This window comes from Arvicola amphibius, chromosome 9, assembly GCF_903992535.2.
Source record: "Arvicola amphibius chromosome 9, mArvAmp1.2, whole genome shotgun sequence".
In the NCBI taxonomy this organism is placed as follows: domain Eukaryota; kingdom Metazoa; phylum Chordata; class Mammalia; order Rodentia; family Cricetidae; genus Arvicola; species Arvicola amphibius.
In genome coordinates, this window is record NC_052055.2 from 122674818 (window position 1) to 122956547 (window position 281730).

Genomic DNA, 281730 nt, shown 5'->3' on the forward strand with positions numbered 1-281730 from the left:
CTCCTTACTGTTTGCCATGGGGTCACTTCCGTCACCATATGCTAACAGCTGAGTCTTCTACTCCCTAGTGGAGTTTCCTAAAAGAGAAAAACATCCCTCGATAGACAGAGGTAGTCAAAGATGGCCACTCTGGGTAGTCTGGCTCCCCCTCTGTGGGTTGGGTAACTGTGGAACAGAAGAGCTTTGGGGTGAGTCCAAACACTTTTTAAAATTTCCAAGCCCTGGGCTTGGTGGTCAGCCCAGTAAATTCCTTTCAATTTTTTTTTTTTTTTTTTTGTTCTGTCCTTAAGGTCCGATCCTATGTGTTCTTTGTTCTCACGCCTCTCCCCACCCTATTGCAGGTCTGTACCCAGCACTTCCTGACCTCTCCCTCAGCACCCACCCTAGTGTAGCTGCCTGTGCTGGCTTGCAGGATGGATCACAGCGTGGAGGCAGGGGGTGGAGGACAAAGGAGAAGAGGTGACCCATCAGCCAGGTGGAGACTCAGATCTTCCTAAAAAGCACACCTGTCTGAGACACCTATGGGGCGGCGAGCCCATGTCTACTGTCCTCTGCAATGGATCTCAGGAGATGGGGGGGGGCACCCCTGCCCCCCACCAGCAGTCTGATTGCAGTCACACAGCCACAGAATGGCAGAAACACACACGGAGAGAGAGGCAGAGAGAGAAGCTGCATTTGGGGACAGTTGCCTGTAATTGTTACCAAACTTTTGAAACAAAAACAACAACAAAGAAATAAAAGCACTTGATAATTAAGTACATAATTGTACACAGCACTTGTTAATTAAGCTTTTACTCCTAAAACCTGACAGAATCTGCTTACAAGGTGATAGCTGAGGGGAGGTGACAGATGGTGGGCCATCTGTGATGCGAACACTCTGCAGTGAAAACTTCCTGCCCCACAGAAGGAAGGAGATGCTGCATGGGGGTTTCTGGAGTGCAGCGATTTATCTTCATTCTCTGCAGAAAACGAGTTGATGGGACACAGAGAAGACAAAAATATTGGGACAGACTGTCTACCCCGTCTTGACAGCTGCACTCTGTTCCATGCCCGTGTCCTGCACGTCTCTGCTCCACTTCTTTCATGCTCCAGTTCGTATGCAAGGAGAAAAAGCAGAACAGAAACTGGAGAACCGAAGGGACAGTGGTCATGTCCTCATCCCCAGTCAGACCCGTGCTGAACTCCCCCATTAGCACACGGCCTCCTAGCCCGTGTCCTCACTGTAAAATGGAGATACATTACCTTCCTTGGCCACTGGCCGGCTGATCTGATAAGATGGCAGAAAAAGCTTATTGAGCAGATAGGCAGCTTTGCACCTGTGTGGAGTGATTAAGAAGCACAGAACTCTGTGATTTCAAGAGTCGGCATGCACTGAGCTCCAGCCCTATTGCCAGCTGCGCAGCAGGCCAAGCCTAGAGTCATGGGCTCCAGGGCTCCTAGGGAGGAATGGTGGGGCAAGAGGTTCTCCTCACCTGCTATCTGCTTCCTCCTCCTGGGCAGAAGGAGGGGCCATTTTGCTGAACAATGCCACACACACACACACAGAGCTGCCCTGCTGGCCCTGCCCACCTAGAACAGGCTTCTTTTGGTCTCCTCTCTGTGGCCTCTCAGTTGAGTCGCATAGTACAAAGCATGGTGGTCTGTGCATAGGGAAGCCCTCCTTCTGTCCTCCACAGGCCCCCGGGCGCAGGCCCAGGTCTTGGGACTTCAGGGAAAGGACCAAAATGGCTGTCCACAAACATGGCTCCTCTGTTGCTGTAAGCCCTGTCTTTGAGTCTTAGATGAGCGGAAAAACACTGTGTGCACCGTGACATTTGTCCCAGAGTCCGCTGAGTAGAGAAGGGACAGACAGAGTGTCAACAGCCATAGAGACACCCTTGGAGCTAGCCTTGCACCTGCCCATCCAACATCCAGAGAGCACCCCACTTCTGCTGGGGTGTTTGTTACCCATCACTTCCCATACACATATCCTTAGGACACCCTGATCAGAGGAAGGGCCACCTAGAGGCCAGCTCCTCTGCAAGGACTGTGGAGCCCCCATCCTTTCTCAAAATACTTGTTTCTCTGCAGAAAGCAGCAGTTGAGCCATGAGGAGGGCACAGCGTGATCCCTCCCCTCAGAAGACAGGCCAGTCTTGGCAGCCAGTCCTACTGAGTGTACGCAGACAGTATCTGAGCATCTTCTAGAGCCTTCTCCACTGAGCACCTGGGATTTCTTCCACAACAGTGGAGGAAGGAGCAGAAGGTTCTTGAGTCCTGTGTCCCAGGCAGGACATATCACACAGGCATACATTCATGCCATAGCCTCAGTCAAGTTACCCCAAGGGTACCCATTCCCCATCACCTCCCTCAGAAATAGATTGTCAACAAAGGACAGGGGGCTGATAGCCTCAACAAAATGAATTGGATCCTGCAGCTGGAGGAGGTGAGAGAGGTGAACGAGCTGTGTCGTGACTTTACAGAAGAGGAGAATCAGCCTATGGGCAGGTCAAAGGGAACCCGGAGTCTCTGGTCTTGGAGCCACACCCCACCCTAACTCAGAGTCAGAATCCTAACTCAGGATAGCTGGCTCTATGAATTCCATTCAGGTGGAAAAGGCAGCTCCAGCAGGGAGGTTGCTTCCCTGAACAGGCTGCTGGGAGGGGGGAGCTGTCTCCAGGATCTCACACATGGCTGTTATATCTCTAAGAATCAGGTGAATTGCAAAGACTGCTATCTCCTTTTGGACATGCTTTTCTTGGGAGAAAAGGAGTGGTGGAATTAGGACTTAGTTGGGGGTTGGAGGCCAGAGAAGAGCCCGAGGGAAGCTCAGACCCCAGGTGGGTGGGTGCTTATGCCCTAACCCCAGAGAGGAACTGAGCAGAGACCCTCTCAGTGCCTGGGCGTGTGGCTCTAGGTAGGATTTGCCAGCACAGCTCTGTCTCAGGGTCACCCCTTGGTGGTGCTGGGGCTGAATCAGCACAGATCTTGGGCCAGAGAAGGCAGGGTCTGTAGACAGGCCCCTGATGACGGGCTTGGCTCCATTTCAGTGTCTCTGGTACCGTCGAGTGGGATGGAGGGAAAGAAAAGCCTGCTATAGGCTATGGGTGAGGGCAGTGGCTGAAGAGGCAAAGAAGTGCCATGAAGTAGTGAACAGCTAGTGTTTCTGAAAAGCGTCCTCAAGCAAGGGAGCCTCAGCAGCCAAGACTGACCCAATGTGGGGCGGGCGGGGGCTCCCAGCTCTAGGCTGAGAACACCCTTCTCCCATCATCCAGTCTCAGCTTTCCTCTACAGAAGAGGGAATGGCCCAGTGAGAGCCTGAGATGCAGGATCAGCTTACAGTACCCTCTCATCTCGGGGAAGGCCTGAGATGCAGGATCAGCTTACAGTACCCTCTCATCTTGGGGAAGTACAATCCAACATGGCCACCCTATGGCCTGCCTGAAACTTGGCAGCTCTGCGAGTAGCAGAGACCAGAGATGGCAGGTGCTCACACCACGCCTACTCCAACAAGTGGGCGTGGTGGCTCCCTCACACATGGCTCTGATCTAGGCACCTCCCTGCACTCCGCTTGTGCTGGCAGGACAGAAGGCTGTCTGTGTCTTTGGAGAACTTGTAACTCTGGGCCCCAGGCCAGTCCCTCATTCCCTATCCCCCCAGCTCCATTTCGGGCACTGCCCTACAGCCTCTCCGAGGTAGGCCTAGGCCAGTGAGGAGAAGTTCTGGTCCTGGCAGCATCCCCTGTCCAGGGAACCAAAGACCTGTCCTTGAGACCAGGCAGTCCTCTCAACTGTCCCTACTCTCATCCCATCTTGGCCTCTTTCTCTAGCCAGCTTAGAAGAAACCCATCCTTGCGGCCTGCCTGACTCCACCCCCAGTCCACTGACTCCTATCCCTCCGTGCTCTATTTCTTTGTGTGGCCTCCTTGATTTCCTCCTCTTCCTTTGGACCCTGCAATCCAGCCATACTTCTCTTCCTGTTGGAGGCTTCTGTGACTGCAGAAGCTTGGGTGGAGAGTTCTGGGGGCTTCAGAGTCCTCTCTTTACTAGTGCGGGGGGGCCAGGAGTAAAGGACATGGGGTTGGTTGGTGCAGCTGTTGAGAGGAAACTTCTCAGGGAGAGCTGGGGGCTGCAGACATTGTCTAGAGTAGCATACGTATTTGCCTGGACATGGCAGACATGACCTGTAGGGTACAGAGCTCATCTCTGGAGACCAGGCTGAGGGACAATGGGAATCGATAGCTCTTGGTACAGTGACCACATGACAGACCAACAATGGCAGTGTTTGCCTTCTTGTTAGAAGGAATGAAATTGGAAGAAAGAGCATCTTACATCTCGTGTAAGGGGACAACACTTGGATGCCTTTGCTAGATCTCTTCGAATAAAGCGCACAGGGTTTGGTAGGCCTGCCATCTTTTGCTCTTTCATTGTTTTGTATCCAGTCCTGACTCTTGGAACATCTTTAGAGACCCTTCCCAGAGAGGGACCTGGGAAGTTATCTCACCATCCGCTTCCCTTCCTCTCTCCTCCCCCAACAAGTCTCACGAAGAAGGAATAACCTAGTCACAGACTTTCCACATACATGATTCATTGGCTCCCAATCCTTACTGAGATTGTCAGATCCACCATCTTGGACTAGGGGGTTATTAGGCTCTTTAATCATTCATTCATCCATCCATCCATCCATACATTCATCATCTACCCCATCATGGGAACTGTTAGTTTCCCAGGACACAGCAGAGCACAGGGAGAAGCCTGCCCTGGGGTCTTCTGGAGAACCCCAACTGAAGCTTCACTTGTAAAAGCAAAGATGTTTCCCTAAAGTCTTCATGGGAGTGGTTTTTGAGACCTTCTTGTGAATGAGCTGAAGCTTGCTGTGAGCTCAGGGTCTCAGGTTGGGTCAGCAGAAGCTGAGATAAAAGCCCAGTGGCTCCAAGGCCCTGGCCCTGGCCCTGTGTCGTAAACTGCAATCTTCTCAAGAGGCCAGTTTTTAAACCTAGAGTCCGGGGACGGACTTACACTGAGATGGACTCACACTGAGGAATAGAACTGCCACAGGGACCCATGGTGCTTCCTGTTGGTCCTATTATCTCCCTGTTTGGACAGAAATTAGATAGCAGGGTTTGAGCGCCTGGACTTTCCTGAAGGTTACCCCCACCTTCTGGCAGCCAGATACAGAGACTGTGGCCACGGGGCCTTTTGGTTCTTCCCTCAATCCTCAGCCATCGGGAAGATCTCACACTGGGTACTGACTCTTTCTGTATTGAGCAGAGATACCAAAGCTCAGATACTCAATTTCCCATATGTCTTTGCAGGTTTCCTGGCCAGAGGAGTAAGATCTGAGAGCTCTTGTGTTTGGGGGTTTACCAGGGCATCCCTGAAGGGCAGTTGCCTCTGCTACTGGGGATTATTTCACCAGTTTTGTTTCTGCTCAAATCTATGGCAATTGTTCTCTGCAAGTTGCACTCACCAGGGCTTGGTGTCCCGCTCCTGACACCTGCTTTTGGTCCCAGTCAGTATTTTGAAAGTGAGTGGCACACAGCAGACGGGCCACCCAGAGTCACTCAGTTGCCAGGCTAGTGCTGAAGTAGTTGTAGTTGGGAACAGTGAGCATGGGGTGTGTGGGTGGAAGAAGCCAGTTGTGTGTTGGGGTGTGAAATATCCAGAAGTGGCATGTGGGCGACCACAAAAAAAGGCCGGGAGCATAGGGACAGTCTTCTGGAGAAGAGACAGTATAAAAAGCCTGACCTGTTGGACAGTAAAGCTAGGTGTTATTTGGGGATCACAGACATAGCCCTGATGCTAATGTGCCACATCCTTAGCCCCAGGCTCTGAGCTCATAGCTCAGAGAAATAAAACAAACCAAAAAAAAAATGAACACTTGGCAACAATTAATTGCTAAGATGTGAAGAAAAATTGTTTTGAATATTAAAATTATAGATATAATGCTATTAGAAAGATGATTCAGGGTTTATGAAAACATTATTTATATTGATTTATTCCCAGAGCCATCAAGACTCCTTGAAAATAATTACAGTTGACATTTCCATTGCTGAAACTAAATGCTGATCTCACATAATGAAAATGACACACGCAGGATGGGCTGTGCTCTAGAGAGCATCTAGACAAAGAGCCAGAGTGAATAGGTCCCAGGGTCCATGCCCGTTAATAATGACCCAGGGCCAAACGGCAGCCTCTAGCAATTCACCAAGAGGCCTCTCTCCGCTAGAGGCCCTTAGACTTGAGCATCTGTGGGTTCCCAGGTCTGACAGGGCCAGCAAGGACTGGCACCCACCCAGGGGCGGGAGCTGGAAAGGAGTTCAGGCCGTCAGTGAACAGGAAAGGAGAGGAGCCTTTAGACACAGACAGAAGGTCAGCTTGGCTGCTGCGTAGAGACCCAGGAACTGGACTGCAGGAAGTGGGAGCGAGGAGGCCTCCCTGGTGCTTTGGGAGAACTCTCTTCTTGAGACAACCTAGCCCCACCTGTTTGCTGCCAAATGTTCAAGAATAGTTGTTTCCTCCCAGTGGGCAGGTCACAGGCAGCCTGCTATTATCTTCAGCCTGGCTTGTCCTAAGTATCTAGAACAAGTGGCTTCTCATGGTCACCCTGACATTATCCTGGGCCCAAGGGGTAGCCCCAATGGGCTTCTTTCCACATAGCAAGATGAAGACCGGTGGTGGGTAGTGAAATCAATTTCATGGGCTGCAACCAGCACAACAGAAATAGATGTCTATGAAGCAGAACACATCCAAACATATGGCATGTATATGAGGCTGTGTGGGTTGGACACCCTGGGACACCTCTAGCCTTTGTCTGGGTCCTTGCATTCTCATGCCTCTGGGTATAGGGACTGAGGGAGTGTGTGGCCTGCAACTTCTTAGTTACATTTCTTGTTTCTGTAACAAAACCTGACAAGAAGCAGCATGAGAAGGGTTCATTTTAGCTTATAGTCCCAAAGGATTCATTTTAGCTTATAATCCTTCCTGGCAGGGAGGGCACGGCAGCAGCGTGAGGCAGCTGGTTACGCAGGACTCACAGTCAGGAAACAGAGAGAGATGGATGCCAGTGTTCAGCTCTCTTCCTCCTTTTTATACAGCCTGGGACCGCAGGTGGAGCCAGCACACTCAGGGTGTGCCTTCCTTCCTCCCTCAGTTAAACCTTTCTGGAAACACTCTCAAAAGCACCCCCAGAGGTGTGTCTGCATGGTGGCCCAACTGCAGTAGCAGACAATGAAGATTCCCCATCACAACTGTTACTCCCGTTGAGTTGTTGTGGTTCCCCGCATGTTCCCAAATGCTGGGGCAAGGAGACCAGGCAGGAAAAGTGCATACCAGGCCAGATGTCACCAAGACGACATCCTTAGACCCAACAGCCTTGGATTTGTGCTATGTAGCCAGTGTTTTCCTTTGCCTTGCACAACCCTGCAGGAGAAGTTAGCTAGTAGATCAATTTATGCACGTACCCCATTTTATGCGTCTGAAGTTGGACCAGGGTTTCTCTCCTGGGGAGCCTCTGTAGGCAGGAAGACCTGGCATTTCACGCATGACAGGTGCCTGAGCTATGTGCCCTTTGCAGCATAGAAGGGGGCTTGCTTGAATAAAGGCGCCCTTCTTCGGGGATGAGGCTTGGGGTGACATGATCGATGGCGGTCAAGAGGAGCTAGCTCACCAAAGGCAGAGACATGCCCCCTCAGAACTTCTGTCCCACCTCAAGCTTTCTTACCCCCTAGCACTCGGAACATGCTCTTCCCCATCATCAAGGGTCCTGTCAAATACACTTGGGATCAAGGCCTTGGGCAGCTGTCGGTGCTTCGTCTCCAGTCAGAGCAGGCAGCCATTGCAGAAGAGAGGGAGGGGCCTTTTTCCTCGAGATTCTGGGCCCTCCCGACTCAGAGGAGGACGAGCCAGGGGAGGAGTCCCAGAGCGCCTGTGACCAGTACTAATTCTTCATCTTTCCCTTGACTGTTTTCCTCTTTTTCCCAAGATCCCCTGATGCCTTTTGGAAGTTCCTGGGGGATTTAGGCAGATACTTACCCTACTGGGATAGAACATGGGACCTTGTTGGCGCACTCACCACAACGTGCAGTGTCTGACTCTGGAGTAGGCATGTGACCCGTTATCTGTGGAGTTAGGGTGTGTCCTTGGGCAAGTACCTCTTCTCTTAATTAGGATTGTATTGGGCTATTTTAGGAGCATCTTACTGGAGCTAATGCTCTGAAGAAGAGGTCTCTCCTCTTCCTGGCCATCATTAACTGCCTATAAATTCTCAAGGAGCGGCAGGGCCGCAGGAGAAAGCCGTGAAAGCACACGGTCCCCAGAGCTTTCAAGGCCAGCCTTTGCAGCTACAGTGTGACCTGCAAGGCATCCGATGCACCAGGAAGCATGAAAAGAAAGCCTTTTGCAGGGTCCTCGATGACTCTGGGGACAGCTTGCCACCGTGGGGTCCCTGGTTGGTCCCTGGTTCTGAAGCCTTATCCTTATTGCCCCAGGGCCAGGAGTCAAAGAATGGCTTATTTTGAGACATAAATCATTGTGTCTCCCATTTTTTTCCCAAGGAAGGGAGTGGGAACAAGACAGTTATCTATGGAGGGTTAGCATCTGACAGTTGTCTATGCAAGGTTGGCATCTCTCCTGCTCTGACCCCACCCAGTAGAGCTCTGTCTTGCTCTGTGCCATGGGGCAGGAGAAAAGTCCACGGGGCTAGACTGCAAGGCTTCACAGACAGTTTAGGGCAGGAGTGCCAGATACCTGGAGATGTGCAATCCTCCTGAGGGAGGCTCAGGGATGCAGGGGTGAGGCCAGTGATGCTGCAGGTCAGAAGAACTGCAGGTCCAGTCTTGCTCACCATGACCTCGAACTCCCAAGTCTTTTCCCCACAGGAAAGAACTTGCTTGCTGGCTTGAATCTCTTAGAAAACATTCAAAGTTTGTAAGTTTTTTCAGAGGTGCCCTGGGTGTGGCTTAAGGTCACTAATGAAAACGTATCTATGCAAGACCTGAAACTGGAGCCAAGTCACGTGTGGGAGGGAGCGTGTGGAGAGGGTCTGCTCTTCATCACAAGCAGTGTGGGTGGGAGCCAGCAACAGCAACTTAGCTGTGATACAGCGGGTGGTTTCCTGCCATGGCAGACACAGAGTGCTTCTGGAACCAAGAGCCAGGGAAGCTTCTAGACTCATAGCAGATCTCTTGGTACTTGATCTACAGCAAGGCATCAGGAATCAAATAAGAGTGTTTTTACCAGCTCTCTTGACAGTTCTATAAGCTGCCTCCCACAAACTGCATGGGGCCTGGCGGAGTTCTGAGCTGTCCAGGGGCCCGACTGTAGGGGCTGCCTGTTGATGCCCTGACCTCACACAGATAGTTTCCATGGTGCAATGCCCTCTGGAAGTCCTGGGTTTCTAGGTTTGACTTGGGTTCCCAGGAAGTTTCTGCAGCCTGACCAAGCAAGGGAAGGCATCTCTGCCCAGGGCTGCACAGCAGGAGGACCTCCCTTTCCCCTCCCCCACCATGAGGCAAGAACCATACTGCTCAAGTGCTGTTGTAGAAGTCCATGGCACCTCTTTGGGCAAGAAAGGGACTCACAGGGCCACAGGCAGTTGACACCGCACTGGAAGATTAAAAAACAAAACAGACTGGTTGAGCTTCCGGCATCTTCTGTTCCAGAAGTGGCAAGACTAAAAGCTGCCCTGGAACAATTGACCGTTGCAGAACTTGGCTCCAAACCAAAGTGTCTTGTGATCTGATAGGCAGGAGACCAATCAACCTGGACTCTGCCAGTTGTAGGAAATGTAGTGGGCTGCCCAGCCCACCCAGAACAGAAAGGGAAATACAGTGGGGGAGGGGCAGGATGGGAGTCCCACAATGAGAAGCAGGACCATGGGTCCCTCAGTCCTTCTGCACACCCCTCTGTGGACTGGCTGGCGGGGTGGCCGTGTGTAAGACGGTCATGTGACAAGCACTGTAAGAAACGGGAGCCTAGAAGGGCAGAGAGGTGATCAACGGGACAAGCACAGTTCTTGACAGTGACAACCCTGAAGGGACCCCCATGTGGATGGCACTCGGAGTGGAGAAGCGTGGGGGCTACAGAACAAGAAACTTTGCGTTAGTCCAAGGAGAGAGCGGTCGGGCGAGTCGTGCTATGGGGGACAGTAAATCAATTGTCTTTGGTCAGGGACCACTGGAGGGAGGTCTTCCAATGGGGTATTTTTGTCTAGAGTGGCTTTGAGTTTATTTCATGTTCTAGCGGCTTTATTCCCGCCCCCATCCAGCACCAAGGCGACTGAACCTAGGCACCCAAGTCCCATTCACACCAGCTCCCAGGAGTCTACGTGGAGAAGGGGTGTGTGAAGAGCCCTCAGTCCCTGTGAACCTTGGAGACTGTTCGGCTATACAAAAGGGGGACTCCTTGGAACAGGGCCGCCATAGCCCTGCCTCGTTCCCCCAGTCACAGGCCACCTAAAGGGTCAGGGGCCTCACCCCAAAGGTTGTTCGTCCTGTGGTTTCCCACCTTGGTGGAATTTGGGTCAAAGGCCTCTGCCTGACCACAGAGGCTTCTGACAAAGCTTTTGGGTGGGTGGGTGGGTGGGGTTTAGAGGAGGAAGGGCTCACCAACTTCTTAGGTATGGGTTACCAAGAAAGAGAACAATAAACTTGGTACCAGGCTTGATATTCAAATCATAGATTAGAAGGGAGGGAAACAAAATCCCTGGTGGTTGGGGTCTCTCTTTCCAGCCTCCGCGGGGCCCAGCCCTCTCAGACACTCTTTCATCCCTAGGCTGCAGTGTGTCTTCAACCTTCCCCGCCTCTTTCTGTCCCGTACTGCCAACATGCTGGCTGGCACTTCATGGGTGTTGGCTAAATGTTTGCGGATTAAGCCGAGCCATCTGCATGTTTAATCTGCCTGGCTCCTGTCACCAGGGCTTGGCATTTACTGGCTGGCAAGGGCCTGACTTCTTTTTTTTTTTTTCTTTTTTCCTTCTAAACTTATTGACATTAAGAGCGAAGTGCATTTAAATGAGTTTGCATAATCCCAGCCTTGGGTGGAAAAGAATTGGTTGCAGAGTCTCAAGAGTTTCATCAAAGCATTTAACCTTCAGCCCAGCTCCATCTAGACTCCACACTCTCCTCTTCCATGGAAGTTGCTGGCAAAACAGAGATCTTCTCTTTCTTCTACCTGAGAGTGTTGAGAGGGGCTCTGTGAGTGTGGGTGAGTCCATGAGGGCCCCAAAGAAAGGGGTATCAAGTATTTATTAGGGGACACTCACAAGTAACAAGATAGAGAGCCACCACTGCCCTTTGCCCTGAGTGTGCTGGACACTGCGGTCAGATCTCTGACTGCCACACAAGAGAGCACGCGTCTTCTTCTCTCTGCTTATTAGACCACGTAGCTCCTCAGACCACGCCCTAAGGGTGGCACCCCAAATGTTAATTGGCTGAATGAATTCCCACAACAGGACTCCTTGTCTGACTCAGAGTATCTAAATAAGCCCTTAGCTTTCCATATGTGCAGATTTGCGCCTTTACAGCGCGTCGGGAAGAATCCAGGCGCTAGCTCCTCATGTCCTCAGTCTTACACCATACCTATTTCGTGACTCAGCTGCCCCTGCTCCAACCCCTGGTGATATGGTAGCATTGAGTTAATCTGTCCACGATGGAAGCCCAAATTGTGATGTGCGAGGTCATCTCAGTGTATGGGGCAACAAGCCTTAATCAATGAAGGCACAACCAGGGGAGCCACAGCTGGATTCCAGTCCAATACTACTAGGAGTGTGTCCAAAATTCTCACATAGAGCCCTTGGTGAGATCACCATTGGGCAGCACACTGGAAGCCTCTGTAGAGATGAGGGCCTAAGTCACTTAGGGGAGTCAGGTGCCTGCTACATGCTGAAGAGGTCATTGCCCTGGCTGTTGGGCAGCATAGCGCAAGACTCCAAGAGCCGCCTTCACAAGGTTTCTCTGCCTGGGTGCTGTTGAAACGCTGTCTGATGTCCCAGGGCAGATCTCCCGCTGACTCCTGGCGATGTCCCTGTCTAGTGATGTAAGTAGTACGCGGAGAGTGTGAGGCTGAGGGGAAAGTCACAAGTAAGGGACTAATCGATGGAGCAGCCACACCCCCTTTTGGCACTGGTAGTGATAGAGTCAGATGACTTAAAATGGCTGAGCCAGAAGTAAGTGCCTGGCCCTACCAGAGAGTGGCTATGGGCTACAGCCTGAGCTGCAAGATCTCGGATTTCTAACGTGAGTGACAGGTTGTCTACCTGGCCTTTGTTCCAGAAATACTGTGGAGGGCGTGAGGAGAGGGAGGAGAAGTAATGACATAATTCCAATTGCAGGCACTGTGTGTTGGGTGCAGGGGAGTGACTGAGGCTGTCTTCCCCACAGTTCAGCCCTAGGCAAGCGCTGAGCCACGCTGTGTCTCACTTCCTTCACCCATAGTGAGAACTGACACACAGCAAGACTGACTCCATTAAGGAAAGGGAAGCCCTTGCGCGGGCCTGGCTCCAGAGCCTTGCAGCAGTGCTTTGTGGGGCAGCGCGGCCTTGTTAAGGCCTTAAGCTTCACACCTGTCACTGGCATTTCTCATTGGCTCAAAGGGAAGTCACATGCCTGATGTCACAGCAAGGAAGTGGCAGAAGTGGGATTTGAACCAGGGAGGTTCTTGCACTTAAATGTAGGATGCCTTCTGCCTAGACTCCTGAAGGTAAGGGGGTTGAGGAGCCCCATAGACTGGACAGGCAGTGAAAAAGGGGGTTGGATTTCTAGCGGGTGAGAGACAAGGCTCTGGACCTCCCCAGGGGAACCCAGGACAGCTTCCTGAAACTGACAGAACTGGACTGAACTCTATTGAAGTTCACCCGAAGAACTGTAACTTTAAGACGTAATAAACACACCCAACTGAAGCTGTCAGCTCAATGTCTAAAAACTGTAGCTCCTGGCGACTGACCATCACCCCATCAAGAGACAGAACACTTCCATTGCCCCCCCAAATTTCCCTCCTGAACAGTTTCCAGCCAGTACCCCACACACAACCCCTCTCTAGATAGCCACCATAGACAGAGTTTTAAAAGATTGGGTGGGGGGGTGAGTAGGAACTTAGAAGGAAAAGGACATGTAGGCACCGAGAAGGGGGTGCACTTCCCATCAGTGTGAATGAGCAGAGGGGCAGCTAATGTCAGAGATAAGACATCAGAGATTGCAGAAGAGAAGAGCTTGTGCCCTCGGGGAAGCGGGCACTTTGTGTCAAAGGATTAGGAACCCAGACTAAAAAGAAGCCCATTGTGAGGGTGACTGGGGGCTGCCATAGAGGCTTGTGGGTGAAGAGCAGGGAAAGCCAGGCTATGAGACTACAGGGAGCAGAGCTGATTATGGCCGGCTCCAGCACCCCCACTGGGACCCTTTGGACTACCGCCCACACATGTGAGCCACACTGTTTTTCAAGCAAAACCAGAAGCCTAAATTCATGAGAATAATATCTTGATTTTAAAAGTTGAGAAATGTATTTCACTCTCTCCAGAATACCATGCAAGCTAGTGCAAGGTGGTCCTGACACGGCCCTGGGTTGAGAGGCACCGACGGAGGTCCTCAGCATGCCCTCTCTCCAGTGAGGGGCAGAGGGGCCAGTAAGCACCACAGCCCTTCAGGAGGTGTGGGCCAGCCCCATAGGAGCCAGCAGGAGCAAGGGGTTGGGGCGTGGCCTGATCCCACTCCATCTGGAAGGTAGAGGTGGCAGGGCTTAACTGACAGGCAGCCTGTGGGTGTGAGACAAGAGAAACCCCAAGGACTCAAGCAGGGCTGTATAATGAGATGGGGGAATTTTGGATTGCTTGTGTGAGGAGAGGTGGAGAGGGACAGGGGTGGAGACAGGGCAGCAGTATAGGCTGGATGAAAGTAGGCTCCAGCAGAGAGCTCCACAGAGTACCCTGCTATTTAATCCTTGCAATAATGGGGGAGGGTCTGCTCTTCCCCCTGGAAGCACCCTCTGTCCAGCTTCCTGCTCCCCACTCACAGCACTAAAACCCCTGGTAGCCAGGACCCAAGAGGTGGAGGCAGAGAGTGAAGCTACTAGAACGCTTGGCTTTTGCCACCTTAGGTTCTCAAAGCCTCAGCATGGGAGGATGGGTGAAGAGGTTTCCCTAAGGTTGTTGACTGGCTGCCAGGGCACATAAGACCCCTGAGCTCCAAAATAGCGAAGGACACAAGGACACTAGGCTGCACAGACAGGAGGTACCTAGAGAGTCCTAGAGGTGGTAGGGGAGCCAGATGATTCTAGCTGTAAAGGGGAAAGAGAAAGCCTGCACAGAATGGACCATGAGTACTCGGGAGCCAACTGTGGGCACCTCTTCCCAGTTTCAGATGCAAGCTGGCACAGATTGAACATGGAGGGACTGTTTTACACACCAGGACAGAGAACACTCATATCGCAGGGCTGGCTTCTCCCTGGAGAGCCTCTTATTAAACCCCTCCCCTAAAGCATATGTGCTATTTATTGGCTGACACCCTGGGATATCGAGGGAAGGGCTGGCTGGGACCCCTCAGGGACAACAGAAGGTCACACCTCCAAGCTGTCACCTGTGTCCTGAGGGAGTCCTTTCATCTTTAGGGACCTCACTCAGATAACACTGGATCCTTGGGCTCAGAAAAGCAATTCAGGATGAGCCGGTAATGGAGTTTATTAAGAAGAGAAAGGCTCTCAGCGAAGAATCCTGCTTGTGAGTCCAGGTGTGAGCTTCTCACGCGCACGCTTAAGTGTCTTAGCATCAGAGATACATGACATTTTAGTAGCTCTGCAGTTACATCTCAAAAATTTGTAGGAAACCTTCCACCCTCAGTAATGAGATTATTAGAAAGGTTCAAGGGGGAACTGAGATGGGTGGCTGGAGGCTGGGAAGTCCATTAGAGGAGCTAGTGGCACCATGATCAGACAATGGCATAGGGAAGGCTCTGAGGAGAGAGCTCGGGCCAGAGAGAGACAGCACAGCCAGAATCCAGGGGGCAGAGTTGGAGGTTGGGGCCCTTATGGTTCTGAGGAAGACTCTCCAATTCTCCAGCAGGCAGCAGGGAAGGTGTGTGGTCACCGTAACCCCTTTGATGCTTCTGAGCCTGCAAACTCGTTTCCCTCCCTCCCCCCGGTGAGAGACCCAGACACTTGCAAGTCTGTTAGCTAGAGAGCCACAGACAGTGCCCTGCCAGCATCTGTCTGTCTGTAGGGCCAGGAAGAGAGGAGCAGTAACCTGTTCCAAGTTCTGAGAGTAGCTGCCCAGGTGCCTTGGGTGGAATTCCAATGAGAGGGCCGCTAAGGTTACATAAGGGAGTTGGGACACATCCTCAATTTAGTAGAAAGTTTCTGGTGAGAGCCTGTGTAAGCTGTAGGCTTCCAGCATGGAGGCAGAAATGGCTGTGTGAACACCAGGCTTTGAGCAGAGTTAGTAGCGGCTTTGACTTGAATGTCTATTGGCTGGGGAGAAGGCCCAGAGGAAGTGCTCATCCTGCAGCAGTTCCCATACAAACAAAAGCTCTTGGAAAGTTCTCTGGGACTCGTTGGCCAGTCTAACAGAATTGGTGACCCCAGATTTGCCATGAGACCCATTTTGAAAGGGACCAAGCATTGTAGCACATGTCTTTAATCCCAGCGCTTGAGCAGATGAGGCAGGAGGATGTCTGTGAGTTCAAGATCAGCCTAATCTTCATAGCAAGTTCCAGGACAGCCAGGTCTACATAGAGAGACCTTGTCTCAACAAAACAAAAGAAGAAAATCTAAAAGCCTGAGGAGAACCCACACACACCTGAATACACAGTGCACACAGGAACAAACACACGGATTTGCTAGGCATGATGGTGAACACCTTTAATACCAGCACCCATCAGATGGGAATCTGGAAGAGAGGGCGTCATCACTGGGGTATCAAAACCACATATGCAAAAACACATACCATCTTCATCTAAGCTGAGCACCAAAAGTGGCAGGGCATCCATCCTGTGAGGCACTTGTTTGACCAACCGTGATGCCAGAAGAGATTACATTTTAATGATTTGCTTTACTGATCAAAACTTAAACAGAATGGAACAGAGGTTTAATTTGGATACAGAAATTTCAGTGGAGTGAGGACACACTGTTCTGTTTGTCGGGCATAGTCATGGCATGGAATGATGGCACGGGATTCCCCCTGGGCTGCTGTCACTGTACCAAGGGCCATCGGGTCTAGCCTGATCATCTTAATGGCTGAATTTGGGAGCACGACCCCACAGACTGAAGAAGGAACATCTAATAGCTGCTGAGACTGTGGCAAACAGCAGAGAAGAATCTTGAGGAGGAACCCAGTGCTGGACAAACAGAAGATGGCGCGAGGCTGCCATTGATGTGGAGACACCAGCAGCATCAGAACCAGAGCAGTGAGTGAGGTGGCGGCTGCGAGGAGGAGAAGAGGAACTTCTCTTTCAAGACCATCTTTGCCAGGTGGTACACAACTTTAATCCCAGGTGGCTTCTCTGAATTTGAGATCAGCCTGGGCTACATAGTGAGACCCTGTCTCAAAATAAATAAAGAAAAATAAAAAGTCCTTTCTCTTTGAAGAGGACACATAAGTCTTTTATGGCTTGACTTTTGCATGTCCTTAAGATGCTCTTGAGGCTGGGGAGATGGAGGGAGAAGCTCTGTTCTAGAAATACATTGCTTTAGTGGGGGTGAAACCAGCCTTTGCATAACCTGAAGGAAATCAGTTACATGATCTGGCACATCAGATAGGGGTCTCACAGGCAAGTGACAGCAGCTCTGAGCGGCAGAAAGCCTTGGGACCACATAGGGCAATTATGTCCCCCCTGTATACCACCACCCCATGACCAACAGGAACCCTTCCTCTTTCCCTCCCTCCTCCTCCCTCCCTTTCCTTTTCTTCCTCTCCCTTTCCCTTCATTCCCTTCCTCTCCCTCCCTTCCAGCCCTTCTCTTCCCTTCCCTTCCTTTTCTTTCCCTTGCCCCCCTCTCCACTTCCCTTCTAGAAGCTCTTCCTTTTTCCTTTTCCTCCCTCCCTCCCTCCCTCCCTCCCTCCTTCTCTTTCTTTCCCTCTAAAGTAGAGTACAAACAAAAGAAAGTGTAATCTTGATGACCGGTCTCAGCTTCAGGCTCTGCATGAGCAGCCCAGCCCTCTCACAAGGCAAGACACAGCTGACCGTCTGTGGGTCACCCGTGGAGGAACTGCCCAGAGTAGGAGGCTGCCTCAAAGGCCCAGTGCTCTACTAGGGCAGGGCCTGTCTGGGACCCAGAAGCCAGCTAGTAACTTAACGTATGTGGGGACCTCTGACTCCATGCCAAGGGCATGAGTCAGGAAAGATTAGAGGAGGGTCCTGAGGGTGTGTGCCATGGTTTCCTGGTGTTGGCGACAGCTGAGAAAGGCTGCAAAAAATAGCAACCCAAGGGCGTGTTTGGTTAGGGTTAGGGGATCTGGTTTTGATCAACAAGTGTCACACAATCCCTGTGGCTTGCGCTCACCCCCCAAGGCCGTTAGATCTTCCTGGGGGGTGAGTTTTACCACAGCCTCAGATGTGCTCTTGATTTTGGATCCAAGAGCTTTGGTGTGGCCTGGGGCCTCTTCCCTTCACCACTTTCTTTCCCAGGCAACCTTGACTTATTGGAAGTTTGTCCTATGGGAAGGATGCTTGCTGGGGACAGGCGGACACCTAGGCCCGTCCTTTGGGCCTTAACACATCCCTGAGGCTCTTCTACCCACTCTCAGATGGCTTCCAGGGCTCTCCCTGCCTGCTTCCTTGAGAGGCCTCATCCCTCAGGCTGAGTTGTCCTTCCAGTCCCCTGACTGGATTCCATTCGGTCTTGAGCCAGCTGGACTGCACAGGGCAGCACTTCAGCCCCCTGAGCCTGTCCTTGGCTTCACACGATACAGTCACAGTCCTGGTCCTGCTGCCCTTGGAGCCTGACATGCAGGTGAGATGTCAGCTAGGGCACGGATGTGCTGGGGAGGCCTCCACACGGGCCCTGGAGCCTTGGCTGGTTCCACAGTCTTCTTCGCTTGAGACACGGTCTCATGTAGCCCAGGTTGGCCTGGAACACACTAAGTAGCTGAGGATGACCCTGAATTTCTGAACTTCCTGCTTTTACTTCCAGTACCATGGTGGGTTTCTATGTTGGGGCGGAAACACCAGGTTTTATTCATTCTAGTCAAGGATCCTACCAACTGAGGCACATCCTCGGACATATTTGACAGCCGAGACAACCGCCTGGCTCTGCTGCGTGCCTGGCCCTGTGTTTTGTGTGCTATCAAAGACAGAGGCCAGCCAGTGTCACACACACATCCCCAGTACCCCCAGTCTTCCCACCTGTGGACTTCTGGGTTCTTCCTTGGCATATAGAACAGTTGAAATCCTTCAGAGCACACAGCTGACAGGGGCTAGCCTGGCCCCCATTCAGTGCCCCATACAGGGGACCAAAGTAGACAGAGCCCCAGGTGCCACCTCTAGACACAGAACATGGCCAATCGCCCCAGGCCCTGAAGCGGCAGCACCGTCTCCCTGCTCCTCCTGCCTGGCCCTCATCTGTACCTCCTGTGCTCCCCAGACCTTAGAGAATATTTAACCACCTGTTAAATGATTTATCCCATCGAGGCTCCAATGCTCAGGGCATCTCACGGGCCTCCTCGAGAATTAACTAGAGCCATAAATCAAAGCGACACGTGAGAGATTTCGACTGCCTCAGTCAGCAGGCAGCAGCACGCATGCGCGCCCAATGGGGAGAGGGGTGCACTGGCCTAGCTCAGAGCTACCCAGACTAGCTCAGAAGAGGGAAGGGGAGGTGAGCCAAGGACACTGGACGTTCAGAGCGCTGTCAGGTCAGGGACCCGGCGTGCCTGTGAGCTTTGGGCTTCCGACTAAGACGGGCGGCGTCCTAGCTTTTCTACAGCTGACAAAGCGCTAGCCCGCCTGTGGCTTCATCTGACTGGAGGTCAGCTGAGGGACGGGGCGCATCAGTGGGAAAAAGTAGTCCTGGGCCCGGGACACCAGGAAACAGGATGGGGATGGCCTTGATCAGTGGTGGGCCAGGACTGGTGGTGTGTGGTTGAGCCCAGGGACCAGACCACGGCTTGAGTTGGGCGCTGTGGACACAGGTGAGGCTACGCTCAGCTTCTGGGTGGCAGGGGAAGGGCTCCGTGAGGAGAAAATGAGGCAGACAGGATTCGTGGCAAGCCAGGAACTAGACCCCAAGTGCCCGTACCTGGTCAGTCAGGCCTAAGGAGACAGCCCCACCCGCGGCTCTGGTTCCTGGCTCTCTGCACAGGTCTTCCTTAGGCACAGTGATCACTTCCCTCAGAGCCTCCCTCCACCTGCCCAGGCTCCTGGCCATGTTCTACTGGCCGTTGGATACAGAGGACTCATCACAGGAAAAACACACAGAGAACAGCATGAGCCAGATACATGCCAGGGACCTGGCTACCTGCACTTGGCTCATCCCCGCCAGGTGACCTGTCACTGCTTGTGGCTGTCACTGAAGGTGACAACGGCCATACAGCAAGAGCCCCGGCAGCCACCTGATGCCGAAGGAGAAATGTACTTTTCTAAGGGTGGGAATTCCAAGAAACTTAATGTGAATCTTTTAATCTCCCACAACCCATTAAAATGATTGTTCCTGGGGCTGGAGAGATGGCTCAGTAGTTAAGAGCACTGGCTGCTCTTCCAGAGGACCCAGGTTCAATTCCCAACACCCATATGGCAGCTCACAACTGTCTGTAACTCCAGTCCCAGGGGACCTGACACCTTCACACCAATACACATATAAAATAAATTTAAATTTTTTTTCTCCAACCAAGGCCCTGTTGCATTCCTGGAACTTCACAGCACAGAGTGGCAGACCTCTCCCCTTCATTTCCTTCCTACACTTTCCAAAACAGGCAATGGAGAGTATTCTGGGAAGTGGAGCCCAGCCTGTGAGGGACAAGCAGCACCCTTGCTTTAGCAATAGAAGAGGCATCTTGGCCGTGTGCTCCTTACTTGCCCGGTTTGGGTCATGGTGTAGCCCCTTTGCAAAAAGAAACCACCTCGATGGGTTACCATTAGTCCCAACGATGTGAGGAGAAAGACTACCCACCCAAATCATCAGGACCAAATTAATTAAAATGAGCAATTAATTAAAGCAAGCTTTTTACAAAGCTCATGTACGTGGGCTGCTTCCCCCTAAAGCAGGGTGTGAGAGGCCAGCATTGGATATGAGAAAGACAAAACATATAGTCCGGGAGTAGGGACTTCCAAATGGGAGATTCGGTAGGCAAAGTAGGCAGGGGCACAGGAACAGCACGTAAGATAACAAGTTAGTCCCTCCCAAAACAGACATGGTTGCAAGATGGGCATAGCAGCAGGTAGTCGTAGGTGGTCATAACCCTTTGAAACAAAGCTAGGGGTGCAAGATGTTTATAAACAACTTTTCGAAACAAAGAATGACTGCCATTCCTGGAACACACAGTGCAGAACCATTTGTAGTTAAGGGTCACAGACAGAGCATAGCCCAGTCCTTGAGAAACAGGTTTAATCACAGACGGGAATGAACCTAGTTTGTCCTTACTGTAAAATGGCCTCTAAATTTGGCAGTGGTGGTGCAAGCCTTTAATCCCAGCAGCACTTGGGAAGCAGGAGGATCTCTGTGAGTTCGAGGCTAGCCTGGTCTACAGAGGGAGTGGCAGGACAGCCAGAGCTACACAGAGGAACTCTGTCTCAAAACAAAACAAACAAAAAGATGGCCTTTAAACCTAAGAAGGAGGTAAGCTGGGTCTTCATAACTTCTCTTGGTTCTGGCCTTTCTTTGTGTAGCACTGAAACTATTCTTCCCCATGGCTGGAGTCCTGGGACAACGGCAGCAGGCATTATTCAGAGGAGCTTGTGAAGTAGAGTGATGACTCCTGCTGACAGGACAGGAGACTAAGCCAATGGCCCGGGGTCTGCAGCGACCTCCCCACTGCCATGGCTCCAAGTCTGACCTTCAACATGGTGGCCCCAGCAGCCCAAGACCACAGAGTCCACCCCAGACTGGAGCTTCGCTTCTAATCCTGGTGACACGGGGATCTTAAGGTTCCTGGTCTCTAGCTCCATGTCCCCATGCCTCACCTGCCCCAGCTCTCACCCCCTGCCCTTTGGCAAAGCTCTATGTGGGTCAGGCCCTGAGTTGTCCTGACCTCTCCCTGGGGCAGGCTCAGGCAAGCTGGGAGATGTGTCCAAGGTGGCAGAGATGAGTCTGAACTTGGGATCCCAAGACTCTGGCATTTCCTCCTGGGAAGGAGCAGCACAAGGTGGAAGAAGCCATGGCCATGGATGGACTGGAGGCCTCTGGGACACTCCTCTGCCCCCTGTGGTCTTCTGGGAGACCGAGTGCTAGAAGAGGTGGAGAGTGACGTTGGTCTCCATTTTACAGATAAGAAGACTGAGGCCAGGGCCCCTCTTTTCTGCACTGGTTTCCCCACATTCTCAAGGAGCTGGGCTGCAGAGTGCAGAGGGGGAAGGAGGAAGGGCGCAGTGGGAAAAATCCAGACTTCCAGTTGGCATCGGTGAAGAAGAGCTGGAGCCATTTTGCAGGCTGAGAAGCCAATACCAACACATGGCACCTGTGAGGAGCCAGCAGCCCAGAGTCCCATTCCCAGCTGTGGAGGGGAAGATGGACAGGGGACGGGGTGAACCACTCCATGTGTCCATTCCCACCTGTAATCCCACACAGCTACCTCAGTCTGTGCGGGCTAGCTGCGGGAGCCCCTCCTCAGTCCTCACTGTCTCCCCATCTCCTCCATAACCAGAAGATACCTGAAGATCCTCTAGTCCTTTCCTGAGTTCATTATGAATACCCTGAGATACGAGTATCTGGGGCTGGCCTGGAAAGCAAGCTGGAAGAACTTAGGCCTGCCCACTCCAGACTGTGGGGCTCCTGGCTGTGTCTGAAGAGGCCCCAGAGTATGAAATGCTGAAGGACAAGACGAGTGGCCTGGGCCCAGCGCCTGGCAGGGGCCCAAGCAATATCCCCTGGATAGGGAAGAGTAGAGGCAGGCAGGGGTCAGGGCCACCAGGGACCCTAGGACAAGCAGAGGGGACCCCACCAGGAACAGACAAATGGCCAGATGGCAAAGGAAGGGCACCTGCTGCAGCCTCCGCTGGGAAAATTAATTAAGCCTTCAATTAGTACAGTCGTGCCCCTGTTGGATGCTAAGGACACCCAGGGCCCGGCTGCCCTGCCCAAGCCAGGGGTTAATAACTTACTCTGAGATGAACTTGGCAGAGAAGCAACCAGAGCCACCTGCTGCTCTCCCTGTGCCTGGGCTCCCAGCCTCCCCACCCACTGGAAGTGGGAGGGCCTGGTCACCCTCTTACCACTCCCAGAAAGAAAAGAACCAGAAGCCCAGGAGGCCAAAGCTATAGGCCTGAGGGGTTACAGACTGGTGGATCGCGGTGCTGGGAATGGAACTTACCACCTCATGCTCCCTCCCTGAGCTTGGAGTCAGCTGCAAGTACCCTGTGAAGAGGAAACAAACTTGCAAGGGAGGGACCATCACCACAGCTGTCCCAGGCCAAGGCTGTCAGCCACAGTAGAGCCTCTGAGAGGATGGATGAACAGCTCAGCTCAGAGGTCCGGCTCTCAGACCCACCATCACTGCTCTATGGGAGAGAGGACAAGCGACTGCCCCCAAAGCACATAAGTCTTCAGTCAGGACTGTGAGCAGCGCCAGAGCGAGAATCCTGCAGAGAATGTTGCTCCCAGGCTAGGCCGTGGTTTATCACCAGCCTAGCCTGCTCAAGGCTGTCTCCATGCTGAGTAAGGCCAACTGAGGCCTGGAGTTGCTTAGGAGGGCGGATGGAGGCTTCCTGGCATCCTGCCCGGGGGCTGATGGCCCCTGAGGGCTATTTCCTTGCTCCAGTCTGCACCCAGGTCTTTTCTAATGAAGGAGCACCTGTGCCTCCGTCTCTCTCCTCTCCCTCTTCAGGACCCCCGTCATCCCTCCAGCACCAAGAAGGCCAGGCCCTAGGCAAAGGCCAAACTGTGAAAACAGGGGAGAAGCCCAGGAGGCCTGTTGAAGGCAGACAGGTCTTACCCTGGACCCAGCAAGTCTGCACTTATGGCTTCTGCTTACCCTACCCCTTTAATGATACTGGGTTCATAAATGTAGAAAGTGCAGAGGTCATGAATGTGTTGTTTAATTAATTTTTGCAAATTACACATCTGTTCACACCAGGTCCAGAATAGAATTTACTTACTTCTGTTAATTTTTTGTGCTGGCTTTTTTGAAATAGGGTCTCACTCCATATATCCCTGGCTGGCCTGCAACTCTCTATGTAGCCCACATTGACCTCGACCTCTCTCCATCCTCCTGCCTCAGTCAATGAGTACTGGGATGCTCCAGCAGGCATGCACCACCATGCCTGGCTCTAGACGAAGAAGGCCTTTACAAACCCTCCTGGCCCTTGTCATGCCAGCCCCACCCAGGGGGCACCATCTGATGTCCACACTGAGTGCTTTGGGAAGGCACGGGGGTGGAATTACAAGGACTCCTGGCACTCACCTTTACAGGTTCATTCATGGGCATGTGGGTCAGGGCCAAGAATCATCCTGGAATTCTCATGCTCTGTCTGGCTGATAGGCAAGGGGCTGGCCATGTGGGGGGAGCAAGAGGATGGCCAGGGAAGTCCCAGTGGGAGTCTTTGTGGACATTTTGTACTGTGTGTGTGTGTGTGTGCTGTGTGTATATGTGTGTGCATGTGCGTGCGTGCGTGTGCGTGCGTGTGTGTGTCTGTATTTAACCAATGTGTGAGGACACGTGAGTGGGTGCATGCGCACTTGGTATGTGACATTGTGGAACAGGCCAAGGTGGATCCCGTGCATCTTCTTCAGGTGCCGCCGCCTTGTGTACTTTATCCACTCATTGTCATCACTGTGTGTGCACAATGTGTGGAGGTCAGAGGACAACTTCAGCCGCTGATTATTTGTGTCTTAGTTGGGATTACGATTACTGTGATGGAATTCCATAACCAAAGGCAACTTGGAGAGGAAAGCGTTTATCTGGCTTTCACATCCCGAATCACCGTCCACTGAGGGAGGCCAACGCAGGAACTCAAGCAGGGCAGGAACCTGAGGGCAGGAGCTGATGCACAAGCCAGGGAGGGTGCATAGACTTGCTCACCACGGCTTGCTCAGCCTGCTTCCTCCCACCAGCTCAGGGATGGCACCACCCACAGTGGGCTGGGTTGTCTCCCATCAATCACTAATTGAGTAAATGCCCTACAGGTTTGTCTGCAGCCTGATCTTCTGCAGGCATTTTTTTTCTTGACTGCTCCCTCCTCTCAGATGACCCCATTTGAGTCCAGTTGACATAAAACCAGCCAACAGACTCCCCTACCACCTTGTAATGGGGTGGGGACTCTCATCTCGGCCTCTGCACTACACTCTCCCAGGTAAGTCTTGTCTCCACCCTGTACCTCTGAGGGAGAGTTAGGACTGCAGAGGAAGCCACCATATCCAGCTTTGGTTTTGGTTTGGGTCTTTATATATAATTTCTTTTGTGTGTGTCACAGCACTGTGTGGAGTTCAGAGGACATCTTGGGGGTCAGTTCTTCCACTGTGGCCCCAGAGATTGAACTCAGGCCATAAGGCTTGGTAGCAGGAGCCTTTGCCAGCTGAGTCACGTCGCTGGCTCACAGCCTCCTCTGAGATCTTTTTAAAATGTATGTGAATGGCTTGTCTGCATGTGTGTTGTGCACTGCATGCACGCAGTACCTGTGGAAGCCAGAAGAGGGCACTGGATCCCCAGAACTGGAGTCACAACTTTCATGAGCTGCCCTGCCCCGTGGGTGATGGGAATGCAGGTCACTTGGTGGCATCTTGCCTAGTGTGCACAGGCCCAGGGCTCCATTTCGGCACTTCATAAACTGGGCAAGGTGGAAGAAAGATCTGCAGTTATCAGCTTCAAGGCCAGCCCGAGCAACAAGAGACACTGTCAAAAGGGGTGGAGGGTTATTTGATTCCCTGCCCTAGTGTGGGGACCCTGGCCAAACACAGAGCAGAAGACTCCCTAGTAAAAGGTTTTTTGGAGCCTTGGATGGAGTAGACTCAGGCAAACCAGCACACACCATTTCTAGGACATCAGTCCGTGGGGCCCTTATGTTTGTAGAAATGCTGTGAGGGCCCACACTGGCCCTTCCCATCCCAGAAGAGGGTGCCCTGAGTAAACTGCTAAAAGAGATGCCCAAGCCTGGGGGCATGGGATACCTCATCAGACATGGCACACAAATTTCTTTCCTGAGGGTTGGGCTAACGGAGGCAGCGCCTCTGGGTTGGTGCAGCTGTGGTTGAGTCAACAGCCATGGAGGAGAACTCAGTTCTTGGGATTCCAGCCCCCCAGGGCTCCATCACCACAGAAAGCCTGGCCTCTGGACAGCTGGTCCCACTGAGGAAGATGAGGGCCCAGAAGAGACAAAAGACAAAGGCATCTGAGAAGAGAAGGTGAGGGGAAGGAAGTTGTAACAAAGCCAAGGGCAGGGGCCCGGCAGGACTGGCAACCCCTGGAATGGTGCAGGGACTGGGGCCGAATGTGTGCACAGGACTCTAACATGCCAGAAAGGGCAGTGCTGACCCAGAGCCAAGTGGGCACAGAGGAGATGGGGAGGCAAAGCTTCAGTTCCAGGTCTGGACCAAGGGCGGACCACCCCACCACGGTTCTCCACAGGCTGGCTCTGGTCAGGACAGTGTGGGATGCACAAGCACACAGGCAGGTAGAGGAGCCGGGGAAAGAGATACTGTTCCCAACAAGAAGGTTCCAGGAGGCCGGGGAAAGAGAGAGGACGAATATTCCATCTGGTCAAAAGGTGGGGGGCAAGACCTTGGAGTATAACAAGGGGAGGGAGTCCCAGGGGATTATCAGGGTCCACAGCTCCAACCACGATAACTCTGTCTTAAAGCAGCCAGCCCTGGAGGCAAACCAGGGCTGGCTGGACTGGCTGGGCACCCCCTGCCCCCACATTGCCTGCCAGGCCCCTATTGCCAGCTTAGCAGCCCTCTGATGCACACAGTCCTCCCCTTACACAGCAGTGGTGCCTGGAAGGTGGGGGTGACATCCACGCAGGCAGAGGAGCCCTCCTGGAGACTCACAGCAGACTGGGAGACTGTGCTAGGATCTTGGAGTTGACATCTCCCACAGATAGCACCCATCTGTCTAGTAATGGAGCAGTTCTGAGTGGGTGATAGCACACACTGCAAGAGTTCAAGGCCAGTCTCAGTTACACCAAGTTCCAGGCTAGGCTAAACAGAGAAACTGGAAGAGGTGGCCGAAATGACCAAGAGGACTTTAGTCTTTAGAATTTCACCACCTTCATCGGGAACAGTGAGGGATATCCTGCCTGACTGTGGGGGTGATGGCATCTCAGCCTCCCAGGCCCAGAATCAGAGAAGCTTGACCCACCCCCACCCTGACTTCCTGGGAAGAGGGAAGTGTGGTGCCTTGGTCCATTCTGCAAAGAGGTAAACTGAGGCTGCTGGGGACTAGCTCATTGGTAGAGTTCTGGCTAGTAAGTACAGGGTCTAGCCTGTGCTTGGGTTAAACACAAAAGACTCACAGGCCAGTGACTACCCAGCCCTCCACCCTAACTCTCTAGCCTTGCCGCAGCCATTTCCCAAGGCCTTCCTTGATGGGACCAAGAAAGAGAGCACTTCCTGGGGCACTCCAAGAGACAACAGCTTCTTTCAACCGGGTCAAAGCCAGCGGCATGGCAGTCATGGGGAGAGTGATGCTTGCAGCGTGGCCATCTTTCACGGGCCCTGGCAGTTGCTGTGGATCAGAGCCGCTCTCCCCTCCATTGCCATTAGCAGGCCGGGGACTGGGGGTCACAAGAGCAGGCTGGGCTGACCCCGGAATCCAAGTGTGGGCGGCCAGGGGAAGGGGCCCCAGCTCCAGCTCTCTGCCAGGGAAGGCTTCTAGAAAGGAAAACACCCAGCATTGGCACCCAGGCTTGAACCCAGAGACCGGTCGCCATGTGCCCACAGGTGAATGTATGGATGAGGTAACCAGGGAGGGCATTCCCAGTTGTGAGCCTGTGAAGGAGACAAGAGAGGCTGTGGGTCTCACTCAAGGCCTCCTTTGCTCCTCCCGCTGTGGTGTCCTCTCTGTGTACGATTGCTCCGGGTGTCTTCTGTGGCCCGTGTGCTTTACGGTTTGGCTCACTATTGTAATGAAGGAAATGTCTGATTTGCATTCTTGGAGTGAACAGATGAGTGAGTGAATGACCAGCTTCTCCTAACTCTGAGTCCGGGAGTCAGGCTCAGGTCTCACGGCAGAGCTGGAGGCGGTGGGTGAGCCCAGAGGAGCTGCAATGGTGCTGGTGGCAGGAGCCCCTGCTGGCTTCGGAAGGGACAGAGGGGCCTGAGTAGTGTCACCTAGATCCTGGGCTGGCTGGAGCTGGCAGGAGGCAGGCCTGGGACAGCAGTTAGAATGGAGTTCCCATACCTGGCCCCACCCGCCCCACAGGCCTGCTTCCCAGCCTGGGCTCTTCCTACAGCCGGGGCCCCTTTCTCCTGGGCCCCTCCATTCCCTTAGTCTGATTGTCCACAGTGATTGGTGGCCCTGACAAGGTGAATTGTGGGTAAAGCAGCTGTCCAAATTGGGAACAAATTGGAACAGCGGCTCTGGCGGGCTGCCATCCATCACAGGGGAACGGCCACATCAGCACTGCTGCAGGCAGCCCTCGCTCGCCTGCCCCAGAGGTGGAGTGAACAGCCTCCTTCTGCCTACACTGGAGCAGCCTGGGGTGGCTGCTGGGAGGCAGGAGAGGCCCAGCTCCCGGCCTTGGCATCTATTGGTCTGTCTTCCAATCTGACCTCGCTGTCCATCCAGCCACCCACTGAAACCCTCATGGCACCAGCAGGAATCAGACAAGGAACTGGTCGCCAGAACACCTCAAGTTCTTCATAATAATTATCATCGTTTTCTTAGATAGCCTTGCTCAATAGCTCAGGCTTGCCTCAAACTCTGGATCCTGAGTACTGGCATTATATATGTAAGCCATCATGCCTGATGTCTTTTTTTTTTCATCTTTAGAATGAATTTTAAGTTCATAGTCAACAGCTAATAACATAGAGTTTGTGCCTACTTCTGTAATTATAGCCCTGAAGAGGCAGAAGCAAGAGGATTGTTTAACATTCAAGGCCAGCCTGAGCTACAGAAGCAGATAAAATAAGCAAATGAACCAATAGCCTGGGGAAACGACTCGGGGTAAAGGGCCTCTGAGGTACAAGCATTAGAACCTGAGATGGATCCCCAACACTCATAAGAGTGCTTGTCAGCCCAGTACTGAAGAAAGGCAGAGGAGCCAGGCATGGGGAGCACGCCTTTAATCCCAGCTCTCAGGAGGCAGAGGCAGGCGGACCTCTGAGTTCCAGACCAGCCTGGTCTACAGAGTGAGTTCCAGGACAGCCAGGACTACAGAGAAACCCTGTCTGGAAAACCAAAGAAGACAGAAGGACCCTTGGTGCCTATTGACCACGGTCTGGCCAATCCATGCTGTCTGTGCACACACAGTGAAAAGCCAGGTTGTGCATCCACCATACTAAATACTGGATGGTGGGTGTTGGAACTGTTGACAAAGCAGAGGTCTCTGGTGACATGGAAGAATCCATTACCAAATAAATACGGTGGGCGGCACAAATCCCAGCCTCTGAGAGTGACACCTCAGTGAAAGCTTTGTACACCACTGAAGCCAGAGAGTCACAGCAAGCACAGAGCGTGGCCTTGGTCCCAGTGCCTCACTCTTTCCTCCCTGAAGGCAGCAGTCCTGGGACTGCGGAGCACCAAAGCTGAGGTGGACGGAGTTAGAGTGTGTGCCAAGGTTTGGACATGTGCTGCCACCCAGTAACCCCCAAATGGAGCACCAGAGAGGGAAGCAGGCTAGGAAGACATGGGCAGGGGCTGGGTAGACAACTCGGTAAAGTGTGATGCCAGCAGAAAGGCCCGATTTTGACCCCTAAACCCATGTGAAAAGCTAGTCGCACGGCTGACCAGACGGCTCAGTGGTTAAGGGTAGCAGATCACAGAGGTGATCCAGGCTCAATTCCAAGCAGGCATCAGGTGGCTCACAGCCACATCTATCTCCAGTTCCATGGATCTCAATGTCCTCTTTTGACCTTCAAAGGCACTGAATGCACACTGCATAAAAAAAGCATAAAAACACACACACATGCACACACAGAAGGGGAAGAGTGAGCACAAGCCCAAAGTGACCTGCCTCCTGCACCAGAGGAGGGCGCCAGATCTCAGTACAGATGGTTGTGAACCACAGCCCTACGATTTGGAGTTTATTAAAGACATCCATGGGCTGGAGAGATGGCTCTGAGGTTAAGAGCACTGGCTGCTCTTCTAGAGGTCCCGAGTTCAATTCCCAGCAACCACATGGTGGCTCACAACCATCTGTACTGAGATCTGGCGCCCTCCTCTGGCGCGCAGGCATACATCAAGGCAGAATGTTGTATACATAATAAATAAATTTAAAAAAATAAATAAAATAAATAAACTCCAAATTCGTTTCTGTGGTAAAGCCAAGAATCTGCTTTGGGCTGTCAAAGTGGCTCAGCAGGTAGAGGAGTTTGTTGTCCTGAGGACCTGAGTTCAAGCCTTGACTCCTGCAGGCTCCTCTGACTTCCACATACACAATAAATAAATGTTAGTTCCTAAAAGATTAAGAAAACTCCTCAGGCTGAGGAGTGGTAGTGTGAGCCCCTGCCCCTACTGCAGTTGGCATTCTCAGGGTGTCTGTCTGTCTGGGGGTCTGGGCCTTCCCTGCAGCCCTCTATGATCTCCTGAAGAAGTCTCCCTAGAGCCAGTCCACCGGGAAGAAAAAAAAAACCACCTCCCTCTCAAAGATAGATTCACTGCCTAAACCCAGACCCTGTAACTACAACCTCAACTGCCAAGGAAAGATTTATAGGACAAAAAGTAGGGCTCAGGTAAGATCTTAAAAGGGTGAGTTTGTCCTGTGTCAGGCTGGCTCCAGCACTGTCACATGCCCTATGCAGCGTTCTGACTGTGCAGAGGAGCTGATGTGGGCTGGCCAGCAAGGGACACCACTACCAGCCAGGAAATGCTACTGGTTGGTGGAAACTGAGGAGACAAGGGAGGACGCCCCCCTAGTGTGTGCAGGAGAGCTCCACCATGGAGGGATGGCTCAGTGTTTAAGAGCGTTTGCTGCTCTCGCAGAGGATGGGGCTTGGGTCCCAGCACCTGCACTGGGTGGCTCATAGCTATCCATATTCCAGTTCCAGGGATCCAACACCCTCTGTGGGTACCCACACGTAAGTGACAGACACTCAGAATACACATACAGAAAAATTAAAGGAAGTCAGCTGAGCACTAACTTTAATCCCAGCACTCAGGAGGCAGAGGCAAGGCAGTCTGTTCTACAGTCTGGTCTACAGGACAGCCAGAACTACTGCAGGAGGAGGAGGAGGAGGAGGAGGAGGAGGAGGAGGAGGAGGAGGAGGAGGAGGAGGAGGAGGAGGAGGGAGAAGTAGTCAGCCATACAGGCTGGACAGCGGTGACACCTTTAATCCCAGAATTTGGGAGACAGAGTCAGATGGAGCTACCCTGGGCTATACAAGATTAATGCAGAAACAGAGCCAAGTGGTAGCGGCTCCTGGCACTGGGGAGTCACACGCCTTTAATCCCAGCACTAAAGGGGAATATAAGACGGGAGGAGACAGAGGGGCAGGGCTCGGTCTGCAGTCTCCTGGCCTTGGTAGAGGTAAGAGCTCTCTCATGGTTGGCTGTTTTGCTTTTTCTGATCTTCAGCTTGAACCCCAATATCTGTGTCTGGGTTTTTGTTATTTGTGCTACCATTTTCTTAAAAAAAATAAGAAAGAAGAGGAAAAAAACAGAAAAATTGGATCTCTGACCCCACAATCCAGTTTCCTGTCTCAAGAAAATAACCTGTATTTATAGACAGTGAGGAGATAGAGGAGCAGCATGCGTGTGACAACAGAGTGTGCGCCATAAATCACATCACGTCCACACTAGCGACTCTGTCATCCTCGCAAGCCGTGTTCCCATGCTCATTATAAAATAGCAAGTGAAAGCCAGCCATTAGATAAATATGCATTCATACGATATGCGTATCTTTATGGGCTTACACAAACAGGATGTCTCCAAACACTATGCACACGGGTGGTGTTCTGCCTCCGTCCCCTGGGTTGGTCGCCCCTCCCTCTCCAGTGGTAGTCGCTCAGTCTTATATCTGCCCCCCCCCCATGTGCTTTTAAATATCTACTACCTATGTTTACATCCATAAGCAATGCCTAATGCTACGGGTACATTTTTACATCTTAATAAACAGGAGGTGGCTTGGTGGGACCCACTCTTTCTCAGCCAGCACCGGGTGTGAGCATTTAATCTATCTTGATAACTTGCATTGTGAGTCCATTAATTTTAACTGCTGTCAAGAATTCCATTTCCAAGTGGCCCCATTTTATTTCCTCTCACTCTGACTTGTAAAGGCTGAGTTTATTGACAATGATGTTGGCTCTGACAAGCCAGATCCTTCAGTTTTCCTTGTCTACACAGGCAAGGCTGTCTCTGGGGATCTGCATCCCAGCACACAGCAGCCAGGGTCCCCTCCTTCCAGGATGCCACTTTGTGCTCCTTATTCAGGGAACCAAGGTAGTGTGGGCCTCTCATTGGCTTCCCCAGAGGGGCTGAATCTCAGGCATTCCAAGCTGCTGCGAGGACCAGGTGTCTCCAAATAAGGTTCGACATGCTTGTCCCTGTCTGTGACCATTCAGTGCCCTGCACTGTCAGAAGAAGCGGCCACCAGATAGGTCCTCCACCTCACCGTCTGATCAGACTCTTTGACTAAAATGAAGGCACTGGCCTGTAACTCCAAGCTATGGCTCTGTGTTCTTTACGACAGAAGGCAGCCTAAGACATTAAATGGGGTGTAAGCAGAGCCGGAGGAGAGCACCTCTGGACTGTAATGCTGAGGGCATAAAGCCAGCACTGCAGATCGTAGGGTGTGCAAGTACCACCAGGAGATTTTGGGGAGCTACAGGAACTTGGAAGGGAGGCAGGGCAGGCTGATCACTGAGGGACGCAAGGCTACTGGACACCCTGCCCCAGACCCGTCAGATGCAGAGCTGGGAGAGGCTCCTCTCTGATTTTGGAATGGCAGCATTCACTGGCCTGTGGGAGCCAGAGGTTCCTTTGGGAGGCTTCCTATGAGGGGCCATCCCTGAAGATGTGACTTACAGAAAAGCCTTGGCCAAATCAATTAATGATAAAAAAAAAAAAAACCCTTGAGCAAATATGGCCACTTTTAATATATTTTTTAAATGTTCTGATTTGAGTAGCAAAAGAAATTAAATTAAGGACTGAGACTCCAGGTCAGAACCTAGCTGCTCTCGTTGGTTTTTAATCTCCCATTAAGCGATAGATCTTCTGATAGCTTTAGTCAGCTTGTTCAATGTAATGACCCAGGACATACAGCCTGCTGACCCCTCATTTCTTTCCCGTAGCCAAGTCAACCCGCCCTCTCGTACCGAGGATGGGCAGATGGAGACAGGCCACAGTAATAGAAAGTGAGGCGTGAACACACAGACCCATGTAAGCTCTGGCCATTGTTTAACCTCTCAAATTAGAGAGTTACCCGAGGCTTGGGAAGGCAAGGCTTTTCTAGGCCACAGAGGCCAGTGTGGAACCTGGCCATGAGGAGCCCCAGTGTAGTCCCAAGATCTTTACCTCCTCTCTGGGCATCATCGGGGCCACAGAGCTCAGTCTTGGGTGAAACCACGGAGGCTCATTCTCCATCTTCGAGATTTCTCTGATGGAAGGGGCAGTCCCCGTGCCTGGGTTGTCCCCCGCACCTGCCTGTGTGACGATAGGCAGATCCTGATTTTAAAAGGCTCCCAGGGTAGCAGCTACAAATGGCTCTCCTCAAAAGTTCTGTTCTGTGCTACAAAAGGAGTTAATTTCATGTTTTGTGGGGACAAGACTGGGTAACCGGGAAAACAATGCTTTCTCCAGCCTCTGTTTCCCTATCAGACAGCCAAGGGATAAAACAGCTTCTCCTGAGTCTGGCATCATTCTGGCACCTCAGGGGAGTGGGGAGGCCACTACTCTGCTTGCTTGTTCTTGGAGTCTTGAGTTAGTGGGACAGGGCCTGAGGCCTGAAGCCTTGTGTTTGTTTGCAAGGAGCTGACAGGCTAGGCAGGGCTCGCAGCTTGGTTACTCAGCTGTTGCTGTCTGGGCACAAGTCCCTGACTCCATCCCTGCCACCTCCAGCTTCTGTGACACCACTGCTGATTAATTGTGCTCTGGCTTGTCCTGGGGAGATGGGAGCCCTCAGTCTGTGGGCCCTGAGCAAACCCTACTTCCTTTCTTCTGCAGAGAACAAACCTGAGAGCCACCAAGGCCTGGCTTCCGAGGAGGGAGCTGATTCCTCAGGCCGCCACCCTACTCCAGCCGTTAAACCTGCGCGACCCAGCTCTGCCTAGCTACTGATGCTCCTTCCTAGTCCAACTGCCAACATCTCCGCCTTTGAAGTAGCTGAAATAACAGCTCCTTCTTAAACCCTGCTACCTTAGATCTGATGGGGGTGTGCTTTGGACCCAAGGCTGCTCTCAGCACACTCGCCCCAGGTTCACTTGTGAGACTCCAGTGTCCAAGCCTCCTGCAAACAGACAAAGGGAAGAAACTGTGTTCTGGAACTAAACTGAGATTTATTTTTGGAGACTCAGAGCCAAGGTTTACCTTTAGTGGCTAGCAGACACAGGCAGCATCCACAACCTGCCTTCTGAAGCCCAAACCAAAGTGATTGGAAGCTGGGCTGCTCGCAGCAGGGAAGCCAGCAGCTCAGCCTTCATGGGGGAGAAGCACTCGAGGCTTCAGAGCCAGGGGGTGCATTTTAAAGTGTGGTTGGGGGCTTGGGATGCAGCTAAATTGGTAGAGTGCTTGCCTAGAACTGCAAAGCCCGGGGTTCCACCACCAGCACTGCACGAGCCGGGCATGGTGTGCACGTCTGCAATCCAGCACTCAGACAAAAGGCAGCAGAGGATCAGAGTCCAGGATCAGCCTTTCCCAGGACACATAAATAGAGCCGGGCATGGCAGCGTGTGCCTTCAATACCAACAGAGGCAGACAGATCTCAGAGTTGGAAGCCAGTCAGGGCTACAGAGTGAGACCCTGTCTCAAAATAAATAAATGAGCTGTCCATGGGGTGACCAAATGCAAGAAGCCTCAGAATTCAGGATAAACTCTGTACTGGGTAGAGGTGGGGCTCTGGGATCCAAGTAGAGAAGCCTGGGACCAGACCTCTCCACCAAAGAGAACTGAAGCCATGTTCCCTGGTGAGACTTCCCTACCCCAGCCCCACTCTAAGCCCCACTCCTACCCCCCCTTCATGTCCTCACAGCTTCTAAGGGTACTTGAGAAGCATAGACAGCCAAGCATGAAGAATCTGCATAGAAGAAATGGAAAGGCACAAGGAGCCATGACAGGAACATCTGGAGGAGACAGCATGTGCCGGGGAGCCTGGGAGCTGCAGGGCAGTGCAGCCTGTGCCCCACCCAGCCTGCCACAGTGCTCTCTTTGTTCTGTGACCCCAGCCCAAGGCTACCTCAGGAGACTGTGGGAATTATAGTGCACAGGATAGCAAGCCAAACATGGCTGCTGGGTTAGATCCCAATGGGTCCTGCCTAGCCCCCATGCCTGCCTCCATTCTGTTCGCCATAAGCTCAGCACCCGCTTCTGGCCAGATGCTGAGTGCAGGCAGGGCTTGGAATTCACAGTAAAACAAGCACAAGAAGCCCCTCCTCTCGGGGTCCTACCTTCCAGCCTGGAAAGTACAGATCTATATATCTATCTGTATATTTGTGTGTGTGTATGTGCGCATGTGTATGCACACGCATGTGTGTGTGCACACACATGCACATGTAAAGGTCAGAGGACAATCGTGGGTATCTGCCATTCGTTTCTCAGAAGTCACATTTTATAATGTTTATTTTTGTTTATGTGTCTGTGTGCGTATTCATGTGTGTGGAGATGCAGATGCCAGAGGAAGCCAGGAGGGCAAAGGATCTCCTAGAGCTGGTGTTACAGACGTTTGTGAGCCACCTGATGAGGGTGCTGGGAACTGAACTTGAATGCTCTGTGAGGGCAGCAAGCCCTTTAACCACGGAACAGCTTTAACCACGGAGCAGCTTTAACCACGGAGCAGCTTTAACCACAGATCAGCTTTAACCCTAAGCACCTTCAGTCCTCCATCCACTTTTGAAAAGCATTGTTTTTATTTCATGCACACGAGTGTTTTGCCTGCGAATGTGTATGTGCACCACATGAGCTCAGGAACCTGCAGAGGCCAGAAGAGGGTGACAGATCCCCTGGAATTAGAGTTATAGATGGTTGGGTTGTGAGTCACCTTGTGGGTACTGGGAAGCAAACCCAGGTCCTCTAGAAAATCAACAAGTGCTCTAAACAGCTGGAGATCTCTCCACACACACCCCTTTAAGATCGCGTCCCCGCTGCTGAGATGACTGACAGCAAACGGAGAGATCTGCCTGTCTCTGCCTCCCTGGTTTTTCAGGTCAGAACTGGGATTATCACACACAGCCTGGACTCTGTCTGTGGATTCTTCCTGCTGTTGCAGCAAGCATTTTACTAGCTGGGCTATTGCCCCAGCCTGGAAATCTCTATTAACAGAGCAATTACATAGTACGAGAATAATTGTCACATTCCAGCTTGGCTAAGATCAAGGACAGAATGGCGGTAAAGTGAAATGCAGCAGAGAAAACTACAGCGGACCGGGAAGTGGGGAGGAGAGCAGCCGGAAGTCCTCCAGGGAGATTTGACCGGACTTGAGGAAGTGAGAAGCTTGCTGAGGGCTCAGCTGGCAGTAGGTGGTGCAAAGGCCCCTGGGCAGGAGTGAACTTGGTTGATCGGGGCTCACCAGAAGAGAAGCTGAAAGACGGTGAGGGAAAGAGGGCCAGGAGGCATCCGACCACAGGAAGGATCTGGTGAAGGTCACACAGCTGACCTTGGCCTCTAGCCTGAGCGAAGGGGAAGTTCCCAAGGACTGAGCAGAGACAGGAACTGATCGGAGTCTTCACTGGAGCAAGTAAGTGGTCAGGCGCCGGAGGGGATGCCTGCTAGGAGCTGCTGGAATCTTCCAGGGAGCATTGGCAGTCGGGTGGGGAAGGTGGGGATGGGAGTGTGGGTATATTTAGAAGATGGAGCTGACAAGCTTTGCTGACAGTCTGGCTTTGCGAAGCTCTGTTGCTACATAACAAACCACCTCCAGTCCTCTGTGGCTTAAAATGACCACAGTCATCAGTTCCGCTCAGGAATCTACAAACCCAGGCAGGCTCCACTCAACCCCACATCACTCCGGGGTCCCCCTGGAGGTGGTTGCCCCTCCAGGACTGGTTGCCTGCATGTTAGCAGGCATGTGCTGATGGTGCTTAGCCTGCCTGGGACCTGCCATCCTGGCCCCTCTTCTCTGGGTCTCTGGAGGTGTTCCAGGCTTTTCATGCCAGAGTAGACGGCTTCCAACAAGTATTCCAGGAGGCCAGGGCAGCAGCAAGTCTTCCTCTGTCTGGGAACATGGCTTCCATTGGCTCCTATTGATCAAGAGTATCGCCAAAGTGAGCTGGGCGGGAGCAGAGACGACACCCCACCATCACTCGCCAGGAAGGTTTGTGGCCTTGGGTGTGAGGGAAGAGGCTGATGGCCAACCATAGGACTCTCACCCCGTGATGTCACCTGCAGGCATCACCTCCACAGACAGCTGTGCCGTCTCATCTCCCAGCTCCCTCATTGGGAAGGGAAGGGGCCCACCCACTCTCCCCGTCACTACAAGTGTGGAGTTAGAGAGCTGTCCGTTCTGTTCCTGAGTGCTTCCCTCAGCGCGGCCAAGGCCCCTGCCCCCCCCGGGGGGGGGCTAATCTCACTTAGAGAGGCCCTGAACACCCACGCTTACGGGCACCACAGAGAGAGGCCCAGGCCTTCCCCAGACCCTGTCGCTCTCCTGGCACTGCAGGCCTGGCACCAAGCCAGAGCTACTCCGGATGGCCTCCCTTTGGAAAGGGGTCGCTAGCCCAGCCCACTAATGCCTGGGTGTGTTTCTGGATTTCTTTGAGCCTATATTTATTAAGGCATAATCAAACACCAGCAAGCCCAGAGGCATGAGCCCGGCCCTGCCACTGCGGCCCACTGCTGTGCCAGGCAGCTCAGGGCGGGGACTCTGACATGCCTGACAGAAAAGAGGGCAGGGGTGGGGCTGCAGCTGGCAGCTGTGAGCAGCAGCTCGCACCCCTTTGGACTACTGCCCTGCACACATACCCAGGTATGGCAGGAGTTACCTAACCCCCACCCACTCTAACCCCCCTTAAAGATCCAGGTTGGGGTCAGGATTCACCTTCCTGCAGTTCCCCATTAAGGTAGGGGTGGGTGCAGAGCAAGGGTCCAGCTCTGGTTGGACCTGGGGCTTCCTGGGTAAATACGAATGGGGACAGTAACAGAAACCCGAATGGAGATCTGCTGTGCAGGGTCATAAGCCACAGCCGTGTCACATGAGTGTCGTGTCACTATTAGGAGCTGGCCTCTAGGGCCAGAGGCTTTGGTGCATGGGTCTGTGGCCTGGAGAAGTTCCTTTACTTCTATGGGTCTCTGTTTGCGCATCTATAAACTATGGAGAGGGTAGGAAAGAAGGGGGTGGGGTAGCACTTGCTCTACTAGAGCAGGGAAGCTCTGAATAGAGAGGTTTGAGCAATGGCTCGACGGTAGAGCGCTGGCCCAGAGTCCACTAGTGGGGGGCCAGAGATGTGGCTCAGCAATAGAGGGCCTACCTAGCACGCAAGACCCTGAGTTCCATCCCCAGCCCCATGAACAGGGGGTAAAGGGATAGAGCCAAAGAAGGAGTCAATCAAGGAACTAGAAGATGAAAAATTTAGCAGGAATCCCACCTGGGAGGTGAGGGCTGTGGCTGGAGACCGGGAAGGGACCGGGTCCAGACTGGTGGATCCCAGGCTCTGCAGCGTCTCTCCTTCCGTCCTCAGCTCCGGGTCACTAGGGAGAAGTGATATTCCGGGTACTGTCCTTTTGGGACACATCTTGCCTTTTCATTTATGAAAATAAATAGAAAAATGACTGGGGGAGGCGCTATGAACATGGGGGGTTTTGCTGGTTTTGCTTCTACTTTTGTTTCTTAAATAATTGCAGCAAAAATGTCACCACTGGGAGTGTAAAGACTATCAGAATGGGTGAGTGACGGTCTGGCTTCATCAGCCTCCTCTCCCAGCAAGCCTGCTCTTTTCCCACGCATTTCCCTCCAGGGCCCTCTGACCATCCTGCCTATGATCCTAATGAGCCCCAGGCTGGAGCAGAGGCGCCCACAGTGGCTATCTGCCTGCAAGATCCTGACCCATGGACTCTCACCATCTAGCCCAGTTTTGCTGTGCATCCTCAAATAAGGAAACCAGGGAAGAAGATAATTCTCATCCTGTTCATTGACCCACTAAGCCTGGTCATTGGCCCATGCCTCCCTGACCACTCAGAGGCTTGTAGAGACTAGAGCTGCGCAAAACTGGTGGGGTGAGAGCTGGAGACCTCTAGAGAGAAGGCCTGTCTGGACATTTTGGGGGGTCGGGGTACTGTCTGAATAAAAACCTCTCTTTTTTTGATTATTGCCACAATTCTCTCTTGGCCACATAAGCCCAGAAGTGGGAGGGGATAGGGAACTTGGAGGAGCCATGTCCATGTGCTGCAAAGGGTCAGTGTTGGCACCAGGACCTTTAACCTGTGTCTCTGTGTAGCTTTAGACAGGGTGCAGTGAGTTGGGACTCAGCATGGGGACACAGTTCACTGGGACAGCGAGCGCTTGCCTAGCTCCAAAGCCCTAGGTTCCGCACAGGAACCGTCTCTGAGCCTTCAGTGTCTGCTGAGTTCAGGATAGACACGGGGCATGGGGTGAAGGGGGTGGGTCTTGCCTTTTCCCAGGCCTGGCGCTCTGGCCCTCTCTCCCATGCAGCTGTAGGTAGCCTCAGCCTTCAAGACTCCACACGGAGGCGCCTTTCCTAGGAAGCACCTGTCTGAGCCAGAGGTTCTGTTGCTGTGATACAGACCATGACCAGAAGCCACTCGTGGAGAAAGGGGCTTCAGTCCGTCAGTGAGTGAAATCAGGGCGGAAATGCAGAGGCAGGAACTGGAGCAGAAGCCATGGAGGAGGCTGCCTGATAGCCTGCTCCTCCTGATTGGCCCAGCTTGTTTTCTTATACACCTCAAGACCACCTGCCCAGGGTGGCCCTACCCCTCCCACACAATTATTAATCAGGAAACGCCCACAGGCAATGCTGATCTGAAGGAGGCATTTTCTCTTTGAGGGTCTCCTCCTAGATATGTCTAGGTCTGTGTCACGTTTACAAAAGCCAACCAGACATTCCCCAAATCCCTGACCTCCACCCTGCTCACATGCCCCTCGATGGCACCTCATCCCTGGGCTTGGTCTGGTCTCTTTGTCTAAAAGCAAAGAAGAGTGCTTCTCGTGAAGGACCCTGAGAAAGGCCCCCTCCTGCTTCTCAGCAGGGGCCTGCAGGGCCCAGCCTCTGAGAGCTGTTCAGTCCCCAGCATGGCTCTCGTCACCACAGATTTTGGTTCTATTTTTGTGCGTGCGCGCACGAGTGCACGTGTTGCCCATTTCCCCCAGCAGAATGTAAACTCCAGCAGGGTGGCTGTTTATGCCAGTTTTCTTGGCTGCTGTACTCCCGGCGTCTGGAAAAGCGCCCAGCGCAGAGAAGGTGCCTAATAGACATTTGTTACAATTCTCTCCTGGGAGTGCATTTCTGAGGTAGAATTTTTCCCTGCCTTAATTCACAAGCAGAAAGCACCTGATGGGAAGTGGTTTGCTCTGCATGGGAGACACAGGACAAGGCGGGGCCGCAGCTCGGTGGTAGTATTTGCCTGGCATGCATGGGGCTTGGTTCATTCTCCCAGAACCTCAAAAAACCAAAACGACCAAAGCAATAACATCTGGGTTCTCACCCCTTCTGCCTGTACATTGACACTGTCTACCGGCTAGCTTGGAACTTGCTGGGTAGACCAGGCTGGCCTTGAACTCACAGAGCTCTGCCTGCTTCTGACTTTTGAATGCTAGGATTAAAAGTGTGCACCATCCAGCCTGCCTGAGACGCTGGCCTCAAGCTCCTTACACAGCCAAGGATAATGAATTTCTGATCCTCCTCCCTCCACCTCTCCAGCCCTACCATGTCTACTCTGTGTTCTGGGGAACCCAGGACTTCCAGCATGCTAAGCAAGCATCCTACCAACAAAGCCCAGCCCAGCCTTGCACAGCAAGTCCATGTCCCAGCTGAAAGCCCAGTTCTCTACCTCAGGCAGAGACAGAGTGGCAACAAAGAGACCAGGAACGACCTGGTGTAGACATAACGTAGGGCCCATGAGAGCACTCCCAGTCCAGGGCTGGCCAAGCTGGGGGTTTTTGTGAAAGCCCTGGCCAAGCCCTAGAGTTAGGACAGAGAGAGCTAGGGAATTCAAGTACCCTCACCCACAGGCTTGTTTGCACCCTTCTGGGACCCAAGGTACTAGAATCAGCCTGTGGGGTACGTCTAGGAGTCTACTCTCCTAAAAAGTGCAGAAGCTGCTGTGGGGAACTAGAGCCCTCTTAGAAAGAGTCTGGTACCAAAGTGAAGCATCTCCCGGGCTGGGGAGCCAGTGGGTGGGATTTCCACTCCATTCATCCACTTAGGTCTTGTTATGGACTTTAAACAGCGGGGGATATTTTCATAGTAATTTTTAACATTTGAAAAGAAAGCCAGCACTTCATGCATGATGTGAATGGCAATTATCTATTCAACCTAACAAGCATGTATTATGTGCCTACTGTGTGCAGGGCAAAATTTTAAATGAATCAGATAGTTTTCATTGTCCAGACACTTAAGAGCCACAGTTGGGAAGCACGACAGATAAAACTGCCTTAATAGATGGGTGGCGGTTCTGGCTCTGCAGTGTTTACAGGTACAATGGAAACACAGGTGGCAATTAATTCCACCTGAGGAATCAGGAAAGGCAGCCAGAGGGAAGATGGCATTTCCGCTCAGCCTTGAAGGACCCCAGCCAAGGGAGCAGTGGGAACAGAGCCTGCAGGAAAGCTGCAGTCGCATTTTGAGGAGTTGGACCAAAAGCCTGGGGTCCTGTGGCCTTGAGGACGGCAGGAAGGATGGAGGGCCCTGGAGGCAAGCCAAGAAAGGCAGGTGGTGAAATCTCTAAGCAACTGTGGCTTTGCATAGAGCCCTCAAGATCTTGAAGTGGAAATAAGAGCCCCATGAGCCCATCAGAAAGCTGGCTGGGACCCAGGCCAGTAGCATAAGGCTGTCATCACAGCATCCAGAAGGCAAATGGAGGAGGACCTTGAACTAAGACAGTCGGGACTATAGAGCATGACCCTGTTTCAAAACCTAGCAGACCGATGTGGTGGTCCATCCTGTAACTCCAGGACTTGGGAGCTGGGGCAGGAGGATCAGGGGTTCAAAGCCATCTACTGTACAGTGAGTTTGAGGGCAATTTGGACGACATGAGACCCTGTCACATGAGAATGAGGGCTGCTTGGTGGCTGTGTAAGTGAATGGGACCAGGAGGAGGAAGGTCCAGCTGTCCCTAGGGGTCGTGGGGTCCTGAGTTGGGGGCAGTAAGGGAAAGGAGCCTGGAGGAGGGCCAGGAAGAAGGAGGGACCTAAATCCTCCTTCCCTCTTGGTCTGCAGGGCTATGTCTCTGACCCTGCCTTCTTTCCCTGGCTGCAACTGATTGATCCACATCCAGACCAGAGATCCAGGGAAGTGGGCTGCTGGATGCTGGACTGGAGTTCTGTGGAGGCCTGTTCTGGAGGACCACTACAGCCTCCCCGACCTCTCGGTCCAGTCCAGGCTGGATGCTCTCTGGTGAGGACAGGTGATCTGGGGTAATCTGTTAGAAATAAGTTAGGGGCTGCAAAGAAAGGCCGGTCCTCCCACCCAAATGTCCGGCCAAGGCAAACTTTACTTTGGATCAAGAGGGTGCGATCATGAACACAGAGAGACAGGATGTGAATTATTGCCCGTCAGCCAGTCTGAGAAGAACTGGCCACGAAGTGGAGGAGGGAAGGAAAGGGCTCACTGCTCGGGGCCATCAGGTTCCCGGAATACACAGGGGCCTATGTGTAAACAAAGTTTGCAGCATGGGGGTTTACACATTGTCATAAAATCTTACAAGGTGGGGGAGATAAAAAAAAAAGATCTAAATTCCTTGTCCCAAACTCAGATTTTACAGTATTTGATAGAAAAGACTCATCATTGATAGTTCTCATACAACCCAAAGGGCTTCCTGGAAGAGAGAACTGGCAGGTCCTAAAGGCCTTGGCGCCCTCAGGGAAGGAGTCCCCTGCAGCAGCCCCGCCCTCAGGGAAGGGGCTCAGAGAATGAGGTCTGGAAAGCCTTGCACCAGGCTGCAAAATTAGTATATAAAAAAATTAATTTGCAAAGAGAAAAACCAGCCCACACCCCACTCCCTGCAGCTGCTGCCTTCAAGGCCAACAGAACACAAAGTGTGCTCCCAAGAGTCAGTTCGCACAAATATATGCAAAAGTGAAAGAAAGCCTATGCATAATGCACATGACCCATGAAAGGTCCACTCATTTGTGTGAAGAGCTGTTGGGTTGAAAACCTTCCTCCTGCCTTCAGCCCACCTCTTCCCTTGGAAGGATACCCACCCTGCACCCCCTCCCAAACACAGGGTTTCTCTGTGGCCCGGGCTGTTCTGGAACTCACACAGTAGACCAGGCTGGCCTCGAACTCAAAGATCCACCTGTCCCTGCCTTGCTAGCACTGAGGTTAAAGGTGATGGTGCCCAGCTAAAGATGTACGTGTTTTATGTATATGGATACTTTGTACATGCTTATGTGTGTACATCTGCACACCAAAAGAGGGCATGGGATCCCATGAGACTACAGCAATAGCCAGCTGTGAACCACCATGTAGATCCTGGGAACTGAACTCAGGAGCTCTGGAAGAGCAGCCAGTGCCATCCCTCCAAATAACCCCAACCACACATGCCCACTGAACCCTGAAGGGTCCAAGAATAAAAATATAAAAATGTAGATTCCAGAAATAGGAATGTAGAAATAAAGAAATGTAAAGTTACAAGCCTAGGAGAATGAGAACAGAGGTCAGCAGCTTTCTCAATAGCTTAAGGGTTAACTATTAACAGTGGGTTATTTCACTTTACAACCCACAGCTCTATTCACAAGGCCAAAGCATCCCTCTGCAAACTGAGAGCTAGCCTAGGATAGGAGCTGAGTCAACTTCTAGGAAATAGATTTATGGCCTCTGGGTTATGCATTATCCCTGCTATGTGAAACTGGCAGCATCAAAGGGGAGAGCACAGGGCTTCAGTAAACACCACCTGGAAGTACCGAGGAAGACAGTAGATTAAGTAGAAACACTACTTTAACTAAAAAACTCTGTTAATGGAGATTGTAAAGTAAGACAATCGTATGTGAGTTTTACCTTGAGATTATAAAAATCCTTTTGTTCAGACCTAAAGCTTAGTGCCCCTACTATAAAAAGGTGGGTTCAGCCAGGCAGTGGTGGCGCACGCCTTTAATCCCAGCACTTGGGAGGCAGAGTCAGGCAGATCTCTGAGTTCGAGATCAGCCTGGTCTACAAGAGCTAGTTCCAGGACAGGCTCTAAAACTACAGCAAAACCCTGTCTCAAAACAACAACAACAACAACAAAAAAGGTGGGTTCAGAAACAGGCCTTTGCCACAGCCTTACAAAATCCATCTCTGGCTGTGGTCTCAGCTAGCTGATAAGCTGATAAGCTTTTTGTGCCCCATGGAGACTTTTTATTTTATTATTTTATTTTTTCCTGGATTCTGGTTTCTGGTTTATTAGATTTTGGTGGTCTGTCCCCATTTTGTGTCCCCCCTTGGGCCCAACAAATCCCGCTATCGCCATATCATCCGGCCCAGCGTCCTGAGAGGAAGAGTCTGGCTTCCCAGCAAACAAAGAAATTCGCCCAGGGAGTCTAGCAGCTCACCTCTGAACACACAGTCAGTTATGACTTCGTGGGAGCCCTAATTCAAACCTGTTTCCCCAAGGGCGGTGGCCAGGGCTGGGCAGCTCCTCATAGTGAGATACCCCAGCCTTCTTGGGATCACAGTAGTAACCAGAAGTCTCCTGGGCCTCTGGACTCTGTGGGCCCCAAGAACAGGAAAGTTCTGTAGATCTGGTGCAAATGCTTTCTACAGGGGTGAGTGTGGGAGGCCTGGCCCAGGCATGGGTAGTGAGGGGCTTTCAGCCTTAGACCACAGCTACCAGTTTCTTCCCAGCTGCTACCTACCTTCCCTGAGCTTCCCTTGACTTACCTCCTGTAGAGACCATGGGAGAGTGACTGCAATGCCCAGACCTGCAGACCAACCCACTGTGATGGCAGGTGTAAGTGCCTCGCAGAAGTGGGCTGGTGCCTTAGATTAAAAGGGTCCCATTGTGGTGACAGCTCCAGGCTCCAGGAGCCACAGCCAGCTCCTTGGCTTGCCACTCTCCTGTCCGCACCCTGGATTCTCTATCTCTGGTGCACCCCATCCTCCCTCCTAACACCCTTCTCCTCCTCTCCATAGTCTCTGCTTCTCCCCCACCCCACCCCCACATGGATGCTGTTCTCCCTTGAATTGCCCTTCTTCCTAGCCTGTCTCTCTAACACATTTGGGGGAGTTCTCCAGAGAGGGAGAGAAATACCCCTACCTCTCCTCTTGACTTCCAGAACTGTTTTGGACCTCAGTGACTCCAGGAGAAGACAAAGAAGATCATCTGAGGTGCCTATGCCCCCCCCCCCCGAAGGGTAAATGGGGACCAACAGTGCTGAGCTCAGGCCTGACACCAGAAGCACCGCCCTGCAGGGAGGGACCCAGGAGAACAGCCCTCTTCTCCCCACTGCTCCAGCAGCCTGAAGAGCGCTCATCACCTGCTAATGGGACCCGGCAGGTGGAACCAGATCACAGAATGAAATGAAGATGTCAGAGCACAGAGCAGGGGACAGTAACCAGACCTGGCAGCTGCTCAGACAGCGGACCAACCCCTCACTGCCTGACTCCCATGGGGCCTCTGCTCAGGGCTCTCCACTTCCCTCCTCCTGCAGCCCCCAGATGGATCCAGAATTGTCATAAATGCCCCAACAACACACCAGGCTGGACCCACTGGTCCATCTTGACAGTCCAGGCTTAAGGTTTGCAAAACATTTTTAATAGAGAATTTCAAAAACAGAAATGAGGCTGGAGAGATAACTTTTTGTTTAAAAGCTGGCCCTGTTCTTGTAGAGGACCTGAGCTCAGTTCCCGGCACCCAAGATGGCCTCTTACAACCGACTGTAACTTCAGCTCTGGGGAGAGCTGACACAAGCTCATGCTCACAAGTGTACACACAATTAAAACTGGGGGTGGGGACAGGCACAGCAGTACACGCCTTCAATTCCAACACTAGGGAGGCAGAGGCAGGGGGATCTCTGTGAGCTCCAGGAAGGACAGCCAAAGCTACATAGTAAGACCTTCTTTCCAACCTGCCCCCCAAAAATGTAAAAAATAAATATTTAAAAAATACAGAATGTCTCGAAAAACCAAAAAAAAAAAATACAGAAAAAATCAGCCAGGCAATGGTAGCATGCACCTTTAATCCCAGCATGATGTGGGATTCCCTTCTGTATGCTGTGAATGTGTTGTTTGTTACCATTGGTTAATAAAGAAACTGCTTTGGGCCTATGACAGGGCAGAATAGAGCAAGGTGGGAATTCCAAGCAGAGATAGAGGAGAAAGTAGGTGGAGTCAAGGAGATGCTGTGTAGCTGCTGAAGGAAAAAGATGCCCAGAATCCTTACTGGTAAACCACAGCCTCGTGGTGATACACAGATTAATAGAAATAATAATAATAATATAATAATAAATAATAATAGAAATGGGTTAATTTAAGGTGTAAGAGTTATCTAATAAGAAGCCTAAGCTAATAGGCCAAGTAGTGTTGTAATTAATAGTTTCTGTGTGATTATTCGAGTCTGGGCAGCCAGGAATGAACAAGCAGCTTCCATCTACACCAGCACTCAGGAGGCAGAGGTAGGCAGATCTCTGAGTTCTAGGCCAGCCTGGCTACACAGAGAAACCCTATCTTGAAAAATCAAAAACAACAACAAAAAAAAAAAAAACAGGAAAATTCAGAGCACAATCTAATGAACCTCAGAGTAGCCACTGCCCAACACCTACAGCCTCTGTCTGTTATTCTAGAGCAAATCCCAGCAATATGCTATTTCTTCTGCCCATGTTTCACTACGTTTCTGTGCTAGTTACCATGCTTGTGAGGAAATGCCTGACAAGGCGACCCAGGAAAGGGCCACTGTGGCTCACAGTGGGGGATTGACAGGCAGGGGTGTGGAAAGGAAGGCGTGGCAGCAGGATGTTAGGTGATTGGTCTGTTGGTCACATCACAGCCATGGTCAGTAAGGGATGAAGCAAAAGACAAAGGCTAGTTCTCAGTTCACTTTCTCATATTTTTATTCAGCCTGTGGGATTGTGCTGCCCACCTTCAGAGTGGGGTTTCTCTCCTCAACTAATGCTTTCTGGAAACACGGTTATAGACAACCCCAGGAGATCTAAATCAAGTCAAGTCGACTGTGGAGATTAAGCATCCACAATGTCTCTAAAAGATAAGAGCTCTTTTTTAAAAAAATGTATTTATGTATTGTGTTATATGTGCATGTTCATACACCCAGAGGTCGGAGGCCCACTTGTGGGAGTTGGTTCTCTCCTCCCATCACATGGGTTTTAGAGATCAGATTCAAGCTTGACAGAAAGCACCTTTACTCACTAAGCCTTCTCGGCGCCTGGGCTCTTCATTTCTGCCCAGAGTCAAAAGACCACTCTCTTCTGTCAGAAAAGAAACGATCTTGGCAAGATGACTCATAGGCAAAGGCGCTCACGCCAAACCTTATGACCAAAGTAAGGTCAATGCTTGAAGCCCACGTGATAGAATGAAAGAACCAACTCCTGCAAGCTGGCCTGACTGTGTGCCCAAACACACACACACACACACCCGCATGCACACACGCACACGCGTGCACGCACACACACACACCCAGTTTTTTTTTTTTTTTTTTTTAAAAAGAAACACCCAGTACTTGGGAGGCAGAGGAAAGTGAATCTCTGTGAGTTCAAGGCCAGTCTATTCTATAGAATGAGTTCCAGGACAACCAGGGCTACACAAAGAAACCCTGCCTCAAACAAATAAATAAATAAGTAAATAAATAAATAAACAAACAAACAAACAAATGGTAAACCAAACAAATGAATCACTTTCTTCCCTAAGTCGCCTGGCTGTGGTCTCTTATCACAGCCGCAGAAAGTGACTGAGATAGACCATATTCATGAAAAGGGGCTGTAATAGCCAGAAATGGAAAAGTGATCTTCAAGGGAAGGCAGCTCTTTGTCCTTGAGGGGAGGAAGCAATTTGGCAGACCTTTGTGTGCAGAAGCACAGCTGAACCTTGTCTGGCTAGAATGGGCAGATTGGGTTGGGGCATCAGCTTTTGTAGGTGCCGTGGCCTCTCTGACTTCTCTTCTACCCATCAGGAGGAGGAGGAGGCAGGAGTGGGAGCTCTCAGGAAAGTGAGTGTCCTTAGCATGAAGTCCTACCGAGGGGTCCTATCTGAGGTGGTTGGGGAGTGTCATTGAGGCCCAGGGACTCCAGCAGCATCAGGCACCTTAGCTACGTTTGTGTTCCTTTTTTTTTAAATTTTTTTTTATAATTTATTTAACTTTATTTTATGTGCATTGGTGTGAAGGTGTCATATCCCCTGGAACTGGATTTTCAGACAGTTGTGAGCTGCCATGTGGGTGCTGGGAATTGAACCTGGGTCCTCAGGAAGAGCAGTCAGTGCTCTTAACCATTGAGCCATCTCTTCAGCCCCTCCTTTTTTTTAAAAAAATTATTTTTTGAGACAAGGTTTATCTGTGTAACAGTTCTGACTGTCCTGGAACTTGCTTCATAGACCAGGCTGGCCTCAAACTCACAGAGATCTAGATCTACCTGCCTCTGCCTCCTGAGTGCTGGGATTAAAGGCGTGCACCACCACAGCCCAGCTCTTTATGTTTCTGTACACAGGGAAAGCCTGAAGGAAAGCTGGCTTAACCCCCAGAGCCTGATCTCAGCCAGAAACTGGGAATGAAGGAAACTAAGACATTGTGACAGATTGAAGGGAGGGGGCTGGAGGAAAAAGCAATTGGCCTGAAAATGCACCCCTTGGGTGGTAGAGGGGGCAGCTGTGGCAGAGCCCAGGCCAGCTGTCAACCTGGGCTTCGTGCTGGCGCAGCTGCTGCTGGGATCTGGGGAAGTGTTGAGAAATCCTTGGGGAGCCCCAGAACCACTTTGTCAGAGAACCCTGAAAAACAATGGCCTTCTCCCAAATGGTGGGTGGTGAGGGAAGTGGTCCCTGGGCTGGGGACACTAGAGGCACTTGGACTGCCACAGAGGAGGAACCTGAGATTGGATGGAGGCCCAAACCCCCTAACTGTCCCTGCTCTTTGGCTACAGCTCATCATGGGAACCAGGTATTCCTGGCTGGTTAGGTGACCAGTGAGCCAATCCCCTTGCTTGATACCTTCCAGTGTGCTCACCTGTGTGTTCTTGCGCACATGCGTGCACACACACACACACACACACACACACACACACACGCACGCATACTCGCCTCCAGTCAGCTCTGATTGACTGTTTACTTCCCCGCCTGTCCAAGCAGTCACTGGGATCCCCTTTTCCATATTAAGCAGTTGCTGTCATTGCTACTTCAAGGCTGCTCACATCTCTCTTCTCTGCATGCGTCCTATAGGCAGGTTCCTGACAAGTCCATTTCCCTACAGAAAAGGAGGAGGGTGCTGGAGATGAGGTGGTGGTAGTCTGTCTTAAAACAGGAGCCCAGCAATTCTGAGTTCCAAGACCCCCAGCCAGGGTTGAACAGAGGCCACCACCTATAGGGTGCTGGAGAAACCTTGTTCCTCAGGGCATGCCACACACATAGACCTGTGCATGAATGAGCTTTTCAACGCAGGCATTTGTGCAGGGAGGCTCCCCAGCAGCGCTAGGGGCCTGGGGCCCAGGGATGCAGCTCAGTTGGCAGCATGCTGACCTAGCTAGGTTGGAACCCTGGCCCCAGACAAACTGGAGATGGTAGCACACACCTGTAATCCCAGCACAGAGGCGGGGGAGGCAGGGGGGTTAGAAGCCTAAAATCAAAAGTCATCCTTAGCATTTGAGGGCAGAGTCACAGGAGACCCTCCTTCTGTGAGCACTGACCCTGTCCCTCTGCTTCCCAGCTTCTCTTCTGTGCCCATAGGCTGCCCAAGAATTTGGCCTCCTATTGGTCCTGCCCATGGAGGCTGCTGGCTGAGGACTGGCAGGAGTTTGCGGTCTGCTGGCAGCTCTTTATCCTGATAGTACTGGCTTCCATAGCTCTCCCTCCACAGTCTGGCTCAGTCTGAAAGGTCCCCGGGGCAGCACCTTCCCTACAGTCCAGCCTCTCATCCCTACCCTCTGTTCCACCATCCAAGGTGAAGCAGCCACCACCACCTCCACCCCACTCCACCCCACTCTAGGCCCCCTGTAAATTCTGATCATCTCCTGTCCCCTGTTTCAGCCTTTCCGGGGCCTCAGTGGAGCACCTGGAAGAATTCGGGTTCCAGCTGGGTGTGAGAGCTGGCTTCTGTCAACTTTCTGGACTTGGGAGAGAGAAGGAGGAGGAGCAGGAGTTCAAGAACAGCCTTAGCTATACAGTGAGTTCAAGGCCAGCCTGGACTACCTGAGGTTCTGTCTCAAAAACAAACAATAGTCTGGGTGTGGTGGCACACACCTTTAGTCCCAGCACTTAGAAGGATATATGTGGGGATCTCTGTGAGTTCAATGCCAGCGTGGGTCTACATAGCAAGTTTCAGGCCAGCTCTCTCAAAACATAAAATACCCCCATCAAAGAAACAAAGCCTCAGGTTCCCCGCCAGGCCTGTCTGGCCTGCAGCATCTCACTGTGCCCTCTGCTGCCTCGGCTTTCTCCAGCTCCACCAACACCGCCATCACCACAGTCTACAGACTGGACATCCAGCCCTGCACGGCTCAGCCCCACCATACCTGTGTCTAACTCTGTGTCTTGAAATCTTGGTTTCCACCCTCAGCTCTCAGCAGCCCTGGTCTCCCAGCTGAGGGCCTGGTCCCCTCGACCCACCTTCCTCTTACAGCACCAGAATGACCTCAAGGACAGCTCAGGTTATGTCTCCTACACAGCACCACAGTGACAGTCCACTCAGGGTCTCCCTGCCCAGGAACATCAGGAGATGCTCGTGCTTAAAAGATAATGGCTGTGAGTGTGCTGCTGGACAGCCAGGTCCTGGAGTCTGACGGCAGGAGAGTTTAGATTTGGACAACACAGATCAGAAGCTGCTCTTGACAGGACCTGCCTGCACAGAACACACCAGGGAGCCCACCACTGCCCTGAGGGAGCCTGAGTATCTCTGTCACTCAGCAATTGACACTCAAACTTTAGGGAGCCTGGTCCTGTTGTCAAATGGGGATGGAGCCTCCTGATAGAAATGGGCCCCACTGTCAAGGCTGCTGGGGTCTGTGCACAGTTCATGGAGAAGTCCCCGGTGCCACTGCCCCCTCCTGGTTGGGGATTTGCAGGGGGACATCTCTCAGAGGCTTTGCTTGTCCTCTGGGAACAAGAATACTGTCCTTCCCTGTTCTGGTTCCCACAGCCCCCCATTCTGTCCCCATTCCCTACTTTCCCTCCACTCCCCCACTCCCCTCCCCACTTTCCCCCTTCCCCCACTCCCCCATTCCCTCTCACTCCTCCTCCCCTCCCCCTCCACTCCCACACTCCCCTCCCCACTTTCCCCCACTCCCCTCCTCCACCCTGCCATTCCCTCCTACTCCCTCTCCCCTCCCTCCCACCCCTTCCTCCCTTCCTCCACTCCCTCACTCCCCTCCCCACTTTCCCCCATTCCCTCTCCACTCCCCTTCCACTCCCACATCTCTTTCACTGCGCTGAGGTTCAGCTTGAGCTGCAGAGACAGGTGCTTGTCTTGGGCTCTTTTCTTTTATAAAGAAAAACAATGAAAAAAACCAAACCCAGGAAGTCAGGGATGGAGGGCGGGGAAAGCTGAGCCTGAGTTCTCTGAAGAAATGTTACACCAGCAAATTGAACTCTCATCACCCAGATGAAAGCAGGAAGACCACAAAGCTAGCCACCCCCTGCCTAACCCTGGCCTTCTGACTCCCAATTCCCTCCCTGGAGTTCCTCTTTGCCTTAGCTCAGATTCCTGAGTACCAGATCACAAGTCTACCCCATCTTCCTGTAGGAGGATGCTTCCTAAAGTCCCAGTGGTCGCCTAGAATCTCAAGAAGTGCCACTTAGGGGCTGACTCTCTTGTCCCCTCCCCCAGACAGAGTTTAGCCCTCAAGGAGGTTGGATTGCATTCCCACCCTCCTCACTGACCTTTGACCTTGGATCAGCTGGACGGTGTTCTAAGCATTGTAGGTATTGCAGGATGGGAAGTAGATAAGAGGTAGCTGGGGTTTTCCTAGAAAGGTACAGACCCTGAGGTAGACCTGAGGGGGCAGGACGCAGGGCACAGCTGTACTCCTAGCATTAGAGACGGGAGGCCAGAGGGCCAGGAACTCAAGGTCAGCCTGATTCACTGTGGCCCAGAGTTCAGTTCCCATCACACCTGTGGCAGTTCACACCTGCCTATTAAGTTCAGCCTCAGAGATCGATCCAATTCCTTCTTCTTCTTCCAGGGTGTCAGGCATGCACATATTGCACAGATTTACATGCAGGTTAAACATCCAAACATATAAAAATAAAATTAGTGGGTAGCAGGTTTTTCTTAATCCCATGGGTTGTGTGAGCCTGAGAGCTGGGTGCAGTTTGGAAAGCAGATCCCCCTCCCCCCGTACCCCTGTCCCACCTATGGCTACCTACCTAGGTTTCTGCCCTTTTCATATATTTAAAAATTATTTTTAATTGTGTTAGGGATGTGTGTGTGTGTGTGTGTGTGTGTGTGTGTCTCCTTGCCTGGGGAGACCAGGAACATTAGATCCCTTGGGACTGGAGTAACATTTGTGAGCTGCCATGTGTGTGGTGGGAATTGAACCAGGGTCCTCTAGAAGAGCAGCCAGTGCTCTTAACTGCCAAGTCATCTCTCCAGCCCCTTACTCTACCTGACTAACCTGCCGTGCCCTGCCCAGACTACCTCACCCCATCATGTGCTGTCCTCACTGTGCACAGCATCCATCAGTGAGGTTCCAAGGCAGTGCCATGGAGACCTGGCCCCTCTCGGCTGCAGACTCTTGGAGAAAACACAGCGCAGGGGAGCAGGCTGCCGCCATGAGCTTTGACAAATTGGCCCAGTGTGGATCTGGCATGCTAGCAGCTGAGGGGAGGAGGGCTAGGATCATCTTCTTAGGGGTGCTAAGGAACAGGTCCACCCACAGCAGGAATGCTCAAGCAGAGCCAGCCCACACTCTTCTTCCTCCATCTTCCCGGTTCTCTCCTTTTCTTGAGTACCCTTGAATGAGGGGCAATTATTCCAGAGACTCAGTGGGGGATATTTTCCTGCCTTGAGGGAAAAGGGAAATGTGTCCAAGACTATTTGCTTAAATTATTCAGCCCCCGGAGCTCCAAGGTGCCTAAGAGTACTAGAGTTTGCTGGAACTCAGCCCGTCAGCACCACGGACAGTGCACCAGGCCCGGCTAGCGCGCCAGAGGCAGGAAGCTGGGAGGAGGGCATCCCTCCCCCCCCCTATTTCTCTCTCTCTCTCTCTCTCTCTCTCTCTCTCTCTCTCTCTCTCTCTCTCTCTCTCTCTCTCTCTCTATCTCTCTCCCTCTCTCTCTCTCTCTCTCTGTGTGTGTGTCTCTTTTCCCTCCCTTTCACTGCAGCTTGAAGGGACAGTGGATGAGGAATGTCACCGCCCAGCCCAGTTGTCTGGTAATCAGCCATTCTCAATGCCCTGTGTGGGAAGGCGATTAAAGCAAGAATTAAAAAGCCATCTCATCATTTAGAATCCAATAACACGGCTGGCCCGAAATGTGTCCTCAGTCCCTGGGAGGATGGGGGTAGGAGCGTGAGGAGGTGCAGAGGGCAGAAGCAGTGACAGGGAGGGAAGCCAGGGTGACTGGGGAAGGAGACTGAGATGCCCATGCCTTCCGGCCATACGAATGGTATTTGTTGCCCAGCCTATGACCCTGTGACCCTACCTTAGCAAGGCTCTCCTCTCACATTGACCAGAGCAAGGGGGCTGGGCAGTGTCCCCTTATCAGAGTGTGTGTGCAGACACCTCAGAGCCGAGCACAGAGCCGACCATGGGGGTAGGTGGTCAGGTGGCCTGAATTACTCAGAGCTGGCTTTGTAGACAGCAGTTTATCCGCCCCTCAACTAAACGTGGACACACTGCCAGCCTCATCAGCCTTCCCACAACCCAGCAAGACTGTCTCCCAACATGAGAAAAAAAAGAAAAAGAGAAAGAAAAAGAAAACTCTCATGATCCCTGCACAAAGCCAGTCTGGCCATTTCTGTCTTTGGTTGGAATTCTAGAGAACTCACCAACACTCCTTAAGGTCTAAGCTTGAATCTGCTTTTCACTCCCAAGAGAGCCAGAAAATTCTAATCTGCTCAGATGACGTTAACCCTTCCACATCATCGCAGCCTCCTGCAGTAAGCTCCCTGTCACCAGCTGACTGCCTTGATGCGGCTCAGCAGTGAGCGAGAAGTCTCTTCCCTTTCATTTCCACCTGCCTTAGTAAGATCCTAAAGCAGAGGATTCGGGTTTGATGGGAGCTGTTCTTGCGCCCTGCGCCTCCAGTCCCTCGGGGGGGCTTACATGTGTCTATTTAATACAAATCTCCCTTTTCCTCTCCTTTTCACAACGACAGCTGTGAGTATGTGGAGGGAGCCTTTCTTTGGGTGGAATTCAGTCCTGACAGCCCAACTTTCATGAGCTGTGGCCCTGTGTGAATAGTGCTTAAATGGACGAGCTCTGTGATGAAATGCCTGAGAGCTGAGAGCCAGACTGCAGTATTTCTGGCTGCAGTCCCACCATAATTTATTTGCTCTTTCAAGGAAAACCTTACTTTAGGAAGTGCAGAAGGAGAAAAAAATGGACACATCCTGGGGAAGAAGAGTCTGCAGCAAGGAGCTTGCTATCTGCAGGATGTACACAGCCCTCCCTAGGTCAGGTCCTCAGGGTGTGCACAGCCCTCCCCAGGTCAGGTCCTCAGGGTGTGCACAGCCCTCCCCAGGTCAGGACCACAGGATGTGCACAGCCCTCCCCAGGTCAGGTCCTCAGGGTGTGCACAACCCTCCCTAGGTCAGGTCCTCAGGGTGTGCACAGCCCTCCCTAGGTCAGGACCACAGGATGCTGGTCAGGTCTGGAGAAGAGGACTGTGGTTATCTAGAAACCCCCAAAACCTTCCTGTCTGCCCACGCTCCAGGGTGGACATGGGATCACGCCTCTGGTTGCATTGACTGATGTTTAGGACCTGTTTGGTGCAGGCTTCAGCTAAATGTGCTGTTCAGCAGCTACAGCTGCTGGTTATGTTGTTAGGAAGGCTCAGGCCAACATCTGAAAAAGATCTGGGCCCTAAGCTCTGCAGGGGTCTGGGGCTGCGAGTGCCACCCACCCACATACACACCTCAGCATCAGCTCTGACCAGTAAACTCATGTGTGCGCTGATTTACCCTCCTCCACCAGTCCCCTCCACCTCCTGAGACTCCATGCAGCCACTCAGCCCTGATCCACAAAGAAGCGGGATTGTTTTCCCCAGCACAAGGTCTCTTCCTTGTGACAGCCCTTCACATCTGTCAATCACAGGGGCTGCACGGGACCAGCTGTTTCCATCCATAGCTACTGGTAGGACCCCAAATCCAGATGCCATTAGTCCAGCAGATGTGGGGAAGGGAAAGACAAAGGCTCACTGACGTGACGAAAAGAGCAGTTTGGACAGCCTGGCGCTTTTACCGAGTCTGCCCTGGATCAGGCTGACAATTTCAGGCGACTCTGGCTCCCACATAGAAAACCTCTACTAAGACTTCTCTCCTCCTTAAACATGAAAGCACAAACTTCCCTGCACCGCGGACTTCCTTAATCATTTATGAAAACGTGTCAACTGTCGCTCTCTCCTTGTTCTAGTGCCTGGTGCCCTGGATTAGGGAGGCGGGAGCTGCTTGGCCAGGAGATGGAGAGAAAGGAGAGGCCTTTCCTTGTGGCTAAGGCACCACTTCCAGGCCATCATCTCTTCCAACACATCCACCATCTCTAGAAAACATAAGCACATACTTTTAAAATTCAGCCTCAAAAGAGATCTGGTACCCTAACCTCGACTCACGTTAGTGCAGAAAGAACACGCTCCACCCTGCAGCCACTCAGCCTTGAGGCCTGCTCTTGGTACCCAGGCCCTGTCCCAGGAAACAAAGCCAAGTCACCTCCTAAAGTTTTATAGCAGTAGCTTTTGAGATAAATGTCCATAAATAGAAACGGAACCCAGAACCAAGCTAGGAATTGGGACATTTCTGGAAGTATCTTAACCACTCAGAGAAATATTGACCAGGAAGTCAGCAGGGGTGCTGAGTCCCAGGTGGCCGGCACCCATAGTCAATAGTCAGAAATGCATTTGATCAGATTGCTCGGGGCCCGGGCTTCCTGTGCGTGTTCTGTGGACTCCGCAGGAAATTGGAGATGCAGAGATGTTAATGCCAGCAGCAGATATAACACGTAAACAAGACACTCAGCAAATTGGAAATTAATGCAGGATGGATCTTCGTTTGGCTGTTCCCCTCCCTGTCGCCTGATGTCAGCATCGTGGGGTCTGGGTGGTGGCAGATTGTATAGCATAAATGATGTGTGGGTCCTGAAAGCAACAGCAAAAGAGCCAGAGTCACAGAAGGAAAAGAACAAAAGCACCTCACAGGTCACCCTTGGGGCTGAAAAGACATTCTCTGTGCTCTGCTTGGCATAGATTTGAACACCTTTGCTCCCAGGTCCAGGTGTCTACTTCCATTTCTGCAAGGGATGCTGAGGACTTTGAGTGTGAGGGTCAGCAACACCTCTGGGTTCTTTGCCTCTCCTTAGCCTTTGCCTAAGACGAGCCTGGCACGTTTAATTCTTACCAGTTTTCTGGGCACGCCACCTTCAGGGCTCTCACTTTTCATTTTTCTGCCTTCAGCTCAGGCACCCCCAGAAATCCTGGGTTATTTCTGCTCATCTGAGCACCACCTCCCTCCAGCCATGGTCTTCTTCCTCTATGAGGGAAGCGTCTCGAAAATGAGGCGGTGTTTGAAATGTTCTCCTCCCATCAGCTCTCGGGCATCTCCTGCCCTTTCCGTCTTCTCCCACATCCTGTATCCTGGGGGCCTTGGTAAGGGAAGTCCAGCCTGTCATCGGGACCATTTCCAGACCATAGCTCTGACCCCTAGACACCTCCTTGTGCTCATTCTGTGTCCTCCCTGATGCTATGCTCTCCAGTTTAGTATCGTCTGCAAATTTAATTAACATGTCTTTGCCACCTCATTCCAGGCCCTTAATGAAGATGTTCTGTAAGTATTGCGGCAAACAATATTTTCAAGGTCACTAGGTTAAGAGCGTTAAGTGGTGAATACTTCTGCCCATTATGGGGAGAAGAGGCCATCAAGTACCCACATGTGGTTTGAGCCATTTCCTCCGAGCTCTGTGGCTTCCTTTCCCAGGCCCAAGCTGGGTTTTCAGTCTCTCACCCCAGCCCCGTGCATCCGTGACAGTTCCCATTTGGAAAATGATGAGCATAGATTTTGCTTTCCTATTTTTGTCCAGTTTCTAGCAGGAAAAGCAACCACTAATTGAGCGTTTGTGGGGAGAGATGAGGCACACAGCAAAGACAAAGTAGTCATCATTGGGCTTGTTAACCGACCTTCTCTCCATTTCTAACGCAGAAACCATGACTAGAAAATACCAAATGAGCTAGCCTCAGCTCTGCATGCCTATCAACCCACCATCCAGAGGCAGGAGGATTGCTGAAAGCTTGAGACCAGCCTGGTCTACATAGACGACCAAGAAAGGGCAGGCATAGCACCTGCACTATGGGATGGGATGGTAAACCAGCCGGGAACTATGCTGGAGATTTAAAACATACACACAGTGACAGAGACACAGGGACACGGGTCATCCTTGATACAAGAATGCCAGCTTTATTGTGCTCCAGGGAAGCTTACATAGGAATCATTAACTGATAGCCACACCCCAGCTCTTGGGATTTCCAGCTGTAAAGCCCACCAGAAACCACTCCCCTGCCATCAGGAACTCATGAGGGTCTCGTGCTCAGAGCAGCTGCAGGCACAGGAAAGCAAGTTGTTTTGCTCAATTCACTTCAGCAGGCAAAGGGTCTGAGGCAGGCAAAGAAAGTCCAGGGGCCAGTGCTATGGGACGCTTGTATTTTAAATAAATGCTGATTGGCCAGTAGCCAGGCAGGAAGTAGAGGTGGGGCAATTCTGGGAAGAGGGAAGTTTCTGTCTGGAGTCATCACCCAGATACAGAGAAGCCAGACTCAGAGCAAGCAAGATGTGACTGCCTCGCTGAAAAAGGTACCAAGCCACGTGGCTAACACAGACAAGAATTATGGACTAATATAAGTTATAAAAGTTAATAAGAAGCTTTAGCTACTAGGTGTCAGTTTATAATTAATGTAGACCTCGGTGTGTTTCTTTGGGACTGAATGACTGCGGGAACCGGGCAGGACAGAAACCTCAGTCAACAGGCTAGGGGTCTGCAGCCCCCAACAGTCAGGAGGGAAGGCCACTTATTCCAGCCACTTCTGCGGCTCCACACACTGCTTGCAGGCCTCTCCCTCCCTCACCACAAACCACAGCTGCCTGCTATAGTGCTGCAGACACCGCAGATTCGGTGAGAACAGGGGCACTGGAGGTGCCAGCTACATCCAGTTTCTCAGCCTTCCGCATTCTCCATCCCCCGCTGAAGAGAGTCCCATCCCAGTTTTCTCTCAGACAGAGGTTCCTCCAGACCAGACTCCTAGTGAAGGCCTCGGGTACAGCCGTACGTCTCTGGGGTCCCATAGAAAGGCCTGAATCCACCCTCAGCTCACCTAGTTCATGCCCTCAGCTTGGTTGGCCAGCTGGAACTGTGTGGCGTGCTGGGACGGCTTACCGGGACAGCGTGCCAGGACAGGTCTCCTGGACAGCTGGAAGAGAGAGCAGCACTCAGCTAGCATGTGCCCCACTGGAGACAGCCATGTTTACTCTCCAATGCAGAAGGGGGAAGAGCACCGGCTAAACGTGCACTCTTAAAGCAGTTGCCCCAGACCCAAGTCCTGGCATTGCCAGCTCCATGGCTGGGTGGGCTGGACCTGGCTGCTTCATCTCCGTCTTCCCACATATAAAATGGGATGATATTCTTCACACTCACACACAGTTGGCCCTGATCAGTGGAGTGTCAAAGAGCAATCTGTGAGGCCTGGTAAGCTGTCCTCCCTTGCAGCAGAGGCTGCCAAGGACCAAGAGGCAGACATCCTCTGTAAAGGCACTGAACCATTCAGGTTCCTTGGGTGTGGCTGTTACTGGCAATTGGCAACTTGACAGGATCTAGAATCCTCTGGGATGTGCTTATCTGGGTTAATTGTGGAAACCTCATCTTGGTTGTGGATGGGAGCCTGTGTTGTGGAATATTACTTAACTGTGTAAAGGTATGTTACTTTTGTTTATACTGCGTTTGTTTTATGATGTAAGGATGTTTGTTAATTATGTAAAGATGTATTGCATCTCTTTCACCTTGCCTGCCCAAGGCACCTGGTTGGTCTAATGAAAAGCTGAATGGCCAATAGCTAGGCAGGATAGGGATAGATGGGGCTTCCAGGAAGACAGAATAAATAGGAGAAATCTAGGCTTGAGAGAAGAAGGAGAGGAGAGGAGAGAAAGAGGGGATGCCCGAGGGCAGCTAGTCAGCAGATTCAAGAAGCAGTGAAAGTACGACATATAGAAAGAAGGTAAAAAGCCTGGAGGCAAAAAGCAGATAAAGAGAAACAGGGTAATTTAAGCTAAAAGAGCTAGCCAGAAACAAGCTTAAGCTGAGGTTGAGCAGTCAACACTAATAAGTCTCTGCATCATAACTTGGGAGCTGGTTGGTGGCCCAAAAGAAAAAGCCTGGTTGCAGTGCTGAACTGATTACAGTGTAGGAGGGTGCTGCCGACTGGCGAGCATTCACCCCACTTCACCCCACTCCGCTCCATGACTGTGGTCATGGGACCAGGTGTTTCAAGCTCCCGCTGCTTTGACTCGCTGCCATTGTGAACTTTGAACTGTGAGCTGAATAATTCTTTTCTCCCCAGAGTTGCCTTCATCAGAATGTTTCATCAAAAGAAACAAGAAAAGAGAGCCTGCCTGTGGTGGCACATGCCTTTAATCCCAGTACCCAAGAAGCAGAGGCAGGTGGACCTTGGTAAGTTCAAGGCCAGCCTGGTCTACAGAGTGAGTTTCAGGACAGCCAGGGCTATGTAGAGAGACCCTGTCTCAGACACACCCTCATCCGCAAAAGAAGAAGGAAGGAAGGAACAGAAACTCAAACAGCAGCCCATGGACTGGAGGGACAGTTCAGCAGATAAGAGAAGAGCACCTGTTGCTCTTGCAGAGGACCCACCCAAGTTTAGATTCTGGAACCCACATGATGGCTCACAACCATCTGTAACTCCAGTTCCAGGGAGTCTATAGGTGGAGTTTTTCTGTCCCAGCTGCCTATTCCTGAATATCCTCAGAGGCTTAACATAAATTGTAAATGCTCAGCTAATAGCTCAGGCTTATTCCTAACCAGCTCTTACATTTTAAGTTAATCCATATTCCTTATTTACTGCCACGTGGCTTGGTACCTTTACCCAAGATGCATTCTCATCTGGCTTCTCTACCTTTGCCTGTCACTCTCTTCTTCCTCCCAGCATATTCCTTTAATGGATACAGTGTTCTGTCTGCATGTATGCCTGCAGGTCAGAAGAGGGCACTAGATCTCATTATAGATGGTTGTGAGCACTCTGGAGGCAGAGGCAGGTGGATCTCAGTGAGTTTGAGCGAGTTCCAGAACAGGCTCCAAAGCTACAGAGAAACCCTGTCTCAGGAAAAAAAATAGGACTACATTGAAACTCTTGTAAAGTACAAGTGACATCTTCCATAAAGATGGGTTCTATAGATTAACTGAGCAAGCAGGCTCCAGGTGAGCAAGTTCATGAAAAGGGTCGGGGAAAGCCCGCATGGCCAACCTTATAGATAGTGCAGAGGTCACCAGGCTACTAACCACACCCACCCCAGCCTTCTGGCTGAAAACGCAGCACACAGCTCTCTTTGAAGGGAAACCTTGAGTGTTTAACATTCCTGCTTTCCCTCACACCCCCTACAGAGTACAAAGTCTAAATCCCCTGCTCAGGGCCTGAGAGCCCAGCACTTCCGTCCCAGCTTCTCCCTGTACTTGTGTGCCCTACGTTCCCACAAAGGCCCACCCACCCTCCAGCCTAGCCACTCCCAGACTTAACCCTTGAATGAAGAGGTCTTGTAATGAGATTATTAGTTGTACCTCAGTTTCCCATTTTTTAAGTGGTGGAAAGGAGAGCTCAGCCCTTGTGGGGTGGCTGACTTTACACCTGTCTTAGTTAGGGTTTCTACTGCTGTGAAGAAACACAATGACCATGGCAGCTATTGAAAAGTTTCTGCACCCCGATAATCCACTCCACCGACACAATAATCCGAATCAGACCAAATCAAACCAAATTAGAAAAAGTCAAGGTTTAATGGATACCAGTGTTCCCGGATGGTTTTTCAGCCCACCAGAGAGGAGACGCGGAAGGAAGACCGAAAAAACACGTGTTTGTCCTCTAGGGGGGCAGTTTAAATACCCTTTGGGAGTAGTCTTGAGTATCTCTAGGGAAGGGTCTTTTGACAGGCTTTCTCAGGGGCAGGCAGAGTCTGGACTGAGGCAACTCTCAGGGGAGGGGCTTGGGATGGAACTTCCACCCGAACATTTCAGACTCTTTGGGTATGTGGATGCCAGGGGCTGGGGTGATACTTCCACCCAAACTACTATTACAAAGTAAAACACTTAATTGGGGTGACTCCCTTACAGTTTTGGAATTCAGTGCATTATCACCATGGTGGGGAGGGTGGTGGCATGGAGGCAGACATGGAGCTGGAGAAGCCGAGAGCTCTACATCTTACAGGCAACAGGAAGTCAACTGTGACACCCAGCCAAAGCTTATGCAAAAGACCTCAAAACCCGCATCCACAGTGACACACTTTCTCCAACAAGGCCGCCCCTCCCAATAGTGCTGCTCCCTTTAGGTGCCATTTTCTTTCCAACCACAGCACCTAGAATGTTCTAGGAATGGCACCAGCCAACAGCCACAGTGTGTGTGTGACTCAGTCACCGCTGTCACACATTTCTTAGACAGGTATGCTGCAAAAGGTTGCACCATTTAGATGATAAACCTCTAGCCTAGCCTCTTGTGCCTTGGCCTCTTGGCAGCATTGGGAACTATGCAGTCCCGGCTCTGGACTCTGATTGAGATGCTGCCGCATGCACCTGTCCCAGTCAGGGTTTCTATTGCTGTGATGAAACACCATGACCAAAAAGAAAGTTGGGAAGGAAAGGGCTAATTCGGCTTCCACTTACAGATCATAGTTCATCACTGAAGGAGGTCAGGACAGGAACTGAATCAGGGAAGGAACCTGGAGGCAGGAGCTGATGCAGAGGCCATGGAGGGAGCTGCTTCCTGGCTTGCTCCTCATGGATTGCTCAGCCTTCTTTCTTATAGAACTCAAGACCAGCCCAGGGATGGCACCATCCACAATTGACTGGGCCCTCCCCCATTGATCACTAAGTGAGAAAATGCCTTACAGCTGGATCTCATGGAGGCATTTCTCCAACTAAGGCTCCTTCTTTAGCCTGTGTCAGCTTGACACAAAACCAGCCAGCACAGCATCTGAACGCTTTCTCTCTTGAGGACCTTCTGGGGAGACTGAAGAGACGTTCCTTCTGATGCAGCATCTGACAGGCAGAAGATGAAGTTGCTGGAGCGTTGGCCTGGGGACACTCAGCAGCACCCTGCAAGGACAGAAAGAAAGGGCTGTCATGGAAACTGGCTGAGGTGTTTGTTTTCTGCTTTGTTTCTGTCTGGTGTGTATATCTCTGTGTGTGAACATGCTTCTGTGGGTATGTAACAGGTGCACATGCATGTATGTGGGCATGTGGGTAGAGGCCAGAGGTTGACCCTAGGTGGTGTCCTCAGGAGTTGTCCTTGTTTGAAACAGGGTATCTCACTGGCCTAGGGCATGCAGATTAGACTCGAGTAGCTGCTAATGAGCCCCAGGGATCCCCGGCCTCTGCCTCCCTGACGCTGGGATCACGAGTAGTGGTTTCTGTGTAGGTTCTGGGTATCATCAAGCAGGGCGAATGACTGCTTCAGGCCTTTCCTTTTCTTTCCTTCTTTGTCTTTGCTTTGTTTTCTCAGGACTAGGTCTCACTGTGTAGCCCTGACTGTCCTGGAGCTCACTCTGTAGATCAGGCTGGCCTCAAATTCATAGAGATCCTCCTGCCTCTACTTCCTGAGTGCTAGGATTAAAGTTATGTGCTACAACATTCAGGCTTCTTGTTATTATTTTTTTAGTAGTGATCTTAGGTAGTCAAAGCTGACCTCAGTTTAGATGCATAGCTGAAGGTGTCTTCAAGCTCCTGACCCTCCTGCCTCTCGCGCTGAAGTACCGAAATTACAGACCGAGCTACCATCTGAGCTAGTGACTTCTGAGTTTCCTACGGCCAGAAGGGTGAGGTGGGCTTCACTCACAGAGAGGCATCTGGAAACCTCTGGAAGCCCGGTATCATGGCCCTACCTATGGTTTCCACAAGGCTGAGGAAATCCAGGCTCCCTATCTGGAGCCGCCATTACCCGTGACCAAAGGTTAGAAGGCTCTGCAGAGAAGAAAATGTATCTAAGGGCGCAGCAGGCTAGGGGTGGCAGGTAGACCACACTCAGGTGTAAGTAACCATGGAGGTTGGTAGGCCAGGACAGTGGGCACCCCGGCAGTCCCAAGCTCTCTGGGTAAGTGACCTCTCCAGCCTTTGTGCCATCTGCAATATCTAACCCGCCTTCAGACCTGGTTACCGGAGCTACCTCTCAGGACGCTAGAATGGGCCACACATGGTGTGGGAGCAGCCAAGAGAAGCAGGGGGAGGTAGAGGGATGCTGCTCTGGTGGGGGTCGGTCAGGAACCCAGCAGAACTCAGCAGGGACATAACCCTGCTTACCACAGTGGCTTTGCTCTGGACTTAAGGATAATCTGGTCCCAAGGGAGAGCTCACAGAAAGCCTCAACCAGCCAGGCTCTGTGACTGGAGGGGAGAGACCTGCCCTTGAGCACTGAGCCAGAGCCCCCAGTGCCAGAAGAGAACAGGCAGCCCTGATCACAACACTAACCCCCCCCTGCTCCCTGCCCCCCTAACTCCCCCCCCCGCTCACCCCCCCACCCTCCCCCAGCTAGAGTGTACACAAATGCAGGTGACAAGCGGGGTGCCAGCTGGATTGAGACAAGGAACAGCAATTGGATTTTGCCTTTTTTTTTATTTAAAGTTTTTATCGATTTCCATGGAGTGAATTAAATGGGAAGAGCAGACTGAGAAGGCGTCTGAGCACCTCTGTGGAGGGGCTGGCGGACGTGAGACTCAGCAGAGAGGGAATGTGGCCCGGGCTCTGCCCACGAAGCTTCCCTGTGCCTGGTTGGGAGTTAACGATGCTGAAATGGACACATAGGCTGCCCGCACTCTCTGGTGCTCACAGTCTGAATAGAGTGGAGAGAAAGTGGGGCTGAGGAAGAAGAGAGGGTGAGGGCAGGGGGATGGTGAGGAGGAGGGTAGGCAAGGACAGGGAAGATTCTCCTGAAGAAGGGAGAGTCAGATGTGGAGCCCACGCCAAGCACTGGGTCTGAATGAACCCTTTTGACTCCTCCAGGGCCACAGAGGCTGCCCTGACTCCCCTCCTCACCTCTGCGCCTAGCAGTGCCTGAGGCAGGAAGGTGCCACCCTGACTATCTCTGGTGACCTCACCTGAACCCCTTCCTTCCTCCACAGACAGAGACGCTGTGGGCTGGGATATGGGAAAGCACTGGCCTCGGAAGACCAGGGCTCCAGTCCTGCTGCCCTTGAGTGAGCCACCAGAAGCTAGTGCCCAGCCTGGCCATGCTGCTAGTCCAGGGCAACCCTGGCCCTCTTAAGTCACTTCCACAGTCTCCATGCCCACCTCCCCTGGCATGACCTGAGTCCTGAGAGCCACACCTACCCACATATAACCTGCCTTCTTGCCTGCCATCCCCTTCCCTCCATGAGAGTGCTAACACTCTGCCTGGGTTATCAGCAGGGGGCAGCGTGGCCAACAGGCAGAGAGGACAACAGTGGAAGAAGCCTGTCCTGAGCTGGTGCTCGCCCAGTGGAGGAGGACCCTACTGTCAGCCCGTAGGTGATGAAGTTTTCAATCTGCCTTCTTCCTGACCGGAGCTGATGGCCCCAAGCTAGCCTTTCCATCATCCTAAAGAAGGGGGAGGGATCCATGGCTTCTATTGGTAATTTATGAGTTCTTTTTCTGAGTGAGGAGGTTCCTCCTGCCCCATTAGGTGACCATCTGACCTCACCTGACAACAAACCTCTAAGTGGAGTGTGCAGGCTGGGCAGATTTTCTCCAGGGTCCACCACCCTGGGATAGGGAGCTCCGGGTTCACCAGGGAATTGGATGCTGGGGTCCCACCAGGAGAAACCAAGCATTTGCTCAGAACCACACAGCTAGAAGCTGGGTTTGCACCAGAGTGGGGCTCCCACCTTCCACACAGCAACCATCCACCGTGCCTTTAAACCTGTCCATGTTCCCCCACAAGATGCCAGGATGGCATCCAGCAAGGCTGTGGTCATCTTGCTAGTGGTGTCCTCCCAGGCTGAAGCCTTCATTCCCATCTTTACCTGCAGTGAACTCCAGAGAAGTCAAGACGGACACACACACCATCCCCGAGGAACACTGGTTTCTCTGAAGCCCCTGGCTGCAGTTCCTGGAACAAGAGCACCTGGCAGCCGTCCCTGTCCCCTTCACCAGTATCACTCCCAGGAGGGACAACTCATCCCCTCATCCCTGCAGAGGGAGAAGTATTTCCCAGGCTTCTCTGTGGTACCAAGGACTACCCTGTGCTTATGCCTGCAGAGGACAGGTGGCCTGCACAAGTGGATGGAAAATGGACTAACATTTTGAGATAAAAAAAAAAAAAAAAGCAGTATGGAGTGGGGCATGCAGCTCACCCCAGCACCCAGGCAGCAGAGGCAGGAGGATCAGGAGTTCAAGGTCAGTCTGCCAGGAATGTGGAGCCTGAACCCTTGGAAGATAAAAGGACAGGTGTTCTGGGAGCCATGCCAGGGTGAGCACACCTTCCTTCCATGCAGAGTCCAGGACAAAGCAGCCAGACAAGTGGATAAGGAACCCTGGGGAACCCTGGAGCCATTTCTTACACTTCAGGGGACTCTAGAGGCTGACCGTCCCACAGAGGACAAAATGGGATTCTCCTGGCCCCACCAGGTCTGGGTCTGAGAAGTTGTCTGGGGACCTGGCAGCTTGCTCTGCTCCAGCATGTCCCTGAGTGTACCTCAGTAAAGGACAGGCCACGCTGAATCCAGATGTCCCTCTGGAACAAGCTGTGTGTGCGCCTTTCCCTGACACTGGCTAAAGATTGTTGTTGTGTCTTCAGGGCAGGCCACAGGACAATTTCCAGGGTCATCAAAGGTGCCCAGAAAGAGGTTTATCTGAGTGGAGGACCAGCACGCTGCAAACGGGGTGGGGTAGATTGAAACTGTATGACTCACAGGAGCACCAGCTCCCTAATGCTCCCCCAAACGAGCTGTATTAATGTGCACAGTGGTTTTCCTTGTAATTGCTGGAAGCCAAGATTTTTATGAAGAAACTGACTATTCCTTTGCCCATAACTCATCCCCCTGCCTTTTATAAATCACTTCCCAGGGACTGGGAGTTCCTGGCCACCCCATGGCGCCCTCTCAGGCTAGACTGGCTGCTAAGAAAGACACATTTGCACGCTTGAATATGCATGAAGGGCAGTTGTTACTCTCAGCGTTTTAAGTTAATTAACGGTAACGGTCTAGGTGATATTTTTTTCCGTTTTAAGCACCAAGGACTGATATCTTGGAAGTGGCTTGTTGGTGGGCAAACCCAAGCCTGTCCTCAGGCACTGGGCATCTGAGGGGCATCATGCAGGAGGCATGAAAGATACAGGGTCTCTTGGTCTTGGCAGTTTGGGTCAGGTAGTCAGAAATAGGTGAGGGTGATGAGGTGGCTGGAGGAAGGAACTTCCGTCAGTGTGGTTTGCTGCTGTAGGAAAGAGAACGGAGCAAGGTGCAGAGGTCGGTGGGCTCCAGCAAGGAGGCAGGGCTTGTGGACCTCCAGGAACCCACTCCAGAAGAAGAAACGGAAGTCATCAAGGTGAGCAGACAGTGAGGATCACGAAAGGACACAGCATGGGGTGTGATCCCGACCTGTCAAGGACAGCCAGAGTAGGTGTTCTAGGCACAGCAGTGACTAGGCATCTAGGCACGAGCTCCGTCGTAGAACAAAAAGATGGACACAGCAATGAGACAACGCCATGCAGGCATCTGAGACTGGCGCAGAGAATAACCGGAGTACTCAGGCATAGCGTGTGCGGGGGAGGCAGAGAAGGCGGCTCAGAGGAGGCATCTGCTTTGAACCCAAACGCAGAGCAGGAGTCCCGTGTTGTCGGCATTCGGCATTCTTCCTCCCCCTCGCCCCCCACCCCCCCCCCCCTGCCCCAGGGCTTCAGCTGAGAAGGCTCCTCAGGAGGGAGATAATTGTCTCTCCATCTGTCCTGCGTAGGAACAGAGAAGGGTCCCAGACCCAGGCCTGGTTTCTTGGCACATGAACTGCTGGTTAAAGACAGACTCCTTTGTTCAGGTGATGGATGGATGAGCCCTCGTGCGCACCAGGCACTGGGCAGAGAGTGAAGGAAATAGAGAATATCCCCTGCCCTTGAGGGAGAGCAGAGGAAGACTAACTAGAGGAACCAGCTCAAACAGGAAAACAATCAAGTCCTGTAGTGTGGCGAACACGACAGGTAGTCTGCAGGAAAACCAAGCCCTGAGAGCAATGAGGTGGGTTTACCAAACAGCAGGGGCGGGGATGAGGGCGGGGCCGGGGGCGGGATGGTGGGGGGTGGGAGCGGGATGAGGGCGGGGGGGTGGGGTGGGATGGTGGGGGTGGAAAAGGGATGAGGGCAGGGACGGGGGCTGGGATGGTGGGGGTGAGAGAGGGATGTGGGGGTTGGGGATGGGTTTTATTAAATACAAAGCCCAAAGAGGAGGTCGAGGAGGATGTCTTGGGGGGAGAGACATTCAGGCAAAGGTACCATGGGGAGTGCAAAGTTCCTAGGACAGAGAAGAGCCTGGTGCCTTCAGAAATAATGAGAAAGTCCAGAGCTGAGGGAGGTGGGGGACTGGCGTCCGGACAGATGGGATGCATGGTTTGGACTTGGGGTTCACTCTGCTGAGGCAGGAGCTTTTGGGGGCTTTTGATCAACAGAGGAACATGGTCTGATTTACATTTTAAAGGGGTCTGTCCAACTGCTATATTTGAAAAGGGGCCTAATACCAAAGGCAGAAATAGGGAGGCTAGGGAACTACAAAGATAGAGAAGAAAATGGAAATTGGAGATGGAGACTCATAGGACTTTCTGGAAGGTGATACAGGGTATGAAGAAAGAGAATCATAGAGGTGGATGGAGGAGCAGAGCAGAGAGGCTGGCATCTCAGGGTCATAGACTGAGCAGCTAGCAGGGCTCCAGCTGAGGCAGTAAGGTCAGAGGAAGAGGTTTCAGGCTGGGCCCCTGTCTTAGGGTTTCTATGTCCATGACCAAGGAACTTGAGGAGGAAAGGGTTTATGTGGCTCACACTTCCACAGCACTGTGCATCACTGAAGTAAGTCAGGATAGGAACTAAACCGGCGGGAACCTGGAGGCAGGAGCCAATGCAGAGATCATGGAGGGGTGCTGCTTACTGGCTTACTCTCCATGGCTTGCTCAGTCTGTTTTCTTGTAGAACCTAGGACTACCAGCCCAGGGATGGCACCACCCACCATGGGCTGGGCTCTCCCCCATCAATCACTAATTAAGAAAATGCCCTACAGACTTCCCTACAGCCTGATCTTACAGAGGCATTTTCTCAATTACCAGATGACTCCAGCTTGTGTCAAGTTGACATAAAACTAGCCAGGATGGCCTCTGAACTGCAAAGAGGCGTTGGCATCCAGCAAGAGATACCGTCCAATCAGACAGGAGGCATTGGCATCCAGCTAGAGATGCCATCCAATCAGACAGGCACTGGCATCAGCCAGAGATGCCACCCAATCAGACAGAGCAGTGAGTTAAGAGAGAATGAGGGGCAGAGATAATGTAAGAGTCATCAAAAGACATGGTGGGGTTTGGAATCAGGACTAGGAGAGCCCCAGGGACCTTAGTTGTACAATCCCACAAAAAGGAGCCTAAGACATTTAGGAAGAGGGGAGACTTTCAGTAGAAGGATGCCTGGCTTCTGTCTCTCATTGGTCACTCAGGAAGCTTGCAGGTGTCATCAGACTCCACATGGAACCCTCCCCCTGGACTCTTGAAGAGGGCCTGAAAGTGAGTTCTACCTATTGGGGACTGTGGACTTCTGGACCCTGAATTTTCTATGACCCTTTGCCTGCCAGAGTAAACAGCTTGTTTTCCTGTGTTTGCAGCTGCTCTGAGCACCAGAGACCCTGATGGCAGGGGAGTGGTTTCTGGTGGCTTGCAGCTGAGTTAGGGCGTGGCCATTGGAACTATATAAACTGCCCTGGAACACAATAAAGTTGGCAATTTTGTTTCAAGGATGACCCATGTCTCTGTTGTGTGTTTCAATCTCCATCCCGACTTGCAAACTGTACTGTAGCGCATAGTGCCTAGAGCAGGCATTGCGCTACATCTACCCTTAGTGCCAAGGTACCCAGGGGACAGGAGGACAAAGACACATCCTTCCAAAGGATTTTTGGGGACACTTCACACTCTCCAGGGGCCCATGCATGGTTGGAGGTCCTGCAGGGGTGAAGTTAGCCTCCTCCATTTACCCTGGAGCCTCTGAGGCCTCCCACCTGCAATGTTCCCCTAAGGAGCAGCTTCACTTGGGACAAGCCTGGTACTCAGTGAGGTTCCAGGGTTAGCTCTGATCACGAGGTGATTCTCTTCCCCATGAGAACTCAGGTGGTTTCCACCCACTGCCCATGGTCCCCTTCAGCCACAACCTCTCTAGTGGGTGGAAAAGGACCAGAACTTCCATCTGGCTCTAGAGTCCCAAGGCGTGGGGTGGAGCAGAGTGCTGTGCTATCATAGGGCCCTCCTGCCACCTGTAGGGCACCTGGGGGTTAGCACCCCTCTGCCTCACCCGTTGCTTAACTCGGCTTATTTCACAGCTGACTGCTTCAGTACAGATTGGGGTGAGAATGACCTCCGGGCAGCTGCAAAAGGACCAGGACGCCCTGAACGAGCTGCTGAGGGAGGCCCTGCCACTGGACCCCTCAGTGAGCATGGAGAGGGTGATGTCTCTGTGGCTCAGGCCAGGTGAGCCCCCTTCCCCCCACCTCGCCCACCCCCACATTAAAATTCTAGGAGGCACCATGGCCGCAAGCACCGAGCAGGGTTTGTTCCCACTTTGCACTTGAGAGTGAGCTGTCTCCTCCCAGGCTGCTCTGCTGTACACAGTGGTCACCTGGTCACCATGCCCCAAGCTCCCTCCCAGGTGCCCTTTGACCCACCAGAGCTGCCCTGTCCAAGAAGAGACCCCAAAAAGGAAAGTGCCAACACTAACAGTTTCCCCTGCTTCAGATTCTTCTCTCCCCTCTCCCCCCTCAGCCTTCTGGCCTTGCCTAGTTCAAGGTCTGCTCCAGTTAGTTGTGCAAAGCTGGACCACGTCTGACAAACAGCCACTAATATTTCTGCTCCCCGGAAGGAGAGGAGAGATGGGAGAAGGTGTTGGAGATGGAAGCTTCCAGGTTAAATGACTTGCCCCAGGCTACAGAGAGAGTTCAGGGGCTGCAGGGGCTCCCACCTGCTGCCTTCCCACTGACCTGGGGGTGCAGGGAGAAGGCTGTTTTATATGTAGGCCTGCGCTGTTCGCAGGCAGCCCAGTGATGGCTCTGCCGAGAGCAGGGGGAACCACCTGGATGTCCCGCCCACTCCAATGAATGCCCACAGCCTGCATCCACACTGGAATGGGAAACAAAGCCCCTCTTCGGAGCACTCCCTCCCTCTCCAGCAAATAAAGCTCCACTCCCTTGAGATGCCTCTTTCATTTAATGGCCTAATTTCCAGAGGGCACACTGGGGCTGTGAGGAAAAGCGGGGTGGGAGGAGTAACCCTCAGAGACAACTGTCAGCACATTAGCAAAATGTGCACCTCTGGCAACAGCCAAGTTCAAATGTTAACAAAGACGGAAAGAGGTGTTGCCACCGCTCCCCACACCACCCAGTGCTGGAGGGAAACTGAGGCCCAGAGGGGTGGCAGTTCTGCCCATACATCACTCAGTATCAACACGGGGACCAGGGCCATGGTCCGGGTCCCCTGAATCCTGGTCTAGTTTCTGTTTGGGATGTTACGGCCTCCGCACTCACTCGGCTGAGTACCTTTTAACCTTGAAGGAGCTCTGGAAAGCAAGGTGGTAATACCTGACAGGGAGCTGGGACTGAGACCCAGCAAAGAGCAAGTGGCTGCTATTACTGTCACCTTGTGACAGCAGCTTCCCGTGTCCACAGCAAGAACCACAGACCGACCCACTTATTTCTGCCTCCTAAACAAAACTGGATGGGAGATTTCATTCTAGCTTAATTTTATATTAAAAATGCTCATTTATTTATAAACTGGGGCCACACAGGAGTCACAGCTCCCACCAGCACAGGTTACTGGCCCAGCTGTGACACTGTGCCCCATCTCCGCTGCTACCTGCTTTCCTGCTGGCAGAGAGGGCGTGACTTTGGAGAGTGGTTACCAGACCAAGAACCACCCTCCACTCCCCCACTCTTGTCTGGGAGTTCCCCGAGGACTTCTGGGGGAACAGACCCTGTTCTGCTAAAAGACCCCCCACATTCCCGAGACACACACCACGTGCCTCAGAGCGGCTCTGAGTACCTGGGAGCTGAGGCCAAGGTTTTACCTGCAGAGCTCGCCACTGCTACTGCCCCCGACTCTACCACACCCACCCTGGCTTCCACGGCCAGTCCACCCTGTTATCTGCCACATACTTGCAAAAGCAGAAAAATGAGAGGCTCCAGAATTCCTCTAGGCAAGAGATAGCACTTGAATGTTTTCCTCGCCCTCTGCCCTATGGTGAGACCCCCTTCTCTGGTCACCAGAAGAGACTTTCCATTTCCAGGGTATCAGATGGGGTATTGGACTAGTACCTTCTAGGATTTCCCCTTAAGTTCCCGGGGTTTGGAGAGCAGAGCCCAGAAGAGACCACAATTCCCTGGGTAATTTTGCCACATGCAGCCTTTTTAGAAGTCTTTCTTTTATTAGTATTTTTGAAGCTGGAAATTGGTTAGTGGAGCACGGCCCCTGGGGGATGTGGTGCTGCTGTCTCTGCAGAAGCACGGGGTGCATTCCGTACACAGCAGCCAGCGGCCAGAGCATGCTCCCGCCCTGCAGCCCATGGGTGTGCCTGCTGATGAGCCACACTGGGGACCTAGGAGGTCAACTGGCACCTGTATGCACCATGTCCCACCCGCCCCCGCCAGGGTGAGGCCTGTCAGCCCCTGTCTCCAGGCTCCTCCTCCTGCCTCTCTCCTTTTGTTCAATCTGATCAAATAAGTGGGGGTTTTGTTTGCTTGGTTTTTGTGAACAAGCTCCTCTGGCTTCCTGGATTGTGGATTCCATTGCCTGCAGGATGCTCAGGAACCCTGGCAGTAATGAAAATCGGAGGGAGGGTGGGGAGGATCCACCAGCTGAACTGAGACAAAATGAAACGGTCACGTTTTCAGAAAACAAGAAAAGTGAGACACAGTCTCACTACAAAAATCAAAACAAAATGGACTGGAGAGATGGCTCATCATTTAAAACTCTGTATTGTTCTAGAAGGACCCCGGCTTGGTTCCCAACACCCGCAACAGGCAGCTCACAACCACCTGTGACTGCAGCTCCAGGAGGATCTGACGTCCTATTCTGACCTCTGTGGGCACTGCACTCACTGGTTCAGACCCACACACAGGCACACACAGGCACACCCACACACAAACACACACACAAGCACGCACACACATAGAGGCACACACACACAACACACACAGGCACACCTGCACAAACACATGCACACACGCTCACACACAAGCACACACACACAGCTTAAAAAAAATTTCAGGCTGGGAGGTGGTGGCATACACCTTTAATTCCAGTACTTGAGAGGCAGAGACAGGCGAATCTCTGAGTTCAAGGCCAGCCTGGTCTACAGAGTGAATTCCAGGATAGCCAAAGCCGCACTGAAAATCCTGTCTCAAAAAACTTTAAAAAAGAAAAAAATCTCTAGCACAAGAGCTGAGGAGTTGGTGCCACCATCTCAGTTCAGTTCCCAGCACCCACATAAAATCTGGGCACAGTGGCGTCCCCCTGTCGTGCCTGTGCTGGGAAGGTGGAGACAGGAGGATCCCTGGGGCTCAATGGGGAGCCAGACTAGTCAGATAGGTGAGCTGCAGGATCAGTGGGGAGCGCAACTAAGGAAGATTTGTGATGTCACCTCTGCATGTGTATATGCATGCACACACACATGCACACACACACGCAAATGCACATACACACACATGTGCACCCCCAGAAACTGACCCTCCCCCCTTCAGCTTTTCCTATCCTCCTAGAGATTTACAAAGCACAGTGTGCAGGAACCTGCAATGATTTCAGGTGACTGAGAGATTAGCCCCTGGTAGGCAGGAATGACACAGGACCCAGATAATAGCCGGGTGACTGGAACCTAGCCTCTCAGATGGAGATGATGAGGTGCTTTCTTGGCAAGCACACTGGCGTGATTTCATAATTACTGAGGTACACGGATTAACCATGAAACCGAAGAGTTAAAAGCAGAGAGTAATTGCCTGATATCCGTACTCTGTAATTTAGTATAATCTAATCATGGACAAAGCCCCAAAGAAAACTCTCTGAAAGCATGCATTTTCCTTCATACACAATTTGTTACTGACATTGGTAATACACTCCATGCCTCCAAAGAAAGGCAAGCCCACGACACCAGTGTGTGAATGTGGTCCAGCAAAGCAGTGGCAGAGCTGCCAACTGAACCTGTTCTGGCCTTTCCCTGCGACTCTATTTGCCTCTTTCTCACTACAGACTGGGAAAGAGACCACAAGGGCAGCCCCTCTTGCATAAAGCACTTATATGAGGAAACAAGAAGCCGGGTCCTCCAGAAGCCATGCCAGTCAAGATCTGAGCACCCGTTTTTCAACTGTACTTTCCCAGCATGCCCCATGCCCCCACACCTCCTGTAGGAAGCCAGATCAACCGATGGCACCAACAAGGTGGGCAAAGAATGCACCCTGCGCACTACAGAGGCTGGGATGGGATGTGCTGTTTTCTAGGGGCTACAGCAGGAGGAAAAACGGAACCATGACAGATTTACAGCCCTTGTTATGATGGGTTCTGTTGAGACAGGAAGAGCCTAGCAAGAGGGGAGCAGTGTGGTGGCCTTCTGGGGACCCAGAGGGTTCCAACAACCCATTGCCTCTGCCGCTGTGTGGATGTGGTTACTAAACATACACGGGCTCAACATTTTGTCTTTCCTCTCGGCCTTCAATAAATCAAGAAGACTGGTAACGGCTGGAGCCATGCACCTGACACACACACAGAGCGAGAGAGAGAGAGAGAGAGAGAGAGAGAGAGAGGGGGGGGGGGGGCAGACCCAGTGGGAAAAGATGAAGAGATGAAGACAGAGAACACCTGGGGCAGGGGCAGAGGGCACGCTGACAGGATTGGAGAACCATGGAGAAAGACCATGGTGGTCTAAATTCCCAGAGAGGGTGAATAGGGCTGGAAGCTGAGGAAACGGGAATTCCATCTTTCTGATGGGTGGACAGGGAGTTAGGGGCAGATCCTGTATAAAGTGGCTTCTGCTGGGGTCTGTTGATATACTATGCTGAGGGCCATGAGACCTGGAAGGCCAGGCCAGAAACCACCCATGGAGGTAGAGGGTGAACCAGGGTAGCTGAAGTCTAACACTGAGCTCTAGGCTAGAGGGAGGTCAACAAGTAGGGTTTGCTATGGGCCATTTGGTCTTGGGTACGTGCAGGAGTGTCTAGCAGTGTCCCTGTAACCGGGACAGTCCTGTCCATGTTTTGAGCACCCTCAGGTCCACTGTGATGAAACAGAGCAGAAGTCTGTGAAACACCGAACATCCACTGTGTTTAAGCATTGGTTCCAAAGCCTCTTAGAATGAATGTGCTCGGCCAGTCCTGACGCCGAGAGGCGTGTTCTTTATGGATTGAACTGCACAGCTGCAAGGAGCTGCACAAATGTTACCAACTCATTTGTCATGCAAACAGTGCTTCAGAAAGAAATAAAATACTATTATGTGGTATATGTGTTAGGCAATCACTATATCAAACCCATGGCAGGCCGTGCAAACACAGGCAGAGCGAAGGAAAACAACACTTGGTGAGAGAAATCACACCACATGGGAGCAGCTAAGTCGGGGAGAAAGGGAGGTAACGGCAGAAGCCCGCCCGAGCGAAAGCTGTAATTTTCCCAGCCATGTGGCCAGCTCTGAATACTCCTGGGGTAGAGCAAGTGGCAGAACGATGGAACCCTGACAGAGGAGCATGACCCAGGGTTCCAGGGAGGGGAGGGAGGGCTGCGGGGGCAGCAATGAGCGCTGGGTAAAGCTGCAGGGAGAGCCTAAGGAGGAGGCTGGGAAGAGAACTGAATGAGCGTTGGAGCCACAGTAATTTCTAGGAGAAAGGAGGTGATGAAGGACGCGGGAGAGGAAGAGGGTGGTGGGAATAAGGCCATAAACTGTTTGTTTCCAGGTCCCAGGCTTCCCCTGCTTCTCCTCCGGATTCCCACTAAGACCTTCCACAGAACCAAACCACTGCCCTGCCCCCGAGGCTCCCAGCAGCTGCACAGACTTGGGTGAGAGAGGAGGGTGTTCCGGGCCTGTCCTGAGGACCAAATCACCTCTTCTAATCCTTGTAGCAGCCTCTGGGGATTCTGGGAAACAGGCTAGGAATATTAATTGGAAATTAGCACACACTGGGTGGTTGCAGATTGGAAATCAAATTGCAATGTTCTGCAGCTCATCCCCTAAATCATAAACTATAGGGCACAGGGGTCTCCAGACCCCATCTTTCATCAGAATTCCACTGGGTGCCACAAAAGTCTCTTTTGACCAAACTCATCTGCCCACTGGAGCCCAGGACACAGGAATCCTGTCTCCATGACCGATTTGGAGTCACCTTGTAACAGGTCTGCTGTAGAATATTACTTTAACTTGGCAAAGATGTGTTACACTTGTTTGTGTTGCATTTGTTTAACTATGTAAAGATGTGTTGCCATTTTACTTTGCCTGCTTAAGGAACCTGATTGGTCTAATAAAAAGCCAAATGGTCAATAGCTACACAGTAGAAGGATAGGTGGGGCTGGTGGGTAGAAAGAATAAATAGGAGGAGGAATGTAGGCTCAAGAGGAGAGCGAGGAGATAGAATGAGGGAGAAAAAAAGGGAGATTCTCAGGGCCAACCAGCCAGACAGCCAGCCATGGAGTAGGACACACAGAAGGAAAGAAAGGTAAAAAGCCCTGAGGCAAAATGTAGATGAAGAGAAACAGGTTAAAGTAAGTTGTAAGAGCTAGTGGGACAAGCATAAGACTGAACATTCCTAACTAACAAGTCTCTGTTTTGGTTTGGTGTTCCGACAGTCCAATAAAGCCTCATACACAGGTGTAGTGTCTGCACTATGGGATGGTTCATGAGCTGGGCAAGGGGCTGGAGATTGAAAACACACAGAGAGACAGAGACACAGACACAAGTCATCCGTGAATTCCCCAAGAATGCCAACTTTATTGTGCTCCAGGGAAGCTTATATAGTGCCTTCCCTAACCAACAATCATGCCCTAGCTCCTGGGATCCTTCAGCTTCAAGTCCACCAGAAACCATTCCCTTGTCTCGTGCTCAGAGCAGCTGCAAGCACAGGAAAACAAGCTGTTTTCCTCAGAGCAGCTGCAAGCATAACAAGTTGTTTACTCTGGCAGGCAAGAGGGGGGGGTCAAAGGAAATTCAGGGTTTGGGGGTCCACAGTCCCCAGCACACAGGTCTTTCTTTAGACCCCCAGCTCCCAAATAATGACATGGAGACTTTTAATTAAGTATGAAAGCTTGGCCATAGCTTAGGCTTATTCCCAACTAGCTCTTAAAACTTACATTTATGGCTGGGCAGTGGTCGTGCACACCTTTAATCCCAGCACTTGGGAAGCAGAGGCAGGTCAATCTCTGTGAGTTTGAGGCCAGCCTGGTCTACAAGAGCTAGTTCCAGGACAGGCTCCAAAGCAACACAGAGAAACCCTGTCTCGAAAAAAAAAAAAAAAAAAAAAAAAAAAAAAAAACCCTTACATTTATATTAACCTAGGTTGTAGTGAGTCTTTCTTGTTGGACTGCCAGCCCCCAGAATGACACGGAGACATGGCCGTTAGCTGAGGCTTGCTCTCAACTAGTTCTTTTAACTTAAATTAGCCTGTTTCTATTAGTCTGCGTTCTGTCACAGGCATTTTACCTCTCTTCCATTCTGTATATCAACTTGCTCTGCATCTCACTGGAGTCTTCCCCAGCACCTCAGATTTCTGACTAGCTATTGGCTCTTTAGTTCTTTTGTTAAGCCTTTCACAAGTGTGATCAAACAGCCCACAATACTACAGTTCTGCCACTGCGGCTTGCTACCTTCCCTCAGTGCTGTAAGTCCACCTTCCTGTCTGTCTGTCTGTCTTCCCAAAGTTCCTGGAAGTCCTGCCTATCCTCTCCTGCCTAGCTATTGGCCATTCAGCTCTTTATTAAACCAATAGGAAGGTGCCTCAGGCAGGTGGGGTAAAACAGAGACATCTTCACACAGTGTGATCAAGTATCCTGCAACATTACCTCTGTGGCCGGTGAGGACCAATCTGTCCCAGAGCTGCACTTTAAAACACCATATGTTTTATATATTTATTTATATATTTGTTTTTATTTTATACATGAGTGTTTTGCCCACATGTCTGTGCACCAGATTCATGCAGTATCTGTGGAGGCCAGAACCAGATCCACTGGAACTGGAGTTACCAATGGTTGTGAGACACCATTTACGTACTGGGACCCAAACCCAGTTCCTCTGCAAGAGTAGCAAGTGCCCTTAACTGCAGAGCCATCTCTCAAACCCCCAAGGTTTTGATGTTCATTGCTGACCAAGTGCGTGTCAAGCGTGTGTCTGAAGGAGGCCTGAAGGAGTCAAGATAAGGGCTCAGAGAGCATGCCTGGCATATGCTCCACCACCCAAACCACGTCCAGTCACACACAGCCCCCACTCCCACCCCGACCAAGACTGACAAGGGATCATGATCTACTGGCGTTGGCTTTGTTACACCATTGAGAAGCTCATCCATAACATAAATCAGCATTTTATTGAATATATACCACACGCTAACACTATATTAGGATCAAATATTAACACCGCTAGGTCTAACAGACAAAGGAAAACTAGAGGGCGAGGATGAGTTGAAAACACACCCCCCCCACCATCACAAAAAAACCGACCAAACCAACTCTTGGACCTCAACACTGCAGCTTGAGGCCAAATTAGACCTTCTCATCATGGCGGACCTAGCCGCCAGGCTCCGCCCTTCCCAATATGGCGCCCGAACCCGACCTTCCCATCATGGCGCGCGGCCCCGCCCGCTCTGCCGCGGCTGCCGGCGGGAGCAGTTCCGGGTGCGGTGCGCGCCGGGGGCGGGCGAGGGGGCGGTGTCCTGGCCATGGCCGGCCTGTCGGACCTGGAGTTGCGGCGGGAGCTGCAGGCCCTGGGCTTCCAGCCAGGCCCCATCACCGACACCACTCGGAACGTCTACCGCAACAAGCTGCGCCGCCTGCGGGGCGAGGCCCGGCTGCGCGACGACGAGCGGCTGCGGGAGGAGGCCCGGCTGCGCGACGACGAGCGGCTGCGGGAGGAGGCCCGGCTGCGCGACGACGAGCGGCTGCGGGAGGAGGCCCGGCCTCGGGGCCCCGAGCGGCCGCGGGAGGAGGCCCGGCTCCGCGAGGAAGCGCCGCTGCGCGCGCGGCCCGCCGCGTCCTTTCTGCGGGCGGAGCCCGGGCTCTCCCCGCCGGCCTCGAGCGCGGCCCCCGACACCTCAGGGCCTTACGGCGACTTCGGGGCCTCCGCCTCTCCCTGGGCCGGAAGCCGCGGCCTCGCCTACCCCGCCCGTCCCGGGCCGCTGCGGCGCCGCGCCTCGGTCCGGGGCAGCTCCGAGGAGGACGAGGATGCCCGGACGCCCGACAGGGCCGCCCTGGGCCCGGCCCGCCACTGGTGGGCCCCGTCCTCGGCCTCTGCGCGGCCGCCCTCCGCGCTTCTCCGCGCCGACGCGCGCCCCGGCCTGAAGGCCACGCGAACGGGCTCCGCGGGCGCCGTGCGGGCCCGACCCGAGGCGGGCCGGCGGCTGGAGCGCTGTCTGTCTCGGCTGCTGCTCTGGGCCAGCCTGGGGCTGCTGCTCGTCTTTCTGGGCATCCTCTGGGTGAAGATGGGCAAGCCCTCGGCGCCACAGGAGGCGGAGGACAACAGTACGTCCCGGGCCGGCGCAGGGGAGGGCTCAAAGGCACCGACTGCCTCTCACTTTCCTTCTTCCAGCGTCTGCAGCACTTTGGGCTCCACTTTATCATCTTCTCTGCTTCCTCTCCCCGCTAGTGTCTCCCTTTCAGCCACTGCTAGGGGCAGGTAGAGTTCTTCCACAGCCTCTGGAGGAGAGAGAGCTACATGCCTACTCTTGACAGAGAGACCCACTCCTTGCCCCTCTGTTTCCTTCTCTTTTCACCTCCTGCTCATTCACACTTGACAGCCCCTTTGAAGGCTCCAGAGAATCGCCCTGTGCCTGGGAGTGCCTGGTTGTGCCAAAAAAACAAAAAACAAAACAAACAAACAAAAAAAAAACAGGCCTTCATCTGTCCAAAGGATTCTGGCCCTGCCTGTGGCACAGGTGTGGGAGAGTCTTTGCGCTTAAACTGATCCTACCAATGGTGTGCTTAAGGCTGTGCTGGGAGAGGGCCTCTGAGCCAGGCAGCTTACCAGACATCTCTGCCCACACTCAGTTATATGACTTCACATCCCTGGAGGGGTGCAGGAGACAGCCGAGAATTAGGGTTTCCAAAGGGATGCTGCCTGTTACCCTTGATTCTAACAGAAGAAGAAAAGTTTTCGTGATAGTTCCCTCCTCTGCTCTAAGGGATTGTATTTCAGGTCTCACGTTAGACAAGCATGCTACCACTGAGCTACACTCGCTAGCCGACTTCGGAAAATGATTTTGAAGCAGGGGCTCCCTAGGTTACCTAGGCTAGTCTTGAACTCACTTTGTGGTTCAGGATGGCTTCAAACCTATGATCTTGCCTTAGCTTCCCCTAGCTGAGAAACCAGGCCCAGATCATTTTGTAACAAATTTAGGTATAAAAGGACACTTGAGTTCTCCGGTTGCTAATATTCTTTGCAAAGCGTGAAGGTGGTTAATACTCTTGCCAGCCTTGAGTCAAGGTCACATCTTCCCGTGCCTAGCACGAATGGCTGACTCAGTGTGTCACCTGACTGCTCCACCATTGGAGTGGCTTATCGACTTGGAATAGTGTCTGGGTCTCCTAGAGATTAGCCGACCTGATGCCAGCGCACTGTGCTGGGCTGTGGCTATTCCGGACCTCACCTAGTGCTGTGCTGCTCCTCGCTGCTTAGGATGATTCAAGACAAGCTTTGGGAATTCATAGCCAGGATTTCCTAGAGTTCCCTCCTAAGATAGTATTAATTCTTACTTGGCATACTGTCATTTACAGCTCATAAAACTTGTCTGTATGTTGTCTTGAGCCTAACTCCCTGAGTTAAGTGGGGAAGGCCATTGTGTTTTTATTTTATGTGCATGGGTGTTTGGCTTACTGTGCATCTACACCACATGCATGCAGTGCCCACGGAGGCCAGAAGAGGGCATTGGATTCTCGGACCTGGCTTTAGAGATGGTTGTGAGCAGCCATGTGGGTGCTGGGAATAGAACCCACGTCCTCTGCAAGAGCAGACAACATCCTCTCTGTAGGCCAAACTGACCTCAAACTTGTGGCAGCCCCCTCCTTAGCCTCCTGAGTGCTGGGATTACAGCTGTGTGCACTCCCTTTTAGGAAGGCCCGGGGGACCCCATTTCACAGATAAAGAAACAGGTGCCAAGGGGTTAAATCACCCAAGAACCTGGTGCTCATTTGCAGGCCAAATGAGGTACCAGCTCTCCGTGTCCTGGTCCAGCACGGGGAACCCCTTGGGTCTTCCTGTCTGTCTGTACACGCGTCAGTGTGGGATGGCGTCTTCCCGGCTCCACTTCATGTCGGCTGAGTTTCGCTTCCCTTGGATTTTGAGAAGTCTCTGTTGTGTTCTGAGTCCCACTGCTAATCTCTGCCTTTCTTTTCTTGATCTCAGTGAAACTGTTGCCGGTGGACTGTGAGAGGAAAACAGACGAGGTGGGTTTCTCTGCCGGCTTACTCTCCTGAAGACTCGAGCCTCTGCCGGGAGGCAAACTCCCAGGTCAGGGAGAGCTTCCCAGATTGTTCCAGAATCACATCGTGTCCTGTGAGGTCTGTGTCAAAGAGAATATGGAGGACTGAGCTCCTCAGATCCAGCCCTGGGTGTCTTACAGATGCTCGCCTATCAGTGGGAGTATCCGAGGCAGTTCAGGGCGCTGGGGTTGGTGCACCTCTCCAGCCCGCTGGTGTGGAATGCAGGGCTGCCGGTGGCTAACACGAGATCTCAGGGTTGCCCTTCCTCCACTGTGCATTTGTCTTCCTGGCAGTGTTCTGATTGCAGATTTGACACATCAGGAGGCCAGTTGAGGGGAATTAGCCCTCTTAGCCCATGTTTCGATTTGTTTTATGAAGCCCTCACATTCCCCACAAATAATGTTTAGGGAATGAGAGTGGCCCCGGCCTATGAATCATGTGACAGCATTCACACACAGCCAGGAAGCCGGTTCTGTGATGGTCTGAGGAAGAGAGGAGGCAGTAAATTTTCAGGTCATAAATCCACCAGGAGGAGGCGCATGCTGCTAGAGGGCATGACTTAGTGCTCTAATTATTAAGTGTGGGTGCCAGGCCTCTACAGCCAGGGGCTAGCAAAGCTAGGGCACCTGCATTGGCTCTTCTGTTAATGAAGGGCAGCCTGCTGCAGATACCCTGGTTTTATTTCCTTGGCTTCTGACGTGTCCTGTTTGCGGGTGGTTTACAACGTTCCTTTATTTCTGTCATCCACCAAGCGTTTTTGCGTCCCAGTTGTTCTGCAAAACCAGGCTCGTAATAAGTTTAATCTTCTCTCCATCATAAAGCTGGCCTGGTGATTACACAGTGCGCTCCAGAAGCAGGCAGCCAGAGAGAGGACAAACACAAGAACGAGAAAACTAGAGCTTTCCTGCAGACCCTCTGTCCTCTTAGTTCGAACAGCCTCTTCATCCTAGTCCTTCATGGTCTACAGAGGTGGAAGACCTCAAGTGAAGGGCACATTTGTTACAGTCCTTCTGCGAGCCAAGATATGCGTGCCCCTCTTCTGCGAGCCCAGACAGATGCCCTGCAGGTCCCTGCTGGACTGTGCCAAACTGCTCCCTTCCGCTGACTGGCGCTCTGGGCTTTGGGCTCTAGACATTGAGGATTTGTAACCAATCCCGCATCTGCGATAGGACAGCCATAGCCACACAAGATTCATTTTCTGCTTGCTTAGGGCACCCTTGGCCTTCATGGCAGGTGGGCCCAGGAGCAGGCAGGCAGGGACATACTTTTTGGCCCCAGTGAGGTTCTTGCTGAGTTTCTTTTGGGTGGCCTGGTTCACCCAAAATCCAGGCAAGTATTTAAGTATCAGATCTGAGTGCTCTTAGTCTTGTCGGACACGTTGTCCTTCTGCCTCTGCTGTGGAGAACGTAGGGACAGGCTGAGTGGGTGTGTTGTCTTAATCGGGCTGTCTTCTGTCTGGTACATCTGCTGTTTCCTCTGGGTCGCGTCAGCCCGTGCAAGTGGTTTGTACGTGAGCTCACATGGAGTCCCCACTGCAGTCTGTAAGTGGTTTGTACGTGAGCTCACATGGAGTCCCCACTGCAGTCTGTAAGTGGTTTGTACGTGAGCTCACATGGAGTCCCCACTGCAGTCTGTAAGTGGTTTGTACGTGAACTCACATGGAGTCCCCACTGCAGTCTGTAAGTGGTTTGTACGTGAGCTCACATGGAGTCCCCACTGCAGTCTGTAAGTGGTTTGTATGTGAGCTCACATGGAGTCCCCACTGCAGTCTGTAAGTGGTTTATACGTGCGCTCACATGGAGTGTGCGCTCACATGGAGTTCCCACTCAGGCAAGGCCCCATGCTTCCCACGGTCACTGACATTCCGCACTGTCCCCTCTAGTCTCTGCAAGCTGTGGTGCCATTCCTTGCTCTTCCTTCTCAAGAAGTTGAGCTAGAGCCATGGGTAGCCATCCCTTTGTTACTGTCTTTATGCCGCAGAGCCGATTCTCCCTGCCAGCCCTCTGCAGGTGTATTTCTCCCATGTAGAACTAGGAGGTGAGGCTGGGTGTGCGCAGTTGGTGGAGTGACGCCTAGCACGCTTGAGGCCCTGAGCCCCATCTCCAGCACTGCATACAACAGGCTTGGCACAAGACAGTGGAGACAGGAGGAGCACAAAGATCAGCTTAGTTACATCACCAGTTCACGGCCAGCCTGCTCTACTTCACACTGTGTCTCAGAAAACAAAAAAGAAAGCCCTAAAGCTGAGAGGTGTTCCTTGTCCAGATGGACATGGCAGTGTGACTGCAGACCCTTGACTGCCCTGCCTTTCAGTTCTGCCAGGCCAAGCAGAAGGCGGCCTTGCTGGAGCTGTTGCACGAGCTGTACAACTTCCTGGCCATCCAAGCAGGTGAGTGCCCCCAGCCCAGCAGTGCTCCCAGCCCTGCAGTGCCCCCCGGCCATCTGTCTGGCCAAGACAGCCCACCACTGCCAAGCCTCAGTTTCCTACCCACCACTCGAACTCATTGTTCCCAGCATTGTGGGCACAGTATAGACCTGATCTCCCTTCTCCTTCAAGGCTTTAGGTCCACCAGCACATGGGCCTCTCAGCAGGGATAAGAGTTTGCCCCCACTTGCTAAGGGGCCCTGTGTTGGTTGGAAGGGAGCAGGCCTTGGAAGACCCCTGGACCTAAGGCACTGGTCCCGGTCTTCTTGTTTATAGAAAGGCCCAGGTGGTCTGTGGCAGCCTGCGGTAGGGCTGCTCCACTCTACACTAGTTCTGAGCTCCCGTCTTGCATCCCACCTCCCTTATGCCATCCAGGGCCTTGGCCCTTGCTGCCTTCAAGGCAAGGGCTGAAGTTCACTGATGCCGAGGGGAAATAGGAAGTACACCTTTCCTTATCCTGCTAGAGATGAGCCATGGCCTGGGTGTTGTCCTGGCCCTGGTAGGATATGAAGTGGATGCTTGTGGTCTTATAGGACAGTGGGCCACGCTGCAGGGAGCAGTGACATAGCCAGAGCTGTCAGGAAAATACTCTGCCAGCACAGGTCAACCCGGGGGTGTGCGTGCAGGGAGGGACAGGCACGGACACCAAAATGATAGGCAGTAATGGGCAGCAGAATAGGAAGTAATGTTAGGAAGTCGGGTGTCAGGCCACAGGAGCCCGGTCCAGCAGGCTAGGGCATTGACATGCTGTGAGAACCAGCTTCCGAGCAGACAGAGGCCCAGTGGCCGGATGATGCTGTGTCATTACAGCAGAAATCATCTTCAAGCCTCATTGGCCAAGCTCAGAGATGGAAAGAGGACAGAAGAAACCAATCAGGGCTTGAGGTGCCCAGCCAGGACAAGGTAGTCCAGGTGTGGCAAGAGTATCAGAGCAGCTGCCTCGGCCTCAGAAAATGCAAGGCCAAGAACAGTGTTGAAGTAGGAAGTCTTGGCTGTGTTAGAGACAAGTCAAAAACTGCTCTTTTCTCCCAGTGCACTACGCACACCCCTCGGCCAGGCTGAGACTCCAGGTGAGACTGCAGGAGTGCAGACACCTGGCTGTGTTTCATCCTGTGCCGTCCCTGCAGCGCCTGGCAGGAAGCCCTGTGGAGGAGGCCATAGCCGCAGCAGCAGCAGGCTTAGTTAGGTCTGCTGGGGCATCTCAAGAGGTGTCTTTAGCCTAGGCCTTGAAGGCTGGCAGGACAAGGTGGGGCCAGGGGCCAGCCTCTTGGGTGCTTAGAGGAGCTGCCCTTGGCATGTCAGCTGACGCCCCACAGACTCTCATCTTCCCCGGGTCCCTTCTGGACATCACTCCCCAGGATCTCTCTAACAATGGGCTTGGCTTCCAGGTTCCAGCGTGTGTCCGGATCAGAGTGTCTGGTGGCCGGCCTCCTGCCTGTCTTTTTTCCCAGGCTGTGTATATTTATAGTGCCATTCCGCCGCTCTCTGTCTGATCCTTCTAGGGATCAGCCGCAAACAGACTTTGGCATTGGGCAGCTTTTCAGTCATTTAATGCAAATCGCTGCCCTGCTTTGCAGGTCAGGCTTTAATGATCTGGAATCGATCCAAGCTAAGTGGCTTTTGATCTTGCTGCAGAGTGAAGATGCCCCACAGAAGCTGGGTGCCGCTGGGCCACATGCTCCTGATTAGAGCTGATGGCTTGATTCTCGCTGTATTTTTAGGCCCTTTCAGAGGGTTTTGTTTTTCACCTCTTCTCTGTTTGAATGTGTTTTTCCCCTCCTAGGTAATTTTGAGTGCGGCAATCCAGAGAAGCTAAAAAGCAAATGCATTCCTGTTCTGGAGGCTCAGGAATACATAGCTGTGAGTAGGCTGACTGCTGCTCCCTGCAAGGCTGCAGCTTCCTATTGATTTGTCAAGCCCTGTACTGCTGCTCCCTGCAAGGCTGCAGCTTCCTATTGATTTGTCGAGCCCTGCACTGCTGCTCCCAGCAAGGCTGCAGCTTCCTATTGATTTGTCGAGCCCTGCACTGCTGCTCCCAGCAAGGCTGCAGCTTCCTATTGATTTGTCGAGCCCTGCACCGCTGCTCCCTGCAAGGCTGCAGCTTCCTACTTTTTCCTTCCCTTGTTGTTTTGTACTTGCTTTGCGGCTTTGGTTTTCTTTCTTTTAGATTTAGTGGATCTTTGGGCCACCATGGAGGGGACTGTGCCCCAGGGCTAGTCTTGCTGAGTGTGGGCAGGTGGTCTGGTCCAACCTGAGGCCCCTTCACCAGCTGAATGGCCATGGCAGGCAGCCCCTTCTTCATAGGACCTCAAAGGGTTTTCAGGCCTGCCCCTTGGGAGGCACACCTGCCCTCTGTCTCCTGTCCTCTGTGACTCCTTTTGGCTGCTCAGCTTCCATTTGCCTTACTTTGTGCCTCTGTGTGGTAGAATTATATAGCTTCAGGGTTAGTAGTGTCTGAAGGGTGGTGCAGTTTAATTTCACCTCATGTATGAGGAAACCGAGGTCTGTAGAGGGCCAGGGAGTTTGGGAGTCTGCATAGCTGGGACCAGCCTCCAACCCTGGTGCTATTTTGTGTCGTTTCCCCCCCTACACACACGCACACTCCTCTGGTGCCGGCTGTGCCTGCTCCCTGGCTGCTGCTTCAGCTTTGCTTAATGCCTTCCTTGCCACCTCAGACTTGCGTTGTTTGCCCGCTGTGCTCCGCGTCATCCTCTTGGCCTTCTTCACCCCAGCTTGCCGTCCCTGTCTGCTTTCTGTGCATGAGCATGTGGGGGGCACAGGAGACAGCTTTGCAGTCCAGCCTCAGAATCATGTCCTGGCAGCCGTGTCTGAGGAAGAACTAACCCCCATCTTCCACCCCACAGAATGTGACCAGCAGCCCCTCTGCAAAGTTTGAGGCCGCGCTGACCTGGATACTGAGCAGCAACAAGGACGTGGGCATCTGGTGAGTGTAGGCTGAGCTGCCACTGTCCTCCCCGTGTGTGGACTTCTTCACGTACCCAAGGCCTGGAGCGAGACAACAGAGGGCAGGCACGGTGCTGCAGACTAGGGAGCAGCACCGCTCAGTCCAGATGTTGGGGTCCAAGCCTGCTAATTCACCTGCCAGTCCTTCCTCCAATAGCTGCCGCGGAAGGAGATTGTCTGTACCAGTTCTCACTCAGTGTGGAGATGCCTGGGAAGTGCTGACTTTTCTTGTGAGCAGGCAGTTTCCCTGAGTTACCATTGCTAGCGAGCACTATTAGCAAAGATAGCGGTGGGGAAGGAGCCCCCAGCCTGTGCCAAGCAGCCCTGGAGATGCCTGCCCTGCGAGGGCGCGGGGCCACACAGTCCTCCATAGCTCTTTGTCAGAATCTCTGTTCCGGTTCCAGCTCCCGATATTAACACACACTCTAGGGTTTTGTTCTCTTTTTCTCTAATCCACCCAAATTACTAATTCCATCACACTGCATCCACACAGCCCCTTGGCAGCTCGGCCTAAAGCTCGGTAACTGGATGCGTGGCACGATTAAGATCCAATGGCTTAAAAGCAGCTGCCCTGAGCGGCTGAGCGATTTTCCTGTGTTGAGAAAGGCAGAGGAGAATACGGATTTTCCCCTCCACAGCGCGCACTGGCGCTGCCAGCCCAGAAGAATGATGACACTTGCCTTTTCCTGCTGGGGAAGCAGCTGGAGGGTGGCTGAGCAAGCTCAGACAGCCATGTTGAAAATGGGGCGTCACGTAGCAGCCATTCCAGAGAGAGCATGGGGTGGGCATCGGTGTCCCTACAGATCCTCACATGCCCCACCAACGCTTGGCTCAAAGCAGGGTGGCAGTTTCTGGTAGATCCCAGTTGCCATGGGCTTCACGGGTGCCCCCATCTTTACACTTAAACAGCTTTTGTGCCTGCTCCTCACAGGGAAAGTGCAGCTGCCCAGGTTCCATCTTTCAGTTCCACGCTCCTGCAAAGCCAGGGATTCAGTAAAACATTTCCGTTTCTCTGTGCTGGGAGGTGGGGTCCAATTTACAGCTTAATCTTCTGCACGCTGAGAAAGGCTGCCAAAAACCCGGCAGAGGGGGACGCCTCGTCAGCGGCAGGAGTTCAAGCTTGCTGCCATCTTTAAAGCTGCTGCTTCCTAAGTCACCAGTGTGGGGCTTGCTGGAAGGAGCACAGCCAGGCCCCACAGGCTGCTCTGAGCAAGGGAGGCCCCAGCCCTCCATGGTGGCCTTGCCTGCAGGCTAAGGTGAGGTCAGGCCAGCATGTTTACTGCCCAGGGCTTGTTTCAGGTTGAAAGGGGAAGACCCGTCTGAGCTGGTGACCACAGTGGACAAAGTAGTCTGCCTGGAGTCTGCCCGGCCCCGAATGGGTGTTGGCTGCCGCCTGAGCCGTGCCCTGCTCACTGCCGTCACCCACGTGCTCATCTTCTTCTGGTGTAAGTCCTCGCTGCCTGCCAGGCTCTCCTGTCCCTTCCCATCGTGCCTCTCGCCAGCAGCCCAGCTCAGTGGCTGCCTGGGCGTGAGGAACGAGTCAGGCACCGAAGGGTCATTTCGCCTCACGCTCCCGGGAGCTAGCTAATAAAGCAGGAGCTGAATAGAACGGCCTCGGCTCTGGCTGTCTGTACTCTCACAGACTCACGGCTAGATCTGTAGCATAGCTAGAAATGGCCTTGCATAGGGAAGGAGCCAACAGCCCTGAGAGGAGTCAGCCTCTGCCGCTTCTAGTGGCCCAGTCAGGTTTCCATGCCGGAGGTGGCCTGGGACCTTGGCCTGATTTTACTGCAGAACATGGCAAACATCTGCAGAGGTGAAAGTAGACAGATACAGACTGCAGGAGGAAAGGAGAGCCTGGCTTGTATACTTCCACCGGTATCTGGGATCTCTAAAAGGAACAGCTGGGGCACGGAGATCATAGACTGCCTCGTGTAGTGCCGCCCCTGGGCCAGGTGTTGGCTTATCACCAGCTGCAGCCTCTCAGAACACAGGCCTGGCATGCATGTTTGTATGTTTGTATGTAGCTGCAGCCTCTCAGAACACAGGCCTGGCATGCATGCTTGTATGTAGCTGCAGCCTCTCAGAACACAGGCCTGGCATGTATGTTTGTACACAGCACAGGCTCCAGCCCGTGAGGGAGATGATGTGAGTTCAGGATGGGCTGAGATCTGGGTATCTGGAGCCCTCAGGTGACAGCTGCTGGAGAAAGATCATCACTTTGTAGCCTGTCCTTGCTCAGGAGGTGATGGTGTTCCGTTGTGTTCCAGGCCTGGCCTTCCTGTGGGGCCTCCTAATCCTCCTAAAGTACCGATGGCGGAAGCTAGAGGAGGAAGAGCAGGCCATGTACGAGATGGTGAAGAAGATTATAGGTGCGTGTCCCCTGGCGGAAGGGTGCCCGCGCCTGCCGGGCTGCTGCTGACCACTTCCCTCTCTCCTGTAGATGTGGTCCAGGACCACTATGTGGACTGGGAGCAGGACATGGAGCGCTACCCGTATGTGGGCATTCTCCACGTGCGAGACACCCTCATCCCCCCACAGAGTCGGTGAGTCCTGCTGCTTGGGGAGGCCCACTGAGACCCATGGCAGGGATCCATGTGCCTAGCCTGGGAATTACTGCCTGCCGCTGTGCCTGCTTGACTGGGAGTGGCAGAGGAGCTAGACAGGAGGCCGAGGGGCACCAGCCACTCCTCTGCAGACTGTGCCAGTTGGGCTGTAGCCAACATGCTGAGGCTGAGTCCTAGTCCCCCTCGGTTGTTCCAGCTGCAGGGGTCTCCTGTTCCTGTGAGTCCCTCCTGGATGCTGTCTGCATACCTCGTGTTTGCAAGGTGGTGGCCACCAGCATCCACAGCAGTGTCTGCCTTGTCCCAGCTGACAGGAGTAGTGGACTTCAGGCACTGTCTTCCAAGCAAGAGCAAACCTCCCATCAGCCTTTGGGCACACCCCTTTTGTGGTTCCTTTGGGCCAGCATCAGTTTGTCTCTGAGTTGGTCACTGGCCAGGGGACAGAGAGGGAGCTTTCTGGGCTCTGACCATGACCATGAAATTGTACGCCTGGTGGAGTGGATGGGGCACCCAGCAGGGTCATTCCCCGCCCCCCCCCCCCCAGTGTCAGCATGGACTGCAGCCCGTCAGACTAGACTAGGTTGTTCTCTAGCTAACTGTCACCTGCCACACGTCCCCTGAGCTCGTGTGGCCTCCACACACACTCACTCTCCTGGTGAGCAAGGCACAGTCCCCACGTGGCCCTGGGTGCCCACCACTGCCAGCTCCTTCAGGCCCTTGTGCTAAAGCTTGTGGAGTTGCTAGTGCAGCTCTCTGCTCTCCAGCTGGTTGGTGCCTGGCACGTCCATTGCTGGATAAGTACAGCAGAGAGCCTGGAAACACCTTCTGTGGGACAGTTAGTGCTACCAGCCTGATGCCTGCTGAGCTCTACCCTCCCGTTGCAGGCGGCGCATGAAGCGCGTGTGGGACCGTGCTGTGGAATTCCTGGCTTCCAATGAATCGCGAATCCAGACAGAGTCCCACCGTGTGGCGGGGGAGGACATGCTGGTGTGGAGATGGACTAAACCTTCCTCCTTCTCTGACTCAGAGCGATAGGACAGGGCCTGCTCCAGCCATCCTGGCCTGGCCACCCAGCTGGGGCAAGGGCACAGACAGACCTTCGGTGCTCATTCACACCTGCCTTGATTGCCCTCCTGGTCTCAGTTCTGGGACATGTGGGCTTCCTTGGGGAGCAGGGAGAGCAGGGTGAGGCTCCTCTATGCCAGTCTTCCTGACAGAAAGGGGAGAAGGGCTGGCTCTCCCTGGATGGAAAGACAGGGGCAGTGGTTGGAATCCTGGAGGTTCCCAGAAAGCCAGACAGCAACCCCGCGCTTGGGAGGTGGGTCGGGTGGTGGGCTGGGGCAGCAGGGGAGCGGGGGCACTTGGTCCGCGTGCCTTTGCAGTGTTTCCAGGGAGCTTGAGGGTGAGGGAGGAGTCCTGTCCTGCTGCTGCATGGGCCTCTTTGTCCGAAAGGGGAAGATGCTAGCCGGTGAACCAGCTGTAGGGACAGAATAGAGGTGGCCAGGATCTGGAAAGGGTGGAGGGTCCAGCCCCAGCTGCCTGGGCATCAGTGTTTCTCCATATGAGAAGTCAGCCCTGAACCAGGACGGAGCCGCAGCCTCCTGCGGGCTCACCACCTTATTTTACTGTGACGACGCCTCTCCTGGCTGTTGAGCTGAACAGGGCACAGGTGGGGTGCAGCATTGTGGCTGCACACTGCCCCCTTCAGGCTACATGGAACAGCGTGAGCCATTAGCCTGCTGTGCAGTAGAGGGCCTGCTCCGAAACACCCAATGGGGAGCCTCATTAGCTAAGAGGTAGACTCCAGCAACTCATCCAGCCAGCCTCACCCACAGCCCAGGAGGGCGGCGGGTGGGTGTGAGGCATGTCTGCCTCCAAAGGCACAAACGCCCGCTCTCAGACCTGTCACCGTTCTGTTTCTTAATAAAGCACCATCTCCATTTAGCAATATCTCATTTGCTTGTGTCTGGGTGATCAGCAGGACTGGGGTCTGAGCAGGGGCCTGTGGCAAGGCCTGTTTTCCTGTTCAGGCTCCAGCTAGAAGAAGCTTTTGTATTGGGGTGGAACTATTGGAAGAATAAAATATTTATTGAAAATGGATGTGGTTTTGTTCGTAATGCTTCCCCTTTCTCCCCAAAGCAATGCCGAGTAATGAAAAGGCTGGGCCAGGCCGTGCTGCCTTGGCAGTGGGCTTCAGATACGCCGCATGAAGCGGCACGAGCCCCGTCCAAGGTTCCCGGGAGTGCTGAAAAGCCCTGGAGGGGAAAGCCAACAGAGCTGCCATGCCGCAGAAGTAGATATACCTCTTACATCCAGGCCCAGGTGTTAGTGGGCTGGTGGGCACAGAGTTGGCAGGGGTACTTCTAGGAGACTATGGCTACACTACAGGTGTTCATCTCCCCCAGGTCCCCAAGGCTAGTGGTTCAGATACAAGGTAGCCTAGCTGTGGTTTGTGGTTACAGCCAGTCTGCCTGGCCGTCTTCTGTCTCTGTCATCTTTTGTCCGAGCTAACCCATTGCTGTATGGCTCGGAAGCTGCTGGAAGAGCAGAATTCACAGCAACATAAAAGGAAACAAAAGGCCACAGAGCCGGCACTCACAGCAGCCTGCCTCTCAGAGCACAGCGGTCTCCCAGGACAGAGGTGGGGGCTGGGGGCGTCCCAGCAACAATGCTGTGACCTAGCAGGGTTTTTTTTATTTTGTTTTGCTTGAGAGGGTTTCTGGTAGCCCAGGTTGACCTTGAACTTCTCATCTTCCTCCTCTACCTCCCAAGTGCTGGGATTACAGGTGCATACCACCACGCTGGGTTACCATATGCTGGAATTACAGGTGTACACCACCACACTGGGTTACCATAGTGCTGGGATTACAGGTGCACCCCAGCACACTAGTTTACTGTAGTGCTGGGATTGACGGAAGAGATTTGTGGGTGTCAGACCAGCATTCTATCAGCTTCACTGCAGGCCTAGCCCTGGGGGTTTCAATAGCTCTGTCCACAGTGTCCCAGGCTGCTGACCTCGCTGTCCTTAGAGATGAACAGCCCTCCTGGGGATGTGCACATCACTGAAGGAGCCTCAGAAGGATGAGGGACACTACCCCACAAACCGCAGCAGGGCCATCCACTCAGGAGCTCTGAGCTGCTTTCCAGAGGCTGCTTTCTACTCATGAGGAAGGTAAACAGCCATTTGTCAATGATTCATCCTAAGACTTGGGTAGCAGCTGTTCCCCTTAGTTAATACACCATTGACTTTGAGCTCAAAAATTCCCACGCTGAGGTCTACATGGAGGCTCAAATCCATTATCCTGTCAGCCTCTCCTAAACAGAAGGGACAGGAGAGGAGATATGTCACCCAATTGTCCCAAAAAGTTCTCCTTGGGACACCAGGCAGTTTCTTCAACCATGTCCCCAGGAGCGGGTCCCTAGGACGCAGAAGGGACAGCAGAGGCAGAAGACTGAATGGGCGTGGTTTCGCTCTGTACCACGTTTCCCCAGAGGCTGACGTCATCTGTACTCAGATGGGGAAGGCATGGGGCCAGCATCCACAGGACAGCCATGTCCTGTTGTGACTAGCCAGCCTCTCTGCAAAGGGAGGTGATATGTCTCTCCCAGACGCACTGCCTGGACCCCAACAGCCAACTCCTGCCTCAGGGTCTTTGCACCCACTGATCACCTGCTCTCTGTCCCCCAAACGGAGGGATTCCTCCCCTCCTTCAGGCTTGCTCCCTCTCACCTTCCCTATCTGAGGTTGCATTTGTACCCCTATGCCTCTCATCTTCCAGGATTTTCCTCTACCCTAATATCTGACTTGCTACATATTTTTTAAATTATTTTTCATTTTGTGTGTTGTGTGGGCATGTGCTTGTGACTATGGGTACAGGTGGTCACAACCTGGGTGCTGGGAGCCAAGCTTGGGTCCTCTGAAGGAGTCTGTGCTCTTACCCACTGAGCCATCTCTCCAGCCCCTGGGGCTTATTACAAGGTTTACCTAGTGTATCTGCCAGCACTGCACCACTTTTCGCTTCTCATGGCCATGCGCATCTTTGATCCTTTCCCTGAAGTGTGCCCAAGTCCTTAGCACCTGGTGCAAGAGACACTCCATAAATATTCAATAAACAAACAGACATCTCCATCCCAGAAGAGCTGGGCACTAAGCCTCTAAGGTCTAAATCCTTCCAGCTTCTGTTCAGACTGACTTGATTTTGTTTTGATTTTTCCTTTTAACCTGAGGGATTCAGTCCCTTCCTTTTACCTAACGAGATCCTAGCACTGCACACTGCTTAGCAGAGGGATCATCCCCCCCCCCCCCGCCCGCTGGCTCATTGGAGGTGTCTCCTGAGGATGGCATGACCATCTCCTGGCTGCAAGGCCAGGAGCAGACGTGTGCACGGCTTTTCAAGGGGAATGTGGGTAGGGCATTGAACTGAGAGTGTGTGTAGGAACCAAAGCATGGGCAGCCACTCCATAAATCAGGAGAGCGATGCCCACTGAGTGCCCCAGGCCAGGTTGCCCCAGGCTGGGCAGATGAGCAAGACCAGTCTCCAGTAAGGAAAGAGGAACTGAGGAGCGGAATGACAGACACACCGAGGAGCAAGGCCAGAAGATGCATTGCTGGTGACAGCTTGCAAGCTGCTTCTGTCTCAGAAGGAGACAGGGGAAAGTACAGTAATTTTCTTCGATGAAAACAGGCAACAGAATTCCCTTTGCCTCGTTCCCCTGGCAATTAAGCCCTTCTCTGCAAATGAAATGATTTGGTTTTCGTGGGGACTAATTTAAGCACACTGGAAGGGCCGCTGGACTTTCTGATTGCAAATACTAGCATGTGCAAACAGAACTGGCATTGGAGCCAGCCCGTCGAGGGAGTCCCCCGCCTGGGAGCCAGTAGCCTTGGCAGTGGTCCCGATCCTCGGAGCCCCTCTGTGGGGCTGACCCTCAACCCTTTGCCAACCCCATTTCCTCATCCCAAATGGAGGAGGCCAGGCCAGCTCACAAGGCAACCTTGGAAGCCTATGACACTCAGCAGTGGTGACCATTGCAGACCTCAGCCTTGGTCACTCCTACATTTCTGAGATGGACTCCCTTCTCTGCCTTGAACCTGGGCCCTGAGCTCCTCATGACTACTTTGATCAGTGTAATATGTCCGGAAGGACACTGATTGGCCCCCACTGAAGGCCTGAAGAGGCCTTATCTCTTTAGTATGTTCCCTCATGAGCCTGAGCCCTACAGAAAGAACATTTACCTTCTAGAAGAGAGCTGAGGGCAGAGCTACCAATCCCCATTCCAGCCGTCCCAGTCGACACGCAGGTGAGCCAACCTGGAAGGCTGGGCCCAGGAATGGAGCCACCTGGAGATGACTGGGTTCGTCTTTAAGCCTCAGTAGCCTACCACCATTGTTACTACTTTTCAATTTGAAGTAATTGAAGACTGCCAAGGGGCGGGGTCGGGAATGGGGGTGGGGGTGGATGTAGCTCAGTTGGTAAATGTCAGGCCTAAACTAGCACAAATCCCACAGTTCCGTCTCATCACCTCATGAACAAGGCATGATGCTGTATGCCGGTAGTTACTACCTTTAGGAGGGCAAGAGAGGAGGATCAGAGTTCGAGGTCATCCTTGACTGGTGAGTTTGAGGTCGACCTGGGCTGTATGAGACCTTGTAAGGTGATGCCGAAACACCTTCCCAGCAGGAGATGAGAGCAGCAAGCTCATTCTCTAAAGTCCCAGGGATAAACCAAGGCACAGTTAGTTCCACCAGAGTTCACGATGGGAGCCGTGATAGTGTGTCACGTTGACAAGGGGCAGACTTGCGATGGCTGTTTTTGGTTGTCAATCTGACTACATCTGGAATGAACTAAAACCCCCAAATGGACACACCCGTGAGAGATTTTTGCTTAATTTGAAGGTGGACGATTCATTTCTTGGGGGGGGGGTTGGAGACAGGGTTTCTTTGTGTAGCTCTGACTGTCCTAGAACTCCCCCCTGTAGACCAGGCTGGCTTTGAACACACAGAGATCCACCTGCCTCTGCCTCCCGAGTGCTGCTGGGATTAAAGGCACCACCACTACCACCTGGCAGAAGTTCCTCTTCTACTCTGGATCTTTGAGGTGGGAAGACACACCTCTAATCTAGGCCATGCCTTCTGCTGGAAATTTATGTAAGGATGTGAACTAAGAATGCTTTAAGGAACTGAACCCTTTCCCTGGTTGCTCTCGCCTTGGTAGCAAGTCCGTTCCTGCACTGGCATTAGAGCCTACTTATTCTGGATTCTGGCATCTACTGAAGACCAGCTAAGACACTCAGCCTCATGGAATGAGCAATGGATCCTAGTCTTCCACTCATAGGCAGCTATCGTTGGATTATCTGACCACAGCCTGTAATTAATCATTCTAATAAACTCCATTTCTAGAGAGAGATTTATCCTATAAGTTCTGTTACTCCAGAGAACCTGACTAATACAAGAACCGGTAGTTTATTTGGCTGCCCTATAGACACAACACAAGTGAGGGGTCACATACCCTATAGAGCACAGGTGAGGGGGTCCCTCCTCCCCAACAGGCTGCACCTGGAAGCCTTCATTCCCCAAAGCTGTATGGGTAAAGCCCCGCCCCCTTCCTCCTAGGCTTGTGTACTCTAGCTCCCCCTAGAGGCCATGTGCAGTTAATAGGCCCTGCTGTATACAGCAGAGGGTAGGGAATGGGCTTGACACTCAGGTTAGGGTCTCTGCTCCTCCACTGTTAGGGGGGGTGTAAATGTCAATTAGCCTGGCTGGAATAATCCTTTTTGGAAGGGGGCCAGCTGAACTCCCCTACACGACAGTTGTTTGGCTTCAAGGACGGTCATAGCACAGGAAGCTACAGAGGTAGTGCATAGTTCCTCCCTTGCAATACCACCACCCACCTCCCTTAGTGATGTTTTTCTCCAGTGACCATATCAGAGTGCCAGGTGGGAGAGCTGGCCTGGAAATGGGACAGGCCTTGGTCAGGGGTCACTAACTTTGTGCACACCAGCAGGTTGGGGATCCCTCATAGCCACCAAGTTTCCAGGGGAATGGTGGGCACATGAGACACAGGTGACATGTGGAACTCACCTCAGACAAAGCTGCGTGCAGGCTCCTGTGTTTGCGCACAGAAGCCAGTGTGCTGAGGCAGGCTCTGATCCAGAGACAGGGAGGTGTCTCTCCAGGGACCACAGCTCCAAGGACAGATCAGAGGGAAGCAGGCTCAGGCAGTTCTCTGCCATCAGGGTCTCGTGCTCAGAGCAGCTGCAGGCTGCTCAGAACACAGGAAAACACGTTGTTTACAGGAAATTCAGGGTCTGGTGGTCCACAGCCCCAACACTGGGGGTCCACTTCTAGGGCAGCCCTGGGTAAGGACTGGCCCTCAGGTGTCCCCTGAGTGAGGGACATGGTACATGTGTCTGGTGTCCTATCAGAATCACAAGTTTGGGGATTCCTAAAGAGACAGGTGGGGTGCAGTGACCAGCAGAAAGAGTAGCAAGGACACGTGCAGAACAGGGTGGGACTGGAAGCATCCCACGTGGAACCTGAGGGGTTGTGGGAACTTAGGTGGCAGGAACGGACAGGAAGGGTTGGCATACAGAGTGAACCTGGGGCCTTTTGCCAAAATCCTGGCATGAGAGAAAATTAGGATCCCCCCACTCCCTGTGAAATTAGGCACCGCCATACGATACTATGACATATGAGTAGAAGTGACAGACGTTAATACTCCATCCATGACCTGTGCTGTTCTGCTTTAGCTCTGTGAGATGCTGAGGCTGCGGCTATGGTTGGCCTGGCTCTCAGAGTGGTGCTGACATGCAGTGCCCCACAAGGTAGCAATATCCCAGCCGGTGTATATCCAGGCTTGTTTGTTACGGCGGCTCCAGCTAGCTCATGCTGATTGCATAGGTAACTTGCTAGTCTTCTTGAGGGAAGGACCAAAAGCTCCAATCCAGAAACATACCTGAGTCCTCTACATGACAACATGCAGTGTCTGGAGGCTGCAGAATGGACTAGAAGAATCAAGAAGGTCTGTCTCTCCAGGACAGACTGGAGAGACAACTCCGTGGTTAACAACATGTGCTGCTCCTGCAGAGGACCCGAGCTCAGTTCCCAGCACCTACATCAGGTGACTCACAACCATCTTTTGGCCTTCATCAGTACCTACACTCATGTGCACATTCAGACATAGCACACACACAAAAACAAAATTAAAAATAAAATGCTTATAAAACAGAGGAAAAGGAGAATGATGAGTGTCTCAGAGCTTGCAGAGAACCCCAGTTCTGTCCCTAGTGCTCCTTTGGAACCTTGACTCCAAAGGATCTGACACCATCTTCTGGCCTCTTCGGGAACCTGCAAACTCTTCTGTTGCTTTTTCCTTCTCTTCCCTTCCCTTCCCTTCCCTTTCCTTGTCCTTCCTTCCTTCCTTCCTTCTTTCCTTCCTTCTTTCTTTCCTTCCTTCCTTCCTTCCTTCCTTCCTTCCTTCCCCTCCCCTTTCCTTCCTTTCTCTCCCTCCCTCCCTCTCTCCCTCCCTCCTTTCCTTCTCTTCTGCCCAGCCTTGTGCAGAGGCCATGGTGGTGTCTGCTGAGCTTTGTAGTGAAGGCTGCAGCTGGAAATTTCCAGGCCGGTCACTTCTGCCACAATTATCACCAAACCAGGCCAACGTCCTCTGCAGAGAGGTGGCACGTCCGCAGACAGGAAGGCTGCCTTACCTGTGCAGCTCTTCCCGCGCCTCGTTTACGTACTTAGCAGGGAATGCATCAGTCCCAGCAAGGCTGAGATACCCAGGTGGCTGGTATCTGCGCCTTGTTTACGTAATTAGCAGGGAATGCACACAGTCCCAGCAAGGCTGAGATACCCAGGTGGCTGGTATCTTGGCCCCAAGTTTAGCCAGCCGGGTACAGCCGGTCACAGATGTAGAGACAGCCAGCTCTGACATCAAACATTCCAGGTGCCCTGGCCCATCTGCAACAGTCTAAGGGCCTGGCCACCCTGGGTCCAGGCGCCCTGGATCGGAGATCTTGATGGTGACTGGGAGAGATGAACCCAGCTGGCAGGAGGGAAGTGTGAGCACGGGACGGCGCATGCATCGGCGGCGTGCAGGACTGTGCTTCAGGAAGGAGGAGGGCTTCCTTGGAGACAGCGAGCTTCCTTACTTTATCATGTTTGCAGATGCCAGAGAGCAGGGGTGGGGGTGGCAAATTCGCCAGACGATAGAGCTGGGATCTAAAGAGGAGTCGACAGGCTGGAGCGATGGGGCAGATCTAACAAGATGAAACTTAACAGGGACAAACGTGTTTATTTCGTCTTATTTATTTGCACCCAGCCTCTGTATGTGGAGGTGGGGAGGAGGGACCTGGCGGTTCCCAGGAGGAGGCAGGTGAAGGACTGCAGCTCGCTCTTCTCATCCCTGCTGGGACCCCGAGGAACGGGGGTCGCCTAGGCATGGAGGGCCGTGGCTCACTAGGAAAAAGTCATTCCCCTGCGGTGGTGCCACGCCATGACTCAGAGTGGAGGCTTGGGTCCCGGCCAAAGCTGGTATACAGGACTGCTGAGGGCTCACCTGGATTGCAGACATGGCTCTGTGCTCTGTCTCTGCCTGCCTGTCTTCCTCCGGCTTCCAGTAGGGCCTGCAGCAATGAGGCAAAAATGTATGTCCTTAGTGATTCGGGTCCTGGCGGTGGGAGACCCAGCCTGCAGGGACGGGCGGGCAATGCAAGGTTATGGCATGAAGTCCCCAGCACAGGCGGCAGGGTCATGGAATCTGATCTGTGCCCCAGGCCCTGTGACTCTCTGACTTTCCCAACTGTATAACCTTAGATGACCCGGTTCCATTTTCATGTTTCCCGCCTGTAGATCAGGAACATTGCCAGCGACAGCCTCACAGTGGAGGAAAGGATGGAGTGAACTGGGTACGGGGGCGCCTGCTACAGCTGCCGGCACTCGGTACACTCAGCAGACTGAGCAGAGAGGGACGCGAGCCGGAAGTGAGTTTCAGGCCATCCTGCGCTGCAGGGTGACATGACACCCTGACTGATTACAACGAGCAGTCTTGCTAGGTCACCTCGGTTGGTCCTTATCTCCTTTGTTCAAATGACTTGGCTGGGTCTGCATGGCAGGTGCCATCATGCTGCCGTCCCTGACCAGGGCAGGCTGTATTGTAAGGCGGTGAGCCCTGTGCCCTAGAAGGTTTGCAAGCACCAAGCTGCCCTATGGGAGGCCAGCGGACAGAGGGCAGGATGGCGGCCAGCAGGGGTCAGTGTCTCAGCAGGAGGGAGGGGTGCTGCTGCATGCTCTCCGCTGGCTCTGGGGAAAGCGGTTGGTAACCTGGTCTGGCTGCCTTGCTTCAGAGCAGACAGAGTTCAGAACGGGCAGCTTCAGACCTGGACCCAGGCCAAGAGTTTGACATTCTGCAGGAGTCGGCATTGGTCTTACGGTGCTCACTGGGCTCTGAAGTGTCCAGCGAGGAGCTTAGGGGGCATCTCTAGCCAGGTGGGCAGTGCACAGGTGGTGGCTTCTGGGAAAGAAAATTCCTGGATCCCATTCTAGTGGCTGAGATGGGGCCCGCTGACCCGTTATCTTGGCTCAAGGGATGAGGCATGGCCCTCCTGTCTTAGGGTCCACTGCGCTCCGCAGCAGCAGCGTCACGCCCCAGATGGACAGCCAGTGGGCTGAGATTGGCACATTTTGAGAGCGAAGAGCCCAGGGGGAGAGCTGGCTGAAGTAAAGACTGTCTATCCTTGAAGAGGAGGGGAAACTGGGAACACCAGGCCTGGCTGTGGATGGAGGAATCTGTTCCCCTCACTGGCCCTGGGGCCTCCCCATTGAGAAGCTTGGAACTGAGCCCAGACACGGCCACACTGATTCCTAAATGACATCTGAAACAGTTCTTCCCTAGTACGTGGTGTGGTCACTCCTGGCTCCTGTCACCCACCCTTGTCCCCTTGGGAGTGTGCCAAGCCAAGCAGAAGAGAAAGAGGTGGGCTGAAGGGGCAGAGAAGCAGGGGTGGGTACCTGTCCACCAGAGGTAGGCCTCCTTGGAGTAGGAGTCAATCTCCCTGACTTTTACCTCTACCCCAAGAATGCTCTGGTAACACATGGGGAGAGTGACTCAGAGGTGTCCGTCCGTCCGTCCGTCCATTCATGCGTGTGTGCATACATGTGTGTAGACCATCCTGGCGAAGAAAGATGTGTCAAGGCCCAGGAGAGAGTCGTTATCCACAGTTGGGATTCATTTTGAGGCACTGAGGTTCTGGCCAAGGCCAGCTCTAAAATCCCCCATGAAAGAGGAAGTTTAGAGGCCTCCACTGCCACCCTGGAGGCCAGGGTGAGGTCCAGCAGCCAGCCTCAAAGGCCACCAGCCAAGATGCCGTTTACCCATGTTCACACCCAGACACGTACCTGTGTGTAAGCGTGTGCACATGTGTGAGACACTGTACGTAAGAACCTCACTTCTGGGTAGCCTATGACATGGGATCTGGCAGACAGAAGATTCTGGGCCCAGAGGACCCACAGGGAAGGCTGCTGTCTCCTCTAGCCCCTCCCAGCACCTCTTCAGGGTGTTGCCAGGAGCTGCATCCCATACACTGGCTTCTGACTTTGGTGGCAGCTTCCAGTGCTCCCGGACAGTCTGTGGGAAGCTGCTGAAGGGTTGCTGGGCGGCTGAGGAGAGCAATTAACCCATCAGCCTCATTAGCAGATTGGTTTCTCTCTCTAACAGGCCTCAGAGCTCTTCATTCTCAGCTTGCCCACCTGCTCCCAGGCACGTCTCCTTGTCTCCTCAGGGTACGGCCTGCGTGGGGTACGTGCATGGGGCCAGTGTGCCGGGGCGTCTTTTCCTCTTTTTTTTTTTTTTTAAAAAAAAAAAATCGACGGGCGGTGGTGGCGCACACCTTTAATCCCAGCACTCAGGAGGCAGAGGCAGGCGGATCTCTGTGAGTTCGAGGCCAGCCTGGTCTACAAGAGCTAGTTCCAGGACAGGCTCCAAAGCCACAGAGAAACCCTGTCTCGAAAAACCAAAAAAAAAAAAAAAAATCCTTGGAGAATTTTACACATAAACATAACATGTTTTGGTCAATCTCCCCAACTCCCTCGGCTCCAACTCTTTCTGCACCCCTTCCCACTCACTCCATGTGCTGGATAAACCCCGAGTCCACTTTGTGCTACCGGTATGTGCGCGGGCGGAGGGCCGGCCCCTGGAGTATGGGCAACCTTTCAGGAGCCACCTCTGAAGAAAATCAGCTCTCTCTCCCCCGGCGGCAGGCACTTGACAGAGGCTCTTCAGCTAGGCGTGGGACCGGGTGAGCGCCTCCCCTGTCCATACTAGAATTTTGGCTCACTTGATACAGTATAGATCCTGTGCAAGTGGTCACACCCACTGTGAGGTCGTGCCTGTAACAGCCTTGTCACACTCAGAGAGCAGTGTCTCACGGGAGCCCTGTACTGCCTCTGCCTCCCAGGGTCCTTCTGTGCGGAGCCCCCATGATGATCCTTGAGCCTTGAGGGCAGGGGATACAACACAGATGTCCCACTTAGGGCTGAGACCCTCCAGTCTCATGTCCTCTGCACCATCACCAGCTTCCAGTCTCTGTGTCGGCCGACATCTACTGCAGAAAGCTCTGTGATGGAGGTTGTCACCCTGTCCTGTGGCGATAAGGGGGAGTATGTCCATCTAGCACAGTAATAGCAGGGAGTTCTCTCCTAGGGCCTCTCCCTTCAGTCACAGGTTCCTGGCCCAGTTAACAGTGCCATCCGTGAGTTCTCTCTTGTGGACTGGACATCCATCCAACCAGGAGGTGGTTGGTCGCTCCCAAATGCTCATGCCACTATTGCGACAACGGGCATGCTTTGCTAGACAGGTCACTGTTACAGTAAGTTTAAAGTCAGGGGTGGCGGCACATGCCTGCAATCCCAGTTCTTGGGCGGTGGCATGCAGGCAAGAAGATCAGGAGTTCGAGGTCATCCTTAGTCACAGAGAACGTTCTAGGCAGCCTGGGCTGCATGAGGCCTGTCTCTAAATAGTTAGGCCAGCCGATGGATAATAGGTGAGATGGATAAATAGTATCTCAGTTACTTTTCTGTTGCTGTGATAAGACACCGTGACCAAGGCGACCTGTAGAAGGGTTTCTTTGGGCCTTACCGGTTCAGAAAGTGAGTCCATCATCGTGTGCCAAAGCCATAGCGACAGGAACAGCTGAGAGCTTACATCTCGATCCAAAAGGAGCAGGCAGAGAGAGCTACCTGGGAATGGTGTGGGTGCTTGAAACCTCAGAGCCTACCTCCAGTGACTCATCCAGCAAGGCCCATACCTCCTAATTCTTCCCAAACAGCTCCACCAACTGGGGACCAAGTGCTCAAACAGTTGAGCCTGTGGGGACCATTCTCATTCAAATCACCACAAACAGTAAGTGTAACTTTTAAATTTATTATTTATCATGTATGTGCATGCATGTGTGTGTGTATGTGTGTGTGCCCGTGTGCTTGTCGTGGTATGGATGTAAAGGCCAGAGGACAACTTTGTGGACTTAGCTCTCTCTTTGCCCCTTTCCTTGGCTTTAGAGGTTGAAGTCGGGACATCAGGCTGGGGTGATGAGTGCAGTTCCTCACACGCCATCTTACCAGCCAGGAAGTGTAGCTTTTACAAATGTAATCTACGGGCAAATAAACTGCAAAAACCAAATAAACATTCTTCTGTGGATTACGAAGAGATTCTGTCCCATGCCTGTCACCTCACTGACTGTTTCTGGTTTGTGTGTCTAGTTTGTGTAACACACGCTACAGTTGCAGGAGTCCTGCTTCCTTATAGCAGGGGGTTGTGTTTGTGTCCTACCAGTAGTTAGCTAGTCCCGTGCCCTCCCCACACCTGTCCCGTGCCCTCCCACACCTGTCCCGTGCCCTCCCACACCTGTCCTGTGCCTTCCCACACCTGTCCCGTGCCCTCCCACACCTGTCCTGTGCCTTCCCATACTTGTCCCGTGCCCTCCCTACACCTGTCCTGTGCCCTTCCACACCTGTCCCCATGCCCTCCCCACACCTGGCCTCCCCACACCTGTCCTGTGCCCTTTCCACTCCTGTCCTGTACCCTCCCACACCTGTCCCTATGCCCCCCCACTCCTGTCTCCGTGTGTGTCTTACCATTTTGTCAAAGCAGGAAAAACATTAGTGGGGTTCCACTGGGAATCAGGACAAACTTTTGTTTTGGTATTTTTTTCCCATGTAAACCTGTTGTCCCCTGACTTTAACTTATCTGCCTTTGGATTGTTGTTGCTTTTTCCTTGATGTTTCTGCTGCCATCAGTCTACCCTCAGACTCTCTGGCTAGACTTTACGCCTCCTCTCTTTGGTTGCAGACTTCAAGGGATCTGGCTGCCATCGTGGCTCTGGGGTCATCCTGCGGAGCGGGTGCTTTCCTTGGCAGGGTCTCCAAGCCTGCAAGGCGCTGAGGTCCTGGGAGAGCAGCAAGTGCTCTTAGCCCCTGAGACATTTCTCCAGCCCCGCAGATGTCCGCTTCAATGACACCTTCCCCAGAAGGCTGTCCCTCATTCTCTCCCCTTCTGAAGTGCCAGAGCCTCACTCCCCCTGCCCACTGCATTTATTCTTAGGGCCTCTGGGCCAACACCTTTGCCCCAAAGACAAGGTGTTTCGATTTGCTATCTTGTCACCTCAGCTACAGGGACTCCCCTGAGGTTCCATGGTACTAGGGAACTAGGGTCCACACCCAGCCCCCTTCCCATCAGCTCCAGGCTGCCCCTCCCAACTTTGCACTGGGGATCTGGTGGCCTTTTTGGTGCAGGAGGTCCTTGGCATATTCTAGTCCTATCCCTCCTCAGAAGGATTGGAAGGAGGGCCAGAGCAGTGAGAACCAGCATTTGGGAGAGCAAGACAGCCCAGGCCCACGGTCAGCCTCCTTCTACCTCACGTAGGACCCAGGCTTGTATCTAGGCAGTAGCTAGGTGTCTAGAATGGAGTCAGACAAGAGGGCTCCCGAGGGCTCAGGAGGCTCCTCTGGGGCCTCATCTCACTCAGTCTCAGCTGAACAGCTGCTGAAGCTCCTCAAGGGCTTCCAGAATCCCAGAGTCTACCAGGAGCAAGCAGTCAGGAGTCTGTGCCTCAGTTTCCCCACTTGTGAAATCTGGGATAGACTAGTACTCCTCTGCAGGGATAGAAGAGGACCAGAGGGAGGCGCTTCAGTGCCTCAGACAAGCACTTGGCACAGAAACGGAGTTTAACATGTCTGTTGATGGTGCACAAATATCACAGGATTAACATGTCTGTTGATAGTGCCATTGCAAATACCATGATTTGTGCCCCATTCTGGCTAATAGCACCCACCCAACCCCTGCCCTCCTGGGAGCCCCAGACCCCTTCACTGTCTACAGAGCCTCCCCAGAGCAAAGATACGGGCTTGAGAGTGGAGCTCCCAAAGAACAGACTCCCTGACCACTAGCATGCCCAGGCATAGGCACAGCTGCCTGGGGATGGGGCAGGAATGGGCGGGGACGGGGCGGGGGCGGGCCAAGGATGGATGGCCGCTGCAGCCCCACTTGCTCAGCTCAGCAGAAACGAGGGCTGGCATAATGGGCTGGCGGCCCCCAGCTGCAACCAACTTCATTTTCTGCCACAATTAAATGATCGCAGACATGTGCTCATGTTCACTTATTCAATTACCTGAGCGGTCCTGAAGGACTCTCAAAGAAATAGCCATAAATAACGGGCCAGCTGCCCCCAGGCTGTCATCCAGCCAGCCAGCTGCTTCTCCCCCCCCCCAGGCCCCAGATGACCCCCCTCCCAGCAGTGTGCCATTCCCCAGGAAGCCCTCCCTGCTCTGGCCACAGTCTGAGGGTGGGTAGTAGGGGTGAACGCTACCCCGCTGGGAACCTCTGGGGGTCACCCTGGGCTTTCTCATCTGTCTAATGAGCCATCTTCAGGAGCTGAGCTGTTAAGTGTCCCTGTCACAATAGAATGTGGTCCTGGCCTTGCATTTGACATAGGGGCTCCCTAGGAAGGAGGAAGAGGGGACCCTACACAGTCAGCATCCACCATATAATCTCGCAGAAATGCCATGATCTGTGTCTTTATGGGTGCCACTTGTTTCCTCTGCCTGACTCTACATACACACACTCACACACGTACTCGCACACACTCATGTACACATGTACACACGTACACGCACACATTCATGCACAACGCACACACTCATTCACACATGTACACACGTGTACACACATGCGCACACGTACATGCACACATTTGTGCATACATTCATACATACACACATGCACACACATGTTGGGGAATATTGTTTTCAGGTGTGTGACTTTTGTTTATGCTGCATTTGTTTAACTCTGTGAAGCTGTGTTACTGTGCCTGTCTGAAACACCTGATGTTTCTACTAAAGAGATGAACGGCCAATAGCGAGGCAGGAGCAAGGATAGGTGGGGCTGGCAGACAAGAGAACAAGGAGAGGAGGACATCAGGGGCCAGTCACTCAGCTACACAGCAAGCCACGGAGAAGGAAATAAAGGTATACAGAAACAAAGAAAGATAAAAACCCAGAAGCAAAAGGTAGTTGAGATAACATAAGATAAGCTGCCAAGAAACAAGCCAAGCTAAGGCCAGGCGTTCATAACTAAGAATAAGCCTCTGTGTGTGATTTATTTGGGAGCAGGGAGGCAGGCCCCTCAAAAAGCCAAAAGAGCAAAAAACATTGCACAACACACACTCATACACACACGCGCATACACACACTTATGCACACATGTACATGCATACACGCACACACGTGCACACATGTACGCTCACGTGTGCACATACATACATGCATGCACGCACACACACACTCATGCACACACATGCACTACGTATATATGCCACATATATACCGTGCATGCTACAGTGCACGGGTGGAGGTCAGACTTCAGGATTCTCTTCCTGTCCACCATGTGGGAGTCAAACTGAGGTCATCAGGCTTGGTGGCAAGTACCTTTACCTTCTGGGCCATCTTGCCAGCCCTAACCACATCTTGGAGAAGGGTTATATGTATCACAGGCTGGCTTTCAACTGCTGTGTGGTCAGGTCAGGAGTTTCACTCTGCCAGTTTAAGAGCTGTTTTCTGCACGTTAGGCAGAAGGACTCTTTCTGCTAGCTGAGCTACATCTCCAGCCCCGCTTCACTCTCTTCTTGTCTGGAGACTCCTACAAGAACTTCACGGCATCACCACTTCTGTGCTGCGTGTCCCGGGAAGTCTGTACTGGGGATCCTTACGGTAAGTAGATCGGTCTCTCTCACAAGCCCTCATGTGTCTTGGATTTGAGAGAGAACCCCAGCTTCAGTTAACATGTTCTGTGACCAAACTTGTCACTCATGAACTGAAGACAGGGTTAGAATGTGTGACCACCACATTGTCACCACCCCCAACATCCATATTGCCTGGATCACCACTTCCAGTCACAGCAGAGACAGGTAAAGTGTGGGGGTCCTCGTGTCAGTGGCTGCCCAGAACGCCCTTTACAGTATCCCTAAGAAAGTCACCCCGCTTTGCAGATCAGGGAACTGAGGGTTCGTGAGGTTGAGGTGCCTGTCCACAGGGGGTCTCATGGTCAGTGAGGGTCGGAGGCAGGAACTTGCACCCCAGCCTCTGCATCCACAGTCTAACCAGGCAGTGAAAGGAACTGGCAGTGGCTGGGACTCGGGACAAGTTCTGTTCTTCCTCTGGCCACCAAGAAGCCCAGCGGAATCCTTTCATCTCTCTGCAGAATCCTTTGTCTCTCTTCCCCTGTGAAATGAAAGGACCAAGCAGGTGGCCTCCGAGGCCCTGCAGCTCTGATATTCTGGGACTTTCTCTCTGCAGAGCTCTGTGCAGGCAGTGAGCCAACGAAGCTGTTAAAAAATCAAGGCAGGAAGATGCCCTGGGGCAGCAACCCCCCTCTCCTATATAGCCCAGAGAATGGCAGCCTCCTCGGATGGGGTGCAGTCCTCGACTCTGAAAGAGGAAAAAGCCAGATGTGGGGTTGAGTCCCTGCACTCAGGAGGCCCAGCCTGAGGCTGAGGGAGCCAAGGTCCTCCGAGTTGCACAAGCCTGGGCTCCCTGGGTGTGACAGGAGCTGGGCTGATCCGTTAGTTGGTGACGTGCTTGAGCATGACACCCAAGTTCACAAGTTCAATACCAGAGTGCAGGTAAAAAAAAAAAAGAGAGAGAGAGAGAGCCAGGTGTGGTGGTACACGTGTGTATTCCCAGGGCTGGAGATGCGGATAGGCAGGTCCCAGGGGCCACTGCTCAGCCAGCCTAGCCTACTTAGCAATTCCAGGCTAATAACAGAAACAGTGTTGGTGGCACCTGAGGAAGGACCCCGAGGTCCTCTACACTCACCCACATGCATGCGTGTATGTGTGTGTGTGTGTGTGTCTGTGTGTGTACACACAGCACAAACTTAAACACACGGAGAGAAGAAGAAAGAAAGAGAAAGAAAAAAGATTTCAGCGATCAGCTGAAGGAGGAGGCAAAGCACTGGGGCTAGCCTCTGCCTCTGTGCTGTGAACCAAGCAGCTGCCATCTTCGGGAGTTCAGCTGTGTCCTTGCAAAAAAGTCATCCCAGCTGGGCTTGCTGACTGTTCACAGCTTTCACAGAGGGTGGGAGGTCACCTGACCATCCCTGACCATCCCGTGGCGCCTACCACCAGTCGCGTGCAACATTGCACGTGGCTGCGGGGAAGGGTTCCGGTGCATAGGCCAGGGAGCCTAGAGGAGGGACTGTATCCATGAGGCAACCCTCCTGCCTGCTGGGTAAAACCTTTCTGGATGCAGCCGTTTGTGGGGGAGCACCTACACCCCTGTAAGTAACCCTTCATCTGTGGTCTGGAAGGAAGCCCAGAGAACTCATTGGCCCACTAGAATACACCAGCAGATTCCTGCCTCAGTTTGTCCCTGGGACTGACAGCTTAGAAGAAGGGGTGAACATTGTTTAAGCTCCACAACCCCTGGAAGGAATTTTAGCGGCAGATGGTCTTGGCTTTTGGCCACCATAGAGACCTCACAAACACTCCTCGTGGATTGCTTAAGAGCCAAGGGACATTATAGCAATGTTGCCAGCTGTAATTTAATCAGGTCCTCAGGGACGCTTGCTGGCTCTTCCGTGGGTTAAAGAGCTACAGGGACCGCTCTCTTGGGAGCTGCCTCGGCTTGGAAATCACAGACCTACGTCTTCAGTGTTGCCTCAGCCGGAGGCCCGTTACCCCACATGTGTGCTCAGTGTTCCTGGCAACCCCACTGCAGCCATGTGCCCAGAGCGTCTCCCAGGCCAGTGGTGGCTGCGTGAAGCTAGGACAGTAAACTCCTGGCTTCCATACTAATGGTCCCCTGACGTTGGGGTGTGGAGCAGTGGCGGCTGACTGGCTGAGTTTTATAGTCTTTGTTTGTGTCATGTTGGCCTTAAATTCATGGCAATCCCCCAGCTTCAGCCTTCTGAGTCCTGGGATTACAGGGGTGAGACGCCATGCCCAGTTGAGGGTATTTTTTATGTGACTCTGGGCTCATGACGGTAAGATAGAGCTTGGGAGGTGGGACTTCGAGCCTGGCTCCATCACCAACCCATTGGACCAGAAGGTCTCTGCCTGATTCATCAGCTGAAAAGACTGAGGCCTCACCTCGGGGCTGTGGAGTGGGAGAGTCAGGTGAAGCCCAGAGCAGCCGCCTCTCTCCCCAGCTGGAACTCACCAGTGCTCCCAGGGATGCAGGTGTGAATGCAGATGTCTTTAACCCCTCCCTCTCCCAGAACCGGGCCTCCCCCCCCCCCCCTCTCTCTCTCTCTCACACACACACACACACACACACACACTCACACACACACACACACACACACACACCACCTCTGGCCTGCCATGCTATAACCCATAGGGGGATCCAAGTGCTTCCCAGGCAGATCCTCAATCTGAGAGTCCAATGCCCCTGATCTGTAGCTTGTGGACTCCTGGGTTTGTTGGAGCAGGTCGGGGTGAGGGAGCAGCTGCGACCATCTTGATCCCAGGAGGTCTTGGTGAAGCAACTGTTGAGAGCCCAGCAGGAGCCCAGCAGGTGGAGCTCAATACCCAGACTGGATGTTTTCAGCTGGGGCCGGGCACCTGGTTGGCCAGGTCTTCAGGCACTGGTGGGGAGCACTGCAGACCGCTGGCCTCCAGGTCTCCTCTCTGTGAAAGCTCAAGTGGACTTCATGCTAGCTTTGTTAAGATCCTGGTGGCAGCCGGGCAGCGGGCGGTGGCGCACGCCATTAACCCCAGCACTCGGGAGACAGGGACAGGTGAATCTTAGTGAGTTCGAGGCCAACCTGGTCGACAAAGTGAGTTCCAGTACAGCCAGGATTGTTATACAGAGAAACCTTGTCTCAACCCCACCCCCCCTGTGTCCTGGGCTGGCCTAAATTCCGTAGCCTTCTCCTGCCTCCACCTCCCAAGTGCTGGGATTCCAGGTGTGCAGCCCACACATGGCCAGAGGAGGGGCAGGTCAGCAACCACCATGTTTACGAGGCGAGACAGGGTGATGGCATGTCCTGAATACAGATGATGTTGTTCTGAGAGCTGGAACACTGGGTCATGGGAGCAGAGAAGGGGCAGCCAGTACAGAGGGACACCACGGGACCATGATGACCTAGCCTGGGGCCTCAATTACCAGAAGCCAAGGAGAGAAAAGTACTCTCCCATTCTGCATGCCAGACATGAAGAAGCCAGAACCCAGAATGAATCCACATATTCATTCATTCATCATTAATTCATTCATTCATTCCCTCAGTCACTCAGAAAACACCTTCGGGAAAGCTGAGCAGCGCCCACCCCCGCCCCCCGCCCCCCACCTCCCGCCAGGGGAAGGGACAAGCAGGGAGCCACCAAGCACAGGCTGTCAGGAGGTTGAAGGCCTCCTAGGGAGACTCTCAGCTGGAATCTACAGAATAAGGAGGAGCCATCTAGGCAGAGAGGTGAGGTAAGGGCGCTGGGGTCATAGGGAGCAGTGGGGGATAGGACCAGACCAGGGCTTTGGCAAGCAAGGAGATGCCACTGAGACAGGCAGGGCTGGGCACTGCAGAAGGACTGAGACCTTATTCTAAGAACAGGGAGAGGCTGCGTGTGGCTTGGAGGTGTAGGAGCCCAACAGAGTGAGGTCACTCCGAGGAGCAGGAGGCAGGTGGGCCCCACGAGGAAACAGCAACTGGAGAAGTGTTTGTGGTTCACTGATGGGCAGAAGGCTAGGGAAGGTGACAGCAAGGGACGTCCAGCCTGCCCCAGAGGGGCCAGCCCATCCCTGTGCCTCGGAGGAATGGTTCTGCCAACAGTCCCTGCCAACAGGGGAGGGTATGTGAGCCCAGCACCACGAAAGGTGGCATCAACACAGTAGTCCCCAGGAGACAGTGTTGTGCAAGTCAGGGCTGACGTCAGTGCTGGAACAGAAGAGCTGGAGATGACTTGGGGAGGGGACTATGGGTGGACGGAGGTCCTGGAGAGAGGCTGAACAGCAGGCATCTCAGAAGTGAAGCTGGGCTTTGGAAAAATGGCACAGAGAGAGCCTGGCCCGGCCAAGGACAGAAATAAAGTGTCCTACTTGATTATGTAATAGAAGCTCCCACACCCGGCTCTGGTGTTTGGTAAAACTGTGTCTTTCTGTTGCATGGTGGGTCCTGACAATGTTAATTAGTTGAGAAAGAAAGCAGGTGGGGCCTGGCTCTTCAGAACAACAGGAAGCCTTCTCAAGACCTGGGTTTGAGTCTAGACTGAGTCACTCACTAGCCACCAGCTTGGGTGGGAAGCTTCGTGTGTTCTAGACCCTCATGGGACTGGCTGCTCAGTCCTGGGTGGCTCTCCAGGGTTCTAGACCCTCATGGGACTGGCTGCTCGGTTCTGGGTGGCCCCAGGGTTCCCAGAACAGGCAGGAGAGAGCAGCCAAGGGGACAGAGGAGACTGAAGAAACCAGGATGGTAACCAGAGCTGTGCAATGGGTAGGGCCGAGCTGAGCAGCATCACCTCCCTGGAAAATGCCACCTCAGGCTGGCATACATGGAACCAATTGCCCAACTGGTGTTTTTGTTCATTTGTTTGTTTTTAAGTCTGAGGGATAAAGGTCAGGCCAAGATCAGCAAATAAGCCCTTTCACTTTTCAGATCGACCCCTCATTGGTCCATCCCACTTTCAGCCAGGGGTCATCCTGTGATGGGGCCCTTTCTGGTCTGCCGCGGGGAGGCCTGTGTAGAGATGGGGAAAGGTCGGAAGGAAGGGGTCCCCTCAGCCTGCCCAGGCTTCCCTGCACACTTGGACCCTTACGGCCATAGTCAGATGATTATCTCCGGCAAGCCGGGCCTTAGGAGGGCGCCGCGTGAGCAACCTGAAGGACAGAAGCAGAGCTGATCCAGGGCCACCGAGCCCCGAAGTCTGCCCTTTAGTCCGCACTGTCTCTCCCTGGGCAAAGAATCAGTAGATGTCACCAAGCCTCCTCAGCCCACTTCTATCCCTCCACCCCTCTTGGGCCACTCTGAGGCCACTGGGAGGAGGACAGCTGTGGTCACTCTCCCACTCTGAGCCTTCAGAGCAGAGCCAACCTTCACTGCAAGCCTGCTCCTGACTTCCGGGGTAATGTGTTCTAGCTCCTTGGTTCCTCTGCTTGGGCCTGAGGTCTGCTCCTGTCCAGCTGCCATCATTCTGGTCACCTTGGCTTCCCCCTGCTGCCCACCCTGCCCTGGCTAGGCCCTCACTCCTCCCTCAGCCACAGCCATCCTCTCCCCTCCTCTTCCCGTTGCCCCTTTTCTCCTCCAGTCAGATGGTCATTTCCTAGGTCTGTTCTTGGTCCCCCTTGGGTTGGGTGAGCGGCCCTCTCTCCCCATTCAAGTGTCCCTTTCTGGAATTGCTGTCCCTTTGTGTCCCCAGCCTCTGTTCTGCCAGGCTTGTCTGCCAGGGCCTGAGCAGCCCAGCAGAGAGCCTGGTACCATGGGGCGTCCAATAGTGTTGACAGGCAATTGCGTAGTGATTGGCTGAGGGATGGATGGCTTCACTCTGGGACTGAGCTCGCTGAGCAGCCACAGCTAGAGGCCACCTACTGCAAGGTGGCTGGGAGCAGGGGAGCCAGGCAGAAGAGAGGATGTGGTCTAGCCTAGCCTTGTCCATCATTCTGAACAGGTATAGAAAATGAAGCAAAGAAAGTTGGAGGCGGGCTCAGTAGGGCTGAGAGCACACAGTAGGGCTGAGAGCACACAGTAGGGCTGCAAGCGAACTGTGTATGGGACCCTGGGTTCTACCTCAGCATTGAACAAGTAAAGGGCAAGTGAGATGGCTCCGTGGGGAAGGGTACCTGCTGCCTTGCCTGACACCAGAGTTCCATACCTAAAACCCAAGTTGTACTCTAATCGCCAGAGGCGTGTCATGTCATGTATGTGTTCTCACACATGCATGCATATGTGTATATATATATGTATATATATATGCATTTATATTTAAATGCTTTTAATAAGTAATCAGGGGCCCAGTAGTGATTACTGCCTTGTGCTTAGAGCCAGTCACTCTTCAAGGTAGCTGAGCTAAATTCTCTCCCTACTTCCTCTTCCCAACCTCCCTCCCCCCACCTCCCTTCTCTTCTTTCCCCCTCTTCCTAGTCTGCCTCCCTGACACCAACCTTTTTCCCTCCCTCCCAGACCCCTGGCCCTGCTCCAGAGCTGCAGACACCCAGCTGACAGCTGGGCATACCAGCCCCAGGGGATCAGGTGGCCTCCCCTACCCAGGCCACTGGCAGCCTAGTTCTCTTGGGCAGAAAACTCCACCCGAACTCCAGTGCAGAGTACTGAGCTGGGCCAGGCCTTTGTCCCATGCTTGTAGACAGAGGAGGGCACTGGGAAGCAAGTGTCCCTACTGAGTACCCCTGCCACCCCCGGAAGGAGGCTCCGGTGAGTGCTGCCTTGAAGGGTGGGAAGTACCAGCTTGCTGAGCCCTTGATGGTGGACAGAAGGTGTCAAGGCCACAGGCCTGTTCCTGTTATAGGGTAGCCTCCCTACAAGCTGGCTGGGATCACCAGGGGATATAGGCCTGTTGGAAGAGCTGGTGGCTTGGAATGTGGTTGCGTGTGTGCATGCGTGTGTGTGTGTGTGCATGTGTGCGTGTGCGCTGGTGTGGGTAGAGGCTGGGACAAACAACAATTGGACAGGAGACGATCTTCTCATCTCCCTAGCATGATCCTCTCTCCCTATTTTGGGGTGCACTGCTATGCTCCCCCTGGCCCACAAATGGGCAAGCCAGGTCTGCAGTGGTGGCCATGCGTTACAGGTGAGCGGCTGGAGCCAGTCACTTTCCTCCACACTGGGTCAAACCTTCCTCGAGGCACACGTCCAGGAGAGCCCCTCTCTCGAGACAGGGATCAGCATGTCCTGTCCCATCTACCCCACCTTTTTTCCTGGGTGGGGCCGTGGGGTTGGGTAACATCAGTGCCTGTGAGCCATGTCTTGGGCCCTGGGGGCAGGGACACCAGCACAAGGGAAGGTAGTGGTGGTGGCACCACTGAGAGATGTTCGTGGGAGACAGAGCCACATCACTACCAAGGCTGGAGATGTCTGCTACTGTAGACAAGGATGGAATCTTGGGGACCCCCATCTCCATAGTTCCTGCAGGCTCTTTAGGGACCCCAAGACCTGAACCTGAGCCAGCTCTATGATCTCAGGATCATACATGGAGTTATGGACCCTTCCTAGGTCCCACCCCTTTGAAATAGGGTCTCCTGTCACCTAGGCTGGCCTTGAACTTAGCATGTAAACAAGTCTAGCCCTGAATTCCAGATGCTCCTCCGCTTCCCAAGCTCGGGGACCACAGGTGTGTGCACGCGCTGCCATGCCTAGCTTAGCTATGTTTTTTTAAGCTGCCAGTTTTGTAATTTTTTCCTCTCGAAAGATCCTACGGGAAAACAGAGGAATTTGCCAGCCACTCTCGTGCAGCCTGCGCCTGGCTCTGCACGCTTGCTCGGAGTCTTGCCACACTTACCTCACAAACAGCAATTAACACTAAAGGAATCTGAAGTCACTTATGGGCAGCACAGGCCTCTTCCCTACCTAGCACATCTCACTAAGGCCCTGATGGAGCCCCAGTATAATGGTCCCGCCAACATAAGGCACACTGCACTTGGATCAGGCTATTTACCTGACTAAAGCTTTGTTAGACCAAGCGCTGATCACACCTGTAAATTCCTCTTCATCTGCAGAGGCTCTGCACCCTCTAATTCACACACACACACACACACACACACACACACACACACACACCCCTGAAGGTACTGTTGGCCATGGGACAAAAAGGACATGGCTGGTGCAGACCATTCTTGGTACAGATGGGGGGGGGGTCTGGGGCTTCTGAGGTGGGAGTCCCTCCTATGGGGGTTCCTTGCACCCAGACCCCACTGTACTCTATCAGGAACCTGAGAAAAACCCTTCTCTGCTCCTGGTATCCTCCGTCCTCTTCTTGGCTGCATTCTGGGGCCAGCAGTAGCCCCTCCTGCTCTGAGCAGGGCACTTAAATAAATCCTTCCCAGGCAGAAAAACCCTTATGGCTGCTGTCTTGTTCGCTGGCTGCCGCTGGGAACAGCAATAAACTTTATGAACATTGGTTGTTAAGGAAGGAAACCTGCAGGCTGGTGGGGGAGGACGTGAGGATTGGGACAGCATTAGGCCTTGTGTCCGCCTGTATCGTGCATAGCCATTTCTCAGCCTCTGTTGGCCCCTGGCCCTGGAGAAGTAGCAGTGGAAGCCATAAGAGGAGACAGAACCCAGTCTAGATGATGTCAGAGCTTTTTAAAGACATTCCCAGTGGGGCAGGGGAACTTCAGCTGTAGCCGATGAACTTGGGGACAGGTCCAGACAAACTCAGGATGTCCCAAGATTATGCCTGCTGGTTGTTGGATGTAGAGAGGATGCTGGCTTTAGTTTTCAGACAGCATTAATCCCTCTCTGGGCATTCCTGGCATCGGCATAGATGCTGCTGCCCTCTGCTGGGGACTTGCGAGGTGTGCTCGCAGGTCTCCCTAAGAGTCCCTCCAGAGATGACAGAGCAGGACGCTGGTAGGAAGGAACACAACCACACCACATATGCAGCACACGCATGCAAACGCACGCACGCACGCACGCACACGCATGCTCTGCTTGACTCTTGTGCTCTGACCTTTACAGCTGTTGCTGGAGACTGGGAAATGTGGCCCAACTGATAGTGTGCTTGTCTGGTATTCACAAAGCCCAGGGTCCAGTCCCCAGCATGGCATAAATCGGGCATGGTAGCACACCCCTGCAATCCCATCACTCTGAAACTCCACTGCCCATTACCACCTAACGGGTTTTAAATGGGTTTCGGGTCTTCTCATCTCTAATGGATTGAGAAGATGCTGCCTCCGGCATCAAAAGGGCATTGAACGATACTTGTCTCAAAAGCATGAACATGAAGTGCAAGCAGGAAGATCATGAATTCAAAGCCAGCCTGGACCAGAGACCCCGCCTCAAAGACGGCAGAACAGAATCTGTTGCTGTCTCCACCACACAATGCCATGCTAGCTGCAGGCAAACCCATATCTCCAGCACACAGACCTCTTGCCCCAGCCCAGAACTGATCCTGTTATGTGGAGAAAGGCACCAGGTCTGGGGAAGGGGCTGGGGGTGGAGACATGCCCATAGGTTCCAGCTAACAGTGTTCAGGGCCCTGGGTCCAGCTTAATGCTGGGGCAGCAAAGCCTGCTGGGAGGGGACCGGTGAGGGAGAGAGTGCCCCAGCCTTGCCTGCCTCCTGCCGTCAGCCTTCCCCATGTTTCTTCTTTCTCAGAAGCCAGCTCAGAACATTGCAGGAGCTGCTGAGAACGTTTGTCAGCGGCTGAAGGGCTTCCGAACCAATAATCACAGTATTAAAATTGTATTCGGTTCTCAAGCTAAAGGAATGTGGGGAGATTTTAAACGTTAAGAGAAAAAGAGGGGGAAATCCCCTCTCAGAGAATGAAACTGGTGTGGAAATAAGTTTCCGGGGCTGAAGGATGGGGCACGTGGCCCCGAGAGCCCGGAAATCCTGCCTTCCTGGGAAACAGTTGCTCTTTGCAGACATGTTTCAGTCACGGCCTGGAAGCTGACGTGCGCAGCTCTCCAGAACGCTCTCTGAATTGATCCCACCCAGTCAGGGAGCCAGGAAGGGGATGATGCACAGGCCTAGGGCCCCTGAGTTTTTTTAGAATGGACTTGCAAACGCCATTAATTTCCCTTCTGGAAACATAAGCCTTGGCCTTCCTGGCCTGGATGGGCCCAGATAATGCACGGCCCTCAGCCACGTGGGGAACTCTGAAACTCTCCTGCCCATTACCACCTAAGCGGTTTTAAATGGGTTTCGGGTCCTCTCATCTCTAATAGATTAAAAAGATGTTCCCTCAGGCATCACAAGGGCATTGAATGGTACTTGTCCCGAAACGCCTGCTCGGGGAGGCCTGTGAAATGTATGTTAGAGCTTTGGAGACAGAGAGCAGACCATAAACCACTTGGCTTTTGAATTGTGTGGCCTGCTGGGCCCAACTGCATTCTCTTTCTTAATAATGTCCTTCACAGAAGGCCCTTCCCTCACACCTGAGATTTTTTTTTTTTTAGGATGTGGTCTCTATGCAGGCCTCAGTACCTCCATAATCTGAGTGGGACTGTCCCCTTCCCAGGTTGAACTAAGGCCCAGCAAGCTTGTGTGTATGTGTGTGCAAGCACACATGCACACGTGTGTATGTGATATGTGCACTTGTGGATATATGTGTGTGTGTGTGTGCGCGCGCATGTGCACACATGGAGGCCAGGGGGTGATATCAGGTATCTCAATCACCTCTGCACCTCATTTTTCATTTTTTAAAATTGTGAATATGAAGGTTTTGCCTGCTACATGTATGTGCTTGGCACCAGCAGAGTTTAGTTAGGTCATCGGATCCCAGAGGTAGAGCTATAGATGGCTGTGGCCACCATATAGGTGCTGGGAACCTGGGTCCTCTACGAGAGCAACAAGTGCTCTTAACCACTGGGCCATCCCTAGAGTTCCCATTTCTTCATTTTGAGACAGGCTCTGTCTATAGCACTGGCTGTCCTGGAACTCACTCTGTAAACCAGGCTGGCCTTGAACGCACAGAGATCCACCTCCTGAGTGCTGGGACTAAAGGCCACCATGCCTGGCAGCCACCTTATTTTTTTTTAGATATTTATTTGTTTATTATGTATACAATATTCTGTCTGCCATGTATGCCTGCAGGCCAGAAGAGGGCACCAGACCTCATTACAGATGGTTGTAAGCCACCATGTGGTTGCTGGGAATTGAACTCAGGACCTTTGGAAGAGCAGGCAATGCTCTTAACCGCTGAGCCATCTCTCCAGCCCGCCACCTTATTTTTTGAGACGGCTCTCACACTAAGCCTGCATCTCTCCAGTTTGACTAGTCTGGCTGGCCAGAACACCCCAGGGACCCTCCTGCCTCTGCTTCCCTGGGGCTGGGATTACAGGCCATTGCCCCCCAGCAGACAAGGCTGAGCTCCTCCTCTTCAGCCCCTTCCATAAGCCCGGCCTAGCATCCCTCCCCTCCAGTCGCCCTCTCCTGCCCTCTCTTGCCCTCCACTCCCCTCCCCTGCTCTCTCCTGCCCTCCCCTGCCTCCCCTCGCCCCTCCAGTCACCCACTCCTGCCCTCTCTTCCCCTCTCCTGCCCTCTCCTGCTCTGCCCTCCCCTCCCCTGCCCTGTCTCTCCCTCCTTTCACATGCACTCCCTCAGCAGGTCCTCGTCAAGCTCCTCAAGGCTAAGCCGAACCTCTCCCCTGCTCCTGGTCACTTCTTGGACACTCCAACTTATGCCTCTCTCAGCCCAATGCAGAAGCCCCCTTAGCCCTTCCATAAGGACTCCCGTTAACTATACAAATAAATAGGATTCATTGTGCTATTCAAAGGGTGCATGTGGCGGCCCTAATCCACGCCACCCTTCCTGGTCCCCACATCATGCATGCACTTTCAGGTCAACCTTCTTGATTTAGGTTTCCATGTGAGAGAACAGTGTCTATTTGTGGTGCCGGAACTCGAACCCAGGTCCTCATGGATGTGATGTTCTCTGTCATTCCCGAGCTATACTCCCCACCTCCAGCCGAAAGCATTCATTTCTCATCATAATTTTTCCCCTACTAGTAACCACGTAGCACTCATTAGACTACTAGGATCTGTTGACTGAGAAAACAAATGAAGGCAAAAACCTCTAGGAATCCGATAAACGCCTTTAAATGAATTTGTTCACTGGTAATTATAGTGCTTATGCATGCTTGGGAAATGCCAGGCTCCCCGAGACCTACACATGCTGGGGTGGCCTGGTGGGGAGGGCCTTGGGGAGTCCTGGGGTCCTCACTGCTGATGGAGCCCTGTTGTTGCCACCCTCAGAACAGGGAGTGTCCCCAACACAGCAGAGGCAGGCTGGCTGGCGTCCAGCCTCATAGGGCTGCAGGGTAGGGCTTGTCCTGATGTGGCCAGCTGTGGCCTTACTCACTAGAGGCCCAAGTTAGCCCGGAGGCTGCTGGAGTGGAGCCCAGTGCTGCTTCCTTCAGGACATGACCCGGCCAGAGGGAGCAGGGGCAGGGCCACCTGTCCACCTCTGGGGCAAGGGGCAGCTTGTAGCTGCGCCTCTTCTCGCTGCGGGTGTCTCCACAACTACTATCTGCTCTTGTATCCTTGCCTTTCTGACCTCCCCAAGGGCTCAGGAGAAGGAGATGGCAAGGAATGGGGACAGTGGGGCTTCAGAAAGAGGTGTGGACTAGAGAAACCCTCCCTTTCCAGACAGCTAAGGGTCTCCTGAAGGTGTGTCGGAAGGGGGTGTCCCCTCAGGCTTTCCTAGTGTCCCCACTTGCCTTCCTAGCATCCTAGCTAACTCCGTTGTCTGGGGAGTCACTTGTGCTGATGCCCACATGGAGACTCTACAGAGTCTTGCAGGCTCCATCCTCTGAACCTCGTGACAAGGCAGTGGGCAGAAAAACAAACTCCTATTACCAGCTCATCCTCAGCCTCAGTGAGTGTGTATGCATGCGTGCGTGCGTGCGCGTGTGCGTGTGTGTGTGTGTGTGTGTGTGTGTGTGTGTGTGTGCTGGCGGTGTCATGACAGATCACAGGAAGAAGAGGCCTGAGGGCCTAGATCTAAGGCCCAGGCAGAACTAGTCATCAGGGACTTCAGGAGAGGGGTGGGAGAATGAGGCCACCTCTGCCACAGACCCACAAGGGCTGCAGGCCACATACAAAGGGAGCAAAAGGAAAAACTTCAGACTCCTTGGGAATACAAGGTCCCGCCTCTGAGGGGCAGAGCCCACTCTGCAGCTAACCCCGGCTCTTTTGCCATTCTCCCCAGCTGCCTCAGAACTGCAGACTGCCTGACCCAGGAACAGAGCAACCTTGAGAAGTCACTTGACCTAATATCTAAGGCCTGCAACAGCAAGTCCCTCACTTTACCTGGCCATCAGGTGCAGTGTTCACAAAGACAGGCTGGCTTTGAGGAGACTATCACTGCCCTCAACCCAGACGCAGGGCCAAGGCTCTGCCCCAGAGTGCAGGGACCTTTCTACTCCCAGAGAAGGTGTAGCCAGGCCTGAGCTTCCCAACTCTGGGAGGACAGGAAGGAGCGGCAGGCAGAGGCAGGGAAGTCTCTACTGACAGAGACACCCCCCTACAGAGGGGAGTGGATCAACCACCCCACCAGGACAGGCACATTTGCCCACGGAGGTGCAGGAACCGTCTAGGTTTGAAGGACAGTCAAGCTTGTCTCAGAACCACCTATGTCTTACAGGTGACTTTGGCCAAGTCCCAGCCTCTTTGGGCCTCAGTTTCCTGACTTTTAAAGCAGAAAAGGGCATCTGATGGTAACAGTTGGGCCTCACAGCCAGCTGGGAGCAGGTGAGCACAGGCTGGGCTACCAGGCCTTGGTTCAAATCCCTGCTTCTCTCACATCAACTGGTACACACGGGAAAGCCCCTTGACCTCTCTGTGCCTCAGTTTCCTCAGCTGGAAAGTGGGCTGGTAGCACCAATTACCTCGTAGGGTAGTTGTGAGGTTTAAACAATCCAATTAAAATACCCCAAATGTTATGTGACACACAGCAAGGGCTATGTGTGTGGCAGTGTGAGGAGGGACACGGAACCAGGCAGCGTGTGTTGGCAGAGGCTTGAACTGGCATCTGAGAGCCACGCCCGGCCCCAGGGAGACGAGTGTGAGACAGGTGCTCAGCCTCCTTCCGGGAGAGGCCATAAATGAGCTCTACAGCTGCACCTCTGCTCAGTTACTCCGGGTGCCACTGCCTGGGGACAGGTGAGTCACCACAGGCTGACGTGAAAGTTAGGGAACTGTATTACCTTAGCCCGTGTGGTTTGTGGACCTTCCCTCATCTGCCCACATATATCCCCAGGTTCTCTAGGGTCCTGAAAGGCTCCCCCGACACACACCAGAAGTCTCAATCTGGAGTTCCTGGACCAGTCTCTTGCTTTAGACCTTTGCCCTTACCTCCCCGAATGCCTCACCTGCCACCTCAACATCCTAAGCAAATGTACAGGTGCCAGGAAGAGCCTACGTCCCTTCCCCCTCCAACAGGAATACACTGTGTCCTGGAGGACATGGGCACGTAAGGGGAGCCTGTGCAGGGACAGGGATAGGACCGACTTGGACTTTCCATCCTGTGGCATGCTGGCAGTCTGGGCACTTGGTGAGCCTCTCTAAGCTTAGGTCCTGAACAAAGTGCTAGGCAGTGCCATGTGCGGAGCCAGCCAGCCATGCCCAGGGCCTGGAGTGAAGGTCAATTAGAGGGTTAATGATGCCCAGTACTGCCCAGTCGCATGGTAGTCAGGAGTCCAGCAGAGGGAGAAAGGTATTAATAACTTGTGGTGAGGGCCCTGCTGTGGGAATGTCCTCTCAGAGGGGACAAACACTCCACAGAAGAGCCACCCCTCACCGTCTCCTTGGCATTCTTCTGAGACAAAGTCAGAATGACTTTAGAAACTGGTTTTCCAGAGTTCCAGGTGAGGCAAGTCCAACTTAGGGAGCACAAAGGAGATGGTGGTGCTGGGCTCAGGGACCTGCCTGTGTCCTTGTCTTAATCCTATCCCGCCACACAGAGAAACTGAGGCCCAGAGGGCTTGGTAACCTGCTCAAGGTCACACAGCAGTCAGCTGTGTGTGCCAATCATAAAGAGAACACAAATTGCTAGAGCGTAGCGCCACTCTAGAGAAATAAAGCAATTCTGTCAGGCACCCAGCAGCTCTGCTTCTCCCCGCCCGCGCAGAGACGGATGCTTCAAGTCAGGACTAGACCCTGAGCCTGGACACTCGTATTTGTGTGGGTTGTCTGATAGTCTTAGTATTTAAATTCAAAGGGCACAAGGTGGTTAAAGTCTCCCTCTCAGTCTCGGTCTGTGGAATCAGACCACAGATTTTCGTGACAGATTATTTCAGGAGCAATACACGCCTATGCGCCATCTTATTTTAGGGCTCGTGGGTGACACACCCACCACACCCCCTTCTCCTTATAATTTCTGTTTTCCTTTTTTTTTTTTTTTTTTTTTTTGCCAGAGAAGTGACCTGTCAGGAATCACCTGTACTGGGACAGCGGTAAAGGCCGCGAGACAGAAAGCCGGGGACCACGGACAGCCCACCTGGTGGGGGCAGCAGCTTCTGTCTCTTGCCTCCCGTGGGCGGACTTGGCGGTGCCGGTGCCATGGTGGTGCTGCACAGCACTGACACGGGGAGCAATGGGGTATGTGTGCCGTTGGAGCCCTTCCTGCACCAGGTTGGCGGCCACCTGAGCATGCTGCAGTACGATGCACACACAGTCTGCAAGCCCCTTAACTCCCAAGAGCAGAAGTTCTACGAGTCCCTGCCCCTGGCCATGAGGTGTTTCACTCCACAGTACAAAGGTGAGTGGTGGGGGTCCAAGCTCGGCGGCACTGCTGTCAGTGGGCACAGGGTGTAAGAGCTGTTTGAGGACAGTCCTCTTTCCGGCAGCCAGGGTCCCTGTGCTAGCGTGTGTCTGAATTCCTCAACCCTCCAGATCGTGAGTGTTAATGACTTTGGAGATAGGTCAAGTCCCTCCACATCCAAGCGCTGGGAATGGTATCAAGGGACGCCCAGCCCTGGTGGGTCCTGGTGGGATATTCTACTCTGCTCTTTGGGAGCGTGACGTGTGCGGCTGTGGTTAAACGCAAGACCAAGTAAGGCCTTCTTGGCCTCCCTCTGGACACCCAGGCTAGGCAGGACATGAATAATCTGGTTCATGACTTGGTTAGAGTCCAGCATGCCCACTCCATACAGGCAGGGCAAAGGCCAGGCTGCATTCCAGTGTGTGCAGCTGGGGAAACTACAGCATGGCAGTGTGTGTCCTGGAGCCAAGCACAAGAAGGTTGTGGGAAGGGCTGTGCCTGTTGGCTTCCTTGTCTGATACACCTGCCCAGATCTCCCATTCGGGGGTTGGTAAATGAGGTCCTGCAAAGTTGACGGCCACATGACCCCAAGCAAACACACCAGGAGAAAACCCTCTAAAGAGTCTTAGTTTTTCACGACTGAGAGCGGCTGCCCCGTTGCCAAAGTACCTGCAAGGATGACAATTACGACAAATAAGGCCATCAGAAACCCTCTGTGAGGACCAGTGACATTCCTCAATCTTCCAAAAAGTGCTTGCCTAATACGCATGCAGACCTGGTCTCCATCCCCAGCAGTGCACCAACTGGAGCGTGGTGGCACACAGCTGTGGCAGTCTTTCTCAGGAGGTGGAGGCAGGAGAACCAGAAGTTCAGGGTTACCTTTGGCTATGCAACAAGTTCAAGGCTCAGAACAGAAAGAAACCAGCTGCATTCCGATGCTCAGAACAACTGGGAAGGCCAGATGCATCTGCACTGGTCATTCCAAGCATGGGCTTCATCAGGCTCCTGGGTTCCTTTCCAGACCTGCCAAGCAGGACCCAGTCAGGAGTCGGGACTAGGCATCATAGCTATCATGGACCTGAATGGGAAAGTCCGCTAGGCACGACCCGACCACGGGCCTGGATGTGACCTCTGAACCTTGTTTCACCCTGGGTCTGTGTGAGGGAGACAGAAGAGGACATTGGGCTGCCTCTGGGGCCCCCAGTCTTGCCTGCCCTCGCCTTTCCCACAGTTTCCCAAGGTCACTGCTTATTTTGTCAGAGAATCCACTGGAATTAATGTCTGTCCCTCTGTAACTGAACTCAACATAGCAAAGGGTCGCAGGTCCTGGTGTGAGGTGGACTCCCGCCGGGAGCATTTCGCGCTTGCTCGACACAGCTCTGGAGCTGAGAAAGACTGTGGGGGTTGCCACAGGCAAAGGGGAGTCGGTTCAGGTCTTCAGGGGCCCCTACCTCACCTGGTGGGAATGACAGGGTGCTCTCAGGTACAAGACACCCATTCCAGACCTCCGCTTCCTGGGGACACCTCCTGAGGGCTCTTCTATTTAGGGTACTAACTCTAGTTACAAGACGCTCCCTGGTTAGAAAAAGGTTACAACCCCAGATAATCATTGTAAGTTAAAAAAGACCATAAATGGAAATGCATTTAATAGACAGAATCTACCTCACACCCTAACATGGCTTGTGGTGCGCCCCGGAACCAACTGGGAGTGACAGTCTCTGCCCGGTGTCCTGAGGGGCCTGTGTCATGTAGCACTAGTCCAGGAAAAGATCAAAACTGTACAATCAAAGGCTGTTTTCTCCCGGATACATTTCACTCATGCCCCTGCGAAGCTGGAAACTTGGAGGTCAGACTACCCTGCACTAAGGGCTGCTGGCGCCTCGAGCCAAAGGTTGTAGCTAAATGACTATCCACGCTGCAAGATCTAGGTCAGCCTTGCCTTTGGGGTGCTTCTAAACACAGTGGGTGTGAGCCAGAGCAGAGGACCTCCTGACTCCCTGGGATAATGGATGACTAAGAGAGGGCTGGGGTGGTACCCCAATGCCAGACTTTGATGAAGAAATACTGACTCACTCTCTGGCAATGTGAGGAACCCAGGAGGGTACTCAGTTCACTCTTGGGTACCTGCGGTAGAGCTGGGACCAGGAATGGAGGTGGCTGGTTTTAACCAGTAAGAGCAGTGGAGGCAGTCAGTCCATCATGCGTACCCTGGGCCATTGTAAGAGGTTTCCACACCCTGGCTTACGCAAACCTCACAACTCTCAGAAGCAGACATGGATGGATGGGGAGAGGCGGCTCGCCCGTAGCCGTGAGAGGCTGGGCCGGGATTTGAAGCCCTGATGTCTAGATCTCGAGGGCGGGTTCTTGGCTCCATCACCCTCCACTCAGCTACCTGGAGTGTCCGCAGGAGGGAGGAGACAGTCCATCTCAGAACATCCTATCAGTAGAACAGATAACCTTCCGCTCCCACCTAGGAATAGCTTCCTCAGAGAAGAGGGGCCATTTCTGAAGCGGCTGCAACACTCCATGGAGCCCATCCTATGCCTTCCCCACCATGGCACCAGGGAGAATTTTGGCTAGGGTACCATTCTAGAAAGAAGTGTCATGTGTCAGTGGCTCGCTGTAGACTTTAGCTAAGTTTGCAGCATTGCCATCTTGGGGCTGTGTCCCTCACCACTCAGTCGGCTTTGTAGGCCTTGGGTGACTGAGGACAGGCACTTAGGCTCAGTCGGCGGAGGGCTTGGCCAGATTCATATTACAGATGGTGGCGGTGAATGTTCTCATAAGCTTAAAAATAAACACATGATATGCTATCTGCCAAGGCTCAGGAAGCTGCTTGGTCAAACCAAAATCGCTGAGATGCTCTGGGCATGCCAATCATGGCAGTAAGCACCATGTCCTCCCAGCTGGCGGACCCTCAGGCTGAGGTGCATGGGGAGAGCTCGGCTCTGGTAGGGCCTCAGAAGCAGATCTCAGGCCTCCAGAGTCTAAGCCCTGACTGTAGAGCACACAACCCAAGCCCCAGAGATGCTGGGTTCCCTTGGATCAGGGGCAGGCAACCCAGCACAGTTCACAAGGGAGATCTCAGGGGGTCAGCTCCAAGGAGTGCTGTGCTTGGTAAGAGAGGAGAGCAGGAGGAGGGCACAGGGCTAGGAGACAGCAAACCATGAGTTCATCGGCAGCTAAGACTGAGCGGCGGCAGGAATGCAGGAACGCTGTGCCCGTTGTGAGGCCCTGACAATATGAGAAATGGAAATGACTTTTGCATTTTATTAGTTGGGGGTTCTTTGCACCTCCACTCTCTGGCATTTATGCAGGCACTCAGGACCGATGAGATCAGACAGGAATGAAGCCTGGAGCAGTCAGGGGAAGGTCACATTTCTCGTCTCTCCAGGGAGGCCTCTTGGGCACAAGCCTCAGAGAGCTGTGTTTTCTGGTAGGCATGTCACCATAGGCCCTCAAGTAGAAAAGGCCAGGGGCCGCCAGATGGGAGCATGAACTTTAAGAGACCCCAGAGGACATTGCCTTTGGCTAGTGGGGCTCCCTGGACCCACTACGCAGCTAGAAGGGCACAAGCTCCCTCCAGGACAGGCACAGGGCCACTAGCTCTTTTAGTTAGTCAGAGAGGCTTCATGTTGAGATCTGGAAGGTTCCCCTCCCCGGAACAAACACAGCAACCTCCTGCCCAAGGACCCAGGACTGGAAATGCAAAGCTCATGCCCTCTGTGATGATGGGGCTCCCCTAAAGGCTCCACAGAAAAGACTGGCCAAAGCCGTGTTTCTGGGAAACACAGCCTGACTATCTGTCACTCCGTGGAGTCCTGGGCAACGTGCTCTAACGCGTCCTTTTTCAGCGCCCACCTGGTGCGTGACTCCGTCCCTCGCTGGCTGTGTGACCTTGGCTCAGACTCCCTGAGTCCTGCTGCACCACCTTATGAATGTGTTGTCATTTAGAAGTCACAAGTGAGAAGCGAGATGAGGCAGTGTCCCCAGCTGGCCACTCTCAGGCACAGGACGGATGAGTATGACAGGCACGATCCAGGATGAACACCGTCGTCAGATCAACGCAAACGCCGACAGCACTGTTACTGCGGCTGAGATGTCTAAAGATCCAGGGGCCTGGCAGGGGTGGAGGAGAAGCGGTATTTCTCAGGAGTCTAACAGAACTGAATGTCCCTCCCACTAGGCTGCAGAATTAGGCCACTAGGAATCTGAGATGATGGGAATGGCCCAGGGAGCCCACTGGGCTAGTGTAGAGGACTCTGGAGAGTCACATGCTGAGCTGCAGAGTGACCCTTGGAACAAAGGTCCACAACAACCCCCAAGGTCTGGGCATGGATGCAGGCAGGAAGATCAGCAGCACCCCCCACACACTCAGCAAAATAGCCACTCCTACTAGGGAGGTGACCAAGGGGGCTGGGGAGAAAATAAATGTTGAACACAAAGAAACACACAACCCCACCTCCTCTCCATCTCGGTCAGTAGGAAACAAACCGTGGTTGAGAGAGTTTTTACAAGGGACTAGTTGCAGAAATTCAAGCAAGCTTGAGGGTGCCCTGAAAATGTAGCCCCTTCAGGCATGCAGGGCAGGAAGGAGGAAGAGACGATCCTATTGGAACAAAGCATTGCTTGCTCCACCCACAGATACATGGAGCAAGGGCACATATGGCTGGACAAGTACCTTCCTTCCCTTACCCTCCCACCCCTGCCAGGGCACCACTGGCCGGAGTAACTGGGAAGGAGAGTGCAGGAAACCATCAGGGCACTGCCCAGGATCAGCTCCTCAGCACCAAGGGGGTGAAGAAGCTGGGAAGTGGGTAAGAAAGGAAACAGCGGAGGACAGGATCACCTGGTGCCCTGTTATCAAAGAACAGGAGGCTAAGTCTGTGGTGTGGTATTCGGGCAAGGCTGGATGCTAAGTCTGTGGTGTGGTACCCGGGCACGGCCAGGTACTGCCGGATGCTAAGCCCCAGGACATGGACTCTACTGTCTGTGACTGTGCAGTGTAATGCCAGCACAGACTGCTATCTGTCCCACTAGTGTCTGAGGACAATACAGAGTATGTGGTAGATAAGCTTCGGGGAGGTTCTCGCCAGCACAGCCAGTGATTTTCCTGCCGTGATTGCCGGCTGCAGTGGCAAGAGATGGAAACCTCATGTTAGGGAGACCTCAAAGACTCTAGAGTTTTCTCTAAGAACCACACGTACCCCAATTCTCCATATGCTGATGTATACAGCCAAAGACGACAGCTGTGCACCAGGAGGAAAGACAGAGGGAAAGACTGTCTGAGGGGGGAGAGTCCTGAGTCCAGCAGCTGCCTCAGGAAGGCTTCCTGGGAGAAGCAGGATAGATGATGACTGAGGGGGGCAAAGAGGATGGGCCAGGCTTCCCTTAATTGGCGCCCTCTGCAGGTGGGGAGATGGGGAGCAGGGAGGCTCCTTCATGGAGGACCAGCTCTGAGGTCCCCCAAGTTGGCGGTGGATGGATTGATTGGTCCTGGGGTGACTGGAGAGGAATGCAGGCGGGTGTCCAATTCTAGAACAACGTAGCAAAGTACGAGAAGAAGATGAAGAAAACAATCCTAGGTCACCCCCAGGCTACATTCTGCAAGCTCCAGGGGTTGGGGGGTGGGAACATATTGAGGACCAGGAGCGGGTTCTGGCTCTTGAGAGAGGAGCTAGGGAGAGAAGGATGCGGCCTAGGGCCACCAATCTCAACAGAATTGACTTACAACTCGTGACCCTGTGTGCTCTTTCCTCTGCCCTGTGTCCTGTAGGTACCATCACGGTGCACCTCCGGAGAGACAGCAGAGGCCATCTCAGCCTGGTCGCCAACCCACTGAAGGAGAACTTGGAGCCTCTCCAGGTCTCCCCAGATTCCAGATCCGTAGCCATCTGGCAGACAGCCAGCAGACAGCCAGCAGTGGGAGCAGCCCCCCGTCCCCTGGCTCAGCTGGCACACTCACTCAAGGAAAGGTGAGGGCCGCTGAGCAGGGGACAGAGGGTTGGGGTCAAGAAAAAGAGAAATTGGTCTAGAACAACCAGTGTTGCAAAGAAGGGGGCGTCTCTTCCATCCTTTCTTGGTGGTTGGGTGGACACATGTTCTAGCTCATGGACCAACACACAGGCAGGGCCTGTGTCCAGAGCTTGTTTAATTAAATACCTGCTTTGCTGAGACCGCACAGGTCTCTGGGGGAGAGTATGCAGCCGGAAACCTTGGAATAGTTTATGGAGAGGAAGTATGCCTAATTTCTCTTGAAAGTCGGGTTTTTTAGCCAACTGTGGGGGAGAGACAAGAAGAGTGAGTCCCGGGGGACAAAAGAGGCCCCCAGGGTTGATCTTGGGTGCCTCTGCTAATGTCAGTTAACCTTTCCCAGGGTCCCTGGGGGCTTTAGACGTTTGTGGGAAACAAAGGGAGCAGACACAGTGACCACAGCCTCTTCCCAAGGAGCCGCAGATCTAATGAAGCTCTGGGCTCAGCATCATAGCTGGGGCGGAAAGGCAGAGGGGCCTCACTCTGTGCGTATGGACTATGTACAGCACTCTGAGGTCTCAAGGATGTAATCGCGCACCAGGGCATGCACCCAGACCCCCCAGCCTTGAGATTCCAGGTGACATCACCATCCCTATCCTTTGTCCCCTGAGAGGACAAAGAGTAAAATGGCTCTAGCTCTCTGAGGGTAGCACACTTAAGAAAAGCCCCCAAGAGGACCTGGGCCTGGTGTGATCTGGTGTCAGATACCCACCCAGTTTGAGCAGGGATGTCCTCGGAACCCTGTGATATCTCTGGTGGCTTGGTAAGAGAATCCCATGCAGCAGTCTGGGTGGTCTTTGCCAGAGGCCATGCCAGAGAGGCCAACAGTGAACCACAGGCATCCTTCCTGCCTCTGGCTACTGCTGCCCCAGCTGTCTTCAGACACTTCCCTCCACAGCACAGCCAAGGTGCTTCTGAGCTCTGACTGCCACCTCAGCACGCAGGCCTCCCCACAGGAGGAAAGTGCGGAAGGGAGCCAGGTGGAAAGAAGGGGCTTTAACCCTTGGGGATTGCACTGTCACCAAGCCCACCTGACCCGCCTGTGTTCTGAGTACCCAGAGGACAAACGGCACCGTATCCTTACCACCCCTGCAACTGCACACAATACCTGGGACAGATGAGCAGAGGAGAACAGAGAGGCAGAAACAGTTAGACAGCAGACACACACACACACACACACACAAACATACATGGGGACAAGGAGAGAAGTGGGGTGGGGAGGGAGGAACAGATGTGGGGTGATTTGAGGGTTTGAACCCACAAGCGCAAGGTCTAGAAGAAATCAGATCCCTTCAAAAGAAGACTTAGAGAGAGTAGGGACACCCAGCTAGTGGCTAAGCTGGGCCCTGGCATGCGTGTCTCTGGCGCTTCAGCAGGAGAGCTGGGGCAGGGTTACTGGGGAGGCAGAGAACGTGATGCTAGCTCAGTAGGGACAGAAGATGTCTCTGTGTCCTGACCCCACTCCAACATCTATTCTGCTGCTTCTGTTTCTACCTGCAGCCCAAGAGCCGTGGAGGGGCCTGAGGGGAGGCAGGCCTTTCCTACCCTCCCCCTCCCACGCTCACGCGCTCGTGCACGTGTATACACACACACACACACACACGCATGCACACACACACACATACACACGTGCATACACACAGTTTAGCCACACACATGCACGCACAGATGCACGCATACACACAGTTTAGCCACACACACAACGCACACACACACATACACACACAAGCACACTCCAGTGCTTGCTGCAAACAGCAGCTGCTCTTGCAGTATTTACTATGAGACATCTGCCGCCCTAATCCCTAAGAAGCTTTTGAAGGATAATGATTCCGTTGAAATTAATATTCCTGCAACTTATCTCCGAGGCGAACATCAACCCCCTTGTCCCAGAAGGTGCCGGCCCGTTCAGCGGACCGGAGGTCTCAGCCCTGTGATTTTCTGTCCTAAAATGTAAATTGGGCATGGCCTGCCAGGAATTGCATGCCTGCATTTAAATTTCAACTCCAGAGCAAAATGGGAAAAGGTTCTCATAAACTCCCCTAAATAAATGGACTTATTAGCGCAGACTGCTGGTGAATATCTCACATTCTTAATAGCCAGGCTCGTGGGGAAAGCTGCAGACAGGAGGGAGGGGCGAGCGGGAACCTCAGGTGCTCTGACTGATGACCAGGGCCTGCCGGGGCGCTCCTTGACTTGGTGCATCCAGGGTTCTTGCTCTTGGAAAACGTGGTATCACAATACAAGCAGCCCTGCATCCTGGATCTAAAGATGGGGACCCGGCAGCATGGGGACGACGCGTCGGAGGAGAAGAAGGCCCGTCACATGAAGAAGTGTGCGCAGAGTACGTCAGCCTGCCTGGGCGTGCGCATCTGTGGCATGCAGGTAGGTTGATGCAGAAGGCTGGCTGGCAGGGGTCGGAGGCTGGCATCCTGGTAAGCCCAGATGCCTGCCACCCACACCTCTGCTTCCCTGCAGAGCCCAGGCTCTAGGGCACTTTCCAAGCAAGGAAGCCTTTTAGACTAAAATGCTGGGTGTCGGTGGTGTTTTGTTTTAAGATAGGAACTCAGCCCAGGTTGCTTCACACTCCTTAAGTAGCCAAGGCTGACCTTGAACCCCTGGTCCTCCTGCCTCCTCCTCTGGAGTGTTGAGATTACACAGGCATTGTTATTTTTGTTTTGTTTTATAGTGCTGGGATGGAACCCAGAGCCTTGGCAGGGGAGGCAAGCACCCTACCACTGCCTTGCATTCCCAGCCCACACGCCGGTTTTTTAAAGAGCACCATGGAAGATTGTCCAAAACTCAGTCTCACCATTCGGGGCAGCTAAAACTTTGTGCGATGGTCCTGTGGCTCCTACCCATATTGGGAGGGGCTTTCAATGACAGCGTGGGGCAGGGGTTGGAGAAGAGCTGAGAAGATGCATCTGGTGGCTCACTGAACCCACGTGTGCAATAGAGCCGAGTCCTGTCCCCTTCGGGTGGAGTGCAGCGACTCGCTCTTGTGAATTCTCATTAGCTAGTCTCTGGTCTACGTTCCGCCTTTCTGCTTCTTTCTGCTGCACGGTTGGGTTAACCAAGGAAGGTCAGAAGCCACTGAACCCAGGGGTGGCTTGTCCCCTTACTGCCTGGGTCCCACACCTCTGTACTTAAGATGCTGCAGCAGGACTGCAGGGAGAGAGGCAGGAATCCATCCCGGACAGCGTGTCTATCCAATACAAAACCAGGCTCTGCTTTGACGGCAAACGTTATCGCTTTCCTTAATTGAAGCTGCCACCCCTTGAAGCTGGAAGTTGAGTCCATAAATTCATTGCACAGATGTCCCTGGGAAGGCTGGGAATGCGGTCCTCAGAGGACAGAGGAGGATGATTTGTGAAGTAAATGGAGTCTCTCTGCGGACCTCCAACCTTCTGCAAGTGACCTGATTTATCTAGAGAGTGACGCCTGCCACGTGTTTACCAAGGCTGATTTAGCAGCCAATCTCCGGTTCCCCAAAGCCTATTATAGCCTCCTGATTAAAAACAAACAAAAAACCACATTATGTAACATGAAGACAAGACAGGCCTCAGACAGTCAGGCACAGGCGGCCGCCGGCTGCTGAGGCTTTGTCTCAGTCTTTACTGCCCCCTGAGCTGTCTGATGGACTGGGTGTGGCCACCACGGTGTCCCCATCAGCTTCTCTTTTTCATCTGCTCCTTTCTGATGGCCGAGACATGGCAACGGCAGGAAACTGAGACCGTGGAGAAGAACCGTTCTCTGCAGAGGTGGGCTGTGGACCTCTTTCCGCTTCCCAGGCCCCCAGCAGCTGTTCTGGCTGCCTGCAGGTTCCACCCACACCTGGTCTAGCCCATTTCTTTACCTCTGAGCAGTTCACCTGGATGGTTTGGAAGAGCCACCCCTGAATGCTTAAAATCTGTGAGAAAGGACCCAAACTTTGTTAGAGAGAACTTAATCGAACTGGCTCTCCAAGTCCATTGGCCCGATTTCAGGCTCCTACTGAAGCTTTCCAGCTTGGGTTTGCTAATATCTGAATTGAAGATGGCCGGAAGCCAAGATTTAAATCACGACTTGGAAGTTGACATCGGAAATTCACAGGAGAGGCGATCCAAACCTTGGAGTGGTGTGCTGAGGGTCACCTCTGTGGGTAAAGGATCTTTGGGCCTTGGGTTAAGAGACCAGACCTGCAAAGAGAATACTTTAAAATGCCGCACTGGAGTATGCTGGGAGACCGTCTCTTCTGCTTCTCAACCACTCTTTCCCAAATCACCCAGAAATCACTTCACATACTACGGGAACATGTGGTGATACCACCACTGGACCACAGGCAATTTTGATTTGTTTTAGCACAGGTTGGCCTTGAACTCACTAAGTGTCTGAGGGTGACCTTGAACTTCTGATTCTACTGCCTCCATCTTTTATATTGTGGTTTTATAGACTTGCACCACCATGCCCAGCTTATACAGTATTGGGGATTCAATCCTGCTAGGCAAGCTCTCTACCAGCTGAGCCACATCCCCAGCCCTCAAGGCATGCTTTTTATTATTATTATTATTATTATTATTATTATAATTTTATTATTATTATTATCATTTACAATCCTTCATAGTCTCTCTCTCTCTCTCTCTCTCTCTCTCTCTCTCTTCCTCTCTTTCTTCCAATGTAAGGTTTATCAAACTGATAAGAAGAGTTTTCTCTGCAAAGACAAATACTACGGAAGGAAACTCTCGGAGGAGGGGTTCAGGCAAGCTCTTTCCCAGTTCCTCCATGATGGAACCCGCCTACGCACAGAGCTCCTGGAGCCCATCCTTCACAGGCTGCAGGCTCTGCTCACGGTCATCCGGAGCCAGAGTTCCTACCGCTTCTACTCCAGCTCCCTCCTCATAATCTACGATGGGCAGGAGACCACTCAAGGCAGCCCTTCCGGTGCCCCTGCCAAAGTCGATGTCCGAATGATTGACTTTGCTCACGCGACGTACAAGGGTTCCTGGAATGAGCACACCACCCACGAGGGACCAGATCCTGGCTATATTTTTGGCCTGGAAAACCTCATCGGGATTCTGCAGGATCTCCAAGAGGGAGAATGAAGGTTCTTGGAACTTTCTGGAATCTTCTGGGCTACAGATTTTGCAAAGGGACCCAAGCTAAAGTAGCCTAGCTCCATCCCCTGTAGGTGTCTTTGTAATGACCATATCTACCTTCAATGGCTGTCTCCGTGCTTGGCAAACAGCGTTGACAGTTGCCACAGGAATCTGCTCCGCAGGCATCCACCCCTTACCGGGCATCTTCTGCAGTAGAGCTCCTCTTGGAGCAGATAGTAGAAGTGCTACCATTATCAGTACACAGGAGGGGGTAGCCTGGGTCAGAGGCCAGCACTGCAGCGATGCAGGGTGCCTGCATTCCAGAACACTTGCTTTTCCGTTGTCATGCTGCAGTCCCCAACAGCCACGAGGGAGAGGAAAAACAATCTCCTGGAAGAAGTCTGGAGGAATATTCTGCTTGTGGGGCTCGGCCACGCCACAGGCAGGCACAGCTGATGCCTCCCACCTCCTACGAAGAGATATAGGTGGGACAGGAGTAAGTGAACCGTTAGTCCATCCTGCCTGCCTTGTACTCAGGTTCTAAATGGACAAGAGCACTGGCTGGGGTGTGGCTGGGTGGCTCAGTAGGAGGCTGAAGCTTCGCGTGCATGAGCTCCTGGGCTCCACGAGGCCCAGAGTCACAAAACAAGAATAACAATGATAATGAATGAATGAACAAGGATAGGCCCAGGCAGACCCTGATACCCCAACTTGGCATGTGAGGGGAGGTGTCCCCACAGACTTCTAGGGGTGAGCATGGAACAAGCAAGTCTGCCACACTGTGACTACAGGATGAGCCTGACCTGGAAACGCAGCTTCCAGTGGAGGCGGAGTACACCAACAGAGGAGCCAATAGCCTGGATCCCCCATTTCTATTTATTTATTTTGGGTGTGGGTAGGGGGAACCCAGAGCGATGTTTACAAGAGCAGTGCAAGCGAGGAAACCAGAGCAAACAGGTCCAACGACGATGTCCTTCTTCTGCAACACTGAAACTTATTACAAGGCCCTGGAGCTGCCGCAACGCTATGCTCCCCAATTAAGGAAATAAATTTGTTAATAAAATTGCTGAGGTCACCAGTGATTATTGGTGTGCCTAATACCCTTTCTGTTTGTTCATTCTGGTCAGCGCGCTGTCCGGTACTTCCAATTTATGAGACACTGGAGTGTGTGGCAGGAACAGTTTACCAGCTTCCCCGGTCCCTCAGGAAATGTGGTAGCAGTGGGACTAATGAAATATTCATATTGGGTGGGGAGGAGGAGGGCTGAAGTTGGTAACCTGCTTGCCTAGATTCTGAGAGACCCTGAGTTCCATCCCCAAGACTGCACTGCCTGCTTGTAATGCAGTCTTGCGTGGTTGCGTGGTTGCAGGTGATGCGTGCTTCTAATCCCAGGGGAGAGGAGGCAGGAGGATTAGGCGTCCAAGGTCATCTTTGGCTACAGAGTAAGCTTCAGGACAGCTTTGCCTATATGAGACCCTCATTCAGAAAGAACAAAACTGCATGTGTCTGCAAGCAGGCCCCGAAAAGAAGGGACATTGAATTTCAAAACCCTTGAGGGCAGAATTAAGGCACCGTCAGGCTCTAGTGATAAATGTGATCTTTCCAGAATCCACTCCGAGGGAGAGCAGCATGGACGAGAAAACTCTTGTTTAGTTGTGCAGCACAGTGGTGCACACCCTCAATCCCAGTGCTCTGAAGGCAGAGGATCTCTGTGAAGTCAAAGCCAGCCTGGTCTACAGCATGAGTTCCAGGCCAGCCAAGGCTACCTAGTGAGTCTGCCTCAAAAAGAAAGGAAAGGAAAGGATGGGGATTTCAAAGCAGGTCAGCTTTCCAAATTATGCTTTGGCCAAGGTAACGATGTCATTAATTTGCAAACTCTATGCCCTTGGCAAGAAAATGGAAGCCATCCTGAAACGAAGTATTTGCCAATGACAAATCAGATCCCTGAAGGTTGCTTTCTCTGGTACCACATCAGCCAAGTCCACAGTTCCCCAAGCAGCTGTCACCTTCACCCTCTCTCAGCTGAGGGACTGGCCTGGGCCACCACCACATAATACCCTCCTCCTACCAAAGCCGGTTTCACAGCGTGCCCTTCCTCCTCCTCTGCATCTGTTCAAGGCCCAGACTCAGTTCTTCTCAAAGTCAGCCCCAGTGAAACCAGTTTATGATAAGAAAGGAACAAAGTCAGGTTTAGTTTTAGGCAGGGCTCCTGGACACAGAGCGGCAGCTGTGGTCTGGAAACTCGCCTTGGCTCTGCAGTGGACTGAGCCTGCCCGGCCCAGCCAGGGAAGGAAGAGAGAAAAAAAGGAGGAGAAAAGGTTAGATGTGTCTGTCCTCAGTGTCTAAATTTACTCAGAACTGACCCAGGAACTGAAGCACTTTAAGGAGCATTGTGACCGGCATCCTAAGCCACACGAGACAGTACCCATTGATGCTGAGGCTTAATTTGCAAGGTGCAGAGGACTAGGAGGTTTATGGAGAGGATCAGCCTTATTGGGGGTTCTGCTGCTGTGATGAAGCACCAGGAAAGCCAGGGTTTGTTTGGTTTACCCGTCCAGGTTGCAAGTCTGTCAGAGCAAGAACCTGGGGGTGCTGCCTTGTTCCTCATGGCTTCTCCAGCCTGCTTTCTCATAGCGTGCCCATAGTTCCACCCACAGGAAGTCGAGCCTCCCCACATCAATTATCAACCAAGAAAATGTCCTCAGCCAATCTGGCTTTTTCTCAGCTGAGGTTCCCTCTTCCTGAATGACTCTAACTGTGTCAAGCTAACATAATGCTAGCCAGTCATCCCAGAGTCTGTGGAAGGAGGCTGACCTTCATCTGAGGCCTGACTGGCAGTGGAGGACTGAGGATCTAGTTAAGGCGGTGGGGAGGCGCGTATGCTTATGGACAAATTTTAGATGTGACTCTGAGGTGGCGAGTGTCAGAAATAAGGTTCCGAGACCCAGGTGACAGGGACATTTCAAAACCTGGCCCAGGGCCTCACTCATTGCAGGTGATTTCATTAACTAATCCTTCCTTTCTCTCCTACTGCCAAATGCTTACAAATCCCTAGTCCCTGCAGACCGTGCAAAACAGGGAGTGTGAACATCTTGATAGTGTCACTAAGAACTCAATGGGTTCACAGGACAGTTAGGACCCCACAGAGAAACACAGCTGGTGCCATGAGAGGGGACAGGGCCATCTGTTGTGATATCACCAGGAGTTAGAGGTAGCAAGGGCCTCACCTCAGGGCATGCTCCTGGAGGCAGCAGCTAGGATGAGCCTGGAGAGTCAGGTCTGAGAGGTGCTGGACAGGGCAGGTGACTCCATCATGGGTGACTGGCAAATTTGAGATGGGAGAGCAAAACCCAGGGGTACCAAGAGAGCTGAGGAGCACAAGAGAAAGACCTAGAACCTGGAAGATGATAAGCCCAAAGCTAGCTCCCTTCCCGCACACACTGGTGGTTCAAGTCAGAGTGGATTGTAATTCTAATCAGCTGGGGCCAGTCAGCAGAGAGTCTGTGTAGTCATCTGGGTCCTTGCCTGGGGCATCATGATCTTCCCCTCACTGTCCAGACTGTTGCTCTTGACAGGTGCAAGGGAGGCAGCCAGAGGATGGACACGCCCACACCCCACGGACAAGAGTCATGAGGCCCTGCCGGGATGCCAAGGAGCTGACACAGGCCGGGAGGGAGGAGGGTGATTCCCTTCAGAGTCAGAAGTCTGCCCTGACTTCTCCACCAAGGTTTTCCAACTTGTATTTTCCTCTGCTCTTCTCCCCTCCCCCCTTCTTCCTCCTCCTCCTCCTCTCTTTCCTGGTCTGTGATTTCTTCTTTTTCATTTCTTATTCATTTTCTTCTAAAGGATGCTTTGGTCTGCAAGTCTTCTCTCCAAATTCACTGGTTGGGATGCAATCCCCAGTGCAATGTTCTCAAAGGCTGGGGCCTTTAGTAAATGATCAGTGTCCTTTTAAAGGGCGGGATCAGGACTGTGGGGGAGGCCCTGGTGGGATGGTTCAGTGGGTAAAGGTGCTCGCCATGCAAGCCTGATGAGTTAAATTGGAAGGAGAGAGTTTGCCTTTGACCTCCCCATGCCTCGTGGCACACTCCCCGTCATGCACACACATTGGCACAAAAAGGCTGGTGGTGTGCCTATAACCTCGGCATTTGGATGAGAAGTTTTCGGTCATCCTTGGCTACACTGTGCTCTGAAAACCAGCCTAGAGGGGCTTGCTTGCCCTCCTTCCTGGGAACACACACAGCATCATTTATGAAGAACCGACTTCGCCAGACAGAATCTGATAGCACTTTGATCCAGCTTCTAGAATTATGAGCAATAAATTTCTATTTATGAGGAAACTTATCCAAAGAAGAAATGGTTTTGATGAGAGCCCAGCCTATCTTTACAATGGGCTCGTTCTCCATTACCGTCACGTCGATATAATACCTGACATGAGGAGGTGAAGAAGGAGGGTAAGCAGGGCATGAGGGGAGGCAGGGCCTGCGCTACCTCCGGGCAGGCTCTGACTAGGCTTCCTCTAGCTAAATCCTTACACACAGTAGGCTGCAGACATGTTAGGACTGCCCACCTCATTCATCTATGAGACCCTAACGAGGTCCCAAAGATAGGTGACATGAGACAGCATTGCAGGAATACCTCTCCTGGGAGGCACAAGCCCGTAAGGTCCCGGGTGCAAACCAAGGCAAGATGCCACCAGAGTTCACCCTGGGAACCTAAGAGTTTATTGGGCTCAATTATGGAGAGCATGGTGAGGGGTTATAGTCACAAGTGTGGGTGACCCCCAAGCAGCCACGCTACTAGAAAGTGTCAACCCCAGCCTGGTCTACAGAGTGGGTTCCAGGACAGGCTCCAAAGCTACACAGAGAAATCCTGACTGGGGGTGGGAGGAGAAAGAAAAAAAAAAGGAAGTGTTAACCCAGCATGGATGGTGGGGTTCCTTTAGTTAACTTCCCCTAGCCTACACACTCTAGTATCCCCTGAGACCCTAAGAACTTGCAAAATTGCAAAATTGAGGATAGCAGCGTTTGCAACTGACTGGTAGGAACTGGAGGGAGTCTCGGAACCCCAGGGAGGGCTCAGTGGCCCGACCCCTGCTTCTCTAACCCAGATGATCCCTTAAAAGCAGGCAGGGCTGTTTCTGCACAGAGGATCAAACTTTGCCACAAAGGGCAAACCTAGGTCACCCCAACTCACACAGAAACCTGCTTCTCCCCTGGCCTCTGCAGACAGGGAACAGGGCAGCCTCAGAGACACTCATCTCCAGCTCTGTCCCTCTGCTGTCCCCGGGTGATTAAAGAGGAGGTGGAGGAGCGGAATGCCATTACAGCTTTTTCATAATGCGGTGTTGTCAGCGAGCCCTGGGCCTCTGGGCACAGCTCTGGCAGGCTCATCTCTCTTCCTGGCTGCCGAGGCTCCTAGGCTACCCAGGGAAGGGCGGGCTGCAGGCAGGCTAGTGAAAGTCCTGGCAAGACAGCTAGCTCATCAGCCGCTCCTCAGAATGATCTAAACATCTTCCTTTGGATTTAAATCTGCGCCCTCAGTGGCCAGACACATAAAGCAGAAGATGAGAGAAAGAGAGAGCCGAAAAGAGCACTTGGGTGCCAAGAACTAGAAGGGAGGGAGGGGGCCGGAGGGCTGCACTGGGATTGCTGAGTGAGCTCCCACCAGACCCCAGCCACCTCCTGGCTACTCTGCACCTCTGGCCCCTTCCTTCATGGCTAAGCTGTCTTGAAATGAGGAGAAAGTTTGAGAGCCTACCTAAGAACAAACTCAAGGGGCCTCCTCCTCCCGGTTCCCACTGAGCCTCCCTCAGACCAGCGTCGCAGGGGGCCACACAGTCTGGTTTTCTCTTCCGTCCCATTTACTTCACACGCTTCATTACCACAGTTGTTGGGAGCAGAACCTGGGCCCTGCAGAGCTTGGGTCCCACACTCTGTCACCAGCCCTCAACAGGCCAGTTAAACAGACACGTAGCACCGAAAAGCAAGAGAGGGGGTTATTGGAAATGCCCACATTGGGAAGAGGAGCAAATAAAAGGCCCAATGGGCTCCCCACCCCACGTTTATCTCTTGGGGTCCTGACTGGAGCTTTAGCTGTAAGCAGAGGCAGGGAGAATGCTATCCAGCAATCTTGGTCACCGTGGTCACTGTGGTGGTCCTGCCCATCACTGACCTGTCATGGTCTCAGCTTCAGTCTCTCCTACCAGTTGATCTGACAAGCTGTCAGGAATCTGTGAAGTCTTTCTGGGGAGACGTGCTCCCCCTCCGACTAGTGCTGGGCTTCAGTCTCTGGGAAACTCCCATCGTGGGGTAAATGGTTTGAACTGTGACTGCCTAAGGGAGAAGCAGAGTGTCACTCTAGAATAGAAGCTGTGTGTGCGTCTGTGTATGTCTGTTTGTGTCTCTGTGTGTGTGTATGTCTGTATGTCTGTGTGTGTGACTGTATGTCTGTTTGTGTCTCTCTGTGTGTGGTGTGTCTGTGTGTGTGGTGTGCAACTGTGTGTGTCTCTGTATGTGTGTCTGTATGTCTGTGTCTCTGTGTGTGTGTGTCTGTGTGTGTGGTGTGCAACTGTGTGTGTCTCTGTATGTGTGTCTGTATGTCTGTGTCTCTGTGTGTGTGTGTCTGTGTGTGTGGTGTGCATCTCTGTGTGTGTCTGTGTGTCTGTTTGTGTTTTTCTGTGTGTGATTGTATGTCTGTTTGTGTCTCTCTGTGTGTGGTGTGTCTGTGTGTGTGGTGTGTGTCTGTGTATGTGGTGTGCATCTGTGTGTGTGTCTGTGTGTCTGTGTCTCTGTGTGTGTCTGTGTATGTGTGTGTCTGTATGTTGTAGAGGACCTGGATTCGGTTACTAACACCCATATTGATGGCTCGCAACTGCCTGCAACTCCAGCCAGGAACTCTGCTACCTCTGGCACCTGCAATCTTTCAAGTCAGGGCAGTTACAGCTCCAGTGCGTGCCTACCTACTGTGTGCCGGGCTTTCAGACAGTGAGCGCCTACCTACTGTGTGCCGGGCTTCCAGACAGTGAGCGCCTACCTACTGTGTGCCGGGCTTCCAGACAGTGAGCGCCTACCTACTGTGTGCCGGGCTTCCAGACAGTGAGCGCCTACCTACTGTGTGCCGGGCTTCCAGACAGTGAGCACCTACATACTATGTGCCAGGCTTCCAGACAGTGAGTGCCTGTTCTGTGAGGCAAGTGGGGACATGTGTTGGGACTGCTGCTGTGGAGAAGCAGGGACAGCAGATCCCTGGAACGCGTGATGACAGTCTCAGCAGCAGAGTGTAGCACCTCTGGATGCCCAGCCTCTCCAACCTACCTGGACCACTCAAGCGTGTTTAAAGGTGCAACCCACTGTCAGCTAGATCTTCCTTGGGGACATGAGGTGACTATTCCAATACCTATGCAGGGTCCCTCCCCTTCTCTGGTAACATGTCTGTGTATTGAAGCCAATCCTCCCCTCAGTGGGTTAGGCTGAAAGAGGAAATTGCAGCTAAGCATTTAATTCCCTTTTAATGTTTACATTATTAACACCGGCATTACAAAACGATATTTTTACTTTCACACGATTTAAACGTGCAATTCGATGTCTAGATTACCGGGATCATTACAACTTGGAATCGGAAGCTGCGTTCTTGCTCACAGCTCTCCTCCCTTGCTAATGCCTGGTTTCTATAAAGAGCGATTAGGGTTCCCCAAATACCCATTCCAGAAGGCTGGGGAGGAGTGGCCCCAGTGGGGCTTTCCACTGAGCCACGAGGCTGCATTGGCTGTGAAATGAGTGGCAGCCAGCAGGTGGGTGTTAAAATGGTCATCAACTCCCCACGAGGCCAGCACCACCGAGCTACATTCCAGGCAGTGCCCATTAATGTGCCCAGAATGGCTCTGGGTGACTGACAAGCTATTGAGCCCAGAATCTAGCCCAAACCACCCACAGAGAAAAAGGGAAAGGGCTCTAGCTAAGACAAGGTCGAGGGAACCCTGGGGGCCCTTGGAACAGAATCTATAAGAGCCTGCTTCCTGCCTGTGCTGGCTAAGGCCTGCCAGGTACATAGCCTAAGCCTGTGGATTACAGTTACACCTCTGCAAAGATGGAGGGGTTCAAATCTGGACTCTGCCACTTCCCAGCTGGTGTCACTGGCCAGTCTTGGCCTCTCTGTGCCTCAGTTTCCACCCCTGGAAAAACAAGGTAATAGTGGCACTTGAACCATCATGGAGACTAGAAGTTTAATCTGTGGCAGTGTTTGATGCACAGACTGGAGTGGGCAGGCACTACATTAATTTATCACGTATTCCCATTTTCTCTATTTATGTTGAGTTTATTTGTCGATTAATTTACTTATTTTGAGACAGGATAGCACTATGTAGCTAGTTGTGGCTGGTCTGGAGCGTACTATGTGAACCAGACTGGCCTTGAACTCACAGAGATCATCAGCCTGCCTCTATCTCCCAAAGGCTGGAATTACAGGTGTAAGCCACCAGGCTCAGTTTATATGGTGTTGAAGATGGAACCAGGGACTCATACATGGTAGGCGAGCGTTCTATCCACTTAGCTGCACCCCTGGCACTCTCTTTGTTTATTTATTGGCCCATGCTGATCTCAAACATACTGTGTAGCTAAGAATGGCTTTGAGCCCCCGATTCTCCCAGCTCATTCTTCCCAGTCCTGGGAATCAACCAGTAATTCTTGGTTTTAAGATGAAGGGACTTGAGCTCAAGGGCTGAGGTGTGGCTCAGTTAGCAGAGCGTGTGGCTAGCATGCAGGAGGTGCTGTGCGTGGCTAGCATGCAGGAGGTGCTGTGCGTGGTTAGCAGCAGGAGGTGCTGGGTCGATGCGCAGGATCAAATAAATCAAACCTGGTGGCACTGCTGTAATCCTGGCACCAAGGAGGGAGCCAAGAGAATCACAATGTCATGATTTCCAGGCCAACCTGGGTTGCACGGGATCCTGCCTCAGAACAAGAAATAAAGAAAGAGGGGCCTCTGGAATGGTGGGCAAAGACACTTGCAGCCAAGCCCGAGGAACTGCATTTGATCTCCAGAACACGAGGTGGGAGGAGAAAACTGACACCCACTAGAAGGGCTCTGACTTCAATCCGTGTCCCCCACAAAGCCACTAAGGAAAAAGGGAAGCTGAGGCTCCAAGCAACGAAAACCACAAAACACGCAGGACTGGTTGCTGCCCAAGGTCTCTGCTGCGCCTCTGCCCGGCAGCCTGCCTTGCCCATCCTCAGGTAGTGTTCCCTGGTGCAATTCGGGTCTATGCCAACAACAGCCCCTCAGGGACTGCCCCTCCCAACAATGCCCATTCCATACCCACCATTGCAGGGAGCATGGTGGCACACAGCAGACATGGTGCTGGAGAACTGGAGAAGCAGCTGAGAGTCTACATCCTGATACTAGGCCTGGCTTGGGCTTTCAAAACCTTCAACAAGGCCATGCCTCCTAACACTTACAATCCTTTCAAACAGTTCCATGCCCTGGTGACTAAACATTCAAAAATATGAGCCATTTTATTGTGGGGACCATTCTTATTCAGACCACCGCGCCCATCTAGCTAAGTTAGTACGGAGAGAGCGCTATTGTCACCGTTGTCCTAGGTTTGCCTGACGGCTGCCCGTCTCCTCACACTGTATGAAATGCAAAGGGAGGGGCCTTCAGCTGTCCCCTGCGGTCCATGGCAGTGTGACCTGTGCCGTCACCAACACCACACTTCTGCATTTGCTTGATATTCTGCTGTCACTGTTCTTTTTATCTTAGTTTTCCTAGACAGGCTTTCTCTGTGTAACAGCCCTGGCTGTCCTGGAACTCCCTCTGTAGACCAGGCTGACCTTGGACTCAAACATCTGCCTACTTGCTGCACTTTGGAGGCAGAGGCAGAGCAGAGGGTTCTCAAATCTGAGGCCAGCCTGGGGTATTTAGCAAAAACATGGGAACTGGGGAGATGGAGCCCTGCTGGTGGTACATGCCTTTAATCCTAGCACTCTGGAGGCAGAGGCAGGCAATCTCTGTTAGTTCAAAGCCAACTGAGTCTATATAGCAATTTCCAGGACAGCCAAGGCTACACCCAGAGAAACCCTTTCTCAACTCCTGCCCCTCGACCCCCCCAAAACAAAAACAAAAACAAAAAAACCCCACAGAGAATTGGACTTGATTCCCCAGCACTCACAGGGTAGCTCACAACCATCTGTAACTCCACAGGGATCTGACGCCACCAGGTACACACGTGGTGCACAGATATTCATGCAGCCAGGACACCCATACTGACATGATGAGAATACCCTGGTAAAGTCAAAATGAAAACATGGAAAAGGGGATGGTTCGATATAGGAGGAAGGTTCGCACCGTCTTAGTGTGCAATCTCTGATGTTCTCACGACAAAATCTCCTGATAATGCTCTTCCCATTTTCCCCATCGTTAAGCAGAGCTTGGCTGTATTAGGCGGCACTGTGAAACACACAGAAAGAAATATTACCAACTGTGGAGGGAAATGGGGGAGGAAGATCAGGGGCGGCTTAGCAGTGATAGGAGGCAAGCCTTGGGCAGAAGTGGGAAGGAGACAGAGGGAGGGGTTTGATCTGAACGGATCGGTGGGTGGTTTAAACAGAGAACAGTTTTCCACAGCTCCAGGGGTGAGGTTCAGAACGAGGAGTTATTGAAAGAGAACTCACCTTAGCTGGGCGCTATGCCAAGCTGAGGTGCTCAGTGGTCTCAGCCCCCAGAAAAGTTCCCTGATCACCCCAACAGGTTCCCATCCCTGCCATAGCTTCACCTTAGCACTCCAGCTAGCCACAAAGTTGGATGGCTTTATTGAGGTCAAAGGGCAAAGTTGGTCCATTTACTGGCTCCAGGCACTGAGGGCGGAGCTAGAAACCACAAGGCCCACCCCAGGTAGGACTTTGAAGAGCTCTTGGCTCGCTCAGCTGACCTGGGAGGCAGGGGTAGGGAGGCCCTCTGTCTCAGGCAGTAGGAAAAGTAACTTAACAGCGGTGATTGGTCTCTCGCTTCACTTGAGGTACAGGTTGAGAAAGGCCAGGGAGCCAGGGGAGTTTGAGCTGCTCTGCCTCCTTCTGTGGGTTCCCTTCCTCTACCTGCCCCATACACAGCCCTCCTATGTTGTTCCCTATGTTGTGAACACTGAGAGGTCTCAGGGTCTGACAGACCTAGGTTGGGATGTGGTTTGATTCATTCATTCAGTCAGTCAGTCAGTCAGTCAATCAGTCACTCCGTAAACACTAATGTCTAGGAGCCAAGTGCAAAACAAAATATGTGAAAAAGTATCAAGATACTTGATACTTGTTAAAAGTATCAAGAGGAAAGCTGGGCGGTGGTGGCCCACACCTTTTGGGCGGGGGTGGCGCACGCCTTTAGTCCCAGCACTGGGAGGCAGAGGCAGGTGGATCTCTGAGTTCGAGGCCAGCCTGGTCTACAAGAGCTAGTTCCAGGACAGGCTCCAAAACTACAGGGAAACCCTGTCTCGAAAGGAAAACCATAAATACACACACACACACACACACACACACACACACAAGAGGGAAGGAGTCAGCCAACAAAATGGCTCACCGGGTAAAGGCACTTCACTGGCGGTATACGTGCCTATAATCCCGGGAGGCTGAGGCTGGAGGATCTCCGTCAAGGCCAACCTGGATCATGTAACCAGCACCCTGTTGCTTAGATGGTATAATTGGGACTGAAGAGATAACTCTGTTGGAGGAGGCCGCTAGTTTGTTCCCAGCCACCCAGAACAGAAATAATCACACAGAAACCATATTAATTAAATCACTGCTTGGCCCATTAGCTCTAGCTTCTTATTGGCTAACTCTTACATATTAATTTAAGCCATCTCCATTAATCTGTGTATTCCACGAGGCTGTGGCTTACCAGGTAAAGTTTCCAGCATTTGTCTCTGGTGGTGGCTCCATGGCTTCTCTTGACTCCGCCCTTCTTCCTCCCAGCATTCAGTCCAATCCTCCCCACCTAGCTCTGCTCTGCTATAGGCTCAAAGCAGTTCTTTATTCATTAATGGTAATAGCAGCATACAGGCGAAAATCACACATCATGACTCAGTGGTTAAGGGCATTTGCTGTTCTTGCAGAGGACCCTGGCTCGGTTTCTAGAACCCATGTGCTCAGAACTACAGTTCCAGTTCCAGGGATCTGATATTATTTTCTGGCCAGGCAAGCTCTTGATGTACAAACACACATAGGCAGGCATTCATACACATACAATAAAAATTTAAAAGATAGTAATTTTTATGTTATATTTTGCTACAATAAAAATAATCATCCTTGCTGGGCAGTAGTGGCATACACCTTTAATCCTAGCACTCGGGAGGCAGAGGCAGGCAGATCTCTGTGAGTTCGAGGCCAGCCTGGTCTACAAGAGCTACTAGCTCCAGGAGAGCTAGGACTGTTAGACAGAGAAACCCTGTCTCGAAAAACCAAAATAATAATAATAATCCTCATCATCATCATTCTTGGAGCTGGAGAGATGGCTCAGCTATAAGAGCACTTGCTGCTCTTGCAGAGAATCCGGTTCGGTTCCCAGAACCCACACATAGATGGGATGCACATACATACATACAGGTAAACACTCACACGTATAAAAGTAAAATAAAGAAAATACACTTTAAAAAATCTTTTTTTACGTTTTCCAGGCTGAAGCAACCTTTCTTGTACTACGCAGGAGATGTATGCACGACGAGAGGATTATTTTGGAGAGGCTGAAGAGAGAGCAATGGTAGCTGAAAAATTGTAACAGAGATCTAAGTGGCAGAGACAAGCATGGGGCAAAGTGTGGGAGTAGGGCAGGCGTGTGTGGACGACAAGTGCCTGCCAGAGGTGAAGCTCAAACATATCTTCATCCAGTAACAACCAGTATTTACATGCAAATGTTTCTCTTATGCAAAACAGCAGAGGTCTCAGGAGAAGCGTTTTTAGTCCCGAGCTTGTAAAGTCATTGAGAAGCAAAGCTGTCCCCAGGGTACACTGAGTCTGCTTTGCCCCTGGGAGCTGGGCGAGTTCCAGGACGAAGACTGAAGAGCTCAAGGCTTGCACTCACAGGTGAGCAGCGCCCCTGCCTGGAGGACAGCGAGCCGACGGCGAAACTGCGCATGTCCGCCCCTGGGGGGGGGGGGCAAGCCAGCGCGCCTTACTGCGCACGCGCTGCACGCAGCCCCGACTCCTCCCCCAGGGGCGGGGCGAGCGGGGCCCAAGATGGCCGCTCTCCGCTACCGTCGTTTCCTTAAGCTCTGTGAGGAATGGCCAGTGGACGAGACCAAACGGGGCCGGGACTTGGGCGCTTACCTGCGGCAGCGGGTAGCACAGGCCTTTCGGGAGGGAGAGAACACCCAGGTGACCGGCGGGAGGGAGGTTGGCGGTGTCGGAGCGGGGGGGGGGGGGGGCGGCGGGGGGGATCTGCGCGTGCGTCGGCCCCGTGACCGGCTGCACGTGTGAGGTGCCCACGTTCCAGCTAGCTGCGGAGTGCGACGCCTGCGGCTCCGTTTTCTCCTTTGTCTGCACTGTACAGCGGCCGGCGAAGCTCCCCTGAGGTCCATATGCCACTAAAGGATCAAATTCTAAGGCCGGGTTGGTTCTTCCGTAACCCTGTTAATGTGTTTGCGAGCCGAGTCTGCCCCCCAAGAACCCCAGCAGGACTCCGGCCAAACCGTTCTGCCACTCGCCCCTGTAAAACTGCAGCAGTTCCTCGTGGGAGTGGTAGGCCTCCCCAGCGTAGGTTCCCTTATCAAAGTACAGTCATGTGCCACAAAGGTAGTAAGGTTCCAGGGAGACCACAGTGAATTAGACGAGGTCTTGCCCCATGTGGGGTTTTTTGTTAGTTTTTTATTTATTTATTTATTTATTGCAAGTACAGCTTACTGCCTGCATGTATGCCTTCCCGCTAGAAGAAGGCACCAGATTTCATAACAGATGACTGTGAGCCACCATGTGGTTGCTGGGAATTGAACTCAGGACCTATGGAAGAGCAACCATTGCTCTTAACTGCTGAGCCCTCTCTCCAGCCCCGCCCCCCATGACTTTGAGTGGACAGGACACAAGGAACAAGTAGAAACATTGTAGTGTTCCTGGGGCATAGGTGAGGTTCAAGGCATGAAGACAGCCAACACCCCACATTGGGAAGGGCGTCCAGGCCGACTGGCACTGTAGAGAAAAGAAAGCAATCCAGAATGAAGGGCAGTGGAGGCGTGTCCACGACCACTCACTGAAGGGGGACAGGAGCCGGGCACCATACAGTGTTTTTGTTTTAGATGTGTTCAGGTGTTTTACCTACATGTGTGTCTGTGCACCATGTTGGTGCAGTGCCAACAGAGACCAGAAGAGGGTGGTGGATCCCCTGGAACTGGTTTCTGATGGTTGTGAGCCACCACGTGGATATTAGGAATTGAACCTGGGTTCTTTTTCAGCCACTCAGCCACCTTTCCAGTCCTCCCATTCAGTCTTAAAGGCTCCGATGATAAGTCAGATCTTACCGTAAGGCTGGTGAGAAACCACTGGGGGCGTTTAGTCAGGGGTCTCACATGGCCTCATTTTAAAAGGTTCCTAATGGGTTATAGAGGGCAAGAGAAGCGAGGAGCTGCAGAGAAGCCTGCTGTGTTGCCCAGGAAGAGATAAGGGTGGCTGCACAGGAGATGGAAGTAACTGGAAATAGTTTGTAGCGAGCAAGTCACTAACAGCATGGACGTGCTGGATGTGGGGTAAAAGGGAAGAGGAACCGAGGACGGCACCTAGATTCTCCCCCTTTTCTTTTTTTGGCTTGAGCAGCTGGGTGCCATTTACTCAAATGGGAAAGACGAGATGAGGAACAGGTGGGGTGTGGGAAGAACATCGCACGTTTGATGTTAGATGCTGTAAGCTTGCGATGCCAAGTAGACTGGCTTCCAAGTGGAAATGTCAAGCAGGCAGAAGGTTATGTGAGCATGGGGCTTAGGCAGAGGTCAAAGGTGTCAAGTGAGGTGCCCAGCATACATACTGGCCACACAAATGACCTGTGAAACCGGACCGTGACCTGCCAAAGCAGGAACCTGGGGGACACTGCAGCTCATTCCAGTCTGGCTGAACCCGCCCACCTCAGAGTGGGATGGCGCCACTGGCAACCTCTGACAAGATTGCTGTTTGGAATGTCTGGCCTAGGACTTCTGGGAGTCAGGAGAGGTCGCTGTATGCACAGGATCCTCACAGAGCCTAGTGGTCTGCACTGCCCCATATCATGCGGATCTTGAGGCAGGCCCGTGGGCTTTCTAAGGCTCCCTAACTTATAGTATGAGCTTCCTGAGACCAGAGGTGCAGCCCCACCCCCACTCATCCACCGTGTGGTTCTTGGCTCACAAAAGCGTCTGGTGAGCATCTGAGTGAACAGTGATTGGCTGTGGTTTGTGAGGCTGGTCGTCTGCAGTCCAGTGGCACGTGTAGAAGTTGCTGGAAGAAGCGCCAGGGTGAGAGGGCCGACTCACGTGACAGACTCTGTGGTTTGACTTTGTGTGTTTGTGGAGTCCCAGGCACTGCTGCCCCAGGTGAGACCTGCTCAGCTCCACGCAGCTTAGAGTTGGACAGCCAGAGGCTGGATGTCCAGGGGGAGAGGCTGACACTCACCTGCTTGATTGTTAGCATAATTCAGCCAGCAGGGAGGGGAGAGTTGTTGTCCTTTGTCCTCTCCTAGGGACAGGTTCTGATGAGCTGAGGCCCACACAGACTTGAGTCACAACTGCAGATCTAAGTCAGGGCTGCGCCAACCGCTGTGCGTCGCTGATGGATGTGTTCTTGGTAGAGCAAAGTAGGGAGTCAGGATGGCAGTGGACACATTACTCAGGACCTTTGTCGTAGCTCATCCTGATGTCACCTGAAATCGAGCCTGCCTGGGCTTAGTAAATCTTGGTGATAATCTTTGGAGGGAGCAGCCCTTGGCTGGGACAGCAAACAGGGAGTGAGTCACTCCCAACACCTCCCCTGGATCACTTATAAAAGACCTTGAGAAAGAAAGGTGGTTCTCAGAGACGCGTCATTAAACAAACAGCAGAAGGTGGGATGAGACCCCGGGGGTGGCTGATTGCTGTGTTCCCCACCTTTCTGCCACTTGTCCAGAAAGTGGAACTGGAGGAGGTGGAGGCTGCTGTGTCGAGCAAGCGGCATCCTCTTGACCTTTTGGCTTCCTGTGGTCTAACACGGGCTATAAAAGGTGCATAGAGCACTTGGCACAGCTCATCTGATTTTATCCTTTGTGCCACCAAGTGAAGTAGCCATTACTATCCTGATTCTTACAGATACTGAAATCAAATCAGAAAAGTAAAACCACTGACCCAGGTCCCTTGACAGTAAGAGACAAGTAAAAAACAGGCCAGTCACGTGCCCTGGTCTGCATGGCTCCCAGGTGTCGGCAGGTCCCCCGTTGTCAGTCCTTTGGAGAGACTCCTTGTTAAGTTTTTCTTTGAGCATCAAGTTCCTCCTTCCCTCCCATTCATTGTTGGAGCAAAGAATTAAACGCCTCAGGCCCACTTGTCTCCTTTGCCTGATCTACTTCTCCAGTGAAACAAGAAGAAAGGTGGTACTCGGTGGGACGCCAGCGCAGAAAGGCCAATTAATAATTCTGACTTCAAACCTGAGCACAAACCCTCTGCCTCTGTGTAAGCCCTTCAGGGCTTCTCTTGGCCCACCCTAAACCCACCGGGGTCGGGGGAGATGGCAGTGGGGAGCCGGAACACAAGGAACACCTCTACCACCCTGCCTCCTGTTCCCTTTTGAAGCTCATGATTGTGGGTCTTGTCTGCTTTGAGTAGTTTCCTTAAAGGAGTTCTCATTCCCTGCAGCACCCAGAGCCTCACAGAAGAGTCTCAGTGTGGGGGCGAAGCAAACTAACTGCAGGCACAGAGCAGGTCTCTTGGGTACAGGGTGGCTCAGGACAGGTCTGGGAAGACTGGAGATGCTGTTGTCTATCTGGCACGGGCTGTGACAGTGTTGTGTGAAGGGTTAGATGGGGCCAAGGGAAAGCTGTCAGGCTTTGCTGGGTTTCTAGCAGAGAAAACAGTCCCGGCTCCTCCTCAAGGGTAATCTGAGGCCTGATCCTCGACACCTCATTGGGGCAGGCAGCCTGTTACCCAGCCACCTGGCACATGGCGGCCACAGAGAGGGCATCTTGGTGATGTTGGTGTGTATCAGGCTTTAGGAATGTGGCCTAAGGACAGATTGTGCTCTTTGTGACTCGGAGACTCTACAGAGATGGGTTGTGAGCAGAGCATCTCCAGGACGGACAGTGAAGTAATTCGTTGTCTTTACTCCCCTCGTTGAGAGTCAGATCAGAGTGTTTGGGGCAGAGAGTTGCACTGGTGCGCACGTGTGTGTGTGTGTGTGTGTGTGCGCGTGCATGCTTGTGCACATGCATTCACATACATAATCAAAGGTGTGGCTGTTCCCTCTCAGAGGTGAATGGCTGCTTCCAAAACCCTCCTGCTGCCTCCTGGGTACTGGTGGGAACTCGGAGCCTTCAGTGCCCGCCAGCCCTTGGTACTCAGGTCCAGCCTGGCTTCCCAGCCTCAACACCCAGTATGGTTGCAGGCTCAGTGCCCTACCCTCACAGGCCCTTACTTTGCCTTCAGAGCTTACGTCTTTATTAATATTTGAGACCTTGGTGACTTTGAACTGCTATAGTCCACATCAAAAGCCTGAACCAGCTTGCCAGTGGTCTGATGGCCCCTGGCCACTGGAGCCCTCTGTCCTGAAACAGCTTGTCCCCAGCCTTTCTCAGCTCTCCTCCCATTGATGATGTGCGTGTCTGCTCTGGCCCTGTGTGGTCCATCCTCACTGCCACTCCTGTCCTCTTCAGTCTGCAGTGCTGCTCTTCCCTGCCGCTGCCACCCAGCCTCCTGCTTCTCCTTTCCACCCCTCACAGTCTGGTCCCTAGCAGCCCTAGCAGTGTGCTCCCCGTAGTAGGTGCTCAGGAAATGGCCGTCTAATTGCATTGACAGGAATGTGCTCCGCGACACATCTTTCATGTCAGAAGTTCATTGCAGAGTCAGGAAACCTTTCACAGAGCCTCCTGGAGCAGAGCCAGCCCGACCTTAATTAGCAGAGCAGTCTGCGCACCCTCCCCAATGTGCTTATGCGTCCCGTGTGGGGCTGGAATAGGGGCCGCCGTACAAATTGCTGTCACCACCCAAAATTCAATTTTGAAAATTGAAATCAGTGCCTATGGCACTGGTGTAGATTTGTATGTATAAAAGTTTAATATGGTAAAGAGAAATTTACTGACGGCTGAGCAGGGGGATGCAGAGGGAGCGATGGGGCGGTAAAGGGCGCATGCTTCGGAGCCTCCATTTCATTCGTGTTCAGGGAACAGCCTTGAATTTTTCATAACGCCCATATGCGGCTCGTTGTCCCAAAATGTCCATAATCTCATTAGGTGCAAATGCAAAATCCAGGTAATTTAAAGCTTTGTGTGTAGGAGTCTTTCCTAAAACCCTGAGGACATCTCATGAGAAATACTGGGGGTTCCGGGTGTTTGTGCTGGAATCTGAGACTGGAGCGTAAGGTATAGGTGGGTGTGTGACGAGGCTTCGGGATTGAGGCGGGGATCCTGTTGATAGCTGATAAGAAGCAATCAGAACTGGGTTTTAATTGCTGGGCTAGAGTTGGCTGTAATATGGATCCTGGAATGGGCCATGTTCTTGCTGTCTCTCCTTAGTCAATAAGGCTTTGTTAGAAATTGGCATATTGCGAACTCCCACCGCCCCCATTAGGGTTGTACAGTCTTCTGTAATTGTGTGCACCTGACCTAGTGGGAAATTAGATGACAGGCAATTTTGTAGTGTGTTTTCTAGACCCCCAGGATGGCCTTAAACTCCCCATCCTCCTCCCTCCCGAGTTCTGAGATTACAGGCTTGTGCCACCATCCCTGGCTCCAAAAACATGAACACTGAGGGACAGAGGGCACTGAGGCAGTTGAGGTTCCCAGGGTCACTTCATTTCTGCTCGAGGCCCTGTCCTCTGCGCTCATGCTGTCTGTGCTGCTGCTGTCAGAGCGAGTGAACTGAAGACAGGGTGAGACTCCCTGGTTGCTGGGGTCACAGAGGAGCAGGGCAGCCTCTGTGGGGAGACTGGCAAGGGCTCAGGTCTGGTTGGAGTCTGGCTTTGCCCAGGAGAGGCCTGGGAAGGAGGCCAAGTGCAGGCTGTCCCTGCTGGGCACTGGGAAGGCAACCTGGTGGTGGGAGGGGCGCGTGCAGATGAGCAGCGTGAGAACAGCCTTTGGCCGATCCCCCTTCCCTGTCCACGGATGCTTAGTACCAGCTGTGTCCACTCTGACCGGGTAAAGCCTCCGTGGTTCTTACCCTCCTACCCCCATCCCCAGTCAAACTCCTGCCAGATGCGCTGGCCGCTCGGACCCACTCCTTGTCCTTCCAGTTCTGTGCTAATAATCCTAGAGCACACTGGCCCCTTCCCTGAAGTCCAGGCCGGGGGCTGCCATGTCACCCTCATGCCACCCTTGGCGGTAGGGGCTGTCGCCATCGCTTCTTTTAAAGTCAAGTTCACCAGTACACCTAAAAAGTGGCAGTATAGCTGTGCGGTGGGCGGTGGTGGTGGTACACACCCTTAATCCCAGCACCTGGAGCCAAAGGCAAGTGGATCTTTGTGTTCAAGGCCAGCCTGGTCTACAGAGCTAGTTCCGGGACAGTGAGGCTGTTACACAGAGAAAAACCCTGTCTCGAAGAAACCAAAAAAGTAAAAAAGGTAGCAGTACATGGAAGATAGAGACAGGGTGAGGCCCAGGGTGAAAGGTGATTGGCACACGACAATGGACCGCAGAGGTGGTCCTCTGCCCTGTGAGTTTCCCCAGACAGTGGCCAGGACTGGGTCCCTGCACGGATTATTAGATAATAGTATCGCACCAGTGTCAGATGTCCTGCAAGATGACACGAGAGAACATCTAGATCCCAGGAAGCACATGCCAAGTGTGACGAGAGGGCCAGATGTTCACAAGAATGGGTATGAGCAGGGAGTGGGAAAAGAACATGGCAGTTTTCTTCAAGCGAATGGGCAGAGGGTCGGTGGCTTGCCCAGAATCTACAGCTAGTGAACAGTGGTGCCAGGATCTCGCAGGGCAGCTACCCCCAGTGTCCTGCAGCCACAGAGGCCCCTGCTCACACCAAGGCCGGGCATGCAGATGCCTGTGTAGGGGTGGGGTTTTGTAGGCAGGCAGTCAGCACAGGTGTGGAGAGCACAGCAGAGGGAATGACCTTTTCTATTGGAATTTAGATATTGTGTGACTGTTGTCTGTGAGTGTGCAGCTGCGTGCATGTGTGTGTGCACACATGTGCACATAGCACATGTACATGAGGAGGTCAGAAGACAGCTTCTGATGTCTTTCCTCCAGTACTGTCTACCTTTTTCTTTCTCCTTTTCTCCCATGGTGGGCACCACTAGGGAGGTGGAGACAGGAGCAATATGGCTGGGAGGAGAGAGGAATACAAAGGGGAAGAGGCGGGAACTCACTGGAGTGTGGCGTCTGAGGACTCATGCAGGCAGGCTCTTGCCCTTTTGGTCTGAAGATTTGGTAGAGGTGAAAGGTCTCTCTAGTGGTTGGCTGCTTTGCTTTTCTGGTCTTCAGCTTGAACCCCAATATCTGTGCCTGGGTTTTTATTATTTGTGCAACATCTTTACTTATTTGAGGCAAATTCTCTCTGCCCTGGAACTTGCTGAGTAGGCTAAGTAGGCCAGCCAGTGAGCCCCAAGGATGCACGTCTCCATCGGCCAAGCACTGTGGTTAATTATGAGTATGTGCTTCCGTGCCCACATTTACACAGTTCTGAGGATGGGACCTGCATGCTCGTGCTTGTTGGTGAGCAGTTCACCAACAGAGCCATCTCCCTAACCCTGACACAGGAGACAGGGTTTCATTCTATATCCATGGCCCAGAGCTTGTGGTTTGTGTGCTGTGTTCTTCTGTCCTCTGAGTCGCTCTGTTACCCAAGAAGCAGCGTGCCAGCGGTCGTGGGGCCTCACAGCGCAGATCCTGGCATTCAGAAGGCAGAGGCAGGAGCAGCTCTGTGACCTCACTGTCGTCCTGGTTCTCCATAGTGAGTTCCAGGACAGCCAGAACTAGAGACCCTGTCTGCACCCCACACCCTAAGAAGCATCAGGGCGCAAATGCTCCTCCCCGGAGCGCATGGCTGCTGATCTAGTCCTGCTAGCCCTTGTCGGGAGAACTGCCCAAGGAGATGCCAACCCCACATTCTTCCTGTTTTGTGTCCTGTGATTAATGTCTTTGTCACATAGCTGACCCCAGTCTCTATCAGCTTTCAGCCCTCTCCTTGGGTGGCAGTCCCTGCCAACCTTGGCAGGAGCTACATCTGGTAGCAAGGGAAACAGGCCTGGTGCTGCATCGGCTGCGAGCTGGGCCTCATCTGACACAGGCAGAAGAGGGCTGCCTCGCTGAAGTGCTTGACTCCTGATTTATTTATCTGCTTGCTCTGCAAGAAAGGATTTAAGTCAGAAAAAAAAAAAAGCCATCATTTGAATTCTGGGAAACTATAAAGGAGTTTTGTTGTGGAGCGGTTAGAATTCCTGGCAGAGAAGTGTAACAAGGTGCATAGACAAATGGCAAGGGTGGAGAAAGGAAGGGTTAAAGATGGGAGGTCTGAAGGGCAGAAGACCCATCTTCTAGCAGAGGCCTGCCTCCCTCATTGGCCATGTAGAACGGGCACGGGCTGTTCCCCTCCTCTGCTCTGGGCCAGCTCTGGCTGCACACAGCTGGCGTCTGCCTTGGTCCTGCCTTGGTTCACCTATTTAGCAACATGGCCTCCTTTTCCTCTGGAGACAGTGTCTCCTCCACAGGCCAGGGTCGGCTGGAGCTCTCTACGCAGCCCAGGCTGACCGCACACCTTCCTTCCCCTGTCCAAGTGCTGGGGCTGCAGCTGTGCCCTGCATCTGCCTTTCCCCCTTGCGGTCTTAGCAGCTCCTTGCTTAGAGAGGAAAGTGCTGGAGGTTTCGTTTGTTGAGTTGTTGTTGTTTGGTCTTTGATCGGAGAACATCCAATCCACTTCATGCTGATCCCATTTCACAAAGCGCTCTCGGTCCTGGGCCTCAGGCAGACCCCAGCGCTCTGCAGCCTCCATGACAACACCCTGTGTCCTCTCCTCATTTACATGGTCCCCTTCCAGCCGGAGGACCATTCTTCCCTGCCATATCTTGAACTTGCCGGATACCTGGAGCCCACACTGCCCCCAGCATGTCCTTTGCAGCCTGCAGCTGGCATGGTGGTTCCCAGGGTGCAAAGAGCTGCTGAACATTTCTTGTTTGCTTGTTGAGTGTCAGGGACCCTGCAGGTTGGGGGCAAGTGAGGTGGGGCTTTTCAGCCACTGAGGTGGCTTCTCATAGCAGAAGCTGGAGGGAGGTTTGCTTCCCACAGAGCTGGGGCTCCTTTGCCCTCCTCTGAATGCATTATTACACACAACCCTCCCTTGAGGTGTGGGTGCAATGTGGGGGGCACCTCCTTCGCTCACTTCTCTCAGGGTACGCTGTTTTTCAGGTGGCAGAACCCGAGGCCTGTGATCAGATGTACGAAAGCTTAGCACGACTGCATTCAAACTACTATAAACACAAGGTGAGTGGGCACGGGCTTTGCACCCAGCCTCCGATGGGAGAGCCTATTATACAGTGTTCAAGTGTAACCAGTACTTTCAGCTACACCAACAATGGTGCCCGGCAGAGGCCTTTAAAGGTCTGCTGAATAAAAGCCACGGCTTCTGTGTGTGAGCGCTTGCTCCTGTTCGTATTTCCCACTTGGTGATGGAACTGATGTCACACACTGATAAAGATGGAGTACTGGGACAGTCCTGCCACACCAGGCTCTGCTTCTCCTCCTCAGCTTTGACATGATTACTGTCAGAATGCATGTAGCGTGGTTTTCCAGACTGGAAAAATATGTTCAGCAGCTCCACAAATAGACATGGCCAAATGGAAGAGCCTGTGCAGAAGGGAGTCTTTCCAGATGCCACCTACCAAGTGTAATCCTTAGCCCCACTGTGGGTGTCACCTGGGAGCTAGCAGCTAGAAATGCAGACTCCTGGCCTCCAGGTGGCGCTGCCCCTCACATCAGGTCTCTGGCCTCTGGTGCCCAGGGCCCAGGTACATTGCAGCCAGCCAGAGCAAGGCCAGTGTCCCGCAGAACTAATGTGTTCCTTCTCTCCTGCCCCTGTGCCAGTACCCTCGCCCCAGAGAAACCAGCTTCAGTGGCCTGTCCGTGGAAGAATACAAGCTGATCCTGTCCACAGGTAGGAGGCATGACTACCCTCTCTGGTCAGCTCGCTGTGGGTGGGAAGACTTAGGAGGACTGCCTAATAAGACAGTTGTGCATAATGAGAACCCTGAGGAGCAGCTCAGAGAAAACCCTGAAGCTGTGTTTAAGCCACAGAATACGGAAAAGGTCAAAGGCATTACTTAGAAGAGAAAATCATCTTTGGTGCTTTTAATTCAAGGCTGGTGCCTGGGAACAAGGGACTACATATTTGCCAAATGGAAGTCATTGGAATCAGAATGGAAGGAAAATAATTTTATTTTTATGGTCCTAAGAGGGCTTTATAAACAATGAGGCTTTTAATTAAAACAAAAAGCCATTCAGTAAATGAGTGTGGGGATATCCGCCTGTGAGTTATCTGTCCCAGGAGATGTGGTCTGCAGGTTCGATATGTGTCTAACGAGGTCTGTTGAGGAGTCATGACTAGAACCCAGTTGGTAGGAAGGAAGTCCCTGCCAGTCAGCCCCTCCCTACTTCCCCATTTCCATTGTCACTGAAAGGGGTGGCGGGGGTGGGGGCAGGTAGGTACTGGAAAATTGCTATTTTTACTGCCAAGGATATTGTCTATAAAAATAGGCTAACCTTTTCTGGGAGGGCATGGCCCCGAAACAGTGGCTGGCTGGTCTCTAGAAACGTCTCCTTCCTTTTGGCAGTGGGGGTTTGACCTTCTGAGCAGATGGGACCCCGTGTTGTCTGCTGTGTCGGGGAGCGCAGCGTCTCTTTCCTCCCGCATCACTGGTCATGCCGTCTCCAGCGGGAGGTCCTGAGGATGAACTGACCATGGACTCGGGTTCCCGCTATCTTGCGCTTGTCCCTTCTGCCAGCCCTCAGGAAGCCTTTGTGCGGGTGGTGAGCAGCATGGTGACTGCAGGCCTGGCTTCTCGTTAGGTCAGCCCAGAAAACTCCAACAATGTGTGCACAGCAGGACTCGTGTTTTTGTTGCAGCTCTGTGGAGCCAGCACTACCTGGACCGTACTGCCTCCACACACACACACACACACACACACACACACACACAGGACCAGCCAGGCCTGCAGTGTGGCTACTTGGCCTATGGAGACCTTGGTGTGTATGAGAACAGGGACCCCAGCGTCACACTTTGTAAAAGTCACAGAACAGGAGGTTGTGCTGGTGGCTGCCATACAGTGCCCCAAGCTAGTGTGGAGCCACTGCCCATAAGCAGTAATTCAAGCCAGCACTTTTGTTAAAATTGAATCTCAGAAAGCTAAGCAGTACCATGATAGTGTCTGAGTTTAGTATCTGTGAATTATAAAATGAGATGTCACGGCTGAGCTCAGAGTTCTTGGGCTACTAGCTGTCTGCCCCACAGATACGAGCCATGTCTGGAGATACTTGTGGTCGTCACAGTTGGTGGATAGAGGCCAGAGTGCTGTCGGCTGTCCTGTAGTGCAGAGGACCACCCTGAGAAAGACCACCAAACCCAGACTGTTAGCTCAGGGAAGAACTGCTTAGATCATGTGTGCGTTGGGGTAGTGGTGAGGAAGTTTCTCTATGTAGCCCTAACTGTCCTGGAACTCACTGTGTAGACAAGGCTAGACTCAAACTCCCAGAGATCCTCCTGCTTCTGCCTCTGAGTGCTAGGATTACAACTATCTGGCTCATGTGTGTGATTCTTAAATATGGCTCTGTGCATGCAAATGTGCGCGTACATGCACACACTGCCGCACTGTGAAGGGACGACTTCCTTCCAGTGTCGCCGCCCTGACTGCACACACCCAGCTGGGGAGGTCTGTGGTCTTGTCCTAGTTTTGCAGTTGAGCTCAAGGTTGCCAGGGTTCAGGGATTGGGGGTGGGAGGGAGGCGTCCATCCTCCCCCTCCAGCTGCTGAGTCTGGCAGCTTCTTGTTTTGGCGCATCCAGAACCAGGGGTTTGCCTCCCTCGGTGCCTATAGCTATAGGTGCAGACATTAGAGTGGGCCCAACTTGAGAGAGTTGGGGCCATTTCTTTGCAAGGTCATGTGGCGTGGGTGAGGAAGTGCTCGACTGTGGTGCTGGGGGTGAGGGGCCCTCGTGGGTCTGCCCCATCGCCACCAGCGTGTTTCGCTGTAGCCGTCCTGCACGCTTTTCACCATACGGACCCTGTGATGTCAGCGTTGTGTCTCCCTGTGCAGACACCCTGGAAGAGTTTCAGGAGATGGATAAGAGCGTGTGGAAGAAGCTCCAGGAGAAGTTTGCACCTGCAAGGCCCGAGGAGAAACATAAAGCCTGGGCGCGGGTCTTGTCCCGCCCACGTACCTGACTCTCATCAATAAAGCTGTCCAGTTTCTCCACTCTTCCAGTTTGGAATTGACTCATCGGCTCCATCGGGGAGGCTTGCCCTGTCTGCCTGAGCAGAGGGAATATAGGGCCCTCGCAGGCTGAGCTCTGCAAGCCCAGTAAGGATTCACAGGCTTCCTGTTGTGTCGTAGAGCTGGGGAGATGCCAGGATCTGCAGTTAAGTGTGGAAACGGGCACTGTAACAGCACCAGGTGAGAGGTCGAGACTGGGCATCCTGCCTGGCCCTCTGCTACAGAAGACATCCCAGGTCTCTCACTCCAGCCCTTCAGAGATACGCATGCCCAGGTAGGACAGCAAAGCTGTAGCCACGCTTGAACTGGGCGCAGCATGTTGGCACCAGGTAGGTTCTGCGGAGGGCTACAAGCCACACAGGCCACCTTCACTGCTTGAACCTCATGCTCCTGTTAGGTCTCACATCCTACAGCAGCCTAGTGGATCAGCCTAGGGAACCAGTCAAGTAACCAGAGATCTGGTAGGCATTGGGGTACAACATGTGGCAGTTAGGATCCTGAGCCTGAGGGGAGGTCAGGCTGCCAGGGCACATTGGCCTCTGGCACCAACTGTGTAGGAAGTGGAGTCCCACTGGTGGACTTGGATTCTATTAATTTATTTAAGGCAATTAACACATTAGTTCTCAGGACATAGGACTTATAAAACATGACACCAAAAAGGGAAAAACAAAACACCACTTTCACACGGCCAGTCCTTGTCTCTTGCCTATAAAGCCATCCATCCTGAATCATCAGACTTGGACAGGGCCAAGAGTTCAACACCCTGTCCCCAACAGGCACAACAGGGTGGCATGACCCCTGGAATAAGTTAAGTATCAAAGCCCTAAGTAGCTAATAACAGCAGGCTAGCACCTTCCTGAGGCAGGAGGAAGGCAGGAACAGCCACAATGTAGTGCTTGGAGATGAGAGGCAGCCGCGTGTAACCCCTGCGAGGACCACTGAGCAGTGTCGGTCACTGCTTCCAGGCGCAGCAGCCTGGAGGACCTAGTGTCCTCTAAGGCACTAAGGTAAACTGAGTCTCTTCAAGGGCTCTGAGCAGGACTGTCGGCTCTGCAGCACCCCTGCTGGCAGTGCTCTTTGTGGTGGATCTCCTGAGGGGCTTCAGTGGCTCTTGTCAGCGGCTCATGCAGTTCTGCACATCCACAAAGCCCAGACGTTGCCTCCGTTTCCGCTGCTCTGTCATCTGAGGTAAACAAGTCTCATCAGGTGACCTAGCTCCCTTCTCCGCGGCATCATGAAAGACTGCATCTTCCTCTAAGCGCCCAGCTGCCCTTCAGATAGACACCCCTAGCCCCCAGGGTGCCCTCGACTGGGCACAACTGGTAAATTACTAGAAGAGCTATAAGGCAGCTGTGGCTACGTGCAGAGGAAGACAATTCCTGCCACACTGAACCCTTGCAGGCCCCTCCTGGCCACTGAACAAAGGGCCTCAGGTGGAGACGCTTAGGACCCCGAGGTCGGGAACTCACCTGCTCCTTGAGCTCATTGAGCTGGGCGGTGAGGTGGGACACCAGCTTCATGGTGGAGCCAAGTTTCTCCTGCAGGATTCGGATCTCATTCTGCTCACCCTCGCCCTCGCTGCTCACCAGGGACATTGCGCGCATCCGTGGGAACCAGTCCAAGTTCTTGTTCTGGAACAAAGTGCTGGGGTCAAGACCAGTGAGGCGCTGCACAGGGAAAGCCACACCCTTAACCAGGTGCCTCGCAGGGAGTATGTCATGGGTAAATTGGAACTGGCCTGGGACTTCCAGGTCCAGCAGACAGGAGGAAGCCAGAGGTGGGCTTCCACCGCCACAGCAGGCTGCCTTTCGTGACGTGGCCCTGTCCACTAGTGCCGTGTGCTGGTATCTGCCCACTCCTGCCACAGCCAGGGCGCAGGGAGGCCAAGATCCAGATCGCTTCCTCATGCAAGGAAGACAGAGCTACACAGACGGCAACTGTGTGCATACCCCATGCAAGGAAGATAGAGCTATGTGAGCCAGGCCCAGCACACATGCCGAGGAAGGAAAGCCATGTTTCCCAGGAAAGAGGCATTAGTTCCCTATCACAAGCTGTGAATTCTCAGACCAACAGATAAACCCCTTGAGACAAAACTTCACTGATGCCATGACTGGAAATTGGAAGGATTATATTTAATTCCTCTAAGCCTCGTACCTTTAAACTTCTCTAGGCTCTCTCTCAGATTGGGACAATGCTGGCTTTCGGAAGCCATTCTCCCTCACTGTGCCTTCTAAGAGCCCCTGTGGGGGTCAGCATCCCTTAGTGGGGGTCTTCCCCGCTCCACACGGCTCTGCACTGCTGTAGAGCAGGCTCCTCCTGGGCTGACGGGTGCTCTATGTGTTCTGTTTCGCCTCCCACCAGCAGAGTGAATCCCGTGGCAGCTGGCTGTGAGCAAGGTCGTGCATAGCCAAGGGCTGGCCCCAGCTGTGTCTCACTCCCTTTTTGGCCCAACAAGCGTTAGCAGCTGTCAACCCTCACTCAGGCAGAGGCCAGCAGATGTCGCATCTCCTCCCAGGTTGTGAAGCTGCAAAGCCAGGCCTGAGGTGGCGTGGACACTCACCTTGATCATCTGGGCCACGTAGCTCTCGGGGCCCGTGTAGTCGGTCTTGTTCTTGACGCGGACCAGCACGATGAAGTACAGGTAGTTCCACATGTTGTGTTCCAGCTTGATGTGCTCCTCGAAGGACACGGTCTTGTTGTCAAACTTGTCCCTCTCCAGACCTAGGGCACAGGGAGGAAATGAAGTCACTGTGGTGACGGCTTCCCACAGCTCACCCTATTAAAGCTCCCACTGCTCGGCCATGGAGATGCCATCCCTCCTGCAGAGCAGCTGCTTGAGCCCAATGGCTACAAGAGTCCGCCCTGCAGGTGACCCCTACTCTTTGGGCACTGGTTGCTGGGTTTGGAAGGAGCAGTGGACTGAAACCAGAAGCCTAAGACCACAGTGGCCTCAGGTTCCTCTTGTGGAGGCCCAAGGAGTTGAAGCAGTGGTTTCCCACGTCCTAGCACAGCTGGCTCTGCTCCCCCCATCCTGGGATGGGCCAGCAGCCATCCACCCGTACGGGAGCCTTGGCAAGGGTGGAACTGGGGTGGCCAGGGCGTCCAAGCCTCCAGCAGTGCAGCATGAAGCAGGCAGGAGATGAAGGGGCCTCACCACAGATGAAGCACGTGGTCTTGAGGATCTCCTCTTTCTTCTGCTTCTCGCTGCGGAGGTCAGCGAAGGTGTCGATGATGACCCCAAAGATGAGGTTCAACACGATGATGATGACAATGAAGAAGAACAGGAGGTCGTATACCACCCGGGCTGGGAAGAGGGACTCCTGCACAGCGAGGGGCACCATGAGGACAAGCCCCAAGAGAAAAGTGTGTGGGAGCTTAAGGATGGCAGTGACGTCATCTGTCAATAGAAGGAGGCCCTGCGCGGACATTTGGGAAGGGCTGCTGTGTGTGGCGGTTTGTCCTACAAATGGGGTTTGTTCCTGCCTTTAACTTGGTTAAAGGGAATGTCAGCCTTCAAAATGCCGAGCCTCACACATTCCAGAGACTTCTCCCAAACAACTGGGAGTTGGCCTAGGCAGCCAGCAGCCCTGTGTCCAAGTCCTGAGACTCCTCACAGCTGACTCAGTGTCCTGCCCCACCCTGCCCGCCCTGTGGTCTGAGGAAGGCGGAAACTGATGCCTGGTTCACACCTTCCCAAGCCTCAGAGCCAAGACCAAGGTCGCTAAGGTGTCCCTTGTCCACGGTGAGCCCAAGTGGGCTGGGGTGGGGAATCGATAACTCTGGACAGTGTCACAGAAACTGAGTATGGGAAGGAGGGAGCCCAGCTGCTGCCTGGCTGGGGCCCAAGGGCAGGGCAGGGTTACTCACATCTTTGGAGGGCTTGCGGAGGATATCACCCACGCCACCACCATTGCGCAGTCCATGGTTCATGACAGTGACGATGCACATGAGCAGAGTGTCACAGGCCCGCTCAGTGCTGTCCAGCTCCTCGTCCTCTGTGGGTGGTCAGTAATGCTCAGACCTGGGCTGCCCATTCTGGCCCATCCCATCCTGCAGGTGTCCCAGCCTTACCGTCTAGGATCTCAGGCACCGAGACCTCCGAGACACAGTCTATCTTGTCACCACTACATGTGCCCACAAATGTGGCAGCTCCATGTGGCATTCCCAGGGTGCTGGCTGGAGGTGATAGAACAAGATCACAAGGAGATACAAATGTCTGTCTGATCTTAGCATATCTAGTCTGTCCTGAGACATGTCTCTGGGAAGTACCCCCACCTACTGGCTCACACTAAGGCCAGGGAGGAACTCTGACTCTGGGGGCCTGACCCCAGGCCCCTGCAGACACCAGATTCTGCATGAATGGCCAGTCTACCAGGGCTTCAAAGGCTCCGCCTACCCCTCAGACTGCAGTGAACTAGAGCATGCCTAGGGATGCAGGTTGGTGTAGGCTAGATGATCCCAAAACCCAACAGGAAGAGGACAGGAAGCCTGGAGAAATAGGCATGCCCTGTCTGGTGCCAACAGTTACCTGTGCATGCCCATTGTCACCCACACACACCACCCACCCCAGAAAGGAAATCCCCAAGACCTCTGGAGTGGTTCCCAGGCAGCCGGTCCACCTCCAGAATGAAGTCATCCTTGAGGAAGAGGAACCCAACGATGGAGAAGAGGTAGACCAGGATGAGGGCCAGAAGGGCAGTTAGCAGGATGGAGCGGCCATTGCGAGTCACACTCTTGATGACATTAAACAGCGTCTCCTCACGGTAGATGAGGTCAAAGAGCTGTAGGAACAGTCCCTTAGTGAGTCAGGCCCTGCTAGTGGAGCAAACTGGGAGGTTTCTAGAAGAATCTGTGGTTCTAAGTACAGGGGAGAGTGAGTGGTGTTGTAGGTGAGTGGCCAGCAGTCACTCTGGAAGGACAAGGATGGCAGCTCGTACTGCACTACCAGGGAAGGACTGTTTCTCACAGAGCTGCTCATTTCCCCTGTGATTCTAGGAGGCGGAGCTGTCTTGAGGCACAGGGCAGAGAAGAAACCTGCTTAGAGTTACACACTGTTCAGGTCAGGGGTTGGGGAACAAATGCCTGGTCTGGCCAAGCCCAGGGCACAGGTGGAGGCTTGCGAGAGGCCAGAGTTGGGAGCCCCGTCCCAGCCCAGCTGCAGGCTCACCAGGATGCTGTAGAAGAGCTCATGGGCAAAGAGGCCCAGGACGCTGGTCAGGATGTAGCCTACGTGGTACAAGAACTCCATGTCCATGACCATGGCCTTGTAGCCACGGATGAAGGTGCCACGGTTGCCCACGAAGCTCACCACAAAGACGATCTTGTTGGTCAGCTGGATGCAAAGGGCAGGATGCGGCGGTCAGCACCCCATCCTCAGCCCTGCCACCAAGCCCATCCCAGAGGCTAGTTCTGAGGAATGAGAAGTGCTGGTCCCACTTGTGAGAGGTGCAGTATCAGAAGTGGCACACGGGAAACCGAGGCTCAGGTGAAGCAGGCTGGAGCATAGAAGACCCCAGTCTTACAGTGCTGGCTTAGGAAAAGTCCTTCCCACCTCTTGGGGAATAATAAAACATAAGTGTGATGTCCTTCTGTGCATTGGCGGGCAGTGCATTTAATGCCCAAGGCAGCCTGAGTTGTGGGAGAAGCACAGAGCAGGCCCGAGAATGGTAGAGGTGAGCAGGGTGGCCAGAGGACCCCACGGCACTCACATTGAGGGCACCCAGGATGTTGAGTGTGGGCCCAATGCCCAAGTAGTAGATGGACCGCAGGATGAGCGCCACGATGAGGGGGCGGACACTGTAGCGCTTGGTGAATAGCGCGGCGATGGAGAAGCAGATGAGGATCCAGAAGAGCAGCGAGATGAGTGGGGAGCCCAGCACGCCTAGGGGCAGTGGGCAGGCATAAGCTGGCCCCAGTGTGAGTCCTGGAGCCCCCGGGCCTCCCCTAAGGGCCTGGTAGACCTGCTGCACCCTGCCTCTGGCTCACATACCCACAGACCACTCCCAGGAGGACAACCCATCTGTCCCGTGAGCACACTTACCCCGTGACATGCAGAGGGCCCACAGGGCAGTGCAGCCTCACCTGTGGACGCCCCCTCTACATAGGGGTAGAAGAAGGCAATGATGATATTGATGAACACAGCCAGGTTGAAGGAGATGCTGCCCCACAGTGTCATGCGGCGGGAGAACCAGTAGATGAGCGGCATGCCTGTAGAGACAGTATGGTGTCAGGGCCCAGACAGCCCCTCTGCCTGAGAAGACAGTATGGCGTTAGGGCCCGGGGAGCCCCAGGAAGAGGAGGGGGCGCCCCCTGGTCCTCACTGCGAAGCCGGCGCTGCCACTCCATCTCGTTATGCAGGAAAGAGGATTGGTCGAAGAAGTCGCTCACTTTGCTGCCCTGCTCATCCTGCTCAGTGGTGGTGAAGAGCCGGTGCTTGGTCTCCTCTGTCAGAAACTGGCAGATGCCGGGCACGGGGAACACAATCTGCTCCATGCTTCGGTCTTGCCGCACAATCTGATGGGTTAGGCGACACCTGGTCACACTGGGCAGAGGCCCTCACCGCCCCCAGCTCACACCCGGTGTCCTCTGCCTCACCTCTATTTGCGAGGTATGGTTCTCATAGTAGGCCAGAGGGTCTTCTTCCTCCTCCTGGGCAGGCACCGAGGACTTGAGCATTTGGGACAGCTGCTTGTTGTTGAGACTGAGCTGGGGGCAGAGGTGGGGACACTGGGTCAGCCCTGCAGCCATCCAGAGTGCTGCTTGCAGGGGCGAGCAGTCAGCCAGCCCAGACATAGGCCACTCAACCATGATAGGGGAGTTAGTGCCCTCTTCAGCCCTACCTGAGGTCCTGTTAGAACATTCCAGACATGCCCCAGATGCAAAATCTTGCTTTCATGTCTACATCAAGGTTACAGCACCACACCCCAGTCTAGCTGCAAGTCCCACTCACAGCCTCTAGGCTGGCGTCAGAGGAACACAGCTTGCTGTCTCCAGCCTGCTCCTAACTTATCCCGCATTCCTGTCCTCAGGACACAGCTCTGTTCCTTCGCTGACACCAATCCATCCAACCCACCAAGGCAGGCTCCACCTCTAGACTCTCAGCCTGGCACCTGCCGTACCATGGAAGAGATGCCCTCAGCCTCCTCCTCCTGGATGCGCCTCACAGGCTTCAGCAGGTGCTGCAGCTGTTTGTTGTGCCTGGAAAGCTGCAGAGGGCAGGACAAGACAGCTGTGAGCACTGCTGCCGGGGACAGGACAGGACAGCTGTGGGCACTACTGCAGAGGGCAGGACCACGGAGGGGCAGGGCCTGGTACCTGAAGTGCTAGGATGTAGATGTTGTGGCCCACTTCACGCGGGCTCACCTCTGAGTTCTCCCGCTCCTCTTCCTGCAGGTAGGCCTTCTTGATTACATCTACCTGTGGGGCAGGGAACAGCAACACTTGCTGTTTGTCATACCCACTCTTGGGGTGCTGACCCCATTCCCTGTACCACCCATGCAACCCTCTCTTGCTGCCAGCCTGTCCTCACCAGCTCCTGGGGCCGCAGGCTGATGAGGATGCGCTCTGCATTCTCACTATCATGCCGACTCTCCATCAGAGCCAGGAGCAGCTTGGAGGCATTATCCTGGGCGGGTACAGGAGGCAAGCCGAGGCTAAGGACCCCATCATGGTCCCTTGACTTCCTCACACTTTGCTCTCAGGCGCTGGTATGCTGAGAAGTCTCCAGTGTATCAACCCCAGCCAGCCTCACCCGCCCTGGGCAAACATGTTTGAGCTCCCAGACACCCCTTCCCCCAACACAGAAAGTCCTCAGGGGAACCCAAGATGACTATGAGGTCTGTTCACACATGTATTCCTGTGTAGCCAGTGCCACCTGCACACGCACAGAAGAGCCCGCCCATGCAGCACACTCTAGCACATCTGCTAAGCACCATGTCACTCGCAGGAGCACACCACCCGGCCCCACCTTGAGCTGCAGCACCAGATCCATGCGGTACTTGCAAAGTGGGCTGATGTCATTGAGAATCAGAGCTGTGATGATGTCGATGCCATTGGATTCATGAGTCACAATGCAGGTCTGACGGAGGGGGAGGCGGTGGGAGACGCATCAGAGTCGGGTGGCCCTGCACCCCTGCCCCCTCACTCAGCTCTTTCACAAGCACCACTGCCACCATGAGGCTGCTCACCTGGTTCTCATGACATGGGCCCTGGCAGTACTCGGTGAGGGTCTCCAAGGTCTGGATGACCAGGCCCACGTTGTCCTCGTTGATGTAGAGCCCCAGCAGCCCCAGCCCTCCCGTGGTGCTGCCACACATGATGTCCAGGAACTGGAGGGTCTCGCACACCAGGTTGTAGTTGGTCTTGTTGTTCTGACAGCGCAGGAAGTTCTGTGGAGCACAGGCAGGGTGGGCGTGGCACGGCAGTCATACCCACCAGGAGGACATCAGTGCCAGCGGCTTTGCCAGGGATGTTGGCTGACTGGAGTGGGGGACAGGCAGGCGCAGGCGGGACACTCACCTGGAGGTCACGGTTGTGATTCTCACACAGCAGCTGCAGGAAGCGCAGGATGGGCCGCATGATGAGCACGGCGGTGCCCATCTCGTTGCTCTGCACGCGCTCACCCATCTCGTGCCCCCGGTGCAAGCTGGGGCCCAATGAATAGCGGGAGGAACTAGGCATGGAGAAGGATGCCACGCGGCCTGGGGGGCAAGGCTTGATAAGGCTGCAGCTACTGGAAGCCTCTCCCTGTCAGTGAGACCCCTGGACCCTAAGGTCTTGTCCTGGGTCCCCCATACCAGGTCTGCCTGGAGCTCACCTTTGGTGGTGGGGTCTGCTGGCTCACGGTCCTCGCGAGACTGGCTGCCAAGGTCACTCATGTTGACAGCAACTGTGGACTTGGTCTCCTGCTGGGCTCGCTTCATGCGGTCATGCAGCACCTTGAAGAAGCGCTCCGACTTCTTGTCACTTGTCATCAGGTTGTAGAAAGATTTCTGGAGACGGAAGGGAGGTGTCAAGCAGCCTCAGCACTGTGGCCAGCTCTGGGTGGCCATGGTGAGCCTCACAACCCTAACCTGAAACCGAGTGGTGGCTGATGTAATCCTAACCTAGGCGGTGGCAGCAGGAGGATCAGGAACTCAAGGTCCTCCCTGGCTACTTACTGAATTTGGGAGCAACCATCACTCAACGCAGAGGAAGTCTGGGAGGCACGTGTACCCTGAGACAGAAGCTAGGGATGGACTTGGGACCCCAGCAGTTAATAGGGGAGGCCAACCTGCCATGACCACAGTGCTGAGGAGGGAACACTGTGGGCTGCCTTCTGCCCAACCCCTGCTGGCCACTGCCTCCAGGAGCTGCCCCGCATTGCAGCGAGAGGGAGCCCTTGGAGGTCCGAGTCCTGTCCTTCCAGTGCATTCACAGCCTTCAGTGGCTCCATCTCCCTCGGAGGAAAAGCCTCAGCCACTCAGGGCCACGAGGCCATGGGAGAGCCTGTAAGGCCCCAGGCCTTCCCTCCTCCAGCCCCGCACATTCTTCCCAGGTCTGTGCCTCTGTCCCCTAGGCTTGCCCGTCACTGTTTGTTGGTTTCCCCTTGTGCTAAGGATGAAACCTAGGTTACCAGTGCGCTAGATCACCAGCTCTGTGGCTTATTTTTTAATTTTTTTCTTTTGAGACAAAAGTCTGTCAGCATAGCCCTGGCTGTTTGGAACCTGCCATACAGACCAGGCTGGCCTCCAGCTCAGAGAGATCTCGCCTGCCTCTGCCTCCCGACTGACCGCTGGGTGGCATGCACGGCCGCCTATTGTTTCTTTATTCTAAGGACAAGCTTGAGTGTCAGTACCCAGGCTGCCGTGAAGTTGCTCTGGAGTCCAGGCAAGCCCTGAACCTGGGATCCCCTGCCCACTGGGCCCAGCCTATGGCTCCCTCTAGCCCAGCCCTGTGTCCCGCACTCCATGTCTGCTGTCTCAGGTCCTGCTGCCCACTGTCCGTGACATGTTTGCTGCTGAGTGCTGAAGAGGCAAGTGTGAATGACGGACTGAGTGAGTGAATGAATGAATGGGGTCAGAGGAGTTGGGGCTTTGGAATAATCAGGCCTGGGCTCCAAAGCTGAGGAGGGTGGAGGAGAGGAGGCAAGGACGAGCCTGAGCAGACACCGAGATGCCAGAGTGGTGGCCCTAGTGGGACAGGACAGAGTCGGTAGAAGGCAGGCCTGGGTAGATTCAGAAGGTGGAGCCCACCACTGTTTGTCCCCAGCACCCAGGCCTGCAGCCTCAGCACTGCCATAGAGGAGGCCTCTCCGCTTTAGCCCCGCACCTGGATCTCAGTGTTGCCTCCGTCCAGCAGGCGGATGGCCAGGCCGATGCTCTCCTGGAAAATCTTCTCATTCTTTGTGCTGGTGATGAGATCGCAGACCAACTTGGTGGCCCCCTCCTTGTCCAGGCGGCACTGGGTGGCTGCGATGGCTGACCAGTCCTGGTCTGGGCCTTGGGGAGACGCTCGTATGAGAGACAGTGGTTGGAGGCAGGAGCCAACCACGCAGGGCAGGGCGGGGCTGGTCCATGACACTGACCAGAGCCTGTGGGGTCAGGGAGCTCGCCCCGGGAGCTGGACTTCCGATTCTGAAGGTAATTCTGCAACAGCATCTTCCGCAGCTGGTTGCCCTGGAAGGTCAAGACGAGGTGCTTGGTGAGCAGCGTCCTGCGTCCCGAGTCCCCGCTCCAGCCCGGTGCTGTCGACACTCACCCGGTCCCCAAACTTGCTCTTCTTCTGCAGCATCTGCTGTAGCGTGCGCAGCACCTTCACGCACAGCTTCTCCTCCGACTCCATGAGGCCCTTGGTATGACGGATGAGCCTAGAGCAGAGGCGGAGGCTTCAGGGGCCACCCACCCCAGGGTGGCCCCAGACCCAGGTCACCACAGCCCTCCCCTGCTCACTTGGACAGGAAGCCCCCACTCTCGCAGCGCTGGTAGGCCTCACTGCCCTCCAGAAAGAGCAGCTCGGGCCAGTGCAGCATGTCCACCAGCACCGAGAGCTCAGCCTGCACCAGCGGCTTCAGCCGTTCTTCTAGGGCCGTGATGATGTCCTGGGAGGGAGGGCAAGGTCACCAATGACCAAGGTGCGACCAATCCCATCCCCCCCACACCACACACCACCTGAGGGGCAGGGGCAGCAACCCCCTCCTCCCCAGAGCAGGCCCAGCCTAGGGGCCCAGGCAGCCACACCCACCTGCAGCTTCTCGATGATGTTCTTGTAGTCCCACTGGTTGGCGGTGGGGATAACGCGAGGGAAGGTCCTCGTGGCCGTCTTGTAGTTGGCAGCACTGCGTTGGGCTGCGGCTGCACAGCTGCCCCCACTGCTGAGCAGGGCACTCATGTGGGCATCCAGATCCATGGGCAATAAGATGGCCCGGCTCTTGGCTACAAGAAAGGGCAGAGCTGGAGGACAGGATGGTATGGACAGCTGGGCCAGGCTCAGGCTGCCACACAGGGGGCAAGGAAGAGGCAGGCAGGCATGAGTGTCGCCTGTGCCCCCCAACACACAGGAGACCCAGCACCACTTCTTGCCTGGATCACTTGTAAACACATCAGCAAAAGAAAACAAGAGCAACTCCAGCTGGCCGCGACTGCCCTGGGTGACGTTCACACGCAGGGATAAGGTGGTAGCTATGGGGTTGGCATCCCCAGCAGGGCGCACTGGGAAAGGTCCGGCATGGGTACTCACCCACCATGGCGAGGGTGCGGACACAGGCCTCCACGGAGCCTTTGTGTTGCTGCTGCAGCCACGGACACTCCAGCAGCCGTGTGGTGGATTGCAGCAACTGCACCACAATTGTTTGGTGTGTCTGCAGGAGAACAGAACCGGAGGCAGCTCAGCCACCCAAGGTGGGGCACGGGCACCCTCACTACCACCATATGCCTTTGGTCTAGACAGAAAGCCACCAATTCATTTAGCACTGAACAACCTCCCTGACCGTACAGGGCCGCCACGTGAGAACTCCCACAGCCACACACATACACACACACACACAAAGACTGAACATGGTGGCACACACCTTTAGACCCTGTTCTCAGGAGGCAGAGGCAGGCAGATCTGTGAGTTGGTTGACCCAGTCCCAAAATACAAAGTACAATTATAAACCAAACAAAAAAAATAATTAAAGAAAAGACAGACTCTGGGCTGGTGATATAGCTTAATAGGTAAAAAGGTGTGTGTCGTGCAAGCCTGGTAACCTCAATTTGATTTCTAGAGCATAGGTAAGGATAAAAAAATGACCTGACTCCACAGCATTGTGTCCTGACTGCTATATGCTCACCCCTTATCCAGCATGCACGCACACGCACACACAATAATAATGCTGATGCATTCCAAAGGTCCATTTTATTTATTTATTTATTTTTTGATTTTTCGAGACAGGGTTTCTCTGTGGTTTTGGAGCCTGTCCTGGAACTAGCTCTTGTAGACCAGGCTGGTCTCGAACTCACAGAGATCCGCCTGCCTCTGCCTCCCGCCAAAGGTCCATTTTAAATTCTACTTTATCCCATTCTACAACTAGTCTGAGGCTCTGGGGGAACACATACCTTTTATCTTCTTTTTGAGACAGGCTGGCCTTGAACTCAAGACCCACCTGCCTCTCCCTCCCAAGTGCTGGGATTAAAGGTGTGCGCCACCACTGCCTGGTGTCCCTAACCTTCTATTTACTCCTCTCAGAGCTAGCCTGGTGCTATTGCTGGTCTTGAACCCATGGTTGCCACTTCCACTGGGTTCTTCTCCATCCTCTGGGTTTATAATTTAGGCAGCGCCTCGGAGACTTCCTCAAGGAGACCTGGGACCCTGCCGTGGCTCTCTGTGACCCAGGTCAGCCCCTGCACGGTGACGCCGGTGAGACATGGGGCTGCCTCCTGCCCAGCACCCACATGCACCTCACACCCAGGCCCTGCACTCCCGGCAGCCTGACTGAGGGATTCCTGTGTTAATCTTGTCAATCGCACGGGACCTCCCTAAGTCAGTGTGGAGTGTGTCCATGGGGTTTCCAGAAAGATGGAAGACCTATCCCACACATACGCTGCACCCACCCATGGGGTAGAACCCCAGCGTGAATAAAAAGGAGAGGGTAAGCTGAGTGCCGGTATTCACTGCCCTTTGCTTCCTGTGTGACTGTGGATGAAGTGTGACCAGTCACCCCTGCTCCTGCTGCCAGGATGGACTGTACCCCTCAAACAGCCAGCACTGCCCCCATTCCTTAAATTGTTCCTAGTCGGTTACTTTGTACCGTTCCCACTGTCTATCCTGACCCACATCTGGGGCGTTTGTTACACGGAAGATGACTGATATACTGTATTTTGCTGCATCTTCTTGTGTTCAGGAGAGCCATGAGAGTGGCCATGTTTGACGGGGGCTGCTCACCTGCAGCGACGTGCTGTTCTCTGAAAACGGGGAGCTGAAGAAGGCGCTGATGGTGTCCAGGACCACGGTGAGCACGTACTTCTCTAGGGTGGGGTCCGCCAGACGCTTCTCCCGTTTGTTGCAGACCTACGAAGGAGAGTCATACGGGGAGATAGAGCTATGTACGGGTCATCCCTCCACCCAGAAGCCCAGCCCTGGCCCCCGGAACAGACCAGAGCCATGTCCAGGGTGAAGTTCTCGAAGAGCGTCCAGATGTGGTTGCTGGTGTAGATCTCCTTCATCTCCACCTCTGTGTCCACGTAGCAGTGGTTCACGAAGTTCACGTACGCCATCTTAACCTGGGCAGCAGGCGAGGTGTGTCAGCAGTGCCTGCCGACTTCCCCACCATCCCTGTCCTCTGCCAGTCCCCCAGCGTGGCTACACCGCAGCCGTCTCCCGGCTCTGCCCTCCTCACAGCCCGAGTGCGCACCTCTGTAATGCAGTCCTCATGGGTCACCACAGACACCACGTCCTCCAGAGGCAGCAGGGAGGTGCACTTGATCTCTGTGTAGACGTTCTTGCCCTCGGCACAGGCGGCCAGCAGGTCCACCAGGGAGATGTGGTACATGAGGGGGCTGTGGTCCTCCACGCCGTCTCGGGCTGCCTTCATCATGTCCAGCAGATGGGCCAGGGAGGCCTTGTCATTGTAGAACACTACCACGTCGTCACCCGCGTTGGTCAGCTGTGATGGGAGGCGGGTGCCAGTCAGAACCCTGGCCCAGCAGCCCCAGGCACCACCTCTATCCTGTGCATGTCAGGGTAGGTGGAGACCATGACCCCAGCGATGACTTGATACCCATTTTGAAAGTTTTGGTTTCTGAAACAGTTTATATAACCCAGGCTAGCTTTGAAATCACTATGCAGCTGAGAATAACCCTGAACTCTTTTTTAATTGTTGGCTTTCACTTATTTTGTGCATATGGGTGTTTTGCCTGCATGTGTACAGTACCCACAGAGGCCACAAGAGGGTGTTGCATTCCTTGAACCCTGAGTTACAGATGGTCATGAGCCAGGGCTAGGACTTGAATCCAGGTCCTCTGGGAGAGCAGACAGTGCTCTTAACTATGGAGCCATCTCTCCAGCCTGACTCTGAATTCTTGATCCACATCAGCCTCCTAAGTGCTGGGGTCACAGGTGGGAGCCATCTTGCCTGGCTTCCTGCCTAAGTTTCGGGTTCCTTGACTGATGTGTCCAGCCCTTTTCCTTCAGAGACCTTGGCCATAAATCCAGAAAGTGTCCAAATCCCCTCAGCCTGCAGAATGTGCACTGGACTGAGGCGTGTTCCGCCTCTCTCCTCCCCCTCAGTCAGTGTTACCACAGCCAAAGTAGAATGCTTCAGCTGTAGCATCTCATGTGACATCACTGTCTGTCCCTGCCCTCCCCAGCCCACCGTGAGATACTACCAGGGAACAGACCTCCCAGACTGGGATCAAGGCTCAGCTCCTGCTCTCCCTGTTTTGGGTGAGCGGATGTTTGTATGTTCCCACCATGCGCCAGGCCCAGAAGCCCAGCTTCTCCCGGCCCTGACCGATTCTGAAGTGCGTGTTGTGTCCCGAGGTCTACTAGCTTCCATTCTCCCTCCCCAAATTCTCCCAGGCCCCGGGACCCGCCGCCCAGCCCGCCATGGCCCAGGCCGCCCTCACCTCGGTCATGATCATGTCCTGGCACTTCTTCACGTACTTGCCCTCGGCCTTGATGACCGTGTGCAGGAAGTCCAGGTACTGCACGTGGCGCCCGTGAGTGGCCAGCAGGTGCACAAAGTGCTGCAGGACGGGCTCGCTGATCTCCGAGCACAGCTGGTAGTTGTTGAGGAAAATGTGCTGCATGGTCTCGGCCTCCAGGAGCTGTGGGGGCAGCGGAGGGCCGTCAGAGAAGGGTGCGGCCCATCGGGGACCCTGCGCCTGCGCTGGCGCCCGCCCATGCGCGCCTCACCCCGGGCGTGAGGAAGAGCTGCAGGTGCTTGTGCAGCAGAGCCTGGTTGCCAGGGTTCCCGGCGCAGAACTTCTGCAGGAACTGGTGTGTGTAGCGCAGGATCTCCAGCATCTTGTTGTCACTCTGTGTGCAAAGAGAGGCTGCTGGGCCACCAGGGAGACACGCACGCACGCACGCACGCACGCACGCACACAGGCAGGCCTGGGTGGCTGGCAGTGGTCAGGACCCAGTAAGTCGCTAGACCAGGGTTAAAAAGCATAGGGAATGGCAGGTGTGGCGTACTCCTTTAATCCTACAGCACTCAGGAGGCAGAGGCAGGTCAGTCAGTGTCCGAGTTCGAGGCCAGCCTGGTCTACAGAGTGAGCTCCAGGACTGGTTCCAAGCTGTAACCGTTGTTATGGGAGGGCCCGGCCCACTGGGCAGTGCCAGCCTAACCAGATGGTCCAGGGTTGTATAAAAAGCAGGCTGAGCGAGTCATGGAAGCAAAGCCAGCAAGCAGCACCCTTTCCTAGCCTCTGCTTCAGATCCTGCGCACTTCCTTTATGATGGGAGATAACATGCGTCTCCTGTATGCTCTGGGATTCAATAAACCCCCTTATCCCCAGGATGCTTTGGGTCCTGGTCTCTGTTAACAGCAGGAGAAAGCTAACTAGGATGCCTCTCTAGCCTGGGTGATCTGGGTTTGACCCCTAGAACCCATGGACAGGTGGGAGGAGAGAACAGACTTGTCTGCTGTGCACACAAACACACACGTGTGCACATACATTAATTAAAGTCAGGGTGCAGCCTGAGAGACTTGTAAGATCAGCTCAAGGCACTGGCTGCTCTTGCAGAGGACCCAGGTTCAACTCCCAGTGCCCAGACCAAATGGCTCACAACCATCTCCAGGGGACCTGACACCCTCTTCTGAACGCCACAGAGCATGAACACAAAGCATGTGCACACACACACAAATACTCAAAAATAGTCAGCCAGGGTGAGGGGCTGAGGGTCAAGATAGAGGCTAAGTGAGGGAAAGAGACAGACAAGGTATCGTGGACCCTTTCCTAGCGCTGTGACCTTTCACACAGTTCCTCATGTGGTGATCCCCCCACCATAAAATTACTTTTATTTCTACCTCATAACTATAATTTTGCTACTGTTATGAATCACAATGTAGATGTGTTTTCTGATAGTCTTAGGTCACCCCTGTGAAAAGTCCCTTGATCCCCCACACAGAGGTTGAGAACCACTGGTCTATATGGAGCTGATAGACAAGGTTAGCGCAGGAGGGGAAGGAGGCTGAGGTTGTGGTTAATCAAACTCAAGGGCTGTGTAGCTCAGTGGAAGGATGTGTGCCTTACATGAGCAAGGCTCTGAGTTTGATGCCCAGGACCACTGAGAGAGGGGGAATGGGGAAGAATAACGTCAAGCCAAATCAGAGCAAGAGGTGTGTGTGTGGGGGGGCAGTATCAAACATTGAAGCAACCGAGGAGCTTCAACCCAGGCTGGCTTGGCAAGGGGCTGGCTTGGCTGAGGCTGGCCCAAGGGCTACGGTACGCTGGTACAGAGCGAGCAGGCTGGACGCCAGGTCACCTTGTCATAAGGGATCTGCAGCAAGTCCAGCATGACCTTGTGGGCATCCATATTCTTCAGCAGCCTCTGCTGCTTCTTCCTCATCTGCTCCCCGACCCCGCACATCTTGTTCAGCCTCTCCAGGATCTGCAGGGGAAACACGGAGATAAGAGCCTGCCGCCTCCTCCTCAGGGTGCCCCCTCCACCTGGTCTGCCGCAGGGACAGAAGAGGGGAAGGCCTCTGGGCTGCCGCTGCTGAATCAGGTCATCCCTGCAAACCAGCGTATCACTAAAATCCCATCATGCCCCTAAAGGGAAGAGCAACACGGCCGTGAAGTGGAATCTCATTAAATTCCTTCGGCTTTAAAATAACTCTCAGGGCCTTGGCGGGGCTGTTTGGAACATGCCAGAAAGCTGGGAGATGTCTGGCTGCAGGACCCAGAGGGAGGAGGCCCTTCTGAGTCAGGTTTGAGCCAGCTGCAGGACACTTCCTGCCCCTCGCCCGCCCGCCCACCCACACCCTTGCCACTCACGCCCTTGACAATCTGGTAGTTCTCACTGCTCCTCTCCCCGTGAGGCTGCAGAAATCCCTCCTCATCCGAGGGCCGCTGAGGACACAGAAGACAGAGTCATCCGGGTCCCATCACTTTGGCGCACCCTGTTTGGCCCCCAGAAGCCAGCTCACCTCCTTCTTGTCCTTGGTGGCGCCCGCCTCCCCCTCCTCGCCCTTGCCGCTGCCCTTCTTGTCCACCCACAGCTCTGACTTCTCCACCATCGTCCGCAGCCGGTCCAGCTCTGACTTGATCACCTTATAGTTCTCCACATCCTGGGCCGAGATCAGCAGCTGGACCTGCACAGGGAGGGTGTAACCAGGCTCGTGGGGCACATGTCCCCACGTCTGCTGTCATGCAGGGAGCTACAGTGCCCTCCCTAGACAAGGACCCCGCCCTATGTGGTCACATCCAACCTCCACCTGTTACAGCCCCTCCTCCAGGAAGCCCGCACTCCCCACCCTGTGCCAGCACATGGACTGGATGTGGTTACTGGGATTCGGGTCACACACCACTGTGACCTGTCACTGGGCCACTCAGATGCTGAACAGGCAGGGAGAAGCGCTGTTGGGTCACTGAACCCTGAGTGGAGAGACCCAAACTCTAAGGACCGGGGACCCGCACCGGTTCCTCCTCCCTCTCGCTGGGCCCGAGCCTCATGGCCTCTTATGTGGGGCTGGGAGGGTGCACTGGGCCATGTTCTTTTCTCATGCAGGGCTGAGGAAGCATCACGTTACTGAGGGAGTTGGGGGAATTCTGGGAGAATTCTGGAGAATTGAATGCGAGCTGGTGCCAAGGGGCAGTTCATGAGCACTTGCTAAATGCCTGTCCTGATCAGCAGGCATCTCACGGGAGGCTGTCAAGGGGACATGATGCCACAGTCAGACACCAGGCAGCTCAGTGAGGGAAGCCTGCAAGCCAGACTTGGTAGGGATGGTGTGCCTAGAAATGAGTTGGGCCGGGAGGTGCCAAAGGTGGCTGAGGCTGGATTCTTCCCTGCAGGATTTGAGCAAGGCTAAAAAGTCCTTAGGTGAGCCCACTGCCCCCATGAAGTCATGAGCAACTCGATCCCTGTGGCCCCTCACCTGCTTGAAGGTATGCATGGCCTCCTGGCGCTGGCTGAAATGCTTGAAGAGCAGCTGCAGGGCTCCGGAGACGAGAGGCGCATAGTCGTGCATGGTCAGATGCAGCAGCACACGCAGGAACATGCGGCCACCTTCATCGTCCACTTCTAGCATGCTGCTGGTCTTCCTGCCAGCACGGGTGGGCAGGAGTGGGAGGGAGCCAGTGACTGAGGGCATGGATGTGCTCTGCCACTGCAGCAGAACCACATCCTGGATGCCACTTGTCCACCGCAGCTGACTTTCCCCGCCCGTGCGCATAGAATCACTGCCCCCCACCAAGGGATCCGCGTGTCTCCTGGGCCCCCAGCCCAGATCTGGATTGCAGAAACCTTTTGTGTGAGATCTACAGCCTCCCCCTCACCACCACAGAGGACACCAGCTGAGCCTGGGGGATTGCTACCAGTAAAAACCAGATATTTCTGCATCACCTCAGAGTTGTTAATGACAATTGTGAATTGCCATGAGCTGGAGTCACGCTAATTACACCCACCCGTGCAGCTGCTACTTAATGAGCTAATAAAGAGCCACGTACGTACGTACGTAGCTGCTACTTCCGATTCATTTTCTTCAGCATTTTGATAACTGTTTCAAGGCATTTTTCCTTGTAAATTTATGAGCTTTATTTTATGAATCTAGCTGTACTATTACTAATGTGTTCCAGTTTATTTTTTGAGACAGGATCTCATGTAGCCCAGGCTGGCCTCAAACTCACTCTGCAGGGAAAGGTCCCCTTGGGCTTCTGATCCATCTGCCTCCACCTCCTGAGTGCTGGGGTTACAGGTGTGCAATGCCACACCTGGCTTATGCGGTTTGGGGGATTGAACCCAGGACTTAGGGATGCTGGATAAGCACTCTACCCACTGAACTGAATTCCCAGCACCTATCTGATGAAGACAGTGGAGTTCAGAGAGGAGATCCACTGAGTGCGGGAGACGCTGAGGAAGGCTGGCGCCCAGCGGCGGAGGTTCTGAATGACTCATGCACTCCAGCACTGAGGGGTGGGGTGGGAAGCACCATGCTGCAACACCCCCATCTCACCCTGCCGTGAGCTCTGCTGAACACAGAGGCACGGCTGCCCTGAACGAAGGTGGGGAAGCTACCAGAATGACTAGGAACTGGATTTACCCTATGCCATCTATAACATAAGGGATGGGAAAGTCAGGGAGGGTCAGAGCCTGTAGCAGGCAAGGGTCTTCTGGGGGACACAGTGGAGGGAATGCCCAGCCCTCAGTCTCAGGAAACCCAGGTTGTCCAAATAGGGGGTAACATTAAGTCTTATGTAGACAACCTGCCCCCAACCCTGAACCTGAGCCCACCTCAACCCCAGCCTCACCCTACTCCAAACATGGCCTCTGCCTGCTCCCCGATGCGGTCCAGATTCATGTTGGCAGCTGTAGGAAGAGTGACAGATGTGGGATAGTGAGAAACTCAGGTGTGGGGAGGTCCAGACCAGCCCAGATGCTCCCGCTGTCTCTCTGCTTGTCCCCCGCTTTGTGAGAGCACAGAGCTTCCAGACTGAGAGCATAGGGCAGGACGCTTTAGCAGCCCAAGGAAGCCCAGGCTCTGGCCAGCTCCTGGTGGGATATGACCAGGACCCTAGTCAAGTCCTGGCTTCCCTACTCAGGAAGGGTCCCTCCCCTGCTCCTCACTGTGGCTTCCCCACTTGGGAAGGGTCCCCCCCCCCCCCGCTCCTCACTGAGGCACAGTGAGGGACAGATGCATTTGGGGAGGGGAAAGGATGGGCTGGGGAGCTGCAGACAGCGGCAGTGGCAGGAGACAGCGGGAGGCGGCAGGAAGCAAGGCTCACTGGTGGAGTCGAAGGCGGGTGCCGTGCCGTCAGCCCCACTGTCCTGCATGGGAAACACCTCCACAAACTCCTTCTTGAAGACCGACAGCAGGTAAGAGATACGGTAGTCCAGGCGCACATTGAGGATGAACTGGACAGACAGACAGACAGACGATGTGAAGACCAGTCTTCCCGGGAGCCCTGCTGCTCCAAGATGGGTGAGGGGGCCCCAGAACAGGCTCTAGCACCCTGCCACTCAGGATGCTCCAAGGTACTGAGACAGTAATCCTCTCCCTGGCTCCTGATCCAGTGATGGTCCCCTCCTCTCAGCATAAGGCAGTGAGCCCCTCATCTGCTGCTCAGTCCCCACACACACCCCAGGCCAGACAATGACTGGACACACAGAGATTCCCCAGGTCAGCTACTCTGCCAGCGGCCCTCTCCAGGACAGAGAACTGAGGTACAAAGACAGTGTTTGGGGACCTGTGACTAACCTCTGTCTTCACAGAACAGAAACCCCACCCTTTCAATTTCCTAAGGTGTTCGCTCTGCCACCCTCATGTCCTCTGGTCACAAGGACCTCATCATTAATCCCTCTATAGGGAGCAATATGTCGGTTGCTCGAGTCCCCAAGTAATGTCAGTGCTGCTGGTCCAGGAGCCTTGAGGACCCGTGGGCTGAGCTAGGTAACACAGCAAAACCCCCACCCAACAAAAAACACCAAGGGCTCCCCACCCCCACCCTGGGGCCTCCCACCCACCTGCCCAGCACCTGCAGGATCTCCAGGATCTTCAGCTTGGTCTCCATCACTACAATATCTTCATTGTCCTCAAATCTGCTTCTGTCCAGCGGCTCAGGGACACCCGCCCCAGAAGGCAAGCTGGAGGCACCAAAGACAGACTGCTTGCGGCTCAGCACCATTGTAGACATCATGTGTCCCACGCCCTGGATGGACCGCCGCACATTCTTGCCTGTGGGTCACAGAAGGGGTCACCAGGGTCTCTGCTGTGGGACAACAGCTAAGAAGGGACAGGGTCAATCCAGGTAGGCTTGGGGGGAGGGGGGACTTTACACCGAGTCTGGGAAAACAACGGACCAAGGCAAAAGCAAGTGGGCAGTGCAGAGATGAGTGAATTCTCTGTGTGAGGCTGAGAGCCACGACAAAGAAAGTGTGAGGGACTGCGGGGACACTGTGCCAGCAAGGCTGAAACCAGGGACCAGACCCCAGCAGGATTCAGATGACTCTGTGTCCTGGGGTATCAGGGAGGCTGCAGAGAGCTCCTGTCCTCTCCGCACCCTACTCCACTCCAAGGCTAAGCAAGATCCCGGAGTGTCAGGGCACCTGGGCCAGCAGGATGGAGGGGGCTGGTGGCAGGGCCAGGAAGCAGGTAGCGCTAGGGGCACCAGGAAAGAACTGAAGGGGGCCACGCCTCACCACCGGGCTCCTCGTAGGCCTGCAGCATGGCCGGGGGTGCCTGGACACAGTCAATGATGCCCAGCAGAGTGCGTGTGAGCCGCAGCAGCTCGCTGAAGCTGTAGAAGCCGAAGTAGATGAGATTGTGCGCCAGGCTGACCACCTGTGGAGGGGGTGGGGCCAGGTGAGGGTGAGCAGAGGCGTGGCTTTGTGGAGGGAACAGACAAAGGCGTACAAAGGTGTGGCTGGGGGCGGGGGAGGGAGGGTAAGTGGAGCTGGTGCCCATGGTGGCGGTGGGGTATGTGTGGTTTTGTGGGGACAGGATCAACACATCCAGGTGTGGCGTTGTGGGGTTAGAACAGTGTACTGGGGGCCATGATTTTCAAGCTGGTGATTGTTCAAGGGGAGAGTGGCTGTTCGGGTCCAGACAGGACAGAGAAAACCATTTTGCAGGGATGTCCGGAGGATGGAATCCCCAGGAGGGCAGCGCCCGGGAAAGGCAGCCCCTGGCTGACGGGTTGAGTGGACTCAGCCCAGCCGCTCTCTTCTGAGCACTGAACTCCAGGGGAATCTGTTCACTGGGGCGCTTCAGCTATCTACAAGATTCCCTGGTAGACCAGGGCACCAGGAAAACGGGGTCATGGATCCCTGGATGTAGACCAAGGCCCAGGGAGGTGCAAACCACAGCCCACTACCCTCCAGCCCCACAGACGCGGCCCACTGCCCGCCAGCCCCACAGACGCGGCCCACTACCCGCCAGCCCCAAAGCACCCACACCACCTCAAAGGTGAGTGTGTTCTTCTCCTCATTGGCAAAGGGCACGGCCTCGCTGACCACATTGTTAAGGTAATCTTCCACAAACTCCATGGTGCTGGCAAATTTGTTTTTCTTGTCATCTCGGGAGGCGTTGAGATTGGAGTCATAGCTAGAGATGGAAGGAGGTGGCATGAGGGGCCCCATGCCCTGCCCCAACACCCTGTGCCTCTCCCCTGACCAGCCACCCACCCTCCAGACTCACTCCTTGATTGTGATGGCCGTGGGGATCTCTGTCCAGAGGCGGGCAAACTTGACGGGCGTCACCAGCTCCTGGGGGTCACGGTCCACATGCACATGCAGCATCAGGTGGCAGAAGGAGGCCCGCAGGTCGAAAGGCAGCATCTCATCCGCCATGCACAGGAAAAGCAGGTCCACGCCCAGCTGCTTGGAGATCTCGTCGATGGCCAGATACTGGCGGTCCAGGCACATGCGGGCAAAGAGCTTCAGCTGGTACCTGCAGGACACAGTGGGTCAAAACAGCGGCTGGGCCAAGGGCAGCAGGCAGCTGTTGGCTCTGGTGAGGACTCCGCAGAGTGGCAGAGGAAAAACACCTGACAGAGAGGACATCTCTCCCCCTCCTGGTAAAGGAGGCAGATATTTTCCAACTCAGCTAGGGCAGGAAGCAGGTGGCTGGGAGATGGGAAGAGCCCGCTAAGCCAAAGGTGTGCAACAGAGATGAGAAGGGTAACAGAAGCTTCACTCTGGGTGACGTCACACATCTTCCTTCTCCACACACTGCGTTACCCTCTCAGGGTCCTGGAGCCAGGCCACCCTGGGTGTGCACCATGGTCATACCCCAGGAAAGCCAGGCCACCCTGGGTGTGCACCGTGGTCATACCCCAGGCGAGCCAGGCTACCCTGGGCGTGCACCGTGGTCATACCCCAGGAAAGCCAGGCCACCCTGGGTGTGCACCGTGGTCATACCCCAGGCGAGCCAGGCCACCCTGGGCGTGCACCGTGGTCATACCCCAGGCGAGCCAGGCCACCCTGGGTGTGCACCGTGGTCATACCCCAGGAAAGCCAGGCCACCCTGGGTGTGTACCGTGGTCATACCCCAGGAAAGCCAGGCCACCCTGGGTGTGCACCATGGTCATACCCCAGGAAAGCCAGGCCACCCTGGGTGTGCACCGTGGTCATACCCCAGGCGAGCCAGGCCACCCTGGTTGTGCACCGTGGTCATATCCCAGGCGAGCCAGGCCACCATGGGTGTGCACCATGGTCATACCCTAAGCAAGGCCTTGCAACCTCTGTCCTTATTTCCTGACTTTACAGGGACAGTGCTCCCCACTGCCCAGGGTACCGGGTGTGAGTGGTGCCCTGAGAATGGCCTCTCAGTACCCAGCACAGCTTGCGGTTAGCAAGCGCCTTCTGAGCCACCGTGGAAGACCTGTCTGGGTCGGGTGTGGGGGCTTACGCCTATGATCCCAGCCTGAGGGAGGATGAGGCAGGAGAATCCCCTTGAGCTCAGGACCAGCCGGGGCTAAAGAGTGAGATACGGTTTCAAAAAACAAAAAAGCCAGGCCGTGGTGGCACACGCCTTTAATCGCAGCACTCAGGAGGCAGAGGCAGGAGGATTTCTGTGAGTTTGAGGCCAGCCTGGTCCACAGAACAAGTTCTAGGACAACTAGGGCTACACAGAGAAACCCTGTCTTGAAAAACAAACAAAAACCCAACAAACTAAAATACAGGCCAGGTGTCATAACTCATGCAGAGGCAGGAGGACTACCATGAGTTAGAGGGTAGCCTGGTCTACACAGTAAGACAGTGTCTCAAAAAAATAAGAGGCTGGAGAGATGGCTCAGTGGTTAAGAGCAGTGGCTGCTCTTCCAGAGGACCAGGTTCGATTCCCAGCACCCATGTGACAGCTCACGACTGTAACTCCAGTCCCAGGGGATTCAATGCCTTCTTATGGCCTCCACAAGCACGAGGTGTATACAATACACACAAGCAAAACATCCACATGGAAAAACATAAAAAAAAATAATCAAGAGCCGGTCAGATGCTCAGTGGGCAATGGGTACTTGCTGCCAAGTCTGAGAACCTGAGTTCAAACCCAGGAACCAGCCCTGTTCCTGTGTGGAGAAAGGCTCTGTTCAGGGCCAGAGGGTGAGGGCCAGGCTCCTGCCTGCACAGGCAGAGGCCCTGACAGCACTGGAACTCGAGGGGAGGGGCTGGGGGTCCACAGCCCCCGCTGGCACCTGCAGTCACTGAACACACCTGTAGTAACTGAGCACGTTCTCGTCATGCGCGTTGCCTGCCCGCGCCTCCTGGGCCAGCTGCCTCACGCTCTTCTCGTGATGTTCGTTGTTCCTGTCGGTCCATGTGAGCCACACTTCCTCTTCCGAGTACTCGATGCTGAGGTACTCGTGAGACTGGGCCATCTCCTTCACGGGCCGCAGCCTACAGCCAACAGCGAGGTCAGCGGAGCACCTCTGGCCACCCGGAGCCCTGACGCCCCTTATTTACTTTTTGGCACAGGTTCTCAGCATATCTAACCCAGGCGGCTGAGCCCCAGAAGCCCATGCCACCTTCTGTGGAGTAGAAGCTGAGCTTTTCAGGATGGAGCTATGGCTCATTCCCCTCAGCCCCACAGCCCCCCAACCCACCCAACACACCCTGTGCCAGGCACCAAGAACAGGGGTGCCAACACCAGCCTGAGCCCTGGGGATGGGGTGCCACTCACTCCGTCTGGATGAGAATGTCGCTGTTCTTGGGGTCCAGCACACACTTGCAAATGAGTTCCTGGGTGACAGGGATGGCGATGTGGTTGGACACACACAGGTCTGAGAGGTAGTCCAAGAACCTGGGAGGGCAACAGGGCCAGCAGCAGACTCAGAAGCTGCCCTGTAGATCAGAAGCCTAATCGCCCTCCTTCCAACTGTCCAGGGGCAGCAGCCCAGGGCACCTCCCCAGACAGGGCAAAAAGATGAAGTCCGGGGTTGGGGCAGGCACAGGCTAAGGTTGACATTTAAAACATTTAACAAAGGCTGGAGAGATGGCTCAGCGGTTAAGAGCATTGCCTGCTCTTCCAAAGGTCCTGAGTTCAATCCCCAGCAACCACATGGTGGCTCACAACCATCTGTAATAAGGACTGGCGCCCTCTTCTGGCCTGCAGACATACAGACAGAATATTGTATACATAATAAATATTAAAAAAAAAAAAAAAAAAAACATTTAACAACCAGTTCAGGCAGGTACTGAATGACTCAGTTGCCAAGATGGGTCTGGGGTCTCAATCTGTACGGGAACTTGTGTCTGTCATGGCTACATTGAGCCACATCTGAGTGTCGTTGTCCATTTGTTTGTGTTCCGTGTCCCCGCCCTGCCTCTGGCACCGGAGGCAGCGCACACAGTGCAGGTGTCCGGAAGTTAACAACCGGCACCAGAAGCCAGCATGGTGGTTGCATGCCTTTAATCCTCAGCACTCGGGAAGCAGAGGCCAGCCTGTTCTACATAGTGAGTTCCAGCAGAGGCCAGCCTGTTCTACATAGTGAGTTCCAGGAGAGCCAGGGCTACATAGTAAGACCCAGTTTCACAAAAAAAAAAAAAAAAAAAAAAAAAAAAAAAAAAAAAAAAAAAACAGGGCTGGAGAGATGTCACTGGCTGCTCTTCCAGAGGTCCTGAGTTCAATTCCCACAACCACATGGTGGCTCACAACCATCTATAGTGGGATTTGATGCCCTCTTCTGGCATAAAGGTGTACATGCAGATAGAGCACTCATACATAAAATAAATTTTTAAAAAGAAACCAAAAGCCCAGCAGCGGGGGCTGGAAGGAGGCACAGGAAAGGCAGGGCGCGGAGGGGCACCTGGGCTCTCGGTTCTTGCGCACAAGGCTGACGAAGGTCTCCACCTCCGTCTTGGTGATGTGCTTCTCCAGCAGCTTCCGGTTGTTGTGGAGCAGGGCAGTGATGGTGTCCTCAGCCAGGATGTCATAGCCGATCTGTGACTGCATCATCCCAAACTGCTTGGCGATGTGCTCCTGGAGAGAGGCAGACGGGGCAGGGCATCACTAGGGCTGTGGGTGAGGGACGAGGCTGCTCTGCTGCAGGGCCTGACCCCCCCACACCCCAACTTCCAGATCAGGACCAACACAGGCAGGGGCCCTGACTGAGCTGGATGACAGCCTGGCATTGCCTCCTGTGTAACTGGGGTGACATCCGATCCTCCTGCCTCCGTGTTGAGAGTGCTGGGGTAGCAAGTATTTACCACTGCGCCCAGTTTACATGGTGCTGGGAATGAACCCAGGGGTTGAGCCATGGTAGGCACATACTCTACCAACTGAGAATCCTGTTGCCTCTGTCCACCTAACCTCTCAGCCTTCCCTCTGGAGTTCAGGAACCCTAGAACGGACCCAACTTTGTGACAGGACTGAAGTGGTCCCCAAGCAGCAGGGAACCTGCAGGACAGGTCACCCCTAAGATAAGAGCAGTTAACTAGGTGGCAAAGCTACACCCTCAACGAGATTATCTTGTAATCTATTGTCAGGCCTGGGCTGAGTCACCGGGCAGGCCCAACTATGACCCTTTGTCCCAGTTCCTCCTCCATTTAAACCTAGAGCTCGGCTTGGCAGCCAGCAACAGACTTAGGGAGTCATTGAACCTATTATCTGTCTGCCTAATGAGGCCACACTGACTATGTCTTTCTGTCAAGTCTGTCTCTCTCTCTCTCTGCTTTTGACCATCATTGGTCCTTTTAATAACAGAATAGGTCATTGAATCTAGCTTGTTGAGGCTGCCAGAGCCAAGCATTTCTTTTAAAAATCTCCAGTTACAACTTTGGTGAACTAGACAGAGTCTGTGCCCTAAAAAAAAGGGGGCAGAGTTAAGGCCGGGAGGCCAGGCTTCTGTCCTGTGCTCAGTTATCTCATGGGCCTCTACACTATAGAGAAAACAGATCTGAAAAGCGATTTCAGGGCTAGCATGGAGGCTGCAGCCAGAGCAGAAGGGCATCTTGTCTTTACATGGTTTCTGAGCTGTGCTCAGGGCCTTGTCTGCTTAGAGAGACTGGCTACACAGTACAAAATAAACAGTAAAAACATGGTCCAAAAATGAAGAATTTTGGGGTAAAGGGTGGCACACCTTTAATTCCAGCACTCAGGAGGCAGAGGCAGGTGGATCTCTGTGATCTATATAGCGTTCCAGACCAGCCAGATCTACATATGAGACCCTGTCTCAGTAAACAAACAAAAAAAAAAAAAAAAGAGGAAGAGGAAGCTATAGTATTTTAAGATGGCAACGGCATAGCCCAGGGCAGCCTGGGGTAAGCACCCAGTCATACAAGCACCCCAGAAGCCAGCCCCACCATCTGGTGCCCTCCTTACCCAGGGCCTAACAGTGTCTGGCTGCCAGCCTCTGTACCCAGTGAGGAGCGAAGGCAGGGTACATGTCCAGCAGGGGCCATCCTGCACCCACCTGGTTCTTGCGGTAGTCCTCCTGGGAGTGCCGCAGCACCCGATAGCAGAGGCGGAACATGTACTGGTAAGGGGCATTCTTCTGGTCGGACAGTTCCTCCAGCCGCACCAGCGGGCCTTCACCCCCCTTGTCACGGAACGGAGCCTTCAGGATGCCGAAGATCTGAGGGGTGTATAGAGAGCGATAGGGACTCTCCCATCCCACCTGCACCCCACCTCATTCCAGAGCCCCAACCCTTGGCTGACTCCATCCCAGAGTGTCCTGTCACAGGAGCCCAGAGCTGTCCAGCTCAGCAGTACTCCAGCCTCTGTGGGCTTCAGTATAATGAGGGCCACAGTTCTCCTGCAGGAGGGGGTCAAATGAGGCGATTCCTGTAGGGTGCCCATGGCTCAGATACATCTTTCCTCCAGTGCTGGGGATGGCACCTAGGCCCTTGCCTTGAATATGCTAAGCAAGTGCTCTCCCACTGAGCCAAATCCCTACCTCCCCCCTTGGTGGGTCTAGGCAAGGACTTCCTTCTTAATCCATACCCTGAGCCCCGCATTGGTAAATTCTAGCACCAACCACTGATCTATGCTCTCAGTTCCTCACAATGTATGCTGGCAGGTGCTCTCCCGCTAAGCCACGCCCCTCCCACTACCCCCCCTTCAGTAGAGGCCTCTGGAGAGCACCCACACCTGCTTAAGTATGTTCTGTTCCCGCATCAGCTTCTGCCGCTCTCGGTTGGGCTTGGTGACCATGATGTCCAGGACATTCTGCCCATTGTTGGGAACATCGCTAACAAAAAACACCAGGTCCTCCAGCAGCTGGATGACAAACCTGGCGGAGGGCAACACCGGAAGCAAGCATGATGTGATGATCTGAGGGCAGCTCCCCAGGGCCCAGCCAACATGTGCCCACACAGGCTAGCAGCTCTCTCCAAAGTCACTCACTGATACTGCTGCCAAGCCCAGCATTAGCCCAGCCCCCTCCAAACTGTTCTTAGGAAATGCCTCACACCCTACACCCTACCCTCCCTGGACCCCAGAGGAGGAAACAGAGCTCGGAACACTGCAGAAAGAGCTGGGCAATGGGGACTGGGGGCAGTGTATTTGGCATGAAGGGATCTGCTGTGTCTGATTCTACCGCTCAAAGCTATGTGACCCAGAGAACATCTGACTCCTCCAAGCCCCAGTGGCTCCATAAGGCTACTTCTGGGATGATGTAAGCAGTGAGAATGGCTCCCCACGCCAGGATGCAGTGCCAGCCTGCTTCCCTGGTGTCTAGCTTGCCGCTCCTCTGTGACCCTAGAGAGAAACTCAGTCATCTGCCCCGCTCCATGGTCTCCTGCTGCCCCCACAACTCCATGCCTTGCTGTGGAATATTTCCTTAACTATGTAAAGATGTGTTTAACTATGTGAAGAGGTGTTACATTTGAGCGTTACATTTGTTTCTGCTGCATTTGTCTATGTGAAGATGGGTTGCATTTGTTTTACCTTGCCTGCCTAAGGCACCTGATTGGCCTAATAGAAAGCTGAACAGCCAATAGCTAGGCAGCTGAAGGATAAGTGGGGATGGCAGGCAGAAGTAGGAATCTGGGCTCCAGAGACGAGAATGAGAGAGAAAAGATGGAGATGCCTGGGGCCAGACAGACAGACATGGAGGAAGCAGGAAAGTGGGACAGAGAGAATGAAAGGTAAGAAGCCCCAAGGCAAAACGTAGATGAAGAGAAATAGGTTAAATTAAGCTACAAGAGCTAGTGAGACAAGCCTAAGCTAAGGCTGAGCTTTCATAACTAATAAGAAGTCTCAGTGTCTTTATATGGGAACTGGTTGGTGGCCCAAAGATAAAGCCTATTACATATGGTGTCCAACATGGGGCCCAAATTTCCACATAGAGCCTGAGAAAACTGGGAAAAAGAACAAAAACAAAAATGGATATGGATCCTTTGAGGGGCTCTGCCATACAGCAAGCACTCGAGCAGCCCAACATGTTAAGTAGAAACAAAAAGCTAAGTAAAAACGCCCACCACACTGTGGGCACCAGCTTCCTAGAGCTGGGGCGGTCTGGGTTAGATGAAGCTCTCGACCAGGCACACTGGCATCAGGCTGGTTCTCATGGACCCAAGAAGGGGTCAGAGCCAGCCACCACAGCCGCGGCAGAGGGCCTAGTTACCACTTAGCAGTTTAAGGTTTGGCTTACGTGGTCAGAAAAGGCTAGAGATACACAGTAAAGACAGGTCCAGACAGGAAAAAAAAAAACTGTAAACAGGTTATGGTTTGTTTAAAAATGTGTGTAGCTTACGAAAGAAAAGAAAATGGATATCAACAGTCATAGGAAAAAATGTTTAAAAATAATAGTCTTTAAAGAGTAAGTAATATAAAGGGAAAAGCCATGTAAAGATGGGAAATACACAGGGAGTCTGGGATCCTGTATGGTGTAGTAATTGCAAAAGGAACTGCTGAATGCAACCAGCCTAAATACTTTAAGGATGTCTTAACTTTAAAATGGAAGTCAGAAAATGTACTGTGTTGGAGGAGAGGTCATGCTCTTGTTTCCATAGGAAACAAAACCCTATGGATTCCTTCAAGATTAATAGAGACCAGGTTTGATTGGGGGAAACCTCCTGAAAATCTTGGCTACAAACATAAAGAAATAAACCAAGAAACTACAGGACAGATGACCTATATACGGATCCCTCTGCACGGCCACAGTTCTGAGACTGACAGCAAATGCTACAGCTAGTGTTCCTAGGGCCTGACATTATCTCAGTCTTCTCAGGGTCCCCTAAAGATGTCATTGCCCTCAGACAACAGGGACCAGTCCAGAGAACACGACACCCACATTCCCAAGAGGTAAAGTGGGTGGGTTTTGGTCATTTGAGGGGATATAGATGTTTGTGATTGTTTAGGGGGATATAGGAATACAGGATTAAAAATAACCATTAACCTCAAATTTTTACATTGGTATGGGTTTTGGTATATTGATATAAATTTAAAGTTACTTTTGTTATGCTGTAGGTTTCTACTCTAGGGTATTGTGTCCGTGCAGCTCATTTAAAAACGTAATGTATAATTAAAAATTCAGGTTAGTAGTCATCTATAATAATCAAACTTGTAGTTATATTAGGTATGTTTTCAAGGTTGAACATATAAATTTTAGATAGGTTATCTTCAAATGCTTCAGAGAGCTACATAATATGGCATTTAAGATGTTTAATAACATGGCTTTTCGTAACAGTGAGACATGTCTGCTCCTGACAGTACCAATTTACTTCAGAAAGAATTATGGGTGGGCTGGAGAGATGGCTCAGTGGTTAAGAGCACTGGCTGCTATTCCAGAGGTCCCGAGTTCAATTTCCAGCAACCACATAGTGACTCACAACCATTTGTAATGAGAACTGGTGCCCTTCTTCTAGCCTGTAGGCATCCATGCAAACAGAACACTGTACACATAATAAATAAATCTTAAGAAAAAAAAGGATGATGAGCATCAAAGAACCTCCATATAGTTTGTTTTCATTGTGGCAAAGCTAGCCATTTGGACAAGAAAATGTGTTGCAGAATTTCCTGCTGGCCTGGCACCAGAGAGTTAGCAACTACCACCAATCCCCATTGGGCCACACCTGGCTTAGCTCTGGAGTTAGCACACAGCCCTAATCCATCCTTGTTACAGATACCTTTTGTTGCCCTATGTGAATCTTGTCTGAAGGTTTCCCATGGATACAAAGCCTATGCAAAACTTGATTAGGGGCAACCCGGAAAACCACGGTACCTCCTGAATAAGGTATTCCCACAAGGCATTGTGTGTTTGGAAGCTTCATTCAAGTCCTTTCGAGCATATGGAAATCAACTGGCAGAAATGTAAATACGGGGAAAAGTAAAAATGCCTTAGGCGAAGGGAAAGTGTTTCAGTCCACTGATGCTGGGGACCCCTTCGGGCACACAGGCTAAATTCATTCCCAAACTGTCTCTGAGTCTTCATTCCATGGACCTGTGAGAACCCATACACCCACGCCACAACATCTACAACAAAACTGTCCTTGCCTTGACTGCTGACAGCATGCAGTACAAACTGGGCAGGCAGGACACAAAGGAAAAAAGATGTCAGACTTTGCCCAAACAAGGCTGACAGTCCTTCAAAATTCCTGTTTCATAAAAAAGTCTCAAATATTCTAGGCCTATAGGCCAAAGATGGATGCCCCAATGTTGCAAAGGAACCTTGGGTGACTGTCCAGGCAGCCAGCTGTCTCTGTCATTTCTATAGTTTTGGAAGCTGCTTGCACTGCACTTCCTGTTTACCAGGTAATATATCCTCCTGGGGTCTTTGATGGAGATTACATTTGTTTATGTTGAAGAGTATTTCTTTAACTATGTAAAGATGTGTTGCATTTATTTATGTTGCAAAGTATTACTTTAACTACATAAAGATGGTTACATTTGTTTATGTTGAGTATTTAACTATGTAAAAATGTATTACATTTGTTTATGCTGCATTTGTCTGCTTATGTAAAAATGTGTTGCACTGCCTGCCTAAGGTACCTGATTGGTCTAATAAAAAGCTGAACAGCCAATAGCTAGGCAGTAGAGGGATAGGCAGGGCTGGTGAGTAGAGAATAGGCAGGAGAAGGAATCTAGGCTCAAAAGAGAACTAGGGAGAAAGAGAGGAAGATACCTGAGGCCAGTCAGCCAGGCACAGAGCAAGCAGGGAAGCAAGACATGAGACAAAAAAAACAGATGAAGAGAAAGAGGTTAAAGTCACAAGATAGTGCGAGAGGCCTAAGACAAGACCACACATTCATAACGAATAGTAACTTTCCATGTCATGATTTGGGAGCTGCTGGTCCAAGAAATCCTGCTCCGGTCCCCTCCCAACACACCTGCGGTCGTTCTGGCTGATGAAGCCATCATTGAGTTTCTCCACAGCACTGGCCAGCATGGAGCTGGCATCATTGGCAAAGTCCAGGTCACGAATCTCAGACACGGGCACCGACACAATGGCAAAGGCCTCCTTGTCTTCCTTGGTAGGGCATGTGCCCAGCTGTAGAGACAAGGGTCAGCAGGGTGCCAGGGACCCTCCACCAGCAGGACCCAGCCCCACACACGAGGGCCCGCACCATGAGCCGGATAGGCCGCTCCTCTTCCACATCGATGGGCGCATTGGTGCTCTGGATCCATGTGTTGGTGCAGAGGTGCCGCAGACGCACATAGGAGTTCCTGGTGAGAGGACACAGAGCCAGTGAGGGAGGGTGCCAGATGGCAGGCACTCGGCTCACCAGTCCCCAACACTGTCCGCTTCCTCTGCTCTCCACGGTGTGTGCACCATACCTCCACGGAGTGGGTTCTGAGAATGAGTGAGCCCTGGCCCTACTGTGCACTCTCGTGCACACAGACTGTGGTGTACCCCTAAACCAATGCATGCTGATGGGCAAGGAGCCAGCATTTACCTGAATAAACCAAGCCCCCAGGAAGTGTCAGGTTAGAGACTAGGGGCTAACGGTTCCTCCAATATTACCCAGAAATCCTAGTGACAGACCCTTGCTGTTCCCCTTTATAGATGGCAGGACTGAGGCAGCGTGGTGGACGCATCTACCTAAGGTACCACGGCCAGAAAACACTAAGGCCCGGATGAGTTGGGGTTTTTTGTTTCGAGGCATGCATGTGTGTACAGACTTGAGTGCGTGTGTGCTCAGAACCGGAGGTTAGTCAGGCCATTTCCACCCGCCATCTTTTTATATGGAGGCAGGGTCTCTTGTTGAACCAGGAATGCAACACGTTGCAGCATCTAGCTAGCCGTGCCAACGACGGAGATTCCCAGTCTCTGCCTCGTGCTGGGAGGTAGGCCTTACTCCCACCCAGCTTTCGCGTGGGTTTTGGGCATCCGGACTCTGGTCCTCACGCTTGGACAGAAAGTGCTTCATCCATGGAGCCATCTCTACACCCCTGTGATATTTTCTTCATTTCTCCTGCAGCCCTGGCTTCAAGCTCACTACATAGTAGAGAATAAGATTGTCCTCCTGCATCCATCTCCGGCATACCAGAATCATAGGCATGAGCCCCAGGTTTACACAGTGCTAGATACTGAGCCCAGGCCTTCGTGCCTGCCAGGCAAGCCCTCTACCAGCCAAGCCCAGCCTTGGTCACAGGAACATGACACCCTGCATTCTCAGGGTTGGTGGAACCTTACAGGCGTGGGAGCCTGACTTCCCAGACAGCATCTGGGTTCTCCAGGTGCCTAGATGCAACAGACTAGTTCACGCTTTGTGCTTGAGTCAAGGGGGGATGCTCTTTCATTCCCAGCTGCCCAGACCTGAATAATCACGTGGAAACTATTAACTACAACACTGTTCAGCCTGTTAGCTCAGGCTTCTTATTAACTAACTCTTACATCTTAAATTAACCCATTTCTATTCGTCTGTGTATTACCACAGGCTGTGGCCTACTGGTAAGGTTCTGGGGTGTCTGTCTCCTTCAGAAGCTACGTGGCATCTTCCCTGACTCCACCTACTCTCTATATACACCTTGCAACCCTGCCATAGGCCAAAGCAGCTTTATTTATTAACCAATAAAAGCAACACATACACAGAAGGACCTCCCACATCACCCGAGCACCTGGCTGGACTGGGCCAAGAGGCTGAGAAGCAGCTCTGTAACAAGCACAGGGCAGACCCCAGCGCAGCAAAGAAGGCTGTACCTGCACACAAGCCAGCCACAAACAGCTCTCAGAACGGCAGACCCAAGAGGTCCCAGGAACAAAGGGCCTCGGGCAGATGGCACACACCTACCGGGGCACGAAGGAGTCAGTTTTCTGCAGCGTGGTAGGGTCCAGCTCAAACAGAGAGGCAATGTCATTGCCATGTGGCACGGCTACCAGGCGGTACTTGATCTTCTCGCCCGCGTTCCTGCGGCCTGTGCGGCCCTGGGCCCCCTGGGAGGAGGACCCCCAGGTCAGGCGAGATCCCACCTATTTCCCAGGTTTTGGCCTCACCTCCTGTCCCACACCACTCCGGCCCGCCCCCACCCCACTCCCACAGCCCAGGCCTCCGCCCTGCCCCACTCCTTACCTGTCCTGCTGCTTTGGGATCTGAGGCTTCGCCTTTGTAGCTGGGGTTTTCCTGAACAGAGGTGCAAGGTGAGGGGGATTACTACGCTATCAGCACACACACCCCAAACACAGGATCAAACCCAAAAGGCACCCCAAGATGGTTACCCCAGGCCCAAAGGCCACATGACGACCAGAGGAGCTGTACAGGGAACCCCTCATGGTCCCTTCTCCAAAGGCACACACATGAACAACGTGCACACGCTCCCTATGTCCCCGGTACACACAGATGCCATGTCCACACATGAGCAACGTGCACACGCTTCCTGTGTCCCTGGCATACACAGATGCCATGCCCACACATGAACAAGGTGCACACGCTCCCTGTGTCCCCGGCACACACAGATGCCATGCCCACTCCACCCCTCACTCACCTCGGCAGCCAGATAGTTGCCTGTGGCCAGGTGCTTGAACCGGTACAGACCGTTCCAGTGTCCCGCTCCTCCTCGGCACGGGTCGTGGTGGACTACCTGGGGACAGGTAAGGGTGAGGTGGGGAGGCCTATGAGGATCAAAGTGCCCAGTCCTCCCTGGCCTCTTGGCGATGGTGGGGCCAGGGGAAGGATGGGACAGACATTCCACCCTCAGGGGTACTAGGAAGCAAACACAGTGTGGGCTCTGACCTCCACCTCCCAGAGTGCGTTGGAGCTGGTGGCCGAGGTGGCCGATTGGCGCAGGGTGGTTCGCAGAAACACCTGCAGCTTTCCCTTGTACTCATCACAAGTGAGGAACTTCTCCTGCTCTGCATGGAACAGCCGCACCACGTCTCCCTGGGGGCGGGGCGGGGGCGGGGTCAGACGTTCACAACCACGCCCCCAGGCTCAGGGTCTCCCCCCCCCCCAGACGTGGCTTGCCACGGGGGATGGGGGCAGGGCTGTGCGCAGCCCTTTACCCCAGGTTTCCGTACTCCAGCCCTCCTGGCACCTTCTCCCAAAGTCGAGGAAGGCAGGAAGGATTCCCCCATCTCGGGCTCCCAGCCTAGGGCCGCCCCCTCCCTCTAACACCCACCCACTGCTTCTTTTGCTCTCGGTGGCAGCTGGAGGGTGGTAGCCATGGCTTGGTCACCTCCAGACCTTAGACAAAAACTGGGTTTGAATCTTGCTCCCCCATGCTATGAGAGGTGGGATACTTTTTTTTGGGGGGGGGGGTGAGACAGTATTTTTCTGTAGTTTTCTGAGCCTGTCCTGGAACTAGCTCTTGTAGACCAGGCTGGCCTCGAACTGACAGAGATCCACCTGCCTCTGCCTCCCATGGGCTGGGATTAAAGGCGTGTGCCACCACCACCACCACCCGGCTTGGTACATTCCTTATTTGTATGTGAGCCTCAGCTGTGCCTTCTACAGAATGGAGCCTCTCTGGCTTCGGCAGAAACTACCACAAGGTTTGATGGAGTACTGGAGTACCGCTGGGCTACCCAGGCAGAGAAGGGAGGCATCCTGCCAAGAGCCACGTAGCCCGGAGCAAGTGGGAGAGTCCCTGCCTCAATCCCAGGGCCCACACCTTAGTCCTGCCTTCACACTTGTTCCCCCTGCTGTGGCCACGCAGCGGGTTCTCAGAGCATGGCTGTCACCCCATTGCCATCTAATATCTAATGGCAACTCCGTCTTCCTGTACTGAACCTGGCTCTAGACGCAGTGCTCAGGGGACCCTCGGGTGGACACGAAAATGAGCGATGTATCTGCACCCGGACTGCATCAGTCCCTACAGCAGAACCCAGAGACACTGTGTGGCCGGTGCAGGGAAGGCACAAACAGGTGGGCTTTGATGAGAGTGGCTTCCTTCTAGCTTGCCTGGAGCCTAACCCCAAAACCATGACAACCTCGCTAGATCTCACAGGGAATGGCGGAGAGTGGCCCAAGAGCGAGCTTGTCTTATACACGCTGCCCAGAGCAGGGACTAGCATGTGTCACGGGGCAGCTTTGGAGAGGGGCACCTGGGCTGGGCTCTGGCTAACGCATGGACAACATGAAGGCTCCGTGAACAGAGGGAGACTGATGGGGACAGCCAGGGCGATCAGAGCGATGAGGGGGGCATCTTGGAAGGAAAGGGGCGAAGGGCGCCCGTGGGGCTTCTGAGCAGGAGCAGGCTGGCCTCCTCATGGTACCTGCTTTGAAGCCTTGCATCCTCACAGCCCCCCGAGACTACTCTCCTAGCTGGGGTGCCTCACTCTTTGTTACCCCACCCCTAACCTGTCTCTCGATTCTCAGACATTCTCCCCCGTGCCTCAGTACTCACTACAGGGGCACTGGCTGCTCTGCGTGTTGGGCCAGCCCCTCCCTGGCCTGGCAGCCACCTCCTCTCCCAGTGTACACACTGGCATGTCCGGGAAGAGGCAGCGACCCCCATGGCAGGTGGGCAGGAGCGGCCTTTTCTTGCCAAAGAAAGCTCAGGGCACAATATGGGGCCCACAGAGTAAAAGTCAGAGACAGGAAAGGGTGCTCCAAGGATGTGGTCACCCTGAGGTGGAGGACAGGGTAGAGAGGTCTCTGATGTTCCTCTACAAGAAAAGAAAATGAGGAGAGCCAAGGGGAGACAAGATAGCTGGGACACAGGGGGGACTCCCTGGGGGCAGAGGGAAGCCGAAGTGGAATAGAGCTGTCATTTGACAGCGAGAGAAAGGGGCCTGCTGGGGGGACTCAAACTTACCCCTTTCAACACCTCCTCCAGGTGGTCCCGGAACTGCATGAATAGATTGATCTTCCAGCTGGTATTGCAGTTGACAGAGTTGACCTGCAGGGGGGCAGGCAGGCTGGTGACACAGCTGGTCTGCCAGATGCCAAGCATGGCCAGCGCTGAAGATCCAGGAGGAGGAAGGGAGAGGGGGAACCCAGCCCAGCTCCTGTTGTGGCTCTGGGTGCTTCCCAAAGCCAAGATGCCAGACCCTAACGAGGACCCTGTGGCAACTGGCCAGTGGGGTGAAGGATGAGATTGAACGCTGGGAGGCAGAGCAGGAAGCAGTGAGGCCCAGGGTTCCGGGCAGCACCAGAGGCAGAGATGTGTGGAGAGAGCTACACACACACACACACACACACACACACACACACACACACACACACACACACACGGGGTTGGGGGGGGGAGAATCTGGCTCAACCCCGGGACACGCCCCTCGTCCCGCTCACCTCCTTGCAGCCAGCGTTGTCACTAAGCTCATAATTGCTGGCATGCAGAGGCTGCCCTGCATTGACAGGATTCAGGATCACCTTGTCCCCCACGACCACCTTTGGGACAGGACAAAGTGAGGTGAGAAAAATAAAAGCATTTTCCACCAGGGACTCCACCCTCTGCTCAGTCATGCGATCCCTCTGGAGATCACCTCTGCCCAGCCCCCTCCTGCCCTGGTCTTGTGCTCACATTGTCCCCATTGCTCCGCAGCTTCCAGAAGGGCTGGATGAAGAGCCAGGAGCCCTCGTTGCCTGTGGCGTCCAGCGTCACCCGCATGGCGTTTTTCTCCAGCAGCGCCGGCAGCCGCTTGTTCACGGTCAGGTACTTGTTGCTTTTCATGTGGAGAAGCTGAGGCAGAGGTGGGGCAGGAGTGAGGCCCCCAGGCCTGGGAGGCCAGGCCCTCAGGGAGGCGGTCACACAGGGCGTCAGACACACTGTTAGGCTGACAGCACTGACACCATGCACACCTTGTCACAGAGAAGCAACTCGTCTGAAACTGCACGCCAGGTCAAAGTGCAGCTCAGCTGGACGACCCGCCAAGCACGCGCCTCCACGAAGAAACAAAAATTATGCACATTTTAACCCGTGTCATCTCTTCTCAGACACAGCCCAGGATGACCTGGAGTTTTGACCCTCCTGCCTGCGCCCCTCAGTGCTGGTTTGCAGAGATCCACCTGTCCCATTTATGAGATTCCGGGGTTTAGCCCTGGCTCTGCGCTCGCCAGGCAAGCACACTCTACCACATAAACTCCGTCTACAGCCCTAGCTAATCTTACACAGAATCTTACAATCCCACAGGCAAACAACGAAGGGTTAAAGTCTCAGGTGGGCTGAGAGGCTTGGCACAGGAAAGCTGACTTCACGATAATGCCTGTGGAGTGTTAGGGTCCCGGAGGCCTCTGGTTAGAGGATCAGCATATCTCCCAGTGGCATCTACACTCTGAGATGGCAGACGTGCTGATGGAACCTCCCAGCCCCTTTCTGTCTGAAGCCCAAGCCCACTGTGCAGACTTCCAGAGACGTCAGATGTGCTGGTTAAAGGAACAATTCTGCTTCTGAAGTTTCCACGTCACCTCCGTCACCCTGATCTAACAAACGCTATCACTGGCCTGCTTTAAGATTTATTTTTAGCCGGGCGGTGGTGCACACGCCTTTAATCCTCGCACTCAGGAGGCAGAGGCAGGCGGATCTCTGAGTTCGAGGCCAGCCTGGTCTACAAGAGCTAGTTCCAGGACGGGCTCTAGAAACTACAGGGAAACCCTGTCTCGAAAAACCAAAAAAAAAAATTTATTTTAGGTGTAGAAAGGTATTTCCTGTGTGCATGTATGTGCATTGCATGCATGCAGTACCCATGGAGGCCAGAAGAGGGCACTGGATCCCCTGGAACTGGAGTTAGGCAGCCCCAAGTGGTAGCTGGAAATCTAACTTGGGTCCTCTGCAAGAGCAGCAAGTGCTCCCAACCACTGAGCATCTCCAGCCCAACTGGCTTGTTTACCAGTGAAGTAAAGAGGGAGTTAAGGAATTTGTCTGAGGTCACCACACTATTGAGATCAGAGCCTAGCTAAGTATGTGCACATGACCCTGAGCTAAAAACACTCCCCTGGGCACAGTACAGTACAGAAGTGCAGTTGAAAAGGTGGTAGCAGCCATCCACTGGAGATATCATCACACACACCACATACACACACACACACACACATACACACACACATACACACATACATATACACACATACACACTCACACACACATGTACACACATACACACATACATATACAGACACGCGCACACACACACTCACACGCACATGTACACACATACACACATACACGCACTCACGCAGACACATGCGTGCACACACGCACACACATAAACACACTCACACACGTGTACACACACGCACTCACATGCACACACAGACACATGCATGCACACACACACGCATGCACATAAACACACACGCACGCACGCACGGGGGGGGGGTGTTCTCCACCAAGGCCACACCTGGATCACGCTGCCGTACTTGACCACATCACCGTGAACTTTCTTGTTCTCTGTGTCATTCTGCTTCTGCTCCATCTGGGCTGCATGCTGCAGACACATGGGAGGGGGCTCAGAAACTGCTCCAGAGGAAGATGATGCCACCATGCATGCGTGTGCGTACACACACACACTCACCCACCCTTGGCCCCGTCTCTGGTGCTGCATCCAGGGACCCTTCAGGGATAGGGAACTCCCTCCTCCCACAAAGCAATGGCCTGAGGCCTCAAATGCAGAGGAAGGCCGAGAAGTCTGATCCCACCCTGAAGGTCCTTCCACGAGGACCCTGAACTCTCATGCCTTTGACACATCTGGCAACTCAAGCCTGTATCCACTCTTACTCCCGTTCTTGGGAAACCTCCACTCCAGACTAAGCTGGGCAAAGGCCACTTGCCATCCTTCCCCGACCCCTCCAGAGATCCCTTCCCTGATACTGCTCCAGCTCAGGTGGCCTCAAGGATAAGTAAGCTCCATTACCTCTTAGGGGAGCCCCTATAAACTGGGCCATCAACCTGGAACCTTGCTGAAGAAAGGCCTCTTCCATCAGACAAGCACACTCTGAGGACAGTGGCCCCTCTGCCCTTTCCTCCCCCTCAGGGCTGTTGGGCCTAGGGTAAATCAAGCCAGGGCTGCAGAGCTGCAGGGGAGCTATCCGTGTGCCACATGATCCTTCAGAGCTACAGTGTGAGGCTCTGACTCAGGCATGAGCCCCGGGTCTCGTCCCCAACTCAGTCTACAGCAGTGTAGGAGGGTCTTCTTTCTATGTGTTGCTTTCATTGGTTAAATAAAGAGACTGCCTTGGCCTTTTGATAGGACAGCAGCTTAAATAGGCAGAATAGACAGAACAGGATGCTGGGAAGGAGGCAGAGTCAGAGAGCCAGCCCGCCATGAAGCTGCTGGGTTAGACATGCTGAATCTTTCCTGGTAAGCCACGAGCTCATGGTGACATACAGATTATTAGAAATGGGTTGAATCAAGATGTGAGAGTTAGCCAAAAAGAGGCTAGAACTAATAGGCCAGGAAGTAATTTAATTAATACAATTTGGTGTGGTTATTTCGGGTATAAACTAGCTGAGTGGTGGGGATGGGACCCGCCACACCATATTGCAACAGAATGGCGCCCACGTGGATAACTGCATCCACAGAAAGCCTGAGAAAGCTTGGGAAAGAATAGAGTAAAGCACGTTTTCTTGGTAGCGACAGTTTCTAAGATCTGCCCTGCTTGCTAGCGGGCAAGCAAGCGCTCTCATTTAAGAGAGGCTTCCTGACTCAGCTTTAGCTGCAAAACCATGCAGCTCTTTAATAAGAGGTCCTGCCACAAAACACTTATTAAACAGTGTTGATAAAAAGGCGCCCCAGCCCCGTGAGCCCCACTGCCATGGATCCCCCGCCTTGTACCCCAGTCCCTGCACACCCATGCACACACCTGCAGCTTCTGCAACAGTACCACGTCGGCGATCTTCTCCTTGTCCTGCTTAGTCTGCTTGGCTTTCCAGTACTGTTTCTGTGCCGAGTAGCGGTTCATGGGGCAGACTTTGAAGAGGCAATCTGGGTGTGACAGGAAGAGATGGGGACTCAGTCAGAGCCCAGAGCTCCTTGGCAAAACCCCAGTCTCCCACCTCCTGCCCACTCGGTGGAACAGGACACAGCTAGAACAGTACAGAGCTAGAGACCAGGGGCTGAAGACATGGCTCGGAGCTTAGGCGTGCTTGCTGAGCATTCATGAGGCGTGAAGTTCAACTCTGAGCACTCATGTAACAAATGGGGCAGCCACACAGACACCTGTAACCCCAGCCAGGAAGCAGGTGGAAACAGAAGTTTCCTGGACTTTAGCCTTCTGGCACAGCTGAGACACAAGACCCAGGTCCAAGGAGAGCCTCTGCCTCAAAGGAATGGGTGGAAGTATTAAAGGAAGATACTGAGTGGCACCTTCTGGCCTCCACTCATGTGCAAAGATACACACACATACACGCATAAAATAAAACTAAATCTTAAGTTTGCCAGGTGTGGTGGTACACACCTTTAATCCCAATACTCGGGAGGCAGAAACAAGTGAATCTCTGTGAGTTCAAGGCTAGCCTGGTCTACAAAGTGAATTCCAGGACTGTTATACAGAGAAACCCTGTCTCAAAAAACAGAAGGAGAAAGAAGAAAGAGGGAAAAAGAGGGAGAGGGAGACGAGGGAAAGGGAAGGAGGAAGGGAGGGAAGGAGAAAGGAAGAGAAAGAGGGAAGGAAGGAGGAAGGAAGAGAAAAGAAAAGAGAGAGGAAGGAAGGAAGGAAGGAAGGAAGGAAGGAAGGAAGGAAGGAAGGAAGGGAGGGAAAGAAAAGAGAGAGAGGAAGGAAGGGAAGGAAGGGAAAGAAGAAAGAAAGAAAGGAAGGAAGGAAGGAAGGAAGGAAGGAAGGAAGGAAGAAAGAAAGAAAGAAAGAAAGAAAGAAAGAAAGAAAGAAAGAAATTGGAGCCTCCAGGATTCTGCTGAGTCAGTGGTGAGGTCTCAGAAAACTGGGGTATGAGAAGGTCTCCCTTGGGAAGCTACCAGGTTCTTCACCTCCAGGTCCTCACTCCATGCTGTCTGTGCGGCTTTTGCAGGTGTGGACAGCTATTCCTCCTGCCTTATTCCTTACCAGATTGCCCTACCTCCCTGGCTCACAGCCCAATCCCACCGTGGGAGGGACAGCTCACAGCCCCCAGTCTGCTTTGGGGTGAGGCTAGACCACTCGTCCAGGCTGGACTGTTTTCCCAACACCACGTTCTGCTCAGCTTCTTCCCACTACCCCCAGATGACAGATAAGAGTCCCCCACACACTCCAGTTCTGGGGACCCTTATACAACAAGCTATGCTTCTCGGCCTCTTGATCTGATCAGAACAGAAATCAAGGTCCAGAAACAGAAATCACGACTGAAATTTTCATTTTGGCCAAGAAACAAAACACCTGTCACTTCTGTAAGTCCAAACTCCAAAAAAAACGGTATCCTAAATTTCTATTAAGCTAAATGAGGCCTCAGCTGGAAAAGCCTGAAGTTTGTGGGGGTGGGGGGGAGAGTGGGCTCTGGGGACGGATGGGCTGTGCACACTGGCAGTGTGAGACAGCAGCCCTGTGCACTGTGAACACCCCAACATGACAAGAGTCATAGCCTCGAGGGAAGCTGGCCTCGGTCGCCCCAAGAACCCTCTAGAGCTACGGCTGAGCATCAGACTACAGACTCTGGGGGCAGGGCGAGCAGAAGACATGAGTGTGGGGCAAGTGCAGGGGGTGGGGGCAGGAGACAGGAAGTCACGAGGACAGGAGCCCCCTCCCTGACCCATCATGCTCTCCCTATGACCGCATCCCTCTCGAGGTTAGGGCGGGCTATCAGGGGCTCTATAGCAGATCTGATCTCCCATCAGCCTGTGGGGTGCAGAGGTCCAAGCAGCGATTCTAAAGCAGAGAGGCCTCCAGGGCTACGCACTAAGCCCACCTTGCACCCCAGCATGAGGGGTGGCCCGTCTACAAAGACGCTCCCCGTGTGCTTAAGTGCTCTGCTCAGTCTTTGGGGTGCAGCTGGGGTCTTCCTGATTCTCCAGGCCATGCTGAGGCTCCACCTCATCCCCAGGTCCCCCGTTGCCAGGGTTGGTGGCAAACCTCTCTCCCCACTGATCTATTCCCCAGGGGGTGGGTACACATGTGAGTGTAGTTCCTGGGGCTGCCAGAAGAGGGCGTCGGATCCCCTAGAGTGGGAGTCACAGGCAGGTGTGAGCCACCTGACATGGGAGACAGGCACTGAACTCCAGTCTCTGCAAGAGTGGTGCACCATCCCCGGGGCCCCTTCCCCAACTCTGAAGGTTGCCTGGCCCCCACAAAGGGTACAGTACATGTCACTAAAAAGTCAGAACCTGTGTGGACACAAACCATCTTTGCACCCAAGAGAGAAGGAAGAAGTGAGGCACCTTCACACCCTTGTCCTAAATCTTCCCTGGAAACCCCCAGAACTGTGAAGTCCATCCATTTGTCCTGCACAGACCCTCCCTGGAGCCCCACCCACACTCTGTGCCGCAAGGACTTATGGGACAGTTTCTGTGCACTGTGCTTTGCCCAAGGCAGCTGTGTCAGAACCCGAGGGGTCCAGAAGCTTCTCACAGCATGGGTGACAGGAGCCCACAGCATCGCAGACCACGAGGAAAGGCTGAGGGTAGAGGAGTGTCCAGGGGACACAGGGCAGGGCGCACAGCAGAAGGCCAGGCGGGGCTGGGGGTGTGACTCAGAGGGCAGAGCCCTTCCACACATTCCCAAGGCCTGGGTTCCACAGCCCCAGCACTAGGAGGTGGAGGACCTGGGGCTACAGCGACTCCACATTCACCCTTCACAATCGTCCGGGGATGAGGCAGCCTCAAGCTATGAACACTGCAGGCCCCAGGTCTCAGGAAAAGCCTAGAAACACACTCTTCTGTGACGTCTCTCAGGAAAGAACCCAGGGCCCCACACTCTACCTGAGCCACATCCTCGGCCCTTGGGATAAGCATTTTTTAAACATTTCTTTTATTTATGAACGTGTGTGTGCCCCATGTGAGGGGTGCCTGTGGAGGACAGAACTGGAGCATCAGATACCCTGACAATGGATTTACAGGCAATGGCTGTTGGAAACTGAACTTGGTTAACCTTAACCACTGAGCCATCTCTCCAGCCTTGGAAGGGGAACTTTTAAAGTTGGGTAGCCAGGGGCTGGGAGGTGGCTCAGGAGCGCTCACTCCTGGGGGACCTGGTTTTGACTCCGGCACCCACGCAGCAGCTCACAACTGTCATGACTCCAGATCCAAAGGTCAAATGCCCTCTTACTTTCTTAGGTTCCAGGCACACTCCCGGGGCACAGAAATGCATGCAGGGAAACACTCAGATATATTAAACAAAGCAAATAAATTTTTCTTTAAAACGGAGGGGTGGCTGGAAGGGTCCGGGTTTATAGTGTGAAAACAGAGTTTACAACCGCATGCGGTGTTGCTGGAGGGCGGAGCAAGCCACACAAGTTCTCACCCACCCGACAGGCCCCAAACATCAGTGGGAAACATCAGTGGGAAAGCAGAGCCTTCGAAGGCAAGGCAGCTGGCAGGAGGTGACAAGGTGGTGTGCTTAGGCTGCTGTGCTGGCGGAGTGTGGAATGGGGAGTGGGGACCAAGTGACAATACGGATGGAAGCGGGGTGTTATCCACATTCTGTCCCGGATGGTGCCACCACAGGATTGGTGTCCTGAGTGCATCTCTGCAATGGGATAAAAAGCACCTATGCTATCTCAAGGGCAGGGATAAAAAGATGGAAAGCAGCCCGTGGGGCCCCCAGTGGGTACCCCGAAAACAAGTCACATTGGAAAGGCACAGTGAGGCCACACAGCAGTGGGAGGAAAATGGCTTCAAGTGGTACTCAGTGACTGTAGCACCATACGGAGGGAGGGCAGGAGGGAGGGAGGGAGGGAAGGAGGGAGGGAGAGGTGCAGGGAGGGAGGGAGGGAAGGAAGGAGGAAGGGAAGGAGGGAGGGAGGGGTACAGGGAAGGAGGGAGGAGGGAGGGAGGGAGGGGAGCAGGGAGAGGGAGGAAAAGAAGGAGGAAGGGAAGGAGGGAGGGAGGGAAATAGGGAGGGAGGGAGGGAGGGAGGGAGGAAGGGAGGGAGGGAGGGAGGGGAGCAGGGAGGGAGGGACGGGGGGGGGGCAGGGAAGAAGGCGGGGAAGGAAATGCTGAAGCTCTGCATGGACGTACATGGTTGTGATGCCAGTAGCTGACAGGCTGGTGCAGGAGGATTACTGCCAAGTTGGAGGTCAGTCTAGGCTACACAATGAGTTCAATACCAGCCATGAATACAGAATTAGGACCTGTGTCAAAACAAACAGAACCCCAGACAGGGAGAAAGAGAATGAGACAGAGACAGAGACAGACGACAGACAAATATCCTGACCCTCACCACACACACGACATGGATGGACCTATAACCCTTCTATACACTGTTACTCTATGTTGCTTTTGTTGGTTGATAATAAAAGCTGCTTTGGCCGATAACGAGGTGGAATACAGCTAGGTGGGAAAGCCAAACTGAATACAGGGGGGACAAAAAGAGTCAAGGGAGACACCAGCCAGCTGCCCAAGAAACAAGACACTAGCAGACCAGTAAACACCACAACCACGTGGCAATACATAGAGTAATAGAAATGGGTTCGTTTAAAAGTAAGAGCTAGTTAATAAGAAGCCTGAACTATAGGCCAAACAGTTTGTAATTCATATTAAGCCTCTGAGTGATTATTTAGAAACGGCAGGACAGGGAGGGATGAGAAACCTCCGTTTACACCTTGAGGACATTACGCCAAGTGACAGACCGGGCACAAAAGGACATGCTGTTTCCACTGACAGGAAGTTCCTAAATGGCCAGAGTTGGTGACAGACTGGGCACAAAAGGACATGCTGTTTCCACTCATAGAAAGTTCCTAAATGGCCAGAGTCACAGACCCGGAAAGCAGACTCGGGAGTGGCGGTGACAGCAATGGCTGCACCGTGACATTTGGAATGCCATCAAACTAAATGCTTGAAAATTGTTAAGATAGAGTGGGGTATGTTGGTGGCTCAGGCCTGTGACTTGGGGAGTGGACAGAAAGATCAGAATTCAAAACTAGCCTTAACCATCCCTCTAAACACACAAATACACAAGCACGTGTGTCCACGCGTGCGTGCGTGTGTGCACACACAGAGCATAGATCTTTTTTCCTTCTATAGACTTTGTTTTTTTTAAAGATTTATTTATTTATTATGTATACAACATTCTGCCTCCATGTATGCCCGCATGCCAGAGGAGCATGCTAGATCTCAGTACAGTTGGTTGTGAGCCACCATGTGGTTGCTGGGAATTGAACTCAGGACCTCCGGAAGAGCAGCCAGTGCTCTTAACCTCTGAGCCATCTCTCCAGCCCTACTTTGTTTTTTTTTTTAATATTTATTTATTTATTATGTATACAATATTCTGTGTGTGTGTATGCCTGCAGGCCAGACCCCTTTACAGATGGCTGTGAGCCACCATGTGGTTGCTGGGAACTGAACTCAGGACCTTTGGAAGAGCAGGCAATGCTCTTAACCTCTGAGCCATCTCTCCAGCCCCATTTTTTTGGTTTTTTGAGACAAGGTTTCTCTGTGTCACTCTGGCTGTCCTGGAGCTAGCTCTGTAGACCAGGCTGGCCTCGAACTCAGAGATCCGCCTAACTCTGTCTCCCTGTGCTAGGACTGTAGGTGTGTGCCACCAGCACCCGACTAAAGATGATGTATTATTTTTAATTATGTGTATGGATGTGTGCACATGAGTGCAGGTGCCCACAGAGGCCAGAAGAGGGTGCAGGGCCCCAGAGCTAGAATTATAGGCCATGTGAGCTGCCCAATATGGATGCTGGAAACCCAGCCCTTAGTGAGAGCAGTCAGTGCTCTTACCTGCAGAGCCATTTCTCCAGCTCTAGCGAAAGGTATTTTTTTGTTAAGTATATTTTACCACAATTAAAAGTTATTTTTAAAAAATAAAGCTATGGAATTTTAGCCGGACAGTGGTGAATTGTACAAATACTATATTTACATCATTTCCCAAGAAATTGAACCAAAAGAGTGAATTTTTAAATGAAAAAGAGAAAAGAGGGGCTGGAGAGATAGCTCAGCAGTTAAGAGCACTGGTTCCTCTTGCAGAGGAGCTGGGTTCAATTCTCAGCACCTACATGGCCACTCACAACTGTCTGTAACTCCAGTTCCAGGAGATTCAATGCCCTCTTCTGGCCTCCACAGGAACTGCACACATGTAGTACACAGACATGCATGCCGGCAAAACACCCCTAGACAGAAATAAATCTATCTGTGGCACGTGCCTTAAATCCCAGCACTTGACAGGCAGGGGCCCACGATCTCCGTGAGTTCAAGGCTAGCCTGGTCTACATAGAAAGTTCCAGGCCAGCCAGGAGCACGTAGTGAGACTGCCTCAAAAATAAATAAGCTAATAATAATAATGATAAATATTTAAGAGAGAGGAGAGACTGAACTTTTAGGAACTGAACCCAGGGTCTTACAAATGCCAGGCATGCAGCTATCCAACTGTGGGCTTCTTTCTGGGAGGCAGCTCAGTGAGAAAGTCTTTCCACACACGTGTGAGGACCCGAGTTCAGTGCTCAGCATCCACGCCAGGCACAGCAACAGATGCCTGTAATCCCAGCCTTGGGGATGCTGAGACAGGAGGAGACCTGGGGCGTGCTGACCAGCGAGAGTAGCCAAATTGATTACCTCCAGACTCAGTGAGAGACCCTATCTCAAAAAGCAAGGTGGGGACTAATTAAGGAACACACCCAGTATCGACCTCCAACCTCTCCATGTGAATGCAAACAGACACTGCACTAGAGACCTGAAAAACAAACTCAAGCCCAATTCAGATGACGCTTGCAGCCGCGGCATGCATCAGTAGCCTCTGACATGGTCTGCAGGAGAAGGGGCATGGACGGAGGCATCCATGGGCAATGGAAAGGTAACTGTCCACAGCCTAGAGTGGACAGAATACAGTATCACCCAGCCACTCCCAAGAGTGCACCCTCTACTGGTGGGGTGAAGAAACCACATGGCCAGAGCCCTGGTACCTGGGTGCCCCAGGCAACTTAGTCAGGTAGGGTGTCCACCTGTGATCTCAGCACTAGGCAGGCAGAAACTGGAAGGTCGCAAGGTCTGGGCCAGCCTGAGAGCGACTTTGTCTCAAAACAAGAGTCCAGAGAACTGATTCAAAACTCTCCCAAGCCCAAGTCCACGGGGTTGCCTCAGAGAAAGGCTGCAGGGTCGTTTCTCAGGACAGAGGAGTGTTCTTCCCACCCCGCAAGTTCCCTCATAAGAACTCAGAGAAACCCTGGCACATGAGCCAAGGAGACGGGTATGGAAACTGAGCTTGGCACTCATTAACAGGCTAGCCCGTCACAGAATGCTATACAGCCATTAGGCTGCGGCCCCGCAAGCCACACACAGCAGGGGTACATCTCATAGGACAGCGGGGCAGGACAATGGATCGGCACAGAGGGCACTCCGTCAGCCCAGGTCAAAATCGCCCTGTGGTTCCCGCTCTATCCAGAGGTCAGAATGGCAAGCACTTTAAACCCAGCCCTTGAACGACAGAACCAACTTCACAAGTGTGTGTATGTATGTGTGTGCACGTTTGTGTGTGTGTGTGTGTGTGTTTTCATGTGCGTGTGAGCTAACTAATGTGGTGACCAGAGCTGGTTACCCAAGTCTTCCTTGATCATTCTGTTTTGTTTTATTTGGTTTTTGTTTGTTTTGAGAAGGGGCCTCACGATATAGCTCTGGCTGGTCTGAACTTGCTATTTAGACAAGGAAGTCAGAGATCCACTGGCCTCTGCCTTCTGAGTGCCAGAATTAAAGGCATATGAAACCCATGCTGCACTAATCAACTCCCGAGTACAGAATTTCAGACATGGGTCACTTCCTCTGGCTTTGAAGTCCGCTTTCATTTGTTTTGTGATACTGGAGATTGAGCCACTGCCCCCGACACGCTAGGCAAGCGCTTTACCACTGTGCTACCTCATCAGCTCCCAAAGAGCTTGGGGATGCTCTGGAAGAACAGGGGTGAAACCCTCCTCCCACCAGTCTGAGCAACGAGGTGACCTCAGCACGGTAGTCCAGGTGTCTGTGCCTGGAGGCCTGCATTCTGAGCTTCCCGAGCTTTCCCGGAAGCTCCCACACTGGCTTCACAGGAGGAACAAGGGAACAACACCATAGAAGCCAGGACCACTGCATCAACAGCCACCAGGGGGCTGGGCTGGTGGGAGGCACCACTGGCACCAGCAGACTGGGCCTCCCAGGGCCTTGCCAAGTCTGGAGAGAATTCCCCAGACAAGCTGAGGCTTGGGGTGAGGCAAACCGTGGATGGAGCTGAAGCCACAGACAAGAAGCAAAAACAGACTGATGAGGGCTCACGGGAAGGTACATGGGGTAGGGGACTGAAAGGCACTGGGCAGTGAGCTGTGGGCAAGAAGAGTCAGCAAGGGCTGGGATCATCCCAGGATGGGAGGACGGAATGCCTGGGGATCTCAGAACAAAGTCCATGAGGACCTGGCAACTTCCAGATACCTGCCATGGCCCCACACCCTGCCGTGGGAGAGCCAAGGTACTGCAGGGAAGGAAGCCAGGGAGCCAGCAAATGGCAGGCCTCCGGTGGGAGGCACTTGCCTGAGCTTCCGTCTGCAGAGGCCGGAGTCCTGACTCTTGTCCCAAGATCTAATGTTAAAAACTTGCACCTGCCAGCAGGAAGCTGCAGAGCACGGATCCTGTCCAAGGCTGGCATCATTCAGGCCCCAGCGGGACCACGGGAGTCTGAAAGGCACTCTTGCGCCCCCCCAAAGCACCCAGAAAGTGAGGGGAGGACTCGGGGTCACTCTGTCATACTTCCCTGTACAGGCTGGGCCACTGAGGCCAGGAGGACCGCCAGGGGTCCTGTACCCAAGCCTTGAGAAACCAAAGAGGAGGAGCTGGAGGCGTGGGAAGAATGCAAGAAGTCAAAAGGGTATTTGTTTTACTAAGTGGCTTTTTTGTTGTCAAAAATTGGCCCCAAACTGTCCACTGGACGCCAAGGGCATATCTTCCCCTACCACGCCCACTTCCCTGTCACCTGCCAATCCACACAATCCCTTCCCTGCCCTGGCAGCTGCCGGGGCCCCAAGGGACTTTCTCTGCCCCCTCCCACCTCCCTCTCCCTCTTTTCTTCTCCACTCCCCGCAAAAAAAAATAAATAAATAAAAAATAAATAAATAAATAAATAAATAAATAAATAAAAGAGAGAGCTAGGAGGCAGAAACTTCCAATAAAACTAGAAAAACACCCTCCCTGGGAGAGCCAATGTTCTGGTAAGGGGCACAAATGACAGCTGGACTGGAGTTCAATCCCAACCAGGACAGGAAGATCCCTAGACGTTGTTCTCAGACCTCCACACGTACACTGTGTCCTGCAGGCGCCTACACACACAGTGGTTGAAATCCCAGCACTCGGGAGGTAGAAGCATGTGGTTCAGAACCACCTTGGCTATACAGTGAGCTTGAACTTACCAAACTAAAACCCTGAGAGAGACAAAGAGAATAAGCGAATCACACGGAACACAGAGCATACTGGAGTCAAGCTATGCAGAAAACTAAACAGGACCTGGAGCCAGGAGCCAGGAGCGGTCACACTGACACCAGGAACAGCCACTAACACTGAGAAGAGCAGGGTGAGGCGAGAGAGAGTAGGGTGGAGGGACAGCAAGCGCAGAGGTAAGGGGTGGCTAGTCACTGGGGGAACAGGAGGTGCTTGGCTTGAGGTGAGAGGGAGGGCAGCCCAATGCAGAAACAGCGTGAGTGACCACAGAACCAGCATGGGGCAGAGAAAGGCTGGTCAGGACCAGAGGTCATCCCACACAGCTGCTGAGACACGCCTCAGCCTATGGCATCAGCTTAGACAAAGCCCCGACTCAGGGGTCATGACGGAAGCACTGAGGCAAGGCCCTCTGGGGCCAGGAACCTCCACCACTTCCCACTACATCCCCAACAGATAGCAGGATGCCACCTCCACCCCGGCAGCAAGCAGTCAAAGGATGCCATCTAGGTGTCTTAGCCCCACCCCTGCCCAGCCTTTAGACCGATGACGTCACCCACCAGCCTCTCCCAGAAGAGCAACCACACTGCAGCCGACCTGGTGGCATCATCTGGCATGTTCTTGCCTGCTCCCACCACGCCCAGGCTCCGGCTGTCTGGTGCATGTCAGCCGTAGCCCTCACAGGCAATCCCTTGCTTGGCCTAAGGACAGCCAGGCTGGCCTTCATCCAGACCCGTTACTGCCGGGGCTGTGGAGCCCACTCCAGGGAGGACAGGAGGCCCCTCGGGGACAGTACTTGACTGGATCGTAGAACACAGTCATGTCTGGGCTCTGGGGTTCCATCCGGCAGGAGCCACACACAGCCCAAGGCAAGTAGATACGCAGGGTTAAGAGGTCCAGTTCCTTCACCTCATGAATGGGGAGACTGAGGCACAGGGAAGGGCTTTCCCTTGGGCCTTCAGAGGCCTGAGCGATTGTCTTTCCCAGCTTTATTCCCTTTTAAAAAAAAAAAAGTCACACAGACAAAGAAAGCCCTGTGAGTGGCCAGGAATTCAGGGGAAAATGGGCTCCTGGCCAGAAGTGGGTGTGCCAGGGGGCCAGGGGAGGGGATGTGGTCTTGGAAGGAAAAGCAGAAATGTGCCAATGCCAAGACCCATGCGGGCCAAGGTCGACGCGGACCGAAGAGGGTGGTTTCAGGCAGACTGGAGGCGACAGACCCAGGTCTGGGACCCTGAGGCCCTGGAGGGATGCTCACAGCTAGTGTGGAGGTCTTACCTCGGAACTTCTTGGGGGGGTTGTCCAGGTCCCCAGCTGCAGGCTCCACCACACAGCGGTCGTCCACCAGCCTAGGGGACAGAGCAGCCCAGTTAGAGGGAGGAATAGACACATCTCCCTTGGAGCAGAGAACTCTGGGAGCACCAGGGTCCACCCCTGGTATTACTTCCATCATTGGAACCCACCATGGGTCATTCATTCTTTTTCCTGGCAAGGCCACTAAAAGGCAAGGTCTCTGAACTGCAGCCACCCTCTGGCTCACATCTAGACTCTCAGACAGTGCAAAGGTAACTCCTAAGACCCTGCAGCTGGGCAGGAAGGACAGGGAGAGGAACGGAGGTCAAGAATCAAAGAGTGGGAGGTGGGAGCCAATGAGGGACAGAGCACGGGAGAGAAGGTCGAAGGCAAGTAAGAGTCAGAGAAAGTGAGGACGAGAAGCAAATATGAGAGACGACAGACGGACGGACGGACGGACGGACGGACAGACAGAATGAATAAACCTCAGGTTTCCCAGACTCAGCCAAGACCTAAGCTAGGGTTTGAAATTCCCTCTTAGAGCCATGGCTGGGAACTGAATCCTGCATCTCTGGGAGTGGGGGTGGGGGGGTTCATCCATGTGCCGATCCTCACCTACCCATCCATGCACTCACTTACCCATGCATCAGTCTATCCATGCATGCATCCATCAATCCATCCTCTATCCATGCGCCTACCAACCATCTGTGCTGACCCTATTCATTTACCCACGTTCCCACTCATCTATCCATCCACCCATCCATGCACACCCACCCAACCATCTCCCCATTCACCCGTGCAACTACTCATCTACCCGTCCACGTACCCGTCCACGCACCTACCCAATACGTGCGCCCGTCCACGCACCTACCCAATACGTGGAACCGTCCACGCACCTACCCAATACGTGCACCTGTTCATGCACCTACCCAATACGTACACCCATCCATGTATCACATCTACCTGTACATTAATCCATGCACCTACCCAACCATCCATCCATCTATGCTTCAAGTTCTCCAACCCAGTCTCCAGGAAAGAGATGGTCATGGACCACTGTCAAGACCAGCTCTATCTCAGCACTGCGTAGCAATTATTCCTGAATTTCCACCAACTTCCCGGCGAAGAACTGGTCATTGGCACCTGACACCATTTCACCAAGGAGAAACCAGCATCTAAACATTAAATGACTTCCTGAAGTCACAAGGCAAGTTTCAAAGCCCGCTCCACTTCTGCGCACCTTGGTTGGCTAAAAAAGTCTCTACCAATTCTCTCAGGGGCCTGCTTCCTTGCAAAGCCCCATGTGATCCCAGCACCCCTAGGCACACTCTCATCCCTCCAGACGTGGTCACTGTACTGTGATTTTGAAGGTTCCCCTACACTTCAAAACACCACTCTGCCACAAGCCATAAACCATAAGCCTAGGAGACCTGATGGCCCAGTTGGCTTTCTGTTGCTGTGATAAACGTCATAACCGAGAGCAGCTTGGAGAGGAGAGGGTTCATTTGGCTTACACTTCCCTGTTACAGGCCATCACTGAGGGAATTCAGTGTTGGAACCGTGGAGGAATGCTGCTTACTGGCTTTGTTCATACCTCATTCACTTTCTTTTTATACAATCCAGGACTACCCGTCTAGGAACGACACTGCCCACAGTGGACTGGGCCCTCCAAGATCAATCATTAACCAAGAAAACGCCACACGGACTTGCCTACAGGTCAGTCTGATGGAAGCAGATGCTCAGTTAAGTGATATCTTCCCACATGACTTGTGTCAAGTTGACAGAAACTAATTGGCACACCTACATTCTCCACCCTGGCTCTTCTCTACGCAGCCAAGGCTTCCCAGCCCTGCCCCGTGGGCATCTCGCCCGTGCCCATAGTCCCAGCTACCTCCTTTCAACACTTTTCAACCTCTGCCCTGAGTCCCGGCTGTCGGTGCCCCACTGAGCTCTGTGGGAAATCTGCACATTGCTGCCCTGGTCCTTAATGATAGGAAGAACCAATATAGGAGCTTCATTCCAACTTCCGGTGACAGCCCCAACCCTAGCACCTTCGTGACTGGGGCGGTGGATCACCTTTATTGTCATATTGGATTCTGCCCTGAGTCTCTACCCAAGCTCCAGAGCCACAGGAACGGCAGGAGGTTGGTCAGGTACCACGCCTTTCACCTGGATTTATATTAATGACTTCTGGAAAGCCCCTGAGGTGAGTCTGGGAAACCATCCTGTGGTTAGTTAGACAGAAACTCCAGCCCTGACTTCCTCATCTGTTCCTGGCGGAGGAGGGGCACAGAGGCTACTGATGGTCAGTGATGCCATCAATCACGCGGATGGGTCAGTACAAAAGGACTGAGCTCAGGGAGTGTCGGCCAGTGGTGACCAGAGGCTAGCGTGACCTAGAAGGGCATTTCTTCATCCCATCCCATGTCTCGCCTTACCCACCTTCTCCTGCTGGCTGATCTGAATTACTCTCCCGTTGTTTTCTGACACAGGGTCTCTCTGCGTACCCCTGGTATAGACACGCAGGGAGCCATTGGATCTCTCACTGAAACCGTTTCCCTCCTTCTACCATGTGGGTTCAAGATCAAACGCAGGTCCATCGGGCTTGGTAGCAGGGACCATTGTCTTCTGGGCTAACCCTGCAGCTGTGTTTTGTTTAAATCTTTGTATGTGCACATGTGTACGTGTGCAGTGCACATGCAGAGGGCAGAGATCGACTTCCACGTTCTGGGAGTGGGTTCTCTCCATCCACCATGTGGGCTCACACTTCCCGACTGAGTTAGCTCACCAGACTCTTAAATCAGTAATTATTAATTAAAACACTCCCTCATTACATTTGTTAGCTCGTGTGTGTGTGTGTGTGTGTGTGTGTGTGTGCCAAGCACCTTTACCGACTGTGCCAACTCACTGGCCACAATAAATAGCTCTGCCAAGTTCTATGAGCCAATGTGGCAGGTCACCAAACACGAAGGCCCGTTACAGGGTCCCCAGATTCACAGCTGTCAATCAGAAAAGCCAGAGCCCCACACCGGTGACTTGACTGGCATCGAGAGTGGGAAAAGGGCCCTGGGCCTGTGTCATCTGGCAGTAACTCCATACAGATGGTGTAGGAGTTCAGTCGAATAATAGGCCGCCCTGCTGGTGGCCCGGAGAGCTGGAAAGCTGCCTGATGTTTGCATACACTATTTAATTTTCTCAAACTACTTTGCTATTATTTCCATTTTGCAAGCTGGGAGCCGGAGCATGGAAAGGTTAACAGAGCTGGTCCCTGAAGCCAAGCTGCCCAGTACTAGCAGGTGCTAGGAAAGCCCTTGACAGCACCAGGCAGGGAAGGGGGCCACAGGCTGCTCTGCCTCCCTCTCTGCACTCCTGTCACAACGGCCACACTCACAGCCCAGAAGGGCTAATATGTTCCCTGGTAGTTCCTACACTCCTGTCCCAAGGACACACTCTTCTTGACCCAGCCGTTCTCCTCAGAAGTAAAGACACGGATGGAGTCAGCACAGCTGGGCTCCTGTTCATCCACCAAGTGGTCCTCATGCTGTCCCCATCACGACAACCCCACCCTTGCAAGCTCTTTGGCCAAAACTTCAGACCAACCCCAGCCCCTCTCTTCCAATAGCTGCAGCTATACGGCAAGGTCAAAGCTAGCCCACGTTATAGGAAAAGACCCTGTCTCAAAGCGGGGTGGAGAAGACTGGGGGTGTAGCTCAGCGGGCTGAGTGCTTGCCCAGCATGCTGGGGTTCAACCCCAGCACTGAATAAAATAACATGGTCCTAGAGCCGGGTGGTGGTGGCGCACGCCTTTAATCCCAGCAGAGGCAGAGGCAGGCGGATCTCTGTGAGTTCAAGGCCAGCCTGGTCTACAAGAGCTAGATCCAGGACAGGCTCTAGAAATTACAGTGAAACCCTGTCTCGAAAAACAAAAAAAAAAACAAAAACAAAAACAAAAAAAAAAAACAAAAAAAAACATGGTCATAGATGTCTGCAATCCCAGCACGCAGGGAGATGCAGGAGGATCCGAATCAAGGCTGTCCTCTCTACTGCGACGTGAATCCCAGACCAATCTGGACTAGGTGAGATCTGTCCCAGACAGCAACAGAAGCAGAGCCCAGGCTTTTCTCATCGCCTCTGGCACCATCCCCAGTCCAGGCCTTTCCACTCTCAACTGTAACTGCCTCTCCCCTCCCCACCTCCTCCCGCGCCTGCCTGTTCCCTACAGAAAACAAAAGGAAGTCAAGGTTTGGGGTGCACCTCCCTAGCCTACAAGGTCCAGGGCCCATCCTCAGCGCCACAAACTGGACAAAAAGGTTAAGTCAAATTAGGTCAGCACCATGATCCTCCAGAATCAACCTCATCATGAGTAACCACAGAGGTGGCAGCGGGGGAAGGTGTCTGCCACCACACCTGAGTTGGAGCCATAGAACAAACATGGTAGAAGAACCAGCTTCCTCAAGTCGTGTTCTGACATCCTCCCGGCCCACTCTTGTTCAGCCCCACAGCCTTCACAGGCTCCTCAAGCTTATAGGGACCATAGCCCCGCCTCTTCCTGTCCCAGTACCCTTTGCTTCCAGATACCCTCACTTCCAGCAAACCCCAGTTCAAAGGACCCGCCCACAAAGACCCTCTCCCCACCCCTTTTTAAATTGTGCACTGTAGGCAGGTTTGGTGGCACACACGTGTTAATTCCACTTCTTGAGAAGTAGAGGCAGAAGGATCAGGAGTTCAAAGTCATCCCTGGCTACACAGCAAGTTCAAGGCCAGCCCAGGCTACATGATCTAATACTGTGTTACATGACATGGGGCTACCCCATAAACAGAAAATGTAATCAGTGCGCTGCTTTGCTCTGGCTCTGACCTGGTTCCGACTAGTCTCACTGCCATCGGTGGCATGCAGATCCCGTAAGGACAGGGGTGCATATTTGCCCTCTGCATCCCCGGTGCCCAGACCTGCAGAGCAGGCCGCATAAAATGCATACTGAGTAGGTGAAATAATTCCTTCTACCAGCTGTGGAGAGACCTGAGCCAGGAAAGACAGGGTCCCTGCCTCAAGACCTCACTGAGAGGCCAAGTCACACACTGAGACGGGTAAGGACAGAAGGGTATGTATGCACTGGTGCCAACTGGTGGCACCACCGCGGTGGGTTCTGTCTGGACTTGGGATGGGGAAGGTCAAAGTGCAGCCAACAGACCAGGTGTGTGAGGACCTGGGAGCTGCTGGGGCCTTGAATAATGCATAGAATTTCCTGTAAGACAGCGTATGAATCAGGCCAGCTGGCGGGCTCTCAGCAAAGCAAGAAGGGAGGAGATGCAGACATTGTGGCGGGGAGGGAGAGACACTGACTAGGGTCTACACAAGCCCCTGCCAAGCATTCTAGAGCCTTCAGGAAATGTGGAAGTCACAATCAGGGGAGCATATGGGAGCAGTCCTACTGCCTACTCTTGGTCAGTATACAAGGCCTTGTGGGAAGGGGGAGTGGAAAAGGTCAGGGCACCCTCCCTCAGTAAAACCTACCTTGACCCAGGACCCCTCCCCTTCATCCCTGAGACCCTGCCCAGGTCACTCCAGCAGGCTATGCAAATGAGTGTATACACGTGTTTGTCTAGTGGGCGGTACAGATCAGCCTGGCCTATGTTTACATGGCTATCTATCTGTCCCTGTCCCCATCGGTCAGCTTCTGAAGCCCACACAGAGCCTGGGGTCTTCTGAGCAGGGAGAACACATGAGGCCACTCGGAGCCACACATAGGCAGAGAAGGAAAGCAGCCCAGAAGCGCGAGGGCACGGGGCCAACAGCAGTTGTGGAGGAGCTGCCCCGAGTGTGGGGACACAGAGGAGGGGCAGGGGATCTTCAGGGCTGTTCCCGCACCCCACTGGGATCCATCAACACCCCCACCAGAGGCATCATCATCATAAGGGATGGTGCCCTGCTATTCGCTTTTTAAGATTTATTTTATTCATTAGAGAGATAGCTCAGTGGTTAAGAGCACTGGCTACAATCCCAGGTTTGACTCCCAGCACCCACATGGTGGCTCACAACCATCTGTAACTCCAGACCCAAGGGATCTAACACTCTCTTCTGGCCTCCACTGGTACCAGGCACGCAAGTACTACACACACATACATGTGGGAAAAACATCCACATACATAAAAATAAGTATTAAAGAATAATAAAAATGCCAGGGGTAGCACACGCCTTTTATCCCAGCCCTCGGGAGGCAGAGGCAGATGGATCTCTGTGAGTTTGAGGCCAGCCTGGTCTACAGAGTGAGTTCCAGGACAGCTAAACTGTTACACAGAGAAACCCTGTCTCTGAAAACCAAATAATGATCATCATCATCACCATCACCACCACCACCATCATCATCATCATCATCATCACCATCACCATCACCATCACCACCATCATCATCACCACCATCACCATCATCACCACCACCACCACCACCATCACCACCACCACCATCACCACCACCACCATCACCACCATCATCATCACCATCATCATCACCATCATCATCTCATGTGTATGTGTGCCTCATGTGTTCAGGTGTGAGCGTGTGCCACGCGTGCACAGGTGTGAGCTGTGCCACATGTATGCAGGTGCCCACGGAGCCCATAAGGGGGCGTCTAACCCCCTGCAGCTGCAAACACAGATGGTTGTTAGATGGTTGTGATCCTCCACATATTCATGCTGAGAACTAAATTCCTATCCTCTGCAAAAAGCAGAACACACGCTTAACCCTGTGCTAAGCGTCTCTCCACTCTAGCCAAGCCCGTTCTATTTAAACAGCATCTACAGGCCCCATTTCTCTTCTTGAGCAGTACAACTGAAGCACCCAAGCCAGTGCTACCTGACCAGGCGGGTGGGGTGAAGCCACTAACAGATAATCCGGAGAGCCCTTATCAGATGGGCTACCAGGAAACCGGGGACCAGACCAAAAGCAGGCCTGAAGACACCAGACAGTTAAGTTTTGGTGACAGCCGAGAAAAGGGCCCCCAGATTGCCAGCTGGGCCTTGGTTCCACACACCCCACCCAGTCCCAAGCGAAACTCCCCATGTCCAACCACCCACCATCACCGAGGGAGGTGAGCATGGCCTCGCCCCAGCCTGCCTCAGCAGCTACAGCCAGGGCACTGAGCCTGGGCTGGATGCCCAGAGTGGGTGGAGACCCACGAAGGCTCCCCTACGTTTCCCCACCCAGTGGTACTGCAGCTCTAAGGTGCAGCACCCGGATGCCCTCGTGGGGGGGGGGGGCAGCTGTGTTTATCACAACAGTCCAGCCACAAGTGCAAACCTAGCACCACAACCCACACCAAATCCTGAGCTGCCCTCCCCTCCCCCAGGATCCCTCCCCTACTCTCCACCCTGGTTCTTACACAGTTAATGCCCCTCACTTGGTTAGGAGTCTCCTCTGATCATGCCCCCTCCACGGGCTAAGCTGGACTCCTAACACCCACCTACCCTCAGCTGGCAGCCGACAGCACCCAGGCTAAGGTCACATCAGGAGATCGACCCTCCGATGTGCTGAGTTCTATAATTTATACATCATTTTTACATCCGGTCTCTCACTCTATTCTTTGTGCCATCCAGGGTGGATGAGCAGAAGCCACCTGGGCCATACAGTCGGTGAGATGGGTGACGGGGTGCACGCGTCCACACAGACAGCCAGACTCTATTCATCAACAAAGCCTTGGTGAGAGCCATGATGTGGTGGGCGTGATCTACCCTCAGGGAGTCGTGCCCACCCCACTAAGTGCCCAGCGGACAGGATGCCCATGTCCACACCTGCTCATCAGGCCCCAACCACACAGAAGCCCTAAAGACAGGCCCTGCTGCTAACCTTCTATCCACGGGGCAGCACAAGCCTGCCTGGACAGAACAAGACGGAGGGGCGGGGATCCTAGCCAGAGGCCCACGAGCAGAGCCATCCTGGACCCGGGGAGGACCTAGCTTGCTCTAGAAAGTCAAGAAAGCACCCCCTGAAATACTCAGGGAGCCTGGACCCCAAGACCTTGGTCTAAGAGAGGAAGGCTTCGTCTCAGGACCTGCCTGGCCCATTTGGCACACAGTGGACTTTGAGATCCAGGTGGAAGCCATGGGAAAGGCAGCCGGGTGGGTCAGAGCAGGCTGGAGATTAGATAAGGAGGAGGAAGGGCTCCAGAGAGAAGTAGGGCAGTGCCTCCCTGGGAGCCTGACTCAAAGTCTGCACTGACCAACTCAGCCACCGACAGAAAACAGCATAGGGCAGCGGGAAACCCCCAAGAGCCCCTCCCCATCCGTAGTGGACCCAGGGAAGGAGAGAACCATAGCCGAGCTGCATACAAGGTACACACTGTGGCAGCTCCCAGACCAGGTATCCTGCACTCAAGCCCAAGGCTCTAGCTACCCCTCCAGAGCCAGTGGCGCAGGAGAAGGCCACTTCCATCAGCAGGCACCCTGAGACCATCCAGATGGGCTGTAGGGATCCGGGGAGGTCTGGGGAGCCCTCTCCAGACATTCAGAGCTGTGCCTTTTGGATGGGATCTGATGTTGGAAGAGAAACTCAGACTCAAGCAGGGCGGTGGTGGCGCACGCCTTTAATCCCAGCACTAGGGAGGCAGAGGCAGGCAGATCTCTGTGAGTTAGAGGCCAGCCAGGTCTACAAGAGCTAGTTCCAGGACAGCCAGGGCTACATAGAGAAACCCTGTCTCAAAAAAGAAAAAGAGGGGGCTGGAGAGATGGCTCAGCGGTTAAGAGCATTGCCTGCTCTTCCAAAGGTCCTGAGTTCAATTCCCAGCAACCACATGGTGGCTCACAACCATCTGTAATGAGATCTGGTGCCCTCTTCTGGCCTGCAGGCAGACACACAGACAGAATATTGCATACATAATAAATAAATAAATAAATAAATAAATAAATAAATAAATAAATAAATAAATAAATAAATGAAAAGGAAAAGAAAAAGAAAGAAACCCAGACTCATTGGCTGGAGTCTTAGACTACTGTTCTCTCTCTCTCTCTCTCTCTCTCTCTGTCTCTCTCTCTCTCTCTGTCTCTCTCTCTCTCTCTGTCTGTCTCTCTCTCTCTCTCACACACACACACACACACACACACACACAGCATCCCTTTCTTTACCTATGCCCATCGGCATGAAGGAGCCAGCCTGTGGCACATGAGGGGCCAGGTAGTATATGGAACTTACAGAATTCAACATCAGCACAGCTCAGGGCTTCAGGGAGCTGAGACAAGAGGAGACAATAAGCCCTGAACTCTGAGTCTCCCCAGAAGGGCCACAAAGATGGCTGAGCTTGGCTCAGAAGTAATGATTCTAGCTGGGGTTCCGGCTCTGAGGGCTCCTCTACCACAGGCCTGGGCATCAGGTGGGCTGCTGTGTGCACATGAGGGCACATCTATAAGGGGCACCAGAAGGAAAACGGGACCACAGGGAGGAGGGACTCTGCTGGCCTCTCCTCAGCTCCGAACCCTCCGGGCCTGCAGTCCATCACTCAGGAGCAATGCCCAGCTCACCCCATTTGCAGAGTAGGCTGAGGTGCCTCAGCAGGGCAGAACTTCAGGCCCAGCACACCCCCTCCAGACCTCCTCAGAGTTCTCTGGGAAACTGACCGAGAGGCATGGAGCCCAAAGCCAGATGCTGGGGACTCAACTGCAGGTGGGAGGCATAAGGGCCAAACACTGACCACGCAGGATCCTGGGTGAAAGCAGAGGTCCAAGGCACACTGAGCAACGGGACCATGGACTGAGATGACGGGACGCTGTCGGGACCCAGCACTGTGGGTCCATGTGAGCATAGAAGTTTATTTCTTTTGAGACATGGTCTTACCATGTAGCCCTGGCTGGCCTGGAACTCAGACATCCACCTGCTTCTGTCCCCGAGTGCTGGGATTAAACACACACAGATGGCTTTCGGTGAGACAGGGATTCATGCAGCACAGCCTGGATGCAAAGGCTGACCTAGAACTCACGGTCTCCCTGCCTCCGTCTCACAAGTGCAAGGATTTTCTAGGGTGCTGGGGATGGGACTCAGGGCTCCATGCATGCCCATAAGCACTCTACCATCTGAGCCACACCCCCAGTCCCACCTAGAGATAACTTTCCCTAAAATGTAGGTGGTTCTCAGCTGCTAGTGAGGGGCTCAAGGGACAGCAGAACCTAGCCATGATTGACAGCCGTGACCACAGCCATCCACGACATTGGCATCATCCTGAGGCATATCTGACTTTCCTTCTCCTGACCCATGTCACCAAGTTATCTCCTACTGGACACTTGGAGACTGGTTGTCCCAAAGACTGGAGGAAGGGCCGATGGCCAGCTGGCTGAAGGAGAGACGCGGGAAGGGATTTGCTAACCAAATAGGCACCTGCAGCAGCTGCAGGCTGAGATTTGTTTGCTGCCCCCTGCCTCTGCCCACCTGCCGGCTAAACCTACTTGCAAATAGGAGGCTAAACCTACTTGCAAATAGGATCGGGCCTGCAGCAGGTTCTCCTGTCACCTCAAGGACAAGTCTCAGCAACGAGGCCCCACCCACCTGACACCCTCCACCACATCAGGGGAGGGGGGGAGATGGCTAATATCACTTCTGCCCCCACCAACTCCTCTCCCACAGGCCCTACAGCATCCCTCTGACATCACAGTCTTACTACCTGACCCCAGGCTCCCAATAGCCTGGCATCCAGGCCCTGGGCTGGGCAGCCTGCTGGCTCAGGGACCTCAGAGCTCACACTCCTCTGAGATGAAGCAGGAGAGATTCTTCTCCCTCCCTCAGGCCTCCAACCCCTCCCTGCTCCCAGCCCCTGCTCCGAGGGAGGGGCTCCAGCTGTCCGTCCAGAAGGCAGGGCTAGAGGTGGATGTCCCCAGATTCCAGCTGTGTGTACAAGGATTATCGAAACCCAGAAACCTGCCCCCAAGCTGAAAGCTGGAGCGTCCCCACCCTTCAGCCCGGCTTCTCTCCCCACCCCCAACCCAAGCCACCACCCATTGGGCCGAGCCAGGGAGGGGACACAGGGTCAAGAATGTAGGGCAGGGCAGTGTGGGCAACTGACTAAAGCAGAAATTTTCAAGGCCAAACTGCTGGCTTCGGCCTGAGACCCTGGAGTCGAATCGCGAGGCAGAAGTGGGGGCTGCTCCCATGCTCCACAGACCCCTTTGCCACCCCACAGGGACATCACACCCTTGTGCCGCTGCACGGGACCTCCACCACACCCATGGCTTTCACTCCCCAGCAGCCACGCCGCAGTCATAAGCACGTGACATGAAGTGGGTCAGACCCTCGGTGGCACAGGCCTGCCTCCGCCACCAGACAAAAGCATGGCACGAAGCTAGGAGCTGCCAAGAGGCAAAAAGTAGGCCTTCCCTTTGATCTCTGTCCAGATAACTGAACAGGTGTCCAGATTTGTGAGCTCCAGGATGCTCAGGGCAAAATCTGAAGATTCACAGGCAGCTCGGATGGTTGGTACTGGGGGGAGGGGGGTGCTCTCCTGAGTTAGGGGCCTCCTAGCACAACAGAGTGCTAGCCTGGGAGAGGGCAGTCGTGGCCACAGAAGACAGGATACAAAGCAGGGGCTCAGCTTGGTTTGTTTGTAAATGCTAGTGGCCCAGAAAGAGCTCCCATAAGCCACGGCAGCGCCATTACAGACAGCTCTTAATTTGAGTTGTTTCACATTTTCTCCAGGGAACAATTAAAAAAAAAAAAAAAAAAAACAGGAAAAAAATTTTTTTTTCAAAACCCAAGTTTGCAAACATGGGGCTGGCTGAGGCTAAGCCACTGCCTGAGCTAAGAAGTGTAGTGCCTCCTCCCAGTGGAGTCAGGTCTGAGACACACCTGGGGAACACAGGCAGCTTGGGGGAATGTCCTTCCTCCAGGAATTACAAGGCCTCACACTTAAGGCCCAAAGGGCCCAGGGAGTTATCGTATCAGCTCAATGCTACACAGGATGCAACAGGCTAGAACCTGGTCCAGAAACAGTACCCGCACACAGTAGGCACCTTAATGAAATTTCCTGAATGGCTTCATGAAATCCCCCAAGAGCAAAGAGACGGTTCTGAGCCGAGGGGCAGGCAGCCCGTGCGGACAGGCTTCCTCACAGCCTGTCTAAGGCCCCAGGTACACATGCAGGAAACTAGGCAGGACGGTGCTCACCTGAGATCCCAACACAGGCGCTCCAGGCAAGAGGACGAGGATGAGCACAATTTTAAAGTCAGCCAGGGCTACGCAGCAAGGCTGTCTCAAAAGATTAGACGGTCTCGTCAAGGGGGTCATCTGTGCTGTGCTTCTCAGTGATGCGACCCAGTAAGGGCTTCAAATAATAATAAGTATAAAATAATCCCAGGAGTCTAAAAACTTCAACAGTACCCACAGTTGAGTATCCGTCATGGAGCTGGGACACAGACTGCGGAGCTGGGAGCTGAACCCTGCACTCACTTGGCCAGCATTCTCCCGCCAAGCTACAGTCCCAGCCGCCTTTCACCTCTGACCTTGCAGTTGGTCCTCCCGTGTCCATCTCCTGCAGAGCTGGGATGACAGGCCTGTGTCACCCCGCCCGCAGCTGGGAGCTAGATGGTCTTTTAAACAGACAGTCCCAGGTACAGCCTGGGCACCGTGGGGAATGTGCAGGGCGGAGCTGCAGAGAAGGCTCAGCAGTTAAAAGTGGTACTGCTCTTGCAGAGGACCCAAGCTCAGTGCCCAGCACCCACGCTGGGCAGCTCATAATCACATTAACTCCAGCACCAGGGGGATCCAATACCATGTTCTGGACTCATATGCAGGCCCCTCCAACGCATACACGTTCACGCTTGCTTGCGCTCTCTCTCTCTCTCTCTCTCTCTCTCTCGCTCATAATTAAATCTTTTTTTTCCTTCCCTATATAGGGTCTTACTATGTAGCCCTGGCTGACTTGAAACTTGTCCTTGAACTCACAGAGGTCCACCTGCCTTTGCCTCCCGAGTGCTGGGATTAAAGGTGTACACCATTACATCCGGCATTAAATCTTTTTTAAAGAGAAAGAGAATATATACACAGGGTGAGCTGGGGATGTAATCCATCTGTCAGAACCCTAGCATGGGGTTTGATCCCAGAATGGGAGTGCAGGGGGTTACTCTGAGAAGGCAGAGTTGTGGAACTATCCAGTTAGTGAGAGGTCCCGGCCAGGAACCATATAGAAACCTAAGGCTCCTCACACTTCCCATCCATGCTTCTTAGGGGCCTGATTTCCAATACCCACACTCCCAAGATAAGTTAGGTAAGAACAGAAGGGAACAGAGAAAGCAGGGGCCCTCAAACCTATGTGTTGATTACCCCCACGATGGATGACTCAGGTGCTGAGACACTCCCCCCAAAGTGACCCCAGGCCTTTCATGGGCAGCAAAGGCTCCCTGACAAACACCTCTTCAAGATTTAATTCACCTGCGTCCCCCCAGCTCAATCCCTGGGGCCCTGCAGTCACCCTGGGGACCTGACAGGTCTACCCTGCATTCTCACAGCAGCTTTCTCTAGCAGCTGGCCTGCAGCCTCACCAACCCTTCCCCTCCTCCTCTCTGATTTGCAGCTCTGGCCTGTGCTGCCTCCACCTGGGTGAGGGGCGAGGCCAGCCATGGCCACGCTTCCCTGCCAGGAACAGGTGTGGGCCGCTTCCCTGAGTCTCAGCCTCCCCCAGGATCCACTCCCCAGACCCCTCCCAGCCTCCCAACCCAGTTAATATACAATCTTCATGGGACCTCTAATTACCAAGAGGTTTAAACTGGCTGCCTGGAGTGCCCAGGCCCAAACCCAATGCTGTACCTCAACCAGAGCTCCCCCAACCTCCCCAGCCGGCCGGCCCAGCCTTCTGTCTGCTAAGGCTGCCTGTTATCAACAAACTCATTCCGCAGACTCTAACAGAAAGCCAGACACTGGGCACTGAGGGAGGCCAGGAGCTCCGTCACACCAGTCCCAGGGGTTCAAAACCCTGGGCACTGACAGCCTCGGGAAAGACTACAGGACCAGAGCTAAGGATGGAGGCAGAGAGACCCTGAGACAGAGAGTCTCTCGGAGCCTCTTCTAGCCCTGGGGATCTAATTAAAATGCAGTATTGGGGCTGGATAGATGGGTCAGTGGTTAAGAGCATTGCCTGCTCTTCCAAAGGTCCCAAATTCAATCCCCAGCAACCACATGGTGGCTCACAACCATCTGTAATGAGGTCTGGTGCCCTCTTCTGGCCTTCAGACATACACGCAGACAGAATATTGTATACACAATAAATAAATATTTTTTAAAAATAAAATGCAGTATTGAAGCCCGAGGTACACCTCAGTGGCAAAGCATGGGAACCTGCCTGACAAACGCACCTAGCATGCACACTTACCATTCCTGAGAGAGGCATGTGCAGTTAGCATGCCTGAGAGAGGCATGTGCAGTTAGCATGCCCCAGACCGGCAGGCACAGTTAGCATGCCTCAGACCAGGGTCCACATTCCAGCACTGTGGAAAAGGCACCAAAAGCATGGAGATCCTGGTTTAGTCAGACTGAACGTGCAGGCTCTCAGTCTGTCTGCTAAGTTTGACCTTTTATTGCCTGCTGTTTGTTTGTTTGCTTTTTTAAAGACAAGCTCTTTATAGCCCAGGCTAGCCTTCAGCTCCTTATATAGCAGAGGCTATCTTTCAATTCATGATCTCCCTGCTACCACTTCCCAGGTGCTGGGATTACAGACCCCACTCCACAGGACCACAGAGTTCCTGGGATGCTGCCACCTGGGAGCGGAGAGTCCGCTTTGGGTGCACTGAGCAACATAGCTCATTCTCCATTGCCAAGTCTCCATCAGCTGTAAGCCCGGCTACCTTCACAAGTCACTGGCAGCATTCAGCCTGTGTGGGCACTGCCAGCACCCTCCCTGCCCTGTAAGCATCAGCCAGGCCTCCAGGGAGCCTACGGGGGGGGGCCTCCAGGGGGCCTGAGTCTCACTAGGGAACAGTTTGAAAATGTCACAGAAAAAAACCGGGTTAATTTTGCCCTAGAAGGTGGGATCTCAGCTCTTTCAAAAGAGGCCACTTTGGGTTAGGTCTCAAGGGTGGGACAGATTTACTCAGGTGGCAGGCACACTGGAGCAAAGGTAAAGAGACCAGGGGGCGGTTCCAGGAAATGCACCTGAACTTCTGGCCAGGTGAGCACAGATTAGGCCTAGGCCTGCACACCAGGCCAGGCTTGGAAGGCATTTGTCCATCTTCTGGGGGAAGCTGCATAGGAAGCGGCACCCTGGGGTCAAGGCTCGCAGAGGCCCCTGAGGTCCAGGCGGACTAAAGGTAACAGCTTCTGGGGCAGGAAGGCTGGCGGGAAGAAATTCCCCGGGAGCAGAGACTGAAGGCATGGCTCAGAGCTTAAGAGACAGGCCTCTCTGTGTCAAAGGACCTGGGTTCATCCCTAGCACCCACAAAATGGCTCACACCCATCTGCAACTCCAGTCCCAGAGGATCCAACACCCTCTTCTGGCCTCCACAGTCACCAAGCAGCCACATGGTACACAGACATACATGCACGCAAAACACCCATACACATCAAATAATTTAAAAGAAAGAGCATACAGAGGGATTCCCAAAAGAGGGAGACAGTCTGAGGGTGGGAAAGGGAGCTGACACCCTTCCCTTGGCTCCATTAATCTTCAAGATGCTTTAAGGCCATCCACCCAGTGCTCAGTCCTGAGCCAGACACATCAGTAAAAGAAATAGCTATTTTTCCAAAATGCTACAGAGTTGGGGGGGAGGGGGAAGGGGGTTCCCTACTCTGGCTTCACACCTCCGCACAACACACGCCCTGTCCCACAGATATGAAATGCTGACTGTGGACCTCTCCCCCACCACTGCCCCCCAGGGCCCTGGCACTGCTTCGAGCCAGGCCCACAAAGATGCTGGCCCAGATGTGGCTCCACCCCTCCTCTCCGGGTAACTTCAGAAGAGAAAGCTGATGGGGAGGTGTGTGCAGGAATCTACAGCTGACCCGGGAGGTGTGTAGGAGAGCCTGAAGGATGCTGGGAAGGGACAGGAATGCTGAAACTCCCATTTCAGCCTCCTCTGGCAAGAGGCCCTTGTGGTTTCTCCTCCCTGTAGCACACTGAATTCCAAACATAAAGTGGAGAAACCCAATGAGCAGGGAGCTTCCCACCTGCTAGACCAGTGTAGGGCTAACCTCGGATTGAGGCTAACCACCCCCCACCCCCACACACACACACTTCCAAAGCCCCCCAGAGGAGTCACCCTCTGGGCAGCTGGGTGTTGCTGGGAAAGATGAGACCACAGAACATTCCCCAACGCACACTCCCCGTGAGCACTGGAAACGGGCAAAAGAACTAGCCCCTGACCTGCACTCCCCCTCCACGCCTCCAGCAGCAAGGTGCCCAGGGGCTCTCCCCAAACTCCCAGCTCACAGGCCTGGCCACAGCCTGGGACGGAATCGATTCCCTGCTTACCAAGCGCAGACCCTGGGGGGTGGCAGCCAGAATTAATTAATGTTTGCAAAGCGCTCTAGAGAACCTGGGACCAGGGGCGCCAGAGTTGCTGCACAGGAAATTGACGGGGAGAAGGGGGGGAAGAGGGGGCCAGCTGGCCAAGACCTGGGTTGCCTGGACAGGGAGGAGAAAAAAAAAAACTCCTACGAAAGCAGGGATGGGGCACAAGGAGAGTAAGAAGGTGCTACCCACCAAAAACCGATTCAGGATGGGGCCATAGAGGTGAGTGCCAGGCTCCAGCCTGAACCAACCCTTGCACCCCACCCCCAATCCCAGCCAAGCACACCCAGGCCCTCTCCAACTCAGGTCCCAGACACCTGCCACCTGCACCTCCCCAGGACCACTTGCTGAGGAAGTTCAAATCCCTCGGTCACCAGTAAAGAAAAGAGTGTGCCAGAAGTGGCGGGCTTAGTGGGCCCTGATGCCTACTGAGAACTCCCTAGGGCGCCAGACTGCTACCTGAGCAAACAGCGCACTTCCTTTCTCTAAGAGAGGCCAGCGTCTCCTCGCTTCTAGAGTCTGGAGCGCCCAAGCCCACCATCGAGGGGCAGGAACTGGGCATCAGGAGACACGCAGCTGGTACAGTGGCCCCGACGCCCCCCTCTTTGCCCTAGGCTCACTCACCCCAAAGTGCTGATGAAGCCATTGACTGAGCCCTCAGCGTACAGAGACACTATGTCCCCGATGTGAAGAAAGCTGGACATTTCGTTCATGGCTTCGGCCCTCCGGGGTTCGAGGCGGCAAGGTTGCCCACAAGCGAGCTGCCAGGCTCGGCGCAGAGGACTGCAGCACGCTGGGCGGAGAGGGGCGCAGTGCCTCCTCGCAGCCCGGCGACACGGACGATCGGGGAGGCCGGGGCAAGCTGGCGGCCACCGGAGCGCGAGGAGGCGCGGTGCGGCCCGGGTCCGGGTGAGGAGGTGCCCGCGTCTCTGCGCGCCTGGAGCCCTCCAACCCGGCCCGGCCCGCGCGTACCTGCAGCTGGGAAGGAGCAGGAAGTCTGGGGCCGCCACACACATGCAAATCCCGCCCGGGAGGCGGGGAGGCCACACCCCGGCCCGCCCCCGCTGCGGCTCCCACGTGCACCCGCCCCTGGGACTTTGCCTCCCAGACAGCCTGCGCGCGCGCCTTGGTCCCCAAAAACGCCCCGCGCACTGCCGGAGGACCCCAGGATCTAGCGTGCTTCCTAGACGGCTGTCCGCCCGCACCGTGCTGCACTTCGCGGCTCTCCACCCTCGGAGATCCCCAGATCGCCTCTCCCGTGGCCCACGCGCGGTGGAGCACACGGGGAACTTGGCCACGGTCACCCTGCGGCAACCGCACCCAGCTGAGAGTCGTCTTGAGCCTGGACGCACGCTCAAGCCTTTAGCGTTGCAAATCAGGATTCATTTCTCTCAACATGAAAAGCCTTTCATTGCACAATAGAAAGTGCTTGCACTTGGAGGGGAAATGAAGCAAGGGGGTGGGTTTTATTTTTGTTGTTGTTGGGTTTTTTTTTCCTCTCACTCTCTCTGTCTCCCCACATTCCTGTGTACAAAGAGATCTAACTTCCGATTCAGTTCCCCTCTCCAGGGAAGGAATTGGCTCCAATTTCTCTTGACTCCTGTCTTTTTTTTTTTTAAATAAATAATAGTGGGAGGGGGAGAACATTATCTCTTCCAGTTAATAGTGCACTCCTGCGCCCATAGAAACAAGTTCCCGCAGCCGGCTGGCTGGGGCAGCGCGCCAGGCCCTTGCTCACAAAGTTCAGCCCTCAAACTCATCCCCAAAGTCGCCTACTTTCTGTTCTGCGCCCGTGGAAGCTGGGCGTTTGCTTCTAAACCTTTCGTCTGAACTCCTAAGATAGGAGTGCCCCCTGCCACCCCACTTCGGTCACCTTTGCTCCCTCTCTCCCCACCACCACCCCGTATTTCCTGAGGGGCGGGAGTGGGGGCGTTGGGAAGAAAGAAGGAGGGGACTCGAGACAGAAGCAGGAAGAGACTCAGGAGGGGTGGAGACAGCCGACAGCCATGAGACAGCTGCTGACCTGGACAGAGACTCCTAGAGCGGCCGTGAGATTTTTACCAAGATGTTTAGAGCCCATAATAGTGGTTGGGGGTAGAAGAGGGCCGGAGGACCAGAAATTTATGCCCACATAGTAAGTTCAAGGCCACCTGGGCCACTTGAGACTATGATTCAAAAAGAAAAAACGGCATGTAGAGAGGGCTCCCCGGTTAAGAGCACGTGCAGAGGATGAGGGTTGGGTTGGTAATCACATGGCGGCTCACAACTGTCTGTAACCCCAGTTCCAGGAGATCTGACACCCTCTTCGCACCTCAGCAGGCACCAGGAATACTCCTGGTACAAGACATGCATGCAAGCAAAACACCCATACACATAAAATAAATAAAGTTTATTAAAAACCCCAAGAACTTGAATAGGGGGCACCCCCTCCAGGATTTCTGAGCCCCGGGTCACTGGCACTCACAGTCCCAACAGTGTTGCCTCTGACCTAGAGCTCACTCCTGCCCTCATCTAGGTACATCTGAAACAATATTTTTACAAACAATAGTTTGAATTAACCTACTAGGTTTGCCCTAACCTACTAGGTTGCTTTTTTTAAGAAAACAAAAATCAAGGTCTCAGTAGCAAAGGCTGGCCTCCAGCTCTGGTCTTCCTGCACAGACCTCCAGGCCTAGTTTATGCCTTGATGGGAAGGGGACCCAAGGCTTCAGCAATGCTAGGTAGCTGCATTTCATTCCCAAGCGTATTGCTCTATTTGCTTGTTTTACCAATTCAGGGTTTCTCTGTAGCTTTGGAGCCTGTCCTGGAACTAGCTCTTGTAGACCAGGCTGGCCTCAAACTCACAGAGATCCCCCTGCCTCTGCCTCCCTAATGCTGGGGTTAAAGGCTTGCGCCACCATGCCCAGCTTCTAGTTTGCTTTCTGTTGCTGTGATAAACAACTCGGGGAGTTTGGAGGTGTTTATCTGGTTTACAGGTCACCCTCCGTCCTCGTGGAAAGCCAGAGCAGGAGCTGAAGCAGTGGCCATGGAGGAAAGCTGGCTCACCCATCTTGCCCAAGGGCGGCACCGCCCACAGAAGTCAATTACTAATCAAGAGAATGTCACTTCCCGTAGGCCAATCTGATGGAGGCATTTTCTCAAGTCAGGATTCTATTCCCAGAAGACCCCTGGCTGTGTCAAGTTGTCAAAAAAAAAAAAAAAAAAAAAAAAAAACCTATATGGCACATGCGTCAAATAAGTTGTAAGCTATAGTTGGGAAAAAAAATATTATCTAATGGGCTTTCCCAAAAAGATGACCACAGGTCAGAGAAACACCAAACAGCCCAAACACAACAGGTTTCTGGAACTGGAATTACTCAGCAGTGTCTGGGATAGCCAGGGCTTCTGGGTTCTCAGACTGTGACATGTTCGGAGGGGCCAGCCCCTGGGATGGCTCCTTATCTCTCTCTCTTCCCTGGGGTTCCAGAGGGAAAACAGACATTCATTCTAGAAGCATCTGTTGGATCCCTACTGTGGTGCTTTGAATAAGAATGGACCCATAGCCTGGTGGCAGTGGGCAGTGCACACCTTTAATCCCAATACTCCAGAGGCAGAGGAAGACAGATCTCTGTGAGTTCAAGGCCAGCCTGGCCTACAGCGTGAGTTCCAGGACAGACAGGGCTTCACAGAGGGCGGTGCTGGCTCACGCCTTTAGTCTTAGTACTCGAGAGGCAGAGGCAAGCAGATCTTGGAGTTTGATGCCAGCCTGGTCTACAAAGCTACTTCTAGGACAGCCAGGGTTACACAGAGAAACCCTATCTAGCAAAACAAAACAAAACAAAAAAAAAAATAGCCCCATAGGCTGTTTGAATACTTAGTCATGGGGAGTGAACTCTTGAGTAGGATTAGTAGGAGGATTGGGAGGTGTGGCCTTGTTGGAGAGAGTATGTCACTGGGGGTGGGCTTTGATGCTTCAGAAGCTCAAGCCAGGCCCATCTGTGTCTGTTTCTCTGTCTCTCCCCGTTTCTGGCTCAGGATGTAGTCTTCAAGCTCTCCTCCAGCACCATGCCTGCCATGCCTGCCGCCATGTTCCCCACCATGGCGAGAATGAACTAAACCTGTCACTGTAAACCCTCAATTACATGCTTTCTTTTATAAAGTTGCTTTGGTTGTGGATTCTCTTCACAACCATAGATGAACATTAAGACACCTACTATGTGCAGGGCCTCTGCTCCCTATCAGTTCCTGATCAAGCCCACCTTTTTCTCCTACCCTGAGCCATGAGGATGAAAAGCCGTGGTTGAACATGACTCTCTGGTGACCACTCCAGACTCCCACCTCCTCTGCCTGGTCCTCCTCTGGAGACTCCAAAAGATGCCACCACAGCTCCATCACCGTCTCAGAGCAGGCAGAGGAAGTGCCTCCACGTTGGCCTCCACGTCTCCGTCAACCCAGAAAACACGGCCAGGGAGCACTCCTCGCCACCCCGCTGAGAGGTCTGAGGAGGAGATGTGCTGCCAGCCTCCTACCATGCCTACGTTCCAGCTCCTAGGAATTCTGGAACCCGAGTCTGTTTCTACAGGAGCACCCCCAGGGCTCGGGCCAGTTGCCTGCTCCTGTCAAAGCCGCTCCACTGTGAGCTCCACTGTGGTAGCATTTAAAGAAAAGTTCAGCCAGTTTTTTAAAAAGGCTATAGATGGTGGGGTTGGAGTGCAGTTGAGTGGTAGTGTGTGCTAACCTTCTGAGATCCCAGCCCCCTAAAAAACCCTCTTTAAAGAGAAACCAGATGGACTCCCGCTAGCTCGACACTCTCGAGCAACTCCCTGCTGCCCACAGAACAGGGTCTGCAGAACCAGCCTAGTGGCCAGACCCTCAACCCCCCGATTGTCTCTCCCTCCCCAGTCTTGCACCCTCTACAGAGACCAGGCTCGCCTTAAGAAGGAAGCACACTGTGACCCAGCCCAGAGTCCAGGATTGGGTCTGGGATGTGGCTCTACCAATAGAGTACTTGCCTAGCAGTCCTGAAGCCCTGGGTCCATCCCCTGCACTGCAGTCAGCTATGGTGTAATCTCAACACCATGTGGGTAGAGGCAGGAGGATCCGGAGCTCCTCAGCTACGGAGGAAGGCTACCAGCGACACTGTCTTAAGAGGGGAAAGGCAAGTGTCAAGGAAAACCACGTGGCATCCGCCTCTACCAAGCCCAGCAGTGAGGCTAAAACAAGGACAGGTATGAGGTCCAGGCTAGCCTGGGCTACACAATAAAGACTGTCTCAAGAATAGCAATACAAGCCGGACATGGTGTTACCCTTGACCCCAGCGTTGGAAAGTCAGAGGGCTGAGTTCAAAACTAGCCTGGTCTACAAGATGAGTTCCAGAGCAGCCAGGGCTGCCCAGTGAGATCCCATTGAGACAGTGAGAGATGCTCTCAGTTAAGAGGACTTGTTGCTCCTACAGAGAACCCACATGGTAGCTCTACCCCTCCTCCTAAGACCCCCAAAGACAAAATGAGCTGCCAGTCCTCCAGAGTTCACCCAGGGAGTTTATTAGGCTTACGGACAGAGCACGGGGGACCTTAGAGCAGCTATAGGAGGTCTGGACACGGCAAGACCCCAGGGATAGATCAGCGGTTCTCAACCTGTGGGTCACAACCCCACACCAGATAGCCTGCATATCTGATATTTACATTGCAACTCATAACGGAAGCAAAATTATGAAGTAGCTACCAACATAAGTGTATGGTTGGGAGGGGGTCACCACAACATGAGGAACGGTATTGAAGGGTCGCGGCATCAGGAAGATTGAGAACCACTGGCCTCCACCAAGACCACAGGCGATTAGGGTAGAAACTGCACGCACCTAATTGGGAAGGGCAGCTGGATACTAGGGTCCCCCGGCCCTCCTCACCCCCTCCTTTCATGAGAGAGAGTAAAGAGTCAACACACCCAGCTGAACTCCCCACCATGGCGGTGGCCCTGCTTGGAGGATAGTTCTACATAGCATCAACCATCCGTAACTCTAGTTTGGGGATCTGTTGCCGTCTTCTGACCTTCTCGGGAATCAGGCATGCGTATGGTGCACGTATATACGTACGTATGTACATACATACATACATACAAAGTACTCAAATCTAAAAACACATTGAGAGAGAAAGCAGTGTTGTTGGTTGTTGGATTTTTTTGTTTTACTCCAGCCCCAAGCTGGAATGCCAAAATGCTGTTGGCTATTTTACTCTTTTGGCTTTTTGAGGGGGGGGGGCACTCAGCTCCCAAATAAATCACACAGGGAATCTTATTCTTACTTATAAATGCCCGGTCTTAGCTTGGCTTATTCCTAGCCAGTGTTTCTTAAATTATCCCATCTGCCATTTACCTCTGGGCTTTCATCTTTATTTCTGTATACCTTACCTGCCTTCTCACTCTGTTGCCGGCTGTGCAGCTGACCCCTGGTGGCCTCCTCTCCTTGCTCTTGCTCTTCCTAAGCGTTCTCCTCCTTTTTATCCTCTCTGCCTGCCAGCCCCGCCCATCCTTGCTCCTGCCTCGCTTTTGGCCGCTCAGCTCTTTATTAGGGCCATCAGGTGTTTTATCAGACACAGTAACACAGCTTCGCAGAGTTAAACAAATGCAGGGTAAACAAAAGCAACACATCTTTCCATTGTTAAACAAATGTTCCACAGCGTAAACTAATATTCTACAACAAAGAAGAGAAAAAGTAGATTCACTTTAATCGATTATGGGGAACAGGCATTGTGGGGTCCTAGGAGATGCTCCTAAGGGCTGTGCTCCTAAGGGCTGTGCCTGCTGAGGGGATGTCCTCACTGGCGCTTGTGACTGGCCCTGTTTTTACCACAGTCTTCATCCTCCTACCATCAGAGAGCAGCGTGGGCTGTAGTTCTGTGTCCTTTCTGTTTCCCATGGTGAACTGTGAGGCCCTGATGGAGCAGGCTGTGTCTACCTCACTCTGTGTCCTCAGGAAGGACCCATGGAAAGGTGGAATAAATTCCAGTAAACTGGAAAGGATACAAATTAACCCAGAAACCAAACCGCCAGTGAGCTGGGAGCCCCAGCTTGACCTGATGTGAGATCCCCCATGGGGCTGCAGAGGATACCTAAGGAACAGGAAAGAATGTGAAGGAACTCAACTCTCCTGAGTGGCCATCAAGATAGGACCAACCTCAAACCCTGTCTCCAAGGCAGGACAGCCTTGCCCAGGGCCCAACCTCAAGGGCTGGGTATCTCCTAGCAACTGACGGTCCCATCTCCCAGAGAGCAAGCGATGGGGGTGGAGGATGGCACCAGGTTCCAAGTGGAATTCCCAGAAGCCAGACTTTATATTGAGGATCAAAACCGCAACCTCGTAGCCGGGCGGTGGTGGTGCATGCCTTTAAATCCCAGCACTCGGGAGGCAGAGACAGGCGGATCTCTGTGAGTTCGAGGCCAGCCTGGTCTACAAGAGCTAGCTCTAGGACAGGCTCTAAAGCTGCAGAGAAACCCTGTCTCGAAAAACAAAAAAAAAAAACAAAAAAAAAAACAAAAAAAAAAAAAAAGAAAAAAAAAACCTGCAACCTCGTGCATGCTGGACAGATGTCCTACCGCTGTACCACACCCTGGCCATCTTTTTACACTTTCTATTGAGAGACGGGATCTCAGTGGTATTGCCCAGGCTAACCTAAAACCTGGTCTGTAGACTGGGCGGACTTGAACTTGTGATCCTCCTGCATCAGCTTCTGAAGTCCGGCCATTTCACGCTGCCTTCCTTTCTTCGTCTCTTTAATTTCAGACAATGGGAGTCTGGAGCCCCAGCCAAAGGATGAAAGCATCCAGAAATCACAGCAAAGCTCTGAGTGCCCGCAGGCAGAGCCTGCAGGCAGCCATCTTCCCACCCAGGCTGAGAAGAGGGGGCCTAGGAGGGAGGGGGTGAGGCTCAGACTTCTCCCTGGATTCTGAAAAGGGCCATGGTATGGGGCACAGTCTGGAACCCAAGTTTCCTGCACCAGTGCCCCCCACAACCCACACACAGTCCTGGAGACCTGACCCAGCCCCACTGAGTTGTAAAAGGTGCAGAACCCTCCGGGATCCAGGGTCCTCCTGGTAAACCGGTTTCATGTCAGCACTGCAGGTGTCACCATGGACTGGACTGGCCCTCACAGGCCCTCTGATTGACTCATGATTGGGGACAGATGATGAGGGTCTCCTTTACCCCTTCAAAACACAGCAGGATCAGGAGCGGAAAGAAACCTGGAGGGGGCGGGCCCAGGACGGGTGGAACCAGGAATGGGGCGGGGCTCAGCCACCGCTGACTCAATGTGGCAGCCACCCGTTGGGTCACCCCTGTGGGTGGGGTGCCAGTCCAGGCCCGCTGGGTTCCCAGAGAATTCCTTCCCCATGTCATCAGCTGCCCTGGTCGGGCACCCCACCCACAGCAGGGAGCCCCTCAGCTGAGATCCCAGGAGCCTTCATGCTCCCTTGCTCAGGGCATTCACTCATGCCCTTACCCACACGAGGAAATCCACGCTCAGTGTCTTGGGAAGCCAAGAGCTAAGATAAAGCTTGTGTTTTCCTTCACCCCACACCCTCATCAAAGTTTCTATTTCTTCCAGACATTGGGTGACCTACGCCATACAAAGGGAGCTGAATGGGAATGCAGCCATGCAGCCAGAAGACTGGACCACAAGCTACGGTTCCAGTAACACGGGAGATAAAAGAGACCAAGGGTCCTCCCCTGCCACCTCCAAATGGGGCCTTCTCAGAACATAGACTCTGGTCTGGAGCCTCCAAATTAGACGGCCTCTATCTCAGGCCTTCTGCTACAACTCCCATCTCAAACAGTGAGAGCAAAGCCCCAAGTCGGATCGTGGAAGCTCCAGGCACGCCCTGACGCAGAGAGAAGCTTTCCTATGTCTTAGTGTCCCTGAGAAAACAAATCAGAGTGGCGCCAGTCAGACACCGGCACAAAGCAGCCACACGTGCCCAGGAGTGATTCAAGAGAGGTTAAGGCTGGACAGGCCTGCAGAGGCACGGACAAGGTGAAGGAGAAACCAAGAAGGTGAGACGCCCTGGAGCTGACCACTGCGAAGGGCTGCCTTCCTCCCTAGGAGGAGGCTCCCAATTGCCAGGCTCTCCATGGCCAACCCGGGTGTGGCAGAGAGAACAAACACCCCCACATCTTTCTCTTCCAGCACAAACTGCCAAAGGGGAGCTGGGTAACTCAGGCCCCACAGCACAGCCCGCGGGGGTTCAGAGCAAGCACACGTGAGGGGGCAGTGGATCTGGGGAGCCAGGTAGCTTCTAGTGAAAGGGATTGTTCTGTGGAGCACTCTCGGCTGGGCGTAGTGGCACACACCTGTAATCACAGCAGTGGGAAGCAGAGGAACTGCAAGATGGAGGCCAGCCTGGGCAACGCACCAAGACCCTGGCTCAAAGAAGCAAGGAGTCTGCAAGATGTCTCGCCAAGCCTGCCAACCTACGTTCAGGTCCCAGAACCCACACGGAAGGAGAACCGACCCCCGTACGTCGTCCTCTGACCTCCACCGACTTGCCATGACATACTCGTGCCCCACATACATAATCACAGGAAAATAGACAAATAAAATTAGCTACTTAATTGCAGGCCAGGACAAGATCTTGTCTCAAAAAATCAAAACCAGAAGAAAAGGGACGAAGAAAGAAATGGCAATGGAGGGGCCAAGGAGTTGGCTCAGAGAGTAAAAGGCACGCTAAGTTCCTGCACCCGCCTAAAGCTAGGCATGGTGGTGGGCAATAGGAGGGTCTGCCAGGCAATCTAGCTGAACCAGCGGCTCCATGTTCTGGGAGAGGGCTGGTCTCCAAATACAAGGTGGGGAGCGATAGAGGAAAATGCTGGACATCCACCTCTGGGCCTCTTGCATGCACATGCGCACAAATACACACACATACACACATACTAGCACACTCATGCACAAACATGCAAACACGCACACATAAAGGCAGACTAGCCATAGAATTCGGGTTGGGTGAATAACCAAGGCTTTTAAAAACAGAAATGTTGGGGCTGGAGAGATGGCTCAGCGGTTAAGAGCATTGCTTGCTCTTCCAAAGGTCCTGAGTTCAATTCCCTGCAACCACATGGTGGCTCACAACCATCTGTGATGAGGTCTGGTGCCCTCTTCTGGCCTGCAAACATACATACAGACTATTGTATACATAATAAATAAATAAATAAATATTAAAAAAAAAAACCAGAAATGTTATCAAGAGCTCCACAAACCAGGCCCCAAATCCCCTGGATTATTGAATAATTCCAGGGGACATGGCTTCACGGGGCTAGGATGTTCCGGGACCTAGGCTGAGCTGTGAAGGTGAGGTGTCTCAGTTAGGGAGTGGAGAGGCTGCTGTTCGGACCACCCTCAGACAGATGGACTTAAAGGGGTTCCCAGGGGGAGGGGAAACACACTGTGCAACCATGTGTACACCAGGGTGTGTCTTGGTCTCTGCTTAACAGCCAAGGAGGAGTCAGGGAAGGAGGAAGACACGGATCCTAGTTGGAAATTTGTACTGAAGGAAAGCTGCCTGGAAAACTTCCCAGGGCCTGGCCGGGCAGGGAGTAGGCCTTGATTGACAGGAGGCAAAACACTGATGCCAAGTCTACCTGGGATTGGCTCTGTCTCCAGCTGCACCCACACCTACCTTGGCAGGAAGGAAGCGTTCGTTCAAGCCAGTCTTGCCCAGACTGCCTGGCCTGAACTGAAAACTGCTAAACACGTGTGCATCCACTCAACAGGTCCTCTCCCACCCCAAGTTGGCTGGCCTGTTTCTAGATCCTTCATCAGGCAGGGGGTCAAGAGGAGGGTGTGCCATGCCTCCCTGAGGGGGCAGGAAGGGGTCACAGTCCAGGCACTCTGACGAGAAAGGAGAGAAAGGCCTGCTGTTTGTCTCGGAGCTGAGCAGACACTGGGGCTCTTGTCTTGGGGTAGCGGGGGAGGCCCGTGGCCAGATGGAGAGCAGCCGGCCTCTTCCTCCCACAGCCCACTCAGCTCCCAGGCCTGCGGGTCTGATGAAGTGCAGCCCTGACCCCAGTCAGACACCAGGAGCTTGTAAGGTCTCCAGGGGGCTGGGATGATGAGCCACGAGCTGCCTTGCCCGACCTCAGGCCTGAAGAGCTGGGGAACCTTCTCTAGACTCTGACTACAGAAAACAAACGCAGCTTTGGACTATGGGGCTGTGGTGGAGGGGGGCTGTAATGTGCGCTGGCTGCTCCAGCAAGTGCCAGAGTGCAGGGAGAGCCTACAAGCACACACCCTGCCCTCTTGGAACTGGGGTTCCAGTGCAGATCCAGGTCACCCCTCTGAATTATACGCAGTTTTACTGTGCGCTGTGGAGATGACACGGGAAAGGCTGGGTTCTAGGGGACGGAGAGGTGGAGGACATCCCGGAGAAGGTGATGCTTTAACTGACAAGCCAGACACAGGAAATGGAATGTTCAAAGATCCTGTGACAGAAAAAAACGAAGGAGAAAATATATATCAGAAAGGAGAGACCACTGCAGCTGCATTAGTCAAGTTGAGAGGCTGCGTGACTGGGTCAGGCCTGGGGGCCGGAAGAGGGCTCAGCCATTAAGATCATTGGCTGAGCTTGCAGAAGACTTGGCTTTTGGTTCCCAGTACCACTATTGTGGCTCAGCTGCCTATAACTCCAGTTCCAGCGGTAGGGGGTTTAACGCCCTCTTCTGGCCTCATAGGGTACTGCATGCTCCTGGTACACAGCTAGCTGCACATACAAGCAAACACTCGTACACATGAAACAAACATAATCATTTTTTAAAAAGAGATGTGGGCAATGCAAGGTAGCTCACACCTGCAAAGTAAGAACTTGGGACAGAGCACAGGATCAGAGTTCAGGACACACTCAATACGATGAGTTCTCCACAGCCGGGCAACATGAGATCCTGGTTTTGTTTTCAGTGGGAGGGTCTCACTGTGTAGCCCTGGCAGTCCTGGAACTTACTTGTGGACCAGGTTGGCCTCGAACTCAGAGATCTACTTGACTCTACCACCCAAGTGCTGGGATTAAAGCCATATGCTACTATGCCTGGCTGAGATTCTGCTTCAAACCAAAATAAAAGAAAAAAAATGAAAGAGGCTGGGTGGTGGTTGTACACAACTTTAATCCCAGCATTTGGGATGCAGCAACAGGTGAATCTCTGTGAGTTTGAGGTCAGCCTAATCTACAGAGTGAGTTCCAAGACAGGCTCCAAAGCTACACAGAGAAACCCTGTCTCGGGGGGGAAAAAAAGGTGGCGGGATTTGTTTTTCTTCTTTGTTTTTTTTATTTTTTTTTTAATTTTTTTTTTTTTTTGGTTTTTCGAGACAGGGTTTCTCTGTAGCTTTGGAGCCTGTCCTGGAACTAGCTCTTGTAGACCAGGCTGGTCTCGAACTCACAGAGATCCGCCTGCCTCTGCCTCCCGAGTGCTGGGATTAAAGGCGTGCGCCACCACCGCCCGGCTTATTTTGTTCTTGAGACAGGGTTTTATGTAGCCCAGACTTGCCTCAGCCTCAAACTCACTATGTAGCTGAGATGGCAGGAACCTTCTGGCCCTCCTGTTTCTGAGCCGCCTCCCGCTGGGTGCTAGGATTACAGGCCTCTATGCCCACCCTAGACTTTATCTTTTAGAACACTTTTGTTTTTCCGAAGCCCTGAGTGATGGCTGGGCACGTAGTTCAGTGGATGCCGTGCTTGTCTAGCGTGGAGGAAGTCCTGGACTCCTTCAGCACAGCCTAAACTGCATAGGTGGTACTGGGGAGGTAGAGGCAGGATTATCGTAGTTCACGGTCATCCTTGGTTACACAGTGACTTGGAGCCCAGCCCCACACTGCCTCAAAGCGGGAGGACTGGGCAGCTGGGCAGCAGTGCAGAACTCCCATAGCCAGGCCTGCAATCCCCCTGCTGTATCATCCCCTGGTGCTTTCCCTACGATCAACAAACCAATGCCGTTGACTCAGCTGGAGCTCATGTTTACGACAATGCTTACTGCGTAGTCAGGTCTGTGGGTTTTAACAAGGCCACATGTCCACCCGCACAGCATCATACAGAAGTTCCCCTGCCCAGTGAGAGCCATCCCAGTGCCAAATCCACGGGGCTTCCTGAGTCTGCGTCTGGGTGTCGGCGCCATTAAGATTCTTTGGTGGGCAAAGGAAAACCTGGCCCAGAGAAGTTAGCTGTTCAGCCTGTTGGAGTCTCACAGTGAGTGACAGTGGTCTAGGACCTCATTTCTTTTGGTTTTCTCCAATTCAGACCCTGAGGCTATGCTTAGGGAACAGTTTACATAGACCACAAGAAGCTCAGACCCAGCAGGACCCCAAAACTTTCCCTGTGCCCAGCAGGTCCCCAGGACTTGGCCTATGCCCAGAGGGTCCCCAGGACTTGGCCTGTGCCCAGCGGGTCCCCAGGACTTGGCCTGTGCCCAGAGGGTCCCCAGAACTTGCCCTGTGCCCAGGACTTGGCCTATGCCCAGGGGTCCCCAGAACTTGCCCTGTGCCCAGGACTGAGTCCCCAGGACTTGGTCCGTTGACTGGCAGCGTTCATACTGTGCAGTCTGATTGTTCCACCCAGGGGTGGAGAAGCCTGCAGGGAGCTTATCCACCAGCCTGCCCTGTGAGCTTATCCTGTGAGCCTTGGGTCAGTGCCAGCCTGGGGACTTTAATCCCAGCCTGTCAATTTGCCTGTGCAGAGTGAGGAAGCCCTGAGGCAGGGAAGATTCTAGAAGGTTCTAATGAAGGAACTCTGTAGCGCTGGGTGATTGGCCAGTCCAGGTCCTCTGGCTTCTCCTCTGGGAGTCTCCAGTTAGTTACTCATCCACACAGCTGTTTGCCAGCCCTCTGCCCAGCCCAACTTGCAGGGTCACCCAACTACAGGAAACGGAAGAGTTCAGCATCCTGGAGTCCCTGGAATGGGCAGCCCAGGGTGGCCAGCGTCCTTGAGGCTGTAGAAATGTATTCTTTTTTTTTTTTTTCTTTTTCGAGACAGGGTTTCTCTGTAGCTTTTTTAAAGCCTGTCCTGGAACTAGCTCTTGTAGACCAGGCTGGCCTCGAACTCACAGAGATCCGCCTGCCTCTGCCTCCCGAGTGCTGGGATTAAAGGCGTGTGCCACCTAAAAATGTATTCTTGAAAGACAGAGGCGGTCCCCACAGAGTGCTGTACCTCTCAGCCTGCAATCAGAGGTTAGCCAATCCCAAAGGACATGGGGACCACCTTTTGAGTGGGGATCCAGTTCCCTCCTCCCAGCTAAAGCTTCCTGCTTGCTGTGACTCTCAGCCCCGACCCTGACACTGGCCTTTGACAAGCAGGGGCTGTTCTCCACCCCCCCAGCCCTCTCTTCTTACTTGAAATAGGGTCTCCTGTAGCCCAGCCTGGTCCCAAACTCTCCTTCTACAGCAGTGGTTCTCAACCTTCCTGACGCTACGACCTTAAAGACAGTTGCTCATACAGCCCCAACCCTAAAATTATTTTGTTACTACTTCATAACTGTAATTTTGCTACTATTATGAATCAGAATGTGAATATCTGATATGCAGGAGATCTGATGTCTGACCCCCAAAGGGGTAGTGACCCACGGCTTGAGAACTGCTGATCTACAGCCTAGCCTGGTCTCAGACTCTCCACTGAGGATGACCTCCTGCCTCTGCTTCTGAAGCACTGGGCCACAGGCCTGTGACATCACACCCATTTTACAGGATCAGCTGGCACACGCTCGGCTGGCACTCTACCAACCAAGCCACAGCCAGCCAGCTGCTTCATTGATTGTTTTTGCTGTTGTTTTATTTTTTAAGATTTATTTACTATGTGTACAGTGTTCTGCCTGCATGTATGCCTTCACGCCAGAAGAGGGCACCAGATCTCATTACAGATGGTTGTGAGCCACCATGTGGTTGCTGGGAACTGAACTCAGGGCCTCTGGAAGAGCAGCCAGTGCTCTTACCCTCTGAGCCGTCTCTCCAGACCCTTATTTATTTATTTATTTATTTATTTATTACACAAAGGCCTCACTCTGTATCCCTAAGTGGGCCTGGAACTTACCATGCAGGCTGGGTTGGATCCTTCTATCCCAGCTGTGAGCCACCCTGACTAAACCCACACTTAAAATTTTTGTTTGCTTTATTTATGTATTTATTTATTTTTGAGGTGAGGGCTCACTATGTAGCTCAGGTTGGCCTAGAACTCGATATATAAACCAAGCTGGCTTTAAACTAACAATGATCCACCTGCTTCTGCCTTCCAAATGCTGGGATTAAAGACCTGGGCCACCATACCTGGCTTAGCTGAGCCCATTTACAGACAGGGAAACTTACTTGCGGACATCCCGTTCCAAACATGGCTGTTGCCAATACAAAGCTGATGGCACGAACCGTTGACCTTGCTGTTACCATAGTGCAGCGAGGGGGGCATCCCTCACCTCTTTGGAAGACAAGCAGCCGGGAGGAATGTCACAGACGGCCAGAGCCCAGACTCAGACCCGCCTGAACCTTCCTGTGCACCAAAGAATCGTATGCACCAATCAGGGAGAATCCACAACCTAGGAATGCCCAGACAGGGGTAGGGCAGCTGGCAGAGACCACTCCATTGTCCTCGTGGTGGCTGAGAGGACACCCAAATCAGGACATGGACCCCATCAACATGTGTCCCCAGCCTCCTCCCACAGCAGTGGGCTCTCTGCTTTGGCTCCAGCTTCCCATGGGGCCCAGCCAGCTTCCTCCTTCGTTAGCTCTGGACCTCTGCACCCAGGTGCTTCTCTCTGGGCTCCCGTCTGTGGATCACATGCAGGACCCCCTGCCCTGCTTCAACGGGACTCCAGAGTCCATGACAGCAGCTCTGTCCCCATGGACACAGCATAGCAGCAGAAGGGATCAGACAACAGGAAGGACCTCCTGGTAGAGCAAGGTATATGGGCCGCAATGGTGGAGCACTTTCAAAAGGGGACACGCAGGCCACCTATGCAAGACCTCAAACTTTTAGCTTTTCCAGACCCCTAGCAGCACACAATCCAGGTGTGTTGACAGACACCTGTAATTCCAGCACTCTGGAGGTAGAAGCAGGGGGATCAAAAGGTCAAGATCATCCTTGGCTACATAGTAAATTTAAGACCAACCTGGGCAGCACGAGACCCTGTCTCAAGAATGAAGGACACACAAAGAAAACTGACACCGGGAAGGGAGAGATGCCATGCCGTCTAAGGTTTCACTATGATAGACCTCAAAAGCTTGCTCACAGCCGCTAACCTCGTGATCTGCAGCCAGCCTCGGTGCGTCACCACCTCCTGGTTAGCCACTGCCTGAGGCTGCTGAAGCCACTCCTTGCAACCATGAACTGTGGTCATGCCACAGCCAGAACAAAGCCCACCTGACAGGCAGTTACAAGAGCCTTCACAAACGACTACACAGGTGGGGAAGAAACCAACTAAGAACAGAGAATGCTGCGGGGCTGTGGTGACGCACACCTTTAATCCCAGCTCTCGGGAGGCAGAGGCAGGTGGCTCTCTGAGTTCAAGGCCAGCCTGGTCTACAAAGCAAGTTCCAGGACAGCCAGGGCTACACAGAGAAACCCTGTCTCGAAAAATCAAAACACAGAGAGAGAGAGAGAGAGAGAGAGAGAGAGAGAGAGAGAGAGAGAGAGAGAGAGAGAGAGAGAGAGAGAGAGAGAGAGAGAACGCTGTGCTTGCAATGCCCTTTGAGGGGCAGGCCCTCTCTCAGATGCCACAGTTGCTGGTTCTAAACTGGTTTAGCATCAGGGTGAGCCCAGAACATCCTGCTTTCACGGGAGCTGCCCCACCAGCTCCCTGCCTGCATTTTCAAAGCACAGGCCAGAGAACACAGGACGACTTGGGGGCTTCGGGCGATATTCCCATGGCAATTGCTGCATTCAGTTGCTGCATAACAAACATGCGAGACTTAACGGTGTGAAACCCTCTCATTTAGCACAACTGCTGTAGACTGGGGACTCTGGAAGGGCCTGCGAGGTGCTTCTTGCTGGGGGGGATGTTGTGCACCGTGGCTCTGCCTGCAGCTGGCTGGTGGTTCTGGTCTAGGCTGGAGGCCATGATGGAAGCCTAAAGCCATTGTTTAGCTCTGAAACTTCAAAAGCTCATGGCATCTGGACTTCGTTGCTGTTTTTGAGACAGGGTTTCACGTAGCCCAGGCTGACCTTGAACTTCTGATTCTCCAGCCTTCACCCGCTGGGTGCTTGAATTACCACAGTGCACCACTACAACCAGTGAGTGGTGTGGATTCAACACGGGGCTTCGTGCACACCAGACAAGCTCTGCCCTCACTGTGTGGATAGGAACACAGCCCCGCTCTCTGGGTGCCAAAGATGCCAGAAAATATGGGTGCCATAGTTTTCTTTTGGTTTCGGTTTTGCTTTTTGTTTTTAAATACAGACTCTTACTCGGTAGCCCAGGCTGGCGCAGACTCCTGCCTTCGTCTCCCACTTAGGGGCTGGGTTTTAAGACCATCACAACTCACATCTCCAAACAAGTCTCTGTGCTAAACTGAGCCTGTGGCTCAGCACAGCCGTAATTCAGATTCCAAGACTGGGGACTAGAGAGCACTGAGCCTACCCTGTGGGCTGGGGACGGCTAGAGGCTGGCTTGGGGATGAGGCCCGTGGGGGAGGGGACTGTCACGTTGCATCTGTTCTCAGGCTCGGATCAGAGCTGCAGAGTCATCATTATAGATACCGATGGCTTCTACCAGCCACAGGGCAGGGAAAGTCCTATGATGGCCCTGAGGGGGTGAGGGGCAGGGAGCCTGGGGTCCCCACCTCTGCGCAGGACCTCCAGACAAGCTAGGCCAGGCTGCAAGCACTGAGTGCCCAGCCCCATAACCACTCCCAAGGTCCACCTAGGCCCTCAGGCACTTCCTGAGCAGGGGAGGGAGCTCACCCTGCCCTCCAGCTGCAGAAGGAGCTGTGTAGCCCATATCCGAAAGGAAACACTACTTTGTCCAGGCCTGGTCCTCTGCTCAGCTGGAGCTGCCATGTCCAGGGCTGGGTAAGCAGGGCAGAGCCCGGTGAGGGAGCTGAGAAGTCAGGGTAGAAGGGGCTGGCAAGGGTACGGCTCTGTCCTGAGCTGTTCATCCTTTCTGGCTTCCTTCCTACTTACAGTTTCACTTCCTCTACCCACTCCTGACTTCAGGTAGAGATCTTTCTCTCATTTCACTTACCCAGAATCCACCCACCCATCTACCCACCAACCACCCATCCCTTCATGTACCCACCTACCACCCACCCATCTACCCACCAACCACCCATCCCTTCATGTACCCACCTGCCACCCACCCATCTACCCACCAACCACCCATCCCTTCATGTACCCACCTACCACCCACCCATATACCCACCAACCACCCATCCCTTCATGTACCCACCTGCCACCCACCCATCTATCCATTCAGTCCAGCTAAGTTTAAAGGCCGCCTTGTATCTTTGTTTCCAGCCCTTGGAAGGCAGAGGCCGGAAGGTGTCTGTGCATTTTAGGCCAGCCTGGTCTACATGGCAGGTTGTGGGCCAACCAGAGCTACGGAGAGGCTCTGCCTCAAAAAGGAGGAGGGGGAGAGAAGGAGAAAGGGGGAGAGAGAGGGAGAGAGAGGGAGGCAGAGGGAGAGACGGGGAGAGAGAGGGAGAGACAGAGACAGAAGGAGACAGAGGAGGAGAGAGAGGGAGAGAACTCCTTGTCTGCACCAGCTAGGTTGGTTCTAAACTCAGGGACCACAGCAGCCAAAGCAGGCAACATAGAAACCCATGACACCGGGGTTCCAATTGAGACAGACAATATGCAGAAGATAGCAGTGATTAGAGAAAAAACACAGCCAGGCAAAACAAAACCCAAAAATAAAAATAACAGATGGCAGGGTAGCCTGTGCCTGAAGCCCCAGCACTTAGCAGGAAGAGGATGGCTGCCACTCCAAGGCTAGCCTGGTCTATAGAGCAAATTCCTGGTCTGCCTCTAATTTAATGTAAACAGGTGCAATTGCTTTCTTTTGTCTATATGGAGTGGCTAAGGGAGGGAAAAAAAAGAAGAAACAAAACAAGAATTAAAAACAAAACTTAGAAATACCCCCGACTGGGGTGGCATCCGTGGCTGGAGTATGTGCAGGATGCCCCACTGCCAGCACTGCGAAGAAGAAAGGGGGAGGGGAGGGGGCGCAGGGAAGGGAGGTAGGCAGACTGGCAGGCAGCAGAGCAGAGACTTCAGGGATCCAGGCATCTCTGGGGTGTCACACAGATCCTCAGAGTCGGAGCCTCCAAGGGCAAGCATGAGCAGCAGGTGCAAAGGCCCTGGGGCAGGTGGAAGCAAACTGTGGTCAGGGAACAGCAAAGGAGGCGGTGTACACTGAGCACCAGGCAAGAATAATAACCAGAGATGGGGTTGAAGACAGGAAGAGCCAAAGGGCCAGGGGCCTTGCCAGCCTTGGGAGGCCTCTGGTGAGAGGGACCCGGGCCAGGGCTCTGAACAGAAGATTGCTGTTTTCAAAGGACAGTAATCTCCAGTTACACAGAGCCTGTGTGTGTTAGCTGTTGTCCACACTGGCATGCAAGGAGGTCTCTAATAACCTGTGTGAGACAGGAAACAGGAAGACCAGAGCAAGTGAAGCAACTGCCTGGGGTCACACAGCTCCAGATGACCCCAGGCGGCTAGCCTCCAAAAGCCCAGTCTGTCCTCACCACTTACCTGAAAATGACCTTGAACTCCTAATGCCCCTCCCTCTACCTCCTGACTGCACATGGTTGGCTCTCTGCATTGTGCTTCTCAGCCTGTCTGTCTCCTGATATACAGCCCTCCATAACTCCCGCTGCCCAGGAAATGCCAGCTGAGTCACCGACATTGGCTTGGGCAGCGCTGTGAAACTGGCTGCTGCTGTAGGTAGCCAAGAGGTTAACATGATGAATGGATGACCTCTCTGGCTCCCCACTCCCTCCTATCCTGGAGTGCCCCCTGAGAACCACTCTCTACTTATGAGGTCCAGGACCACCCAGCAACCCTGCCATGGTGTCATGGAAACAGTCCTGTGTGCCTACCACAGAGATGATGATCCTGGGCTGTGACCGTAGATCCTGATGGCCCCGGAGCTGACCTGGTAGCCAGGAATCTTCAGGCACAGCAAGGGTGGAAAAGACAAGCAGGACCTGTACTGCCCCAACTCCAACAGAGAGGGGGCCGAAAGCCCCAGAGCAGAGTGCCCTGGGCTTGGCAACTCCACAGTAACTAAGGGCCCCAGGCCAGACGCACAGAGGGAATCCTCAACTAGAGAACTGAGTGAGGAGGCCTCCATGTACATGTGGTCAGGAAAGCAGCCGGCCCTGGTGATGCTTGCCTGTCACCCCAGTATTTAGGAGGTGGAGATAAGAGGAGGATCGGTTCATGGCCATCAAATCCAGGGGTGGGGTAGTGGCCCCGGGGTGCACAGGCACAGACCGGATCCTTCGCCTTCACTTACAGTCCCGTGGCTAGTCCGCTCAGCCCCCGTCTGTGTGGCTCACGACCTGACTGGGAACTTCATTTGCAGACAGGAGCCCCTGCAGCCTACTGACAGGCTGTGTTCATCTGTGCCTTGGGCACCGGAAACCACAGCAGAAACTTGCACGGTTGGGTGGCTGCATTGCTCACGCTTCTCCGAAGATGCTGTATGGCCTGCAGCCTGCCCACCACTCCCCAGCTATGGGCCCACACATGCGACCCTTCCAATGCTCCATGCCCCAGGCCTTGTGTTCCAAGAGACACCATCCAAGGAACTAGATCACCACTTTATACAGGAACAGCCCAGAGGCAACCCAACCTAGTTCATTTGTTTGGAGAGGGGTTGAGACAGGGTCTCAGGTAGCCCAGGCTGGCCTTCAAGCCCTGGGCTTGCAGGTGTGTGCGCCCCTATGCCCAGCCAAAGGTGGAGGACTCCACTCTCCAGTGCCTAAAACTGAGCGGGAAGCAGGGGCTCACTGGTGAGTTGTTCTGAGGATCCTTCTGGTATGTACTGCCATTCTGGCTTTTCATTTTGAAATACTACTTGTTTGTTTTGGAGATATCCCAGGCTGGCCCCAACTTGCTGTGTAGCCAAGGGTGACCTTGAACTTCTGATCCTCCTGCTTCTACCTGCCAGTGTGTTGGGATTATAGACCGCCATCACGCCACCACCAAAGGCCACCATCACCAGAGAAGTCACCATCACCAAGGCTACACCACCAGACACTCAGGTCACATTGTGCTGGGATGGAACCCAGGGGGGCACTGAGCTTTACAGGCAAACTCTCTAACCCTGAGACACAAGTGCCCCTCTTTAAGGACGGTCTGTGAGGCAGCAGGATCCTTTTTGGCTCTTCACCAGCCTACGTGAAGAGCCTGTGGTTTTCCCATTTCACGCTCATGAACACAACACGGATTTAGTGTGTCTATGTGGGGGGAGGGGACTGGTCTGTGGTCACATGAGTTGGTCACAGTGAGAGCGGCTTCCAGACCCTTGATGTGCCCTGTCATGTTGTCCTGGATCCTTCCCACAATCCTCACCTGTTCCTCCTCTCCAGTTGGAGATGGAGGGCTGGTGGCTGCTCACTCACCAGGAGAGGCTGGGGCATCAGCTCCCCTGGAAGTCCTGCCGACCCACCAGGCCCTCAGCTCCCAAGTGCCCCCACCTGAGGCCTCCACTGAGGCCCAGAACATCCCTAGTACGGGACTTGGAGATGTTAACCTTCCACTGCACGGTACAACACGGTACAATATGGTGAGCCGCACACAGGGACAAGCATGGGCAGAAACACTTGAGGTCCAGCAGAGAGAGACTGAGGTGGGAGAAACCTAGAATGACAGGCTTAGCATTCTCTGTCCCCAGCAGCCCAATGCTACAACCTGACCACAGGCGGTCCCGTTGGTTCAAGTGAGCAAAGTGGAGGCTGCTCCCTGCCTGGTGTGCTGAGCCAGGCAGACATTTCAGAGTCCAGCCATGGAGCCTGCGCAGTGACACCAAAGGCCTCCTGGATCTCACACCCAGCTTTGAGACCCTCTAGTCTCCAGGTTGAACCCAGGGGTGTCTGAAGGCTTCTGCTCATTGCCAGGGACTCCCCAGTCTACAGCAGCTCCTCGTTCAGAAAGTCTGCCGTCATCACCACATGTGCCAAGCCAGGCCTCCCTCAGAAGCCAGTCCTGGACCCCTCAGGGCTGGGAAGAGGCCTCATGCCTGTGCCAACACACACACACACACACACACACCCTCTTCCTGACCCCCAGACAGTACCAGCCCATTCCCGAGCCCCAGTCTTTGTGGTTCACGGGAACCCTGAAGGAGAGGGAGACAAACAGGGGGCTACCTCACAGACGCAGCAGAGGAAGAGGAGGAGAGGAAAGGGCCACAGGGGCGTTGTACAATGAACCAAGTCTTTACCCCAGGGGGTCTATATGCTCCCTATGAACCCTGCTGCCAGTCAAGGCCTCGCCCTGCCCTTCCCATTGCGCCCTCACTTGAAGGAAGTGATTAGCAGAGCAATTAGGGCACAGGTGAGTCATCTGGTCACAAGGCGGCCTCCTGGCTGACTCAGCACAGCTGGCCCTCCACCAGCCTCCAGCTCAAGACTCTGAGTCAAGGCCTCCATGGGCCCTGGCCAGGAAGCCTTGGAGAAAGCTCCTGGCCCCCAAAGTGTCCCTAGCTGTTTCCAAACATCGCCTACCTCCCCCACAGTGATGGCTGGGTCATAAATGGGGTCCCTCCCCATTCAGTGAGCCAGGCAGTATTCTACCATCCCAAGGATGTGGCCCCTCACCAGACACCAGCAGACAGTCACTATGATTGATCACTGTGACTTCAGTGTGGCCAAGCCAGGCACGGTGGCACTCAGCTGGAAACCCAGCACTCAGGCAGAGACTGACCCGAAGGCCTGCCTGGCTTCCTTCCTCTGGCCTCTGGCGATAGTATACCTTAGCTGATGCTGGTCTTCAGCTCTGTAACCCACTGAGGTGGGAGGTGGGGGTAACACAGACAAGTTTCTGCAGGGAGGCTCAGAATTTGGGCCTGGGAGAGGAACAGGTACCCTCTGTGATAGCAGGGACCCCTGGACCACAGCACTAACTGGTATCCCAGGAAAACAGGATGGAGACCCCCCCTCCGTGCCCAAGTTCCCTTACCTCTGAATTTAGGCAGCACTGGGTCTCTATACTCTGGGCCTCCCCAGAAGCCACATGGCACTGAAGTGCCCAGTCATGACCAGGGGTCAACATCTAGTCTGGGAAGACATTTCCCCTACTGTCTGTTAGTTTCAGGTGTCAGTTTGACACACTGGGAAGAGGGAACCCCATCTGAGGGATTGCCTCCCTCAGGCCTGCCTGTGGAGATGCTTTGCCCAGCCAGCTGTGGGCAGTGGTTTGCTTGGGCAGGTGGTCCTGTGCTGTGTAAGAAACACGCTGCTCCTGCGGAGGACTGGACTCTGGTCCCCATCAACCACATAGGGGCTGCTTGCAACGGTCTGTAACGCCAGCTCCAGAAATCTGACACCTCCTCCAGAGCCGCAGCCACCTGTTCTCAACAGATGCACACACCATACACGTGTGCACTCATGCACAAACGCACACATACACACGTGCGCGCACACACATACGCACATGCAAGACTTAAAATAAATCTTAAAAGAAAATAAAAGGTAGCTGAGAAAAGCAGAGGAGATAAGCCCGTAGCACTGCCCCTCCCTGGCCTCGGTTCAGTTCTTGCCTCTGGGTTCCTGCCTTGAGTACCCGCCCTAACTCCCCTCCACAAGGGACAGCAAACTCCAAGATGAAATAAACTTGCTTTTGGCCATGTGTTTTATGACAGCAGCAGAACAGAAGACAGACCAGGCTCAGGAGACCCTTCCTCGCCTGCTCCCTCCCCCAGTAGCCCTCCCAGCCAGCTCTCCTGAAGCAGGTCCCTGCAGTTCAGGGCCCCTTTCCTGGCTTTGTCCCTGAGCTGGCTGGGCAGGAACTTCCTGTTGGGAGAATTCCCGGATCCTCCTGGTAAGGACACAGTGTAGCCTGGGAGAGAGGGAAGTTGGGGACTCTCCTTCTGGCTGGCTGACTGGCAGGCAGCACCCCCAGGTTAGCCCAAATCCTCCTGCCTACCTGGCCCTGTGCCCAGAGGTGGCCCCATGCTAGCTGCTCTGCAGGCATGAATTAGGGACTAGATAGAGACCCTAATAACCGGGTTCGCTCAAGGAGTGAGGCAGACGGGTGGTGGCCGATGATAGACAGCCCAGGAAGCTAATGGCAAACTAAGCTTTTATTAAGAACATCATCTACCAGAGTTTGATGGGTAGAGACAGCGGTGGGCAGGCCCACCACCCAGGGCCACAGGGGTGTGGGCGCCGCCGCAGGCTCCTGCCGGCAGGGGCCTCACTCCGGAGGAGGCCAGTTCCCCATCTCATCCATTTCCTCCAGGAGCAGGTGCTGTGGGCAGACACGGGCAAAGAAAGATAGTCCCGGCTCTGCATCCGGAACCTTCCCATCTACCCTCCCTTAGTTCACCCTGGCCACCTTTTCCAAACTTTCCCCACCACCCCAAAGCTGACCCCAGATTCACCAACCCTGAGCCAGCTACCCGCATAATGCAGGAATACTTCAACCTCTGGTTCCTTGAAAGCTAGGGACCCAGACGTCCCCCTTTCCCTTTGTCTGCATACTCTTTCTTCTAGCCGAACGGAGCTTAACGTCCATCCCTCAGGTCCCTGGCATTTTCCAAAAGCTGAGCAGCAATCTCCCCACCGCTGCCCCCCTTAGCAGTGGCTCTAAGGGCAGAGGAAGGGAAAATGTGGCGGGGAGAGGATGGACTTTGAAACACCCACTACGGAAGGCAGGAGTCGAGGATGTACCTCTGAACCCCCAAAGAGAGGACTGGGGGCCCCATGAGCATTATCCAGAAACTCCCAAGTCTCCTGGTGCTGCCAATGCTAGCCCAGGGCTGTGAGCGCAGGACAGGAAGGGCAGGTGGGCTCACAAGGTCCTGGAGGAGGACAGACCCCAGGATTGGAGCCCTTCTGTATGAGGGGAAAATCCAGTGCCCACACAACTTGGGTGGTTAGGGGTGTGGGGGCGTCAGGCCACGGGCATGAGGGTAAGCTTAGGATGTCCTTAGTGCCCAGCAGGTGTGAAATCCTGGCAGAGCCAGCCATTGTGTCCTCCTGTGTCGACCTGTGTCCCCTTCCACACCCCCACACCCCCAACACACACACACACACACACACACACACACACACACACACACACACACTGAGGAGCCTGTGAAACCTGTCACAGAGTCTCAGCCGGTCCCTGCAGAGGTCAAGGACCAAAGTCAAGATGACACAGCAGAATGGTCTGACTGGACTCCTGTGTGAGCTGGGGATTCTTCCCTTTTGTGAACCACAGACCGTCAGGGCAGAGAGTCCCATGAATCATAGAGGGGACAGAAACTGACTCGGAACTGGCGTGGTGACATGCGGTTGCTCCCCAGAGCCTGTGTGTGTCTGTGGGCTTTGGTGTGGATGAGAGGGAACAGGAAAAGATACGTGTAGTTCAAATGCAAGCCCATCTTGATAAATCCAGCCCTGGGGAAGTAGAGGCAGTAGGAATAGGAGCCCAAGGCCAGCCTCTGCTACTACAGTCAGGCTAGCCTGGGCTACAAGAGCCCAGCTCAACAAACAACAAAAGAGGGAAAATATTGGTTCAAGTGAGAACTGTTGCATATGTTTGCACGTGTGTGTGCATGTGTGCACGTGTGTGTGGTGCGTGTGCATGCATGCGTGCATGCGTGCATGCCTGCACACGTGAGTGCACTGCTCCCAGAAAGAGGGTAGTATCTCAGACCCACCTCTAGAAGAGTCTAGGCAGTAGGGGCTGCAATCAAGGCCCAGGGTGAGATAAGGGGCCCTCACCCCACTTTCAGGAGTTAGCCAATTAGATGGGCACCCGGGCATACCTGGCCGTCTACCATGCCAGCCTCCTCCAGCGTGATGTCGGGCTGGGTGAGCAGCTCCCGGCCCTCCGGGTTGCCCACCTTCCAGAGGCGGGACTCCCGTCGTACTGCCAGAATCTTCTTTAGCTCTGACTCCACGAAACCTTTGAGGCAAAGAGGTGGGCTGAGTGTTGTGGGGACAGACGTCTGGACAGACATTGCTGCTCTTCTTCCTGGCATGTGTCCCCTAGCACCCACAGACCCTCAAAAGCCACCAGGTTTCCTGTGATGCTCATGGTAACCAGCTCCTGGGCAGGCAGCTGCAGGTAGGGTGGGGGAGGCTGGTCCCCAGAAAGGCTGGAACAGAACCCTGGGACCTTCAGCTCAGGAAACTGAGGCAGAGTCTGGCGGTGGGGGCACACTCCTTTAATGCCAGCCCTTGGAAGGCAGAGGCAGGCGGATCTCTGTGAGTTCGAGGCCAGCATGGTCTACAGAGTGAATTCCAGGACAGGCTCTAAAGCCACACAGAGAAACCCTGTCTCAAGAAAAAAAAAAAAAAAAGGTGAGGCAGGAGGATCACAAATTCAAGGGTAGCTAGACAACTTCATAAGAATGTCTAAAATAATAAAAACAGATTCCTCAACCCCTAAATCCCATGAGATGCTCAAAGAAGTTATTTGAACATGAGCAGAGGCTCGCAGGACCCTGACTCACGGCCTGGGCTAGGCATCAGGGTCTAAAGCAGAGGGCAGTGTGCTCGGACAAGGCCCTCAACCAGCAGGGAGTTGGTGCCGTCTCCAGTAAATTGTGTGTTTGGGGCTGGATGGGATTGAAGGGTGCTGGCAACCTCAGAGGGCTCTGTATTGCTGGTTACCTGGTGTGTGGACAATCGAGGCCACACATTTGACATGACTGAGCGCACAGGAGAAATGGGGTTTCTCATCCCTGCATTCTCAGAGTGTGGGGCAGGCAGAGCCTGCCGGGCAATCTCCACTGTATAGCCACCCCCTTCCTCAGCCCTGCCATCCAGGCCAGCTCCTGTAAAGTCTTCAGGTACCTGAGCCAGGCACAGCTTCTCCGGCACCCCTGGGCTCCTCCTGCAGTGGGGGCGGGAGGCTGCTCCTAGGCAGGGTGTGAAGTCCCAGCTCTGTCGATAGTAGCTGTGTGCCTTGGGCAAGTTACTGAACCTCTTTGTGCTTCAATTCCCACAGTCAGTGGCATCAAATAACTTGTGACGTCACTTCAGAGGTGTCAATTCACATTTTTAAAGAACGGCCCTAGTAATGGCTGTGTAAGCACACACAACATCTTGGGGGTATTTTGGCTATTGTTGTGTTTGGGTTTTTTTTTTTGTTGTTGTTGTTGTTGTTTGCTTGTTTGTTTTTTAAAGTGTGTATCTGTGCACAGCTGCCTGTGGAAGCCAGAAGAGGGCTGGAGTTGGAATCACTGGCAGTTGTGGGCCACCCAGCGTGGGTGCTTGGGACTGAACTGGGGTTCTCTGCAAGAGTAACAAGCGCTCTTAACCGTGAGCGCCCTGGCCAGGCCTAATGAATCAACAGCTGTTGTCAGATCCTACCCAGAGACGGCTATGGGGCTGCTGAGCTGGAACCAGGCTTGGAGGTGTTCTCCCTCAGGCAGGAGCTGGGTGGGGCGAGTTGGGGGCGGTGCTTGTGTGGTCCCGCTGGACCCCAGCTAAGCCTGGAGGTCAACCGACAGTGCGGCCGCCAAGTCAGGCACCGTAGGTCTCTGCTGCCACCTTGTGGTCAGTGCTCGCGTTTCTTCCCTCAGCCACCGGCCAAAGCCGGACTCTTACCCACTGTATCCGTGGCCCTAAACATCTTCTGGAGCTGAGACTGGGAGGTGGCAGTGACGTGCGGGGCACACAGCTTGAGGTAGCTGTCCTCCTCTGCTTCTTCTCGCTCCCCTTTCTCCTCATGGGACAAGTCGTCCTTGAGAGGAAACTGAGGCACCCCTGGTCTCTGAGCCTGTGGAGAGAGAGGGTCAGGACTCCAGGCCTGTGTCCCTTCCTCCCCAAACCAGGAAACAAGAGGGGGCAGTTCCCAGCTCAAAAGGGAGAGAGACCCTGGGACCCAGCCCCGCTGACCTTGGCCATGGCTGACTTCTGCAGTTGTTTGTATAAGCCAAGGAGATAATTCCATGGGGTGGACCCCACCTTGCAGGAGGTCAGCCTGAGGTCTCCTGTGAAGAATCCGTTGGTGAGGCTGGCAGCAGGTTGATGAGCCGTCTCAGAGGGAGAGGGGAGGCCCTGAGGGTGGGGCTACCCCTTCTGATGTTTTTTTCCTTTTGTTAATTTTGTTCATTACACTTTTATTTCTTTATCTTGGGTACACACCGTGGCGTGTGTACAAGGGGTCACAAACAGCTTATATGAATCTGTTCTCAGCTTCTAGCCTGTGAGTCACAAGAACGCGGGTCCTCGAGCTTGGCAGCATCCCCTTTTACCTAAAGACCCACCTCACTGCCCCGTGGTCTTATTGCATTTTGTGGATTTGTTTTGCTTTGTGTTTTGGAGACAGCAGCTCACGAAGCCCAACCTCCAGCTCTGCTATGTAGCCAAGGCTGGCCCCGAACTTCTGACTTCCTGCCTCTGCCTCCTGGGGGTTCCAAGTGTGGGTCACTATGCTTAGCTGTGCTGTTGCTATGACTTTTCTTGTTGAGAAGTATGTCCCTGTGAAGCTGGGCGGACCTTGGACTTGTGGCAGCTCTCTTTCCTCCCTCCAAGTGCTGGACAGTGCCTACTGTGTGCCAGATGCAGCCAGCCACTGCACCCGGCTGTGTCCTGTGTTAACAGAATCCCTACTGAGTGCCAGGCCCAGCCAGCCACTGCACCCAGCTCTGTGTTGGGTCCCGCTCTGGTCCTTGACAAACAGCATCTCACTGATGCCTCTGAGACAGGAACTATTCGGTTTTCACCTTATAGACGAGGAGTATGGGGCAGAGAGGTTCAGCAAAGCTCCACTGTCATCTCAAGTTATGGCTCATGTCCTGCGGGGCTCCCCACCCCAAGAGGTCCTAAGAGGAGAGGTGTCCATTTCTGCCTCTCCAGCTATCATACTTACCAATCTCAATTAGGCAGGGCCCCTCCTCTTCCTCTTTGACCAAGGCCCCAGGGGTGAGTGCCAGTGGTCCAGGAACCCACTGCAGGCTTCCTTGTTCTGCCTCCAGGGCCTGAGCAAAGTGCTCCCTAATCCCAAAGCACAATCAGGTGAAGAAGTCAGGGGACCCCCAGAGATGTGGCCATGCCCTGACCCACCTGGGGTCTCTTCACAGATCTGTTTGACCTGCCCTCCTCTCTCCCAGGCCCCTGCTCTGTTCCTACCTGAGGGCGGGAGGAAGTGGGGAGCTGGGTACCTTTCACCCAGGGAGTAGCTGCAGAGACCAGGAAGGGAGGGTGACCTGGCAGGCTGGGAGCACTAGGCTACAGAAGGGGCTGAGAACAGAGGCGCCAGCTCTGTCGCACCTGCCCGGTACATCCCTTCGTCATCTCTATGACTGTGTTGTTTTGCTGTTGTTTGGTTTCTCAAGACAGGGTTTCCCTCTCTAGTTCTGGCTGTCCTAGAACTAACTCTGTAGACCAGGATGACTTCAGACACGGAAGTGCTGCCTGTCTCTGCCTTCCTTGTGCTGTGATTAAAGGCTTGGACCACCATGCCTGGCTATTACTGCTAGGGACGAACCCCAGGGGTTGGAGTACACAGTGCTCCACCTGTGAGCCCCACTCCAGCTCCCCCTTTCATCTTTGGTGCTCAATCCACAGTCCAGACACCATCCCCACATCGGCTGATCCCTCCCTCCCCTTGGCACTACCGCTCAGCAGGACTTCACTCTTTAGGACCCCTTGCCCCAACCCTTCACCAGCCATGGGCCTCCAGCCTGTACCCTGCTCTCTCTGGACAATGCCCTCCCCCCCCACACACAGCCCCAGCCCCTCACCTGTCTGAGGCCTCTGAGGCCCCAGAGGCCTCCCCTACTGTCTCTTTTTCCTCTCCTTTCTTCTCAGACAGGTGTCCCAGAACCTCCGTGATTTCTCTGGTGGGGACTGATGTCACCTCTACACCCTGGGCCTGAAGCTTCAGGGTATCATTGGAGGTGAGGGTCTGGGACCTCATATCTCCAGTGCCCAGCCCAAAGGCATCATGCGGCGGCACGTTTGAGGGAGCTACAGAGAGGTCCCTGGGTACCACTGCGTGTAGCCTTGGCCCCCTCCTCCAGCGACCTCCCCGGGGGCCAATCCTTGGGGAGACAACCTCCTGCTCTTGTGAGGGACTGGGCCGGCTTCTGGCCAAGGACTTGTTAGAACTCCCTTTGCTCCCGACCAGGCTTCGGAGAAAGCGCAACACGGAAGAGCAGCCCAAGATTCGTGACCGTGACCGAGGGGTCCGAGCCTGGGCTGCCATCCTGAGAGGGACCTTGACTCAAGAAGCCATGGTAGGCAGCCAGCCCAGGACCAACTGCTAATAGAAACCTCCAGTTGGAAATCTCCAGGAGTTCTAGAAGGCGAGGGAGAGGTGGGGGCGGGGGAAGAATGACTCGGAGCAGTGGGGAGGGGGGTGCTGCTGGGAGGAGAGGGGTACAGGGAGCCAGCCAGGGTCTGGAGACTGAGGGAAGGCGAGACACAGGAAAACTGTACCCTGTGTGGTCCTCGCTGGGGAGGACAGGAGCCCTTCCCTCTGTGCTGGGAGGGCACGGAGCCTGAGAACAGTACTCCACACACGCCTGTCTCTTTAGAGTTTATTCTGTGCTTGAGGTCAGTCCCTGAGGTCTGGCAGGGTCAGGTGACAGCACAGATTCTACTGAGTCTTTTTCTTCCCCGTCCTCCCTTCTTTCAGGGTGTCATGTAGCACAGGCTGGCCTCCATTTCCTGATCGTCCTGCCTTAGCCTCCCGGGTGCTGCGATGGTGGGCCTGCATCACCACCCCCAGCTCCGTGCTGGTTTTTGTTGTTGTTTGTGTTTGTTTGCCAATGGTGGGAGAAGATGGAGGGTGAGGGCCTGGAATCAGAGCCGGGAAATGCAGCGAAGAGTCGGCTTCCCCCTTGGCTGGGACCAGGGAGGCGCGGGAGGCCGCAGGCCAGCTGCTTTCATGCCTGGCCCACAGGACCTGCGTCCAGGCAGCAGAGTCCCTGTGCATCTGCATCCGGCGGCCATCGAGCAACTTCCTCTAGAGGGAGCTGATCACTGCCGAGAGCAGCTGGCTCCTCTATGGTCACAAAGTCGCGAGGCTTCCTGGGCCAAGAGACAGCCCGAGGCGGCTTCCAGACACCGTGAATTCACTGACGCTGGTTTCTACAAGTCAGGCCTGAAACCTTGCCCCTGGGATCAGCCACCAGACTCTCGGGATCTTTGTTCTTCAGACTGCTGAGCCCTCCCACATCTGGACCAGAACCGCACAGGTACGTTGGCAGCCAGTGCCAAACTCCATCTTCCTAATCCTGGCACCTCCGGCCCAGGGTGGGGCAGAAAGCCCCGTCGGGTGGGAACGAGCTGAGGAGGGAAGCCTTCAAGTTTCCCTGGGTGGTCCTCAAAGCCATGCTGGTGGTCTGCTCCAAACAGGGCCACCTCCAGCTGAACACCAGAAAGCTTCCCTTCTTGGCCAGGCTCTCATGGCCCTGGATGCCAGGCAACTGGGACTTTTGTTATCTGGAAGGAGGGGAGGGTGAAGGTCAAGGAGAGAGACAGAAATGTCACAGTTGCTCCCCCGTGCTGTCGCAGGACCCCTAGACCCATTCTAGGTACAGCCTAGTGGTTGGTTGTGGGGAGCACACATCATGGGTCCAGCAAGTGGATGTAATGGGAAGTCAGGTCACTTGGATGGTGGCCAGGTGGCCCAGGCCAGCATGGACTGTGGGGGCTGTTGAGAGCCCACCTGCTCCCCAACAGCAAGCCTCCAGGTGGCTTTCTGAGGATGGAGTCAGCATCCCCTGGCCCTGGTGGCCTGAGACTACCGAGCTGAAGAACAAGGGCAGCAGGAAGAGCCCCCTATTCTGGAAGGAGCGGCTGGGTGGACCACGCTAGGCAGAGGACTGTCTTAATGAGGCCTAGATTGCAGGGACGAGGAGAGGGCCTGCTCACCCTGAGTCCAGCACTGATGAGGAAGGCAGCCAGCCCTGCAACCCCTTTCTGAGAGTAACTTTCTAAATTAGCCTCATCCAGCCTGAGCTGGACAAAGGTGAGGTGGGCGCCCAGTCCCAGGCAGCTAGGGGGCTACTGGGCTTGGTCCGAGGTGAGTCTGCACCCTCTTCACTGACAGGAAGGTCACTTCCTGAAGTGATGGAGGCAGCTTGGGAAGGAGGGGGACTCTTGGAAGGGGACGCAAACTGAAAGCGAAAGGTGGCCCGCTCAGGAAATAACTGTCGACACCAGCTGCGCACGGCCAAGACCGGTCAGAGAGGAAAACGGGCTTGGGTGTGGCGTGGTAAAGGACACCTATAATACTAGCACACCAGCGTCTGAAGCAGGAGGATCTCCTGGCTAGTGAGAACCTGCCTAACATAGATAGATAAATAAACCAATAACCGAAAGAAAACACGGTTAGCACCGACATGTAGGGGTGAGGTGTGAGGCAGGCTGGGGAGGCTGTGAGGGGTCCCATGGTGTAGGGGTGTGGTGTGAGGCAGGCTGGGGACACTCTAAGGGGTCCCAGCTCACTTCTGTGCAGGCTGTAATTGGAAGAAGCGATGCCCTGGGAACAAACCATGAAGTAAGCCCATGAAGTAAGCTGAGCTGAGATGTAGCTGAGCTGGGAATATGCATGGCCAGCGCACACAGTCCTGGATTTGATCCCAGCACACCTGGAATCTCAGCACTCACATAGTGGAGGCAGGAGGATCATTCTCTGACCTATACTCAATTTGAGGCCAGGGTGGGCTACGTGAGACTCTGTCTCAAAAGACAAAAACAGAAAAATCTGGGCCAGTGAGAGAGCTCAGCAGGCGAGGGGCTTGCTGCCAAGTGTGACAGTCCAGGTTCTGTCCCTGGAACCCACGTGAAGGAAGCAGGGAGCTCACTCCTGAAACCGGTCCTCTGACCTCTACATATATCTCATGAGACACGCACACACAGACACATTAAAAATATATAAATCCAGGTTAAAAAACAAAACAAAAGCCGGCGGTGGTGGCTCACGCCTGTAATCCCGTCACTTGGGAGGCAGAGGCAGGCGGATCTCTGAATTCAAGGCCAGCCTGGTCTGCAGCCAGTGCTACACAGAGAAACCAAACCAAACTCTGCAAGACAAATGTCTTCCTCTGACCTTGTGGTACAGGTAGGTACTCACGTCTTTCTGTCCTGAATTTTCCAGCCTATAACACAGGTGCAAGGGTGCCAGCTGCACCTGCATCGTGGGAGTTTTCTTTTCTTTCTTTTTTTAGTTTTAGAGACTGGATCTCATTAGGTAGCCTTGGCTGGCCTGGGACTGCATGTGTAGACCAGACTGGCCTAGAACTCACTGTCTCCCAAGTGTTAGGATCAAACACATCACAACCATCCAGTTATGTCTATTCTCAACACACAACACAACCAAGTTCTCCTATGTGTCAGGAGTGTGTAGTAGACTCAAGAGTTTGTCCCAGGCTCTTTGGGGAAACAAGTATGACTCCACCATAGCCATGGGGAAGTAGACCTGGAGGAAGGCCTTCGTGGCTGGGAGGTGGCAGGCTGAGGAAGGGGTGGGCAGCCTCGGAAACAGCAGAAGGGTCCCCCAGTCTGTCAAAGCAGCCTCACCCTGTCTTCAAGCGACTGTGACAGAAATGAGAATCTTCAAGGCAGGGCTGGGCCACAGCCTCCTGAAGGTCTCACCTAGCCCGGTCTCTGGGGGCTTCCTCAAGTTTATGTGTCTCCCCTAAGGCTTCCAGCCAGGCGCTGAGTTCCCGCTGCTCCCAGGGGATACCACCAGATGCTCCCAGAGGACTGCAAAGTCTCCCTGGCAGTGGGAGAAGTGGGGTTCCCTCACTCCTGCCAGACAACCACTCTGTCTGGGGTCTCCAGCCAGAATCTCTGCTTGCTCTCTTTCTTCCTTCCCTCCCTCCTTCTCTCTTTTCTTCATTCCCCCTCCCCCTTAGAAACAGGCCTTGAACTCAGGGATCCACCTACCTCTAATTAGAGGCGTGCCACCACGCCCAGCCTTATCTCTGCTTTTTTTTCTCCTCTGCAGGGTGACATTGCTGTCCACAGAGACCTGAAAGATGGCATCTGGACAAGGACCAGGTCCCCCAAGGGAGGGCTGTGATGACTCCCCTTCTGGTAAGGGTCCTCCTGACCCTCATCATCCCATAAGCACAAGAGTGAGCCAGGCATGGGACTGGTGTGCAGGGGGCGGGGGGCGAGACTTCTCCAGGCACAGGGATGGGATTGGTTGGAGGCAAGGGAGGGAGGGAGGCAGAAGAGTCAGGCCTGGTTGCCCTGTGCTCTCAGTGGGAGGAAGGAGGAAGTGACCTGGTTTATCCCAGTGGGGGTGGGGTGGGGGCAAGATGGCTGCCCTTTAAGTGAACCGGCAGGGGTTGGGGAGTACAGGCTGGTCCCTGGATTGAGGTTCATATCCAGGTCTGTGAGAGAGGGATGTAGTTGCTCATGTCTGCAATCCTAGCACTTGAGAGACTGAGGCAGGATTGGGACAAGTTTTAGGTCAGTCTGTGACTAGGGTGAGGTAGAGACCCTGTCTCAGAGCAAAAACACCAATCCCAGCACTGCGTGGAGGCACACACCTTTAAGCCCAGCATTTAGGAGACAAAGACAGAAGGATCTCTGTGAGTTCGAGGCCAGCCTGGTCTATAAATCAAGTTCCACAGCAAGACCTTATCTCAAAAACTGAAGACAAGGCTGGGCTTTGGTGGTGCACGCCTTTAATCTCAGCACTCAGGAGGCAGAGGCAGGAGCATCTCTGTGAATTCAAGGACAGCCTGGTCTACAGACAGAGGGAGTTCCAGAACAGATAGGACTGTTAAACAGAGAAACTCTGTCTTGAAAAACCAAAAAACCCTGAAGACAGAACCCACCATCCTTCGGCTGCCTGAGGCTCCTGATGTCAGTTTGGTTTCCTCTAAGGGCTGGAGAATCGTCCATCTGGACGCTCAGGAGCCCAGTTCTGCAGTTTGGCTCTTTAGGAGAGCAGAATAGGTAGAATGAGCATACATTACGAGCAGGACTTAATAGATTGGGATACGTGATCCAATAAAGGCCACCTATACACTAGGGAGGCTGAGAACCTGGGAGCTGCTTGTTCCACAGTGGGGGGAGGGGCTCAGCAGTCCCAGTTCATCTAGTGCTGAAGCCGTAGAGGATTCCCGTGTGAGCTCTGATCTCAGTGCACAGTGGAGGATTCCTGTGTGGGCCCTGGTCTCAGTGCACAGTGGAGAATTCCCGTGCGGACCCTGGTCTCAGTGCACAGTAGAGGATTTTGCACAGGCCCTGGTCCACAGCAGAAGGCTGAGGTTGCTGGGTTCTATAACAGTGAAAGCAGCAATGTCAGGGTAGATGTACTTACCAACAGGCAGTGGGAATGGGCAGATAGTGGGGGAGGGGCCAGCAGCGGGGGAGGGTGGGCATTGGGGGAGGGCTGGCATCTAAGGAGGGCGGGCAGAGGGGGATGGAGGGCGGGGGGATGGGGGGAGGGTTGGCGGAGGGGGGGTGGGCGGGAACTGGTACTGCCACTGAAAGGTGAGTGAGCTCACTGTGGGGAAGGCCTTCCCCACTCAGTCTATCCTTCTGGAAAACACCATCAGATCTACCCAGAGGTGACTCTAGCTGGTTCCAGATCCACTGACTTGACAACCAAGATGAACAGCTCCTCTCTGTCCAGCTGCATGATCTCGTGTACATGATTTGGCCATGTGTGCCTCAGTTTCCCTGTCTGTGGGCTGGAGCTCATTTACATGCCAGGACAGTCATGAGGAATGGACGGTCACAGAACACCGTGGGGGTGGGGGAGGCTGCTGGGGCCGCCTTCTCTCGCTGACGCGCAGTTCTGACCCCCAGAACAGCAGGTTGCCCAGGACACGGAGGAGGTCTTTCGAAGCTTCGTTTTTTACCTCCACCAGCAGGAACAAGAGACCCAGGGTGCTGCTGCCTCTGCCAACCCCGAGATGGACAACTTGCCCCTTGAACCCAACAGGTAAGCTCCAGCCCCAGGGGTTGGTCCCTGGGAAGGGGGGAACCTAGGCTCCTTTCAGGGTCTGCCTGTTCCTCGCCCCTAATGCAGCTCTCCTGCCCACAAACACTGTCACGGACCTTCAGAGGCGTGGAGCAAAGTCTGCCCTGACCCCACGCTGCCAGAAGAATCCTCCTCTGTCATGAGTCTGGTTCCCAGGGCCAACTTCCCATTCCCCGACTCTCGTTCCCACAGCGTCTTGGGTCAGGTGGGCCGGCAGCTTGCTATCATTGGAGATGACATTAACCGCAGATACGACACGGAGTTCCAGAATTTACTGGAGCAGCTCCAGCCCACAGCTGGGAACGCCTATGAACTCTTCACTAAGATTGCCTCCAGGTACCCATCCCTCCACCCCACATACAGGGGCTCCCTGGCTGGGGACAGTGTCGGGGTGAACTCAGACATGATATCCACCCGTCTCCCCCTCTCTGGGTCCCATTCACTCTTTTGCACACAAGCTCCTGTCTTTTCAGGACTCTGGCACCAACAACTAGTACCCTGGGGTGAAGATGATGCCAGGAGCCCTGCAGTTGGGATGGACCAGTTTCTGTCAATTGTGATTCAGTGGCGTCTAAGAGTCTAAGAGGCCACCTGGTGCCCAGGACAGAGAGTCACTCAATACGTGGCTCGCATCCCAGTGAAGCCTCCTGGGAAACAGAGAATCTTTTTTTTTTTTTAAATTATTTATTTATTATGTACAGTGTTATGCCTGCATGCGTACCTACACCCCAGAAGAGGGCACCAGATCTCATTACAGATGGTTGTGAGCCACCATGTGGTTGCTGGGAATTGAACTCAGGACCTCTGGAAGAGCAGTCAATGCTCTTAACCGCTGAGCCATCTCTCCAGCCCCGAAACAGAGAATCTTAATGTTCCCACTTTCAAACCACATCCATGTTGGTTTAATTTTTGTTGTTTTTTTTTTTGTTTTGTTTTGTTTTTGTTTTTGTTTTTCAAGACAGGGTTTCCCTGTAGTTTCTAGAGCCTGTCCTGGAACTAGCTCTTGTAGACCAGGCTGGCCTCGAACTCAGAGATCCGCCTGCCTCTGCCTCCCAAGTGCTGGGATTAAAGGCATGCGCCACAACCGCCCAGCTGGTTTTTTTTTTTAAATCATTTTTTGTTTGTTTTTTGATTTTTGTTTTTTCTCTGTGTAGCCCTGGCTGCTCTGTATTTGCTCTTGTAGACCAGCTGGCCTCGAACTCACAGAGATCCCCCTGCCTCTGCCTCCCGAGTGCTGGGATTACAAGCGTGTGCCACTGGTGCATAGCTTGATTCTGATCCTCTGTGTAGGGGTGCTCTATCTGCATATACATACATATGTGTGCCAGTTGTGTGCCTGAGGCCAGAGGCCAGAAGAAGGTCTCTGGAGCTGTAGTCACAGATGGCTGTGAGCCATCATGCAGGGGCTGGGATTGAACCCAGATCCTCTGTGAGAGCAGCCAGTGTTCCTAACCACTGAGCTACCTGTCCAGCCCCTTGTTGTTTTTTTTTTTTTTTTTTTTTTTGCAGGGGGGGGGTCTCATGTAGCCCAAGCTGGCCTTGAACTCTTGATCCTCCTACCTCAGCCTGGTGCTAGGATCATTGGCATGTGCCACCAAGCCTGGTTGTATCCGCTGTCCTTTCCCTGAACCGGGAGTCAGTGTCAGGGTAGATCTAGAGGTGGCGGGAAAGGCAGAAGCGGGTGACAGGCTTCAGAGGAGTGCTCAGTGCTGGCATGTCCTGTCCCTGCCCTCAGCTAGGATCCACCCTGTGTTCCAGTGGTTTGGGATCTTTCCTAATCTCTCTGTCCTTTTCTCTCTGCTGTCCCCCGGGCTGCCAGGCCAGCAGCAACCTTCACAGGTAATGTCCTTGCCTCCCGTCTGCCCGCCCTTCCCTCTCTGGACCCTCTTAGCTGAGTCAGTTCCTCACCCTCTTCCTCCTTTCACCTGTGAGACCCAGGCTCTTCCTGACTGGCGGCCACGCCAAGGCCGACTTTCTGACCTGGACTGGCAGCTCAACCATTTAGCTTCCCAGTGCGGGGTGGGGGGGTAAAGGAAGAAGGAAAGAGATGGCCCCCAAAGCGGGCTCTCCATGATCTTTGGAACCCTTTGCCCACAGCCTGTTTAAGAGCGGCATCAGCTGGGGCCGTGTGGTGGCTCTCCTGGGTTTTGGCTACCGCCTGGCCCTGTACGTCTACCAGCGTGGTTTGACCGGCTTCCTGGGCCAGGTGACCTGCTTTTTGGCTGATATCATACTGCACCATTATATTGCCAGATGGATTGCGCAGAGAGGCGGCTGGGTGAGTGTCGGGGGTGGGGACATCCCCCTGCTATTCGGGCTAGTCTAGCCACTCCATAACCCACCCCTTTTCTCCTGACAGGTGGCAGCCCTGAATCTGCGCAGAGACCCCATTCTGATCGTGATGACAATTCTTGGTGTGGTTCTGTTGGGCCAATACATGGTACAGAGATTCTTCAGATCATGACTCCCAGGGAGCCCTTTGGGGCCCCCAGCCTAAACTCCCTACCCCTCTCCCCTGCAACAATCCTCTCCTTCCTCCAAGAGCACAGATGCTTTAGCAAACAGGCCCCCCCCCCGCTTTGGAGACCCACTGCCCAGGGTCCCCAAGGAGGCACGGATACCCCAACATTGCATGGTGCTACTGAGCCCCGTCCTGTCTGAGCGGGGCTGACTGATGCCTTGGAGGCACAGAGACTGGGTACTGCTTCCCAGAAACTTTTTAACGGTTTTTGCTTTTTATACTACCGTTTGAGACACCCCCCACACGCTTTCCTTCCACAAAACCCAAAGTCAGGCATTTGGGGACCTGGGGACCAGTGGTTCTAACCTTTGTTCCCAGACCTCCTGCTACTTTGGAAGGTCAGAACTTGAGAGGGGGCTTGAGCCCAGACTGGCCCTCCCTACACTGGCTCCCCCAGGAATAGGGCTGACTGGAAAGGTGCATGACCTGCTCGGTCCCCCCTACCCCCATTTCTTACTCCCCCAGTTCCATCCCCCATTCTCCCCTTCCCCCTTCCATCCCCTACCCTATCGCATTTTGCCTTTGTGGCTGGACTCTCAGGGATCCCGAGCCCACAGTGGGGGTGGAGGTCAGAGTTCAGACCACAGCTGTCTGAATGTGTTCATCGAGGCCCTCCAAACCTTCGTCCCTTCCTGCCATTCTTCAGTTTTCACCCATCCCCTGGCCCAAGGACCACTGCTTGCAACCTAGTGGGCAGGGGGACCCTCCCCTTCTCCCCAGAGCCCCAGCTGAGCCTGCCTGCCAGGGGGACCTCCTTGACTGAGAGAGGAGCCTAGGACTCTGTTGTTAGGACGGGGGAAGGGGCGACACGCATCTGGAGGTCTCAAGCTAAAGAGCTACACCTGCAGGGGCAATTGTGGATCTGGGTGCAGTGTGACCCCGGGACCTGTGAATACTTGAACCACACCACCACCCATGCTCCTTGTCTGCCTAGGCCCTCTGGGTGGGGTGGGGGTGTCTTCTCTATCTTGCACAACATAGGGGTAAGGCGAGAGAAAATTCTTGATTAAGCCAAATGCAGGGAGGGGAGGCAGACGGGTCCCCCACCTCATCCTCTGACTGTGTCTGGAAATAAACTGTGCAATCCCCCCAACACTCCACCTGGCATTTTTACCCTATGCTAGATTGTGGGAAATTGGGCAGACAGGTGTAATCCTGACTCCATACTACATAAGTCCTTCTACTGAGATTCCAAAATCCTGGGCACGGGGCTGCAGGGGGCTGGAAAATCCGAACAAACCACAGCCAGCCCTCTGTGGCGTCCCCGCCACATCTTAGCCCTTAGTCTCATGCTTTTTTTCTGTGCATTTAGGATGGGGCACAGTGTGTGTGTGTGTGTGTGTGTGTGTGTGTGTGTGAGAGAGAGAGAGAGAGAGAGAGAGAGAGAGAGAGAGAGAGAGAGAGAGAGAGAGAGAGAGAGAGAGAGAGTATTCTCCCCTTACACCATTTGGGACCTGGACTCGGAACTTAGGTAGTCAGGTCTTTACCCACTGAGCCATCTGCTGCCCCCCTCTTATTTCTTTGCATTCCAGGTCTCCCACCACAAGGAAAGTCAGGGGCCCCTTGGGTGGGGAGCTCAGTGGGCCACCTCTCTACAGGAACCACAGCCCACACGACTTTAAAGGCCCTTTCTCACACTCAGCTCTGCCTGGGACATGATGTTCCAGCTCCCCCGTCCCCCGTGGACACACACACATGCGTGGCTTTTTTGATCCTAGGAGTTTTGATGCTGCATGGGAGCCCCTACAGAGAGGCAGCCAGGGGGGATAAAAATAACAAGCTGGGGGCGTTGAAATGTTCCGGAATTCACAAAGATTCCTTTCTGCCTTCAGTCCTCGGCACCCTGGTTTGTGCTTCTGACACTCTCCCCAGCCGGTCACGTCACGTGCCCGTCCAAGGGGCCGGTGAAGCTGTACTTTTCATTGGCCTGGGTTGGCTCTCTGAACCCTCGCCCCTCCCTTCACCTCCAGTGTGCTCACAAGTGCTGGAGGCTGCGAGAGCGCTGCACCGCCGCACCAAGCTCACAGCCGACACTTCAGGCGCCGCATACCAGCGTGTATACCGAGAGCTTCCTTTAGATATTGGAACAACATGTGATGGGTGGGTGCATTAGACGCCCACCTTTCAGAAAGGCTGGGTAGCAGAGAGCATTGAGCTAGAACTTGCCACAAGGTTACTGGCTTGAGGTTTTACCTGGAAGCAGGAGGAGAGGGTCGCTGGCCTCGCAAGCACATGAATTTAGGTGGAAAGAAGGTTGAAGGAACTCTCTGGTCCTCCCGGCTAAGGCTAAAGTCCGAAGGGGGAGGGTGCTGCCCGAGACCAAGATGGCCGTCGCAGTTTCACACCCCGGTGCGTGCCCATTTGTGGGTGGGGCCTAGGAGCTAAATTGTTCTAGTCGGTTCTTTGGTTTGGGAACGTAAGGAAGGAGGCAGTAATTTCCATCTGCAAGGAAAGCGAGCCCCAGATTTGGGGCTTTGGTTTCTCTGGCCCCGTCCACACCTAACAAAGTCCCCCAAACCTCATTCCTAGGTACCTTCCGGAGCTGCCCAAACCAGGGGGCGAGAAGTTAGGAGGGGGAGCATAAGGAAGAGGCTGCCGGGGTGCAGATGGACCCTGCAGGTGCTGCGGTTAAATCGAGAGCACGCACTCCTACGCTCCAACATTTGTGGGTCTCCCGAAACTGTACCTTGTTTGCACCAGATACATCTGGATTTTACGAGTCCACAAAGCGAGTTGGAGGTCAGCTGCGCTTCGTTGAGACCCTTTCCCCCCCAAAAAAAAGTCATTAGGTGTCTATCCAAACAGTTTATTGGGGGAAAAAAAATCCTCTTATCCCAAATTTCTCAGTATCTGCCATATCCACCTACCACAGTGCATACTTCAGATGTAATGGAGTCCAACCCCAGGACTGGAAAGGCAAAGAGCTCGATACTAAAACTGACGCGAGTCCCTGGTCGGTGAGAGACCCTGTTTTCAAAATCAAGAAAAGGTCGCGGCTGACCCAGCAGCTCTGCTGCTCCGGCGCGGGACCTGAGTCAGTTCCCAGCACCCTCTTCAGGCTACAGCTTCCTGCAGTTCCGACTCCATGGGATCCGACGCCCCTTCTGGCCTCCCCAGACATCTGCACCCGTGTACGCAGAACTGACCACCAAACACACAGCTACCCATAATTTTAAAAAATAAAAAATAGGGCCAGTAGTGTGTAAAGGCACCTGCTGGAGGGCATGTGACCTGAGACCGACTCCTGGGACCCATTCCTGTGGGAGGTTGTCCTTGGATCTCCAGATGCACACCCCACACATGTTATAAATAAGTATATAAGTAAACTAAATACTGAACGTTAAAGTTCCTTGAGAATGTTATATGTGCCTAAAACTTTTTCTTATTTGACTTGTAAATCTGTCCTGTGAGGACTTGTACTTGGAACATAAAATCAAGAACGTTAAATTTGTAAACATTGTTTAAATATTTACAAGAACTTAATTAACTAAGTTTGTAAATGGTATGGGTGATGTTCAAGCAAATTAATATGTCAGCCCACGGGCTAACTTTGAACACCACTCAAAGGGTGGGTTATTACTTTTTCATTATAAAATGTATATATTATACAAAATGTACAAGAATTCTAAAGAGAAGAGAACATCAGCCTATGCAAGTTAAACCTGAGAATTTAGGAAGATGTGCCTTTAAATTTACAATTTATTTTATTTTATTTAGTTATTTATTTGGTTTTTTGTTTTTGTTTTTGTTTTTGTTTTTCGAGACAGGGTTTCTCTGCAGCTTTAGAGCCTGTCCTGGAACTAGCTCTTGTAGACCAGGCTGGCCTCGAACTCACAGAGATCCTCCTGCCTCTGCCTCCCGAGTGCTGGGATTAAAGGCGTGCGCCACCACCGCCCGGCTTTTATTTGGTTTTTTGAGACAGGGTTTCTCTGTGTAGCTTTGGAGCCTGGAACTCACTCTGTAAACCAGGCTGGCTTCAAACTCACAGAGATGCATCTGTCTCTGCCTCCCGAATGCTAGGCGTGCACCACCACCTGGCACAATTTTAACTAATATATACGGAGAAAAAAGAGTCAGGTGTGTTGTGGCACAGGCTGGTCTTGAACTTGTTTTGGGGAAGATGACCGTGAATTCCTTATTCTTGGGCCTCTTCCTCCACACACTGGGATATGAGATCACAGACATGTCACAGCCATAGAAACTGTTTTTTGCGCCGGGCAGTGGTGGTGCACTCCTTTAATCCCAGCACTTGGGAGGCAGTGGCAGGCGGGTATCTGTGAGTTCGAGGCCAGCCTGGTCTACAAGAGCTAGTTCCAGGACAAGCTTCAAAGCTACAGAGAAACCCTGTCTCAAAAAGAAAAAAGAAAAAAAAAAAAAAAGAAACTGTTTTCTGCTTTTTTCTCTCTTGGGTTAAAGGCTTGTTCCACCATGCTCCGCCCAGGATTTTTCAATGCTGGGGAACCATCCATACAAGCTAAGTGTTCTATGTCTAGACTATCCCCAGCTGTTGAACGGTTGTCATCATTCATTTTTGAGACAGAGTCTCACTGTGTAGCCTTGGCAGGACTTGCTATGTGCTCTAGGCCAGCCTTGAACTCACAGAGATCTGTCTGCTCTATCTCCTAATGCTGGGGTTAAAGATCCCCTGGTGGCGTCAGATCTCCTGGAACAGGCTGTAAACTGCCCAGCACAGGTGCTAGGAACCTAACCGAGATTACCAAGTGCTCTTAACCCCTGAGCCATCTGTCCAGTCCTGAGAAACAGTTCTCTAAAAAGTCTCACCAATCAATAGCTTTTTATATGGTTTTGATAATTTTAAAGTTTTATTCTTCAAAGGATGTAGTAAAAGTTGACTAGGCGGTGGTGGCGCACGCCTTTAATCCCAGCACTCAGGAAGCAGAGGCAGGCGGATCTCTATGAGATCGAGGCCAGCTTGGTCTACAAGAGCTAGTTCCAGGACAGGTCCCAAAGCTACAGAGAAACAGAGAAACTCTATCTCAGAAAAAAAAAAGTTTCTGTGGTCATGGTGTCTCTTTACAACAATAGAAACCCTAGACAGTCTGTACGGTCTGTGATCTCAGCTCCGGAGGGTGAGGTGGGAGGGTTAGGAGTTCAAGGCCAGATGGGGCAACAAAGTGAAATCTCTCTCTCTTACACACAGACACACACACACACACACACACACACACAGTTCAGTAACAAAATAATGACACAGTATGGCCTGGGAGAGGGCAAAGGTTGGCACGCTCCTGGCATCACGCTCCTGGCATCTCTAACCTGCTTGGCCCACAGAGCCCAGCAGGAGCTGGAGAGGTGGTTGCGAGCACTTGTTCTCGCAGAGGACCTGGCTTTGGTTCCCAACACCCACTTGGTGCCTCACAACTGCCTGTAACTCTGGCTCCAGGGGATCTAGCACACTGTTCTAGCTGCTCAGGCACTGGCACACCCGTGCACAGACCCATAGACATAAATAAATCTTTAAGAAGAAAGAAAACTGGGTAATGGTGGGGCAGGCCTTTAATGCCAGCCCCCAGGAGGCAGAAGTAGGGTTGATCTCTGAGTTCAAGGCCAGCCCAGCCAAGGCCAGTCAGTAAGACTGCCTTAAAAAAAGAAGGGCAGGCAGGAAGAAAATGTTCCCAGAAGCAATAAGACATTTCACGCCAGCTCATTTACTGGCCTGTAGATTTGTCATTCAGGAGGCTGAGGCAGGCCTGTGAATCCTAGCCTAGCCTGGACTACGGAGCTCAAAAATAGAACAAACTGAGCTGGGTAGTGGTGGTGCATACCTTTAATCCTAGCACTCGGGAGGCAGAAGCAGGAGGATCTCAGTGAGTTTGAGGCCAGCCTGGTCTACAAGAGCTAGTTCCAGGACAGGCTCCAAAACTACAGAGAAACCCTGTCTCGAAAAACAAAAAACAAACAAAACAACAACAACAAAAATAGAACACACTGGGTATAGAGGTGGTGCCCTGATGATAGTCCCAGTGGGAGATCACAGACCCTCTCTCTCTCTCTCTCTCTCTCTCTCTCTCTCTCTCTCTCTCTCTCAAATCAGCCTTCTCTGGAACAAGAGATGATAAATGTTACCTCCAAGATGTGACCTCCCTGCTCTCCCAGAGCTCAGTCGTCTCCCTCCACCAGCAGCTGTGAACAAGCCCAAGACCAAGGACAACCCTGAATTATGGCTTGACTTCTGTCTATTGCTCTCTTGCCTCGTGACTCCTGGCATGTGGGCTAGCCTGGGCTAAGTCACACGGCCTGACAGTTGCCTCCTCACACTCTGAGCCTTAGGAGTCGGAAAACCCTTTCATCCTTCGGAAGGAAGACTCTGTGTCCCTTTAAGACTCCACCATGAGTGCGGAGAGATAGCTAACGACTATCCATGCAGAGGACCTGACAGCTCCAGGAATCCAGTTCCCTCTTCTGGCCACTGAGGGCATCTGCACTCACATGAGCACATAATTAAAATAAACAGCGTGCTGTCTATAATGCAGTACCCAGCTCCCCTAACCCCGTTCACAGCCGCCAGGCCGTGATGCTTGCTCCTGATGATGTTCACCTGACGGCAATTTCACATCCGCTCCTCTCTACTACCCTGGCTTTCTGCAGTAAGTCACAACACCCAACACTTGAGGTGGAGGTGGGCAGATACACAGTTCAAGACCACCCCGGGTTACGGGAGACCCTATCCCTAACCAGTCACAGAACACGCCCGTGAGCACACGTGTGTCTAGACATAGCCTCTCTTCACCTCCTGCGTGCGGATAGGAGGAGTGCACCTTCCTTTCTGCTTGACTCCCACCACACGCTGGGCTGTGTGTTCTTAACGTCTCCAGACCAGAAGTCCTCGTTTCCATGTGAACATGAGGCTCAGCTGGCAACACAGGGTGTAGGGATGGGTGGGACTTGAGGGTGATGGGCAGGCAGGCTCTGCCCTAGGTCTCTACTTCCTGGTGTGGCCTGCTGCCTCACAAGGTGTCTGCCACAGTGGTGACCCTTTCCCAGGTTGCTCCTTTTGGGTGTCTAGTATTAGTGCTGAGGGAATGATTGCATCTGCGGCTGGGGCTGCACTGGCTACCCCACATCCCTGCGCTGTCTTGAAAGGGGAAGCAGCTTCCTTTTGGAATATTTTCTTTTAGCAATATTTATTCCATCATTTTTATCTCTTTTCTTTATCTCTTTTCTTTTTTTAGACATAGAATATCTCTATGTAGCCCTGACAGACAGGGTTTCTCTGGGTAGCCCTGGCTGTCCTGGAACTCACTCTGTAGACCAGGCTGGCCTGCCTCTACCTCCTGTACCACCGTGCCTGGCTAACCTTTTTTTTAAAATACGTGGTCTTACTCTATAGCCCAAGCTGGAACTCATTCTGTAGCCCAGGCTAGCCTTGAAGTCTTCGCTCTTTTGTGCCAGCCACCTGAGTGCTGGGATCATGGGCCTGTGCCACCACACCCAGCGATAACACTTTTTTTAGTGGCTACGTAGCCTGATATTATACTTAGGCACTATAATGAATTTTATTCTTAACTGATTCTCTATTGTTGGACATTTATGTAACTCCCAAGCTGTTAAAATTAACCGGCATGCCAATTTATGGGAAGTCTATCTGGCAAGTCAGACCATTCTGCAAGTTGTCTCGCGTTGTTTCTCTGGGCACACAGGAAGCCCAGCTGTATTAGAGCACTCAAAGGTTCCTGATTGGTCTGAACACCAGGACTCAGCAGCTAAGTGACAGCCAGTGATGTGTGTCAGGACAAGGTCTGGGACGGCCCTCCACTCCAATGCCCATCCAAAAGGTCCCACACGGTTAGAGAAGCCGGAGGTGAATGTCTGCGGCTGAGTCACCGCCATCAGGCCTGACACCTGGACATTTCACATATGTGACCAGAACTCACTCAGCTCTGCCTGAGTGCTGGGAACACCACACCCCGTGCAGCGCAGGCAGCCACTCTACCAGCGACACCCCCACCATTATTTATTTATGATGTCTACAGTGTTCTGTCTGCATGTACGTATTCAGACCAGAAGAGGGCGTCAGATCTCATTGCAGATGCTTGTGAGCCACCATGTGGTTGCTGGGTATTGAACTCAGGACCTGGAAGAGCAGGCAATGCTCTTAACTTCTGAGTCACCTCTCCAGTACCCCATTTCTTTTAGCTCCCAATGGCCTTCAGCTCAGTAATGCAGTGAACCCCTGGTCCTCCCTCTCTGGTCCTCCCCGTCCAGGCCTCACCTGTTGGGATTGTTGGACTACACCCCCAGCTCTGACTCTGTTTATTGTTCCTAACTGAGTTGACTTTGCTATAGGTTGACAGGGTGTGTCCCGTGTACCATGAAGTCAGTCCCTCCTGGAATCCCTGTCTTCAGAAAACTGAGGCGGGGAGATCTCTGTGGCAGGAGAGTCTCTGTGAGGCCAGCCTGGTCTACACAGTGAGTTCCAGGCCAGTCAAGGTTACAAGTGAGTGCCTGTCTAAAAAAAAAAACCAAGTAATTCTATGAGATGACTCATGGCGAAAGGTACCACCAAGGATGACAAGCTGAGTGTGGTCCCCAGAATCCTACTAGAAGGAGAGAATGGACCCCCGAAAGAGGTCCTCTGATCTCCTCGGCACTTGAGTGTGCAAACAGCAATCAACAACAACAGCAAAACCCCAATAAACAAGAACCGTGGGAACCGGCACAGACTTGAGGATCTGAGATGGCCTAGGGAAGAGTACAGAGGGGACTTCAAACATTTGTAGGCTGGACAGAAAGGAGATACGGAGGCCCTGCCTCAGGGGCGTTCAAGGAGGGTGGAGGCCAGCAGGGCTGGGGGGCCGGGGAGGGCTGGGGAGAACTGGGGAGGGTTGGAGAGGGCTCAGGAGGGCTGGGAGGGCTGGGAAGGGATGGGGAGGGCTGTGGAGAACTGGGGAGGGCTGGGAAGGGATGGGGAGGGCTGGGGAAGGCTGGAGAGGGTTGGAGAGGGCTGGGGAAGGCTGGGGAGGGATGGGGAGGGCAGGGCTGGGTGAGGCTTCTGTGAAGCAGCTCTGGACACCACTAGGGGCCTGGCCCTGATTAGAGGGTTGGGGAACACCCCTGTGTGCGGTGGCTGGTTTGGAATGAAGCCTCAGGCACCCCAGGGCTGAGCACAAGTAGAACTGACAGAAGAGCTCACAGGAGGAAATGAGTGAGAGGCTGCCCCAGTTGCCCAGGTGACCTGGGCTGGGCTGAGGCCAAGCAGACCACGTGACCTCTTCTGAGGGCCGGAACCTGGCTGCAGGTTCCCCAGCCCTGTGGTTCAGTCTCGTAAGGAAGCATTTATCGTGGCAGGAGGAACCATCTCAAGACTCAGCTGGGAGATCTCCTTCAGAGCTCGCTCAAGTGTGGGCAGCACCAGGCAGGGCTAGGCTGGCCAGAGGCCACGTGTTCCTTCACATGGAGCTGCCTTCCCCACAGTGAAGGTTCTCGGGTCATGCTGGCCTTTTTGGTACATTTTTGTGAGACTATTGTTCTTCCCAATCCATCGCCTCTCTACTTGGTTCATTTCAGTGATGCAGCGATCTCCAGCCCCGCTATGAACTACAGAGCACAGGACAGGGGTGATAACAGATCAGCTGTTTAGGGGCTGGAGACAGGCACAGAAGGTAAGAACACTTACTGCTCTAGCTAAGTGTTCCGTTCCTAGGACCCACACCGGTTGACTCACAGTTGCCCATAAGTCCTGCTCCACGGAATACAACATCCTCTTCTGGACTCTGCCTCACTACCCCCCCATACCTACAAACGACAATAATAAAAACAACTGAATATGGAGACAAACACCTTTAATCCCAGCACCCAGGGGGCAGAGGCAGGCAGATCTCTGTGAGTCTGAGGTCAGCCTGGTCTACAGAGTGAGTTCCAGGACAGCCAGGGCTGTGTAGACACACACACACACACACACACACACATTTGGAGGTAAGTGTATTAGTCAGGGTTTTCTAGAGTAACAGAACTTATAGAATGAATATATGTATATTCATACATTTAAACACACACACACACACATTTGGAGGTAAGTGTATTAGTCAGGGTTTTCTAGAGTAACAGAACTTATAGAATGAATATATGTATATTCATACATTTATATACACACACACACACACACACACACACACACACACGTAGCAAGAGAGGGCGAGGGGGGATTTATTAGGATGACTTACAGGCTGTGGTCCAGCTCATCCAACCATGGCTGTCTACTAATGTAATGTCCAAGGGTCCAGCTGTTGCTCAGCTCTGAGGCTGGACATCTCAGCTGATTTTCAGTGGTGCTGGATCCCTGGAGAAGTGGGCTCTAATGCCAGTGAAGGAACGGACTTGCTATGGGGAGGGAGAGCAAGCAGGTAAAGAGCACAGGCTTCTCTCTCCCGTGTCCTTATTCAGGCGTCCAGATTAAAGATGTCTTCCCACCTCAAAGACCCAGATCAGAAGGGGCTCTTCCCATTTCAAATTCCGCAAAAATCCGCCACAGGTGTGCCCTGTTTGGGGGTTTTAGTTAATTCCCGGTGTCGTCGGATTAACAACCATGAGTAGACACCACAGTCCGTTTCTCTAAGATTTCAGTCCCAGGGCGGGAGGGACGGCTCAGCCAAAGCATGTTGCTCTTTTCCCTCGTCCTCCTGCTGTGAAGACAGGTCTGGTTGCCTGACTGACTTTCAACTAGACAGAAGTAATGATTCTGAAACTGTGCCCATTCTGGAGACAAGCCCTTCTGAGCCTGAGGACCTCCATTATTCAGATCAAAACAGCTGACGGACACGCGCTGCTACTCGGATGGATTCTCCCAGAACAATGACAGACTTTGTAATGACGATGAGTAGTTAGATCGTGGCTGATAATGGACTTTTCGTCTTCTCTCCAAAGGCTTCTAATTTTTTTTTCTCCCCTAATAGCACCGGCCGAGATTGCTAGTATCAAGTTATCTAAGAGCAACAGTAAAGGCTCCTTCAGCGCTCCGTGTGTGTGTGTGTGTGTGTGTTCATGCTCACACATACTCATGTACACACATGTACACACATGTACACACATGTACACACATGTACCTCACGGCACGGACAGAGGACACTTGCAGGAATCAGTGTTCACCTCCCATCGTGTGGGTTCTTTGGACCAAACTCAGATTAGTCATGCCAAGAATGGTGGTACACACACCTTTAATCCCAGCACTCAGTGGGCAGAGGTAGTGAGTTGAGGCCAGCCTGGTCTACATATCCAGTTCCAGGCCAGCCAGAGCTACATGGTGAGACCATGTCTTAAACAAACAAAAGACGTACGCTGTCAGGCTTGACAGCAAGTGCCTTTACCTGATGAGCTAGCTCACCAGCTGCTGATGTTTTATTTATCAGGACAGGGTTTCTCTGTGTAGCCCTGGCTATCCCGGAACTCGCTCTGTAGACCAGGCTGGCCTCAAACTCAGATATCCACCTGTCTCTGCCTCCCAGGTGCTGGGATTAAAGGTGTTCACCACCACTGCCTAGCACCCCTGCCTCCCAGGTGCTGGGATTACAGGTGTGCGCCCCCACTGCCCGGCTCCCCTGATCTTTAAAAGAAAATATTATTTCCTTTATTGGTTTGGCTTGAACTACATGCATGTCTGATGTTTCCCAAGGTCTGAAGAGGGCATCAGATCCCGTGGAACTGGAGTTACAGGCAGTTGTAGGCCACCACGTGGACACTGGGAATCAAACCGGGGTCCTCTGGAAGAGCAGCCAGCGCTCCTCGGCTCTCTTCCCTAGTCTTTCACTAGTTCTTTAAAAAGAGAAACTGGCGCTGGGAATTCAGGGCCTTGCAAATGCTGCACACGTGTTCTGCCGTTGAGTATTGCCCCGGTCCCTTGCTCCGGATGTATTTCTTTTTGTACTACTCATTTATTTATTTATATATATATATTCTTTTGAGATATTGTCTTTCACTGTAGCTCTGGGTGGCCTGGAGCTCACTATGTAGGCCAAGCCACTCTTGAATGCTGGCAATCCCTCTGCCTCAGCCTCCCAGGTGCTGAGACTACAGGTGTAAGTCACCATGTCAAGCAGCTAATTTTTTTCTCGAGGAATAATCTTTATCTGAAAATGCAGTGGGATGTCTCCTATTCACTCTGCCTGGGCAGACTCTCTCCAGCATGAAGGTGTAACTCCCATGAGAGCAGGGCGCTTTGTACCTCACACGTGTGTTGAGGTCTGAGGACGATCTGCAGTGTGGGACAGAATTAATGTTGGGAATAAACAAAGTCTGAAAGCGTGATGTCTCTGGAAAACTTAATATAAGTGTGTGTGAGTCATTAGGACATCTTAAATAACTGAGCTCTGTATGGATGAAAAATATGTCCAGGTTTACCTAGAATGGGGGGGATGTTACATAAACAGGGATATTTAATAATGCAAAACTCATACGCTTTAGCCGGCAGCTGTCCTACCAGGAAGCATGCCAGGCTAACAGAACCGCGTCTGAGTTTCCCTTCCCGGGGACACTTGTGGCTCTGACTTAGGAACGGCGGTTATAGTCCAGGCACTGAGAGGCTGGCTCAGACTGCAGGGTTCCTTTCAGCCTTCAACGTGCAGGGTATAGGTTGTTCTCTTGTGCTGAAGTCTAGCGTGGGCAGCTCCAGGCAGCTCCCTGGCTCCGGGCTCCTGTTTTCCCACTGCCATCTCCAGCGTGTGACTTCCTCAAGAGTGACATCCTGCTCTGAAAATGGCCACTGTGGCCGCCGCCCCACATCCATGTTCTAGGCAGGAATAAAAACGGAGCCAAGTCAGCCTTCCCTTAAAGCAAACGTCATGGGGCTGGAGAAATGGCTCAGCACCCACACGATGGCTTACAACCGTGTGTAATTCCAGCTTCAGGGAATCCAGGGTCCACACTGAGACACATCCCAACCCCATGGCCTCTAAACCCTTTTCTACTTTTTAATTTGAGACTGTCTTGTTAAGTGGACCAAACTGGGCGTGAACCTCCGCTGTACCTCAGATTAGCCTTGAGCTTCTCAGTCTCCTGCCCCAGCCTCCCAAGTAGCTGGGGTTCCAGGCTTGCACCGTCCGGCCCTGATTCTCACCACCCTTCATTCTTATTAGAATACAGTCCAAAGCAGAACAGGGGAGGCTTGAGCTCAGAAGCAGGTCGTTCTGAACACAGTGGGGCTCAGAGTCCCCCTAGGTCAGCTCCCAATGACTGCGTTCCACCCTCAGAGAGCAGAGGTAACCTGAGAGGTGAGGGCCGTAAAGGAACGGCTGGGAACTCATGTCTTCCTGCATCTGTACTGCGTAGGTGCCTGTGTCCCTTCACTGCAGCTCAGAGGATGGCTTGCAGTCTGGAAGCTGTAAGTCGGGTGAGAAAATGCTGCTGAGGACCAGCTGGATTCTGTACATCTGACCCCATGCCTGCACACGCCAGAGTACTGCAGTAAGCGTGGGAGCGTTGCCATGCAGGGCTGTCTGTCCACAGCACAGATGTTCCTCGGAGTGTGGAGGCAGCGTGCATCGCAGAAAAGGCTTGGGGGTGCAGCAGGTGTGGGGGGCCTTTTTGGGGCATGGAAGCCTTTTCCTCACACCAGATACCACATGCAGAGAAGGTGCAGAGAGGCCACTTTTACCTACAATCAACTTGTCCCTTCAAGAAGAACTTTGCAGGGCTGGAGAGATGGCTCAGAGGTTAAGAGCATCGCCTGCTCTTCCAAAGGTTCTGAGTTCAATTCCCAGCAACCACATGGTGGCTCACAACTATCGGTAATGGGGTCTGGTGCCCTCTTCTGGCCTGCAGGCATACACACAGACAGAATATTGTATACATAATAAATAAATAAATAAATAAATAAATAAATAAAAATTTTTTAAAAAGAAGAACTTTGCAGGATATAAAGAAAAACAGGAATGGGGCTGGACAGATGGCTCAGAGGTTAAGAGTATTGGCTGCTCTTGCAGAGAACATGAGTTCAATTCCCAGCACCCACCTGGTAGCTCACACCTGTCTGCAACCCAAGTTCCAGTGGATCCGACTCCCTCACAAAGACACAATGCACATAAAAATAGAGAAATTTAAAAAGAAAGAAAGAAAGAAAGAAAGAAAGAAAGAAAGAAAGAAAGAAAGAAAGACAGGGATGGAGGAGAAAGGGCAGGGAGATGGCCCAGTGATGAAAAGCACCTGCTGCTCTTCCAGAGGACCCAGGTTTGAGTCCGGCACCACAGGATGGCTCCCAACTGTCTGGAACTCCAGTTCCATTGTGCTGACGCCCTCTACTGGCCTCTGTGGGTACCGCATGCATGCGGCACGTGGACATGCTCAGCCAAAACACCCAAACATGTAAAATAAAGAAAATCTTCAAAAACATGTCAGGCACAGAAGTGAGGCTGCAGCCAGCAGGGTGTTTGCCTACTATGCACGAAGTCACCCCTTAAACCAGGCGTGCTGGTAGGTGGATACCATCTCAGCATTTAGAGGCGGGAAGATCAGGAGTTCAAGGTCATCATCAGCTACATAGTGAGTTCAAAGCCAGCCTGCAGGAGACCTTGTCTGAATCACACACACACACACACACACACACACACACACACACGATACAAGATAGGAAGCTCCCCTTGCAGAATGCTTATTGCGTGAGAGCAGCAGCTGGTGTCTTAACAACCTTCCCACTGTGAACCTCACAGGGAGAGACGCCCCCTAGGTACTGAGTGCACAGCACCCTTCTCCTGGGCATGTGTGTCTCAGTGTGGTAAGTGTGGGCAGCCAGGGTCCGTGTCTTGTCCTGACTCATCAGAGAAGCTTCCCGGGTGCGGGGAACCCTGGATCTCAGAGCCCATCACAGTCCAGACAGCAGAGAAAGCTGGGAGGCATCATGGAGACGCCGCTGTGGGTACCGGAAGGGAGAAGGGAAGATGAGTGAGGGGACTGAGGGCCGCCTTTGACTGACACAGCGCGATCATGTCGTGAGTGGATGAAGAAAAACACCTCGCTTCCTCAGAACTCTGGTGGCCTTCGCCTGCCGCTGATTCACTCCGAGCAGAGGTGGCACGCGGCCTCCTCCAGGCCTGTGGGCTGTCTGCACCTGCACAGCTGCTCAGCTCCTCTGCTGGGGCCCGAGAGCAGCCACGTGGACACAAAAGATTGTGATCTGACACGTCTGTCCACCGTGGCACTCTGCCAACCTCTGCAGCAGAGGTCCAAGGGAAGGGTCCTGCGGGATTGGGGTCCTGAAGAGACATCCCACAAGAGCAGAGTCGGGCTAGCCCAGGCCCCAGCAGGGCCCAGTAGGAGATGTAAGGGCACCCCGGGGCCAGGGTTCTGCCATCAGGTAGCTGCTGCAGGATTGGCACCCAATCAGGAGCCACTGGGTCCTGTGCAAGAGCAGAAAAATGTGTGTCTTGATAAGCATAGTTCTTTTTGAGACAGGCGCTCATACTGTGGTCCAGGCTAGCCTGGAACTTACAATATGTCTGAGAATGCCCATCTTCTGATGTCCTGCCTCTACCTGCCAAGTTCTAAATTCTGAGGTTACAGATACG

At 53.4% G+C, this 281730-nt stretch overlaps 6 protein-coding genes and 1 long non-coding RNA gene across 11 annotated transcripts; 4 read left to right on the top strand and 3 right to left on the bottom strand.

The window, feature by feature from the left end:
* Positions 1-15978: 15978 nt before the first annotated feature.
* LOC119823549 lies at positions 15979-18488 on the bottom strand. The gene is made up of 2 exons (XR_005286973.1): positions 18303-18488; positions 15979-16498 (listed from the first exon to the last, which is right to left on the bottom strand). It is a non-coding gene; the product is annotated as an uncharacterized LOC119823549 (long non-coding RNA).
* Positions 18489-78142: 59654 nt separating this feature from the next.
* Lemd2 (LEM domain nuclear envelope protein 2) lies at positions 78143-90803 on the top strand. The gene is made up of 9 exons (XM_038343202.2): positions 78143-78944; positions 80824-80864; positions 83214-83289; positions 85109-85185; positions 86190-86269; positions 87589-87734; positions 88560-88661; positions 88733-88835; positions 89738-90803. Exons 1-9 carry the CDS (start codon positions 78146-78148, stop codon positions 89886-89888), a joined length of 1575 nt encoding a protein of 524 aa, XP_038199130.1. The 5' UTR covers positions 78143-78145; the 3' UTR covers positions 89889-90803.
* Positions 90804-111313: 20510 nt separating this feature from the next.
* On the top strand, positions 111314-133972 carry Ip6k3 (inositol hexakisphosphate kinase 3). Of its 5 annotated transcripts, XM_038342553.1 has the most exons (8): positions 111314-111452; positions 112508-112756; positions 119648-119754; positions 121419-121762; positions 127542-127740; positions 128697-128872; positions 130005-130180; positions 132457-133972. In XM_038342553.1, the coding sequence occupies exons 4-8, from the start codon at positions 121564-121566 to the stop codon at positions 132874-132876; spliced, it is 1170 nt and encodes a 389-aa protein (XP_038198481.1). In that variant the 5' UTR covers positions 111314-111452; positions 112508-112756; positions 119648-119754; positions 121419-121563; the 3' UTR covers positions 132877-133972. The 5 variants fall into 5 exon arrangements, with proteins under 5 accessions (XP_038198481.1, XP_038198484.1, XP_038198482.1 ...); XM_038342556.1 differs by lacking the exon at positions 119648-119754; XM_038342554.1 differs by lacking the exon at positions 112508-112756.
* Positions 133973-146060: 12088 nt separating this feature from the next.
* On the top strand, positions 146061-158458 carry LOC119823192 (ubiquinol-cytochrome-c reductase complex assembly factor 2). The gene is made up of 4 exons (XM_038343041.1): positions 146061-146219; positions 155398-155472; positions 156073-156142; positions 158297-158458. Exons 1-4 carry the CDS (start codon positions 146082-146084, stop codon positions 158422-158424), a joined length of 411 nt encoding a protein of 136 aa, XP_038198969.1. The 5' UTR covers positions 146061-146081; the 3' UTR covers positions 158425-158458.
* A 496-nt stretch (positions 158459-158954) lies between these two features.
* Positions 158955-228460, bottom strand: Itpr3 (inositol 1,4,5-trisphosphate receptor type 3). Its single transcript, XM_038342901.1, has 58 exons — positions 228274-228460; positions 211162-211232; positions 200213-200334; positions 198751-198837; positions 196935-197093; positions 196703-196801; positions 196227-196310; positions 194204-194350; positions 193956-194051; positions 193544-193594; positions 193265-193407; positions 191597-191696; positions 191360-191520; positions 187179-187320; positions 186502-186663; positions 184897-185069; positions 183771-183890; positions 183305-183487; positions 181290-181541; positions 181052-181196; positions 180293-180434; positions 179629-179828; positions 178879-179008; positions 178405-178462; positions 177033-177198; positions 176082-176246; positions 175930-176004; positions 175418-175543; positions 173843-173965; positions 173554-173754; positions 172341-172592; positions 172084-172209; positions 171872-171997; positions 170189-170309; positions 169694-169884; positions 169402-169550; positions 169211-169319; positions 169038-169128; positions 168782-168951; positions 167289-167463; positions 166991-167172; positions 166660-166860; positions 166440-166550; positions 166002-166097; positions 165788-165889; positions 165592-165678; positions 165068-165178; positions 164794-164986; positions 164555-164680; positions 164182-164354; positions 163641-163805; positions 163062-163254; positions 162545-162649; positions 162341-162468; positions 161628-161793; positions 161034-161194; positions 159943-160104; positions 158955-159656 (listed from the first exon to the last, which is right to left on the bottom strand). The coding sequence occupies exons 1-58, from the start codon at positions 228360-228362 to the stop codon at positions 159588-159590; spliced, it is 8013 nt and encodes a 2670-aa protein (XP_038198829.1). The 5' UTR covers positions 228363-228460; the 3' UTR covers positions 158955-159587.
* A 23403-nt stretch (positions 228461-251863) lies between these two features.
* LOC119823917 (gametogenetin-binding protein 1-like) lies at positions 251864-257949 on the bottom strand. Its single transcript, XM_038344031.1, has 6 exons — positions 257486-257949; positions 256612-256736; positions 255636-255730; positions 255345-255516; positions 253556-253695; positions 251864-252048 (listed from the first exon to the last, which is right to left on the bottom strand). Exons 1-6 carry the CDS (start codon positions 257947-257949, stop codon positions 251995-251997), a joined length of 1050 nt encoding a protein of 349 aa, XP_038199959.1. The 3' UTR covers positions 251864-251994.
* A 756-nt stretch (positions 257950-258705) lies between these two features.
* Positions 258706-267311, top strand: Bak1 (BCL2 antagonist/killer 1). Its single transcript, XM_038344032.1, has 6 exons — positions 258706-258943; positions 261703-261791; positions 263523-263658; positions 263890-264033; positions 265795-265975; positions 266057-267311. The coding sequence occupies exons 2-6, from the start codon at positions 261734-261736 to the stop codon at positions 266159-266161; spliced, it is 624 nt and encodes a 207-aa protein (XP_038199960.1). The 5' UTR covers positions 258706-258943; positions 261703-261733; the 3' UTR covers positions 266162-267311.
* Positions 267312-281730: the final 14419 nt, after the last annotated feature.

Excerpts from the sequence above, each read along its gene's own strand:
- Lemd2 (XM_038343202.2), top strand. The coding sequence starts at position 78,146 with ATGGCCGGCCTGTCGGACCTGGAGTTGCGGCGGGAGCTGCAGGCCCTG. Across the intron at positions 87,735-88,559 it reads CGTGCTCATCTTCTTCTGGT|GCCTGGCCTTCCTGTGGGGC; the intron begins GTAAGTCCTCGC and ends GTTGTGTTCCAG. Across the intron at positions 88,836-89,737 it reads CTCATCCCCCCACAGAGTCG|GCGGCGCATGAAGCGCGTGT; the intron begins GTGAGTCCTGCT and ends CTCCCGTTGCAG.
- LOC119823917 (XM_038344031.1), bottom strand. The coding sequence starts at position 257,949 with ATGGCAGCCCAGGCTCGGACCCCTCGGTCACGGTCACGAATCTTGGGC. Across the intron at positions 256,737-257,485 it reads GCCTCAGAGGCCTCAGACAG|GGAGCACTTTGCTCAGGCCC; the intron begins GTGAGGGGCTGG and ends CTTTGGGATTAG. Across the intron at positions 255,731-256,611 it reads GCCCTGCCTAATTGAGATTG|GAGACCTCAGGCTGACCTCC; the intron begins GTAAGTATGATA and ends GATTCTTCACAG.
- Ip6k3 (XM_038342553.1), top strand. The coding sequence starts at position 121,564 with ATGGTGGTGCTGCACAGCACTGACACGGGGAGCAATGGGGTATGTGTG. Across the intron at positions 127,741-128,696 it reads GCACACTCACTCAAGGAAAG|CACAGCCAAGGTGCTTCTGA; the intron begins GTGAGGGCCGCT and ends TTCCCTCCACAG. Across the intron at positions 128,873-130,004 it reads CCCAGAGGACAAACGGCACC|GGTTCTTGCTCTTGGAAAAC; the intron begins GTATCCTTACCA and ends TGGTGCATCCAG.
- Bak1 (XM_038344032.1), top strand. The coding sequence starts at position 261,734 with ATGGCATCTGGACAAGGACCAGGTCCCCCAAGGGAGGGCTGTGATGAC. Across the intron at positions 261,792-263,522 it reads CTGTGATGACTCCCCTTCTG|AACAGCAGGTTGCCCAGGAC; the intron begins GTAAGGGTCCTC and ends TCTGACCCCCAG. Across the intron at positions 264,034-265,794 it reads TTCACTAAGATTGCCTCCAG|CCTGTTTAAGAGCGGCATCA; the intron begins GTACCCATCCCT and ends CTTTGCCCACAG.
- Itpr3 (XM_038342901.1), bottom strand. The coding sequence starts at position 228,362 with ATGAACGAAATGTCCAGCTTTCTTCACATCGGGGACATAGTGTCTCTG. Across the intron at positions 196,311-196,702 it reads ACAACGCTGGCTGCAAGGAG|GTCAACTCTGTCAACTGCAA; the intron begins GTGAGCGGGACG and ends GCCCCCCTGCAG. Across the intron at positions 183,891-184,896 it reads CGCAAGAACCGAGAGCCCAG|GTTCTTGGACTACCTCTCAG; the intron begins GTGCCCCTCCGC and ends TTGCCCTCCCAG.
- LOC119823192 (XM_038343041.1), top strand. The coding sequence starts at position 146,082 with ATGGCCGCTCTCCGCTACCGTCGTTTCCTTAAGCTCTGTGAGGAATGG. Across the intron at positions 146,220-155,397 it reads GGGAGGGAGAGAACACCCAG|GTGGCAGAACCCGAGGCCTG; the intron begins GTGACCGGCGGG and ends GCTGTTTTTCAG. Across the intron at positions 156,143-158,296 it reads CAAGCTGATCCTGTCCACAG|ACACCCTGGAAGAGTTTCAG; the intron begins GTAGGAGGCATG and ends CTCCCTGTGCAG.